At 44.5% G+C, this 288,358-nt stretch overlaps 1 protein-coding gene and 1 long non-coding RNA gene across 3 annotated transcripts; one reads left to right on the top strand and one right to left on the bottom strand.

Annotated features, from left to right (window-relative positions):
- Nucleotides 1–101,826: 101,826 nt before the first annotated feature.
- Nucleotides 101,827–208,800, top strand: LOC121271299 (phospholipid phosphatase 3-like). Of its 2 annotated transcripts, none has more exons than XM_041177189.1 (6): nt 101,827–102,235; nt 140,283–140,440; nt 152,120–152,400; nt 153,428–153,485; nt 166,131–166,307; nt 208,574–208,800. In XM_041177189.1, the coding sequence occupies exons 1-6, from the start codon at nt 102,061–102,063 to the stop codon at nt 208,619–208,621; spliced, it is 897 nt and encodes a 298-aa protein (XP_041033123.1). In that variant the 5' UTR covers nt 101,827–102,060; the 3' UTR covers nt 208,622–208,800. The 2 variants fall into 2 exon arrangements, with proteins under 2 accessions (XP_041033123.1, XP_041033122.1); XM_041177188.1 differs by lacking the exon at nt 208,574–208,800 and adding an exon at nt 173,089–176,745.
- Nucleotides 148,126–151,139, bottom strand: LOC121271300. Its single transcript, XR_005941701.1, has 3 exons — nt 150,979–151,139; nt 150,119–150,351; nt 148,126–148,170 (listed from the first exon to the last, which is right to left on the bottom strand). It is a non-coding gene; the product is annotated as an uncharacterized LOC121271300 (long non-coding RNA).
- Nucleotides 208,801–288,358: the final 79,558 nt, after the last annotated feature.

The following is a 288,358-nucleotide window of genomic DNA, read 5'->3' as shown; positions in this document are numbered from 1 at the left end:
TGCGGGTTTTGGAAGTTTTGTCTGATTTACCCCCTAAGACAACTGGTGATAGTTTCACTATTATTCCTAACCCAAAATCCAGGCCGTAAATAAGTGATAGACATTGGCTTGTCTGTATAGCACCACTGTCAATTCTCATGCATCCTATTAAATTGTGCAAGCCTGTTTAAATCTGCCTCTCTCCCCTCCATCTCCATCAGGGCTTCTCTGGTGTTAGCAGCTGGTTAACACATTTATATTTAATCCCCGTGTGTGTTGGTGTATGGGTTAACAACCTTGCCTAATTTGCACAAATGGAAATCTGATGTAAATGTGCATAACCGGTACACTAACCTGGATGTTCAATCCTGCAATCACTCCTGAAACGCCTAAGCACTAGTCAAGGGAGTGACTTCAACTCTTGTGCTTCTCAGCATTGGTGCCATTTTACTTTGTCTCTCCACAGGCTTCTCAATTAGAAATGTGGAAGTGGCATTCAATGGCATGCAGTGCAGGACAGGACAATGCAATGATAATTCTGTTGATTTCTTTCATTCCCACCTCATTCCTTAGCTTTGTAATGACCAATTCCAGCCAAAATCCATGAAGAGCACCTCCTACTGACTAAGCCTGGCAATGCTCCTGTGTGCCTGCTCAACTCTCATCTACGGAAAAACATCGAGGTCACGTTTGCAGATGCGGCCATATTTAATTCCACCCAGTTACCAGACTGATGATTCTGTGACACAATCTCTCCTCCAGCAGTCGCTTACCTCTTCAATTCAATATTTAACCGATACAGGCTGGACACTGTCCAGTTTCACCTGCCCAGGTGCCAGGGCCATAGATCTACGAGGACGTGGAGACAACCTAGCATCATTTTGTTAAAGCTGAAGGTGCGAGCTGTGCCTCTTGAGACATTCCTTTACTGAGAAGGCAATTTTCCTGAATCACGGATAGGCTCCTTTTACATATTGGTCAAGATTCCCCCCATTTCTACCCTTACTTGTTGGTGAAATTGTTTGGACATTTTCCTACAAGTTGCTGTTTCAGTAAATGTGCCAGGTTTACCCAAGATGCACTTTATCCTGGGCATCAGGAGCTGCCACTGAACTTCCACGTCAGCTTTTACCCATCGCTGCACAGGGAATTCAAAACAAGTGGGAGAAAAGGGAATGAAAAGGCTTGCATTTCTATAGCACCTGTCTCAACCTCCTGATGGCTGTACAGCCAATGGTGTAGTTTTTGAATCATAGTCGTTGTCATAATTTTGGAAACAGGAACTGCCAGTATTTCATAAACAGAAACGAAATAATCAGTAGTTAATCTGTTTTTTAATGGTATCGGTTGAGGGTTACATAATGTGCAAGGAGAACTCCCCTGCTCTTCTTTAAAATCGTGTCACTCAAATTCTTTTCATCCATCTGAGAAGGTGTAACTTCTCATTTGAAGATCATCACCTCTGAGCGTGCAACAATCTCTCAGTATCTGTCCGGGAGCAGTGCTGCACTCCCTCAGTATCTGTCCGGGAGCAGTGCTGCACTCCCTCAGTATCTGTCCGGGAGCAGTGCTGCACTCCCTCAGTATCTGTCCGGGAGCAGTGCTGCACTCCCTCAGTATCTGTCCGGGAGCAGTGCTGCACTCCCTCAGTATCTGTCCGAGAGCAGTGCTGCACTCCCTCAGTATCTGTCCGGGAGCAGTGCTGCACTCCCTCAGTATCTGTCCGGGAGCAGTGCTGCACTCCCTCAGTATCTGTCCGGGAGCAGTGCTGCACCCCCTCAGTATCTGTCCGGGAGCAGTGCAGCACCCCCTCAGTATCTGTTCGGGAGCAGTGCAGCACCCCCTCAGTATCTGTCCGGGAGCAGTGCTGCACCCCCTCAGTATCTGTCCGGGAGCAGTGCTGCACTCCCTCAGTATCTGTCCGGGAGCAGTGCTGCACTCCCTCAGTATCTGTCCGGGAGCAGTGCAGCACTCCCTCAGTATCTGTCCGGGAGCAGTGCTGCACTCCCTCAGTATCTGTCCGGGAGCAGTGCTGCACTCCCTCAGTATCTGTCCGGGAGCAGTGCAGCACTCCCTCAGTATCTGTCCGGGAGCAGTGCTGCACTCCCTCAGTATCTGTCCGGGAGCAGTGCAGCACTCCCTCAGTATCTGTCCGGGAGCAGTGCTGCACTCCCTCAGTATCTGTCCGGGAGCAGTGCTGCACTCCCTCAGTATCTGTCCGGGAGCAGTGCTGCACTCCCTCAGTATCTGTCCGGGAGCAGTGGAGCACTCCCTCAGTATCTGTCCGGGAGCAGTGCTGCACTCCCTTAGTATCTGTCCGGGAGCAGTACTGCACTCCCTGGTATCTGTCTGGGAGCAGTGCTGCACTCCCTCAGTATCTGTCCGGGAGCAGTGCTGCACTCCCTCAGTATCTGTCCGGGAGCAGTGCTGCACTCCCTCAGTATCTGTTCGGGAGCAGTGCTGCACTCCCTCAGTATCTGTCCGGGAGCAGTGCTGCACTCCCTCAGTATCTGTCCGGGAGCAGTGCTGCACTCCCTCAGTATCTGTCCAGGAGCAGTGCTGCACTCCCTCAGTATCTGTCCGGGAGCAGTGCTGCACTCCCTCAGTATCTGTTCAGGAGCAGTTCTGCACTCCCTCAGTATCTGTCCAGGAGCAGTGCTGCACTCCCTGGTATCTGTCCGGGAGCAGTGCTGCACTCCCTCAGTATTTGTTCGGGAGCAGTGGAGCACTCCCTCAGTATCTGTCCGGGAGCAGTGCTGCACTCCCTCAATATCTGTTCGGGAGCAGTGCTGCACTTGTCGTTCACTCTTGCAACCTAGATGATCTCTACGGTAGGGTTGGTCAGCCCACCAGGATTCTCCCGAAGTCTCAAAAAAGATTCATTTCCAGGACATTGCTGCAGACTGTCCGGGAGAAAAATCACAGGTGCATTAAAAGGACAGTGCGATCGGTTCATTTCCTTTGACACGTTCATTTAATTAGTGTCGGGCCCATCTTTCTGGTGGTAAAGTGGACAAAGTACCAGCGTTCACCGTCATTACTGCTCTGAAATTGTCAGCAACCTTTGGTGTCTGCACATGCACAGATTAACATGGAGATCCAAAAGTTGCTTTCAGTGATTCTACGCACTGTTGAGGCATCAACCGACTGCAATCTATTAGAAATCACTGAACTGATGAAAATTTCCCCTCTTATGCTCTTAGTCCCATTTAAAAAACTCTTGAAAAAAATCTCTGCTTTGTTGAATGAGATGCAACAGGGTTTTTAGAGGCATGTTAACTTCATAATTACCCTTAAAGGGCCTCACTGGCCATGAAACAGCGCTTTTATATTTGTCAAATTTCTTCATCAGGACAAGAAATTCCACATTTTTAAAATAAATTTTTTTGTGATAATATTTTAGCTTCTGCCTTAATCTCATATGTATGTGCCATCTATTTACTTTGCTATCTGTAAAATTTAAAAAGTGAAGCATTTGAATGTTTTTTTACTCACAGCTTGCTGTCTGTGGGAATGCTTCCATACGACTGGCTGCTTATCTTGCTTGATGACACCACTGCTACTGGATGACTGGAGATCTCCAGGACTTGGCATCAGATGCAAATGAACATTGGGAATGGGGAACTCCACATCAGAGAGATTTCACCAAGATCAGCAGCAAGCACCGTTGTATCGCCACTGACTGCAAATTCCAGACCAATGCAAAGGTGGCTTTAACTAGTGTGGCTGTAATGTCATGCCCATAAAGTTAATTGGGCAATGGACTAGAGTTTAAAAAGGAAGCAACATGAAATAATGGACACTGTACTCTCTCAAAATGGTTTTCAGAAAGTCAGGTGACACCTGTTTGTGTTTTTTTTATACTTTCACAGGATATGAGCCTCGCTGGCAAAGCCAGCCTTTATTGCCCATCCCTAGTTGCCCTTGAGAAGGTAGTGGTGAGCTGCCCTCTTGAACTGCTGCAGTCTATATATTGTAGGAACACCCACAGTGCTATAAGGGAGGGATTTCCATGATTTTGAACCAGTGAAGGAACAGTGATATAGTTCCGCTTCAGGATGTTGTGTAGCTTGAAAGGGAACTTGCAGGCGGTGGTGTTTCCATGCATCTGCTGCTCTTCTTCTAGGTGGTTTGGACAGTGCCATCAAAGGAGCCTGTGTGATCTTGTTGGTGATACACGCTGCTGCCACTGTGCGTCGGTGGTGGTGGTGGGACTGAATGTTTGTGGATGGGGTGCCGATCAAGTTGGCTGCTTTGTCCTGGATGGTGCCAAACTACTTGAGTGTTGTTGGAGCTGCACTCATCCAAGCAAGTGGAGAGTATTCCATCACACTCCTGACTTGTGGACATGCTTTGGAGGGGTCAGGTGGTGAGTTATATCCCTCATAATTCCTAGTCTCTGACCTGCTCTTGTAGCCACATTATTTATATGGCTGGCCTATTTTAGTTTCTGGCCAATGGTAATTCCCAGAATGTTGATACTGGGGGAATTAGTGATGGCAATGTCATTGAATGTCAAGGGAGAATCGTTGGATTCTCTCTTGTTAGAGATGGTCATTGCCTGGCACTTGTGTGGTGCAAAGGTTTCTTGCCACTTATCAGCTCAAATCTGAATATTGTCCAGGTCTTGCTGTGTATGGACATTGACTGCTTCAGTATCTGAGGAGTTGCAAATGGTGCTGAACGTTGTGCAATCAACAGTGAAAATCCCTATTTCTGACCTTATCACGGAGGGAAGGCCATTGATGAAACAGCTGAAGATGGTTGGGCCTAGGACACCACCCTGAGGAACTCCTGCAGTGGTGTCCTGAGACTGAGCTGATTAACCTCCAATAACCACAACCATCTTCCTTAGTGCTAGGTATGACATTAACCAATGGAGACTTTACCCCTTCTTTCTATTGACTTCAGTTTTGTTCAGGGTCCTTGATGCCACATAGTGTCCAATGCTGCCTTGATGTCAAGGGCAGCCACTCTCATCTCACCTCTTGAGTTCAGCTCTTTTGACCAAGACTGTAATGTGGTCAGGAGCTGAGTGGCCCTTGTGGAACCCAAACTGAGTGTCCATAAACAGGTTATTGATGATTAGTGCTGCTTGATAACACTGTCAATGACCCCTTCCATCATTTTGCTGATGATCAAGAGTAGACTGATGGGGTGGTATTTGGCCAGGTTGGATTTGTCCTGCTTTTTGGGGAAAGGGCATACCTGGGCAATTTTCCATATTGCTGGGTAGATGCCAGTTTTGTAAATTTATTGAAACAGCTTGGCTAGGGTGCAGCTAGTCCTGGAGCTCAGATCTTCAGTATTATTGCAGGAATGTTGTCAGGGCCCACAGCCTTTGCAGTATCCAGTGCCTTCAGCCATTTCTTGATATCACGTGGAGTGAATCAAATTGGCTGAAGAGTGGCATCTGTGATGCTGGGGAGCTCCGGAGGAGGCCGAGATGGATCATCCACTCAGCACTTCTGGCTGAAGATTGTAGCAAATGCTTCAGCCTTATCTTTTGCACTGATGTGCTGGGCTCCTCCATCATTGAGGATGGGGATATTTGTGGAGCCTCCTCCTCCAGTGAGTTGCTTAATTGTCCACCACCATTCACGACTGGATGTGGCAGGACTGCAGAGCTTAGATATGATCTATTAGTGTGGGATCACTTAGCTCTGTCTATCACACCTTGCTTCAGCTATTGCACGCAAATAGTCCTGTGTTGTAGCTTCACCAGTTGACACCACATTTTTAGGTATCTTTAGCAGCCTGGTGCTGCTCCTGGCATGCCCTCCTGCACATTTCATTGAACCAAGGTTGATCCCCTGGCTTGATGGTAATGGTGGAGTGGGAGATATGCCAGGCCATGAGGTTACAGATTGTGGTTAAATACAATTCTGCTGCTGATGGCCCAAAGTACCTCATCAATGCTCAGTTTTGAGTTGATAGCTCTGTTTGAAATCTATCCCATTTAACGTACTGATAATACCACACAACACAATGGAGTGTATCCTCAATGTGTACATGGGACTTTGTCTCCACAAGGACCATGCGTTTGTCAGTCCTATCGATACTGTCTTGGACAGCTGCATCTGTGACAGGTAGATTGGTGAGGACGAGGTCAAGTATGTTTTTCCCTCCTGTTTGTTCCCTCACCTCCTGCCACAGACCCAGTCTAGCAGCTATGTCATTTAGGACTTGGCCAGCTCAGTCAGTAGTGGTGTTACCGAGTCACTCTCAGTGATAGACATTGCAGTCCCCCACCCACAGTAAATTCTGTGCCCTTGCCACCCTCAGTGCTTCCTCCAAATGATGTTCAACATGGGGGAGCACTGATTCATCAGTTGAGGGGGTGGGGGTGGAGGCAGTAAGTGGTAATCAGCAGGAGGTTTCCTTATCCATGTTTGACCAGATGCCATGAGACCTCATGGGGTCCAGAGTCAATGTTGAGGATCCCAGGGCAACTCCCTCCTGACAGTATACCACAGTGGTATACGCCCACCTCTGCTGGGTCTGTCCTGCTGTTGGGACAGGACATACCCAGGGATGGTGATGGTGGTGTCTGGGACATTGTCTGTAAGGTATGATTCCGTGAGTATGACCATGACTGTGTCAGGCTGTTACTTGACCAGTCTGTGGGACAACTTTCCCAATTTTGGCACAAGCCCCCAGATGTTAGGAAGGGTTGGAAGGGGAGAAAGGCTAATTGGATAACTCTTTTCAAGAGGTGGCACAGATACGATGGGCTGAATGGCCTCTTTCTGTTGTTACGACCCCCCACCCCCCCCACCAACAGCGAGGTTCCCCAAGGTTGTTAATCCAGGCAAGACCTTGATAAAGATGGCTCCCCATCTTTATTCACCCCCCACCACTCTCCCCACCCCTTCTGTTAGCCGCAACAAGATTTAATCTAAAAAGGATCTCTTTCGTGGATACCTTTTTTCCAGACCCACTCATTGTGGTTTTGAAGGAGCCAGTTTGATTAGACTTTCTTGAGTTAAGGGTACAAGTAAGTTTATTAACTACTAAAGGCAAAAAAGGATAAAACACATGCGTATACAATCATAGAGGTTAAAAGGAAAAAATTTAGCTTAAAGTAAGTGAAATAAAATATATATATAAAATGTATATGGAACACCCTTGACTCACGGGGAGTAGGTGATTGAGCATTGCAGCTACTGCGATTCGAGATTCCAGTAAAAAATATTCTGGTAGATGAATAGTCAGATTCGAGGTTCCAGTAGTGTTGAATTCGGTAGAGGGGGAGAGAGAGATCGGGATAGCTGCAAAATTGTGATTTGTAGGGGTACTGTGTGTGTGGAGCTGTCACTCCTGAGTCAAACCTCTCAGAACACCCACCAACAGACAGAACCCGGGGCAGCTTTTCAGCCCATTTTTAACCCCTTCTTTGGTATGTTCCAAGTGGGAAGCAAATTCACAAATCTCTCTGGACGTTGCTCACAGGATTTCTTGATGAGATGATACTCACCTCCCATTATGTCCCATTGTCTCCACTGGAGGGAACAATTAGTTTCTGGATCTCCTTAGAAGTACCTTGTCTGGCAACAGGGTGGGGTTCCATTAACTGTTGGGGAGTCACCCTGCAGCATTCCAGCCAGTGGTTTGTGTCGATTTTTAAAAGCTCTGGTCTTATTTTTAAAGTCCAATATTCCCGGAAGCAATTCGATGTGTTTCTTTCATCATCTATGTTATGTGATTCTGTGACTGATGCTCGAGTACAATTCTCTGTGTGTCACTCACCTCCACTGCCTCACCCAATCCTTCACCTGTGACTCTAATGTTGCCTGGTTGATCCATTCCCCCACCCCTGACATCCCCGTACATATTACTGCCCCTGGGGTCACTGGACCAAGATCAGTAGCAGGAACCATCCTCTCTCTTCCACGAACTGTGAACCACCCCCCCCCCCCACCTCCCCATGAGACCAATGGCGCTGATGCCAATTGCAGCAATTCTACAGCTGCCTCAGCCACCTCAGTTGGGAACAACGATGGAAACTTATCATTTTGAATGCCTTGACCTTCACAATTGCTCCTTTACCTGCTCGATCTCCCTCAACTTTCCTAACCAGCGAGTCCTGTCAGACGGAGGGGAGTCAAAAACTCGCTATTTTGGTGTGGGAGCCTGGGTAAGGGATGGAGCAGAGTGGTTTAAAAATGAAACAACTTTGAAAGAGGCCAGCTACTCCATTTTCCCTTCTTGCTCCTTGACACAAAACATGCTGTACCTTTAAGGGAAATTGGGTGTGTATATTTCTGGAATCGCCATAGCAATGCTTCTCTTTTGATACTGTCCTCGTGAGTCAGGCCGAGTCCCTGGCCAAGCTGCCTGCTGTGTAATGTAGACTCACCTGCTCCACGAAGGGCACACCTCCCCCTGGAGCACCACATGAAACAGATTTCTGATCTTCCACAGCCAACTGTCAATACCAAATTTCAGCTGAACTCACACAAGGGAGGGATGGGTGGGGGAGGGGCAGGAGCCTGGAATGTAGAATCACCAATTCAGCTTGGATTTGGTGACATGATTGAACTGCTGCCAAATCTGGCGCAGCTAAAGTGAACCTCGTTGCTCTCCTCAGCAGGAGTAACATGACTACAGGTTACATTCAAGCACCTCCCCCAGGCTGCATGTGAAATGGGACATTTGATTATTGGCGACAATATGGCTCCACTGTAATCCCAGGATAACAGCCTCCCTACTGCCAACCAGCAAAGCTAATCAAAATGTCCAATTTTAGAAAAAAAAACAAAAACAAATTAGTCGAGTATATAGGCGCAAAATAACATTAATTTCGAGTGAAAAGTAACAGTCTTTGCATATTAAAACTAGCGCAAATTTTAGTTTCAGAATCTTTTACTGCCCCTCAAAGGAGTATCAAATTGAATTTGAGCTGGGCCTACAGGGCAGTGATGGAGCCGACTGGTTACCCGGGGAAACGAGAGCTTGAACTGAACTGAGACATAGTGAGATGATGATTTTCAGTTCAGACCCATCCCTGTTTTCTGTCAATGGTATCTGTTGACATTGTCCAAGTGCCTTTGGGGCTGAAAGGTAAAACACGTTGGTGGAGTTTGGGCTGAGACCTGGTACCATCTCTCCCCATCAGGCCAGTGCAACAAATGCAAAGTGAATTAAACCTCTGCTCTTCTGACAAAATGTCATGCATCGCCCTGAAACATTCATTCAATTTCTCACTCCACAGCTGCCTAGCAAGAGTACTTCCAGCCTTTCCTATTTTTATTTCAGATTTTTTCCATGCTTACTAACCTAGTAAATGATTTGGAGTTGGTTTAACAGATTATTACATTAAATAATTCACTGGTGTGATAAAAGGTGAAGTGGGAAATGCCCAATCGCTGTGTTGCTCACTCCGCTAATATAGTTATAAAAGGAACACTATCTCGATAGCATATCTCAGGATAATTTTCGCATCATTGGGTGTGTGATGACATCAAGTGAGAGTAGACTAGCAGGTCACAGTCAGGCTAAAACATCTGCAAAATTTCTCTTCATCAAAGTCAAGGTTACCAGCATAGGAAGTGGAACACACCCAGTGTTAGCACCAAACACACCCAGGTCAAATACAGTACAGGATTAGATACAGAGTAAAGCTCCCTCTACACTGTCAACATCAAACACTCCCAGGACAGGTACAGCACAGGGTTAGATACAGAGTAAAGCTCCCTCTGCACTGTCCCCAACAAACACTCCCAGGACATGTACAGCACGGGGTTAGTTACAGAGTAAAGCTCCCTTTACACCATCCCCATCAAACACTCCCAGGACAGGTATAGCACAGGGTTAGATACAGAGTAAAGCTCCCTCTACACTGTCCCCATCAAACACTCCCAGGACAGGTACAGCACGGGGTTAGATACAGAATAAAGCTTCCTCTATACTGTCCCCAAGAAACACTCCCAGGACAGATACAGCACAGGGTTAGATACAGAGTAAAGGTCTCTCTACACTGTCCCCATCAAACACTCCCAGGACAGGTACAGCACGGGGTTAGATTCAGAGTAAAGCTCCCTCTACACCGTCCCCATCAAACACTCCCAGGACAGGTACAGCACGGGGTTAGATTCAGAGTAAAGCTCCCTCTACACTGTCCCCATCAAACAATCCCAGGGCAGGTACAGCACAGGGTTAGGAACAGAGGCCTAGATTTTTGCTCTGAAGTTGGGAATGCAAAGGCGGGAAAGTCTTCAACTCCACAAACCAGACTCAGAGGTGGGGGCACGAGGGGGAGTGCCCTGGATGATCAGATTTTCATTCTAGGGGTGCAGGTGTTAATGGGAGTCAGGTCTGCTAGCCCTGGAAAATGTTCAATGGCAGCTACAGGGTCTGCTGTGTGCGGAGGTGTGCTGTCCAAAAGGACTGCCTTGGTGTTCTGATACTTGTAAGAAAAAGAATAAAATAAAAATCACTGTCATTCATAAAACCTATTGACTGCATTTAAATTTCTTCAACTACTTCATTCATAATAAAAGCAAACATTCCACTCAAGTATTTAGTCCTTTATAAAAATGAGCATTTGTAATCGTAACCCCACAATGGCTTTGTGACCGCTTGGCGATGTCAATCAAACAGCGTGCTGACAGGCACCCCACTGTGATAATGATAGGTTGTAATATCAGTCATGCAGCCCTAATTCTACAAGGATAGTCTGCAGGCTTATGTCAATAGAGTGAAATTGTGAGCACTGTTTTTTTGAACTGCAAGCTTTTAAAAAAGTTCAGAGGGCAGGATATTTAAATGCCTTGACAGTTTCAATGGGATTTAAATGCCTTGATAGTTTGACAGTTCCAATAAATTTATTCACTTTTTACATATACTGATGTCTACTCATACCAGTTCCAAAGGGCATCTAACCTCTCCCAAAGGACACTACCTCTCCCATAGGAGTATGTGAACTTATCCCAAAGGTGACTTGGACATTTCCAAAATGTTACCCTATATTGCCCTATTAGTGGCAGCTTTAGACCTTTCCCTCTTGGGTCTAAAGCCCACAAGTCATGTTTTGGAGATCCCACTAAGGAATATTGGATCTGTTTGAAGGCAGTTGCATTCTCTGTTAACAGATGTGCAGACTATAACCAGCCCCCGTTTCCCCACCCTGGCAAAAACGGTGGGCGCCAGGTTCAGGAGTGGGACTTCCAGAATCGGGATTCTGGCGCCATTTTGGCTAAGCTGCTGACCATCTCCATCCCCAGGCCAGAGTCTCCACACGGTCCCACAGAAACATATACCACAGCAAAATGATCTATCAGCCTTTGATACACCTCATGGCCACTTAGAACACATGGTCTTTGGTCTTTGAGTTACACGGTATTAACAAACACTTAACAAGCTGATATCAAATTCCCCAGGCCACACCTCTGGTTAAAAAAGGAGGAATTATGAATCAGTCAGTTGCAGAACAATAACACATCACAGAATCACAGAGTCACACAGTACAGAAGAGGCCCTTCGGCCCATCGAGTCTGCACCGACACGTGAGAAACACCTGACCTACCTACCTAATCCCATTTACCAGCACTTGACCCATAGCCTTGAATGTTATGACGTGCCAAGTGCTCATCCAGGTACTTTTTAAAGGATGTGAGGCAACCCACCTCCACCACCCTCCCAGGCAGTGCATTCCAGACCATCACGACCCTCTGGGTAAAAAAGTTTTTCCTCACATCCCCCCTAAATCTCCTGCCCCTCACCTTGAACTTATGTCCCCTTGTGACTGACCCTTCAACTAAGGGGAACAGCTGCTCCCTATCCACCCTGTCCATGCCCCTCATAATCTTGTACACCTCAATCAGGTCGCCCTCAGTCTTCTCTGTTCCAACGAAAACAACCCAAGTCTATCCAACCTCTTTTCATAACTTAAATGTTTCATCCCAGGCAACATCCTGGTGAATCTCCTCTGCACCCCCTCCAGTGCAATCACATCCTTCCTATAATGTGGTGACCAGAACTGCACACAGTACTCCAGCTGTGGCCTCACCAAGGTTCTATACAACTTCAACATGACCTCCTTACTTTTGTAATCTATGCCTCGATTGATAAAGGCAAGTGTCCCATATGCTTTTTTCACCACCACACTAACATGCCCCTCCGCCTTCAGAGATCTATGGACACACACGCCAAGGTCCCATTGTTCCCCAGAACTTCCTAGTGTCATGCCGTTCATTGAATACTTCCTTGTCAAATTACTCTTTCCAAAGTGTATCATCTCACACTTTTCAGGGTTAAATTCCATCTGCCACTTATCTGCCCATTTGACCAACCCGCCTATATCTTCCTGTAGCCCAAGGCACTCAACCTCACTGTTAACCGCCCGGCCAATCTTTGTGTTATCCGCAAACTTACTAATCCTCCCCCCACATAGCCATTTATGTCACTTATGATTCTACATCTCTTATTGGATTTTATTTTTAAAAGAGACACTGATTTTTGAACTCTATTTAAAGATAGAACTGGATAAAATGTAGAATATGAACAATTCCTAAAATTTGACAGCATCTGTAACTATTGCCTCTTCACGACTGTTAATTAGGCTATAAATCACATACAGAAACAGATAATGATACAAAACAGAAAGGCCTTTTGGCCCATCTTGCCTGTGCTGGTTCAAAGTTTAGAAAAGCACAAGATCATCCTGTAACAAGAAGGCTTCACTGATCCCACAATACCCAGAGCATAGGGAGAAGGGAATTTCCATGTAGGTCAGTCTCGGACATGTTATCTTTGCTACAGTTCATTGTGGAAGTGTCTAAAGACATATTTACATTGTTAGTATGTTGTTGAGAACTGGTGCCTCAATTTTTGCTCCAGAGTCAGGTCCATTGATGCTTACGGGTTACATTTACACTATAACTGCACTGCAGTTGCACTGTTAATGCTTATTCAGTGACAATACTAACTATGGCTCAGTGGGCAGCACTCTGGGGTAGAAGATCATGGATTTGAGTCCCATTCCAAAGATTTCAGCAAATCATCTAAACCAAGATTCTCCAGTTGAAACAGACATCAGACCTGCCGGGAGTCAGTAAGACACAAACTGAGGTCCTGTCTGCCCAAGTCCAACTCCAGAACTTAAGCCTACAATGCTTGGCAGAGCTTACAGTGCAACACTGAGGGAGGCCTTTATACCAAGATCCTATTTGCCTTTTTGAAGGGTGTAAAAGATTTTGGCTGGCACTCACCCCTCATGCCCTCCTATCGAAGAGAGAATAACCCTTCATTCATAAATGGATCCATAGACCAGAGGTACTGCGCTTTGAGACATATTGTAGATTTATAATAATGTGCATGTCTCTTTTTCCTTCTCATTGTTGAGATTGGTTACTCCTCTGTCAGATCAAGAAGTGGCTGACAGGGAAATACTGGCTTTAAGATATTCACATTTTGATGAGCCCAAAACTCTGGGATACCTTCCCTACACTTCTCCATCTCTCTACCTCGCTTTCCTCCTCAAAGACCCTATCGCTTTGACCAAGCTTTTGTTCACCTGACTTCATATAACCTTAACTGGCTCAGTGTCTTACATTGTTTTAAAATGCTCCTGTGACATGTCTTGGGACATTTTATTATGTTAAAGGCGGTATATAAATATAAGTTGTTGTTGCAAATGAAGCTGTCTCTCCGCCCCAGATTACTGTACATACACTGTAACCACAGTCATAGGATGTATGACTTCTTTTAAAAATTCATTCATGGGATGTGGGCTTCGCTGGCTGGGCCAGTGTTTATTGCCCATCCCTAATTGCCCTTGAGAAGGTGGTGGTGAGCTGCCTTCTTGAACCGCTGCAGTCCATGTGGTGTAGGTACACCCACAGTGTTGTTAGGGAGGGAGTTCCAGAATTTTGACCCAGTGACAGTGAAGGAATGGTGATATATTTCCAAGTCAGGGTAGTGAGTGCCTTGGAGGGGAACTTCCAGGTGATGGTTTCCCATCTATCTACATAGATATATAGAAACTGGGAGCAGGAGTAGGCCATTCGGCCCTTCGAGCCTGCTCCACCATTCATTATGATCAAGGCTGATTATCCAACTCAATAGCGTACTCCTGCTTTCTCCCCATATTCTTTGATCCCTTTCGCCCCAAGAGCTCTATCTAACTCCTTCTTGAAAACATACAATGTTTGGTCTCAACTACTTTCTGTGGTAGCGAATTCCACAGGCTCACCACTCTCTGGGTGAAGAAATTTCTCCTCATCTCAGCCCTAAATGGTCTACCCCATATTCTCAGACTGTGACCCCTGGTTCTAGACTCCCCCACCATCGGGAACATCCTTCCTGCATCCACTCTGCCCTTGTCCTTCTAGATGGTAGTGATCATGGGTTTGGAAGGTGCTGCCTAAGAAGCCTTGGTGAGTTCCTGCAGTGCATCTTGTAGATGGTACACATTGCTGCCATTGTGCATCAGTGAGGGAGGGAGTGAATCTTTGTGGATGTGGTGCCAATCAAGTGGGCTGCTTTGGCCTGAATGGTGTCGAGCTTCTTGAGTGTTGTTGGAACTGCACTCATCCAGGCAAGTGGAGAGTATTCCATCACACTCCTGACTTGTGCCTTGTAGATGGTGGACAGGCTTTTGGGAGTCAGGAGGTGAGTTTCCCGCTTCAAGTTTCCTAGCCGCTGGCCTATTCTCATTATTTATATGGCTGGTCCAGTTCAGTTTCTGGTCAGTGATAATCCCCAGGATGTTGATAGTGGGGGATTCAGCGATGGTAATACCATTGAATGACAAGGGGAGATGGTTAGATTCTCTCTTGTTGGTGATAGTGATCGCCTGACACTTGTGTGGTGCAAATGTTACATGCCACTTGTTGGCTCAAGCCTGGAAATTGTCCAGATCTTGCTGCATTTTGACATGTGAAGCATGCCAGATGCTGTCAGACCTACTGAGTTTTTCCAACAATTTTTGTTTTTGTTTCAGATTTGCAGCATCCACAGTATTTTGCTTTTATCTTAGTGTTTAGTTGGCTGCCACTTCTCTTCCAGGAATGCCTACCTTGAAGAAGTACTGCTCTTCTCTCTGACAGGATTTCTGCTTGCCTCTTTTGCCCTGTTCACCTTCATTGCTTTCCATTTTTCTCTTAGTGTTTGACAAGGTGTTGACTAAAACCCGCTTTCACAGCCATATTTCCTTCCTCAGTGACTGTCTCCGTCTCCGACTTACCCCACGTGGATTCCAACTGAAGTTCCATCCCTCATGTTTCAAACCCACCCAGGATTACATGTATCTGCGGGACATACGACTTTCCTCGGACTGCTGTTTTCGTCGCATCCTGAGACCCACACTCAGTGCCATGCGCCACTATATGAACACACTCGACATCTCCCTCCAGCAGCACCGACTCACCCTATCTCTAAGCTGTCCTTGCCCCCAGTTTCAGTTTATTCTTCATCTCATCCGACGCCTCAACAAGAAACTTTGTATCTTTCTTTCAGGTGCAAAGGAACGCAAGTTCCAACAACTCATAAACACCAACACCCATCCAGGAACCTCCATCCCTGCCCAGTCCTCTGACCCCATCCCGTCTTCTAATCCCAGCCCCGGCCGGGTATTCACCATACCCCCTGACCTTCCCATCTGTGATGCTGAATGTTCAGTGCTCAGCAAAGGACTTAGTTTCATACCCTTACGCCCTCATCTCAATGAATTTCGGGCTCGGCACGATGCTGAACTCTTCTTCCGACACCTTCGTCTCCGTGCTCACTTCTTTGGGCAGGAGTCCTCTCCCCGTTCAACGGATCCTTTTACCCGCCTCCAATATTCTCCCTCCACCTGGACCCCTCCCTCTGGATTCTTACCTTCCCTTGATCTTTTCATTGAGAACTGTCAGTGTGACATCAGCCATCTCAATTTCTCTGCTCCTCCCACCCACTCTAACCTGTCTCCTTCTGAACTGGCTGCATTCCATTCTCTCAGATCCAACCCTGACTTTGTTATCAAACCCACTGACAAGGGTGGTGCTGTTGTTGTCTGGTGCACTGACCTCTACCTCGCAGAGGCTGAGCGTCAACTCGCAGACACTTCCTCCTACCTCCCCCTGGACCATGACACCACCACTGAACATCAAGCCATTGTTTCCAGAACTGTCACTGACCTCATCTCCTCTGGGGATCTTCCCTCCACAGCTTCCAACCTCATAGTCTCCCAACCTCGGACAGTCCACTTCTGCCTCCTCCCCAAATTCTACAAACAGAACTGTCCTAGCAGACCAATTGTGTCAGCCTGTTCCTGCCCCACGGAACTCATTTCTTCCTATCTTGACTCCATTCTCTCTCCCCTTGTCCAGTCTCTTCCCACCTACATCCATGATTCCTCTAACACCCTACATCATATCAACAATTTCCAGTTCCCTGGCCCCAACCTCCTCCTCTTCACCATGGACATCCAATCCCTCTACACCTCCATCCCCCACTGGGATGGTCTAATGGCTCTCTGCTTCTTCCTCAAATAGAGGCCCGAACAATCCCCATCCACCACTACTCTCCTCCATCTGGCTGAATTTGTTCTCACACTGAACAATTTCTCCTCTCACCTCCTCCAAATAAAAGATGTGGCTATGGGTACCCACATGGGCCCCAGCTATGCCTGTCTCTTTATGGGGTATGTGGAACATTCCTTGTTCCAGTCGTACTCCGGCCCCCTCCCACAACTCTTTCTCCGGTACATCGATGATTGCTTTGGTGCTGCTTCCTGCTCTCGTCGGGACCTGGAAAAATTTTGCTTCCGATTTCCACCCATCCATCATTTTCACATGGTCCATCTCTGACACTTCCCTTCCCTTCCTTGACCTCTCTGTCTCAATTTCTGGTGATAGACTGTCCACCAATATCCATTACAAGCCTACCGACTCCCACAGCTACCTCGACTACAGCTCCTCACACCCCGCTTCCTGTAAAGACTCCATCCCAGTCTCTCAGTTCCTTCACCTCTGTTGCATCTGTTCCGATGATGCCACTTTCAAAAACAGTTCTTCTGACATGTCTTCCTTCTTCCTTAACCGAGGTTTTCTACCCACGGTGGTTGACAGGGCCCTCAACCGTGTCTGGCTCATCTCCCGCGCATCCGCCCTCACACCTTCCCCTCCCTCCCAGAAACATGATAGGGTCCCCCTTGTCCTCACACATCACCCCACCAGCCTCCGCATTCAAAGGATCATCCTCCGCCATTTCCGCCAACTCCAGCATGATGCCACCAGCAAACACATCTTCCTTACACCGCCTTTCGACATTCCAAAGGGACCGTTCCCTTCGGGACACCCTGGCCCACTCCTCCATCACCCCCTACACCTCAAACCCCTCCCACGGCACCTTCCTATGCAACTGCAGAAGGTGCAATACCTGCCCCTTTACTTCCCCCCTCCTCACCATCCAAGGGCCCAAACACTCCTTTCAAGTGAAGCAGCATTTCACTTGCACTTCCCTCAACTTAGTCTACTGCATTCACTGCTCCCAATGCGGTTTCTTCTACATTGCAGAGACCAAACACAGACTGGGTGACCGCTTTGCAGAACACCTTCGGTCTGTCTTGTGCAAGCATTACCCAGACCTCCCTGTCGCTTGCCATTTCAATACTCCACCCTGCTCTCATGCCCACATGTCCATCCTTGGCTTGCTGCATTGTTCCAGTGAAGCTCAACGCAAACTGGAGGAACAGCACCTCATCTTCCGACTAGGCACTTTGCAGCCTTCCGGACTGAATATTGAGTTCAACAATTTTAGATCATGAACTCTCGCCTCCATCCTCACCCCTTTTTGATCCACTTTTTTCTAATAATTATATATATTTTTTATATATATGTTTATTTTTCCCACCTATTTCTATTATCATTTTGAAAATTATTTCCAACCATTGTTTTATCTCTACCTTTTAGTCTATTTCGATCCCTTCCCCCCACCCCTGTCCATTTGTCACTTGTTCATCCTGCTTTCTACCCTTAATGTCACCATTAGCACATCCTTTAGCTAATAGCACCACTGTCAACACCCCTTTGTCCTTTTGTCTATGACATCTTTGGCAATCTCTCCTTTGCCTCCACCTATCACTGGCCCTCTATCCAGCTCCACCTGTCCCACCCCCCTTAAACAGCTTATATTTCACCACATTTCTTATTCCCCTTTAGGTCTGATGAAGAGTCATATGGACTTGAAACGTTCACATTGTCTTCCTTTCCACAGATGCTGTCGGACCTGCTGAGTTTTTCCGGCAATTTCTATTTTTGTTGCTTTTGGACGTGGACTGCTTCAGTATCTGAGGAGTCGTGAATGGTGTTGAACATTGTCAATCATCAGCGAACATCCCCACTCTGACCTTATGATGGAGGGAAGGTTATTGATGAAACAGCTGAAGATATTTGGGCCGAGGACACTACCCTGAGGAACTCCTGCAGTGATGTCCTGGAGCTGAGACGCATCGGGCAATTTAAATTCCATATAATAATCATAATGTCATTATAACATGCAAAACAAAGTTCAATATGTCACTGGCTACGTTAATACTCAATAAACCAGATATGGCCTTACATGGCATAGCTGACAAAGTGCTATAATGTAATCCACCCCTTTTCTTCCTATCACACCATGTGAAACAGCACAGAATCCATCGGCAGCTGCAAAGACTACCATTCAGAGAAGTTCAGGTCAAAAGGCTCTAATGAAAGACCCTGCATTTGGAATAACAAGTATCCATGGGCATCTGGCTCAGGGCATGGGTGCACCACCTAACGTGGGTCTGTGCCGAGTTAGCTGGGTTAGCTCAGCTCAGGTGACAGAAAAGGGGCTACAGTTGGCCTCAGGACCCTCAGCCACTCCGAATTCCAATCAGGTGAGAGTGACGAACAGGAGCAGGCTCAGCTGTGATGCACAGGGTGGGTGAATAGCCTTCATTGGTCTGAAATATAAAGAGCGAGCATTCGGAAGAGCGAACAGGAGGGTGTGCTGTACCCCAATAAGAGACTGTAAATCAGAGTAAAAGGAGGTGAGTGTAACAAGCAGAGGCTGACCCAGGATCCAATGGATAATTAGGCTCACAAACCAGAGTTTACTGTTCCAAATAATTGAGGTGCAGACACTGAAAGCAATTTTATCTCCACGTGTAGGTAACCGAAACAATGACGGGGGTTATTTTCCAGTCGACACAAATTCTCCTTCTTCAGCTTCTTTCACTTCAACTTCTCCCAGCTGACCTTAACCCTGTCAGGATTACTGTTCTGATCAAGAGTCATACGGACTCGAGGCGTTAACTGTATTCCTCTCAGCAGATGTTGTCAGACCTCCTGAGTTTTTCCAGCTATTTTTGTTTTTGTTTTAATCCTGCCTAAGATTTCTTAAAGCTGTACCACCATGTTATTCTGAAACTTTATAGTGTCTTAAAGCTGCACCTTTACAGGAACACAAAATCCTGAAAAGTCGGTGGCTCATAACATTCCTCTCTCAATCGGTTATGGGAGAGGAACAGTTTAGGTGGACCAGCTGTATAAACGCTGCGGCTATGAAAACAGGTCAGAAATGCTGCAAGTAACTCACCTCCAGTCTCAAAAGCCTGTCCACCATCTACAAAGCACAAATCAGGAATGTGGTGGAATACTCTCCACTTGCCTGAATGAGATCAGCTTCAACAACACTCATGAAGCTCAACACCATCCAGGAATGGCACCTCATCCACCACCTTAAACATTCACTCCCTCCACCACTGACACCCAGAGGCAGCAGTGTCTACAATCTACAATTTCACTGCAGCAATTCACCAACCCTCCTTAGACAGCACCTTCCAAACCCATGGCCTCTACCACCTAGAAGGACAAGGGCAGTGGACACATGGGAACACCACCACCTGGAAGTTCCCCTCCAAGTCACTCACCATCCTGACTTGGAAATATATCACCGTTCCTTCACTGTCACTGGGTCAAAATCCTGGAACTCCCTCCCTAAGAGCACTGTGGGTGTACCTACACCACATGGACTGCAGCGGTTCAAGAAGGCAGCTCACCACAACCTACTCAGGGGCAACTAGGGATGGGCAATAAGTGCTGGTCTTGCCAGCGACAAGTTCATCCCAGGAGTGGATAAAGAAAAACTGACATAATTTTGTAATGCTGTCATCCAACCAAGTCCCCTTCTCCTTCCCCTTCATCACAAAACACAGAGCGAAATTAGAAAATGTAGGAGACATAAAGCAGCTGAGTCAGGGAGGAGATCACATCATGCTGATAGGTGTGAGAAAAAAATGATACATAAATGCATTTACATAGTGCCTTTCACAACCGCAGGATGTCTCACCACGCTTTACAGCCAAATAAGTACTTCATGAAGTGCATCCACTCTTGTACTGTAGGAAATGCAGAAGCCAATTTGCAGACAGCAAGCACCCACAAGGAGTAAAAGGGATAAATATTGGCCAGGACTCTCACACTCTTCTTTGAAATAATGCCATGGGATCTCTTACATACACCTTGTCATGTTCAATGGTTCAGTTGTTCTGTGTTTGGCTGTGTGTTGTTAACTGATCTATGCTCACTGTGGTTGATTAGTTAAGCCTCAGTGTGGGCTCAGAGAAAAGTAAACAAAACTGTAGAAACAGCTGGAAGCCAGAGCTGAAGCATGGAGTAGACATTTTAAAGCACTGTGAATAAAACCTGTGACATACAGAAACTAGTGTCATCTCTGCAAAGCTCTGAGATATAAAATTTACAACAAAGTGGCAACGAGGCTGATGGAAAAAATTTTAAATCTACCAACTCCCTGCACCTTTCCTTCCTTCATCGGGAGATCCAACCCATGGGATCAATGGATTTTGGCGTTCAAGACCTATTTGCTCACGACATGGATGGACAGTCTGGATTTGGAAGTGACCCACAAGAAGGTGTTACCCATACATTGTCTTGGAGCAGAAGGCCAACAAATATTTGAATAGCTCCCAGCAGATACCTCTACATTTGATACAGCAGTAAGAGCTTTAGAAAAATACTTTGGGTCAAACAAACGATGTAGTGTTCAATTGTTCTGCGTTTGATTATGCTCACTGTGCTTGATTACATAAGCTTGGGTGTGGACTCAGAGAAAAGTAAACAAAGCTGTAGAAAGAGCTGAAAGCCAGAGCTGAAGTATGGAGCAGATATTTTAAAGCACTGTGAATAAAATCTGTTATCCCCATAGAAACTAGTGTCATTACTGCAAAGCTCTGATATATAAAATTTACAACATACCTAAGGGGCCACCTCATCTGAAAGACAGTGCATCATTCCCTCAGTACCATATCAATCTAATTGATGTGAGATAGTTTGGAGAGGAAGGAAGGAATGTATCACAACCCCCTCCACCATGACACCCAGAGCTCATAAGGATTGCTGGGACACTAATAAAGGTTTACATTCATACAGTGACTGAGTACAAAGAAAAATCAATTGGGTTGTTGTTATTTAAAGTGTTGATCAGACCCTATCGGGAGTGCAATGTGAAGAGAGGGGGGAAAGAAAGACTTGCATTTATATAACACCTCAGGATGTTCCATGGCACATTACAGCCAATGAAGTACTTCGGAAGTGCAGTCACCGCTCGAATGTATGAAGGGGATTGCAAGCAGGCTGTACCCTATGGTGGAGGGTTCAAATCACTGGGAACCCAAAGTAAAAATGAGGGAACTGGGAATCAGAAGGGAAGTTAGGGAAACTACAGGGTGATCGAGTTGTAGATTAAAGTAGATTGATGTGCTGCATCTAACTGGATTCAGGAACAATTAAAGAAGACATTAAATAGCAACTTACCTCTCAGAACATCCTGACTCCCTTTACATAAATGAGACTGAAGTTACTCACTGTAGAGGTGATCCCATCAATGGCTAAAGAGCAGCTGGCAACTGTTCCTCAGCCATTACCAAGAACTGCGATAGAATTAAATCCCAATCAGGCACTTACCTGCCTGACAATGGGGTTCCCGGAGTCTTCAGGATAAAGAGCCATCAGCCAATCAGAGGTCAGCAGCTTTTCTGACCTTGCAGCACCACTGGGAGTGGTGGACGCTGCTGGTACTGCAGTAAACCAGGGTCAAAGAGTAGCGGTGGAGGCCTGGAGAAGTAAGTGAGAGGGTCAGTGGGGGTCTTCTCACGCAGTTGGACCTTACCACTGGCAGGTCCCTCCAGTAGGCATGGGGTGCCCAAAAAGGAGGCCCCCATCCATTCCCAGCCCTTAAGATGACCATAAGAGTTAACCTGGTATCCTGCCAAAATACCATGGGCTGGATGAGGCCCTTAAGTTGTCACTCAAGGGCTTCAATAACCGAGGGGCAGGAAGGTCAACCTCCCAGGCCCTTGACTTAATTGGGGGGCAGAGGAGTTCGGAAGGTGATGAGCTTTCCACCCCATGCCTTCATGTCCAATTAAACACTGCTACCCCACTCCCCCCACTTCCAGGGGGTGAGGGGAGCATTAAATTCCATCCATGGAGTGCAGTCAGTATTGTTATCTTGGTGAACAGGCAGCTATTTTACTCACAGAGAGGCCCTGCATAAGAATAAGCAGCAAATCTGTTACCAGGATGTTGTCGGAGACTCAGTGCCACTGGGAAAACTTACTACTCTTTGAGCGGTGTCATCAGTTCTTTAACAGCCAGTTGAATAGGCAAATAGGGCTTCAGTTTAAGAGCTTATTTTATCCAACTCCCTTAGCACTGTGTTGGAGTCTCAACCTAGATTATGTGCAGAAGCCTGGAGCGGGGCTCAGATGACAAGTTTTGGATGTAGGGATGACAATGCTAACAACTGAGCCAAGCTAACAATCACAAGTTTTATGGGTGAAGGAGTTGAAGCATTAATAAGGCTAGAAAAGTAAGATTACACTCCCTCAGACTGTCCTGGTTTTCTGGCCCAATAATCTACGTCCCATTGAAAGCATTGGCCATTGCTATAGGGCAACCAACACAAGGCATGATTCAGTCAGTCTCAACCCACATTCCCTCCTCACTAGTGCCCAAGGCCTGATATCGTGAATGGAATCAACAGTGGGTGACCGGCTGAGGCAGAGCGTAGGATGTGGGGATTGCTGGTGATGACAGCATGTATTACGTTCCTCTGATTGCCATTGAGAAGGTTGTGGGCCTTCTATACAACTGAGTGGCCACTTCAGAGGGCTGCTAAGAGGCAACCGTGTTACTTAGTTGCTCTGCTGCTCAGGCTGTCCCGCGGTGCCAGTTCATCTCTGGGAGATTGTCACAAGATTTACCCCATCTTTTGCATATGTTTTGCATCATGTGGCCAATATGGTGACCTGATTGGCGAGCATCGAGATCCAATGGAGAACACTTGTAGCCCAATATCCATAGCCGCTATGCTGCCTTTCCCGGATGCAGTGAGATCTGCCAAAGCAGAAACTCCTAAATAATATCTTCAGGGGAGTGAAAATGAGCAAATAATCAATTAATCAATTAATCAATCTACTTGATCAATGCTTCAGGAGGTTGTCTGGAATAACAACAACAGGTAATGGAAACAAAAGAAAATGTCGGCTTTTTTTCCTTATTCTTTCACGGGATGTGGGTGTCACTGGCAAGGCCAGTATTTGTTGCCCATCCCTAATTGCCCTTGAACTGAGTGGCTTGCTTGGCCATTTCAGAGGGCAGTTAAGAGTCAACCCCATTGCTGTGGATGTGGACCCTGGCTGCCTAGCACTCAGCTCTTCCATTATTGCCTGTACTAGTGACTAGCTGCATTCATTCTGACTCCTACAAAAATGTCTCAAGCATCAAAGAGCGATGCCTCCATTATTTCCTCAGGCAGACATGTGGAGCCTTTAATCCTGTCTTCAGATCACCAACCTGGGACAGGTGACAGCGTGCATCAGAGTGACAGAAGCTCGCACTCTCCTTGCACTACTGAGCCCATTATAGGTTCACACTGCAAGAACAGGTTTGTACCAGCTCCTGGGGCACTCATTGTCAGCGAGTTACTGTGCAGTCTGCTTCTGTTAATGGGACTGTGTTGTGTTGGCTCATATACAAGCACCCCAACCCTCTGTAATGGTGCTACAGGGGAAATGAAGGGCAGCCTTTGACATTACAGGGTGACACCAGCATAGAATCACTTTGCAAAATTCTACGTTCATACTTTATACATTCTTAAAAGAGGTGCAAAAATTGGTACAGTTCTGTTTAAAGTGAGCTTTCACTGAATTATTGTTCTATTATGAAGGGGTGTTAAGTAAATGCAAATGAATGCAAGATTCTCCCACTTTTGGCAATGATGGGCAGGAACAAAATTTCAGGGCAAGGACAACATGGGTTAGATACAGAGTAAAGCTCCCTCTACACTGTCCCCATCAAACACTCCCAGGACAGGTACAGCACGGGGTTAGATACAGAGTAAAGCTCTCTCTACACTGTCCCCATCAAACACTCCCAGGACAGGTACAGCACGGGGTTAGATACAGAGTAAAGGTCCCTCTACACTGTCCCCATCAAACACTCCCAGGATGGGTACAGCACAGGGTTAGATACAGAGTAAAGCTCCCTCTACACTGTCCCCATCAAACACTCCCAGGACAGGTACAGCACGGGGTTAGATACAGAGTAAAGCTCCCTCTACACGGTCCCCACTAAACACACCCAGGGCAGGTACAGCACGGGGTTAGATACAGCGTAACGCTCCCTCTACACCGTCCCCATCAAACACTCCCAGGACAGGTACAGCACGGGGGTTAGATACAGAGTAAAGATCCCTCTACACTGTCCCCATCAAACACTCCCAGGATAGGTACAGCACGGGGTTAGATACAGAGTAAAGCTCCCTCTACACTGTCCCCATCAAACACTCCCAGGACAGGTATAGCACGGGGTTAGATACAGAGTAAAGCTCCCTCTACACCGTCCCCATCAAACACTCCCAGGACAGGTACAGCACGGGGTTAGATACAGAGTAAAGCTCCCTCTACACTGTCCCCATCAAACACTCCCAGGACAGGTATAGCACAGGGTTAGATACAGAGTAAAGCTCCCTCTACACTGTCCCCATCAAACATTTCCAGGACAGGTACAGCACGGGGATAGATACAGAGTAAAGCTCCCTCTACACTGTCCCCATCAAACACTCCCAGGGCAGTTACAGCACGGGGTTAGATACAGAGTAAAGCTCTCTCTACACTGTCCCCATCAAACACTCCCAGAGCAGATACAGCATGGGGTTAGATACAGAGTAAAGCTCCCTCTACACTGTCCCCATCAAACACTCCCAGAGCAGATACAGCACGGGGTTAGATACAGAGTAAAGATCCCTCTACACTGTCCCCATCAAACACTCCCAGGGCAGGTACAGCACGGGGTTAGATATAAAGCTCCCTGTACCCTGTCAAACACTGAACTCAGTGGGCACTGAGCATGGCACTAACCCACTGAGATATCAGGTGAACTTAAAGTAATCTTTCAATAAATATATCTGTCAGCTGATGGCAGATTGCAGAGCCCATGGACATATCATCATGCTAATAACATGGTGATGTATGATCCGTGCAGTGTGTTAGTCTCAGTTGTCCTGCTTTAGGCGCAATGAGTAACAGCCCCAGTTCTTTCCTACTGAGAAGCAGGTGAAAGCCAATATTCGTACGTGTCCCAATGACTGGATTCAGAGTACCGCTGGTCTGTTCCCTGCTCAGGCAGCTAGAGACAATGTGGCTAGGGCAAGGGATAAATAAAGATCATTTTCAACAGGGACATGGGTTTGGCATTATGAAGACTAGAGTACGAGAGGCCATTGTAGAAAATTCCTTGCCCTGTAGAGTGGCAAACACTGAAGCTGATGAGCCCCAGCAGTAATGAGTTGGATAAAAATCTGATTGGACATGGGATTGGGTGTTTTAAAACATGGATGTAGACAGATGATCAGTTGGGTGCTAATCCTGGAGAATGGTTGGCCAGCATTGAATAGTGCAGATGATTAAGTGTCTGTGAAAAAGATGCCCACTTTTTTGCATGGAGCAAAATGATAAGCCTGAGTACAAGATGAACATTTACAATTTGGAAACTATACAATGTATATTTTTAAGCTGAATTTTTATAGAATCTATGTGCTAAGAAAGATTTTAAAAAATGGTTTCAATTTCATTTAGCTATGAACCTTGGTGCCTGGGTGTTTGGATAGACTTGTGGCTAAAGGTTTCAGATCTTCTGGATTTGTTTGTATGTGTACATTTTTAATGTGTGTTGCAACTGTGCTCACCCCAAGCCAGATGCCTTTGTGTCAAGCTGGTGGTAAAGATATAGTGTGAATTTGATTTGCCTCCTTGTGTTTATATTGAGATCTTTCCAACCTTTTTGTCTGGTGTAATATAGTTCACTTTTCTTGTTTTAATAAATATTTTATTCTTTGCATCAGCAGACTCCTGTGAACTTGTTCAGTAACTTTCCTCCACTGTTTCTAAACAAGAAGTTAGGATCCATCTAGCCAGGTTTCACTCTAGGATCTGACTTGTCCAGTCTTAACAGCGGCTGGGAGCATAACAGAACTAATAACAGGTTTTGGACATTGCATCCTTCCCCCTTTGCAAGGTTTCATTTGACTTCCTGAGGTGTAGATTAAGTCACCACGAGTGGGTATGAAAACATAAAGACTCAGGAGAAACTGGCTGTATGGCTGGGGCAAGGTAGGGTTTAAGGTTCAGTGGGGTGAAAGATGGAGACCTCTGCTGGCCATTAGGTGTAGCTGAATCACAAATTCCTCTCAAAGGCAACGGCTTCCAATTCCAACACAACAATTTGTATTTATAAAGAACCTTTAATGTAGTAAAACATCCCAAGATTCTTCATGGAGTGATTTTTTTTTCCAATCCTTCCTTGGGATGTGGACATCGCTGGTTAGGCCAGCAATCCTTAATTGCCCCTTCGAAGGTGCTGCTGAGTCACCTTCTTGAACCAGTGCTGTTAGGAAGGGAGTTCCAGGATTTTGACCCAGCGACGGTGAAGGAACAGCCGATGTGTTTCCAAGTCAGGATGGTGAGTGGCTTGGAGGGGAACTTGCGGGTGGTGGTGTTCCCATGTATCTGCTGCCCTTGTCCTTCTAGGTGGTAGAGGTTACGGGGTTGTTCGTTGCTGTCGGAGGAGCCTTGGTGAATCCCTGCAGTGCATCTTGTAAATGGTACACACACTGCTGCTACTGTGCACAGGTGCTGGAGGGAGTGAATGTTGAAATCGGTGGCAATCAAGCAAAATCTGACACTGAGCGACATAAGGACATAATAGGGCCGATGACCAAAAGCTTAGTCAAAGAGATTGGCTTTAAGGAGCATCTTAAAGGAGGAGAGGTGGAGAGGCTTATGAAGAAAATTTCAGAGCACAGGGTCTTGCCAGCTGAAGGTATGGTTCCAGTGGTGGCAAAATAGAAATCAGGGTTATGGAAGGGGCAGAATTGGAGGAGTGCAGAGATCCTGGAGGTTAGTACGGCTGGTAAGAAGTTGCATAGCTTAGTGGACATCAACCAAAAGATGGGATGGATATGCTTCCTGGACTTGGTACCACTTTCCCACTCCTGACATGTCTAATTCCCTCTTGGTACATGCTCTGTGAGTGATTGTCTTCCCTGCTCCTGGTCACCGGGATAGGATGAGCCAGTCAGCAGGCGGGGATTTCTGAACCATGATCATCCCGCAGGGCAGCCCTTTAAACTCTTCATTCTGGATATCTTCTTTCTGAAGTGGTTTTTTAAAAAAATAGTTTGCACTACGTGGCAGGGGTGAGGCCTGTTGTATACTTGGTTGCGGTATTCTCCATTAATAACATTTAGCAGAAGGATTGTATAGCAGTGAGTCAGCTACACCCTGGGGTTCTGAAACTAATTAATAAAGGGACTTATAGAATAGAACACAAGGGTGCAGCCTAGAATGGAAATATGAATCCATTCCCCCAATCCATCCCTGTTAATATACTCATTAAGAATGGACAATACCCTCACTGTGTTGAGAAATTACAGACAGGCAGCCTGATCTGAATTTTGCTGCCACTCTCTGTTTGAACTACAGGCCCAGCCCCAACTATTCATGTTAGACCTTAGTTGTTGTCACTGTTTGAGCCACTGCCCCCTTCTCATTTCTGTCAGGAATGACCTCCTAAGATCATAAGAAATAGGAGTAGGAATAGGCCATTTGGTCCCTTGAGCCTACTCTGCCATTCAATAAGTTCAATGGTGCCCTGTGGCCTTAACTCCACTTTCCTGCCTGCTCCCCACCCTGTAACCCTTTGGTCCCTTGTGGGTAAAACATCTAACTCAGCCTTGAATATATTCAATGACCCAGCTCAACTGCTCCTTGGGGAAGAGAATTCTGAAGACTCTCATAGAGAAGAAATTCCTCTTCACCTCCATTTTAAATGGGAGTCTCCTTATTTTTAAACCCTGCCTCCTAGTTCTAGATTCCCCCACTGAGGGGGAAGTATCCTCTCAGTATTTACCCTGTCAAGCCCCCTCAGAATCGTACATGTTTCAATAAGATCACATTTCATTCTTCTAAACACCAATGAGTATCGGCCCAACCTGCTCAGCATTTCCTTATTAGACAATCGCTCTGTCCTAGCCAGAGATCAGCAGGAGCAGGGTGGATTGCCAGTAGCAACTGGAGTGCAGATTTAGCCTATTGCCGAACTGTATGGGATTGAAGACAAACTGACTGCAGTTGCTCAGGATTGAAAGAGGTGCGATATAGGTGTGTGTCTGAATTTTTGATCATTTCAGTCCCTGTTTGATACCCTCCATGGATGCCCTGCATTTTGTTGTAACACTGGAGTGGAGAGGGGCAGCAAGGAAGACCTCCCAGGAACTCACCGAACCCATTACAGATCACGTCCCAGATTGTCGTGATGGTTTTATTAACATAGTCTGAAGACTGGCAACACAGATTAGTGGTGCCAACTCTGTTACGGGCTTAAAATGGACCTTGAGTGTGTACATGCAGCTCAGATCACTGATCCTGTCACATGGCCCTGCCTCCAGACTGCTCCACATATAATCAGTAGTTGACACTTGAGCCCACAATCTTGGCTGACACTGCGGTACCGTACTGAGGGAAGGCTGCATTGTCCAAAGTGCCACCTGTTGGATAAAGCATTAAACCAAAGCCCTGTCCACCGACTCAAGCAGATGTAAAAGATCCCCCAGCATTATTTCAAAAATAAGCAGGCAAGTTCTCCCCAAGGGTCCGAAATGATGTATCCCTCAACCAAACCGATGATCCAGCCATGATCACATTGCTGCTTGTGGGAGCTTGCTTCATACAAATAAGTTGCCGCGTTTCCTAAAATAGAAAAGTCACTGCATTTCAATAATTATTTTAATTGGCTGCAATGTGCCTTGGGACATCCTGAGGATGTGAAAGGTGTTATATAAATGCAAGTCTTTCTTTTGCAGCTGGGATTTCTTACCACAAGGGACCACTGAGGCAGATAGTCTAATGCTATTTAGAACGGAACTGGATGAGTATTTCAAAATGAAGAATATAAATGGAGGCGTTGAAAGGGGCAGAGAAATGGATTCCAGTTGAAGAGGTAGCACTGGCTCAGACAAGTTGGGCTGAAGGGCCTTCTGCTGAGCTGTGATTTCCATTATCACTTCTCAACATTCAGTTACATCTCCAAACACAAAGCAGATGGAAAGTGTTTAATCTAATGGTTAAGTAGCACTCACAAGGGAAAAATTCAATGTATTTACCCTTGGGGAACTGCTCTTCAATACACAAAGGGTTAGGGTCAAAGAGCACTTCTCAAACTGATGTTAAACTTCCAATATATACAGTTGTCAATTGGTGATTGTGTACATAGATCAGCAGGATCCCCAACAACATAATTACAACATTATAGCATTAACTATCTAAGGATGGGGAAATAAAACATTGCCTTTGTATTTTTTTCCCAGCATCAGCATCAAATATTCAGGTGAGGTTAGATACAGATTAAAGCTGATTCTACATTGTCCCATCAAACACTCCCAGGACAGATACAGCACAGGGTTAGATACAGAGTAAAGCTCCCTCTACACTGTGCCATCAAACACTGCCAGGACAGGTACAGCACGGGGTTAGATACAGAGTAAAGCTCCCTCTACACTGTCTCATCAAACACTCCCAGGACAGGTACAGCACGGGGTTAGATACAGAGTAAAGCTCCCTCTACACTCTCCCTTCCAACACCCAGAACAGGTACAGCATGAGTTAGGTACAGAGTAAAGGATCTTCTTCACTGTCTTATTAATATATCTTAGTCCCAATTTCAGAAATGATATTGTTTTACAGGTGGTTCTGCATTGGGCATTTGTGAACAATAGAGTGTAAGTCTCATCTATACCAACAATCATTTATTTTTGGAAACTGACTGCTGGCAAAGCAAGATAATGTTCGGCTGTAGTTTGGGCTGCAGTGAACTGTTAAAAACATAACTTATAAACTCAGTGCAGCGTATAGCTACTCATTTAACACGGATTCAAATTCCGCCAGGACAGGTGATGGATTGAATTCAATGAATAATCTGGAATTGAAGCGAGTCTCAGTAACGGTGACCATGAAACTGTCATCAATTGTTGTAAAAATCCATCTGATTTACTAATGTCCTTTAGGGAAGGAAATCTGCCGTCCTTACCTGGTCTGGCCTACGTGTGACTTCAGACCCACAGCAATGTGGTTGACTCTGAAATGGCCGAGCGGGCCATTCAGTTCAAGGCTAATTGGGAATAGGCAACAAATGCTGGACTTCTCAGTGACACCCACAGCCCATGAAAGAATAAAAAATTTGTTTACAATACTGTTGACTATATAGGAACAACTTATCAGACTGTTTGTGTGTTACTATCACAGGAACAGCTGTGTAATGTACCGCAAATAGTTTTCCACTAGTTAGTATGAACTTCTGAGAATTGATTTTGGTAAATGCACTGTCCCGAAATGTCCAAGGTTCATTCCCTGGGCTAGGCTGAGAAAACTCGGCTATTGGAGGCAGCTGCCATTTTGCCTCAGTCTTGAACCCCCATCCAGTGATCCCTTCTGGATGTGGAGGTTCTTGCAGGCTCATCGTCAACTGTGATGCCCTCAGTCCCCTTGCAGACAGCTACTCCACATGGTGCCTGATCCAGACACACCCTGTCTGACAAATCACGAAGGAAGGGAGGTTAGCGAGGTCTCCTCTTGCTGGCTCCTGCGCTTGGTCTTCACAACAATTTGCTTTTTTTTTTCCGTATCCTCTCACCCAATTTTTGGAGAGATGAACAAAAGTGGCTTCAACCGTGAACTCTGCTACAGAAGCTGCCATGTATAAAATTAACCTTGTTCTGTTAAAGTGACACTCCACAGAGGAGAATGCTGTAAACACACTAGGAAACACATTCTTCTCTTCAATAAGCAACCCTGTGATTACACGGCTAGCATATAGAAACAGTATAGTTACATCTGTGGAGAAGTGCTCCATGTATTAAAGTCTCCAGTTGTATGAATGCTTTAATTTCAGGTACCCCCCTCCTCTCCCAACCCTGTGGCACTGAAGGCAGCTGTTTAACATTCGATTCTACTTTCATAGGTGATGCAGCACTGCCCCCTACAGCTAACCAGCAGTCAATGCCGCTGGAAACTACGATAGGATGAGGCAGCCTGTCATCTCTAAAGTGCTGAAACCTTCTAACATCACACTGCAGAGGGTGTAACCAGGTTTACACTGCCTCAGTTAGTTCTGATGAAGAGTCATACGGACTCGAAACGTTAACTGTGTTCCTCTCCGCAGATGCTGCCAGACCTGCTGAGTTTTTCCAGCTATTTTTGTTGCACTGCCTCTGTCCAGCATCTCCTTTGCTGAAGGGAGGGTCTCCTGCTGAGATACAGTTTCACAGACTTTGGACCTTTGGAGGCAAACTCGTCACATGCGCTGGCAGACAATTCAGTGGAGGCCTGCTTCTCTCTATAAATAAGCACGCCCACACGCATGCACAAGTCGATACGTAAAAGGCCAAGTTAGCAACATGGGGCAAAGTTTAATTCCGGTTCTGATGAAATGCCACAGGGTGTGGAACCGATTCTGCAGGTACTGCCTGAGCTGCTGAGTATTTCCCGCATTTTGTGTTTATGATTCAGATTCCCAGAATCTGGAAAGAAAATTTCCCCTCACTTTCTGACAGCGTTTCACATCTCCCGTTGGCCTGCTAGTGTAAAAGCTCTGTCAGTCTTAAGGTGGCCATCCCTCCAGGATTGGCCTGCAGTCTCCAGGAATTGAAAATCAATCTCCAGAATGCTGCTGTGTGCAACCCTGGAGGAAAATCATCGGGACATTAAAAAAAGATTGGGGGAGGGGTGTTTTCTGTCATTTTCTTTGAACATTTCTCTTTACCAGATTTAAGAATATCGAAAATCGGGGGAAAGAGGCTGTTTGGCTGACAGTCAAGCATCATCCAATGGGTTAATGAGTCTTTTTGCTTTCCTATTTGCGTAGGAAGGCAGTGCGTCACAAGGATGGATGTGTTGGCCAACTAATGGCTGGAGAGTGGGGGAAAATCATGTGATGAAACCTCCAGGGACACATTTAATCACAGTTGGCAACCCTAGGGCAGGATTTTGTGGTCAAGTTTCTGCCTGAAGACAAGGGACCTTTGGCTGGTCTGTCAAATTCTCTGTCTTTCCCTCGACAATTCCCACCATGGGGGGGGGACCAGAAAATCCCAGCCCTGGTCAGTGTCGACACTTTCGGGTATAATTAAAGCAGACAAAACCGTACACCAATGGGTCAAAAATGCCACTGCTCTAAAAGAGCTAAGATCAAAGGTCAAAGTGGAATATGTCAACATGCAAGTAAATCAACAAGCTGTTTAAATCCCTGGCCTCACTGGTGAACCATGGGGAACTGCACGGGTACATCCCTCAAATGACCGACAGTAAAGAGCTCTCTTACATATATCAGGGCAGGTCAACATGTCAGCTGCAGGCAGGGAAATATTGAAAGGGGAACCTAGGAGTTGCTAGATTGAGGACTTGTCAGGGAGTGAAATGATGAGCAGAGTAAGGCCTGGAGTTGTTCTGTAGTGCTAGTTCATGAGCGTAGGCAGTTGATTCAACTGCACAGAGAGAGAGCGCATCATAGTTGTGCCCTCTCCTGCCCAAACACATACACACTAGACCAGGATCAGAACAGAGGTCGCTGACTGGTACAAGCCCTGTCACCATGCCAACGATCTGCCCTGGCTGCTTGGGGACTGGTGCAGGAAGTGAGGGATTGAGAGGAAAGAGAAGGGAAAAAGAAGTATGGGTGGAGATTATTTAAACTTCAAACAAAAAGGAAAATGCAGATGCTGGGAGTCTGAAAATGCTGGAGGTCTGTGGACAGAATCAACAAGTCAACTGTGAACTGCTGAAAGATCTACACCTCAAACAGTGAGCTGCTGTTCACTCTGGAGAAGCTTCAAATTGTTCACGTTTCCTTGAGTTAACCATTTCAGGAATTTCCACACTGAAGACTGTTCTGAGCAGCAAAGCAGTAATCTGCTCAGTGGACCGTGGAAACCCCACTCCCCGGATCAAAGGCTTGTTTCACTGGGAGTCCAGGAGTTACAGGTAAATCCTGCGCAGATCACCTGGTGATGTGATGGTGTTACACTGTGGGCACAGCTTCTTTGACCCCTGTAATGAACAGAGAACAGAATTGAGGAATTTACAGGTTTTACACACTTTTCTTGGTCTGTTTTCAGAATGTGCCAGTTACAATGAAACGAAGTCAGACCCATAGCCCTCAACATCTTAAGTAGGCAAAAGGGAAATCCAGCCCGAGGGGAAGGGAAACCAGCCCCTGTCACAACAATAACATCTTATATTAATATTGTGCTTTTAACGTAATGAAACTTCACAGGAGCATTATAAAACAAAGCATGAAACCAAGCCAGATAAAGCGATATTAGGTCAGATGATCAAAGCTTGGGCAAAGAGGTAGGTTTTAAGGAACGTTTTAAAGGTGGCAAGGCATTGGGAGGACATTTCAGAACTTAGGGCTCAAGCAACTGACAGTGCTGCCACCAATGGGGAACGATTAAAATCAGTGATGCTCAAGTCTAGGATTGGAATCCCCTCCAACTGGGAAAGTTATGGAGTGTAAAACCCAAACCCACAGACATGTTTTGACCTCATGTTTTGTACCACACAATACAGAAACCAAACTGCAGCCAACAGCCAAGAGCTGGGCAAGCAAGGGGTTAACTTGTTATGGCTCATCAAAAGGCTTTGGACATTGACTGATTGTTATCGTGGGACAATGGTACCAGGGAAATGCCATTACCTGCCGCAATTAAGGGACTGATTACCCGGTACCATGGCACAAGGAACATGCCATCGATGTAACACAATCAAGGAATTGTAATGCAACTAAGGCTTGCATCCCAGACAATGGTGCTGGAATCTGGCGTTGCAACTATGATTGGTTCTTCTCGGGGAGAGCAATTGGGTCATTCAAACCTCCATCAACCTTGGACCAGGTTCTGTCACTGTGTTGCCTCAAAACAGCAGGAGAATTAAGAATTGTTTAAACAATGTAGGAGCTGATCATATTTGTCTGGACTATGCGTAGAATAAACTAAGAGTGTTAATTACTGGACATTGAAATGGGTTGGCCAGGAAAGCAGCAGAAATGGTCTAACTGGGGACAGAAATCATAGGGACCCCTGTGGGCAGTCAAGGAATCTGGTCAGCTCCACCAAGGGACCTACAACACCATTGGAAGACCAACCGAGGTGTGATTGTTAAGTATTAAGTTAGGATATAAAGATTTAAGTATTAAGTTAGGAACAAGGTGGGGGTTTATTGTCCCACTGATGGGACAGTGTTCTGGTTAATGAAACTGTATTTCATGATTGCTGAATGCAGCCCTTCTCTGAGAACTGTGGAGAATTTAATAAAGCGATGGTGGATTATCAGAGGAAATTTGTCTCACTAGTCATTCTACTCAAGCCATACACTTGTGAATCTGGTGTCACAAACTTGAGTTTGGGGAGGGTCTCTGAGAGAAAAAGGGGAACCTCTACACAAGAGGCCGGAATTAGAGGTGCGGAGATATCTTGGAGGGTTGTGGGACTGGAGGAGATTACAGAGGTAGGGAGGGCTGAGGCCATGGAGGGATTTGAAAACAAGGTTGAGAATTTTAAAATAAAGTACGGAGGGGAAGGAGAGAACAGTCTCATGGTTAAAGGGAAGATTAGTTCTAGAGGAAGGGAAGATCATCCATACAGGAAGGGGAAACCAGTCCTATGATAAGGCAAGGGGAGACCAACCCTGGAGGAAAGGTAAGGTTTCTCAGTGCCCACTGAACAGAGTGCCGCTCCTGCCCACAGTACCCAGGAGACTGGGGCCGGGTGAAGTTCCCACCCCCATTTGTTGTACAGGAAGTTTATTACACAAGCACTTTACCTTAATGATATAAGAGCCTGTTAATTCATGATGACTGATCCATGCCATTTATATTGTCTCAACTTCAGAAATCTTGTCTGTGCCAAGTTAGCTATTCTCAACTGAGGTAACAGATTGAGTCCAAGCATGAGGTTGAGTGACCATGAGGTGGGAAGTGTAAAATAGCCCACTTCATGTTCCTGACCTCTAATCTTTGACTTGTGCCCGAAATAGTATGTAGGCTTGATTGTGATACCTTCCACAGTTGAATAGTCTGCTGGCCAGAATGATGGCAGCTCACACATGAAGAATAGCCTCTTTTGGTAAGGTACTATGGAACTGCACTCCCATCTCCTCACACACACCCACATCCATCAACAATTCTCATTTCAAGGACAGAAATTTGTGAAGCACGATATTATAAAAAACATGATATGTTAATTCTCCCAGTAGTTTATGTGGGAATGAAAATCTTTTCATTCAAAAAGCAGATATTTCACAACTAGGAAAAAATAGCTTGTCATGTTTGTTTTGAGTATGACAATGATCTTACCAGTGTGCGAAGCCAGCATTCCTCACAATGAATGTGCCAACACTGAATTGATGCCAAAGGCACTGAATATGATCCCTATAAAGGGTGAGAGGGAGAGAGAATTAGACAGGGAAAGACCATCAGCCTTGACAATGAACTTCCTGTGATGTGAAGGCCTTCTGCATTCTGTACATCAGCTCAGTGTAACAATGAATATCCACCTAGAGGTTAGCACTATTATCCCCATTGAGCATATGAAGTGTAATGTGATGATGACCCTGGGGTCCAGAGACTCGCAGGTTCCACCACAATAGCTGCTCACCCACAACCTGCTCCTCACTATAGATATTCTCCCGTAACCTGCTCCATCACTGATAGCTACTCATCCATAGAACTCCTCTATCACTGATAAATCAGGAAGCAGTTGTGAGGAGACTGATTATTCTTGTATTGTCCCCTGGCTGCCTGATATTGGCTCTCCGTTAATTTTTAGTATCTACTGAAGTGCCCTGTATTCTAAAAAAAAATCTTGGGAAACGGTTTTGAAGAAGAGTAAAGTATTCTGTGGAGATTTTTGTTTCCATAGTGCGCTCACCTCGCTCAGACAGAGAGACTAAATTCACCAAAGAATCACCAGAGAAGCAGCAGAGATTTTAAATGGATCAGGTGAAAGGGGCCAATGGTTTTGGTTCATTCCATAAGATGTAGGAGCAGAAGTAGGCCATTTGGCCCATCGAGTCTGCTCCACCATTCAATGATATCATGGCTGATCTGGTAATCCTCAACTCCACTTTCCTGCCTCTTCCCCATAACCCTTGATTCCCTTACTGATTAAAAACCTGTCTATCTCAGCCTTGAATATACTTAACGACCCAGCCTCTACAGCCCTTTGCGGTAAAGAACTCCACAGATTCACTACCCTCTGAGGGAAGAAATTCCTCCTCATCTCTGTTTTAAATGGGCTCCACCTTATTCTGAGATTATGCCCTCTGGTCCTAGACTCTCCCACAAGGGGAAATAACCTTTCATCACCTGCCCTGTCAATACCCCTAAGAAGCTTAGGTTTCAGTAAGGTTGCCTCTCATTCTTCTAAACTCCAATGAGCACAGGCCCAACCTGCTCACCCTCTCCTCATAAGAAAATCCCTCCATAACCTGGATCAACCTAGTGAACCTTCTCTGGACTGCTTCCAATGCCAGTACATCCTTCCTTAGATAAGGGGACCAAACCACAGGAACACAGGAGTGAGAGGAGGCCATTCAGCCCCCTTGTGCCTGTTCTCATTCAATTAGATCATGGTTGGCTTATTGCTCAATTCCAGACAGTCTCATCTCGCTTTTTGTCACAATCAACTGACTCAGTTTAATTGTTGGAATTCTTAAATGATTGGCAAGACTCTGAACTGGATTTGGGAGCACCTCCTGCACTCCTGTTTCTCTGGGATGGGAATCAAAGCGTACGTGTGAGAGTTGAAAGTGAACGGTAAGATGAATGCCGCCACCCACCATGGGCCTGGGCCCTCGGGACTGCTTTCCATAGGGAGGGGTTGGGAACCGATTGAGTAATGGCCTGATCTCAGCAAGGGCCTCCCGATGATTTAATGTTAGAAGCAGTGGCAGGGGATAAGTCTCCGGATCTGATTACCTCCCCCTTGGCAGAAGCAACCTTTCTGGGAGAGGCCAAGCCTCAGGCGAGGGAGTCGCAAGGTAGGTGATTGGAGGAAAGAAGGAGGGCTTAAAGAAATATGATGTAACCCGCATTTAGTTAGCTGCTAAATGCATGCAGTTGACAAGGTCAACTCCTTGAAACTGGCTTCGGTTCAGTTTCTTGACAGAATAAAGAAACTGCAAGATTCAGAAGACCCCCAGCCCCAGGATGGCCTGCCCCAGCTTGCTATGCTTGAAAGAGTGAATCTCAGCATTATAAACCTTCGAAATAATCAAATTAAGATGATTTCTTTCCCTGAAACCTTTCTCTCCCACCTCCACTGCAGGCAAAATGAGAAGTGTTGCAACACCACCACCTAAACGCACTACAAAACTGAACAGCAACCACCTTGTCATTAGACGAGATACAGAGAATACTTTTCCTTAACTATTTCCTGATCATGTTCTAAAATTCTTTTTAAAATTTAGTTTAAAGACTCCAGACGTTCTCCTCCCACTACCTATATTTCATATGTCAGCCTAGACAGTGACTGTCAGCATGCTATTGGACTGTGAGAGGCATCACCATTGAGCTGGAGCTCGAGGCCTTTCTGACAGCAGTCACCATTCACTCAGCAGACTAATTTGTACTTTTCATAGCACTGATCCAGTAGAGAGCTCCAGTCTGTGCTGGGTCAACTGAACTCATTCGGGCATCAGCTGGGGTCTTATAATTGACCTCAGTGCCACTCGGGAGAGAGCAAAGCCAATCAGAGCTCACACTCTTGGGAGAGGAGGGGGAAAATTGGAATGAAAGTAATTAGCAGCAACTGCAGTCGCTCCTTACCATACACACGTGGCACCTGTATGTTTCCCTCCGCAGCAGTTTCTGGGTGAGCTCACTAATCCGTGTTTTCAAGATTTCTGAAGTTACGCCTCTTTCCTCATCTGTGTTTATCATTCTGTAGAGGGTGGAATACGGTGAAGCAAACATTCCTTGAAGTGTGTGCATGGGTGAAACCCGTCTGAAAACCCACTGTACGTCAAAACCATCTCTATATCTCCCTCATCTGGAACCAACCTGTACAATGGGACCATCTGGGCCTAGGAAGACCACTGTATCAGACCACATTAGCACAACCTCCAAAACTGCAACAAGACCTCCTCCCTCAATTAACACGGCCACCTATTCAGGGCCCCACTCCAGAGACCCAAGCACAAAATCTAGGTTGACACTCCAGTGCAGTACTGAGGCAGTGCTGCACTGTCAGTGGTGCAATCTTTCAGATGAGACTTTAAACAAAAGGCCTCTCAGATGGAGGAAAAATATCCCTCAGCAACATTTTGAAGAGCAGGGGAGTATTGCTGCTGCCCAGGCCAATATTTCTCCCTCGATCAACATCATTAAAAACAGATGATCTCATGGCTATCACATCACTGTTTGTGGGAGCTTGCTGTGTGCAAATTTGGCTACAATGTTTCCTACATTAGAATAGTGAGTACACTTAAAAATATTTCATTGGCTGTAAAGCACTTTAGGATGTCCTTAGGTTATAAAAGGTGCGATATAAATGCAAGTCTTTCCTTTCTCTATAAGCCTCATAGATATGTGTTCATCTACCATCAGTCCAAACATTAAGTTGTTCAGTTGTGTCCAATTCTGGCCACTAGAGTTTAGGAAGGATGTGAAGGCTTTAGAGAGGATGCAGAAAAGGTTTACAATGGTTTCAGGGATGAAGAAGTTCAGTTACACCAGGTAGATTGGAGAAGCTGGGGCTGTTCTGCTTTGAGGAGAGAAGGCTGAGAGGAGATTTAATAGAGGTGTTCAAAATCATGAAGGCTCTGGACAGAGAGATAGGGAGAAACTGTTCCCCATTGGCAGAAGGGCCAAGAACCAATAGTCACAGTGTTAAAGTGATTGGCAGAAGAACCAAGGGCAACACAGGAAAATTTTCTTTATCCAGCGAGTGGCTGGGATCCAAAAAACACTGGCTAAAGGTGAGGGCAGATTCAATGGTAATTTTCAAAAGAGGATTGGCAGAGGGTTTGCAGAGAGAATATTTGCAGGGCTATGGGGAAAGGGTGAGGGGGATGGAACCAGCTGAAATGCTCTTGCAGAGAGGCAGCATAGACTGTGCCGTAATTATTGTAAGATTGTATTTAGGAATCGATGATGGAGTTTCTCTCTTTGGCTATCCCTCAACCCAACAATAAAAAAATAGCTCATCAGAGAAAGACACCAGGGGTCCATCAGGCATCGGACTGGACTGACCCTTTAAAGGTGCAACCATCCACAACCCACAAGACAGAGACTTGAGAGACCCATCGGAATACTTTATAAATATAACTGGATTCAAATCACTTGCAAAAACGAGAGGTCATCACTAACTAACTCATTATGTTGGCACGGTTTCTTTCCATCCCCAACAGAGTTGAACTTGCCTCATCACCACATTGTCCAGGTGTCTGTCCTGTGATTCCATTAATCTCTGTGCCTTGCTGTTCAGGCCCTCCACTGTTGAGCACCTGCACAATGTCCTGGTCAAGGAAACATTGAGAACATCTCCGGGAACCTGGATCCAATCAAACAGATCAGAGACACACTTGCTGACTATAGCATCAGCTTTCACGACCTGTATTGTTCTTTTTGTGGTGCTCTTATACTTACTGATTATGAATTTGCTGCTTTGTGTTGTGTGCTGTGTTGCACCAGTTCTGGAACACAAGGAGTGTCGATACAGCGTGTCCTTTGTGAAGCACCGGATATAACCATTCAGGCCAGCTCTTGACAATGGCCCTAGCAGAATGCTACTGCTGCTGGAAGGAATCCCAGCTTTGGAAACCCTGGTCAGAAGAGCCGCCCATGTCTACAGTATACAGCAAATTAGATCACATCCACTAGAAACGGTAATCTGGCAGAAGTTAGAACCATACAACCATAGAAAAGTTACAGCAAAGAAGGAGGCCATTCGGCCCATCTTGTCCATGCCAGCCCGAGGACACCCAGGTGCCCTTTCTAATCCCACCTTCCTGCACCCGGCCCATAGCCCTGCAGCTTACAGCACTTAAGGTGCAGATCCAGGTACTTTTTTAAAGAGTTTAGAGCTTCTGCCTCTACCACCAACTCGGGCAGTGAATTCCAGACACCCACTACCCTCTGCGTAAAAAGGTTCTTCCTCATGTCCCCCCTACACCTCCTGCCACTTATCTTGAATCTATGTCCCCTGGTTCTGGAATTCTCCACCAAGGGAAACAATTTTATCCTGTCCACTCTATCTAAACCCCTCATAATTTTGTACACCTCAATCAAGTCACCTCTCAGCCTTCTTTGTTCTAAGGAAAATAACCCCAACCTATCCAATCTCTCCTCATAGCTACACTTTTCTAACCCTGGCAACATTCTTGTAAACCTCCTCTGCACTCTCTCCAGAGCTATTTCGTCCTTCCTGTAATGTGGTGACCAGAACTGCACACAATACTCCAGTTGTGGCCTCACCAGTGTTTTATACAATTCCAACATTATATCCTTACTTTTATATTCTATACCTCTGCCAATGAAGGAGAGCATTCCATATGCCTTCTTTACAACCTTGTCTACTTGAACTGCTGCCTTCAGGGACCTGTATACTTGTACGCCAAGATCTCTCACTTCATCTACCCCTCTTAGTATATTCCCACTTATTGTGTAATCCCTTTAACTGTTTGACCTCCCTAAATGTATGACCTCACACTTCTCTATGTTAAAATCCATCTGCCACTTTACTGCCCACTCCACCAACCCATCTATATCATTTCGGAGATTATGGCTATACTCTACACTATCCACTACTCGGCCAATCTTTGTGTCATCTGCATGTTGGGCTGAAGGCAAGGGGGGAATGGGTAGGAATTGTGTAGAAATTACAATACGGAGATGGCATGCTCAGTCAAACCAGTCCAAGTTTATGCTTTACCTTCCAAACAAGCAGTAGTCCCAATCCCACACCCTGCTCTCTCATCCTTTTATTCTCCTCTCCTTCAACCGATTATCCAACCTGTTCTTAAATGTTGACATGGTGTCTGTTAATCACTGACTCTGGTAGAACGTTCCACAGCCTCTATGTAAAAAGCTTTCTCCGGCTCTCCTATCCAAAATTTCTTTAATCTTCTATCTGTGTCCCATAATTCTAGGCTCCAGGGCCACAAGGAACAATCTGTTCCCACCTATCCTGTTCTCTGCCTTCATAATATTAAACTCGTCTATCAGCTCACCTTTTAATCCTCTCTATTCTCATGAATAATGCCCCAATTTCTTAAGAACTTTCTTCATATTTCTATTGATGAATCTTCTCGATTACTTCAAATTAAGTTACGAAGCTTGTACAACTCTGTTTTCACATGAATCAGAGGCATTCTTAAATCCTCAACTTCTTTTGAAGCTTTTCCTAGTTTTCTAGATTGGTGCTATTAAATCATTCAGGGACACAGTAAACAGTTGCTGCTCTGTAACAGAGAGACACTGCAAATGGCTGCTGCTCTGTGACAGAGAAACATTGCAAATACCTGTTGCAATGTGACAGAGAGACACTGTAAAAACCTGTTGCTCTGTGACAGAGAGACACTGTAAATACCTGTTACTCTGTGACAGAGACACTAAATACCTGTTGCTCTGTGACAGAGAGACACTGCAAACAGCTGCTGCTCTCTGACAGAGACACTGTAAACAGCTGTTGCTCTGTGACAGAGGGACACTGTAAACAGCACCTGCTCTGTCACAGAGACATTGCAAACGGCTGTTGCTCTGTGACAGAGAGACATTGAAACAGCTGTCAGTCCAAGTTTGAGACACACATGACTACCGATGTTTTGTTTCAAGATATGCTATTGGGCCAGAATTGGCTCAAAAAACCTGAGTGAAGGATACTTAAACTTAGTGCAAACTGGCAGTTCATCCCCATCAGTGTCCAGATCTCCATCGCTGTCTCTACTAGTTTGACTCTGTGTTGTGCAAGAACTGGATTCTGTAATAAAACAGCAGATATGAGAAATGATTATTTATTGTGACATCAGTAGCGTGTGATTAGTTGAAAGTTTGCATGTCTTGAAAGAGCTTGTGGCAGTTTGAATAGTGATGTGTTGATTTAGGTTAATCATTCCATAAAAGGCTGATAAATACAGTTCCAATATCAAAGTGTTGCAGAACAAGAAATGACAAGTTAGCAAAATATGAAAGGTCTAAGAGATTGTCACAAGCTTAAAACAATGAGAACTGGCAACTGAGGGAATTATAGACTCATACAACCTGACCCAAGAAGGATATAAAGGAACAGCAGTACATGTCAAAGGCAGAATTATTTTATGTTCTTTCATGGGTGTGGGGTTTTGAAGACAAGGCCAGCATTTGTACCCATCTCTAATTCTCCTCGAAAAGGTGGTGATGAGCCACCTCCTTGAACTGTTACATTCCATCTGGCTTGACATTTCTGTAGTGGTTTGGCACAACTGAGTGGCTGGCCATTTTAGAGGGGCAGTTAAGGGTCAACCACATTGTGAGGGTACAAGTGACTTGCAGGAGGACCTCACACCTGGAAAGTCAAAACATATCCTGGGTATAACTTGGGTACAGTGGACTACGTAACCTGGGATAAGACTTCAGGATCCTGCTCTGTTTCATGCTATAGCACTATCTATAGAGATGTTCCTTGTGGGAAGCACAGCTCTGCTCTCTGTATTTAACGCTCACAGCACGTGGTGTATGGGAGGTGCAGTGTGTGACAGTTGAATGCAGTTCCCTGTGTCCTACCTTTTTTATTTTGATTTTTACTACCTAATGGTCTAGGGAGATTCCAGTCACCTACATATTGGGCTACACTTTATGGGAGGGCAGGGTACTCGCACCCACCCCCTCACCCAGCCCCCACCCTCCCACACCAGCCCCCATCCTCCCACCCATCCCCCACACACTCCCCACCCACCCCCCAGCCATCCCCCACCCATCCCCCACCCATCCCCCACTCACCCCCAACCATCCCCCACCCATCCCCCACCCATCCCCTACCTACCCCACCCCCGCACTCCCCCCACCACTGTCATTTTAACCCTGCGGTGGACTGAACTGGTGGAGAGTGGGACTTCTGCCCCTCACTCGGAAGGAAGTCCTGCCCTCAGGAGCTGCCAGCCAATCCGATCGGCCAACAGCTCCATCGCTCCCGGCAGCTCCATCACTCCCGGCACTACCTGGGTCACAGGAAGAAGGCCGAAGAGGAACGTGGCTGCCCTGCCAGGTAAGTCCTGGGGTTTTTAGGCAGAGAGGGGGGGTGGGGGGTGGGGGGTGTGACCGGTCAGAGTGGAAGGGAGGTGGGAAGGGGTGACATCCCATAAAATGTAGCCCAATGTGTAGGTGATTGGTATCTCCCTAGACCATTAAGTACCCCCAATGCATGCAGGGCACCCCTTGAATGAGGTGCCCACCCCCCTGCCTTTCCACCATTGTTCTGCCCACTCCCACCTGACTGCCCACGCCAAGCCTATAACAAGGCTATCTGATCCTCAGTTACTTCTTGACACAGCACGGGTGGGCTGCCAATTTTGGCACCTGCCCACCTAGCGTGTTATGGGAGTGGGCAGGAAGGGGGTGAGTTAGCCACCCACCCTGTGCCCCCAACTTGCCACCAGAAGCGTGCTCAGCAGGGGGGTCACGTAAGATCCAACTCCTTGTTCCATACTTGGGAACTTGACTCGTTGCTATGACCTACCTCTCAGGCCAAGAAATTGCGGTGTGTTGTTTCTGCCTAGACTGGGCCATGCATATTCTAGGTATTGATTTCCGCTTGGGCTTTCTCCCTCTGCATCCAGGGTCCTGGGGTCCTTAGGAAAAGGGCCATCAATCTGCAAGACAGGAGAGAACAAGAGTGACATAACACTGCGCTGTGACAGGACTCCTGCTCTCCAAGGAAGCACATTGGCCATGTGGGGCTAAAAAGGAAAAGCTCTTAGAAAAGGAGCAGGAGTCATAAAATCACACAGCCTAACATCTGGTATGGAGAGAGATGTGTGGGGTAATCTCATGTTTTGTGGACGAGCGAAGTAAATTGCTTCATTGTATTTGAAGAGATTGCAAATGAGAGTGTGACTGTACCTCACAATGCACCAACTTGTATTTAAAGTAATAAAATGTCCCAAGATGCTTTGCTGGAGCATTATGGAAGGAAGTTTGACACTGAACTGGATAAGGAGACATTAGAGATAAAAACAAAAAATGCTAGAAAAACTCAGCAGGTCTGACATCATCTGTGGAGAGAGAGACAGAGTTAACGGTTCGAGTCCGTATGACTCTTCAGAACTCTGAAGAAGAGTCATATTGAATTCGAAACGTTAACTCTGTTTCTCCCTCCACAGATGATGTCAGACCTGCTGAGTTTTTCCAGCATTTTCTGTTTTAAATTTTGGATTTCCAGCATCCGCAGTATTTTGCTTTTATCTTAAGGAGACAAAAGACTCAATATCCAAAACCTTGGTCAAAGAGGTAGGTTTTAATGGGCATCTGAAAGAAGGAAAGAGATAGTAGAGAGGCAGAGGGTTTAGGGAGGGAATTCCAGGCCTGGGGCCCAGGCAGCTGAAGGCACGGCTGCCAATGGTGAAGTGATTAAAATCAGAAGCACTCAAGAAGTCAGAATGGGCAGAATACGGGATCTAATGGGCGGTGTGGGGCTGAAGGAGATTCCAGAGATAGGGAGGGCTGAGGCCAGAGAGAGATTTGAGAACAAGGATGAGAATTTTAAAATCCAGTGGTTATTTAACCAGAAGTCAGTATAGATCTGCAAACACAGAGGAGATGAGGGAGTGGAACTTAGTGGAAGTTAGGACACGGGCAGCAGAGTTTCGAATGACCTCAACTTTGCAGAGGGTTGAATGTCAGAGGCTGGCCAGGAGTGCCATGGAATAGCCAGGCCTAGAGTTACAAAGGCATGGATGATGCTTTCAGCAGCAGGTGAACTGAGGCAGGGGTGAAGTTGGACAATGTTACTGAGGTTGAAACAGGTGAATGGCACAAATGGTCTGGTTCAGCCTCAGACAGTTGCCAGGGAGTCAGTAACTAGGGAATGGAGTTGGGGAAGGCATCCAACAACTGTGGCTGTTGTCTTCTCAAAATGTAACTGGGGAAATTTTCTGCTCGCCCAATATTGGATATAGAAAAGCAGTCTGATCATTTAGAGATAGAGGTGGGGTCAAGAGAGGTAGAACGAGTATTGTCAGCACACATGTGTGATACCTGATGCCAAGATTTTGGGTGATGGTGACGAGGGGGAGCATGTTGATGAGAAAAAGAGGGGATCCAAGGATAAGTGCTTGGGGTAAACCAATGCTCCAGGAGAGAAAAGAGAAGCCACTTCAGGCGATTCTCTGGCTACAACAGGATAGACGAGAAAGGAGCCAGGGAAATGTAGCCCCAACAAGCCAGACAACACTAGAGAGGCGTTAAGAAAGATTTGAATTTCTAAAGCATTTTTCACGACCACCAGGCGTTTCAAAGCACTTTACAGCCAATAAAATACTTTTTGAAGTGTAGACACTGTTATAATGTATGAAACATGACAGCCAATTTGTGCACAGCAAGCTCCCACAAACAGCAATGGGATCATAATCAGATAATCTGTTTTTTGTGATGTTTTATTGAGGGATAAATATTGGCCAGGACACTGGGGAGAACTCCCCTGCTCTTTGAAATAACGCTGAGGGATATTTCACATCCACTTGAGAGGGCCTTAACATCCCATCCAACAGTGCAGCACTCCCTCAGAATTACACTGGGAGTGTCAGCCTGGATAGGTGCTCAAGCCCTGGAGTGGGGCTTGAACTCATACTTGCTGAATCAGAGACAAGTGTTCTACTACCTGAGCCCTGTGTTGGAGCAGAATTTCATGCATTATAGTAACCATTATTAATAAATTATTATTATTATTAATATAGTATTATGTTACATCGTCACTATAATGTAAGAGTATTATATTGCCCAGTTCCTTTAGGGTGATGTTCCATGCAGTCACTAGGACCATCAGGGGTTCTCCGAACGAGGGCATAAGAGTAACGACTGGGACTGGAATGGCTCATGGTCTCCTAGTGGAGCTTGGAAGCGTACACCTGGAGGAATACTCCTGGAGGAGTACTCCTGGAGTACTAATACTGCATCTCCTGGCCCACAAGGAAACCTTTTAAAAAAAAATTCAAACCCCATTTACCTGGGCCTCAGCTGACCCTGGATCAGAGTTGTAATAGCTTCCCCAGGTGTGTTGACACTGTCCGCAATCTATGTGGCCTGGGGTTAAAATAAAATTGTGGGTCAAATGACATTACCCATTCCATTTTAAGGAGGCCTCTGGTGTGCACGGTGCCAAAATTGTGCCACATCACACACTGGCCAGCAAAAATACCTCTAAAAAGAATGCGTGCCACATAGAGAGCAAATACAGAGGAGATGAGGGAGTGGAACTTGGTGGAAGTTAGGACATGGGCAGCAGAGTTTTGAATGACCTGAACTTTGCAGAGGGCTGAATGTCAGAGGCTGGCCAGGAGTGCCATGGAATAGTCGAGTCTAGAGTTACAAAGGGATGTTCAGGAACCCCTCGTGCCTCATTCTCCATAGGCACAGGAGGTTAAAATTGGACTTCATGTTTCTTCATGTGTGTAAAGCTTCCCCTGCCCTCCTTCCTCCTTCGAGAAGGTCAATCACATGTACCTGATCTTCATCTGAAGGTCTGATCCGCTTACATCTCTTTGCTCTGGCTGGAAGATAAAGAAGGACATGGCATGAGATGATAGCTCGCAACAATAGCAGTTGAGTTTAATGGGGTTGTGTCCTATCCTAAACTACAACACAATCACAACCACTGGGCACACAGTTATGTTTACTGATGTCACACTTTATCACCTGGGATGATGATGAACACCAGACCAGAGTAAAGAGGAGGATGAGGGCCATACACAGAGGCACAGCTGACAGCTTTGGTGGAGGTTATTAAATGTGGGAAAGGTTATACTAACGCCAAGCGTTTAACAAGAGTAGCCCAGAGTACATGGTGGCTGAGCACTCTGTCATTCGTGTACACGTTGGGATGTGGAGGAGGATGCAGAGGTCAACTGAAGTGCAGCCATGAGAGGTTTGTGCAAATGAAAATGAGGATTTTGAATTCATTCCACTAGGGGGCGAGATTGCCCTCTTTTTCAAAACCTTTAGTCAGAAATGGTGATCTTGAGTGGAACTTCCACCCTCTTCAACGATGAGAAGTACTGTTCACTGCCTTGTTTCCCTCATGGCATCAATGGAGAAAGCAATGACAACACTTTAATAGTGCTTCAATGAATGTAAAGCACTTTGAGATGCCAAGGTCACAAAGTAAAATTAAAGAATTTCCATAGATATCTGTTTCTCACCACTTGTTTCAAGGCATTAAACACAGGCTGTCATAGGAAAACTGAGAGATACCCGTCAACATAACAGCTCTTTCCTTTTGAACATTTTTAGTTTTATGAGTTCATATAGAATGAGTACAATTCCCCTTTAAATTTGTCCAGTCATAAGGAATAAAGGCTTTCATTTATATAGCGGCTTCATGACCTCAAGGCATCCCAAAGTGCTTTATGTTCAATGAAGCACTATTAAAATGTTGTCATTGTTATAATGTAGGAAACCCAACTTGCACACAGCAAGCTCCTACAAACAGAAATGAGAGAATGACCAATGCTGTTGGCTGGAGGATAAATATTGGCCAGAACTCCCCTGTTCTTTTTCCAGTAATGCTATTGTATCTTTTATGTTCACCTGGAAGGGAAGATGGAGCCTCAGTTTAACATCTAATCCAAAAGACAACGCCTCTGACATTGCAGCACTCTCTCAGTATTATTCTGAATTGTCCGACTGGATTTTACACTCAAGGCTCTGGAATGGGACTGAACCCACAACCTTTGGACTCCAAGGTAAGGTGTGTTCTCTACTGGTGCACAGAAACAAAGGAAAGTGCAACTCCCCCTTCAAGCATAATGTGAGTCTGTTCAAATGATACCATGATTTGCTATTAATACAGTCATATTTTATAATGGTGAGTATTATCCAACATCCATTCCTGTCATTATGAAGACCCATGGATTGTTTTGCATGACTTTTTCTTCCCAGTCATACAATAAAATAATCCCTGGGTCAGAACAAGGATAGAATTTTCGTTGTGTTATTTGAAACTAATGGTCCAATAATTCTTCTGAATTTGAAGGCAAGCTGGAGTCTCTCTGCTTCTGTAAAGCCTTTGTGCTGAATGTTGAAGAGCAAATGTAGGTGGCAGCTAATTGGACTGCATCACTTTGCAGAGGTCAGAGAGACAGAGTTTTGGAAAGGGATAGTAAGTGATCCAATCTGCCTCTTTACTGAATAATCCTTAATGACGCAGGACAGTCTTTGGACTGTGTGCCGACGTGTTTTATAACCGACTGAGCTAGGATGTTATCCCATTCCATAATCGCCAGTGCCCATTTCAGGAGCCACAATGAGCTTGTGCCAGAACAGCTGATCTTCAATCTAGTCTCCTGGCCCCCAGCTCCTCTGTGTATTCGCACACAGAGTTAATAAGTTTTCATTGACAAAATTATTTTAATCTAAGCAATAAAACCTCATTGATTTCACACTGGAATTTGTGGGTGAGCTGTCAATGATGGGGTCAGTGGCAGTGGAATTTTTGTCTCGTGTCCTGACACTGACATTAAGGCTGTTGAATAACACTATTATAAAGCACCCCAGTACTAATTGCAAAGCGTGTTATCATTACAAGTTGTCAAACAAACCCTTACACTTTACTGTCAGGTTAAGACAAAGAGTGAATTCGGTTCAGTGAAGTTATCACTGCTGGGTTCATATATTTTGTGCAGGTTTCATGAGCCGGGTTGCCAATGCTTTTCCTGCAGGTGGAGTTTTTGTGGTTGTTTCACAATATGGGGCAACTGGCCAAACTGTATTAAAATGATCAATCAGCAGCCAACAGGGAAACTGTAACAATCAGGACTGGTGTGCGTCAACAGAAGTTTGAGTATCACACTCAGGTTTGTGCTGGGTTCTTCAATCCAACCGAGTGCAGGGGCAGACTGTCCATCTGGGAAATAGGGAGACTGTGAATTTTTCCATAGTGCTACTATTCCTTTCCAATGAAAACTTTTCACCCTTTCAGGAGAGACTCCTTTGCCTGGGAGTGAAAATCTAGCACACATTCACCCATGTAAATACAGACATACATGATTACATTTAACAGTACCTTCCAAACCTGCAACCTTCTACAGTCTAGAAGGACAAGGGCAGCAGGCGCATGGAACACCGCCACCAGCAAGTTTCCCTTTAAGTCACATACCATACTGATTTGGAAATATATTGCTGTTCCTCCACTGTCGCTGGGTCAAAATCCTGGAACTCCCTCCCTAAGTGCACAGTGGGTGTACCTACACCACATGGACTGCAGTGGTTCAAGAAGGCAGCTCACCACCACCTTCTCAAGGGCAATTAAAGCAATAAATGCTGCCCTTGCCAGTGATGCCCACACCCCATGAGCAAATTAGAGAAACACATCACAAGCATGGATACACCCATGTAAATATACATACATGCACAGACTCAATCACAACCACACACACACGTATACACACTGACATACAAACATATGCATATGTCTGCTGCCCTGGTTTTGGTCTTTCACCTTGTTCCTCAGTTTAAAGACTCACCATTCAGCCGACCCTCTCTGTTGATTTTTACTTGTTGGAAAGTCTGTGGACAAACAGAAATTGGAATGTGATTGGTTATTTTGAGTTACATTTTTGTACTTATAACTCTAAGTTACTTCATGGTAGCCTGGAGGTACAACAAAAATATGTTTTCTTTTAGATAGATATATTTAATAGTGTTACGTTCCTTCTGCCTAACAAACTTGAATGAATTTTTTGAGGAGGTGACCAGGTGTGTAGATGAGGGTAGTGCAGTTGATGTAGTTTATATGGATTTCAGTAAAGCCTTTGATAAGGTCCCACATGGGAGACTTATAAAGAAGGCAAATGCACATGGGATACAGGGTAATTTGATAAGGTGGATTCAATATTGGCTTAGTTGTAGGAGACAGATGGTGATGACAGAAGGATGCTTTAATGACCGGAATCCAGTGTCCAGTGGCGTACCACAGGGATCTGTGCTTGGTCCCCTATTATTCGTCATTTATATAAACGGCATAGATGACTATGTGGGGGGTAGGATTAGTGAGTTTGTGGATGACACAAAGATTGGCCGGGTGGTTAATAGTGAGGTTGAGTGTCTTGGGCTACAGGAAGATATAGACAGGATGGTCAAATGGGCAGATAAGTGGCAGATGGAATTTAACCCTGAAAAGTGTGAGATGATACACTTTGGAAGGAGTAATTTGACAAGGAAGTATTCAATGAACGGCATGAAAATAGGAAGTTCTGAGGAACAAAGGGAACTTGGTGTGTGTGTCCATAAATCTCTGAAGGTGGAGGGGCATGTTAGTGGGGTGGTGAAAAAAGCATATGGGACATTTGCCTTTATCAATTGAGGCATAGATTACAAAAGTAGGGAGGTCATGTTGGAGTTGTATAGAACCTTGGTGAGGCCACAGCTGGAGTACTGTGTGCAGTTCTGGTCGTCACATTATAGGAAGGATGTGATTGCACTGGAGGGGGTGCAGAGGAGATTCACCAGGATGTTGCCTGGGATGAAACATTTAAGTTATGAAGAGAGATTGGATAGACTTGGGTTGCTTTCGTTGGAACAGAGAAGACTGAGGGGCGACCTGATCTAGTTGTACAAGATTATGAGGGGCATGGACAGGGTGGATAGGGAGCAGCTGTTCCCCTTAGTTGAAGGGTCAGTCACAAGGGGACATAAGTTCAAGGTGAGGGGCAGGAGGTTTAGGGGGGATGTGAGGAAAAACTTTTTTACCCAGAGGGTGGTGACGGTTTGGAATGCGCTGCCTGGGAGGGTGGTGGAGGCGGGTTGCCTCACAACCTTAAAAAAGTACCTGGATGAGCACTTGGCACGTCATAACATTCAAGGCTATGGGCAAAGTGCTGGTAAATGGGATTAGGCAGGTAGGTTTCTCACGTGTTGGTGCAGACTCAATGGGCCGAAGAGCCTCTTCTGTACTGTGATTCTGTGATTCTATTGGTCATGAACACAGTTACACACCTATCTACCAGTAAGTGAGTTGGTAAACAATATACTGCTGATGCAGAGACCAATATAAAATGAAGGACATTATGTTTATTTACACAAGTAACAGAGCACTAACCACAATGTGTGCTTCTCCAACCAGGCCCAATTCTAATCTACTGATTAACATTGTAGCCAGCGTTACACAGCCATTGGGTAATACAGTTACATGGTCAATCTGCTCACATTCTCTTAAAGGTGTATTACACCTCAAATTACCACATCCCTCCCCCTTTACGTGAAAGTACAATTTGCAATCTTTACAATATATCAACTATTTACATAAATAAACTATATACAAATTCAGTCTCTCTCGAGGCTTCTTCAAAGGTGTCGAGGGTCATAGTTCTACAACTTTGGATGGTTTATCTGAGGCCTCCCTCTTAGGGTCATCTGTCCACTAGGCTCTCCAGTAGGAAGCTGTCAAGTTTGTCTCATCAACTCTTTCAGGCTCAACAGATCCCACAGATACTTCCAAACCAAGAGGATTTCCTTTCACATGTGGTGTAGAATCCAATGGGAATGCTTGGGGCATCCTTTCTTGTGGGTTTGTTTCCATTTCCCTGAGGTGATCTATGTGTCTCCTAATTATCCGAACTTTGACCTATATGTGATAGGACAGGGGTCCTGTTGCTGCACTGACTTCACCTGATAGCCATTTGGGCCCACCTCCAAAGTTCTTTTCAAAAACTGCGTCTCCAACAGTGAAGTTTCCTTCCCGACTGTGGCAACTGTGTCCATTTTTCTGGGCCTCCTGACTTCTCTCTACCCTCCCCCCGAAATTCGGCCTTATGTGAATCAAACATGTCCCGAGACGTCCCCTCATAAATAACTCTGCGGAGGCAATACTGGTGGTCGTGTGTGCCGTAGTCCTATAGCTGAGTCGGAAACATGATAATCTAGTTGCAATACAGTCCCAATCCAGTTTTTTCATTCCGGACTTGAAGGTCTGGACTGCCCTCTCGGCTAAACCATTGGATGCAGGGTGGGATGGCGAGGTCTTAACACGTGTTATGTCACTGAGACTTGTAAATCTTTGGAATTCCCCACTGGTGAATGTCGTTCCGTTATCAGACACTATTACCTCTGGTAGCCCGTGTATCGCAAGACTCTGATGCAGTCTGTCTATGGTTGTGGCAGACGGATGTGTGTGATCTCACTTCATATACATCCGTCCACTTCCAGTGAGCATCTACAATCAAGAGGAACATTGTGCTCCAAAAAAAGCTCCACACAGTCAATGTGGAGGGGGACCCATGGCCTTCCTGGCCATTCCCAGGGATGCAGTGGAGCAGGAGGGGGCAATTTCTGCACCTGTTGTCACCGCATGGAGCTCTTGACCAAGTTTGCAATTGCTGTGCCCATCCCTGGCCACAATAAGTAGCTGCGTGCCAACCTTTTCATTCTAGAGATGCCAGGGTAAGCACTATGCAATTCCCTCAATAATGGCTGTCTTCCTCTCAGAGGCACGATGACTCTCGCTCCCCACAGCAAGATGCCATCCTGGCAGGTGAGCTTGTATCTCCTATTAAAATAGGGCTTCATTTTGCCCGACTTTGGCTTGTTGGACCATCCCTGAAAGGTCCCTGAAGTGAGACAAAACTGGATCGCGGTCTGTCCACTTATTTGTTTGACATGTGCTGCTAACGAATCCAGAAAGTTTAATAACAAGACAAGTTCTTGAGGAATGGGGATGTTCACATTGCTGTCCTTTAGAGCTAATTGGCTCAGTGCATCGGCATTGGCAACCTGACTTCCCGGCTGGTGGATAAAAATATATTCGTAAGCAGCTAGAATCAGTGCCCACCTTTGGATATGTGCAGAGGTGATTGGGGGTATTGCCTTATCCTCCCCAAACAAGCCTAGTAGTGGCTTGTAATCAGATACAATGGTGAAGTGGCAACCATGGATATGTTGGTGGAATTTCTTAACGCCAAATACGATGGGTAAACCTCTTTCTCCATTTGTGAGTATCTTCGTACTGCCACACTGAGTGTTCCTGAGACTTAACCAATGGGCCGCTCGGAGCCATCCACCATCCAGTGGGGGAGTACTACCCCTACCCCATAAGGGGATGCATCGCAGGTTAAAGTCAATTGTTTCTTTGTGTCGAAATGTACCAACAGGGCTGACGAATGTAACAACTGCTTTAAAATCCTGTTGTTGTGCAGCTTGCCAAGTCCACCTGTGGTTTTTCTTGAGTAAACCATTTAACGGACCCGGTACTGTTGACAAATTTGGGAGAAAACAGCCATAATAGTTAATCATTCCCAAGGAGGACCTGAGTTCTGTGGTGTTTTTCGGCGCTGGTACCTCATGAATAGCTCTCACCTTGTCTTCCAATGGGTGAAGGCCCTGTGAGTCGATCCTACAACCCAGGTAAACCACTTCCGTTGCTTGGAAGATACATTTTTCTCTTTTCAAATGTACTCCGGCTTGAGAGAAATGCCTCTTCCAGGTTAACCAGTTGTTCTTCAACAGTTAATCCTGTCACCAGGACATCATCGAGATAAACCACTACATGGGGCAGACCTTGAAGTAAATTTTCCATAGTCCGTTGCAAAATGGCACAAGCTGAAGGGTAACCTGGTATAATTCCCTATGTGTGTTGATAGTCATAAAATCTCGAGAGGCCTTCTCTAGCTCGACTTGCTGGTAAGGGTGGCTCATGTCAAGTTTCATACATGCGGTTCCCCCTGCCAGCTGGAGTACAATTTATCAATTTTCAGTATAAGTTTCCGGTCTACTCTGGCCACTTTGTTAATGGTCAACTTGTAATCCCCATATAATCACACACGCTGGGTCAGGCTTTAGTACAGGAACTATAGGTGCTGCCCATTCTGAAAATTGTACAGGTTGCAAGATTCCCAACCTTTCCAGCCTGCCCAATTCAACATCAACTTTCTCTTGTAATGCACAGGGAACTGGCCTCACCTTCAGGAATCTGGCGATTGCCTCAGGATCCACCTGGATTTTGGCTCGCAGCCCCTGAACCTTCCCGAGCTCTTCCCTGAAAACGGAAGCATATTTCTTGCAGATCCTTTATTCTGAGTTGTAAAAGCTCAGTCCACTCCAACTTTATTTCCTTAAGCCAGCTCCGACCAAGTGGACTTGAACCCTCCCTTGCTACCACTATCGGGGTAAATTATCAGATTGGCTTCCATACTGTACTGGAACCTTGCATACACCTATTACTCGTATGTCTTCACCTGTATACGCCTTTAATTTAGCATTTGAATTTTCCAGATTTAGTGAGTGGTCTCCTCCATTCAGATATTTGAACGTTTGTTCCACAAAACTGTGGTTGATGCCCCTGTGTCCACTTCCATTCGGGGTTTTCCATTGACTTCCACTGTCATGTAGACAGGCTCTGCCTTACCCATTTTTAAGTTGTGTAGTGAGTAATATCTGACTCTGTTTCTTCTGTTTCTTCTGTTATGTTGATTTCACAATTTCTACCTTTTTGCTTAAAATCTTGTCTCAATCTGTCTTTACAGTATCGCATATCGTGCCCATTGAGATAGCAGTAGAAATGCTCAATTCTTTTAAATCGTCATTTGCTTGCAGCCTGTCTCTTTCCATTTCTGCCATTATTATGGTGGGTTTCTCTGTTAAGCCATTGCTTCTTGCTGGTCTATTAATGGTGGCTGTTTCCTGCCTTTCCGTGGAGCTTTGCGCTTCCGCACCATTTCTAATCGGTGTTTCCCTCCCAACGTGAAGCACGGCGCCATTTTGTGTTCCTTTGATTGCTTCTGACTCCCTGACTGTGTCTCCATTGCGAGCGCCAACTCCAGCACTTTGCTGATGTCTAAATTCGTCTCTGACAACAACCTTTTTTGAATGGCGTCTTCATTAATCCCACATACTAATCAGTCTATGAACATGTTGTTAATCAATGTCCCGAACTCACAGTGCTCTGTCAGTTGTTCTGAGGCTGCTACATAGCAAGCGACTGTCTCTCCACCTCAAATTAAATTTACTGAGGGTTTTGGCTGAATGAAATGGCTTTTCACAAGATTTACCAACTCATCAAAGCTCTTGGAATCTGGGGTGTTGGGTGCCGTTAGGTTATGAATTAGTCTGTATGTTTTACTGTCACGTGTTGATAAGAGGATTGCCCGCCTCTTCTCGTCCCCCGATGTGTCGTTGGCCAAAAAGAAGTATGCGAGGCGTTCAATTTAATGTGACCAATCATCGGTGGTCTGATCAAATGGTTCGATATGGCCAAACTGTGGCATACTCGAGGGAGATAACATCGACGACTATGATGAAGGTTGTACTTACAATTGCTGTGCAAGTTACGGCTGATTCACTTCAGTGGAACTTTCGCTGCTTTTCTTGGTGTTGTGGACTGGTCATGTTTTGCCTCGTCGCCAGTTGTTATGTTCCTTCTGTTGGGTCGCTTTGCTCAGCGAACTTGGTTGCACACCTATCTACAGGTGAGTGAGCTGGCAAACAATATACTGCAGTCGTAGAGCCCAATGTAAGGTGAAACACATGCTGTTTATTTACACAAGTCACAGAGCACTAACCACAATCTGTGCTTCTCCAACCAGACCCTATTCTAAACTATTGATTTACATTGTAGTCCACGTTACACAGCAATTGGGTAACACAGTCATGTGGTCAATCTGCTCACATTCTCTTAAAGGTGTACTGCACCTCAAATTACCACAAATAGCATAGTGGTAATGTTACTGGGCTAGTAATTCAGAGGCCTGGAACAATGCTTTGGAGTCTCGAGTTCAAATCACACCACCATAGCTAGAGGAATTTAAAGTCAATGAATTAATAAATCTAGAATAAAATACTTGTCCTATTAATGATGATGAAATTACTGAATTGGTGTAAAGACCCATCTGGCTTGGTGATGTCCTCCAGAGGAGGATTCTCACTTGGTCTGGTTTACATATAACCCAGACCCACAGCAATGTAGTTGACTCTTAACTGCCCTCTCAAATCGATAGTAAGCCACTCAGTTGTGTACAGCTCATCATTACCTCAAGAGCAAATTAGGAATGGGCATTAAATGCTGGCTTTGTCAGCAATGCTCACATATAAAGGTGTTAATCATTGATTTATTTCCTTCCTTGATCTTTATATTAAGGGCATTGAGGCTTTCAAAGATGTATGATGAAAAACCTGCTATTTTACAGTGATGTGCAGGAACCAAAGAAGATGCCACAAAGAAACAGTGGAGGACATAATATTGGGATAAGGAAATGCAGTTTATATTCTGTAATGAGTCAGATGGGACTAAGGCAACCTTACAACCATTGAACAATGTACCATGTCCCTTATCACAGCTTCACCTGTTGTCTCTCTAAATGATGGCCATCATCTGTAGACATTGGTGACCCACTGGGAGATCTCACTTCTTCCTTAATGGAAGGAGACTGAAGAAAGATAAGATGCATTAATACAATAGACAGTGAAAACAATGGAGACATTAGCTTGAGTTTCTCAGTGTTTACATGTAGGATAATCAGAGAGAGTTCAGACTGGCCCAGTTTTGGAATCAGTAAAGGTCTTTCCACTCTCCAGTGCTCCCAGTGAGGAGCAGCACTCAAAAGGATTTCCTCTTGAGAAATTGGCCTGTGTACCTCAAGACTTCCCATCCATTAATTTTAACTCAAGTCTCCACTCACTGACTATGCACCCACAGGTTCCTGAGATTCACTCCCTTCCAATTCTGCTCCCAAGGGATCTGCAGACATTAGATTCACCCAGTGCCTAATTATCCCCAGTATGTCCCTTTTTATGCCTCTACCCAGTTCTCTCACTTTATTCCATCTAACCTCTTTTCTGTTCCCAAATTAAATCCCTCTGTCCCATTCTAATCCTTCTATCCTGTTTTCTATTTGGGAAAAGATGTCAACCCCAGGGATTAGTCAGTGATAAGGAGCTCGTGGTGGGGGGTAGGGGTTGCAATCAGGTTGACCTCAAGGCATTGGGTAATTTACTTTGTCTTGTAGATTGTGACTCAAGTGAACTCTAGGCAGCTTTGTTCCAGGCTATCATCGACCTTCTCTTTAGTTCTCTGCATCCCCTCACTACCCTTCCCTTTCTGGCTTCTGCTCTTGCTTAAACATGTTACCAAGGGCCCAAACACTCCTTTCAAGTGAAGCAGCATTTCACTTGCATTTCGCCCAACTTAGTCTACTGCATTCGTTGCTCCCAATGTGGTCTCCTCTACATTGGAGAGACCAAATGTAAACTGGGCGACCGCTTTGCAGAACACCTGCGGTCTGTCCGCAAGAATGACCCAAACCTCCCTGTCGCTTGCCATTTTAACACTCCACCCTGCTCTCTTGTCCACATGTCTGTCCTTGGCTTGCTGCATTGTTCCAGTGAAGCCCAACACAAACTGCAGGAACAACACCTCATCTTCCGACTAGGCACTTTACAGCCTTCTGGACTGAATATTGGATTCAACAACTTTAGGCCTTGAGCTCCCTCCTCCATCCCCACCCCCTTTCTGTTTCCCCCTTCCTTTTTTTTTCAATAAATTATATAGATTTTCTTTTCCCACCTATTTCCATTATTTTTAAATATTTTTAAATCTTTTATGCTCCCTCCACCCCCACTAGAGCCATACCTTGAATGCCCTACCATCCATTCTTAATTAGCACATTCATTTAGATAATATCACCAACTTTAACACCTATGTGTTCTTTTGTTCTATTGTTGTTGACATCTTTTGATGATCTGCTTCTATCACTGCTTGTTTGTCCCTACAACCACACCCCCACCCCTCCACTTCTCTCTCTCTCTCTCTCTCTCTCCGCCCCCCCGCGCCCCCCCACACCCCCCCCCCCACCCCACACACACCTTAAACCAGCTTATATTTCAACTCTTTCTTGGACTCGAACTCAAGTTCTGTCAAAGGGTCATGAGGACTCGAAACGTCAACTCTTTTCTTCTCCGCTGATGCTGCCAGACCTGCTGAGTTTTTCCAGGTAATTCTGTTTTTGTTTTACATTTTGAATAGTTTCTGAATAAAGGCCAACAGCCTGAAACGTTAGCTCTATTTCTCTCTCCATACATGCAGTCAGACTTGTGGAGTATTTCCAGCATTCTCGGTTTTTATTTCAGATTTTCAGCATCTGCAGTATTTTGCTGTTATGCTGTAGTTAGTGCCAAGACTTGGCCCCACTTTATACACATACGGTGACTGGAATGGCAGCAGGCACTGATATGTGGGCATTAACTCAGGAGTCTGTGCCCATCATTCCCCAAATGCTTGTTGCTTTCAGCAATGGTGACAGTGGAGGGGCAGAGCAGAAAGCAGAATATTGATGAGCTTTACTCTGTCTCTGCTCGGTGCTGTCCCTGCTAAGACTGCTCTTTTGGCATTGACAGCAACAGTTTAAAGCAGAGTTCAATAATACTATAATTATATACTGAGGACTCCATTATTTGAGGGAAAGGGCAGAGGTAGAATGATTTGCTGTTAATTACCTGTGTTAATTGCAGTGATGCACTTTCCTCCTCACAGCTGAAAGAAACAAGACCAAGTTAGTGCTTAGAAGTGTGCGTGAGGTCAGGGTAAATAATTCAGTGGATTCTAAGGTTAAATTGGAGAATTACAGTCCCAAGGGATGAATTATCTGATGAGACCACAGAAATCCCAAAAACATCAAGACCCCTTACTGGAGCCCGCTCTAGATTGACACTCTTGACCATCTTCCCAGTCTGCTGAAGGGAGCACTACATTATCTGTCTGTGTGCCAACAGGCGGAATCAGTGGGGAGCACTTCCTAACCATCTTGTATTACGTACACGGGGTGGGGGAGAAGATGCAGAGGTTGGAGCTAATGATGCACAAAGTGTGAGGTGATTCATCTTGGTAGGAAGAACATGGCGAGACAAGATAAAATAAGGGGTACAAACCTAAAGGGTGTGCAGGGGCAGAGGGACATAGGTGTATTTGTGCATAAATCATTGAAGGTGGCAGGACAAGTGGAGAGAGAAGTTAATAAAGCCGATAGTATCCTGGGCTTTATTAATAGAGGCATAGAGGAGAACAGCAAGGAGGGTGTGCTGAACAAGCAATATCCTGGGGGTTACCATTGACCAGAAACTGAACTGGACTAGCCATATAAATACTGTGGCTACAAGAGCAGGTCAGAGGCTAGGAATCCTGCAGCGAGTAACTCACCCCTTGACTCCCCAAAGTCTGTCCACCATCTACAAGGCACAAGTCAGGATGGAATACTCTCCACTTGCCTGGATGAGTGCAGCTCCCACAACACTCAAGAAGCTCAACACCCTCCAGGACAAAGCAACCCACTTGATTGGCACCCCATCTACAAACATTCACTCCCTCCACCACCAACGCACAGTGGCAGCAGTGTGTACCATCTACAAGATGCACTGCAGGAACTCACCAAACCTCCTTCGTCAGCACCTTCCAAACTCACGACCTACCATCTAGAAGGACAAGGACAGCAGATAGATGGGAACACCACCACCTGGAAGTTCCCCTCCGAGTCACTCACCATCCTGACTTGGAAATATATTGCCGTTCCTTCACTATTCCTGTGTCAAAATCCTGAAACTCTCTCCCTAACAGCACCATGGGTGTACCTACACCTCATGGACTGCAGCGGCTCAAGAAGGCAGCTCACCACCACCTTCTCAAGGGCAACTAGGGATGGGCAATAAATGCTGGTCCAGCCAGTGATGCACACACCCCATAAATGAATAAAACAAAAACTTGTATAGGACACTATTTAGACCTCAGCTGGAGTATTGTGTACAGTTCTGGGCACCACACTATAAGAAGTATGTGAACGCATTGGAGAGAGTGCAGAAGAGGTTTACAAGAATGATTCCAGGGATGAGTTAATCCAGTTATAAAGAAAGATTGGAGAAGTTGGGACTGTTCTCCTTGGAGAGGAGAAGGCTAGGAGGAGAATTGATGGAGGTGTTCAAAATCATGAGGGGGGCTGAACAGAGTTGATAGGGAGAAAGTGTTCCGGCTTGTAAAAGGATCAAGAATGGGAGGGCACAGATTAAAAGTGATTTGCAAAAGAAGCAAACGTGATGTGAGAAAAAATGTTTTCACACAGCGAGTGGTTCAGGTCGGGAATGCACTGCCTGGAAGTGTAGTGGAGGCAGATTCAATTGAGGCATTCAAGAGGGCATTAGATGATTATTTAAATAGAAACAATATGCAGGGTTACGGAGAAAAGGCAGGAGGATGGCACTTGAATCATTATGCTCGTTCGGAGAGCTGGTGCAGACATGATGGGCCGAATGGCCTCCTTCTGCACTGTAACAATTCTGTGATCCTGTGAATTCTGTGACGTTACCTCTTCCTGGTATTCCACCTTTATAAGGCAGAATTTAGCCCTTGGTGGGCAAGTGGGCGCCACCGGCTCAGCGGCAGATGGACAGCTGAACTCCGCCGCCGGAATGGGGCCCGCCGCCATTTTGAATGGGCGGGCTAATTAAGGCCCACCCAGCGGGCTGTCTGATGGGAAATGCTATGTGCTTCCTGTGCAGAGGGGGAGGGAGTCCCCATCTGTCAAGGTGTGCACTGCTCCCTGAGGCTAAATGCTGTCTCAGGGAGATTACTAACAGGTAAAAAAAAACTCCAAAAATAGAAAAATATTAAAATTATTAACATGTCCCTCTCATGTGACAATGTCACACGAGATGGGACATGTTAATAAGAGACACATAAACTTTATTAAATTTTTAGCAAACGGACATGAAACCTCATCCCGCCAGTGGATGAGGTTTCGTGAATAATCTGGAGTCCGCTGGGGCTCCTGGTCTGCCCGCCAGCCTTAAGCTTGGACAGGCAGGGTCTTTAACAAGGTTAATTAGCCTGTTAATGGCCTCAGTTGGCCATTGACAAGTCAGCGGGCGGACAGCTGATTTCGCTGTCGGCCCACCTTCCTGAAAATTTAAAGGGACCGAGATAACGTCGGGGATTCCTCCCGATTCTTCCCACGCCTTTTTTCTGTCGGCGAGCGGGCCCCGCCCCCAAATCACCGATGGGAAAATCCTGGCCATAGAGCCAGTTGCATTTTAAAGTATCAGTGGGTCCACTTGGGGATGAGGATAGGCTCAGGGTAGATATTATTGAAGGATTCTTGGGTAAAACAAGCCCCAGTGTTATAGGCTCGGGATTACCATGAATTCTTGAATCAAGGCTACAGTGCAGAGGTGGGGGGGGGGGGGGGTGGGGGGGGGTGCACTGCCAGTATGGATTGTGTGGAATGGACTGTTCTGAGATCTATGAAGCAAACAGAAGCAGTTGGATAAATACTTGAGGGAGTGGGAGACTGAAACAAGCAGGTGGATTTCAGCGATTTCTCAATCCAGATTCTCCAATGGACCCATCTTATTTGCTCTTATAATTTTTTTGTTGTTGATTAAGTCTCAGATTTGAAGGTCTTTAGATTTGGTTTCGTCTTGATTTCACTTGATTTTTTGACCAGATGGAAGAAAAATTAAAACCCATAACTCGAAAGATATGAAGAGACATCCACCAGTGAGAGCAGGAGGTCTTCAAGGAAGAGTGTTACTCTCACAACTGATGTTAACAATTTTATCATTTCTAGAAAGTCAATTCCTTCCAAATATAACCCAACCTTTCACTTTATTAATTGTGGAAACTCAAATGAGTAAATTATAATCATAATCCACAGTAAAATCCAACGTCTACACAAATAATGTCCCGTTCCCTTGGTTCTACTGTGCCCTGACTATTGGTAAATGAACTACACATAGTCTCACCCACAAATAGCTACCCATTCATATCCAGATGTATTATACACATCCCAACCACTGTGTCAGCCAGGTCCAGGATGAGGTCCTGTCTCAAACTGATGTTTATTGTACCACTGAGGACAGACTATTTTCAGCGGAGATGTAGGGAGGTGAGACTGAAGGTGGGTAGTGGAGCTGAGGGGTACAGTGGGGGTGTGAGACTGAGGGTGGGTAGTGGAGCTGAGGGGTACAGTGGGGGTGTGAGACTGAGGTTTACTGGCCTTGGGGTTCCAAAGACGTGGGAGGCAGAAGGGAAAGCAGGAACAGACAGGGAAGCAGAATGCAAGTCCCCAACTTGTTCCCCTGACACAGACCTGGGGTTGAGTGCAGTTAATCTCTCCAATTCCTGCTGTAGGTGTTGCTGAAGATCTCCATGTTTTAACTCCTCCTGGCACAGTGGGCACCGCAGAAACGTAGAGCAGTCATGTATAGTCTTAACATCTGCAAGAAAGACACACAATCGGCCATCAAACTGCAAAGCCTGTCCTTCCAATCAAATCATCCATTCTGTGAAGTGTCCGTTTGGCTCAGTTTTAACACTTTTTCCTCTGGGTCAGTATATTGTGTGTTGAGTCTATAATCTATGCTGACCTTCCACTGCAGTGCTGAGGGAGAGCCATATATTCCTTTGAATGAGGTGTTAAACTGAGACACCATCTGCCTGTTAAAGCTACAAGCGCCGTCGGGCATTTCACTCAGTTAAAGACACAATAGAAATGCCATTTGTTCTAGTAATCCACATTCGAACATACAAATTAGGAGCAGGCCATTCGGCCCCTCGAGCCTGCTCTGACATTCAATAAGATCAAGGCCTCAACTCCACATTTCACTCACCCCTGATAACCTTTGACTCTCTTGTTGGTCAAGAATCTTCTCTACCTCTGTCTTAAAAATATTTATTGACCCTGCCTCTACTGCTCTCTGGAGACAAGAGTTCCAAAGACTCACAACCCCCTGAGAGAAAACATTTCTTCTCATCTCTGTCTTAAGTGGGAGACCCCTTATTTTTAAACTGTGGCCCCTAGTTCTAGACTCTCCTACAACGGGAAACATCCTTCCAGCATCCATCTTGTCAAGTCCCCACAGGATCTTATATGTCTCAATAAGATCACCTCTCAATCTTCTAAACTCCAATGGATACAGGCCCAACCCATCCTTTCTTTGTAAGATAACCCTCCCATTCCAGGTATCAGTCGAGTGAACCTTCTCTGAACCGCTTCTAATGCATTTATATCCTTTCTTAAATGAGGAGACCAACATTATACACAGTACTGTACAACTGTAGCAAAATACATTCCCACCTTTATATTCCATTCCCCTTGCAATAAGTGACAGCACTCTATTTGCTTTTCAAGAAGGAAGTTTGGAAGGGTGAGATCAAATGGGGCAACAGCCTATTATCAATCCAACTAATCGAATCGAAAAGGCTTCTGAAATAATTGACTGGACAGCCAAATCTTCTTTTGTCTTCCTCTCAGATTTTCTCTGTCCTCTCGAGGTGCTCGCTAAGGTACACTTCCACAGGCACCAACTACCCTCCAGCTTCTTGCCCAACTGAATATCCTTCATGTCTGAGTCCAGGCTATTCACACACATGACAGGCAGTATGGCCATACCCATATCCCTATATGTTCATCACCACCTCACCAAAAGGTCGATGAGAGATATTTTATCACTCCCACCTCACTTCCCCAATCAAGCCCTTTTTGCCACATTCTGCAGCACCTAATTATTAGGGGTTAAGTGGCATGATCCGTGACCCTAGCCCCTCCCCCGGCCCCTACTGCCAATCCTCCCCCTATCCCTGTTTGTGTTCCTACAAGACTGTAAGGATTTGGATCCCTCTTCACCAAGCACCAAGCACTAGATAAAAATATCTAAAGCAGGTTGGTCAACCTTCATTACTATGGCTCCAGCCACACACTGGAGCCACATGTGGTTACATATCACCCACTGCCCACCCAGAACCAATACTTCCCATTCTATGATTGGCTGCCAATTTTCCATTGTCACCACCCATTTACAACAGTAAGTACACTTTAAACCAATTTTGTCAGCTGTAAAGCACTTTGGGACACCCTGAGGTTGTGAAAGGTGCTATCGAAATGCATGTCATTCTTTCTTTCTCAATTGACACTCAGTATCCATTGCCCGCCACCCTCTATCCATCACCAATTAATCATCAACTACAATTCACCCTCACCACCCACTATCCATCAAGCACAATCTATCACTTAATACCCACCATCTATTACCCAACACCCACTCTCCGTTACATATGACCCACCTTCCATCATCTGTCACCCATCACTTGCAGTGGCTGTACAGAAAGAAATGGGAAAAAGACCAGCCCAAAGAGCAATATTTGTGCCTTTGTGTTAACATGTTCATTACATAGCGCTCCTGGGAGGGAAACATAGGAAATAGGTACAGGAGTAGGCCATTCAGCCCTTCAAACCTGTTCTGCCATTCAATTAGATCATGGCTGATCTATACCTCAACTCCATTTGCCTTTATTCCATAATGCTTGATAACTTAATCCCACAAAAATCTATCAATCTTTGTGCTGGAAACTCCGGGGCAGAAGGAATTCCAGACTTCCTCCACCCTTTGTGTAAAAAAGTAAAAGGCAAGCTCTAATTTTGAGATGATGCCCTTTTGATTCTCCCAGTGTTTTCAACCAAAGGAAATAGTTTCTCTGTATGTACCCCAAGGAATTATCATTTTAAAAACATCCCAAACCGCAAGGAAATATAAGAGGAATCTCTCCATAAGACATAAGACATAGGAGCAGAAATTAGGCCATTCGGCCCATCGAGTCTGCTCCGCCATTCAATCATGGCTAAGTTTCTCAACCCCATTCTCCCGCCTTCTCTCTTAGGCTATCAGTCTGGCAAGGCTCAAGCCCCAAATTCTAGAAACTTCTACCTGATGGATTGTGGCACCCACTCCCTGGCCCATTTCAATTACTCATTTGCTTAACTCAGGTCGTTCTGAGCACGGGCTGGCCTGTCCTTTTAGAAAAGGCATTGGGTGCAGAATGTTACGTTGCTCCTGGCGTGTCACTTCCCCTGTTCCGTATGTCCCAGCTCCCCATTCAAAGTAAGTGGCCGGTACTGGATGACAGCTGAGTGGCTGAGTGTCCCGCACAGGCTGCCCATCACTAGTCATCTAAACTCACACTCTGTAATGTCGCAGGGAGAACTGGTGCAGGAACTGGAAAGGGTACCATGCTTAGGTGGGGTGCTGTTATTCTGCTCCAGGGCAGAGGAGAAGGTACATGAATCCTACTTAAGCTATAGCTGCAACTGGCCAATGTCAACACTTCCACTCCGCCTTCCTGGCGTCTCTAACTTCTGATTTATAAAATATTTGGAAAATGACAAGCAAAGAAGGAAGAGATGTCTCTGAAATGTGGCCTGTTTGCTCCTCACTCTTGAGCAATGCTATGCCAGTTAGTGTTGTGACAGATCAGTGTACACAGTGTAATGTCTGTGCATTACTCCTGTGTTGAGACTGTGTCCTGGAGCCTGATTTATTTCCTTTGCTTCTACAAACATTGCTTATGACACCGCAAAAGCCACAATTCAATTATTGTTTGGAGAGCGAAGCCATTCAAAGCTGGGAAATGAGCAGCTTGACTGTCTGTCGATCTATTGGGAGCATCTGTTCACACAAGCAGTGCTGTTATAAACTGTCATTCAGCTCAATAAACAGTGGCCAACCTCCCAAGCTCCTGGGAAAAGACAATCCTGAGTGATTATCAGGTCATTACCCACATGATGACCCACACAGTCCAACGGAGGCCTGGGGCAGGCAGTGGTTGAGTCACACCATCAAACATCAGGGGGTGTCAGAAACCACAAACAATTCCGTTAACATTTTGGCTCAGGAATCAGTTCCGAATATTTGCTATTTGATCTTAACTTTTCCATCTACACAAAACTCCTTTTTAACCCATACGTGGTGTTACCACTTATCCCACTTGGCCCTCTCAACATGTCTGCTTCCCAGTACTCAGGGCTGCAGGCCTTGTTTGATCCTTGGTCTACTTCAGCCACTGTGATACTGAGCAGACAGATCAGAGCATCTCCCTGCGGGTGAGTTCCTGGGATCGGTCAAATCAGGGAGTGGAAATGTTACCTGGACGCTTTGTTCCAGAAAGACTGGAACCCCTCAGGATAGGGTTTGATTTGGTCAGCGATGGGGGACAGGGGGGTCTGACTGCGAGTGAGGCAGGTATAAGGATCAAGAAGGCAGAAGTGGAGGAGCCTCAGCCTTTGCAACTGTCCAACAGGTTCGAGGTTCTTACAGCCTGTATAGATGAGAACGCGGGCTGCAAGGTATTTGAACAAACTGACCACGGCACCATGACACAAGGAGCCATTCAAGTGGTGGAGTTTAAGGGAATGTAATGGTTGTAGGGAACATTATAGTCTGGGGGATAGACTCAGTTCTCCGCAGAGTGTGAGTGTGAGTCCAGATAACTGTGTTGCCTGCAGGCTGCTAGGGTTTGGGACATCTGCTCTGGGCTAAGAGAGGAACTTGCAGTGGCAGGGGGAGAATCCAACTGTTGTTGGTACCAATGACATTGATAGGACTAGGAAAGAGGTCCTGCATAAGAAGTAGGAGCAGCTAGGAGCTAAATTAAAAAGAAGAGCCTCAGAGGTAATCTGGATTGGGCGGGTTTCTTATGAGGAAAGGTTGGACAGGTCAGGCTTATATCCACTGGAATTTAGAAGAGTAAGAGGTGACTTGATTGAAACATATAAGATCCTGAGGGGTCTTGACACGGTGGGTGTGGAGATGTTTCCTCTTGTGGGAGAGTCTGGAACTAGGGGTCACTATTTAAAAATAAGGTATTGCCCATTTAAAATGGAGATAAGGCAAAACATTTTCTCTCAAAGGGTCGTAAGTCTTTGAATATTTTTAAGGCAGAGGTGGATAGATTCTTAGTAAGCCAGGAGGGTGGGGTGATAGGTTATCAGGGGTGGGCAGGACGCAGATTTGAGGTTACTATCAGATCAGCCCTGATCTTATCAAATGGAAGAGGAGGCTTGAGGGCCCAAATGGCCTACTCCTGCTCCTCATTCGTATGTATGTTATCTCTGGATTATTATCTGAGCTGCTAGCAAATTGGCATTGGGTAAATAAGAATAGAGAGATGAACGCGCGGCTCAAAGATTGGTGTGGGAGAAGTGGGTTTTGATTCATGGGCACTGGCACCAGAACTGGGAAAGTGGGAGCTGTATCTTTGGGATAGTCTTCACTTGGACTGTTCTGGAACCATTCTTCTGGTGAGTTGTATAACTAGGGCAGTAGAGAAAGTTTAAAACTAAATAGCTGAGGGAAGGTGTCATGTGAGAGGAAATGTGGTAAGACAAAGGGAATGAGTTACTAGAGCAAGGAAATGATAAACGAGAAGGGGCAAAACATACAAACTTAACAGTGCCCTAGCAGATAAGGTCAGAGATTGTAAAAATGATAAAAAAAAAGGCAGCGTTAAAGGCTTTGTATCTGATTGTGTGCAGCATTTGTAACAAAATGGATGAATTGTTAGCACAAATAGAAATAAATACCTGATAACCTTTACAGGGATATTGTTGCAAGGTGACCAGGCTAGGACTGGAATATTGAAGGCTACTTGACATTTCAAAAAGACAGGAAGCTAGGAAAAGATGGTGGGGTAGCTCTGTTAATTAAGGATGTCATTAGTACATTAATGAGGAGTGACCTTACCTCGAAAGAGCAAGATGTAGAATCAGTTTGGGTAGAGATAAGAAATAGGAAAGATAAGAGGTGGGACTAGTTTATATGCCTCATAATAGTTGCACTGTAGAACAGAGTATGCAGGAAGGAATAAATGGGGCATGTAAGAAAGGTACAACAACAATCATGGGTGAATTTAATCCATCTGTGGATTGGGTGAATCAGGCTGGCAAAGGTAGCCTGAAAAATGAGTTCATAGACAGTATTTGGGACAGTTCCACGGAGCAGTATGTCCCTAGAGCCAACTAGAGAGCAGGCTATTCTAGACCTGGCAGTGCACAATGAGACAGAATTGATCTATAACCTCATGGTAAAGGATCCCCTAGGTGACAGAGATCATAACGTGATAGAATTTCACGTTCAGTTTGAAGGGGAGAAGTGAGAGTCTGAGTGTTAAACTTAAATAAAGTTAATTATATGGGTGTGAAGGCCGAGCTAGCTAAAATGAACTGGAAAACTAGGGCTAAAAGGTAGGACTGTAGATTTGCAATGACAGACTTTTAAGGAGATATTTAATAACAGAAATGGCGACTGAGAGTTGGAAGTCCCGCCTCCAGCCAATGAACACTCATTGGAGCAGTAAACGGCTGTGGGGCAGCCAGTATGGGCAGGGGTGTGTTTGCTGCTGACTCGCCAGATGGCAGTAAGGGAAACTCCATCTTCCGAAATATCCTGACCAAGGTCTTTCTTTGCAAGCAATGGTGGAGATTTGGTTGCAAATGATTTGTGTCACTTTTCACTGTGGCTCATGTCCCTTCCCCCACTTATCCCTGCACCTGAAGATCAGAAAGCCCAGTTTCAAATCCTGATTCATGCTAAGGGCACAATTAGGCGGCTCGAACTGGTTTCAGTACTCAGCTGGAGAAACACCAGCCTTCGTTCCCACTCCTGGTGACCACAGTGGAAATTGTAGATGTGTGGACAGGGTAAGGCTTGACTGGTGATGCCCTTCATGGTTGCACAGCCGGCCAACACTATCCAGGCGGTGAGACCTTGTGGTCAGTACCTTCAGGAGATGGTGAGAAGACCGACAGAGCCATTGTATTTCAGTTTGTTTTCCTGGTGAGGCTATTAATTGCCTGCTCTTGTTTGATTTTGTTGAAGTCAAATTTGAAAGAATGTTCACAATGGGTTCATTGACAGCAGCTGGGCCTGGTTTTAAAAAAAAACAAATCCCACAACTTCCACAATTCCTGTAAACTCCCCATCTCCACTCGTGCAAATATCTGTTTTCGCTGGATCTGTGTGAGTGTGAGTTTGTGAAATTGATCAACCCATCTGCTGTTAAACCACTAAAATCTCCATAGGAGAGAAAGGGACTTGGAGAGGCTTCAGAGAGAGACAGCTGGTTGCATTATAATAACTACCATTTGAAAGGATTGCCTTCAATAGGCCACCAGAACCTCTTTCAATTGTCCGTTTGCTTTTGAATGGCCTTAATTAGTCACAGATCATTGACTTCTGCTTAGAGACATGTTAAACCTGTACTATATATGCCCTGGGATTAATCACACAGCATTGCGTCCTACCCCACACATGGTTTAACTATTCCACTGCCATTCAAACTCCTTTCCTCCCTCAATCCTCCCTCCCTTCTGTAAGCTTTAAAGCCTTTAATGCCCAGATTTAGCATCGCCAAACCACTTCTCTGCTACTTTTCAAACCTCCTGCCCAATAGGCCCCGGCCCTCAATCAATGCTTTCATTTTATTAGAGAAGATTCAATTAAGAGGAGATTTGATGGAGTTGTTCAGCATCATGAGGGGGTCTGTCAGAGCAGAGAGGGAGAAAATGTTCCCATTGGCAGAAAGGTCAGGAGCGAGAGGTAGGAAGTGTAATGTAAATGTAAAAATGTAATCTAGAGGACGCTGATTTAAGGTGTTTGGCAAAAAAGCCAAACGCAACATGAGAAAAAAATCCTTGTGGAATGCACTGCCTGAGAGTGTGGTGGAGGCAGATTCAATCATGGCCCTCAAATTGGTATCTTAAGAGAAAAAAGTATTGCTATATGGGGAAAAGGCAGGGCTGGCAATGGACACAATGGGCTAAATGGTCTCCTTCTGTGCTGTAACCATTCTGTGATGCTATAATTCACGGGATGTGGGCATCGCTGGCCAGCATTTATTGCCCATCCCTAGTTGCCCTTGAGAAGGTGGTGGTGGGCCACCTTGTTGAAGCACTGCAGTCTGTAGCTACAGCCACAGTGCTGTTAGGGAGTTCCAAGATTTTGACCCAACAACAGTGAAGAAATAGTAATATAGTTTCAAATCAGGTGTACAAGTTGGAGGGCAACTTGGAGGAGGCCGGTGTTCCCATGCATCTGTTGCTCTTGTTCTACTTGTTCTAGAAGTTGCAGGTTCGGAAGGGCTGCCAAAGAATTTTCTCCATAAAACGGACGATACTTGCCCAGACTCCAGTATAATTCTTCCTCTTGCCCTTCCCCCACCTTCCCCATCATTCTTCTAGCCAGGTACTGGTCTCCCAGGAAAGACATTAAGTCTCAGCCACCTTGCCCTTCCCCACTTGTTGGCCTTCACCAGCATTCAGACAGATGGAATCAAAAGAAGAGGAAGGAATTGCATTGATTTAGCACCTTTCATGACCGCGGTGTGTCTTACAGCCAATGGAACACGTTTTGAAGTGTAGTTACTGCTTCCGTGTAGGGAGCGAGGAGGATTTAACCTCAGGAAACGACAGAAAGACCTGTCAAGACTGCATCTTTTTTAAAAAACATTAATCACCTGGCATTGTATTATGAGCAGCAGCAACAATATATCACCAAAAAACCGATGAAGTCTTATGGGATACTCTCAGCACTCAACTGGAAGGGTGCAGCGAATCACCAAGGTTATTTCTACACCAGTTCCCAACCCTGCTACCTCATAGAGGACTCATAAATGTTTACAGCACAGGAGGAGGCCATTCAGCCCATCATGCCCATGCCAGTCAACGGAGACCTGACTACAATAATCCCATTTTCCAGCACTTGGCCCATAGCCAGGAGGCTACAGCAATGCACCAAGAAGAGAAATTCCAATGGGGAGGGTGGGGGTGGGGGAGGGGGAAGGGGGGGTTGGGTAACAACCCCAAGTTACGCCCCCTCTTACCTTGCTCATATATTACATTTACTTCATCATCCCTGGGTCAAAATCCTGGAATTCCTTCCCTGTTGTGGGAGGACCATTAGCAGTGGTTCAGGGAGAAGGCCAACCACCACCACCATCACCTCCTCTGGGCAACTAGATAAGGGAAATGTAAGCATTCTTCGCCGGTGTGACCCACATCTTGGGTGCAAGTCATTGAAAATTCACCTCAGCTGGTGTCTGTGGGATCTTGCTGTGTGCAAATTGGCTGGCTGTGTGCCTACATGGCAGTGACAGTAAAGCATTTTGAGGTGTTATGAGGATGTGAGAGGTGCTTTATTTTTTCATTCATCCTTGGGGTGTGAGTATCGCTGGCAAGGCCAGCATTTATTGCCCGCCCCTAATTGCCCTTGAGCAGGTGTTGGTGAGCTACCAAGCAAGAGCTTTGCTGGGCCTTTTCCGAGGGCAATTAAGGGTCAGTCACGTTACCGTGGGTCTTGGGTCACAATGAGGCCATGCCAGGTAAGGATGACAGATTTCCTCCTCCGAAGGGCGTTATAACAATTCAGTGGTTTCAGTGTCATTATTATGGAGACTATTAATTAATTGAATTTGAATTCCACCAACTGCCCTGGTGGGATTTGAACTCATGTCTCTAGAGCGTTAGTCCAGCCTCTGAATTACTTGTCCAGTAACGTTACCACTATAAATAATAATTTTGCTTATTTTTGGAATATCAATGACAGGTATAATAGAAATTACTGACAAAACATTATATTTGGTCCTTTGACCGTACATGTGGCAATATTTCAGCTGCTTCCCCAAGGTACTGGCAATAAGGGTGATGTCTGGTGTAGTATTAACCCATATCACCCAAATCTACTAGGATTGATTTCTTGTCCAGGTTGAGTTCACTGATCTCAGTCAGACAGTAGATAGGTTAATACCAGCGATTTCAGTGCTCTGGCTTAAAGAGAGAGGAATCAACTGTATCCTTTCCCCTTACCTCTGCCCTGTAAGCCTGTTGGACAGTGTACATGCACCATTATCAGGTCAAGATGGAATTAGACCTGGTGATGATGCTCCTCATGTGGAATAGCCTCCTGGCACTGCAGATGGGGTACAGGAGGACCGTTGCTGCTTTTGACCCATCCCTCTTGCAAGAATTTGCACTTCAGGCAAGGGGGCAGAAAACTATTAAAGAGTATATGTGAAATTATTACAAGGTAACCCAACCAGCCAGATGAGAGACAGAAAGAAGAGAGACCAAAATGGAACTGAACTTCTTCAGCAAATTAGTGGCAGCTTTTAGAACTCAATACTTTGTGCTGATAAAGTGGGAAAAATAGTTAGATATTCTCTGGAATAAGGGTTGGAATAAAGTGTTTTTTTCAAATTGAAATGTGTTGTCTCAGTTGGTATTGGTATTAAACCAACTGGAACACAGCCTGCACAGAGAGCTATTGCTAACCAGCCTATTCCTGACCTTTAACTTTTCCTGCTGTTCACTAATTAGTGTAAGACAATTAAAAATCAAATAAATTTAGGATACGAGAGTCCCATTTTAGCAAAACAATTAGTGATATTCATAATTAGCAAGCAGCTAACAAAATTGTCCCCTTGAATGGGCAATTTCTGAGAATGTAGCTTTCTCAGTGGCTCACTGGTTAAGAGTATGAAGGAGTTATTCCCTTTTTTTAGTTCAATGTTCAGTCCCTTTAGATGGAATGTTTAAGATTTAAACAGGAGTCTCTTGTTTCTCAAGCTTGATCCTAAAACTGCTTTGTTTGAGGACAACTGGAGGTTAAAATGGTGCAATGATTGGGGCCTATGTGTACCTAGTAAATTAAAAACCAGCCTGCGAATCCAGAACAAAAAGGTCCATGCTGCTTGAGGACAGCATCCTGCTTGAACATCAATCAGGAGCAGAGAAAAGCATTAAAATAATCAACATGCATTTTAACGTTAACAGCTCATCTCCTCCCCATCATCCAGCCCACCCTGATACCAGGTGGCCCTTACAATGCACCATGGGCCACCACCCCCCTCCCCCCCCAACTCCCCAACACCACAACCCCCCACCCCCCCCCCCCCCCCCCCCAACCCCCCCAACCCACCTCCTCCTCCTCCTCTCAGTCTCTGCCTTTATTTCCATAAGAAAAGGAAGAGACACAAATAAAAGGACAAAGAGGGTGTGAAAGTGACCGAAGGAACTGACAGGGCCAATATGAGAAATCCCACTGCTCACACTGACCTCCAACAGGTCAAATTCTGTTCTTTACCTCATATCATTAGTGCTGCCCAGGAACACCCATCTGGGTGGCCAAGTCCTACATTGTAGCATGTTACACAGGAAGAGGCCACTCAGCCCCTCGAGCCTGTTCCACCATTCCATTAGGTCACGGATAATCTGTAGTTTAACTCCATTGCCCGCTATGACTCTGTAACCCTCAATACCCTTACCTAACAAAAATCTATCAATCTCAGTTTTGAAATTGACCTGCCCCCAGCCCCCATGGTTTTTTAGGACAGATCGCTGCTCCTTTTCACATGATGAAGAGCACCCGGAACAGCCTAGCTCGAATCCTAAGGGTGCATCTCCTCCACTGTTCTGGACGTGTCCAACCAAAGAAAATACTTTCTCAATATTTGCCCCAACAAATCTTGTAATCATCTTAAGCACCTCAATTACATCTTCAATTCACCAGGGAATATAAGTCTAGATAGTGCAACCTGTTCTCATAATGTTACCATCTCCTAGAGACCAATAACTTTCAGTTAATAGCTGAAAGGAGGACATGTCAAGATTTCACATTTTAAGACATTTAATATAACAAATGAATACAAACACTTTTAACTAGGCACTACCTTTGTAGGAACTAATTCTCTAGACCACAGAGTCTAAAATAATCCTCCTTCCCCCACCCCTTTTTATTCTTAGCCCAACCGAAAAACCATACTTCACCAGTATACTTTACACTGTCCTTTACATAATCATTCAGTTTTCCCAGAATCGATCCAAAATGACTCTTGGCTCACTAAGGTTTATTCCAGTTCTTTTCTTTTCTCATCCTGGCAACTAGCAATCTTAGAATTGTCTTTCACAGTGAGGCTTTCTTTTCCTGGGCAATATCCCTCTAACCCAAGCTAGGCGACTCTTCCAGCCTAGTCTTAAGTCCCCACAAGTTTGGTCTTTTGGATCTGAGTGCGAGCTTTCACCTGCACTCCTGCATGGTAAACCCTAGAGACCTTTCTGGTCTCTAGTTGCTCCCTCCTGAATTGAGGCAGACTCTAAACGCTGATATTCAGTGATATTCTAGGAAGGCTTGTAACCTGATCTTTGCAATGGTTTCATCTGCATCCTTTCCCACGGCAAAGTGTATCACTTGGACCTTTTAGCTAGGTAGAAATGCTAATTACCTATCCTTGAGAGCCCAACTGTCTTTCACCTTGGAACCAAATGAACAGTTCCAGGCATAACCATTCACAATCTGACATTCAACACTTTTCTGAGACTTTGCAGACTCAGTCTCCACGGTTAACACCCAGGCTGCTGCCATTGTCTCCGTGGGCCAAATTTTATGGCCCCTCCCGCCGGTGGGATTTTCCAGTCCCGCCGAGGTCAATGGACCTTTGAACAGCTCGCCACATTTTACAGCCCCACCCCCCGCGACAGCGCGGCCATAAAATCCTGCCTCATGTGTAAATACCTTGCACCTTCTCCTCAATAAAACAATCTAAGCCTTCCTTTGTTCCCTCACATTCAAACCACCCAGGCCTATTGCCAGGCAGACTTCAGAAGACGTCAAATCATCATCTTCATTTTACCTTAAATTAATTTAATTAAAATGAATTACATTTAAACTTTAAAATTATGAAAGACCTCTATTTGGCCGTCCCTTGGCCTTCTCTTTCACCCTTTCCTGACAGGTATAATCTCGCAGTTCTGGCATTATCCTTGTCAATATTTTTTGCTCCCTCACCAGTGACCTCTATGTCCTTTCTGTAATATGGTGACCAGAACCATATAAAGTACTCCAAATGTGATCAGTTGTGGTCCAATACAAATTTAGCATAACTTCTCCATGAAATTCTACCATCTAGAAATAAGCCCAACGCCTTTTGTCTTTCAGATGAGAAGTTAAACCAAGGCTCCATCTGCCCGCTCCAGGGGGATGTGAAAGCTCCCATGTCCCTATTTCAAAGAAGAGCAGAGGGAGTTCTCTCCGGTGTCTTGGCCAATATTTATTCCTCAATCAACATCACTTAAAACAGATTATCTCGTCATTATCACATTGCTGTTTGTGGGAGCTTGCTGTGTGCAAATTGGCTGCTACGTTTCCTACATTACAACAGTGACTACGCTTCAAAGGTACTTCATTGGTAGTAAAGCACTTTGGGACATCCAGAGAGGCGCTATACAAATGCAAGTCTTTCTTTTATTGCGTGGATTGCTCTTGGTATGGCCTTAGCGTAACTTTCAGTAATTTATATATTCCTATTCCCTTTGTTACTGTACCTCATTTAGATTCTTAATTCCCACCTGATCTTAATCAATGTATACCAAACACTATCAGTGCTGATACCAATCACCATCGATATACACTGATCCCATTTGGCTCTCTGCCCTCTAGCAACAGGAAACTAAAGCCATTAGGTCAGTTCCAACAAACTGAATTGTCCGTTAAAACCCTATGTTCTCATTAACAGGCACCTTATTCAATTAACTATAAAAGTGTTTTCCTGTGTGACTTAAAGCTGTAAGTAAATTGCAAACTGTTGTAACTGACAGGCTGATCCTGCAATTGAATACAAAAATGGTGGTTTAGCTTTACTAAATCATCCCACTAATCCCTCGAATGTCAGGGACTTCAATCAGTAAATCTTCAAATGCAAAGTTAGCTCCACACTGAAGAGTTTCGGAAATAAAAGCGGAGGCTGTGTGGTGGGGGAGGAGGTCTGAAAATTAGACAAGCCACATTAGCAGATGAGAGTCCTCCTCTAACAGCAATCATCTGTGTGGGGACTGCCCTTGGATACAGAGGCTGCATCCTGAAAGGCAACCTGCGGAGCTACAGGAACCCAGCCAGTCACCCCTCTCACAGCCAATTAACAACATAACAGACTTACATGAGAACAATCCCCCACAACAAATGGGCCTCATTTCACACTTAACACAATCTGTGTCCGATCTGGACAGGACAAAAGAATTTCAATGATGAGGATCTCGCCTGTGGGTCTGACACAGGGATGAGGCTGGGAGCATACTTTCTGTCACTGACATGAATATTTCTTAACTCTTTCGTGGCCGCAAGATATTCAGTCCTCAGTTCAAAACCTCAAAGTTATGGGGAAAATCAAATAGGAAGTCCAGCTTGACCATCTATACTGCATGAAACCTTCCAAGATAGGAATGCTGTTTCCTTTTACAAAATCAGTCCAAGGTTAACTGTATATTTATATAAACACATACTAAGTTGTTGTTGTTGATGAAAGCCAATTAAAAACCAGATGAAGATTATCATTTGGGCAACTATAATTGAAGCAGATTCATGTGTGCAGACATCTACAGATGCCAAAGTAGGTAAAGGAAGCTAACTTAAATTTATATAGCACCGTTCACAACCCCAGGATGTCCCAATTACAGCCATAGAAGTAACGTAGGGAACAACGCAGCCAATTTGCACACAGCAAGGTCCCACAAACAGCATTGTGATTTAATGGCCAGTGAATATGTTTTAATGATGTTGGTTGAGAGATAAATATAGACTGGGACACTTGGAGAACTCCCCTGTTTTTCTTCAAACAGTGGATCTTTAACATCCACCTGAGTGGGCGGAGGGGTTTTAAGGTCTCATTGAAAGATGGCACCTCTGACAGTGCAGCACCCCCTCAGTACTGCAATGGAGTGCCAACCTAGATGATGTGCTCATGTCTCTGGTGGGGGGGGATGAACCATGGTTGACACTAAGAGTAGAGTGGCCAACTATGGTTGAAGTTCTCATCACATGGCCTCCCAGGTTCCTGCCTCATGGTAAGTTCTGGGTTTCTATGAAGGTTCTGTGACCCATTGTCAAGTGACACTTGCCCACACAAAGAAATAAAACTACAGGCCCAAGTACTTCCAGTTAACTTTGTGGGTCTTGCTCATGCAGCATGGAGGGCCGGATAAGGCTACCTCCAAATATCAATCCATTATCTTCATTTTCTTGACAGCAAGAGAGATTTGAGGGAGTTGCCTTAAAAATCAGCTCAGTCAACCTGGCACGGTTGGGCATAGAGGCAGGAATTGCCAGATTAAGCGTAGGCAATGAGTAATTAGGTCGCAAATGGACCGTGTGATGTACTGAACTGAGCATTTCCTTGTCGTATGAGTACTATGTACTATGAGTTCCCCTTATAGTGAGAGGGATGCAGCATCTCACTAGCTTGAGAACCCAAAAATACCTTCGACCCAATTAACCACACTGTTCTCTTAAAACCAAATTACAAGTAAAGCAATGAATACTCTTTCCTTACTTTTATTCCTGTCGTGCTGGGAGGTTTTCCATGGAACGTCAGAATTGGACGTGATTCCCGGTCCTCCTGCTGTGTCACGTTTTGCAGCTGTCGGGCAGCCTGTGGAATTGTGAGCCCGATATTTCTTTAAGTCCCGGTCAGAGGCAAGATACCTGATCTGAGGAGGCTCTGCGCTCGGAAGGTGCTTCATTCTCTTCGAGGCCAGGTATGTAGACCGGAAACGCTCGACCTCCTGATAAGGTGGGAAGGACTGGAGCGCACCATATCCCAGCATGCTAAACTGCGGGTGCAGGTGCAGGAGCGGGACTGGGTACTCTACACTGGACCGGTCCGGTTGATGATACATGGGTGCCAATGTGTAGGAAGGACTCAGGAAAGGAACCTGGCCTTTGTCCATCGTGACTGGCACTGCAAAGGTTCGGGGCTGCTGGCAGAAGGTGGCAGTACCTCTGGTGTTTTCTGCTGCTGTAGATGCCAACACCATCAGTGCTGGGGTTGTTAAGGAGTTCAGCAGCCCAGGTGAATTTTCCATCTTTAATTTTTCACGTTCCTCAGAATTCCCTAGGAATGATAATCTAGCGTTAATAGTTGTCTGCGGTTCCTGTTTCTTTCATAAGTGCACCACATAAAAAATTTTCAATCATCTTTGCTCAGTGTAATTTTTCATTTTGAAGTCTTCTCCCAGTTTGGACATTTGAGCCTGATTTTAATACACTGCAAGCGCATGGGTTTTGAATCAGTTAAATCTCGCTCTAAATGTCCAAACTGGAGTTCCGCCTTACTTAGGAATACTGTATGTTTGTTGTATACTCAAGAAGTCTGTTGTATACATTGAAAGCCTATACTTTAACTTGATCACTTGATATACATACTGAATACACTAGGTGCCTGTTTTATATCCTGGCTTCCTGTGCTATATAGGTTTTTCAGCATTCCAAAGCTGAAAATGTGGTACAAACACTGAAACATAGGAACAGGGGGAAGTCATTTAACTCCTCAAGCCTGTTCCACTGCTCAATAAGATCACGGCTAATCTGTGATCTTACTCCATTTGCTTTATCCCTGTATCCCTTAATATCTTTGGTTAACACAAATCTATCAATCTCAGATTTAAAGTTAAGAACTGATCCTAGCATCAACTGTGTTTACAGTTCCAAACTTCTACCACCCTTTCTGTGTAGAAGTGTTTCCCAACTCCGTTAGTCTTTCTCTGTTTTTAATGCTTAATTGCCCCCACCAATCTTTGGGTGGGCACTTCCTGCACCTGATACCACCTCTGGTGGAAAACCGATGGTGTGCAACGTGTAAGCTCCTGCCCCATGGCTCCCTGCCTGATTGTCTGCTGCTGCCTGTTCCAAGAGTGGCCTAAACCCAACAGCCTGAGAGGAAAATCCTGTTTGGCAGCTCAAGTTGGAGCTGAAAGGTGCAGGGGTGGGGCATTAGGACCCTGCAACCTGTGCAACAGCATGTGGCCCTGAGAGGAAGGACACCTATCTGCAATGACAACAGCTGAGCCCTCATCATTTTACCAACTCAATTTCTATTACCCATGGTCTTTTCACAGTCATACAAGTACAAATATGACACCAGATTAAGTTGGTAGTATCCTTGGCCAGTAAAATGGTAGGGGTCCCAAACCAAACTGTTGCACAAGACAAAGAGCCACCCAGACAATCTGGCGGGGTGAGTCGCACCCTTTTGTGCTGCAGTTTCTATGATTCCACTTTGGGGATTTCTGGATGTATTTCAAAGTCTCTGGGCAGATCAGACTATTATCTGGAGTTGATGGAGTATCTCCTGAATCTTGCAGGATTATTGAAGTTCACATTGCAGTGTGGATTTGTTTAATTGTACTAAATAATAGGAAAAGCTCACAATTCATCTCAATGCCATACACTTCTGACTTACTCCCAGTTCATCCCTTCAAATTGCTGCCACCTTCAGTGATGGACCTATAACCATCCAGGTACACCAGGACTTCATCACAGCCTCGTCCAGCTCAGTATCTCCCTGGAAGGCTCAGGTTCAGAAGGGCAGAATCTCACTTTCTGTCGAATGTTTTTTGCTGATTGAAGTGAAAACAGGGCGAACACTTTCACACAGCCAGTGTTACACTGTACAGAGATCCTAGAGAGAGAACTGTCCTGTAACTGCGTGGCCCTCACAGCAGTCTGCTGTAATCGGCTATTGTCCTGTACTTTCACTAGTCGCAAGTGTAAACTAATACCAACAATAATGATATTCACTGCAGGAGGAGAGATTTCCTCTGTTACTGTTCAAGGGACTATCAACATGATCATATATATGATTTATTATAAGTGGCATACTGATCAGTTTCTCCTCCCCTCATCATTTCAATTTAGTTCCCTAGTCAGTGGACACTTTCTGTTGCCACTGCATCGATCGCAGCCCCACTTACACAGGGTCGCCTGACTAATGTTGGACATCCCACGACTTTGATTATTTCCAAAGACATAAATCTAAAGTTAATAAAAGCGACTAAGGCACTTTACCTTCAATCTCCTTCCACAAGTCGAAGGCAACTAGAATATGTTCAGATGATTATTCCGCTGAGACCTGCTGAGGAGATGTGGCCAAGCAGGATCTGGAGACACCGAGAGAGCAGCCAGCACCACCAGCATTAATCCAGGACAACTGAGTCACAGCCTCACCTCAGCAGGGAGGGCAGTGGTCACTGTGACTCCGCTTTGTTCAGTGTATCTTTGCAGTCAGCTCTGTTTGTTCAGCAAGTGCAAAAATGATTCTGCTTCACCCTTCTCTTGTCCTCTGACTCCCGTACTTAATTCTTCCACAGCTTCTGATTTTACTTGTCTCTTCTAGTTTGCAACCATTAAACTCACTTTCTCCCCCTCACTTTCTCTAATGCTCCCTCTTTCTTTCTCACTTTCTCCCTCTCTCTCACATTCCCTCACCCTTTCTGACTCACTTTCCACTTACCCTTTTTGCTTCCTTTCTTTTTCTTGCTCTCCTTCACTCTCTGTCTCTCTATTTTCCTGCCTTCATCTCACTCTATGTCTCTGCCGATCTCTTTTTTCTCTCTTTCACTCTCTGGCTCCCTCACATTCCCCACACTCTCCTTCAGCCTGTCAGTGTCCCTCTCTTCCTTTTTCTTTCTCTCTCTCGCTCTCTCTCTCTTTCTCTCGGGTATTTGCCCGGGTTCTATACAGTGATGCTTTTCTCTGGATTTTCATGCCCCTGAACAGGGGTTGTGAGAGATGTTTGTTCAAATTCCTGGGGGTGGGACTAAGACCTGTTTTCACTCTCAGATTCATTGGCCATTGGCTGTCAGTTTGTGATTTGGCCTCGTCAATCACAGAGCCTCAGTTTTCTTGAACACTACAGTCTGTAACATCAACCTCACTCGCATTGTTACAGGTTCTGGGATTATCCCCGACGGATATCAAATCCACCTGAAATCTCGCCCCCTTCTCTCTCAACTTGAAATCTCCTTTCATATTCCAAATCTCTTAACTCTACCTCACATCTCACCTAGAGTTATTGATTCATTATGACACAGCAGGAGGCCATTCAGCCCATCGAGTCTATGTGAGACCGCTGTTCAGCAATCCTATCCCTCCTCTCAAATCTGTCGGAATCTAATCACTCTCACCTAAACGAAATCATTACCGATACAACCCAAGATTTCAAATTACAAATCAACTCACTTTTCACTCCCAATTCACAATCCCATCACCTCCCCCGCACCCACCCCCCCCAACCCCCACCGCCCCCACCATCCAAAATCTTAACTGAGATCAAGCTATAGGGGGAGAGAGTTACAAACAGAAACTCAATCTCTATTCTGTAAACAGATCAATCATTCCTTGGATTCTGGGCGATGTCTATCGTTCCTGTAACTGCAACAATGGGAAATTGGTTAATCGATAACAAATCAATAGCGATAGCAAAGAAATCCTGAGTTACTTGGTGAGGACTCAGTCAAGAGCTGAGTTGTAGAAATTTGGAATGGCCATCTTCAAGTGCTGGTGAACGACACAAGTGCAAATTGATAAATGGTAAGCTGAGGATGAACTTTAGGGAGCACATCACATAAAATACCTGGAATAGTCCCTGGGTAGAGGAGAGAAGGCAACATTGTATATTTAATATTTCATAACTATGCAGAGATGACACTCATTTCTATGTGTGTAACAGGTTTTATTCACAGTGCTTTAAAATGTCTGTTCCATGCGTCAGCTCTCTTTCTACAGTCCTTTTTCCGAGTCCGCACCCAGGCTTAACCAATCAAGCACAGTGAGCATAGATCAGATATCATAATCTCTCATAATCAAACACAGAACAATTGAACACTACAGGCAAAACCTCAATAGTTTGAGGAGCAGTTTAATGCTGTGATGGGGAATCTAGGTTCTATGGAAGGGCCGAAGGTCAGGCCTCATCTGAAATTATCTTTGTATTCTTAACTAGTTCAATAGGTGGGAAGCTGCAATGGCCTCAGCGCCATCAAGAGGGAAGTGAAAAATTAGCCAGTGCTCCCATCCCTGGTTAGCAGCCTCCTGCTGGACAGTGGAACCAGGTGGTGAGGCTATGATCAGGCTCTATCCCAATGCCTCCACAAGCCAATCAGATCGCCTGCTAATGCTGAATACCTCAGCCCACATCTGCAGAATAGAAAACTGGCAGATGTAAACTAAACAAAGAGTCAACATCTTCAGGAGAGGAGGTGGAAAATTGATGGGGAATTGCTACCAAATTGTATATGTTAAAGTTATTACATCATTGAGATTTGTAGTCAAAAAGAAATTATTGTCCAGTTGTATTCTAGTTGTGACTCAATCCCAGGTATCCATTTGGTATATATAAACACCAGGAATGCTCCAATTAGATTCCAGTCTGTAACTCACTCCTGGCTATCTGTTATTCTATATATAAACACCAGGAATGCTTCAATTAGATTCCAGTCTGTAAATCACTCCCGACTATCTGTTATTCTATATATAAACACCTCGAATGCCTCAGTTGGATTCCAATCTGTAAATCGCTCCCAACTACAGAAGTTCAAGGTGAGGGGCAGGAGGTTTAGGGGGGATGTGAGGAAAATCTTTTTTACTCAGAGAGTGGTGACGGTCTGGAATGCGCTGCCTGGGAGGGTGGTGGAGGTGGGTTGCCTCACATCCTTTAAAAAGTACCTGGATGAGCACTTGGCACTTCATAACATTCAAGGCTATGGACCAAGTGCTGGTAAATAGGGTTAGGTAGGTAGGTCAGGTGTTTCTCACATGTTGGTGCTCACTCGATGGGCTGAAGGGCCTCCTCTGCACTGTGTAATTCTGTGGCTATCTGTTATTCTTTATACAAACACCTCGAACACCTCAATTAGATTCCAGCCTGTAACTCACTCCTATGCATCGGTTATTCTATATATAAACACATCGAACACCTCAGTTAGATTCCAGGGTGGCTGGTCTCTCCCAGGTATCTGTTATTCCATATATAAACACCTCAAATGCCTCGATTAGATTCCAGCCTGTAACTCACTCCCAATTATCTGTTATTTTGTATATAAATCACTCTACCCCTTTGATTAGATTCCAGCTGGTATCCTACAACTATAGTATCTGCAATTCTACATTGTTAGCTGATGATTTTCACCTTCACTGGGTCATAGGCCGGGCCTTGGAGTGTTGAGTTCCACTCATAATGTCCTCTTTAGTCACCCACTCCAACAGGCAAGCAGATTCAAGTACAGATTTTTAAAAATTCATTCATGGGATATGGGCTTCGCTGGCTGGGCCAGCTTTTATTGCCCATCCCTAATTGCCCTTGAGAAGGTGGTGGTGAGCTGCCTTCTTGAACCACTGCAGTCCACGTGGTGTAGGTACACCCACAGTGCTGTTAGGGAGGGAGTTCCAGGACTTTGACCCAGCAACAGTGAAGGAACTGCGATATATTTCCAAGTCAGGATGGTGAGTGACTTGGAGGGGAACTTCCAAGTGGCGATGTTCCCATCTACCTGCTGCCCTTGTGAATCGACAGTATGTTCCCTCCTCTTTCTCATTTATTTTTCCATTGAACATTGTCAACACGCTATCTCTCGTAGCGGTACCATCTTGGTAAATTAAATTCTCAATTGCTTGTTTTAAAAATTTACATATATTTGCATAACAATAAAAGAAAGAAAATTACACTATCACAGAGACTTAACTTTAATTAAAAACCATTCCAATACATTAAAATAACCAGTCAGTGAGACACACCTTGAGCATATATCCTCGTTCATATATCAAACTGCTGTTAGGACACAAATGAGTTCAGGAACTGGTTTGTCCTGCATCTGAGGGATTGTAGCCTTTTCCCTGAACACATCCGACAATAATACTGAGACGGAGGGGGGTTGGGGGGGGGGTGCGGGATATGGGGGGCTTGATTCTCATTGTTCATGAAACTCTTCACTCTCATTAAGATACTTCGAGAGCAGGATCTGCTCATCAAATACCCTTCTACCCTTAAAGAGTCTCCTTTTCTAAGACAATGGGACCAGGAGAGACATCCAGAAAGAATAGCACCATCAAAGGCAGCTGTATAGAATTGTAGCTGGTTCACACTTGGGTCTCAATGTTCTTTTCAATGCACCTTTGTTACACTGGAAGATTTACCCTCTATCAGCTTGGAAATAAAGTCAAGTGTGGGCAGCCTGTCATGGAATCAGAGAATGGTTATAGCACAAAAAGAGGCCATTCAGTCTGTTATTTCTGTGCTGCCAGACCAAATCCAGCTCCCCACCTGTAATCCTGTAATCCTTTCTCTTCACATGATTATCCAATTCTCTTTTAAAAGTCACAATTGAACCTGCTTCCACCACACTCTCAGAGCATTCCGGCTTCTAAACGCTCTCTGTGTAAAAGATCTTTCTGGATCTTTTGCCAATCACTGGAAGTCGGTGTCCTCTGGTTCTTGACCTTTCTGCCAAAGGGGACCATTTTGTTCCTCTCTACTCCGTCCAAATCCCTCATGCTTTTGAATCTATCAAATCCCCTCTCAATCTCCTCTTTTTTTAAGAAGAACAGCCTCAGATTCTCCAATCTATCCACGTAACTGAATTCCCTCATCCCTGGAACCGTTCTCATGAATCTTTTCTGCCCCTTCTCTAAAACCTTCACATCCTTCCTAAAGTGCGGTGCCCAGAGTCGGACACAATTTTCCATTTGAGGCCGAACCAGAGTTTTATAAAGATTCATCAGAACTTCCTTCCTTTTGTGCTCCATGTCTGCAGAAAACCCAGGATCCCACATGCCTTATTAGCAGCATTCTCAACCTTCCCCGCCACCTTCAGCAACTTGTGTACATATATACCCGCAGGTCCCTCTGCTCCTGCACCCCTTTTAGAATTGTACCTTTATATTGTTTCTCCTCCTTCTTCCAACCAAAATGTATCACTTCACATTCCCCTGCATGAAATGTCATCGGCCACGTGTGTGTCTATTCCAACGGCCTGTCTATGTTCTCTTGAAGTCAGTCACTACCCTCTTCACAGTGATTCTGAATAGATGCCCCAGACCCTCGCACCTGAGTGCTTGCCGAGTGTCATCTTGAGACCTGCCACATTAAGAACGTGAGTTTGGCCTGCGTTTGGTCACTGTGATGGCGCGAGGATGTTTGAGGTGAAAGATTTCAAGAGCTTTAACCGTTTTACAAAGTGACGATGGGTTGGTTTTGATCCTGGGAGCCAGGTGGTTTTGCCAGTTTGCGCTGCTGTATCTAAATCCCATCTTGCTTCATTCTCTAAAACACAGTGAGCCAGCTCACTGTTAGTTTAGATGTGGTCCCTGTGTAAACCATCCACACCTCACAGCTGAAGAGAAGTGAGCATTGTCAAGTATCCATTATTCTCTGTGTAATAACCTCCATGCAGTCAGTGGATTTGGCCACTGTTGATGCTCCAGCCCCGTGAATAAAACTGGGCTGTTTATTTGTGGTTCTCCTTATTTTTGACAAGCTTTCTGCTTTCATCAACTTGCTAATTCTCACAGACTATTTCTCTTGGGTTTTTTAATCCACTCAAGAAGTCATTGACCTAATGGTTCACATTTTAAAACCCCTATGCATTCGTATTGTGTTTTATGCCTCAGAGATATGCAGAGATGACACACTCCGGGTTAAATGTCTGTAACAGGAGTTTTATTCAATGCTTTAAAATGTCTGCTCTCATGCATACAGCAGCTTGCCTCAGGTCAGAGTCTAAGTAACCACACCCAGGCTTAACTAATCACACACAGAGGTACCATACGCACAAATCAAACACTGAACAATTGAACATTACATTTAGGTAGGAAATGGTCCAACCATGATTGATCACAATCTATAAAAGAATTAAATCTCAACAAAAATGGATTCCAGTCAAATTCACTTACTGAATGATAACCGTTTAAAATGAGTTGAAAACAACAGCTAATTCTTGACACCAATTTAATTCATTTCTGAATTCACTGAACAATCACTAAGGTGAATTGTGTGTTTAGCGAATGCTGCTTTGTCCACATTTCCTGCTGTTATGGCCCCAGATTATTGAGTCCTGCCATATATGAATTAACCCTTACTTCACTGAACAGGGATTGGCCATACATGATGGAGCTCCATCTACTGGCTCAACTCACACATCCTCCTGTTTGTGGAATGTGACACCAACAAATGTAGCATTTCATATACCATTAGTCTTATGTAATAGACAAATACTATGGTTCTCTCATGTCCCTGTATTACACTTAATAATTGTTTTACTTTTTGTTTCTCCTTCTATGGCACTCACATTTTCATACTTTTCTGTCAGAGTCTACTACTCTGTCTGTCTGTGACTGTTTCTTTCACTCTCTTTCTGTCTCACTTGGTTTCCTACCGGTCTCCTCCTCTTTCACTCTCTCCCTCAGCTTCCTGTATAGGATTTCTCTCCTCCCACAGCCAGCCTCCCATCTTCCATGAACTTGAGTTCATTTCACAGGGAGTGGGGAGGGTCAGTGAATCAGGGAACTGCCGCATCGTCTCCATCACACACCCTGAGATGAAGCTTCCCCATTGTTAATGTGAAATTGTGGAGTCACCTCTCACAACCAGCCACACACTACAACTGTTAACACATTTTTACACACAAAATTTCATACATTTGCACAAACACATGCACACGTGCATTTGCACGCATAAATATATGGACACTTTCTTGTGTACACCACACACACACACACATACACACACACACACTCACAAACACGTCTTGCTTAGGTTGGAGAAGTTAGGGCTGTTTTCCTTGGAGAAGCGAAGGCTGAGAGGAGATTTGATAGGAATGTTCAAAATCATGACGAGTCTGGACAGAGTAGATAGAGAGAAACTGTTCCCACTCATGAAAGGATCGAGAGCGAGAGGGCACAGAGTTAACATAATTAGTAAAAGAAGCAAAGTGATATGAGGAAGAATGTTTTCATGCAGTGAGTGGTTAGAGTCTGGAATGCTCTGGCCAAGTCTGGAGAAACAGGTTCAATCGAAGCATTCAAAAGGGAATTAGACTGTTATCTGAAAAGGAAGAATGTGCAGGGTTACGGGGAGAAAGTGGGCAATGGCACGGGGTGAGTTGTTCATTCGGAGAGCTGGTGCAGACATGATGGGCCAAATGGCCTCCTTCTGCACTGTACCAATTCTCTGTGATTCTCCCTGTGGAGAATTGTGTGCAGTTTTCATCCCCTTACCTACGGAGGGATGTTCTTGCCATAGAGGGAGTGCAATGGAGGTTCACTAGACTAATCCCTGGGATGGTGGGACTGTCCTATGAGGAGAGATTGAGAAGACAAGGCCTGGATTCTGCAGAGTTTAAAAGAATGAGCGGTGATCTCACTGAAACATACAAAATTCTTAAAGAGCTAGATAGGGTAGATACAGAAAGGTTATTTCCCCTGGCTTTGGGGAGGTCTAGAACCAGAGAACATATTCTCAGAGTGTGGGGTAGGCCATTTAGGACTGAGATGAGGAGGAATTTCTTCACTCAGAGGGTGGTGAGTCTTTGGAATTCTCTACCCCCGTGGCTGTGAAGACTCAGTCATTGAGTATGTCCAAGGCTGAGATCGAGAGATTTCTACAGACTAATGACATCAAGGGATATGGAGATAGCTCAGGAAAATGGCATTGAAGCATGTGGTCAGCCATGATCTAGTTGAATGATAGAGCAGGTTGGAGGGGTTGAATGGTAGAGCAGGCTAGAGGGGGTGAATGGTACAGCGGGCTGGAGGGGGTGAATGGTAGAGCGGGCTGGAGGGGGTGAATGATAGAGCGGGCTGGAGGGGGTGAATGGTAGAGCGGACTGGAGGGGGTGAATGGTATAGCGGGCTGGAGGGGGTGAATGGTAGAGCGGGCTGGAGGGGGTATTTGGCCTGGTCCTGCTCCTATGTTCCTCCACACACAGGGAGAAAGCAGGGTTTGTAACTTGAACCTCACACATGTGTATTGGGGCATAATGTCATACTTGTGACACTGAGCCAATTAAGATTAGCTAATTCAACATGGATCAATGACTGAAGCTGCTGAAACTTTTCTATTTGTCTGGCTTAATACCACACCAGCCAACCGACGTGATGTTTTGTACAGTATGAGGGAAGTGGTACTGAGAAATACAGAAGTTCTGCTGTCTCACATGCTCTGACCCAACACCTCCAGCAGATGGAGCCTGGGAATCAATTACTGGACTGTCAAATAATGTTTCCAGGCTGAATATTCACTTCGTATCTCAGGCATTTTCCCTATATTAGGTCTCCAATGTCTGCTCGCATTTTTATTTTGTGTTACAATTGCAGCAATAAGCACAGCTACAATGTCCAATGACGGCTGTGCAGATCAGCCTATGGGCAACATAAGCAGTAGGAGAGGTGGTGGGGTATTGTCCCCCTTGATGTCAGGGCTTGCTCAGGGTCCAAGAGATGCAGGGATCACAGAGCAACTTGTAAGAGTCCCAAGTGAAATGAGTTTGGACAGTCTGAGTCCAGTATGTTAGTGATCAGGAGTCCTCAACACCTTAACATGCCATGTCTTAATCTCATTCTGCTTGCTGTCTCAAATGGAAAATATCATTTTGGCAGAGTGAGGGAAAGCTGGGAGATACTGTTGTAACAGCCTGGGAGGAACTGTGACAGGTGTAGCTCTCTGGGCAACACTCTTGCTTCTGGGGCAGAAGGTTGTGGGTTCAGGTCCCCCCTCGAGGGACTTAATCACAGAAATTAAGGCTGATGCTCCTGTGCAGTGCTGAGGGAGTGCTGCGCTGCTGCAGGTGCTGTCTTTTGCATGAGATAGGAAACCAAAGCCTCATCTGTTTTCTCATGTGGAGGTGACAATCAGCATTTCAGAGAGCTGAGCTCTTCTTGACGTTCTGGACAATATTTAGCCCCTTAATCATCGCCACTAAAAACAGATTATCTGCTCATTATCACATTGCTGTTTGTGGGATCTTGCTGTGTGCAAAATGGCTGCTGCATTTTCTACATTACCACAGTGACTACACTTTAAAAATGCTTCATTGGCTGAAAGGTGCTTTGGGACATTCTGAGGTCATGAAAAGTGCTATATAAATGTAAGCGTTTCTTTCTATACTCTGTATCCACACATACTGTACCTGCCCTGGGAGTATTTGATGGGGACAGTGTAGAGGGAGCTTTATTCTGTATCTAACCCCGTGCTGTACCTGTCCTGGGAATGTTTGATGGGGACAGTGTAGAGGGAGCTTTACTCTGTATCTAACCCCGTGCTGTACCTGTCCTGGGAGTATTTGATGGGGACAGTGTAGAGGGAGCTTTACTCTGTATCTAACCCCGTGCTGTACCTGCCCTGGGAGTGTTTACTCTGTACCTAACCCCTTGCTGTACATGACCTGAGGGTTTAGGGGTGGGGGCGGGAGCACGAGGTAAGGGACAAGAGGATTTGAGAAAATTTTTTTCACCCAGAGGGTGGCTGGAATCTGGAACACACGGCCTGAGGGGGTGGTAGAGGCAGGAATCCTCACAACATTTAAGAAGTATTTAGATGAGCATTTGAAACACCATAGCATACAGGGCTACGGGCCAAGTGCTGCGAAAGGGATTAGAATAGATAGGTGCTTGATGGACAGCATGGACATAATGGGCTGAAGAGCCTGTTTCTGTGCTGTATAACTATATGACTCTATGAAATGGGAAGTAAACTATTCTTAGAATTAGTATATCTCATATCAATCCCTTAAACCCAAATATAAAATGAACTGCAGCACTCTGTTAGCATGCCTGTGGTAGTTCTGTGTAAAGTTATTTCTGTGTTAACCAGAATATTGTACAGGTTCAATGATCTGTTAGGGTTACATTAAGTATAACTCTCTAGCTTACATCCTGGTGAAATTCTCTTCAATTCATAGACCTGCACAAATATCTATGATTTATTTTTATAACCAACAGTTATTTGCATTGTTCTCAGTTTGTTACATGCAGAGACAAGGTTATGAATAGCTTTACCCAGTGACTAATCAGCCTTTAACACTCCACCAACATAAGGATGTCATCCCTCCATCTTTCCTCTTCCTTTACACTTCACATCTTGGATTAATTTCCTTCCTCCTTTTCCCTCTGCTGAAGTCACTAACCGCTACTAGTCTGGTAGAGACAGGCATCCAGTGCTTCACTCTGTCGGTCTGCCAGCGGACTCTGTGACCAGTGGAGGGGGCTGGTTCCTGTCCTAGTTACACGTAAGCACTTTCCAGGAGTCACCAGCCAACAACAGAGTAGGAAACCTGGACCATGTTCCCCCCCTTTCCTTGCTCCCAGTTCAGGGATGGAATAGGTTAAGCGCAGAGGTGCTGAAGCCAATTAAAGCCCTGACTGAGCTTGGCAATTCAGCACCGTGCAAGAATGGAATCTGGTGGCCATGGATATCTGTGGCTATCAATGTGGCTCAGTGCAGTCACCCTAGGGGGGAATTAAGGAATGGTGTTGTAGACTCCCTTGTAAAAGGGTTCCCCAGCAGAAAAGGAAGGAATGATTCATTTTCCCTTCTCATTCCTTGAATTGCATTTTTTTAAATTTCATTTTTCTTTGGAATGGATTGCGGGAAAGTTTACCCTGGATCACAGAGGTTATGAGGCCTGGCTTCCGGATGGCCTAGTTTGCTGCATAGTCCTCCCCACTACATGTCTCTCAGTTTAATACATCTAGATGTGTCTGATTGTTGACACCCAGACCCTATGATTGTCCCCCCTCCAGTATCCCTGTCGGTAAGTGCCATGGTGATGTGAGGCAGCCAGACTGCACTCTTTAATCTTGTACAAGACAGCAGAGGTTCTGAAAGGCCTGAATAAATCATAAAGTCACTCCGGATCGACTGGGAGCATGTTTTTCCATAGAAGGGGACATCAGATAGCTGACAGGATCTCACTATCTGCACCGCCATAATATTCCAATTAGCTAAAAATGCAAAAAGAGTGTCCATGTGTTTAACATCACACAATTTGTAGTATGTTTGTTCCCTTTGAGATGCAATTGACTAACTCATGTAGCATTTGCTACACCTCAGGATGGGTCCTTTAATTTTTGACAACATTTGGTGACACTGCAACTGCAGGGGGCGTACCTTTTGCCCGTGCACAGTTCCTGGCCGGAACTTTCCGGCCTCATTAGTGTCAGGCGTCATGTCAGGCAGGGCGGGGGATGGGGTGGGGACTTGCAAAGCCTGCCGATGAAGCTGAAAGACAACATTACATATTTTTCAGTAAAAGTGAATATACTTTCAGATTATAAAGTAACAAAATGTGTTCACCTGTGCAACCACTTGTGATTAGGATTTCTTAACTTTTCTAGGCCTACCACTTCTTCTAGGTGCTGCCCTGGCATCTGCAGCAGGGGTGGAGACAGCCCGTTCAATGGCTGGCCCTGATGCATCTAATGCCTTTGGTATGTGTCCTCTGGCGAGCAAAGGCCTTGAGGGCCCCGCCTTGCTTTGGCTGTCCTCTCGTGGGCCAGCTGCTCCCTCTGCAGTGACAGAAGGTTTACCAGACTGATTCCTGGGCAGGATTGTCATATGAGGAGAGATTGGGCCGATTAAGCTGGTGTTCACTGGAGTTTAGAGGAATGAGAGGGGATCTCCTCTGGCTGGGGCGGGTGGGGGGGTTGGTGGTGTGCAGAACGAGGTGTCATAGGCTCAGAATACAGGGTAGACCATTTAGGGCTGAGATGAAGAGAAACTTCTTTACTCAGAGGGTGGTGACCCTGTGCAATTCCCTGTCACAGAGGCTGTGGAGGCCAAGTTACTGAATATATTTAAGAAGGAAATCGATAGATTTATGGATGCTAAAGGTGGCAAGGAGTATGGGGAGAGAGCGGGAGTGCAGCGTTGAGGTAGAGGGTCAGCCATGATCACATTGAATGGTGGAGCAGGCTCAAAAGGCTGAATGACCAACTCCTGCTCCTATTTTCCATGTTTCTGTGTCACAGGAAAAGGGGACTCAGAGGGAGAGGCAGCCTCCGAGATTCCTGAGTGGATGATCCAGGGGTATCCAGCTGCCGCTCCTCCTCCCTTCAGGTGCCTGAGGACCCTGGCCTGACTCATTGAGGGGAAAGAGCACCTAGAGGGATGTCGAGATGCCCCGTTTCCCCTCGTGTTGCCACTGAGGAACTTACCCATAGCTACCATGATGGATTGCAAGTCTGCGCACAACTCTGCGATCTGCTGGACCAGGGTCTCTATGGCATCCACTATCCTCTCCATGGAGACCTCCATACAGGCACATGTGGGCACCAATGCATCAGAGAGCAGGCGGATGCAATCCTCCAACTCGTCCGCCACTCTGTTGAGGGTTTCCAACAGCTCTGCGTAATGTTCCAGCGCCTTCTGCTGACTCTCCACGATGACCTGGGAAGCCAAATCCAGAAGCTCGTCATCTGACTCGGATCTCACAGACACTCTTCCCAGCCATCCTCCGAGTGCCGGGGAGCTCGGCTGACCCTGCCTCCTCCTGCTGCGGACATGTGTCTATGTGGTGACCACCAGATTGTGAACCTGAGCCTGCTGTAGATCCATGTCCCACCGAGGTCTGTGTCTCCGTGCTGGTGCAGGGTATGGGTGAGCACTGTGATGGGTCTTCCAGGCTGCTTATTTCCAGCTCTTCAATGGAGGAGGTGTCCTCTTGGCTGGAGGTGAGGACCTGGATGGAGCTGAGGGACTGGCTGGCTGAGGTTGTCAGTCGCTTGGCAGAGCTCCCTGTGAATCATAGTAGAGATAATTAGTGTAAGGCAGCAGAGTCAAAAACAGGAGAGAGAGAGAGAGGGCACACGCAGTTGGACTGAGAGAGGGACGATGTGGTACAGGATCCTCATTTGGGTGTTCCCCGCTGACCTCACCAACGCCATAGACATGTTCCATGTCCACACCAGTCAGTGCAATGGCACACTCCTCAAAGTGAGTGAGGGGTCTAATATGGGCCACTCCAACCCCGGCCTGGGACCCCTCCCTGCTGTTGTGAGCCAGCTTCTCCTGCATGAAAACAGATGGAGAGAGTGTGAGCAGGACGATGGCACTGTGTGGAATGTTTGTGTGGTGAGCGGAGCGATGATCAGGATGAGGACGCGTGTTCCAGAGGATATGAGCCTGATGGAGATGTGAGGGGGTGTGTGAGAGTTAGTGGGTGTTGACCCTTGAGGTGTGAGATCCCTGTGGGTGTGTGATGGGTTTGGGAGTGTATGAGTTGAGCGTGATGAGGTGGTTGACTTACCCTGGCAGACCGGATGAGACCATTCATCCTCTTCCTGCACTGGGTGGCTGACCTCCTCTGTGATCCGGTGGTGCTGACCACCACTGTCACCACCCCCCAGGCCAGATTGGTGACTCTGGTGGACCTCCTGCAGCCAGAGTGGGTGTAACGGACATCACAGCAGTCTTCCACTGTGTCCAGCAGGTGGTCCAGAGAGGCATCACTAAATTTGGGGGCTGCCATCCTCTTTGTTTTTGGAGCCATCCATTGCCTAGAGCAGTCCTGGTCTGTAGACATGGAGCAGGCTGAGGTCTCGCACGCTTTAAATATGGCGGGACTTGAACCCGGAACAAGTCAGAGGCTAGGGATGTTGTGGCGAGTAACTCACCTCCTGACTCCCCAAAGCCTGTCCACCATCTACAAGGCTCAAGTCAGGAGTGTGATGGAATACTCTCCAATTGCCTAGATGAGTGCAGCTCCCACAATGCTCAAGAAGCTCAACACCATCCAGGACAAAGCAGCCCACTTGATTGGCACCCCATCCACAAACATTCACTCCCTCCACCACCGACGCACAGTGGCAGCAGTGTGTACCATTTACAGGGTGCACTGCAGCAACTCACCAAGGCTCCTTAGGGAGCACTTTCCAAACCCACGACCACTGTCATCTAGAAGGACAAGGGCAGCAGATAGGTGCGATACCACCATCTTCAAGTTTCCCTCCAAGTCACTCACCATCATGACTTGGAAATATATCGCTGTTCCTTCACAGTCACTGGGTCAAAATCCTGGAATTCCCTCCATAACAGCACTGTGGGTGTACCTACAGCACATGGACTGCAAAGGTTCATGAAGGCAGCTCACCACCACCTTCTCAAGGGCAATTAGGAATGGGCAATAAATGCTGGCCCAGCCAGCGACGCCCATGAATGGATATAAAAAAACTCAGAGACAGGGGTGTTATCACTGTGCCACAAGACCTCCATTGATATAGGGTACATACTTTAACATACCAACTAGCACATACTATCCTAATAATAGTCTTTCCCCACGTTTACTCCATTTAATTTTCACTAATTCATATTCCATTATACCATAACATACTAAATTATACTCTTTAATATACTTTCCACTTTATCATTACATTCTAGTCTAAATCCTCATCAAGCTATAACCAACAAAATCCATTTCATATTACTTTTCCTCTTCAATTTCCTGTCATAAAAATCACTCACAGCTGGCTGGTTAGCAACCAATTTCCTGCTATTTAATGGCATATTCAGTTTGTGGTACAGTAATTAATTAATCCTGAATAATTGATCAAATCTGGCATCTAATTACTGTTCAAGATATATAAGATAAAAACAATTTGAGATAAACTTAAATTCCCCTTGACACTAATACCACACACCCAACCGAGGGGAAAAACTGCACCAGAAGCAAAGCTGCCTTCACCTCCAGTGTCTTTTATCCCATTGTCTGAGATGTGTGGGGGAGGGGGAAATAAATTAAATATATTCTAGACCCAAAACTTTTCATTGTATGTAAATCCCAAGGGTTTTAATCTCGCTGGCTGATAGGAGTGAAAACCAATTAAGTGCATTCCAGTGTTCCTTTATCCAGTGACACCTTTTAACTTGCTCCACTCATGACAGCATCAAGCTAAAAGGATGGTTCTGCATATACACAGAGGGAAGGGAGAGTGAGCTAATGTTTAATGCCTACATGAAAGAGAAGGGACAAGAGAGATATTGGGGGCAGGAAGGAAAGAGGTGATGGGAGGAAGATCACATGGTGTATAAAGAAGTTGGGCCGAATGACCTGTTTCCGTGCTAGGGGTTCTACGCAGTTCAATACAGCTGTGTGCATATCTTGCTGTGTGAGTGACACTGTGTCGCTGTGCACGCACAAATGCACATGTACACAAATGTGTGTGTGTGTGTTTGTATGTGTGTGTACGATTGGATATGTGTTTATATGCATGAACAAATGGTGTGTCCCAAACAATGTGTTAGACTAGAGGATGTGAATATATGGATATAGCCTGTGCATGTAAATGCATTGGATATATAAAAATGGCTCTGGGTACAAGCAGAAGTCTAGCCTGGAGTTTACATATCTGTGCATTGTTATACATTGAGGTTACAACTCAGTTTATTCAAGGCACTTGGGACAAGAGATTGCTACTGGTCTGCGCCTGATAATCCAAGAATTGTCCTGTTGGGCCCTCCTGCAGCTTCTCGGTGATGCTGCTCCCTCAGGCCAGACTATTCTCTGCGCAATGGGTAAAGATGTGCCTCTGGTCTGAGGGAAGGACTAGAACTCGAGAAATGTCTCTTAAAGGGGAAATTGATTGTTAAGAAGTCTTTGAAGAAATGATTGTCTGTTGAATATAGATGAAGACAAATATTGTGTTTAGTTTCTTGTTTGATTTTTTTTAGATCAAAAATCTAACAACTGTGAAGTTAAAAATAGTTTGCATTTTACCATGATGCTCCATCCATACAAATATTAGAACCATTTCCAGTGCAGGCTTTGGCTGCCAACTGTGATTAAATGTATTCTTGGAGGATTCATCACATGACTTACCCCCACACTCCAGCCATTAGTCCACCAAACACATTCATACTTGTGATGCCCTGCCCTCCTACACCAATTGGAAAGCATTAGATGAGAACACTGTTTGTCATATAAACACTGCAAACAATTTGCACACAGCAAGATCCCACAGACAGCAATGCAAGAAATAAGATCATCTGTTCTAGTGATGTTGAAAGAGGTATAAATCTTGGCCAGGAGAGCGGGGAGACCCCTCACCCTTGCTCATCTCTAAATAGTACTTTGTAGTATTAAAAGCACCAAAAGCAGTGTTTTATATCTCCGTGAAATGGGATAAGGCCTCATCAAAAAGTCAGCACCTCCGACAGTGCGGTATTCCCTCAGTACTGCACTGTTATGCCAGCTTAGATTATGACCTCATGTATCTGAAGTCAGACTTCAACCTGCAACATTCCATCTGAGAATCAATAGCTCTACCATCTGGCATTTTACATGGAATTACATGGAAATTAAAACACAATTTGGCCACTGGAAGGACTTGATAAAGTCCTTTGTCGGTGTGCCTTTGGATATGTGTACATGGCCCTGTGTAGCTACGGAAGTGTGTACATGGCCCTGTGTAACCTTTGGAGGTGTGTACATGGCCCTGTGTAACCCATGGAGGTGTATACATGGCCCTGTGTAGCCATGAAGATGTGTACATGGCCCTGTGTACCTATGAAAGTGTGTACATGGCTCTGTGTAGCTATGAAGATGTGTACATGGCCCTGTGTACCTATGAAGATGTGTACATGGCCCTGTGTAGCTATGAAGATGTGTACATGGCCCTGTGTACCAATGAAGGTGTGTACATGGCCCTGTGTAGCCATGAAGATGTGTACATGGCCCTGTGTACCTATGAAAGTGTGTACATGGCCCTGTGTAACTACAGAAGTGTGTACATGGCCCTGTGTAACTATGGAGGTGTGTGCATGGCCCTGTGTAACTATGGAGGTGTGTACACGGCCCTGCGTAACTATGGAGGTGTGTGCATGGCCCTGCGTAGCTATGGAGGTGTGTACATGGCCCTGTGTAGCTATGGAGGTGTGTACATGGCCCTGCGTAACTTTGGAGGTGTGTACATGGCCCTGTGTAGCTATGGAGGTGTGTACATGGCCCTGCGTAGCTATGGAGGTGTGTACATGGCCCTGTGTAGCTATGGAGGTGTGTACATGGCCCTGTGTAGCTATGGAGGTGTGTACATGGCCCTGCGTAACTATGGAGGTGTGTACATGGCCCTGTGTAGCTATGGAGGTGTGTACATGGCCCTGTATAAAGCAGCATTTCTTGGGAGTTTTCTCAATTCCCTCACATCTCTGCACCTGTAAACATCATCAAATTAAACAGATTCCTCACCTTCAAATGCTGGATATTGCAATCATTATAATGAATGATTAAAAAACAGAACATGCTGCAGGAACTCAGCAGATCAGGCAGCGTCTGTGGAAAGAGAAGCAGAGATAATATTTCAGGCCATGACCTTTCACCTGAACTGGAAGAAGTTCAAGATTTAACAGTTTGTAAACAAATTGAGGATGAGAAAAAGGTGGCTGGGAGGAGGGGAGCAAATGAGAAGGTGTGTGATATTGTAGAAGGCAATGAGAGATTAAATAACAAAAGGGGTGATAGTGTAGGGTAATGGGGATGATGAAGAAATGAAAGAGCAATCCAAAGGAGGTAGAAAGGGCCACATCAGAACCATTAGCAGAACCTGCCATTGGGGTGAAAGGTGATGAGATCAATGTTGTGGCCGAAAGGATGTAAAATGGGAAGGTGAAGCACTGATCCTCAAGCTTGTGGTGAGCTCCATTGGAATTGCAGGAGGTCAAGGACAAGAGACTGGGAGTGAGATGGAGAATTAAAGTGGCTTTAATGTATATAAGGCAGGAAAAAAACTCTCAGTGAAACTATCTCTTCCTGTCAGCTGCTGCCATTATAATTCCGGTCTAGTGTTGAAACATTATAAAACAAACTGATTCAGTGTCAGCCCTCATACTGTTGTCACTTCTGACATCAAATAGCAGCTGCATGCAGATGTTCATTCAATACGTTTCCAGAGCCTAGTGAGTGGAACCATCATAGACGGATTATATGATTTACTGGGATCAAGAAGACGCCCTTCCTTTAATAAATTATTTACAAAGTATATCAGTAATTGTTGAAGTTTTATCCAATAGGCATTTATATACAGGATAATATACAGCTGAGATTGTATAAATAAACAAAACAAGTTTCATTTATATAGCACGTTTAATGTAGTATCCAAACTCATTTCCTAGGCAGCACATAACACAAAACAATTGTTGCCAAGGAAAGAAACACTAGGACAGTTGACCAAACTCTTGCTATAAAGGAAAATGGAACTGGATAATTATCCGAAGAAAAAAAAATTGTAGGAACTACAGGGAAAAGGCAGGGAAGTGGGACTAGGTGAGTTGTACATGCAGGAAAGTAGCACAGACACGATGGGCCAAATGGTCTCCTCCTGTGCTGTGACCATTGTACGATTCTATGAGAAGGGAGAAATGGAGAGATGGAAAGTGAATTCAAGAATTTTAGGGCTGAGATGGTTGAAGGCACAGCCATCATTGGCAGGAAAAAGGGAGTGGGAAAAAGAGCCTGGTTTGGAGGAACACAGTTCACATTGGGTTGTGGGCTTGGAGGAGGTTACAGGGATTGGGAGGGGCAAGGCCACGGAGGAATTTGAACACTCACTATTGTTTGGCCAATATATCGAAGAGAACTTCAAAATAATGCGATGTCCTTTGAAATAATGCGATGTCCTTTGAAATAATGCGATGTGATCCTTTACATCCTCTTGAGAGGGCAGACAGAGACTTGGTTTAACATCTCATCTGAAAGATGGCATCACTGGCAGTGCAGCACTCCCTCATTCCTGGACCAGAATGTCAGCCTGAATAAATCCAACAAGGCCCGACATGCTACCAGTCTTCCAATATGTAGACAGTGTAGGGCCCCGGTAAATATACTGCATTACGTGGACTGGGAGGCAAAGAGGAGCAAGATATGCTGGAAGGTGGCTGAGCACATGGGATAACTATCTGAAGAGAAAAACATTGCAGGAGTAAGGGGAAAGGGCAGGGCAGTGGGACTAGCTGTGTTTTTACAAAAAGCCACCATGGACATGATGCAAATTCAAGCAGGATCTTTGGCTTCAGAAGAAGGTGGAAAACAAATGGGGAAGGATATATATAACTGAAAGGAGTGAAATCTGATAAAATAGTGCAGTAATAATGAGTTTCCACAGTCTAAACCAGGGATTAGCCACTTAGCTTCAATGAGTACCTGTAAATCTGTCAGCTTATGTTACCATAGATCTTATGTCAAATATGAAAGATGGGGAGAGGCAATGTAAAATAAAGACCACAACTCTAAAAGAGGGTGGAGGGCCAGAGGGACTTGGGGTATATGTGCATAAATCATTGAAGATGGTAGGGCAGGTTGAGAAATTGGTTAATAAGTCATATGGGATCCTGGGCTTTATAAACAGAGGCACAAGAGTACAAAGCAAGGAAGTTATGATAAAGCTTTACAAGACAAAGGTTTAGTCTCGGGAGTATTGGGTCCAATTCTGGGCACCAGACTTCAGCAAGAACGTGAAGGCTTTTGGGAAGGTGCAGAAAAGATTTATCAGCCTGGTTCCAGGGATGAGGGACTCGAGTCACATGAATAGATTGGAGAAGCTGGGCCTTTTCTCCTTTGAGAAGAGAAGGTTGAGAGGAGATTTGGTGGAGGTGCTCAAAATCTGGATGGAGTCGAGCAAAATTGTTCCCATTGGCAGAAGGGTCAAAGGCAGAGGAAAACCATTTTTACAAAGTGAGTGGTTAGAATCTGGAACGCACTGGCTTTGGAATGGGCTAACTATCTGAAGAGAAAAACATTGCAGGAGAAAGGGGAAAGGGCAGGGCAGTGGGACTAGCTGCGTTTTTACAAAAAGCCACCATGGACATGATGGGCAGAATGGCCTGCTTCTGTGTTGTAACCATTCAGTGATTCTGTTCCACGGAACAGCTCACAGAATGATCTCTCCTTGAAATTCAGTGACATTTAACGCTGTAACCATTCTATGCCAATGTGTGACCAATTATAGGGTCATGGAGAAGGAGGCTATTCAGCCCATCGACCAGGATTGCCAACTCTCCAGGAATTGTAGTCTCCAGGAATTGAAGATCAATCTCCGGGACACTGCTGTGAGAAAAATCATTGGGACATGAAAACAATTTGTCATTTCCCTTGAACATTTCTCTTTACCAAATATAAAAATATTGAAAATGGGGGGAAATGGCTGTTTGGCTGACAGTCAAGCATCATCCAGTTGGGTAATGAGTCTTTTTACATTCCAATTGATATGGGAGGCACAAGGATGGATATGTTGGCTGACTAATGGCTGGAAGGTGGGGGCAAGTCACGTGATAAAAGCTCCAGGAATACACTTTATAGTAGTTGGCAATTGACTCACTACCTGTGTAGGGAATCCAATCAAGCCCATAACCCCCCGTAGCCCCACAAGCTTATTTCCCTCAAGTGCCCATCCAATTTCCTTTTGAAATCATTGCTCCCTGCTTCCACTACACTTGTGGGCAGCAAGTTCCAGGTCAGTTAATCCTTTCCAGAGTTAGCCGGAAGCTCAAACTGCCATAGGATGGTCAACATGAACCACTACAGTCGGAAAGGTAGGGCCTTTTTGAAGCTTACGGTACAGGAGGCCATTCGGCCCCTCAGTACCTATGCTGGCTCTTTGAATTCAAGACAAGGCACCAGGAAAGTTTGACACACCTTCAACATCACACCTGGTTGTTGCTCTAGATTAAGTTTTTGGAGTGGGACTTCGAACTTTTACATAGATGAATGTGCCTGTTGATTTACGGAGATCTCAAGCTGCCTGTTCCAACAGATCTTCCCGCTCTGATTTAGGATCTATTAACCAATAAGGGGAGACGCTTCCTAATTTCCAGACCCCATCCTTCAGGAAGATGAAATGTATGAAAAGATTGGATTTTCCAGATTCGGGTCCCTCTCCAACTCCAGTGTTGTAGCCCATAGGATCAGGGCATTATTAAGTCTCAATTAAAACGCTGGAATTGGAATTAGCCAATCCTGTAGCTTTCGCGTTCTTTCTTACTTCCTTCTGCTGGAGCATGAGTTTGGCTAAACTCGCCGAAGCTAAAGTTTTTCTCCTGTCCTCTCGCCTCCCAACAAACCCCCACCCCCCAAATTTCCGACTTAACTGAGCTGTCAATCACCAGGGTGTCCCCAGGGGTCTGGAGTTTAAACAGAAAGAGTCCGCCCTCTGAGGTACCAGTTAATGTGGTCCTGTTGACCACAGGAGAGAGAGAGAGAGAGAGAGACGAGGAAGCAAAAGGCAGTGAGGCTGTTTGTAGCTGCAAATCCCAGGCTTGGATTCCGCTCGGAACTTTTTTCTCCGAGTTTTGAAACTTTTTTGTTTCGTTTGGAAACATGTTCCTTTGTCGCTGTTTAAACTGAAGAATCAGACTGAGCACCAAAAGTTTTCTGTGTTTTTTTTTGGTGATTTGGATTGGGGGGTGGGTGGGGGGAGGGAAGGAGGTTTGAGGGGAGGAATTCTTGGAAAGTTTTCAAAGTTTGTGGGACCTTCGTGCGAAGAAAACTTCTGGACCCTCCGCTTGGAATAACGGAGACAAGAGTGTGTAAAGTGGCCGGGAGTGGAGACTGGGGACTGCTGGAGTGACAGGGGAGCTGGAGCCCGTGAGAAAAAGAGGTAGAGACACAGCCAAAGTCCCGGGGTAAGAGGCGAGCCAGAGCCCCCGCTCCCCCCCCCCACCATGTCCAAGTGCAAGGAGGACGGGAGTTATACTCCAACTGCAGCGATCGTGAGGATTCCGGACAGTGAAGATGCCTGTGATTCAGAGCCCGAGGTCGCAGGTGGTGGTCGAGATCGTAGAGCCCCCCGAGGCAGGAGGATGTTGATCTTCCTGGACATGATCTGCATTATACTGGGTAAGACCTCAATGGGACTCAAAGAGCCCATAACCTCTATGACTCTGCTAATTATTATTGGGCGGAATATAACTCAGTTTCTGCGGGAAAAACCTTATTAAATCCAGGATTAGCATTTCTGTTTACATTTGGGCTGTGAAATTATTTGAGTGAAGATTGCATGCTTTAATATTATTGCCCCGAAGATAATCCTTCCCATCTCCGTAACATCGGTGTCCACCAAAGTTGCTGGGCAGTGATTTTCCTCCGTGCATGCTCTTGTCCTGATTTACATTTCATCTGCAACTTTGCTCTATCCAGCCTCTGCTATCTCCTGGAGTCTGTATCCCCACCCACACCCCTTTACTCAGCTTTCCTATGCCTCTGCTCCCAATTCTCTTAACTACCTTTGCTTCCATACATTTCATTGAAAGTTACCTACTTCAGCCACCTCCCTCCTCAAGTCCACTCATTGCTCTTTCCCATTTCCCCTGTCCCAGTTAATTTTTCAGGCCCTTGATCAATGTGTCACAGAGTCATTGTGGTACAGAAGGAGGCTATTCAGCCCATTTAGCCCATGCCAGCTCCCTGCAGAGCAATCCAGCCAGTCCCATTCCCCCCCTGCTCTGTGCCAGTGTGGAAGGTACTATGTCAGTAACAGGGCACCCACCCCCAATCTGTGTGGGAGTCCGATATAACACCACACTGGGAGCGACAGTCAACACTCGGGATGATTGCAACAAACTGGAGAACACTTAATAAACTTTCAGATCGGGCATGGAACTGGAGAATGAATTTCAACTCACCATAAGTGTGAGGTGTCCTGGTCAGAAAAACGAGGAGGAGGTCACATATTACTTAGAAAATGAGAATACTGGGGTTGGGGAGTAAAGGAATCTGGCAGGATATACAAATATTAGAAGTCGCAATGCAGGTCAATAAAGCCATTTTAAACATAAGAGCAACCCTAGCACTCGGGGTTATTTCTGAAGGGATTGGGTGGAAAAGTTGTGTAGTGAAGGCTGTTGATATAAAATAGCTGCCAAGAGATCAAATAGGAAATTCAGAGAGTAGTGAGAATGCCAAACTTGCTACCATGGGGTTTGTTGAGGTGAATATTAGAGGTGTATTTAAGGGAAGAAAGGAATACAGGGTTATGCTGATATAGAATTAGGTGAGGAAGAATGGGAGGTGGCTAGACTTGGAACCCTAAGTGTCAATGTGGATAGCTGGGCTCAGTGACCAGTTTCCGTGCTGTATATTCTGTGTAATCCAATGAAAAATGTTTTTTTTTACAATTCTCATCCTTATATTCAAATCCCTCTACCACCTCACCCCTCGCAAACACAGTAATATTGCCCAGCCCTACACTGCTCCAATATCTTTGCGCTCCTCCAGTTGTGACCTCCTGCGCATCCCCAATTTTCATCACCGCCATCAGTTGCCAAGGTCTTAACCTCCAGAATTCCCCCCCTAAATGTCAATTTCCTGCTCTCCTAAACCTCGCTTTCCTCCTTAAAGACACTCAATAAAACCAAATTTTGGCCAAATTTGCAGTTACCTCTACTAATTCTCCACTGAGGTTAGTGTAGAATTTTGATCATGCTCCTGTGATGTGCCTTCGGACAGTTTACTACATCAAAGGTGCTATATAGATGCAAGTTGTTGTGTGCATGGGGTGTTGAGCCTCAGCCCATGACCCCTCTTCCCAGCAATGCAGGTGGGAGTCTGGATCTTGTTAGTTAGCACTGTACAGCATTAGTACCCAGCTGTCTGCCAGCTGTGTCACTGAAACCACTGGGAAATTAAAGTCACCTCATGCCAAAGCTTGATGTGGAATATCTGTTGGCAACTAGGAGAGATTGAGAATGAAACCAGGAATGGGTGTGTGGTGAAAAGGAAAAGTGTACTCTGGTAATCTGAAATAACAGCAAATGCTGGAGGTACACAAGAAGCCCGTGAGTATGTGATATGAAAGGTCAGGTTAACGTTTGAGGTGAAGATTACTTCATCTGACCTCCTGTCTTTTCTCTACATATGGTGATGCATCTGCTGCAGAGTTCCAGCATTTCCAGTTCTAATTAGTTCAAGGCCAGTGTTAAACAATGAAAAATAGAGTCAGTTTGACATAGATCAACTATAATCTTATTAAATGGTGGAGCAAGCTTGAGGGGCTATATGGCCTCCTCTACTCCTGCATCTATTTTGCTGTACTTATTTAGCAATATTTGGTATTGGCCAAATGATATAATCATTTACTGGGCAATAACCTTCACTTTTACTTTAACCGGTCAGTCAATGTACTCTTCTGTGAAGTGGAAATGGATGATAGAATAATTAACTATCATTAGTCCTTTGTGGTGCCTCCTGTGATGTTTACGATTGACAAGGCAAGTTTAGTCTTGTGGTTAAATATTAAGAGAAAGTTGGAAAATAGAAAGGTCTGAGCTCAAGTCCCACTTTACGTAAATCAAGGCTGACACTACTGTGCAGTCCTGGGGGAGTGCTACACTGTCAGAGGTGCCATCTTCCAGCACCTGAAGCTCCATCTTCAAACTTGGGGGGCATAAAAGATCCCATGGTACTATTTTGAAGAAGAGCAGGGGAGTTAATGCCCTGTGTCCTGGCCAATATTTATTCCTCAATCAGCATCACAAAAGGAACCGATTATCTAGTCACTGTGGGATCTTACTGTGTGCAAATTGGTGGCCATGTTTCCTACATTACAACAGTGACTACACCACAAATGAGCTTCAGTGGCTGTAAAGTGCTTTCATACACTTGGTGGTCATGAGATGTGTCATATAAGTACAATTTGTTTTTCGTTTTATGTAAACCGATTCTCCCACAGATCCTTCCCTGCAGCCACTGATTTGAGCTAATCATTCTATTAGGTGCCACAGATGCATCTTTAGCTTCAAAGTGGTTTCAGAATCAAAACCATTCCCAATTGGATCAATTGGAAATTCAGACCCTTATTCTGTCTCTCTTGTCCCCAACCAGTTGAGATGAGTTTAAATTTCAGATCACAGCATTGTTGTATCTGTGCAGTCAGATCATACCTGAAGCTGGAAATTACTCTCTGATGAGGATCAATGTTAGGGTCACTCACTCCAGAGTGTCACTGTAGGCTTAACACTTGCATATTCAAAGGATGAGGTGGGATGGTACAATTGGTCTCAGGTGTCCTGGGCTTGCACAAGGGAAAATCAACTAGGGTTTCTGTTCCTAGTCACTACAGAGACTGAGATCAGGCTCAACTTTGATAATGCTCTCAGTAAAATAGTCTATCGCTGGTTATTGCCTGCTGGTTATTGCTTTCTTCAGCAAGCCTTTCAATGCCCTTGGAGCAATTCTTGTCCAATACCTTCAGGGCATGAAATGTGAAACAATTTTTTTTGTTTGGTAGTACAGAACTTGAGTATCACTAAAAAAAGAGACATGTCTAAGCTTTTCGTTTTGCACTCATCAAGACACTCACAAGAATACCAATATAAATGGGAAAATGACAATTTGTACTGTTTGTGGTGCATTCTCCATGGCAACGCCACTTGCCAACCAATCAGTACTCTCTTCACACAGTATAAATTGTTGTTTTCCCCCTTATTCTTACGAGTGTCCTGTTGAGTGCAAGACGAAAAGCTTCGACTTGTCTCTTTTCTCAGCAATATTTTTTTAAAATTCATTCGCAGGATGTCAACATCATTGGAAGGACCAGAATATATTGCCCTACCTTATACAACTGGGTGGCTTGTTAGGCCATTTCAGAAGGCAGTTAAGAGTCAACAACATTGCTGTGGGTCTGGGGTCACATGTAGGCCAGACCGGGTAAGGATGACAGATTTCCTTCCCTAAAGGGCATTACTGAAACAGATGGGTTTTTATGACAATCACTTTCATGGTCACCATCACTGAGACTAGCTTTTAATTCCAGATTTATTTAATTAATTGAATTTGCATCCCCCAGCTGCTGTGCCTGGATTTAAAACCATTCCTCTGGACCATTAGTCTAGGTCTCTGAATTACTAGACCAGTATTGTAACCTCTATGCTACTGTATGCAGAGCAGGGAATCCAGTTGTAACTTTCTGATGTAAACAGCATGGAGTGGGACCGTACAGGGATTTTCTGGCTGGAAGTGGACTTCAGTTGCACAGGTGCACTTCCCTGTGTAAGGTCTTGAATTTAAATCCCCAAATTTCCAACCATTACAAATGCTATAAAACTTCAACAAGTTTTAAAAAAAAATCAGCACTTTGTATGTGTGGAGTGGAATCGAGGTTTGAATTTGGATTTGATCCCAGTGATATTATGGAACCTAGTACTTAGTAACTAAGTCCTGATCCGCAATTAGTATGGAAGGAACGACTGGTTTGTTATTATTGTCACTCATTGACTAAGAACCATCAACCATAAAAATCAGTTTATGTGGAGCATTTTAGTGAATTACTGGCTGTAATCCAATCAGAAAATTCAAATGACTACTGGAAGGGAACTTGAATAGGTTTTCCTTGTTTTCCTCGCTAAAAGCGTAAGAGGGAGGTGATGGAGAAGAGGCAAGAGGCAGACACCGAGGAAGCGACCATTTTGTTGCAATGTTTAAACCCTTGAGTAGATTTGTTGTTTTGACTCCCAATGAGTTATCAGCTGTAAAACTATAGCAGGTGCTCCTAAGAATGGCCCAGTGCCTAGACAGAGCACAACCTGTGGAGGTTTAGCTGTTCAGATGGAGCTGTTAAAAACATAAAAACTGCGGATGCTGGAAATCCAAAACAAAAACAGAATTACCTGGAAAAACTCAGCAGGTCTGGCAGCATCGGCGGAGAAGAAAAGAGTTGACGTTTCGAGTCCTCATGACCCTTCAACAGAACTGAGTGAACCCAAGGAAAGGGGTGAAATATAAGCTGGTTTAAGGTGTGTGGGGGGCGGGGTGGGGGTTTGGGTGGGGGGAGAGAAGTGGAGGGGTTTGGTGTGGTTGTAGGGACAAACAAGCAGTGATAGAAGCAGATCATCAAAAGATGTCACAGACAACAGAACAAAAGAACACAGAGGTGTTGAAGTTGGTGATATTATCTAAACGAATGTGCTAATTAAGAATGGATGGTAGGGCACTCAAGGTATAGCTCTAGTGGGGGTGGGGGAGCATAAAAGATTTTAAAATATTTAAAAATAATGGAAATAGGTGGGAAAAGAAAAATCTATATAATTTATTGGAAAAAACAAAAGGAAGGGGGAAGAAACAGAAAGGGGGTGAGGATGGAGGATGGAGCTCAAGACCTAAAGTTGTTGAATTCAATATTCAGTCCGGAAGGCTGTAAAGTGCCTAGTTGGAAGATGAGGTGTTGTTCCTCCAGTTTGCGTTGGGCTTCACTGGAACAATGCAGCAAGCCAAGGACAGACATGTGGGCAAGAGAGCAGGGTGGAGTGTTAAAATGGCAAGCGACAGGGAGGTTTGGGTCATTCTTGCGGACAGACCCTTCACTTCCTCTCACCTCACCGTCCAAGGGCCCAAACACTCCTTTCAAGTGAAGCAGCATTTCACTTGCATTTCCCCCAACTGTCTACTGCATTCATTGCTCCCAATGTGGTCTCCTCTACATTGGAGAGACCAAACGCAGACTGGGTGACCACTTTGCAGAACACCTGCGGTCTGTCTGCAAGAATGATGATCTGCTTCTATCACTGCTTGTTTGTCCCTACAACCACACCACCCCCCTCCACTTCTCTCCCCCCACCCAAACCTCCCCCCCCCCCCCAATACACACCTTAAACCAGCTTATATTTCACCCCTTCCTTGGATTCACTCAGTTCTGTTGAAGGGTCATGAGGACTCGAAACGTCAACTCTTTTCTTCTCCGCCGATGCTGCAAAACCTGCTGAGTTTTTCCAGATGGAGCTGTGTTAGCCTGGACTGCCCCTTACGAAGTCACTGCTCAGGTACTGCCCTTGGGGATTTGAGGATAATTGCTGAGAGAAGCGCCTGTAAACTCACAGCACCAGTTCCTGCCACCTGGAAGAGGTCAGCTCAAGGTCAAACATACCAGCTGAAAATAACTGGTTTTCTTCCTATTGTTTAAAACAAAAATACTCTTGGCACACATGTTTTGCCAAGGTCCTGTGAATGGAGGTGCTGTGTAGGTGGAGGTGAGTGGACTGCCTGCTCTCCTTCAGTATAAAGCAAGATAATCTGGGTATGAGGCAGGTTTACAGACATGCAACCCAAGCAGTGTGAAGCTCCCTGTTCTGTAGATACACTACTTGACTAATAGGTTCCTTGGTAATTTTGCAACAACTGCACCGTGTGGTGTAACCTGTCTATAAAAATTACAGTGCAACAGCTCTCTTGGTATGCAGTTTATTTATCGCCACTGGGCTGCTGTGTTCCGATCTCTGTGGTCCCCTTTTAAAGATAAAGGTAAAGACTAACTCAAAGGGAAGTCATGATTTTATGGTGGAGATTTGCAGACATTGGGGCAGCTGGTATTGTGCGGTCTCTTACAGAAAAGGCACTCCTTAATATCCAAAATACTGAGTATACAAGAATTAGTGAAGCCATATCAAACTAAAGACGCCAACAGGAGCAGGCTTCTGATGTACCTGATTAGTTGTGGGTCTCTACTATGGTCAAACTACTTGGTTAATAGGAAATCAATCTTATACACCTGCCTTTTCACATTTTTTTTCATATTGATATTGTTACCTTTTATAATTCTGTTTAAAATTTGCTTAGAATCAACTCATGGAATGGTTACAGAACACGAGGCCATTCGACCCCATCGTGCTTGTGCTAGCTCTCTGCAAGTTCGACTTAGCTACTTCCACTCTCATGCCTTTTCCCTGTGCCCCTGCAATTTTTTTTCGCTTGGGATAATTATCTAGTTCTCTTTTGAAAACCACCACTGAATTTGCCTCCACCACACTGTCAGGCAATGCATTCCAGATCCCAACCACTCGCTGCATTTTTTAAAAAAAAAACATGAGTTTTTCCTCATGTCGCCTCTGATTCTTCTGCCACCTCAAATCGGTACCTTCTGGGTCTCTACCTGGCCGCCAATGGAAACAGTTTCCCCCTACCTGCTCAGGCCAGACCCCTCATGATTTTGAACACCCCTATCAAATCTACTCTTAACCTTCTCTTCTTGAAGCAGAACAACCCCAGCTTCTCCAATCTAACCACATAACTGAAGTCCCTTATGCCTGGAACCATTCTTGTAAATCTTTTTCTTTTACTAAGCTCTTGGTTCCCTGTCTTAATGTTTCTTCCTTTGGCTTGACGTCATTCCTGTTCAATTACACTCCAATGATGCTCCTCTGGGCACTTTACTATATTAAAGGCACTTTTTAAATGCATTTTGTTGATATCAGAGCAGCGTGTAGTGTTGTGACATGCATATGTACATTACAACAGAAAGGTGGCTGTACTGTAGTACTGTGGTGCTGTAATGCCTGAATTGTGTAATTCTGAAGCCACCAGGGTTCAACTGGTCTTAAGTTAGTTGATTCAAACCAGAGTTTAGCTTTGTGTGAACTCCTAGTCTTGATGCCTTGGGTTAGGGAGGATGTCAGTCCTCATCATGACCCTCCCAGAAGACCAGGTGTACGTGAGTGCTTCATGAGGATGCAGTGAAGTCAGTGGCCGTTCTCTGGGCACCCGCAGCCCTCTGGTAGCTTGTCCACGTGTAGGGCTCAGGTGTGATGCCCTTCATGGTTCAATAACCCATTGCATAGGCCATGGTAGGGGAGGTGTGGTACTCTGGAGATCTACAAACACCTGCAGAACAGTACATTAGCACGTATGGGAGAGAAGAAAATAGGAATTGAAGAAAGGTTACTGATCCCAAGAGGCATTAGCACAATTGAATGGTATATAGCCCCCAACTCAGGATCAGAATAAATGTATGCACAGAAACATTGGCTTGTAATCAATGCAGTGTATAGATGCCAAAGAGCATTGCTAGCACCCACCGCATAAAAAAATTGATAGTTTATTGGCTGTGATTCTAAGAGGCAGGATTCAGCATGTGCTGCCTTAGTTCTCATTCCTGTTCCTAAAGGTGTCTGTCCAGGAATGTTACCTGCCTGAGGCAATGAATACCAGGTGATATGCAGCAGCAAGAATGGACATGGTCCCTATGTGCCCTCAAGCAGTTTAAAAACAGAACAGGCCAGCAATTATCCATCAAGTGTTTAAATATCTGCTTCTTGGAAATGGCCCTTGTTTACGTTTCACCTGCAGGCAGCTCGAAGCTGGAACTTTCCCAGGCAAGTTGCCCAATACCAAAGGAAAGTTTGGAACTGCCCCCTGCCCTCCCCCTGCCAAAAATCGTCAAGGTCTTTCTGTCAGTTCCCCATCTATCAAATGCATTGAATGGGACTGATTGGACTGCTGTGTGGATAGCTGGCCTAGACTCAATGGGCCGAATGCAATGACTATGAATTGATGGCATTGTTGGAGCATTAAGCTGGGATGAGTGTAAGTATTCCAATTGGGATCCAGGTGGCTGGAAATCCTGGAAAAAGACAAAACAATCTCCATCTATAAATCCTATAATTTGGCCAAAGTTTGTATTAATGTGGGAGTATTTTCTCTTCTCCTCTTCCGGAGGTAATGACAGTTCTATGGGTAATGGCAACTCCCCCATACCTCACTGAGGAGCCAATTCTTCATGTGTGACCGAAGGCTGAGTGAGTAGACAGGTTATTCGATAGTCAGGAGGCATTAAAGGAAGCTTCATTCCATCTTTGTCCAACACACAAGCACATTCCATAACGGGCCACTGCATAAGGGTCAGGAATGGAACCCTGACCGATTTATCCTCTTGAATGCTTTATCAATAATAACAGATTGCTGGTGCCCATGTTGAGATCAGTACATATCAGGAGTTGAACCTGTGACTTTCCTGGTCTGTAGGATTCTTAAATTTAATTTGATGCCCAACCCTAACCTCAAGATCGGCACCACATCCACCAACATTCACTCCCTCCACCACCGTCACACAGTAGCAGCAATGTGTACCATCTACAAGATATACTACAGCAACTCACCAAGGCTCCTTTGACAGCATCTTCCAAACCCACGTCCACTACCATCTAGAAGGACAAGGGCAGCAGATACATGGGAACACCACCACCTGGAAGTTCCCCTCCAAGCCACTCACCATCCTGACTTGGAAATATATCACTGTTCCTTCACTGTTGCTAGGTCAAAATCCTGGAATTCCCTCCCTAACAGCGCTGTGGGTGTACCTACACCACATGGACTGCAGCGGTTCAAGAAGGCAGCTCACCAGCAGTTAGGGATGGGCAATAAATGCTGGCCCAGCCAGCGAAGCTCACATCCCGTGAATGAATTTAAAAAAAAAGATATGAAGTCTCAGATTCCTGATGCCATTGCTTGGCATGCACACTGAAAACAATGCCGTGTTGGAGAGCTGTGTGAACACATTAGGATTCACCCGTGAAGCTGTGTCAGGCCAGAGGTAATGGTGGACCATCAAGAGACGATGCTTCAGGTAGATTCTCTTAAAGCGCCTTTGAACAGATTATAGGCAACGTGAGACATCAGGTTATATTGGAAAGCGTTAGTGTGAAGGTATCAATCATATAGAGTCCTTTCAAAAGCCATCTATAATCTGCACGAGTGCACAGCAAGAAAAATAGAGAGGGGAAAAGAAAAGAGCTTAATCCCTGGTGCTCTATAAGCAACAAGCCAATGTCGAAGACTGTAATGGATTGAAGAATATAATTTTTAGAGCATCCTCCAAAATAGAATTTGTTCCTTTTTAAAAAATGTATTTATTTTTACCTTTTTAGCTTGCTTTCTGGACCTGTGTAATCCTCCTGCAGCAACGTAGGGGGCACAGTCTAGCTGACAGAGTCCACGCGCCTCCTTCCCCATCCCCCCCTCACCCGACTACCCCCACATGCCCTGCACCCCCAACGCAATGGCTTGGAGTATGGGCAGCAGAATAGCGTGCATTGTGTGCAAGGAGGATGAGATTATGTTGATCGTTTGAGTTTTAAAAATACTGGGGGAGCAATTCAATAGAAACGAGGATTGAGGGCTGTTTAGAATTAATGTGTCTGATTCAGACAGGCTGATGGAAATCAGTTTATTATGAAAGTACTGTTTAAAACTAGGGTCAGCTAGAGCCTTGTTAACTTGATGACTTTGCATTAGGAGCCAACCATCTTAAGTGCAGACTCCCCCAGGAGCCTCTTGAAGCAAAGGAAATTCAGAGCCACGTGTCGTCTGTAACGGAACAATTTGTGTCTGTGATCCGGTTAACATCTATGAAACTTCAGGTTAAGGACACTGACTACGCATTTGATATTGTTGGATTTTTTTCCAAGTTTAGCCTACCCCACGCACAAGAAGAATGCGCAATATTTATCTTAATTCTCATTTCATCTTGCTTAATAAGCATACTTCCATAAAACTGTCTGGGTCACAAGGTTGTGTTTGATAAATAAAAGCTGAAAAATATTAGTCTTGATTCACGCTTATATTTCTTTAGAAAAATTTTGGTAATTATCATGCACTCATAAGTACTGGATAGGAAGTGCAAACTTAACCCTTCCATGCGCACATACGAACAGGTTTGTATGAAAGGGTTAAGCCCCCCTAATTTTCTCAGCACTCTCCCAATGCTGCTGGCTTGCTGGGTTACAGTTCAATAGCAATTGGCTATCCAACAGAATCCTACATGTGGTTATTCTTAGTGTGAGCCTTGACATCGGCAAGATATTTGAACTGGAGGCCATACCTCCCATTCCTGTGCTTGTCCAACATCCAATTCTCACCAAATCTAGTGGGCAAGACAGATGAGTGCTTGGCTGCCAAGGGAGGGGTGGAGAGTGATGGGACTGGTGGAGCAAGGTGGTGCTCAAGAGTGTGAGGAACAAAATGATCGATGGACTGTAGGGCAGGGGAAAATGACAGAGATAGGAAGAGACATTCAAATTTTAAATTGCAGGACTTGGTGCGGGATTGGACAGTGGCTGCAGATTTTGGGTGAGCTGATGTTTACAGAGGGTTGCAGTAATTGAATCTGTAAGTGGCTGAGGGTTTCAGCCCCAAGGGGATGGAGACAGACAATGTTACGGTGAAGTTGGGGACACTCTTGTCTGTAAGTGAGAATGTGCTTCAGGTTGCACTCAGGACCAAGTCACCTAGACTGATGCTTTGGTGCAGTACCAAGGAGGTGCAGCATTGTTAGAAACTGTGTCCTTCCAACGAGATAGTAAACCAAGACCCTATGGCTCTTGCTATAGTTCAGGTGGACATGAAAGATCCCAAAACACAATTTGAAAAATTGCAGGAAGTTTTTCTGTTGTCTTGGCTAATATTCTCCTCTTCACCAATACCACAAGGACAACTTGACCAGTCAGAAATCTCATCGCTGTTCGTGGTATTTTTCCATGTGATAATTAATTGTGTTTTATTTGCCACATAACAGTGAGCACAATGCACAGCAAATACAACACACAGTATATTATTTGTTGTGATCTACTATAGACATCCAGAGTATATGAAAGCTGCTTTTTATAGACAAATACTTTCTCTTTCTGAGACTTTCCAAGGTATCCGAACCCAGAATTCAGCTACAGAGAGGGATAAAGCTTCCTTTTTGTTGTGGGAATGGGCTGAATGTGATCATTCGGGAACTGTCCTTTCAGCTAACCTTGGTACATTGCAGTGATCTGGTGTTCAGCCATGGAGGCCAGGAAGAACCCAGGTTTGTTCTGTATTCTGTGCTAAATTAACAGATGCCAGCTGGGTCTCTGGTGAAGAGTTACAGTCGTCCAGAATACCTGTGCCAAATTGGAGACATATTAGCTGGGTCTTAGGAACATTGAAATGTGCAGTACTGAGAAGGTTTGACTGCCCATAGAGATTTTTTTAAAATTAATTTACAGGATGTGGGCATGGTTGACAAGGCCAGTATTTAGTGCCCATCCCCTTGAGAAGGTGTAATGAACTGCCTTCTTAATCCGCTGCAGTCCGGGTGGTGTAGTTATTCTGTAAAGCATGTTCGGAGTTCCTAGTTAAAGATGTTGGGTGAATTAGATTGGGCTTAGCTCAGGTATCTGCTGATATTTGTGACCACATAAGTAAGGTACTTGGGGATGGCTCCTCAATGTGTATCTGTATCTGGCCTTTAGGACTGGGTGGGGAGATAGAAAAAGTGTCCCTTGATCTCTGAAACCTGACTTCCACATGCCACCCCACACCCCCACCCCCATGCCACTGCCATGGCTCTTCAAGCTTCAATGCCAGCCCATGGCCCCTCATACCCCTTTGCCACTACTCACCCAGTATCCACTATGCAGACGTCAGGAGTCTTGTGGAGATGAAAAGAAAATAAACTCCTAATAATCTATGAGAGTTCTCATTTATATGCACTTTATACAGAAACAAATTCTCATCATGAAACCTATTAAAGGATTTTAAATCCCCTCAGGTTGTCAACCTGTTATTTAAAAAGAAACCAAACTTCTATTCAGTAGCCACATCAAAAACAGCTAATCCCTTAATAGCCTCTTAAAACTGTCAATCAAAATGCAAACTCAGCTCCCCCGCTGAAATGAGTGGTTTATAGCTTTTGAAACTCAGCCAGGCATTCATTAGGGGCTCAGCTGTAGTAACTGTCATTGGGAAATGAAGTCTATTGAAACTGCAGGAATAGATGGTAATTTTTTTTCTAAGCTATTCCAGATAGCCATCAATGCATTTCCAGCAGTGGATTTTATTTTTACTCTAATGGCTGCAGCCTATTTTTGTTATTAAAGGGCTGGGGATTTAAATAACTTCGGATCACAACACACAAACAGACCTTATCCACCCTTCAACAGCATTTACACCTCCTCCATAAATTTGTGACTCTCACACCGTGGGTTAAGAACCTTGGAACAGGGAAAATGGGGCCTGTTTGAACTCAGTACTAATTTCAAATGGCCATGCTGAGTTCAGGTTTCCTGCCTGTGCGATTCATTCTCTGCCCCTTTCCCTTGCAGACAAAAATGGGATCTGCCAGAAATGAGAGTGGGACTTCTGCATCTGGGTCCCGCCTGTCATTTTTAAAGGCCTCCAGAGTCAACCTGGCTCTGGATAGATCCAGCCTTTAGTGTCAAAAGCCATTGACAGATCAGAGAGGGCAGGCCACCTGGTTCAGGAGATAATTGCTAGCTTTGACCTGTAACTTTGAATAATTTAGCAGTGTATAAGATACAGGCACTCAGACAGACACCCACAAACCCTGCTTAGCCTTTCCATTTTTCCTCTTTTCCTGCCACTGCTTCAAATCAAGGCCCAATAGTGGCCTTGACCTGTATTTATGTAGGAGAATGGGAGAGAATCTGTCCCCCATTTATTCAATACATGCTCGTTTGCAAGACTTGTGAAAATGTGTGTCTTCAGAGGCAGGAGCCTCTGACATGCTTCCCACAAACAGCGCTTCCTTTGTCAGGAACATGCTGGTGTAAGGTAGCAATCCAAGCTTCAGAGCTTTATGTTCTTCTTTCTGTGCAGACTAGCATCATGCAGACTTTTACAATGACACAGCCATAATGTTGGGCAAGTCAGGTCACAATCTGTTTTGCTTTGTTGCAAATTAGCAGCAAAGACAAGTTTATAAAGTGACAGTGAAGTTAATTATAATGGAATGGAGGTGGATTATTTGGCTGACCAGGTGGGAGGATATGAGTTTTGTTTTGGCAACATTCAAAGACAGACTGAGTTTCTTGTATGCAGAGTTGAAGAAATGGAGAATGACTTGTAAATCTGGTGCAGAGTGTACAACAATAGTGCAGTCATCTGCAAACTGTCGGTCATGGATGCCTGTTTAGCTTTAGCATGGGAGTGACTGATGTTGAAAAGTTTTCTATCTAGGCAGTATTTAATACTGGCACCAGAGGATAGTTGACCTTTGATGAGGTGAATAGCCACTGTCAGATTCCCAGGTTCACAGCCCTGTTCTCCCTGTCGCTGATTCTCCCTCGCCACAGGACTTGGCAAATGGACCCCTGGAGAGGCCTGCGTGTGACTTTGTTTAATGTGGAGCCCTTGGGCACTGTCATTGTCCACACGATCGTGACAGGTTGGTGCTCAGATTTCGGTGACATTTCGAACCACGATGACTGGGACCACCTTGCAGCTGGTGAGATGCACAGTCTTCCTTTGCCAGCTCTGCTGTTGAGGACTTTTTGGGGCACATCTTGATTGGCACCTCCCAGCCCAACCCCCCGCCCCCTCCAACCTTGTCACGTGGGTGGCCCGACCAGGAGGAGGGGACTCCCAATGGCTTTGCCCAAGGGGTTGCCGGGGCGCACAGGCTTCTCCAGCACAGCGAGCGGAGATCCACGGAGGGAGTGAACATACTATAAACTAGCTGTCAACAAAACTTCACCAATACCAAAGAGTGCTGCTTTGCAAACCACCTATCCTGGATGACATTGTTGATAATTCCTGATGTATTGGTAAAATTTATTGTGAATCTAATTTCTGACTAAAATTAAAGCACAGTTGTGAAGCTTGACGCCCCCCTCAGGGTGTGGTACAGGAGCCCTGAAAGGTGTTTTGTTTCCTATGAATCCATGAATTGAGAGAGATCATTAAACCACATCTAGTAACATGCTCCATAAAAGCAAAACCTTTATTCTTTGCCTTTGTTCTGGAAATGGGTTGTGCTTTTGATAGCGCAGCCAGAACAGGGATATTCTCTGGGCATGTTAGCACAGCTTTCGTTTCTATCGGGCTGATTGCAGTAGTTAAATAGTGAGGGTGACCCATGGGCTTGGCACTGTGAGTATAATGTGTTTGCCTACAAAATGACAGCTGTTGAGGCTCAGCTTTTATTTTTGGTCTGGCCTCATCGTGAACTCCCAAACTTTCTCCATCTGTTGCTGAAGGGATGTTTTCCTTGGTGATTTGTCCTGCCATACCTTGCACAATTAACCACTCTTCACGTTCAAGTCCAGGCAGACGGTAACCAGAACTTCAGCCAAACTCAAACCTGCCTTTATTGGACCAGTTCTGGGTATCCTGGTGATGTGGCGATGCTGTTTCCCCTGGCTGGAGAGCCTATAGAACTAAGGGGCTCAGTCTCAGGATAAGAGATCAACCATTTCAGACTGAGATGAGAAATTTCTTCATCCGGGGGCTATAAATCTTGAATATTCTCAACAACTAAACACTTGAGTTTAGAAGAGTGCGGGGTGATTTGATTGAAGTATAAAAGATCCTGAACGGCCTTGACAAGGTGGACATCAAAAGGGTGGGTGAGTCCAGAATTAGGGGGCACTGTTTTCAAATTAGGGGTTGCCCTTTTAGGACAGAGATGAGGAGAATTTTTTTCTCTCAGAGGGTTGTACGACTTTGGAATTCTGCCTCAGAAGGTGGTGGAAGTGGGTTGTTTAATATATTTAAGGCAGAGGTAGATAGATTATTGTTCGGCAAGGGTATCGGAAGTTGTCGGGGTTAGATGACAATGTGGAAATCGAAACAGAAGAAGATCAGCCGTGATCTTATTGAATGGCGGAGCAGGTTCGAGGGGCTGAATGGTCTACTCCTGCTCCTATTCTTATGTTCTTATCCAATTCTAAAGGCTGAGATTGATAGATTTTTGAACACTTAAGGGAATCAAGGAGATATGTGGGTTTAGGCAGGAGAATGGAGTGGAGGTGTCTCTGAAGTTGTGCTGGAGCATGAATCAATAACCTTCGCAGTGGAGTGCTTTAGCTGGTAGCACTTAGTCAAATTTAGATCAGAACCAAAAACGGTTTGAATATTGAAGCGCTTATCTTCTATCATCGTGTCAAATAAAACAGGACTGTGCTCACAGCCAGTGGAAGGAATGGATGCAGGATTGCTTCTAGAAGGAGGGATGCATTTGATGGGTGGGGTGGAGTAATGTGGTATGGAAGGAAGGGTGGTTTTCTCTGTGGATTGTGAAGGAGCAGTGGGAGTCCCATGGGTATAAATGTGAACTCAGTTGTAGTCCACCACGCTTGCTGTATTGGGTAAGAGTCATGAAGGTGGTGACGTTACAGCATCCTCTCCAACACTCCAGACGCTGTAGAAATCATAATTTAAATGGACGAGTGAGGAAATGCAGATGGACTTAAAGTGGAGAAACATTAGGGTAATGCTCAGTGCAGCAGGAAATGAGAAGCCTGTGAACAATGAATGGATATACATTATCAAAGGTGAAAAGGAACAGGATGTGGGTGTGACTATTGACCATTAACTTGAGAGCCTCCAGTCAATGCAAGGCTCTTGTCAACAGGATTGAACAAGCACTCATATTCATCACATTAGATTATAAAGCAAAGCAAATGATTTTAACCCTTCAAAGCTCATCGGTAAATCAGACTTGGAACGTTTTGTGCGTCTATATTCTCAGAAGCCAACTATGCTATGGAGAAAGTTCAAAAGAGAACTAAAGGAATGATCGTGTGGTTTAGATTTAATTTGTTTGACGTGAGATTTCTGGAACTGAAGCTTTATCAAGATGAAACTTGGGCTTCCTGGGACCCAAATGATGTGTCCCTTTTTATATTTAGTGAAGAGGTTATTTAAGAGAAGCAGGCACACAAAACCAGTGTTATCAGTAACCTGGTTTTAGGGAAACTTGCCCCAGAGAGGGAGCATTCTGGAAAATTGGAACATCTCCCAGATCTTTAAAATGGTGAGAGACATGGATAATAGAGACATTGGCAGGCTGTTTAAAATGAGCTGCGGGTGCCGAATGAAAAAAGACAGACATGCATTTACATAGTGTTTTTCATGACTGCCGGATGATTCAAAGAATTTTACAGCCAGTGAAGTATTTTTGAAGCATAGTCACTGTTGTAACGTAGGAAATGTGGCAGCCAATTTGCACACAGCAATCTCCACAAGCAGCAATGTGATAATGACCAGATAACCTGGTTTTTTTGTGATGCTGATTGAGTGATAAACATTGGCCAGGAATCTGGGGAGAATGCCCCTGTGCAAATCACATGAAGATAACATTCAAACTTCAGCAGAGGGAGTGTGGAAATAGAGCTTTCTTCTACCACAAAAAATCCATGGAGTGGAATTGCAAACAACTTGGTTAACATGGCATCACTGGTCTTGTAAGAACAAAAGTCAACAAGTTGGATAAACACCCATTTAAAAGAGGGTTTGAGGTTGTAAGAATGAGAGAGGAGAGGATGTGTTAGTACCTGTGAGCTGCGCTATGTTGTTTGTACAGTCCAGCTGTTCAGAATTTATTGGTGTTGTGCGGGTTGAATGGTTAGCCTTGAGTTTTCCATCATTAACTTCAGGGGTCAGGGAGAAATGTCAGAGAACTTATCTTTTTGGTGATGTAGCTGTGGTTAATTTTCTCCTGAAGATTGAGGGGTTTACATAGAGCTTGTGTGTGCACAGAGAATGGGGATGACAAATCATATTTTCTTATTTTGTGATTTATTCTTACAAGTTAAATTTTGGAATAATTCTACCTACTCTGGCTCTTGTGGCCAATTTCCATATTCCTGAAAACCAGATTGCAGATGTCACCTGCACGTCTTTTAATTTCCTTATTAACTATGACCATATGGGCTCCAAGAATCCTGGAATGTGCTTCAATTCATAAGGTAGACTAATACTAAAAGTTTTGCCTAAGATATTTTTGACAGCAGTGCACTTTGCTTCAGTCCCTGTGCCCCCTCCCTGCCTTAGAGGAGTTCCTCTGACATAGACCAATGTAGTAAGTTGGTTTGTAGATGCACAGATAAGAGTCCCAGAAGCAACTAGTCAACAGCATCTGAGTGGCCACGGAAGGGTGCCTGGACAATGAGCAATTGTCCAGGACAAAGCAGCCCACGTGATCAACCAGCACCTTAAACGATCACTCCTCCACTGGTGCACAGTGGTAGCATTGTGTACCAAGATGCATGGCAGCAACCCACCAAGGCGCCGTCAACAGCCCCCTCCAAATCTCTGACCTCTACCACCTAGAAGGACAAGGGCAGCAGATGCATGGGAACACCACCACCTACAAGTTTCCCTCAAAGCCACTCACCATCGTGACTTGGAACTGTATCGCCATTCCTTCACTGTCGCTGGGTCAGAGTCCTGGAGCTCCCTCCCTAGCAGCGCTGTGAGTGTACCTACACCATGTGGACTGTAGTGGTTCAGGAAAGCAGCGCACTACCACCTCCTCAAAGGATTAAGGATGGGCACTAAATGCTGGCCTAGCCAATGACACTAGCATCCCTTGAAAGAATTTTAAAAATTGGTTGAGGGCTTGTTCAGCCACACCCAATCATGTTCTCCTTTGACTTCCATGCAGCTACATGTGCACTTTCTGCAGAAGGTCACTTCATAGTGAATGGGAGTGAGACTCTGGGATGACTCAGTTTCTCCTTCTCCAGGCCAGAAGCACTGTAGCCAATTGTCCACCTCAAACCTGAAAGTGACTAATTCAACACATACTGGGAATCAAAGTCAGGGCCTTCTGGTTACATAACTTAGCTATTACTGCCTGCATCAGACGAGGCACAGGGGACCTGAATTCAAGTAAGGTTACAATCATTAGTTAATGGATATAAAATGCCAATATAAATTATTAATTTTTGCCCAAATGCCACTCTGTGCGTTGACAGATTGAAATGAGTTACAGGAGGACATTTTGAGGTCAAGCTGTTCATTACACTAAAGTTAAACATTGTCAGAGATTACTGCAGGCGACCCTGTTAACTCTTTGAGTGCTGAAAGGAAATTTCAGTGGGTGAACAGTGCTCCATTAACGTTCATGCTGGAATGTAGACTTTAACAGTAGGTTTTGTACTGAATGCACCCATGTTATTTACAGAGAGCGAAAATAAAATGCTGTCTTGTTACTCATTTTGATAATTGCTTCAGCCTTAAGAGAAGTTTCGACAACGACTATCGGGCCTGTGTTGCTTAGGCTACACAGAGAATGCAGCAGTCAGAGTTCTTACACCTGATCACTATCTAGTGATTCTGCAGTAAACTGGATTAGGCTGGCTGGGATTATTCATGCTTTTGGCACTCACTATTGTTCACAGATGAGGAATAGCCACACTGGGGTGAGGTGTGTGTGTGTGAATAGTCCAGTGTAACCCTCACCCCTTTCCCTGGCCTCTAATGCTGTGATAGATCTTAAAGTGGGGGGAGACTGGGGCAAGCACTCAAGATCATCTCAGTCTGTGACATAGGGTGGATTACTAAATGACAGAACTGTGATATGGGGCAGCTCTCTATTTGAACTACTTATGGAGAAATCAGTTTTAACTAAGATTTTTCAAATAATGGACATAAAATGTACAATTTAAGCTGACATATATAATGACTCATCAGCATCATCCTTGATATCCTGCTGCCACAATTCCTAGAATATTCCCTTACTAAGTATTCTGGCACTGATTCCTTGGATCCATTACAAATTAAATTTTACATTTGAATCCTTCAAGGAGCAGCAGTAATGTCCATTGTTTCTTCACTAAGTGAGCAGTAGCTACAGTCGTGTATCAGCGGAGGCTTTTCACTGACTCATCCACTAGCAGCCAAGAACCCTGGAAGCAAGCAACAGCTGGAGGGGAAACTCTCCCGGTGCCTTAGGTCTGATACCGCCTACTGAGGCCCTGTTTGTTGATATTGGTGCAGTTGACAGGAAGGTTTAGATTGATTCTGCCTTAATTCCTTAGCTTTTTAATTACAGTGTATGATGACAATCTAGGTAACAGTGCACTGTTAGCAGATGGTTTAATATCTGAGAGAAAAGTCGTGCTCCTGAGAAAGGGGAGTTGTTCCTTCCCATTTTATCTCCTTTTCTAAAGGTGCTGACTGTTTGCTGCTGCGCAGACACTTTTTCCTCTGTTACCCAAGTCTCTCTTCTCATGTTGACCTTCGCTCATGAGATATTCAGCTGTAGGGGCATCACAGCCAAGCACGATCCTGTCCTCCTGCGATTTTAAAGATACTCATTCAAAAACACACTCATTCCAGGAGATATCATTGGAAAGCAATTCCGAAAGAGAACTTGGACTGATTTACTCTTCATTAGATGATGGGCGCAGAGGCCAATTGTGGTTACTTCACTGGCTAGGATTGGCTAACCCAGTATAGACTGGGGGTCAAATTGAGATCCCAGCTGCTCTGTGGTGGTTTCGTTTCTCATGGCCCTAATCATAAGGCCATAGCAAAAAAACTCAGTGTTGTCTGTCACATTCTATCTTGACTGTAGTCCAGAGCAACAACAAGGTGATAGATGCTCGTTCTGGTGATTGGAACCAATTTCCACTTTGTGCAAACTGGTGTCAGTATCGACATGTTTGGGTCAGGTGCTGTACAAATTGGATGGAGAGGAAAACTCCCTCTACGCTGCCTCTTTACCCTCGGTCCAATCTCCAGAGGTTGCATTTTAACTCCCAGACTAATTATGTGGGTGAGATTGTGGACGGCTGCCTATTTTCTGCTCGGCTTGCTTTCCATTGAAGTTAAAATCATTGCCCAGTGATGTCTGAAGGAGTGTTTCCATCTTGCGGTCCTGTGACACAAGCTCAATAGTGGGGTGCCACCTCTACTCAACTGAGTTACCCATTATTCTAATGCACTGTCCAGATCTTTGCAGCCAAAGGGAGAAGGTTAACGGTGGGAGCCACAGGTACCAGTGGGAAAGGGAGATGAGTCAATTTTGCAGTTAGGCTGGTACACCTGGGCTCATGAGCAGCGAGATTGGACAGGGTATTACGTTACCCAGGGAATCCTGCTTGTGTGTGATTATTTTTTAGTGGGAACAGGATCTGACTCGATTCTAGTTTAATGGACAGTCAATGAGGTACCAGACAGTTGCTGGACCTGCCCCTCTTTAAAAGTGCATTCTGGCAAAGAAACCAACATTTGAAAAGGAGGGGAATGAAATGGTGAGGTAAACAAGAGTGGGTTTATTTTTTGAAGCTGCCATAATTTGCTATGTACTGGTATATGGGGAAAAACAACAGCCCTATCTGCTGTTTATCAGCTACCTGAGACAGGAAATGCCAGCATGCATTCCTGCAGCCTCCCACCATCTCTGCTTTTACACTCCTTCTAGCTGAAGTTATCAGGTGGGGGAAATGGTAGGTTGCATTCCTACGGCCTGTTCATGTGTGATGTACACTGTAACAGCAAAAGCGACACAAAACACAGTCGAAAGCAGAGCGATAAACATCATAGCCAGCACAGTGGCCCACCCAGATTCAGTTTATCAGTGAAAAGGTACAGGTTGGGAGGGGAGAAAGAGGAGGAATGATGGCAGACTGTTGTTTCTGAACAGCGTGGCAGTTTGCTGTGTGCTTCGGAGTAGTTTGTTTATTGCTATTTTTAAATTTAGCACACCGTTGTTAAAGCTGAGTGGCAACGACTGGACGTCTTTCTGACTTGTGGGGTTATTGCCCACTTATGTGATGCCTCAGGAGAACACATTCCAATCTCTCTGATTACAGACACTGTGAATCCCCTTTTATACGTGACCCAATCTGAATGCTTTATTTGAACTGCAAAATATTCACCCATTGCGATTGTGCAAGAATTTTCTGTTGGTTCCCTGTAGATTAGGCTTTATCAGAGGAATGGGAACAGGCTGACCTGTTAACACCAGACTGCAGTTTTTGTGGGGTCTCCAATACTTGAGAGGAACCCAGTCATTCGTTGAATGTTTTTCTCCCTAGATTTCCCTTTCTTCCCTCCCCTGCTGAAGGTGCTGGCTGTGACTGCAATAGTTCCAACTCTGTGGTTACCAGACAGGTGAATATTTTGCCCTTTCTCCTGGAAGGTGACTGAAGCACTTTTGGGTGTTTCATCAGAATAAAGGCGCTATATAAATACAGCTTGTTGTTGTTGATGGCTTTTGAATAACAGAGGATGTCATAGTGAAGCCTGACTCCATGCTCACCCGAGTGCATGTTTCCAGCGGCCACAGTGATGAGGAGTGGGAACCCTGACTGATTTCTCCCCTCCACACCCCCACCCCCACCTTACCCTGAATCAGAGGCCAATCCCAACACCCTCACTGCTCACCCAATGGCACTGAGCTAATCCGACACCAGAGATGGGGAGATGGTGGTGTAGCGGCAGTGTCACTGGACTAGTAACCCAGAGGCCCAGGTAGTCCACAACAGCTAGTGGGATTTAAATTCAATGAATAAAATCTGGAAATGAAAGTTTGTCTCAGTAAGGGTGACCATGAAACTATCATCGATTATCATAATGCATCTGATTCACCTCTGTCCTTTAGGGAAGGAAATCTGCCATCTTTACTGGGTCTGGCCCACATGGTGCTCCAGCTCCATAGTAATGTGGTTGATTCTTAACTGGACTCTTAAATGGCTGAGCAAGCCGCTCAGGGATGGGTGACAAATCAAATGCTGGCCTTGCCAGCGATACCCACAACCCATGAAAGAATAAATAAACAAAAAAATGCCAACCAATGCAACGCTACGAGTTTGCTGAGGAGAGAAACTCTGCTGTGGGTAGGATTCAGCTGTGACTTCCTCAGGAGCGAATCCCTGGCCTAGGGGTATAGGCCGTCTCTGTACAAATGAGCTGGGACCACAGCAATCTCTTTTATCAGGTGAGGAATGACCCTGCCAATTTGCACCTGATGAGGTGAATGTGACAACTTGTGTATCTTCAGCTGCAGCATTTGTTTGTTTACACAAAATGTTTGCACAGAGTATCATTTGTGAAGAAATCCTGTCAACATGGTCAGGGTGGACTCACTTAATCCCACTGCAGTTTAACGAGAGACTAAAGATTAAATAACTCCGCAGAGTAAACACTTGAACACTGTCGACTGTTGGCCTGTAAACCAGGCCCTAATTCCCTGAGGCTCCTCTCAGGCCTGAATACTAGCTGCTGCTGTCAGCCTCCGATGAAATCGCTCAGTCAGGCAACAGAACTGTATCCAGTTTTATTTTGGATAGTTTTTTAACATTGTTACCAATTTCATTTTTGTTAAATCAATTAAATAATGCTTGGAAAAATTGATTAATCATTCCTTAAGCATTTATTTTAGTTGACTGCCTCTGATGAGAGTAGTATCTGGTAAATCCTTGTGGGGACTGAGTTGAAGCTGTAATTACGTGGTGTAATCTTTGAATTCTAATGTGCATTTTTTAATTAAATAATTCCTGGAAATGTCCCTTTTTTTTCTTACCCAATTGAACAGCGCAACTTCGGGGTCAGTAGTTTAACTTCTGAGGTGACAGCACCATGTGAGTTACAGTGGTAAGTGGGTGATTCCTCTCTGCCAGACTTGCAGTATAGAAGCTTTGCTATACAGCTATCAGTTTCAATTTATTTATGATCTATCGCCCTCAACTCTGTCCTTCTCTATGTGCATGCTGCAGCAGAGCAGTCCAATCCAACCGGAGTGATTAACAGGCCAGGGCTCCTCCTCCTTTGATTGTAACCACCCCCACCCCGGCCTATCTGTGATGGGTATGTAAGCCCTCCTCAACCCACCAAAACTGGCAACCCTGCTTCACTGAAAAAGCCAGGAGCCAGGAGCCAGCTGGTGGTCAGTCTGGATTTTGGCTTTCTAGTATTAACCCACTATATATCCTGGCAGTATTCGTTCCTCCTGATATAAGAACGGTAGCCAGCAAGAAAGAGCGACTCCGTCAAACATCAGATGAGAGGCACCCTCGACATGGTCATACACCTACACCCAGCCGCCTAAAGTCAAGGAAGAGCTTCATGAACAGTGTTGTTCCATTACAATCAACCCCATCTGAAGCCTGCATTGCCTTGTGGAAAGACCGACTCGCCAGTCTCGAACAACCCCCAGCGATGGAAATTCTATCAGCTGAAAGCCTTCCCCCAGGAGCTAATTGCAACTGGGCAACCTGAAAGTGCCTTAACAGACGTAGGACTGGCGTAGGTCGTTCAAAGGTGTCTCTAAGCAAATGGGGATATACAACCTGCCCGACAACTTGTGAATGTGGAACTGAGCCACAGACTATGCAACATCTCCTGCAATGTCTATCGCTAGAGGAACCCTGCACTGTTGCAGATCTTGCCAAATTCAACAACAAGGCGCAAAAATGTGTCCAGTTCTGGCTGGGCCATGTATAGACTGTCTGTGGGCACGATAAGACGACCCAGTGTTAATGAGCCCCTGGTGAGAGTGCACATTCTTGAACACATTGAGAAAGAAAGAAATTCATGTTTAGCCAGAAGTCCGCTTGCGTAGCATCTTTAAAGCAAGTTTGTAAGTTGGGTTGAACACCAATCAGCAGTTGGGAGAAGGGTTAGACTGAAGGTGATGTCGATCACAGAATCATGCAATGCTTACCGCACAGTAGGAGGCCATTTGGCCCATTGTGTAAATGCTGGCTCTCTGCAAGACCAATTCACCTAGTACCACTCCCCCAGCTTTTCCCCATAGCCCTGCAATCTTCTCTTCAGATGATGATCCAATTCTCTTTTGAAAGCCATGTTTTGAATCTGCGTCCTGTCACACTGCCAGGCAGTGCATTCCACATTCTAACCAAAGTGGAGTTGTGAGGATGGGGTAGGTATACCAAAGTGAAGGGCAACTCCATTGTGCATATGAGGACGAGTTGATGGCTCTGCTACTAACTGAGGAGTGAGAGGGATTTCGAGTCAGCAAGGTGGAAGTTGGGAGCTGGGACAATGAAGAGAGGCAGAGATGGGATGGGGATGAGTTCAAATTGGAATGGGATAATAGCAGAGTATTAGATGACTGAGCTTTACTCACCTAAACACTGCAGTCCAAGCAACAACTATTATCTGATTAGTAACTATCATTTAGACATAATACAGAAAGAATCTTCACTGAGCAGCTATATTGGCAACAACACAGAGAAATGCCTGCAGCTAATTGCAAACTGTAGCAATTAGTTCTGAATTAAAACATATTGGAGGAATAGCGAAAGAAATGCTTGTTAGCTGGGGAATACAACTTCAAACAAAAAAGAAACTAACTTGCATTTATATTGTGTCTTTCACAAACTCAGGATATGTCATCTCTTTTGTAATATTGAAAATGTGATAACCAATTTCCACACAAAGACCCACATGGGAATAAGGACCAGAATTTTTTTCTCAGTGATACTGACTGAGGATAAATATTGATCAGGACACTTTGAAAAGTATTTTGGAATATTTTATGTACACTTGAGAGGGCAGAGGGGTCTCTCATTCCAGAGACATCACCTCCGACTCCCTCTGCTGCTTTCAAGGGAAATTTTTATGGGAAACCGCCAAGGTTAGGAGCGAAGGTGGGTGGGGTTCGAAAATCCCAGACAGTTAAACGAGTTCGACTGGGATTTCCAGTCAGTCTGCGGTTTTCCGATGTGACGGGGGTGATGAGGAGAGCGGGGGCAATTTGACTGCCACGAGGCAGGCACCCGGGAGGCAGTAGGCCGGGATGGGTCAGTGCTCCAAGCAGGCCTTTAGGACCTCCCTCCCTCCCTGCCTGCATGGGAGTACAGTCAAAGGCCACCCTGCAGAGGCATCCACCCTCCACACTGCTGCCCTGGCTGCTTTTACTAGTTTTCTCTTTGAATTTTTAAAAAGGTTGGTGAGAGGGCACTTTCTTGTGAAAGAGCTCTCTCAGTTACATATCCTTTTACTGCAGCCTTTAATTGGACAGGGACCCCGTCTCCACACCAGATTAGGGGGCACCATCCTGCGAAAATCCCAGAGTGAATCCCCCCCCCAGCCCACCTTTGCCAGGAGTGGGTTCAGATCCCACAAACTGTCCCAGTTCCTGTTTCCCACCCCCGAGGTGAAAATTCAGCCGTAAGTGTCAGCCTAGGTCATGTGCTGAAGTCTCGAGTACGATTTGAGCCCACAATCTGTTGACAGAGGTGAGCGTGCTGCCAACTGACACCTTTCACTGCGCTTATGTTTTTTTTTTCCAAAATCCTTTGTCCATTTTGGCCCTGAGTTGTGGCCTTTTAACCCATCTCTCCAGGAAGCACTGCTCTTGGGGGTTTGACCACTGGCTTACCCAGTCATCACTCCGGGGGCCTAGGTAGTGAATGTCGACATAATATTTGGCTATCATTGTCAAGCCCAATTCTGGCCTCTCCTGACCATGTAATCGGGAGCAGGAAACCCAAATTTTTCTGTGCCCTTACCCAGAGCCCTTTGTACTGCTCCTACCACACCTCCCTCTGCAGCTGAGACCAAATAGTTTGGCAGAGACCACAAACTGAAGCAGGAATCCTCTTGGTCATGTATGACACAGCAGCATTATCACACAACATCATTATCTGCACAGCCAGAAGAAGGAACTTAACAATACTGTATTATTAGGTACAACTGAGGGCATTTTATGAATCTGTATCTGAACAGGGAGGGCACCCACTGCTCCTGCCTACTATGTGGTGAGTCATTTGATTCGAAGGCACATTTGTACAGCCACCTCCTTGTGGCTCTGTAATGTTGTTGGTTCTCTGCAGGTCAAGTTGTTTACGCTGAGGAGACCCTGAATTCCTCTAATGAAAGAGCCTCTTTGAATCCCCTGATGGCCCCGTGGATGAGGCACTGCATTTGTAGCTCAAAGCTATGCAGACTAGAAGGCCCCAGGCTGGATCACTTACTCTCTCATCCAAGTTTACACATGGGAACAAGGCCAGCCAGCTCCTGGGGAATTGTTCCTCAAGAGTTCAACACCTCGAGTTGAGGAGGGTGGGGGGGGGGAAACGTTTTTGTGAAAAGCAGCAGCAGAGCCTTTTCCCTTTGAATTCAGCAGAAGAAATAAAATTCAACCTAGAATCCTGGAGCATGTAAGGTGATCGACCGCAGCAATATCATGGTTCATTGAAGAAGATTCACTGTAGCTATAAAAGTGTCTCTTCACAATAGAGGACATTATAGGCTGGGGAAAAACATATCCATGTGCTGGAGCTGTGCCTGGCCGGTTTGCTATTTTCACTGTGAAGCCTTGGCCCTTTATAGTCAATCCTCTTCCTTCCTAATCAGTGCCCCCCCCTCCACCCCAAGCCCAGCCAACCACCATACTGCCCCAGCTGAAGATAGCAGAGGTATATTCATAGCATGCTCAAAGGAGAGGCGGCCGGTATTGGATTTCCAACAACCATTTTCTCTCTCTCTTTCTTTCTCTCTCTCTCTCTCTCTCTCTCTCTCACTCTCTCTTCACCCCATTCAATATCCTAATCTGCTCACTGGACCAGAACATGGGGACCTGAGATTGTTTTATTTTGAGACAATGTTGAAACATTAGCAGGCTGTTTTCTTGTGACCAGAATGTGGTGCAGATTTCTGTCCTCGCTTGTTGTGAAGTTTGCTTTAGCATCAGATTGTACCTGTGTTAAACTCTCCCACTATGGCCAGCCGCCAAGGAACTTTCTCCCAGTATCGAGGCTGTTACACCTGTGGAATCCTGTCTTAGTAATGGGCACTTGGCTGCAGTGTGGATATGAACTATCTCAGTATGATTCACAATATATGCTAGGCATTAGGGTACTGCCTCCTGTTTCTGAGCATATACAGCACCGCAGTCCAGTTGGCTGGATATGAGGATTACAAAATGAATAAGTCTGCACTTTACACTGCCTCTTTGAACCCTCAATTCTTTCCATGACTTTCCAGCTTTCTCTTCAAGTCACCGACACTATCAGCCTCCTGTCTCAACAACAACAATGTGCATTTATATAGCGCCTCTTAGATAATGAAACCTCCCAAGGCACTTCACAAGAGCATTGTCAAATGTAAGTCTCATAAGGAGATATTAGGTCAGGTGACCAAAATCTTGGTCAAAGAGGTAGGTTTTAAAGAGCGCTTTTTAAAGCAGGAAAGCGAGGTAGAGAGATGTAGGGAGGGAATTACAGACCTTGGGGCCTAAGCAACTGAAGGCGTGGCCACCAGTGATGGAGTGATTAAAACTGGGAATGAGCAAGGGGTCAGAATTAGAGGGGCGCAGATATCTCGGAGGGTGTGGGGCTGGAGGAGATTATAGAGATAGGGAGAGGGGTGAGGCCATGGTGGGATTTGAAAACAAGGAAGAAAATTTTTAAAATGAGGCCGTTGCTTGAACAGAAGCTGGTGGAGGTCAGTGGAGGGCTGGAGTGATGGGGGCGTGGGGCTCGCTGTGAGTTAAGACACAGGCAGCAGAGCCTCAAATGTTCGCCATCCTCCAGGTGAAGTAGTTCAATCTAAAATGGACTGTTCACCTTCCAGCTGCTGAGCTTGAGCCTGTGGCCTCCTAGTTACAGATTTTGCAATTATGTCAAGCAAGATATTAGGGGTGAGTTTAGTCACATAAGGTTGGAAGGGTTGTGCTTTGCTAGAGCAAGTGGAGTCATCTCAGTTTGGACTTTAAAGTTGTGACTCCAGTTCAGCAGTTAACAAACCACATCTGCTTTGCTGGAATGCCTGCTCTAGAAGTCCTTCGTTCACTGAAATATTGGGCTCAGCTCCACAGTCATCTTCCTGCACAGAACAATCTGCTCTTGTACAAAAATTTAAAGTGGGTTGAAACCTGGTTGCTGACAAGCCAAATCTCACCAACTAGGTTTGAACAGATTCAAATTCTCAGCCTGGCACCACATACAATTACTCTGACTGGACTCCTTCACCTCCCGTCCCCCTCCTCTCTAGCCTGACTTGTTGCTGGGCTGGGAACTCGTGGGTACAACTAACCCTTCAGTGCCTCGCTGAAAGGACATTCATGTGGAAATCTACAGGATGCATATCGGTGGGTGGAGCACTGGGCCTGTTCAACTGCATGGGGCATCACAGTTCCACTTATACAGCTCTCACTGGACATTTACAAGCACGTGCTTTCTGAGGTCTCGGGATAGCAACTGGGAACAGAATCTTGCCTAAATTTTCTCTCCGAAGCTCTGTGCTGACAAAAACCATAATTTGCATTTATATTGTGCCTTTAATGTAGTGAAATGTCCCAAGGTCCTTCACGGGGGCCATTATCAGATGAAAATTGGCACCATTCTGGCTTTGACCAGCTAACCTCATCCAGCCAGGGATCTTCCATATTTGTGTGGCTCAGAAATCCAATGAGCAATGTACTTATTTACTGAGCTTTGTACTCTCATTCTTAATGCCAAAGGACTAAGTTAAGTTGTCAGCTCTCCATGTGCCACACTGAAGCCATTTTTGTTCATTTTACTATCTGCCCTCGGGCAGCAGAAGGAGTGTTTACCGCTCGAGGGTTTTGAGTTCCCTGAGGAGTCCCACTCCATCCACCATTCTATTCTGGATTTCCAGCTCAAATTTCCAAGAAAGCGATGGAGCTGTTCCCAGCAATCTGTTACTAGGATGCGTTTCGGTTTTATATTGGTTTGATCTCTGACGGATGAGAGGAAAGGGGCTGAGCCTCCTTGCAGCGAATGGAAAGGGCTTCTTACCATCTCAGCAAGCAGCTGTGAGTTAACAAAGAGACTCTGATGGTAAACATCTCTCTATTTCCACAAGCAAGACTCCACAATTCATGAACAGCAGATATTTTAGTCTTGAGTAAAGATTTTAATTGTTGCACTGATAAATCTACTTCATCACTTTCCCGGGAAAACGTACTAGAAAAATGTCAGTGCTGGTATGGACTCAATGGGCTGAATGGCCTCATCCTGTGTTGTAATGACTCTATGGGTTGGATTTCGCACTGAAGCCGTAGACACTGCAGCCCCCGCCCTAGCTTAAAAGTCAAGAGAGATCCTGCTTCCGCTTTGCCAGGTCACCCTGAACCGATTTTACAGCTGTTGTGTTGTTAATTGCCTCAACTTCACCTGGGAGGAAGACCCACCTCTGAGATTGCCACCGATCAGATGGCCAATAGCTCCGTAGTCTCAGCAGCGCCACTGGGAGAAGTGGCCACTGCTGAAACTGCAGGCAGTCAACCATGCCAAGGAGCCATGGAGGCTAGATTCAAAGATGAATGGGGCAGGGGCGGGTGGTTTGCCTGGTCCAGTCTGGGAGGGGGGTAGCGGACGGATACTATGGTGAGGAGGGTGGTCTCTGAACAGGAGGGGCAGCCCCCTTTGCCTGCATAAAGGCAGCCAGGGTATACCTGGCAGTCTCACCACATGGCTTGTGCAGTAGAATAATGGCATTGGCGGGAGGTGGCCCTTAGGTGGCCAGTTAAGTATCTCAATTGGCCCAGTGCCTTCCCCAGCACTGGTAAAGTATTTATAGAGGCAGCTAAGCTATGGATGTGGCACCTCATTTTATGCCCCCCTTTTCTCTCAGTGCACTCCCCACCACCTCCTGGCAAAGTGTGAAATTCCACCCTTTGTGTAAGCAGAAGTTATAGAATCAGAAACCACATACAGATTTCCCCACCAGCTTCATATTCTAGAGACTCCAAACTGGCTTCTGTCTGACTGGTTCAACATTCGATTGACTTTATTAATTGCTGCTCCATATCGGACATGTTGAGTGTAAGATGCCTTCGAGGTCTTTCCCAACTTCACTTTTGACTAATTCAAAAGTTCTATTTCTGATGTACGTGTGTCGCTCATTTTTCCTCTCAATGTTCAGTGCTTTTCACTGAGCCAAAAACGTACAGTACAAATCAGAGGACACCCCGCTCAAACTGTACTCTGGTCAGTTCACACCGTGTTCTGGTCAACAAGCCGTAGAGCAGTAGAGAGAAGAGACTAGGGCCTGATCTTTAGGCCCCCACCATTTCCCCAGCTCCAACCCAACCCTGGACCATTTTCCTGGAGGCAGGATGGGAGGGGGGAGGTGCAGGGCTACCCACCGGCACATGACAGGTAGCCGATTAAAGTAACTAACCACCTATTAAGGCCTGCAAACGGAAGCCCACTGGGGTTTTCCAGTTGGCCTCCAAGCTCCCTCGGGAGGCAAGGGCTGGTTTAACAGTCCTGGGGTGGCCTCCCAGTGACAGAGCCAGTGCCTCATACTCCAGGCAGGTCTGGAGGGGCCCACGCTGCTCAACTGGATGGTCTAGCAGCTGCAGGCTATCCTCCAGAGGCCGTTCCCATCACCTCTCCCTCCCCAGTGGTACCCTGGCTGCAAAATAAAAAAAATCTTTATTTCAACTTTTCTTGGAATTTTGATGCACCCTTTCTCTTACTTACCTCCCTTTGCAGGGAGGCATCTGATTGGCCCACCAGCTTCGAGAAGCTGTCTGCTACCTTTAATCGGATGATGAACCTCTGGCCATGAACTGGCTGCTCTGGAGGGAAAGAAGTCACAATGAGTGGCTGTTGCCCATACATTGCAAGCTGCTGACCCCCATTTGAACAAGTCAGGAAAGTCCGGATAGACTCGGCTTTTCAGCCTGGAAAGGAGGTGACCAGCTGCTGATCTGTGAGGTAGTGATTGGTTGCTGGGCCAGGCTGGGTGAATGGCGGTCAGAGCTGCGTGTTTGCTTTCTGCCCACTGCTGTCCTTGGCTGATTAATATGACCTTACAAACAATCTTACAGGGGTTAAAGGAAAACTAGCTAATAACAAGGGGAATAGAGCAGTAAACACAATTTGCTCAATCACATCAAAAGGTCAGTCTCAGTTCAACAGTTCAGTGGTCGCTGCTCCTAAATTGATTTATACTAATAACCACGCCTGAGATGCAAATGCTGAAGGTTAATAACGCTGCAGTGGGACATATTGTGTTGTACAGATGATCATTGGATTAAAAACTGGTTTCTGCTGCTTTTAAAAGTTTGAAAACAAAGAATGATAACAGGTCAGTGAGGACACTTTCTACAGGGTGATTGGGAAGCAGCTGGTTCTGACTGATTGCTGGTGGCTGCTGGGCTAGATGAATGGGTCTGCTGGTGGCTGCTGGGCTGAAAGACCACTGGGTGAATGGGCTGCTGGGCTTGGTTACTGCTGCTCTGGGTGAATGGCCTGCTAGTTAGCTGCCAGGGTGGGTGACTGCTCTGATTGGCTGGGAGACTGGGCTGAGTGACTGCTCTGATTGGCTGGGAGACTTGGCTGAGTGACTGCTCTGATTGGCTGAGGGACTGGGCTGGGTGACTGCTCTGATTGGCTGGGAGACTCGGCTGAGTGACTGCGCTGCTGGGCTGAGGGACTGGGCTGGGTGACTGCTCTGCTGGGCTGTGCCATTGCTGTCCTAAAGTGGTTAATGTAACCCCATAAACAATTCTGCTGTTTTCATTAAAGGAAACTTGGCCAATGACAAGGAAACAAAACAGTAAATACATATTTTATTCAACCGCGTCTTCCTCTGGGTTGCAGAGAATTATTATGGGATGTGTTGTGCTGTGTACAGATAGTGATTGAATAAGAAGCTGCTTTGAACTACATTCTTTCTGTGGTTTTGAAATATCTAACACAGCTGTATTGTGAGAGTTTGTGTTCACTCTTCCTCCTCCACAGTTACATGATGGCTGTCAGAGCAGTTCACCGCTCAGCACTCTCACTGAGCCCCTTGGCCCAAGTTGTTATTGTGGAGGATCGCGGGCACTCTTGCTTCTGGATTCAGGAGTTGCTGTGGAGATGAATGGATGACCATGATTTTATTTTATAGAAAACCTGGGCATTCAGGTCCAAGATGTTTGTGCATCCTAAACCACTGCCATAGAGCCTTCAACCATTCTGCCCCTTCATTCTTTCCTAATCCCATTCTCTCCACCATCAAAAGTCACTTTGACCAGGTCTTTGGCCCTGCACTGACATCTCTCCTACATCCTGCGTCTGCCCTCTGTTCTTTTTGTAAAACACATTGGGGTGTGTGTATGTGTGTGACTGAACTGATACAAGCCTTTATCATTCATGGGATGTGGGCTTCGCTGGCTAGGCCAGCATTTATTGCCCATCCCCAATTGCTTTTGAGAAGGTTGTGGTGAGCTGCCTTCTTGAACCACTGCCATCCCTGTGGTGTAGGTACATCCACAGTGCTGTTAGGGAGGGAATTCCAGGATTGAACTTTATGGGTGAATTATAATGGTTTTAATAAATGAGCAGCAAATAAAACCCCACATCAACATGAGTCAGAATCGGGCCTTCTGATGACCAGTGTCAGCAGAAGCTGATGTATGTCCACCCTCTTGTTCTCTCTGCGCTGAGGTAATGTGTAGTTAGATCTTCTTGCCTCCTTCCTAAGGCACTGGCTCCTCCCTTAGTGCTTGGCTCCAAAGGTATTGCTGTCATCTGGCACCCCATTCAAGTGGCTATTCTTCATCTTGGAAACTGAACAGGAGGGGTTAGCATGCTATTTATAAGAGCCAAATCTGATCCCATCCACACACAAGTACTTTTCAGTATTAAGTCACTGAAGCAGTCAGGAGCAGGAAGCTGAAACCAATTGTAGCACCACAGCAACTGGCCCAACTTGGTACAGCTGAGCAAGCTTCTAATCTGTACAGTTCAGTGTAATGTTGATGATGGAGATCCTGCTCTAGGGCAATGTGTAGGAACCACACTGATATTCAACAATCTTTTTCTGATTTTGTGTGTGTGTGTGTATATGCTCTATCACACGCTCTCATGCGCAGCCACGTACACACACAAACACACATTCTCTTACTAACTCACTCTCTCTCTCTCACACACACACACACACACACACACACACACACACACACACACACACACACACACACACACACACACACACACACACACATCCCCTCCCCAACAATAAACACACTTTCACTAACTCACTCACTCTCTCTGTCACACACAGCCTCATTCTCTCTGTCTCTCTCACTCACACACACTCCAACAATAAACACACTCTCACTCACTCTGTCACACACACCCTCATTCTCTGTCTCTCTCTCACACTCACACACACACACACACACACACACACACACACACCCCAACAATAAACACACTCTCACTAACTCACTCTCTCTCTCACACACACTCTCATTCTCTCTGTCTCTCTCACACACACACACACCCCAACAATAAACACACTCTCACTCACTCTCTCTGTCACACACACCCTCATTCTCTGTCTCTCTCTCTCTCACACACACACACACACACACACACACACACACACACACACACACACACACACACACACACACACACACACACACACACACACACACACACACACACACACACACCCCAACAATAAACACACTCTCACTAACTCACTCACTCTCTCTGTCACACACACCCTCATTCTCTCTGTCTGTCTCACACACACACACACCCCAACAATAAACACACTCTCACTCACTCTCGCTGTCACACACACCCTCATTCTCTCTGTCTCTCTCACACACACACACACACACACACCCCAACAATAAACACACTCTCACTAACTCACTCACTCTCTGTCACACACACACTCATTCTCTCTGTCTCTCACACACACACACACACCCCCAACAATAAACACACTCTTACTAACTCACTCACTCACTCTCTCTGTCACACACACACTCACTCTCATTCTCTCTGTCTCTATCTCTCTCTCTCACACACACACATGCACATGCACACACACCCCCCCCAAACAATAAATACAATGTGGATTAACTCTCAAATAGTGAGAAATAAAACAGCAGCAAACTTCAAACAGGTTTTTGTTTATTGAGAAGAGAGTAAGGGTTAATTCTAGAGCTCACTGCCTATGAGGGTGGTGGAAGTGGAGGCAGTTAATGATTTGAAAAGGAAATTAGATGGGCACTTGAGGGAAATAAACTTGCAAGGATACAGGGATAGAGCGGGGCAATAGGACAGATTGGATTGTTCTACAGAGAGCTGGCATGAACTTGATGGAACAAATGACCTCCTTTAGTGCTGTTATGATGCTATGCCAACTCATAACATTTTAGAGTACATTGGGAAGTCTATCAGCATTCTCTGAAAGGGCTATCCACTCAGCCCCTTTTCCCCATCTGGACATATTTTTCCCCTCGTATTTATCCATTTCTCTTTTGAAAGCTGTTACACATTTCGGCATGTTTCTGCTTGAACCGTGTCCCAGTGATCCTCTGGTCAAAAACCCTCTCAGCCCTTTCTCTTTGTACTGGTGCTGATGAGATGTAATCTATGCCCTCTGAGTTACTGACTCACCAACCACTGGAAACAGATTGTCCCTATTGACCTTAACAAAACCCTTCATAATCTCGAGCACCTCCATCAGTCATTTCTTTTCTCCCTGTCTCAGAGGAAGGTGTAAGGATAAATCGTGTTACACAATGCAGACGTGGGGCTGGACAGGCAGCAGCTTGGCCACAATTAATGTGCGAGAAGGTCGGCAGTTCAAGACCCCGGGACACTTCTGACTTAATCATTTTGCCAAATTTAATGCGTTCCCCATCTGACTACAAGGCATTCCATCTCCGAGGAAGGGAAGCACTGACATTTCCCAGCCCACCCATTCGGTTCACATTTCCTGACTTCTGGTTGACTAGAAATGCTGCTTGTGGAGAATTTCTCAGCCCAAGCTCTCCTGCCAGGACAGGGAGAGAGGGAGAGAGAGAGAGAGAGAGAGAGAGCAAGAATATATTTTAAAAGCAGTTTTTACGTCAAATAAGCCCAATCCCTGAGTCTAGCAGTGAATAGTTTAACACTCCGGCAGCTTCTATTGGTTCCTGTAACTTGGGGGAGAAAAATCTGGGCTGCAGATGTGTACGGATTCACTGGAAGTCAACAGGAAGATCGAGTTTGGAAGGCAAGTCCAAAAGGAACTTTCCTAATGGATGAAGGCCTCAAAAATCCTGCCCACTCTGATGGGGAGGTCAACTGGAATTTATCCTGTTGTTTCAGTGATGTGTGGGTGCATTTTTATTAAGCACAAGAACAACTTACGTTTATCTAGCGCCTTTGACATCCCAGGCACTTCACAGGAATGTTATCAAACAAGATTTGATGCCTGAGTCACAGAATTCTTTGCACTTGGGCAGTATCAGGTACCCCCAGATATGGTATGGATGCGAGGCAATGCCTTCCTGTGTGTTGTCTTGACAATGTACCACAGACCCAACATCACAGCACCTTCTACTGTATCAAGTGGGCCAGTTTTATTCACTGCCTCACACCAACCTTTCCTTCTTCCTCCCTGCTCATCCTTTTGTTCTGCTTATCTTGTGGGCCCCTGCTTCTCTTCCTTGGCCCCACCCCAGAGAGAAATAGATTTATGCCAATGACTGCTTGTGTTTTAGGGGCATCATCTGTTGCAACTTTATATACTTTAGAAATGGGTATGAAAATATCCTGATGCTTGATACTTATTTAAGTTAAAATCAACAAACTTGGGGTGAATTTAAACCCAGGTCCAGAATTGAATGTCCTGTTAGAATCTATCACACATATCTTGCTGTACCACTGAATTCCTTGTCTCCTGTACCTGTGCTGAATTTAAATCCAGGTTGCAGACATGAAAAGATAACAATGGAAACCCCATCTCCCATCAGAGAGGACACTTTGAATGCCCTCTACTTGAACTGCCTAGAGTTCACGTTTTTTTTTCTCTAAATGTATTACACCAGAAATTGACGTGAATCCTTTTACTGACCTTTCACAATTACACTGAGTGTAATTTTTCACATTAGTCTTCTGATGTGATAGTCATCAGAGACACGGAGGATTATATTTGGACGCAGGAATTGCACAATCCTATTGTATTAATGTCATATTGTGATGTTGAGTCTGAGCCTTTTAGTTATTCATTTCAAGCTTCATTTGGAAAACCGGGAATTCCTGTATGGGTTGGTAGTAGTGTTATACACCTAGTAGGGTTAGTTTTCAGTATGGGTCTGGAGCAGCGTTACACACTGGAAAGGGGCTATATTTCTGTATGGGCTGGATGAAGCATTCAATAATAATAAAGCCAGTTTAATAATCCAGATTCCCGATAGCACTTTATAGGGAATTCCAGAATGGGAGGCAGAGCTTCTACTACCTGTGGAAGTCAGAGTCCTGGATGCTCTTTCTCCACTGGACCCTTGATCTTGGCAAAGCAATTAGTCATCACTCAGTTTGAATGTGATTAAGAGCAATGTACAGTCACCCCAACTCTGTGTAAACACCCTGCAAGGCCCAAGAAAGCCTGGGATTAAATGGTTAAAGAGCAATTGTGGCCAACAAAATAGTGTGGCAGTCTCAATAGGCCGAAGTTCCCCCAGACCCTGAGCAGTAGGGGGTGATTTAGAGAGGGGGCCTAGTTTGATGGACCAATAAGGGTGACAGTAGATAATCAGCATTAAAAACGAGTGTGCCTCCTGGAAGATTAGATACCGCTGTCTAGTCAAATTAGCACGGCTAGTTAAAGAAGACAACTGTAGGTTGTTGGAATTTTCACACTGGCCATCAGAGTAACCATGACAGAATCAGAAATACTCTTCATCATTCTGATTTTCCAACTGTTTTTATAAAATGTGTAAAACACCTGAAAGAAAACAATTCCTGGACCGGAATAAAAATATCTTTATTTCTATTGGCATGATTTCAACAAGTTGTATTTCTGTAGCACCTTTAGTAATGCAGTAAAGTAAAGGAGAGTAACAGACCCTGAGCAGTAGGGGGTGATTTAGAGAAGGGGCCTAGTTTGACGGACCAATAAGGGTGACAGTAGATAATCAGCATTAAAAACGCCCCTTTTAGGGGAACGAAGGCCATTTCCAAATGCCATGATGAAGCAGGCTCCGCCTCAGTCGAATTGCAGATGAACTGGGGGTGCATTTCATACAGTTTTTCATGAGACAAGGAACAAGCTTAGAGATGAATTAGTCAATTTGTCAGCAGCCTGCCCCATCAGTCCCTCCAGCAGATGTGTGGAAACTATTACAACCAAATAACTGAGCAAGTTCCAATATTGCTCCACTGCTAGTAGATCCCTAATCAATCTCTTCATTATAATAAAGACAGGAGTTGTGGAAAATAGTCGGCAGGTCAGGCAGTATCTGCGGAGAATGACGACTTTTTGTGAAAACTGATATAAGTTAGAGATGCAGTGAACCTTAAGCAAGTGCGGAGTTAAGAAAAGACGGGGGCAGGGGAGAAAAGAACTGTCCATTATTATTGGATTGCCTAGAAATGCGTTTTATGTAGAAGCTAACATAATTCTTTATTTCCAAGCTGTCACACGTAGCTCTTCATTCTAGCTGTCTTGTCTCTTACAGCTTCCCTGCCCTTCTTCATGGTGGAGTTCAACGCTGTCAAACCATATCGTCGTGGCTTCTACTGCAATGATGAGAGCATCAGTTACCCACACAAGGAAGAGGAGACCATCAGTGACCCTGTGCTGTGCATTGCCGGCATCTTAATCACAGTCGTTGCTGTAAGTTTGTGTATTTCTTCTGTGTGGTTAACATTTTCAGGGACTGTGCCAAAATGGCTGATACTGTTTTGGTGTGTATATCCTTTCATTTCCGATCTCTCTCTTTGCACAAGTAGTCCACTCCTGGCCAACAGGGTAGTTATGAAGTTGCTGCTGGGGAAGGGGAGAGTTTGGGTAGGGAAGGCTCAGTCACATCTTCCACTGGTAAATACCAGCGTCAGTCCCACTTGGAAGAAACTCCCTTCTCAATGTGAACAGCTGCATTGTCTTTATTCAATTCCAAAGCGATTGACGATTCAGGAAGATGCTGCGTTCTCTTCAGTGGCTGTGGCAGATTGTTTATTTATAAAGAATACATTTATGACATCACAACATGCAAAGGAAATGTGAAATGATTTGGGAGTTTTTATACAGCTATGAGGTAGTGTGATTCATTAGTCACACTAGTGATTATTAATAGGAAGTCTGGGGTGCTGTATCAGAGGGCCCTTGCCCAGACATTGGAGTTTCTGATACACAAATGGGGAATAGATATATGGATAAGCAGATATATATGTTAAACAGAGACCAGAAATAACAGCATAGTGAATTGTGTATTGGAGCATAAAGAATTCATTTGATCCCAGTTGGGCCATGGAGGCAGGTGTTGGGTGAGCGAAGTGGTGTCCTTTAAGGATGTTCCCTGAGCAAGTCAGCCACACACATTCTTTCATGGGGGGGATGCTGTTTCGACACAGTGAGGAGAGGTCAGAGGGTCAGGCACCATCAGCATCTGATGGGAAAACCTTACTCCGGTTCATAGAGTGATGTGCAAGCAAATTTGAAAAACACTCCGCTTGCACTGAGTATCGTTACTTATGGTAAGCGACAGAATGGGAACAGAGCTCTGGATTTGAAAGCCAGAATACAATGGGACTTCGCATTCGGATGGTGCTAGTTCAACATTGCACTGGGAGCATGGCATTACACTGGCATGCACGCACGACCCCTTGTATCTGTGGTTTCCAAAATACAATACTCCTATAAGGCTAGTGAATCTTTTACTGATTGAAAGAGCTGGTTTCACAGGAAGGTATGGCATTGAGACAGGTCATTACGATAGGGAAAGCCAAAAGCAAAATACTGCGGATGCGTTACGGCAAGGCATTATAATGGGATGGGGCAAAACATGGTAATAGGCAGGTAATGGGATGTGGCTTTGCAATGGTAATGTCAGCTGTTTCAACCAGTAGGGCAACGGCAACTTATATGACACCTTTAACATAGTTAAAAGTCCCAAAGGGCTTCAAGGAGCATTATAAAACACAGCATGACACGCAGTCATGTAAGCAGATATTAGGTCAGATGACCAAAACCTTGGTGAAAAAGGTAATGAAACCCAAAATCAACCATGATCAAATTGAATGGCGGAGCAGGCTCGATGGGCCATATGGTCTACTCCTCCTATCCCTTGTGTATGGGTGTAGGTTTTAAGGTGTGTCTGAAAGGACAAAGGTGAGGAAGAGAGGTCTTTGGAGGGAATTTCAGAGCTTGGGGCCTACACATCTGAAGGCGTGATAGAAACTGTCCAGATATAGTACCACAGGCTAAATAGAAAATAACTTTACATTGATGGAAAGCCATTATAAAACAAACCTTGCGTCAACACTTGAAACACTGACTCGGAGCTAGCATAGAGAAAATGGCAGCACCAGGATCGAGAATGAGTACAATAGGACAGGGAAGGTGAGAATCAAAAAGAAGGAAATGAGGCTGTCAAGCCCTTAGTCCCCATTTTCTCAGAAGCTACTGTACATGCACTGCCCATTCCCTGTAAGAGAGCACCAGAATTTATAGAAATTTTAACAAGACCTGTTTAAATGGAAATAGGGAACATCTGTCCAATCTGATTGGAGGTTAACCTTAACACAAGGTTATATAAAGATGTCATTTGATGAGGAACAGATGCTGGCAATTTGTCTAACAGCAACTACTTTAACCCAGTGGGTGCTGTCACAAAGCCTGGAAGTGTGTACAAACCCCAGACAGAAATAAAGAAACACTAGTTTTGGCTGCTGACACTGATTGGAGGAATATTAAATAATGAAGAGACATGGCTTAATGTGGACAATTGCTCTCACACTAATCGATTCCTGATCTAATTAAATCAGTTGAGGTTATTACTATATGGTGAAAGGCTATCAGTTTCAATCAGGGTGTCTTAATTAACCAAATTAAAATGTTTTATTAACAGCAATTCATTTTCATTCTCTTGGCTGAATATTATTAATGGGACTACATTTTTTAGCAAACAATGCAGAAATTCTCTTGCAATTTTATTTTGAAGTATTGGCATTGGACCCTTTTAATAAGCAAGCTGCTGGAGGATATTTGGGGCAGGGTATTAACCAAGTTGTGTGAATTGCATTTTGTATGTTTTTAAACATGTATTTTTAAATTTATCCTATGGTGCCAATCAGATCGGCACCACACCCACAAACATTCACTCCCTCCACCACCGACGCACAGTAGCAGCAGTGTGTGTACCATCTACAAGATGCACTGCAGGAATTCACCAAGGCTCCTTCAACAGCACCTTCCAAAGCCACAACCTCTACCATCTAGAAGGACAAGGGCAGCAGATAGATGGAAACACCACCACCTGAAAGTTCCCCTCCAAGCCACTCACCATCCTGACTTGGAAATATATCACCGTTCCTTCACTGTCACTGGGTCAAAATCCTGGAACTCTCTTCCTAACAGCACTGTGGGTGTACCTACACCATGTGGACAGCAGCGATTCAAGAAGGCAGCTCACTGCCACCTTCTAAAGGGGCAATTAGGGATGGGCAATAAACACTGGCCCAGCCAGCGAAGCCCATACCCCATGAATGAATTTTAAAAAAATATTGGCATCACAAGCAAAGCAGGCTATAGTGCTTATCCCTAATTTCCCTCGAGACTATGGTGATCCGCTGCAATCCATGTGGTAAAGGCACTTGTACAATGTTGTTAGGGAGGGTTTTCCAGGATTTTAACCCAGTGCTGATGATGGAACAGTGCTACAAGTCCAAGTGAGACTTGGTGGAGGCAGTGTTCCCATGCACCTGCAACCTTTGCCTTTCTAGGTGATGGAGATCCTGGCTATCGAGGAAGTGGTTGGGATCTCTGTAATCTGTTGCAGCATGCCAAGAAAGGAGGAGTGATTTGAATTTCTACAGCATCTTTCGCAACCTTGGGAAGTCCCAAAGCTCTTTGCAATGAATGAGGTACTTTTGAAATTGAGTTCATTGTTGTAACTTGGGAAGTAAGTTTAACCTTTTGGCTGAATTCTCAGTAATTCAGTGAGGCACCAGAGTGGGTCTGAAACTGTAACCACCCCAATGTGTACATGCGCAGTTGTTAGTTCCAGGGTGACAGTGGAGGAAAAAATTAGCACCACATTTTGTGACACAATACATTAGTTTAAACATTTAGTATGTGGTCCAAGCACTTCCTGTACACTGACATCTTTTCTTTGGTTGAGAAGGTTTAGTGGGATCAATGGTTTGTTAGCATCATCGGGCAGGTCATCTGTGGTGACACAGTCATCGCAAACCATGTGTTTGTGTTTGACATAAACTCTGTCAGTGAGAGGAAGTATAGAAAAACCCACGGTTGAGTTTTACAGTTTTGCAAGGGGTGGGGGTGCATGTTGCTAGCCTCACCGCCAATCTGATTGGCCAGCAGCTCTAGCAATCCCTGCAATGCCAGAACTCTGTATTGGGCGCTGTCGGGACTAGAAGAGGTTCCAGAAAGAAGAGCAACGGACCTGGAGTAAGGGAGATCCCAGGCTTTTACGGTGGGAATGGATCAGGCACCTTTAGGGAGGGGGTAGGGGGGGATGGGTTTTGGAGGCCGGGTGGGGAGGCACAAAGGCATGGGGCGGCCTGCCCCCAATGCACACAGGGCACCCCCACTCCCACCCCCGAAGGATGTATCCTCCCTTCCTCTCTGCCTTTTAACCAGCTATGTTTTTCTTAAAAAAAAAAGTGTTCTAACTCTCGACCACTTGCCACAGCAACTGCATCGTGGTTATGGTATTCTGGCCAATTGGCTTGTTAACCAATGGGCTACTGAGCTTGTCATTTTTATCAAAATGGTGGGCGGGCTGCTGATTTCAGCACCCCCGCCCCTCCCCTGCCTACCGCCATACGCGGACTGGGTCAGGGGTGGGCGGGAAGGTGGTGGGCTAACCATCCGTCATGTTTTACATGCCCCCCGCCCCCACCAAAAACACACCCAGTAGTGATGGGGGCGGGGGTGGTGGTAGGGGCAGGGGGTAAATGGAAAATCCAGCCCCCCGTGAGAATTGTACTTTTTTGACTCTTTTAACACAATGGTTTTCAAATGTTCACCCATTGGGGCCCAGGTAGTTTGTCGTGTGTTCACATGGTGACCCACAGCTTGCATCTTTCTCTGTACTGGCAACATGTGAGAGGATTTGGGAGAGAGTCATCAGCTGTGCTTCTGTTGGGAGGTCAGGCAAAAACCTCGAGTGAGTGGAATGCTGCTCCCTCTCGCCACAATCTGCAGAGTCTTGTATCAAACGTATATAATGAGAGCCAGCATTGGTGTACCGTCCCATCAAAATGAAATATTGTTAGTGCTGAGTCAGCTCATTGCTGCCTGGAACCAGCTTGGTTTTGGCAAGGAGGCAGAAATTATTCTTTCAGCAAGTGTCTTACTGCAAATAGAAGATGTAATATGTTCACAAATTGGCACAATACATCAAGACAATTTTCTGCTTCAGACACATTGGCTGCAGCTAGTCCAGTTCACATAACCTGTGATCCATCGCTTGCTGTTTACTGCCGCTTATCTACTACTCTTGTTTCTACATGCCTAAGCCTTGCTCATGTTGGTACAAAGTGCAACCCCCAGTGAATAGCAGAAAACAAAGTGAGAAAGCCTGGAGCCCAACCCTGTCAATGGCTCTAGGAGTTAATGTGAGTATCCCAGATTGTCTCTTGTTTGTGCTGAATTAGCTGATCTCCACTGGGGTGCTTATGTGGGGGATAGTACAGTTGCTTTTAGTACCTCTGGGCGATAAACGCAATTCAGCCAAGAATCTTTATTTTTCCCCAAAAATACACATAAGAACATAAGAAATAGGAGAGGAGGAGGCCATTCGACCCCTCTAGCCTGCCCCGCTATTCAATAAGATCATGACTGATCTGCCCCAGGCTTCAATCCCTCTTGCGTGCCAGTTCCTCATAGCCCTCAACTCCCCAATATTTCAAAAATCTACCTACCTCCTCTTTATTTATAAAATTTGTAAAAGGACATTCTGTAACATTCAATTTGAAATGTTTTGTAAAGTTCAATAGAATTCCACTTGTCTCCATACAACCGTGTTTCACTCTGACGTGGTATTGATGTTTGCAGTGTACATCCATGTCGGGCATACATCCCGAGAATCCTGTTCCTGATCGCTATCAAGCAAAACTTGCCGAAATGTGGATGCTGAGTGATTCAGTTGTGATACCCTCACTATTGTAATCTGTCTACATCCGTTGTTGCCACCAGTGCATTGAGTAGTAACTGTTTGGTCAACATATTCCACATTGCATACCATGCTACAGTAAAGCATTCAGGAAAGGGTTAAAATGGGAGAAAATAAAACCACGGTCTGGCTTTCACAGAGACGGACTAAAACCAAATGATGCAAAGGCGGGCGGAGTCTTGAAGAATGTACAACTGGTATTAGATTTTCATAAATTTACTAGTTTAAACTGGGTGAGAGATTAGACAAAACTTTACTTTCCATAGGGAGTTGATTTGGAATCAGTTGAAAAGAGCTGGAATAATATCTATGAGGAAAAGGACTTGAGTGACAGCTGGAGATATTTAAAAGCAGAGGCAGGGAAGAACTTAGGGCTGAATTTTCACTTTGGGGACATGATACAGGAACCGGGACTGTTTCTGGGTCTCAAACCCACTCCTGGGGGAGCAAACAATCACTCGTTGGGATTTTGATCGTGGCTCCCCCTTATTTGCTAAGGAGCCAGATTCCCCTGTGCAATTAAGGGTAGCGGGAGGGCCTCTTGAAGCTGGAGGGCCAATTAGAGCCGTTCCAGCTTGAGTGGCCTTCCTGGAGCACTGACAACCCCAGCTTGCTGCTGGGCATCCGCTTCCAGGCGGTTAAACTGCCTCTCGCATCCTCCGGTTGCGTTGGAAAACTGGAGGCTGATTGGAGAATCCTGATTAGGCTCCAGTATATCTACTGTTAACAGACTCTTAATGAGTCCAGTTGGCTGCCTGTCTCGTGGGTGGGCTTGGGGGTGATGGGGTTGGGGGTTGGGGGGTGCGGGGTTGCAGCCTTTCTGGGCTGTGAAACTGCCTCCCCAAAAATTGCAGGCACTAGTATTTTTGGGTCCCATCTGCTAGCCCCCAACCTGGGGGTCTCAAATCCTGTCATTCATGTTCGCTACAGTAGGGAATTGAAAGCTGCTGGTGGGAGAGCGTCTACCCTGATCCAATTAAACCTGGGGCAGGATCTTATGGGCCCCCTTCACAGCAGGAGTGGGTCATTACTCCGGTGGGACTGTAAAATCCCACCAGCATGAAACTCCTCCATGGATTCTGGACAATGGCGGTTTTTCTCCTCTGACTTTATTTTGTCATATCGTTATCCTTGTCACAAAGCAGAATCGCGTTTCATTGTTTGAAGTGCGTACCTAAATTTTTGGTGCAGTGGGGGGTGGGATGCAGGGGTGTGTGTGGACTGCTTATTTATTCTCCATTACAAAGGGTAATTACCACAGATCTTACCGGGTGTGAAATATGCTTCTTTCTGGATCAAAAGGTTGTGTAATACGCAGTAAAAGGGTTGCTCCTGAATATAGACTCCCTTTCTATCAATCTCACTGCTGTGCAAACAATCCCCTTGCACTTTAAAGGGCTACAAATTGGAATAAAAGGACCAGTGAAATGTGAAGATACCCCCTTGAGTGAACTGCTCATGATCCATAACTGATGAGATCATATACATTTATAATGGAAAAAGAGTATTTGCACATTGCATTAATTTAGTAACTTCAGGCGAACATGGAAACAGTTACATGCTGAGGGCAGTTCATTGAAGATCAGGAGGAAGCTGAACTAATGCAGTTGGTGTGACATTGGAGGAATTGATTAATTTTTCTGCAGGATGTGGACTCTGCAGGGTGAAGGATGGTGGGAGGATGAGTGGGACCTGCATGATCAGCAAGAATTTCATCAAGGCATCCAGATGATATCATAAACCCCAAGTATCTAACTTGAGAAATCTGTGGATCTCTACCAAACCCATGATTAAAGCTCTTGTGTTGAATTTATTTTGTTAATAAACAAAATAAAATTTTGCATTTATACACAACTTACCATACTTCAGGGTGCCACGAAGCACATTGCAGCCAATGAATCACTTTATGAAGTGCAGCCGCTCTTATGCGCCCAAATGCCGTGGTCAATTTGTACACAGCAAGCTCCCACAAACAGTAAATGACAGGCTGATCTGTTTTGGCAATGTTGATTGGGAAATGATTAACAGCTAGAACACTGGAATAATTCTCTGATGCTGTGGGATCATTAGCAACAACATTAACAGATAGATGGCACCTCTATATTTTTCTTCTTTTGAGGAACAATGACCTGGAGAAGGATATACTTGCCTTGGAGGGAGTGCGACAAATGTTCGCTATACGAATTCCTGGGAGAAGAGGATTGTCCTATGAGGGGAGATTTGAGCACAGTTAGCCTTTATTCCATAGAATTTAGAAAAATTAAAGGTGATTTTGTTGAAACATATAATTCTTAAGGGGATTGCTGAGGTAAATGCTGGGAGAGACTATCTCCTGGCGGGAGAGAGTATCTCCTGGCTGGAGATAACAGTCTTGGAATAAGGAGTCAGCCTTTTAAGACCAAGACGAGGAAAAAATTCTTCCCCAAAAGGCTTGTGAATATTTGGAATTCTCTATCCCAGAGGATTGTGACTGCTGAGTCTTTGGGTCAGATTGATAGATTTTTGGACCCTTTAGAATTAAGGGACATGGGGATGGGTGGAGTTCATATTGATAGGTGGAACCGGCCCAAAGGCCTGAATGGTCTATTGCAGCTATTCCTTACTGAATGCCCTTACTCCATTTCTCACTACCATGGTACTGCAATGGAGTTTTAATCTAGACCATGACATCATCATTGAACTGACAATCAGACCAGACTCAAAGGCAAAAAGTTCTATCAACTGAGATTATTCTGAAATAACAAACCAAAATCAGTATATAAATTCAAAAGCAGATTGCACCATGATTCTGCCTTGGAGTCAATAAGAAACTATCGAGATTTTTAAAAAAAATCTTTCATGGGATGTTGGTGTAGTTGGCTGGGCCAGCGTTTATTGCCCATCCTCAGTTTCCCTTGAGAAGGTGATGGTGAGCTTCCTTCTTGAACCGCTGCAGTCCCTGCAGTGTAGGTACACCCACAGTGCTGTTAGGGAGGGAGCTCCAGGATTTTGACCCAGCGACTGTGAAGGAATGGCGATATATTTCCAAATCATGATGGTGAGTGGCTTGGAGGGGAAATTCTAAGTGGTGGTGTTCCCATGTGTCTGCCATCCTTGTCCATTCTAGATGGTAGTGGTCACGGGTTTGGAAGATGCTATCTAAGGAGCCTTGGTGAGTTCCTGCAGTGCATCTTGTAAGTGGTACACAGTGCTGCCACTGTGCGTCGATGGTGGAGGGAGTGAATGTTTGTGGATGGGGTTCCAATCAAGCAGGGCTGCTTTGTCCTGGATGGTGTTGAGCTTCTTGAATGTTGTGGGAGCTGCACTCATCCAAGAAAGTGGAGAGTATTTCATCACACTCCTGACTTGTGCCTTGTTAATGGTGGACAGGCTTTGGGGAGTCAGGAGGTGAGTCACTCACCACAGGGTTCCTAGCCTCTGACCTGCTCTTGTAGCCACAGTATTTATATGGCTAGCCCAGTTCAGTTTCTGATCAATCGTAACCCCCACGATGTTGATGGTGAAGGATTCAGTGGTGGTAATGCCACTGAATGTCATGGGTTGGTGGTTAGATTCTCCCTTGTTCGAGATACTTTAGATCACTTAATTCATAGGTTTATTTAGGATATCAGACACTGAAACAGGCCATTCAGTCCCACCTGTCCATTCTGGCATTTATGCTCCACTTGGGCCTCCTCCCATCTTTCCTCATCTAAATCGATCATCACAACCCTCTAATTCTCTTCTTCCTCATATGGTTGTCTAGCCTTCTCTTAAATGCATCGATACTATTTGTGAGCTCCACACTCTCAGCACTCTTTGAGTGAATAAGTTTCTTCTGAATTCCCTATTGGATTTCCTGGTGACTATCTTATTTTGATGGCCCCTTGTTTTGCTCTCCTCCGTAAGAGGAAACATTCTGTCTATCAGAACCTCTCATACTTTCAGAAACCTCCATTAGGTCACCCCTCAGCCTTCGTTTCACAAGGGATTCAAAGAGGGATACCATTGGGGATTTAGTGCATATTACCAATCATAGGGGGAGTAGGAATCATACATTGTAGAATATATAACTCCAAGTTGCACCCTTTCTGTTCCCAGACCTTGGATACAAACAAGAATGAATATGCACTTGCACCAGTATCTGTCTCAAAGGGACATTTTTATTTTCCTACCTTGTTGAGCAGTTGCCATTTCAAAATGTTCATCATATTATATGACATGGGCTGCATTTTCTTCCCATTCATAGTCACCGGCAGAAAAGGTCCTCGGTATCAGCTGTCAGCGTTTAGGTATTTTCCAACTCTTGTCATGAACCCCACTTCAGGATTTGAGCATACAGCTCCAAGCTCGCATTCCAATACTGGGAATTGTCTTGTCAGAAGTGTTAAGCTGCTGTCTTTCCTGTCTGTTTTTGGGGTACAGGTGGATGTTAAAGAAGCCATGGCACTATTCAAAGCTTCCCTGGTATTCAAGTCAGCTTCCATCTCTCAGCCAACATCACTAAGGACAGAGTAACTAGCCATGCAGCACATTGCTATTTGTGGGATGGCACTAGTGTATATGGGTCGCCATGTCTTTTCCTTATAAAGCCAATTTGTCACGAGTCATTAATTGTCTGAAATATTTTGATAATATAAGATGTTACAGAAGGTGCCCTGGAGTTACTTTGTACGTTGATTGCCAGAAATCATGGCTGAATCAGTTGCAATCTCTTGGGCAATCTGTGTAGTGATATTTGGCTTTTAATATTATTTTGAAGGAGTCCTCAAACTATGGCCTGCCCTGGCAGGTGCTGTTTTCTTGCATCTATATTGTCATAAAACTGCTGTAAAAATTTTATATTCAGACTCGTAAAACTGGGCAGACCACAACTGAGGGTACAAGGGTTATGAAGCAGCAAAATCAGCTAAGGGCTAGAAAGTGGGTCTGAAAGGATGGACAATATTATGAATATTGCACCAAAACACTAACTTGCAGTTGACTTGGAAAGTTTAATGAAGCAAGATATTTTCTGCACATCCATTGCTCTTACCTAGAACAGAACAACACCCGAGCGCTGCACAGTGAAGTAATCCAGTTGTCTTGCCGTTCCCTGCTGTGTGCTTAGCGGCGCAAAGGCTGTGTTCCCAGACTGGAAGGGGTTAATAAACTACAAATCTACGTCAGCAGTTTGTTCCTGTAAAGGAATTCCTGTCGTTATTTACATGTTTGATGTCAACTGTACAGGCCCCATTTCAGGCTGCCTGCTCCCTGTGTGATTAATGATGTGGAGAAGGAGCTGTTGCTCATTCGTATGCCACAGAATTTATCTTGGCATTGGACTCGCACTGACGTCACAGCTGTCAATTCTGCCTTGGAGGCTGTGAATTTGACTTTGAAAAGATCTGTGGAAAACACAACTGGGAAGGATGGGGTCAAATCAGTCAACTAAAATGTGCTTCTCACTGTGTGGACACAAATAGAATCTTGCTTTATTTGGTAGGGATGTTTATTTGAAGGCAGCACCAAGGTCGGCATCTACCTTTTAACATACAATCATGATATTTACTAACTGTACAATTTCAGTGTCAAAGCCTTGCTTGTCAGCTACCAAGGCAGACCTAAAATGCCTTCATATAACAAGGGCCTTGTCTAATTTTGTGTCCTTGAATTACAATAACTAAGTTGTTAATGTGTAATGAGGCCACAGGGCCCCAAGTTTGAGTTTCACAGAAGTTGAACTGTGGGATCGGTCAGAGATAAATCCCGTGGGGCAAAGTTCAGCCACATTAAGATTTTGCTTCTTGTTTAGATAGCTTGCATACACAACAGTCGAGGGTTCATATTCATGAAGGTATACTCGTGGTGGACTTCAATTCGGATAGCATGAGTTCAACTCTCCCTTATTTGACCATATTACTTTCTGCAAATTTTAGTCCAAACTGGTAAGGGACAGAAAACTCTGACTGCCCTGTTCCATGACAACACACCCCCACCCCACCCCCAACTCCCCTCACTACCTTCCCCAGCCACTGCACCCTTCTGCATATTCTGAACTGTCTCATGTCCCCAGTAAGATGACAGAAGGGGAAGGATGCAAGGGTAGTTGGTGGGGGAATGGGGTGGAAAATTGAAGATAATAAGCCTTGCAAAATCTTACTTTTTCCTTTTCTTTCTCTTTTGTTCTCCCACAGATTGCCTTTGGTGAAAGCTATCGAGTCCGATTCTTGAATGAGAAAACAAAGTCATTTGTCTCGAACCCCTACGTATCTGTGATATACAAGCAGGTTGGCTGCTTCCTCTTTGGCTGTGCAGTTAGCCAGTCCCTCACCGATTTGGCGAAGGTTGCTGTTGGGAGGCTGAGGCCCCACTTCTTGGATGTCTGCCAACCGGATTTCTCAAAAATTAACTGCTCCAAAGGATATGTTGAGGAGTACGTTTGCAATGTGAAACTTTCAGCAGAAACAGAAGCTCGGTAGGACAGCCCAGTTGATCTTGGATTTTTGCTTTTTAACTGATGCCTCTTTCTCCTATATCGCTGGCCCCATCCCCAACACCCTCTTTGCTCCCTTAGCCCAAGATATGAGGCGGATGATTTCTCCAGCCACTGCTGTTCTGTGCCTAGTTGGTCAGGCCCGCACATCGTGGCTGGGTGGCTGTAGCTCTAAATACACTGGCTGGCGTCGTTATAGAACCATAGAGATCAGCAGGTTTTATCTGTCATCCAAGCTGGAATTACTGTTCTCAGTTGAAGGAGTAATTGGGTGTTCAATCGGCTTTGATGGCTGAGGGGGAGGGTGAAGATTTATAAAGTTGATACCATGTGGGTATACTTTATCAGCAAAGGATGAAAATCTGGGTCTCTTTCCTCTTGAAATAAGAGAGCCGAAGGCTGACCTAATAGAAGTGTTAAAAATCATGAAGGGTTTTGATAGAGCGGGTACTGAGAGAATGTTTTCCCTCATGAGGGAAAACCATAACTAGAAGCCATCAATATAAGATAGTCAGCAAGAAATCCAATAAAGAATTCAGAAGAAACCTCTTTACCCCAGAGAGTGATATGAATGTGGAACTCGCTACCACAGTGAGTGGTTGAAGCAAAAGCATCGATGCATTTAAGGGAAGCTAGACAAAAATATGAGGGAGAAAGGAATAGAGGGTTGTGATGGTAGATATAGACGAGCAGTTACAGGAGGAGAATCGAGTGGGGCATTACACCGGCATGGACTGGTTGGGCCGAATAGCCTGTTTGTGAGCCGTAAATCCTATGTAAGGGGGGAATAAAAAGGCAGCCAACATTACTGCCCAGTGACCTCTTTTGGGATGTGTTTGTGGGCATCAGGTGAGAGTCAGATTAGGTTTCACTCATGGAAACCTGCAGAGCAAACAAACAGCAGCATCAGAAAAAGGACACGGATTCTTTTACAATTATTTTCTTTCTGATACAAAGTGTTTGCCCTTAACCTGAATGTCTCACTCTGAGTTCTGTGTTTTATTTTTAGGAAATCTTTTTACTCTGGACACGCCTCCTTTGCAATGTACACCCTGCTCTATCTGGCGGTAAGTGTCTATTGGGCATCTTCCATTGGACAGACAGGGCCTAAACATGTCTTAACCTGATCAAATTATCATTGAAACATGCCATGGAGTAGGAGGAAGCAATATAATTTTTTCGATAAAACTATGCAAGCTCATACATTTAACCATTTCCTTGCCAGAACTGTTAAACTTTGAGCTGCTTTGTTTAGTTTTAGATTAGTATTGAGTAGCATTCCAATTGTGCTAGGAATGCATAGCATTGATGCCAGAATCTTAGCTTTAAAATGGGCCTTAAACCCATGAGGGCAACAGAAGGTTAAACACTCTGTGCATGTTTGTTCCCAGTGTGTCACTTTATTAAACACTCAAAACCAGCTCTGTTGTGGGGGAACATGCTGTTTGTAAGCCTGATACCAGCCTCTTAAAGCAACTGCTCTACTCGGACTTGGTCGTGGCAGAAGGACCCCAGGAGGACAGTGGAAATGCTTTAGGTAATGTCCTCAAAGAGGACTTCCCTGTTGGTGTCCCTGGCTTGTGCCTGGCCAACATAGAAAAGGCTCATCCAGGAAGGCACTGAGTACATCGAGAGACCTTGTCAGGAACCTGCAGAGGCAAAGTCGACGTGTCGACAAGAGCGCACGAACCTTTAAACAACCTGTGTGGCAGAGTCTGCAGATTGCGCATTGGCTTCTGGGTGGCTGATAAGTCCACCAAATCAGAGTGGAAGCAAGTCATCCTTTATCCCAACGGGTGCCTTAGGAGAAGAGGAAGAAGACTATTAAATATAAGCCTGGAAGTAACCATGCATGACGTTAGCTTATGAATGTTTAGTGTCTTCCTGTGGCCAGCCCAGCCTTCATACACTAATATCCAATAGGGGAGGCGATGACATAGTCATATTATCACTGGACCCAGGGTAATGCTGTGGGGACCCAGGTTTGAATTCCACCACACAGATGGTGGAATTTGAATTCAATAAAAATCTGGAATGAAAAAGTCTAATGATTGTCGATTGTTGTAAAACCCATCTGGTTCACTAATGTCATTTAGGAAAGGAAATCTGCCGTCCTTACCTGGTCTGGGCCTACATTACTCCAAACCCTCAGCAATGCAGTTGACTCTTAAATGCCCTCTAAATTAGGAAAACTAGGGGTGGGTAATAAATGCTGGCCTAGCCAGCGACGCCCACATCCCATGAATGAATAATTTTAAAAATCAGTTATTTTGAGCAATTTATAACATTGAGGGCTGTTGTCGAAAGATTCCAGTAGAGGTGGCACTGCAGCATGACGAAAGTGTTAAAATTAACTGAAAGATGTTCTCTCCACTTTAGCTTCATGAGGCAAAATTAACCAGGTTTCATCCACATGTTGCCTGGATTTCACTCAACACCAGTGTTGGCATGCACAGACTAAAACTGAATCATGTACAGTATATCCGCTGTAAACTGCATTGTCAGCAAAGTGAGTACATTGACAGGCGACATATGTGAACACATTTCTCCCTTAAATGTAATAAGCTTTTGAAATAAATTACCAGGGAGCAATATCAAAGTCAACAGTATAAATGGGTTCAAGAAGGTACTGGATGCTTTCCTGGAGAGAGAAGGGATTGAGGGCTACAGTGAAATGATGTGTAGACGGGCTGTTCTTTGGAAGAATTGACGTATTTGTTGGACATCTTATTCTAAAAGTCCTTTTGTCACTAAACCTGTTTTTGATAAATGCAGTAACTAATGACGTTTTATTTTATTTATGAAAATGAACTGTGCTGCTTATCATAAAACCACATCAGTCTGGATCAGAGGAATTGAAAAGTCTAAATTGCGGCTAACTCAATTATTGGTTTGCATGAGAGCTGCTCTCATTCTCCTTCTCTCCCTCTCTCTCTCTCTCTCTCTCATTTTCTCTCTCCAATATTACATAAAGATGAATAGAAAAAAGATGTCTTTGTCAAAGAATGGAAAGGGAGTTTTACTGCATCACAGGAAAGACACCCTCAGCTGCAAAAGGCTCTCAGTTATGAAGCAATGTTCCCTTTGTTCAGTCAAGTGTTTTATTCTTGCTCTGTCTGAACCTGTTGTTTTGGAGTCACATGGAGCTGTGGTTGTATAAGTTAAAGGCAGCTTTTCACAGGGTTATGATGTGCTACCTCAAGGGACCATTTGCCGCAATTCCAATGAATGAGCGGAGGCTGAATCTATTCATGGCCACTATTTGAATACAGCCATTGCTTCATTTAACCCTCAGCTCGCAGGAGATAACTGATTAATCACCTCATCCTGGGGTAAGGCAGTATTAACAGCCCCAGTGTAGGGGTAAAGATGAACACTGCAAACAGCGAGGGGAAAGGTCATATGGTTTCATATAGTCCCATGCAACGGTTTCTCAGAAATAAGTTCTGTCCATTTAAGCTGGACAGCAGATAATTGGAGAGTGGCTATTGGAAGCTGCAAGGTATAAGTGCACTAACACAGCCCAGTTCGTGTGGTAATCAGTGTTATTCTCTGGTGTGAGATTTTCTTAAACCAGAAGCTAGATATTATGATGAAGGTGACTGCTATTTTTGGCCTGAGTACCCACACAGTCCAATTGTTGTGAAGGTGGCATTGCGAGTGACAGCTGTTCCTTTTCCATTTTAAATGCAGCACCATTTCAGATGGTGCTCCCAAAGGGGCATGAGTGCCAAGGTGAGTACAGTTACCCATCCCCTGCTCCTATTCCAAACTGGCCCCAACAGGTTTCCACCTTCCCCCCCATAGCAATATTGGAAACATCACGTACAAATACTAATGGGGAAGGCTTATAATACAAATTGTGCTACAAACACGACTGTTCTGGGCACAACTGAAAACAAGATTTAGTCCAGGTCACATGCCCTACCCTTCATTTTTGAGGTGAAGTTAAAGCACAAACTCACTACGTTTAAAAAATATCCTTAAAACAGAATCAACTTCAACCCTGCTAGCAATCTACACGCAAGGAGTTAAACACTTACAAAAACACCATCTCGCGCTTTTTTTATTGTTTATTCACAGGATGTGTGTGTCACTGGCTAGGCCAGCATTTGTTCCCCCACCATCATTGCCCCAGAGGAAGCTGCATTCTTGAACCACTGCAGTCCAGGCGGTGTAGGTCCACCTGGTGCCACTTTGCTGTTGCAGTTTAATACAACTGAATGTCTTTTCTAGGCCATTTCAGAGGGCAGTTAAGAGTCAACACATTGCTGTAGGTCTGGAGTCACATGTAAACCAGGTTGCGTAAGGATGGTAGATTTCCTCATCTGATGACTATTAGTGGATCAGATGGGCTTTTACGACAATCCAGAAGTTTTGTGATCACTTTTCCCAAGACTAGTGTTTTTTTTCCAGATTTACTAATTACTACCGTGGTGGGATTTGAACTCATGTCTGAGGAGCATTAGTCCAGGTCTCTGGATTACTAGTCCAGTAACATTGTAACATTACTGCTATGTTACTGTTCCCGTTGCTTTTAATGTAATAAAACGTCCCAACTTTGCAGAAGTGTTATAAAGCAATATTTGACACTCAGCCTCATAAGGAGATATAAGGGCGAATGACCAAAAGTGTCCAAATAAATAAAGTAGGCTTGAAAGGAGATGAGAGAGGTGGCTCTCACTATGTGTGACTAATAGTATACAAAGCATGGAGCATAAATTACACACATGGGCATTACACATTTGTTTGTTCCTGTTTAATGCAGTCGAAAATTACTGAGGCCAGTGAGTCAGCTGCTGTGCAGGGTAGTGAAACCTGGAAAGCAACACATATTGTGCTTCATGATGTTCAGTACAGGAGACTGCCACTTGATATGATTCTGATTAATATAATGTTCCACTTCAACTTTAGCACTCTTCTTACACCCACGCACCCTGACGAACTTGCCTTACAGTGATGCAATACAGAAACATTTGTCTTTACTCTCCCCACTTCCTGTCTGCTTGCAGCCTCCAATCTGTTCCAGTCAATCCTATTTACAAGTTATTCATCTCACAGGAAAGAATTGACTAAAAGTTCCATGTGCTGCATAACCTGTCCTTTTTGATGATTTTTTTATCAGACACTGATCTATTGTCAGCAGTGGAGTGTTCCCCAAACCTGCTGATGCCTCCAAGATGCTGAGCCATTAGCCTTTGGAGGGTGCATGGTACACTATTAGCTTGTTGAAACCTCCAAACTGGGTAAATCCCCACTGTAGAACTTTACATCATAAAAGCACAGAAGTGTAGTTAATTCTGACTCTGTTCAATTGTTTGGTGCTGACTGTAGTGGTAATAGTTATGATTTGTTTGATACGAGAATTAATAGTTTACAGTAGTTAAGTTGTTTACAAAGGACCTACCTTTGTATTGATGTGATGTTGTCCACTTTCCCTCTGCGTTATCTTGTTCATCATTCCCAGGTGCTGTCCTTGTAGTTTTCTAAGAGAGTTCACAACCAGGATGGGAGCTGCAAGATTTCAAGCCTTAAAAAAAAAAAGGAGGGGTGGGGTGGTGGTGTTCAAAGGTCTGACTTCCCCTGTTGAGACACAGGAACATTGCCCAGTCAGAATGTGTGTCATTTTGTGAGAGGATGATGAGATTGTGCTGGGAGCAATGGAACGCCTAATGTTACCGGGCAGAAGGCTGGGATATTGTTAAACGTGGGCCACATTGGGGTTCCCACCATCCCTCCATTGCTGTGTTCCAAGGACAAAGGAGCAATGTCAAAAAAACAATTGATACTTTCTGCTCAGTTGTGGGTGCCGGGAAATCCGTTCAGTGTGCTCTCTGATCGAGTAAGCTTGTTTCAGACTCGCTGTGGAAGCTGGTGCTGTATTTTCAAATGCTAGGAGTGTTGGTCCCATTTAACTTGCGCCTTCAGTAAAATAGTCATAAATATATATATTTTAATTGTAGAATTAATGTTTATACAGAGAAAATATTTGTATTACTGAGTTCTGTGGAATTTTTATAACACGTAAAGGGGGGGGGGTCTCAAAAGCAAAATAGTTGAGAATCTCTGATCGACAAGATCCTGTCCTCATTCACCTACTGATATACCCTTCCTTTTCCCTCTCTCTCTGCATCTTTCTACAGCTAATTTCCACTAATCAGCAACTGCTCTTTGTTCCCTGGACATCCAAATACAGAGTTTCTTACAACCTTTGTTGCCATTAGCTACTCTTGCCTACAGTATTTAGTCAAAAGACAATTCATCTGACAGGGAGCTGTTCCAACTGAAGGCTGTGTCATTTAACCCTTTCAGTGCCTGATCCCTAATAAATCCTACTAAATCTGGGTTTCATTGCAAAAGCTTTATGGCCCTTTTTTATCTCATCCAGGTCAAGGTTTACAGCCTCACATCAGATTTTCCAACTGGATCTAACTCTACTCACAAGATGATTCAGTCTTTCTGCATCACTAAATCTGGCACTACATCAGCCCTGAGGCTTGTGCCTGCGTCATCTCCATGCTTACCTTGTGTCAATGTGATTTGAAGCTGTACACAGCGCTCTAGGTGCAATCTAGGCATGATTTTAGCAGTATCAACATTCTCCTCGCTGTGTTTGCTGCTGCTTCAAAGGAATTAGACATGCTGTTGAGGTGAAAGCTTCAACTCGGGTAGCGCGCTCATCCCCGAGTTAGAAGATTGTGGGTTCCAGTCCCAGGCTAGGGAATTGAGCTAATAATCCACATTAACAATTTAGTGCAGTACTGAGGGAAGGTTGCACTATTGGAGAGGCTAATTTAGGTCTTTTCTGCCCTTACAGATGAATGTTAAAAAGATCTCGCACCAATCATTTTGAAGAAGATTAGTGTAGTCCTTCTGGTGTGCTGGCCAATATATACAAGATGTACAAAATTGTGAGGGGCCTAGATAGAGTGGATGGGAAGGGCCTATTTATTTTAGCAGAGAGGTCAGTGACTAGGGGCATAGATTTAGTGATTGGTAGAAAGATTAGAGGGGAGATGAGGAAAACATGTTTAACCCCAGAGGGTTGTGGGGGTCTGGAACTCCCTGCCTGAAAGGGCAGTAGAGGCAGAAACCCTCAACTCATTTAAAAGGTGCCTGGATATGCACCTCAATTACCATAATCTGCAGGGTCGCCCTGGTCCCCGTAGTGGACCAAATGCTGGGAAGTGGGATTAGGCTGGGTGGCTCGGTGGGATTCGGCTGGCCAAGTGGGCTCTTTCTGTGCTTTAAGCTTCCCTTGGCTCCAAGGGCGGAATTTTACGGCCCTGTCGTTGCAGGACCGGAAGATCCCACTGGCAGGAGGGGCTGTAGAATTCCGCCCTATGGTTCTGTATCCCTGAACCTTCATCACAAAACAAAACAGGTTATTTGGTCATTGATCTCACTGCTGTTTGTTGGACTTTGCTGCCGGCACATTAGCGGCTTCATTTACTGCGGGCACGTTAGCAGCTACACTTGCTGCCGGCACGTTAGCAGCTACATTTCCCCACATTATAGCAGTGACTGCACTTCAAAACATTTAGTTACCCCAAAAAGTTAGTGTCTGCTGGAGAAGAGCAGAAAACCTGACTGAACTCGAAATCCATTGGAAAGCCAGGAATCCGGACACATTTGGGAAAAACTGAATTTTGATATTGACTGGTTCTTCCTGTGGAAACTTACAATTTCCTGCCAGGAAACCAAGCAAAAAAAAGAAAGCATGGAGGAAGCAAAGGGTGGGGGCTGGGGTGGGTGTCTGGTGTCAGATATGATGTAGAAAACTCAACATAACATCAGTGGTTTAAATGCAAAGCTTCCACATTTTGAACAAATTGGAACCAACATTGGCACAAACGCGGATTGGTGCTCATATTCTGGGCTAAGATATGAAACCAGTGCAAGACCTTCTGACATCTTTAGGTGGCGACATTCTGGCCTCTTTTCTCCTTGATTTCATTTTTTGCGCTGCTCCACTCAGCATTGTGTTGCACATAGCTGAGCTCCGAAACCGATCGCAGGACAATACTGTGTAGTTGAGTATTTGGCACAGTGTGTCTCACTAGGGAAGTTGTCGGTGGGAAACCTGAAGCAATTAAGCAAGCAGGAAGACGACAAATTGTCGCCACCCCCTCTCATGAAGCAAAATGACAATGCTTCAGGTTGAACTTTGCCATGGTGCACAGACACACCCATCTGAATACTTGATAGAAAATTGTGTTTATGAGGAAGCTGTTGACGTTTGTCGCTTTTTAAATAGGATAGAGTTCCCCTTTAAATAGAGCGGTGCTTCCCTTTCCAAACAAAACACTAACTCTTCAGGCTATTTCTACCTTCACACTAGAGCTTCTCAGCACTAAAAAAATTCATCTCTTTAGAAGCTGTTGTGAGGGTGGGGCTGGTATGACAGGACTTCCAAGTGTCGTCCAAGTTTGGTGTAGATCACGTACTGTTCTCTAGTGCCAGAATTCGACATCCTGTGATGCTGGATTTGCAGGAGGAGAGACCTGACCTCAGACTGAACGACCCCTATTGTAGGCAAAAATTGCAAACTGTTATGGTTAAATTGTGATGCAGCGTTGGATCCTGGGCGCACACACTGGTCACCTGTTGGGCTGAAATCCATTCCTCCACCATTTCTACGGCTTTCCTGTGACATTCACTGTTGCTTTTTGCTGAGGCTACATTCTCTGCCTCGATTCCAGTAACTGATTTGCTTCTATGGGTTTGGTTTTCTGGGACCCTGCTGGGAATTTTTCATTCCAGTCACTGGATAGGCTTTGATCTGGTTCTTGCCCTGTGCTCTAGATTCTGCTAAATTACTTGCCAAATGATTTCTGCTTTCCTGCTTTTCATTTGGTACCTGTAGCGGCTGAGTGCTCATCTTTTCAAACTTCGCCGTTATCCTTTGCTAGACAGAGCTGAACCAGCTCAAGCTCTTACTGCTGCCTCTGATCATGTGTCCGCCTTATTTCTATGTAGTTCAGACCATGTCCCTCTTCTGCTCTGTTAACCAATGTTTTACCTTGCACCCTTGCCTGGCTCTCTGGACGTGTCACTAATTGGTCCTTGTCTTTACCCTGACCTTTCCCCTCTCTCCTGTGAATGGAATTCTCTCTGGGACCGTTTGTTTGCACATTTTGGCAACTGCTCCAGTCCTGGGCTCATTACTTCTACCATGAAAGCAAAATGCCATAGACGCTGGAAATCTGCAATAATATCAGAAAATGCTGGAAATAGCAGGTCAGCCAGCATCTGTGGGGAGAAAATCAGAATGAATGTTTCAGGACTTTGTCAGTTGCAGTGAAAGATCACATCCTGAAACCTTAACCCTGGTTTTTTCTCTCCACAGATGCTGCCAGATCTGCTGAATATTTCCAACATTTTCTGTTTTTATTTTGTTACTTTCTACCTCCCTTTTTCTTTTCTCAGCCTCTGTCAGACCCTCCATTTCTTCCTCTGCGGCCTGCCACCCCCTCCCCTTCTATTTCCCTCTTATTCCCTCATTAATCCCAATTCCAACCCATCACGCCTCCTCTGCTGTCCTATTCTCCAGCTCCTATTCTAGGTTGGAATCCGACTTGGATAAGCCCACAGCTGCTCGCTGTGCCTCTTATGACATTCTCTCGGGGGTCACTGAGGCCCCTGTCCTTGTCTGCTAATGAGTAACTAACATCCCTAACCTCCTTTCTCGCTGACCTTAGCGCCCCCCCCCCCCCAACCCAGTACACCTGCCACTGTCACAAGCAAAAGAGTTTTAAATTGGAATACTTTAAGGAGCTAAAAATGAATTGCTGCTCAGTGTTACACATACCGACAGCTACTCTGAAGTGCAGCAGCCGTTTTGCATGTAGCAAGATGCCACAAATGTTTTTTCTTTGTGTTACTGGTTTAAGGTGGTGCCTCAGTCAGGAGATCTGATAAACTCATTGTCTTGAAATGTTCAGTATCTCTGGGAAGGCAAATGGGGTCTCGATTTATTACCTGTATTGACTCTGACTCTCACTCAAGCACTCTAATGTTTTGAGGCTCACGCTAGAGTAATGCTAGCACTTTTTCAATCCAGGGTGTCTGGGGATTCAATCTGTCCAGACTATTTCTTCCACAGACCAAGTATAATTTGCCCTTTCTTTTTTGGCTTCCTCTCTTACTGTGAGATCATTACCCTGGATCGACTGGCTTCATGAAAATAGCCGAGGAATTTTGTACCAATTTATTTATTCTTAATATTGTAGGCTAGCAAGTGTATGTGTGATGGGTGTGTGGGACTTTGCAGGATGGGATACAGACAGAGTTTTGGATGTGTACAGAGCCAGAGATGGAAGGCCAGTTAAGAGACAATTTCCTTTGTGGGAAAACTAACACTGTTCCGTATATTTGAGGAAAATGGGATTGTGAAAATTCTGACCTATCCTGGTTGAAAGTGTGAGAGGGGGGTATAATACTTAACCCTGACCTCCATCTACTTTATATGGAGATACGATGTATCTGTAAACAGTAACCTACCCCTCAGGCCCCAGGCATGAGTAATTTCCCACCAAAAAAAATCCCCACAGCACCAGGTGAACCAGGATTTTAAAATTCCACTAATGAAAATTTCCTACTTTTGAACTCAGAAAAGTTTAGCATTTCTGCAAATGAGAGAATCAAACATATTTCAGCAAGAACATTTCCCTGCTCACTGTATAAAGATGATGCATGTATTTTGATATATAAATGATGATACATTTTGAAATTATTACTGTCGTCCCATCAATAGTTGTTATACTGCAGGGAAATTTAATGCCCTTCCCCCAAGACGGGTTTGGAGTCGGGGGGAGGGGTGGGTGCGAGAGATGGTTGCAGTGGGGACCCTGCCATTTTCCTGCCTCTGCACTAATTAGATACATGGCGGGTGGGCTCATCCTGCCACCAATTGAGGCCCTTAAGTGGGAAATTAATGCCCATTTAAGGACCTCACTCTCTCGCCGCTTGTATTCACCTAGCAGCGGGCTGGGCAGTCACCTTGCAGGACGCCCTGTTTGCTTGCAGGCTGTCAGGGTGGGTGGGGCGGGGGTGAAGGGTCACTTGACAGGCACTCAGTGCGTGGTCAGGACTCAGCCTTGGGAAACAAGAGCCACCCCTACCCTGCCCTCTCTTCCACCCGCTCCGCCCCCACCCCCTCCTGCGACCCTCACCTCTTGACCCCCATCCTGCCCTCACTCACCTCTGGCCTGGGTCCCTGGTGAGTGCATTGCCAGTGGCTACCACCACTCCCGCTGGCGCTGACAGAGGTGAGGAGCTGTTGGCCTGTGAATGGTCGTCAGCTCTTGGGAGAGGGGGAATGTGGGATTTCCACCCTCCCTGGGGTCCTTGATCCTATAGCCGCTTAACACAATGGGCCTTCCTCAAAGGAGTCAACACAGGACTCTCGCTGACCACATCGCCTGAATTAAATTATGCCCTGCATTTCCCTAGTCTCTGAATCCATCTGCTTACATCTGCACGTCTAAAACTCAGGTCACTGGGTTAAAAATGTTTAAGATTCCCCTGAGTTATTTCAGCATGACCTTTTAGTCTCTGGGAGGCATGTGGTGGTGAAGGTGTTCTGAGTGGTAATTGTAAGTGAGTGATCAGTGGAAAGCAGGCTTTTCTGGTTATCTGAGGACACGATACTGACAAGGGACTTGCATGTCACGGACAGTTTATCGCAGAGGAGTTATCTGGAACCCGCTGTGGAATGTCTGTGTGATTGAACAGACATTCAATCTGTTGTGGTGGGTGAACAGAGGGAAAGCAGAGACTAAAAAAACGAGAGGAGAAATTTTTGTTTGTACAAAGTAAATCCAAAGTAAATCTAAACTCTATCAAGATTGTTTCTTGGTTTGTACTCGTGTTGCCTGATATTTACCCAAAATCAGTGGCATTGTTAAAATAGCAGAGGATTTCGTAGGAATTTATTTATCCCTAATATTGTACCATCTTCTATTCAAGTTACATATTTGTTTCCTAATTTTTTTCAAACTTTCTGATCAGTGTATATGGGACATGTTGTGGTTTTAGATGTTGACCTGGACTTTCCAATCGGAATGCCAAGGATCACTTATTTAAATAAGTGGCTTGCTGCTTGGAATTCTAGGATGTTAAGTCCAGGGAAGTAATAATACATTATAAACAGTTAGCGATACAATATTTCCAGCACTGGAAAAGAGGATGGAATTCCAGCAAGTGAGCTACTGGAAAAGGCAACTAAAAGATACATTTTAACGGCGATGGAAGATATAGGGAGAACATAAATTTAAAGGTCTACCTTAGAAAGAAATAGGACCTGCATCATCTCATCGCCCATTGCTTCAAATGTAGTCAGCTGCTTTAAAAGTACAGCAGCCATTTTGCTCACAATGAGATGCCATAAATGTTTCTTTTGTGTGTTTCTGGTTGAGGGAGGAATCTCAGCCAGGAGATCTGTGAAAGTCATTATCGCGAGAAGCTGAGTTTCCACTGGGATAAGTAAATAGAGCCTCAATGTAATATTTCATCTGGAGCATGGCAACTCTGGCACTCAAATGTCTGAGCCCAGTGTAGGATTTGTGCAGATAATCTAAGGCTGACACTCTCTCAGTCTAAGGAGACTGAGGCAGAGCGCGAGCTCTTTATCCTATCAGATATCCCCTGTAGGAAGGTTCTGTATGAATACAGCCTGATTCCTAAAGGGAATCAAACAAAACTTGGAGCACTCGTCCATCCTGACATCTCCAGAATTCAACCCTGGCCAAGGACTAATACGCAGTGTGAGGATAGTTGGAGAGAAGAAACTGTTCTTTTTTTAAAAAAATATTTAGGAGGCTTAAGGCAGGATTTCTGATTTATAGGTTCAAATCCTCCTACCATAACAAAACTGCATATTTCCTTATAGAGAGTTCTTGTTTGCGAGTGTCAATGACATTGTGCCAGCTGCTGCATCACTCTAAACTATGTGCTTTCAAAACTAGGGTCCTCCCACCCCAGAGAAAACACAAAGGATCCCCTGCAGATCCATCAGTCTTCAAGCTTGCAAGCAGTATCTCGTGAATACTGCGTGTGTGTGTTTTGTATATGTATATATTCTGTATTTGTTTATCTATAGTAGTGCGTTATTTAATATGGAGGGAAAAAGTATGCACTGCTTATCTGATGTGTCTTTTGTAAGCTAGGATTGGAGACTCTGACACTGTCAGTGTTTGTAGGAGGCCCCTAGATCCCAGTGATTGCAGAAGGTCCCCATGAATGTGTCGGTAATTGTAGGAGGACCCCTGCCCCCGGCCCTGCCACAAGTTCTACAGAAATGCTTTAATATTTACTCAAGGTCCATAGGAGAGTTTTACTACTTGCAGGGAACCCCCAGAGAGTTTTAATATATGCCAGGCACCCCTAAGTGTGTTTCAGCATTTGTAGAAATCCTCTGTCAAAATATCAGGATTTACAGGGGTGTGTGTTAATATTTGTGGACAGTCCCTGGAAGTGCAGTCGTATTGACAAGAGAATCTGCGGAATGTGTCGCTGATCCCTGGAAGTGTGTTAATATTTGTAAATGGTCCCTGGGGATAGATTAACCTTTACAGGGGGATCCCTGTATCAGTATACCTAGTGGGTCTCAACAGTGAAAAAGAAAACACACACCACTAAACAGTCTGCCATCATTACAGGGAACATTGCAATGGTGAAGGTTGACTTTAAAAATGCCTTTTCTTTTGCAGTTTTATCTGGAAGCTCGGTTTACCTGGAAGGGGGCACGATTGCTGAGACCACTTCTCCAGTCACTGTTAATCATGATGGCATTTTACACCGGACTCTCTCGTGTGTCCGACTATAGGCACCATCCGACAGATGTCCTGGTGGGATTACTGCAGGGAGCATTAATCGCCTATTGGATCGTAAGTTGTTTCATTTCTTTTTCTAATTATAATCAGTTAAATTGGCAGGAGGGCTCAGGAGAGGAAAGTATTACCCCAGATTCTTTCTACCAGTTGGTATTCAGTGAGTCGTGATGGAAATTCAGTGAAGACAAGAGCCAGATCACTCATGATACCACTTATGATTTAATGCATTGCTGGCAGTCATTACATTGACTCTCAGGCTGGCATTTCCCAGCCCCCTCACGCCAGTGGGCTCTTCCGATCCCGCTGTGAACGGAGATTTCAGTGGCTCGCTGGCCTCGCCGTGGGGAAACCTCAAATGGGGGCGGGGGACTGGAAAATTCCAGCCTTAGGCTTCAATGTTTGGGCTGAATCTCAGCCCCATAAATGGGTAAGTTAGGGTCAGATGATTTGTTCAAACTTTAAAAATCTCAAAACTGAACCCCAGCCCTGCCCAGTCTGGGTTTAGCAGAAGCAGAACAAGGGGTGAGCATGATAAAGGCATTGATGCACAGCCACATTCAAGCCCAGACACAATCAGCGATAGACACACGTTCTCAGATTCAGTCTCATACACGGATTTATACGCACACAGATACTGGCACGCACACAGACTTTCTCTCACCGAGATTAAGACACTTTCACTCACCTGGGGATTCAGACGTACTCTTACACTCAGACTCTCTTCCAACCACAAAGACAACAAGACATTTTTTGTTACCCATTTTCTTTTTGGCCAAAGACAAAATATTGGGATAAGAGAGCACACCATTCATTGGGTTATAAAAGTTTTCAGTAAAGCAAAAATATCTCTCAAATGTCTATGTGGTAAAAATGTGGAGAGAGCTGCTATGAGCACGTTGATATTATAATTAAGGGTATGCTGACATTTAGCACATTCCAATAAGTGTAGATACCATAGCCTGAAATTAAAAGGCTTGTCACTTGACAATTGCATAACAATGACTCAATTCTTTGCAGAGCCTAAACCTCATAGTTTCCAATTACGAATAACTCCTTTCGACTATAGGGATATTATGCTTCACAGCGAACCTTACTTGACCTTGTTGCATTGCCCTGTCTGATTTGGAAATTGGATTGCTGCAATCAGTGGAAACTAGCTGTGGCCTCAGAGAAAAGCCTGAACCTGTTCGAATTGGCAGTGAAAATGTCTCCCTAAACAAGTCGTCCCCGTTATACAACAGACGCAAGGGGAATTAATTAGTGCATGGGAAGATGGGCTCCCCTTTAAAGAAGAGTTCCCACCAGGTTCACCAATCAGCCTCCAGTGCCTTGGCCAAGAAGCTATTTTTAACATACACAGCGAGTGAGAACCATTGAGGGATATCACAACCAAGACTAATTCCATCATCAGTTAAGATCACATACACACACACTAAGTCAAGAGCAAGGGCCCTGGTGTGTCTTTTCTCCATTTCCCAGGGTGCTAAGGTCAATTGTAATTTGCAGTATCCCTTCAGGTTGGAAGAAGGAATAAAATGAAAACTTAGACATTCCCATGTGATGGGTTCATTCACTGATGTATCCACTCAGGATTTAACTTGGTGGGTTAAGGACCACTATCATTTGACATTCTATGGTTGGTCAAGACAGATGTCCTCTTATTTAAAAGCAAAATACTGCAGATACTGGAAATCTGAAACAGAAACAGAAAATGCTGGAAACACTCAGCAGGTCTAACTGCATCTGTGGAGAGAAAAAAAAGAGTTAATGTTTCAAGCCCATATGACCCTTCTTCAGAGGTAAAGAAGTAAAAATGTGATGAAATGTATACTGTTTAAACCGGGTGGAGCAGGTGAAGCTGGATAGGAGGCCAGCAATAGGTGGGGGCAAAGGAGAGATTGACAGATGTTGTGGACAAAAGGACAAAGGTTATTGGTAGTGGTACAGGCTAAAGGAGGTGCTGATAGTGGCATTAAGATCAGAAAGCAGAATGTGATAATAGCAGGATAAGGGTAAGCACTCTGGAAAGAACAACATGAACAAGTGGGGTGGGGGAAGGGGACGGTGGTGGGAAAAAAGATTCAAAATAGGATAAAAGGTAGGGATAAAACAATGAATAAAAATGAAAATAAAAATAAGTGGATAAAAATTAAAAAGTGAACTGAAAAAATAAAAATTAGAAAATGTAAATGGAAAAAAGGGGGTGAGGATGGAGGAGAGAGCTCATGGTCTGAAGTTTCTTGCCCCAAGATAGTATTTCCTGTGCTTCATCCAATGATTGATGACTGCAAAATACACTTAAAAAAGGGTAGAAAAATTTGAACTATAATTAAAGCTGTTATCCTGACTTCTAGCCATGTAGTTTAAAACTCTAATGCTCTGTCATTGCACTGCTGGCTGCCATAATGGTCATTGCTGCTCAATCGTCCAGAAGACAGATGGGATTGGAAAGCTAAGATTTATGGTAACAAAGAAAAGCATCGTTTCAAGGCAAACCGCCTCGGCAGGATTTCGGGTCTTTTAGCTGGGACACTGACATCTGGGTCAAATGCAGGTCACGACCATGTACTGTGCCAGGAAGAGTCATCCAGCATTGATTTTGTCTAGATTTCCCAATCAGTGGCCAGAGGTCGTGCTTATTGTCCAATTAAGGATGATGGACAAGCTCTCAAAACTGAAGGGTCAATAGGAGGCCCTCCAGCCCAGAAGGAGCTGCAGCCTGCTGTTGCAGGTAAGGGGGAAGAGAGGGTGTCTTGAGGCACCTTCCCAGCAACTTCCAAAACAATTGAAGTAAAAAATGGCCACAGCTGCCAGACCAGTATGCAGGAGGCAAGGTAGTTGAAGAAGGGTTCGAAGCCTGCCTCGTGGCGTTGTCAGGGGTTGGGGGTGTGGGGGAAGGGGGCTGATTGGGGGAGTGGGGGACCCTCAGGCTGGATGGAAAATTCCAGTTAGGCTCTGATAATGGGCTTGTTAACCTTGACTAGCTACTTGTCACCGCTTATGGGCAGGTAGCCCTTCTTCTCCCAATCCGGCCTTCCCCAAAATGGCTCAGGAGCAGGGATGGTGCCAGAAAGCCAGCACACTGGCCAGTGGCTTGAAATTACGCACCCACCCACCTCACCCAGCCCATAAAAATCCTGCCCACAATGTCAGGATAATACGAAGAAAAGGTGTCAATTTGTTTCAGCACAACATGAATGATAATATTTGTGTTCAGTGGGTCATGTGAGAATAATCCATTCTCCAAGTGTTGTTGACAAAAAAGCTATGAATTCTTTTGCAAAAATTTGGAGCAAGCCAATATTTTCACGTGTGTTGTTTAATTGGGTCAAAGATCTGTAAAGTATATGGATTCCAGGCCAGCATTGCTGTTGAGCAGTGCAGAATTCAGGATGTTTTCATCACACTTGCTTTGTGGAACAGAGACTGTGTCTATCTGCATTGAAATGAATTGACAGGGTTTGCAGCTTCAATTCCTCTACAGCTTGAACAAACTCTGATTTTCACTCTGTTGCAATGCCTAGGTTTTGCTGTACATTACCTTGGGCATGGTAACAGTGTGTTCAATGCAATTCCAGAGGACAACAGAGATCTGTTGTGCTATCGGGGAGTAGCAGACCGCAGCATTCCCTGGTATGAGGCCTTTGCTTAGGGCCGACAACGTACAGCTCAATAAAGAGACATGGCTGCTCTCATAAGGCTCTCTTGGTAATGTTTGCTTAACATTTTATTTAATGTAATTTTGTATTCGAAATATCATAGAATTAAAATTGAAACTTTAACTAACCTTTAGATAATTCAGTTACATTTTAACTTCCCATATTAATTTTTCTGAAAAGTAACCTCAATATGAGGCCTAAGTGGTTGGGATGCAGCTCTCAGTATCTATCACTGTCTGTAAATTAGACTAATAGCATCCTTGATATTGTGTCTACTTGGTGGATCTTTTGTATGAGAGGATATATGATTAAACCTCATAAGATTAGCAGTTGAATATCACAGACTGGGAAAGTTCCAGTCTCTATCCCCCGTCTGTGATGATAGCTGATGGGTGCCAGGGCAGAGGTAGGAGGTGCTGTATTTGGCCTCGGTGCCCCTGGACTAGGGTTTGGAACTCATCGCTGGTTTCCACGTAGTTGGTATCAGTGACCTCTGCTGGGAAGTGAACTCTTGTAGGATCCGACCCGGACACCGGTGGGCGGGATGGGAACATTTAGAGAGCTGTTAAAAGCCAACAGCTCGCCGAACTTTCCCGTCCAATCCGCGATGGTGCCAACCTGGGGGGAGGGGTCGGAAAATCTGGGCCTGTCTGCGGATAGAATAAATCTCTTCAGTAATGCCACCATTGTTGAATAGCTTGCCATGGTAGGCACATGAATAATAAGTTAGTTGAAGTGCAGAATGGCGCCTGGCATCCCTGGCCAGTAGCCCATAAGGGGTCAATGCTTCAAGATAGCGGTAGTGGAGGAAAGAAAGCCAGTGGGATCTGGTTTAGTAGTTCACAGTTTCAAAACTGAAGTGCGTTAGTCTGTGCCATGAGTCTTCAGCTGCGCAATGTAGGTTCTGTTTATGATGAACAGCAGTGGCAATATAGGGGTCTGTAAAAATGAAAGTATGAAAAAGCATGGTTCAGAGGGAACGTTATGGAATGGGACAACATGTTTAATATTACTGGGGTTGCAGTGATGGAGTGGGGGAATGGGACTAACCGGACTGCTCTACAAAGAGGTGGCCTGGACTCGATAGGCTGATTGGCTTCCTTCTGACTCCATGACTCCTGTGGAAAAAGTAAACCCAGAAAAATGGCTTTCTCGCGGATGCCATTGAATTCCTACTAGTTCTACAAGCAAGTGCTCTGACAGATAGTGAGGTGCTAACTGGGCAAACGTGGGAAGCATCTCGAGTAAACTGGTGAAACTCTAGCAATAAGTAATCCTGTGCATACGTTAGATCCCAAAGCCTTAGTTTTGCCAATATGCACTCAAGCTCTTTGAACTTGGGTAAGTGGGTCATGTCTCTATGGGGGAGTGTGCTTCACACTGGGAACACAGAAACTAGTGTGGTAGTGTGGCTTTCTCAGTAGACGGAATTGAAGATTTGTAAACATACTGATGTGGAGGACAGTACAACAAGGAGGGCATTGGATAAGTCAAGAATTGAGTTTACAAAACATTGTTCCCAGTTTCGGTAGCAGTAAGAGAAAGATGGATTGCGGGTGGAAATATGACTTGGATGACTGGATCGAATGTGTGGCTGTTAAAATTGCTGATGACCCAAGATAGTTAGGAAAGTAAATTGTGAAGAGGACATAAGGAGTTTGCAAAGAGACAGAGATAAGTTAAGTCAGTGGGCAGAAATTTGGCAGATGGAGTATAATGTGGGAAAATGTGAATGTGTCCACTTTGGCAGGAAGGATAGAAAAGCAGCGTATTATTTAAATAGGGAGGGATTGCAGAACTCTGAGCTACAGAGGGATCTGGGTGTCCTAGTTCAAGAATCACAAAAAAAGTTAGTATGCAGGTACCACGAGTGATTAGGAAGGCAAATTAAATGTCGTGGTTTATTGCAAAGGGGGATGGAATATAAAAGTAGGAATGTTTTGCTACAGTTGTACAGGGCGTTGGTGAGACCACATCTGGAGTACTGTGTTCAGTTTTGGTTTCTTTATTTAAGAAAGGATATAAATATATTAGAAGCAGTTCAGAGAAGGTTCACATGACCAATACCTGGGATGAAAGGGTTATCTTAGAAGGAAAGGTTGGACAGGCTGGGCCTGTATACATTGGAGTTTAGAAGAATCAGAGACGATCTTATTGAAACATTTAAAATCCAGAGGGGACTTGACAAGGTGGATGTTGAAAGGATGTTTCCCCCTGTGGGAGAGACTAGAATTAGGAGAGACAGTTTAAAAATAAGGGGTCTCCCATTTAAGAAGGATATGAGAAGAATTTTTTTCTGAGGGTTGTGATTCGTTGGCACTCTCTTTGCCAGAGAGTAATGGAGGCAGGATCATTGAATATTTTTAAGGCAGAGTTAGATAGATTCTTGACTAACAAGGGAATCAAAGGTTATTGGGGATAGGTAGGAATGTGGAGTTGAGGTGACAATCAGATCAGCCATGATCTTATTGAATGGTGCGAGCAAGCTCGAGGGGCTGAATGGCCCACTCCTGTTCCTTGTTCGTATGTTTGAATGGAAATGTTATTTTGATAATGGAATTGTATACAGTTTGAAGCTCTGTTCTTGTTGAACAGGGTGTCGAAGTTGCTTGCAGCCTGAGTGAGCAGCCAGAGATGGGGATGGAGTTTGTGATGGCACCCTAATTCTTCCCAGTATAGCAGGTGACACTTCATTGCATTGCATATATACAGGACAGCGTTCCAGCTAACAGCATGGTCTGTAAAAGGTTTTTGAGGGAGGAGATGCAGTGTGCAAAGCCTGATTGCTGACATTCATTGCAGATCTTTGGACTAATACAGAACAGTGAAGCACGTTTGGAGTTTGAAGAAGGCCATTGTGCACCAGCTGAGCGGCAGTGTCTACATCTAGCTGACACCACCCCCTTGAGCCATCCTGTTACCTCAGTATAGATCTCATCTCCTCTGCATAGATGTAATAATAACACAATGTGGGGTTGCCTGGGGTCTTGGATCTGAAATAGAGCTACAGCTGAATCATCTTCTGTACTTAGCAGTGAGTAAGCTCACCATGGGAGAGACCGTGACAACCTGACTGATTGAACTCCAATTCATGTGTAGATGAGACTGATGGTTTGAGAAAGGTGGTTTAGCCAGGAATAGTGAAAGTGACCATTGCAATATTCTTTTTCTTTCAGGCGTTCCACATCTCAGACATGTTTAAATCAAAGAGAAAGACGGCAAAAGAATCAAACATCTGTGTAGACAATTCCATACAGACCAATCACACAACATGTTAGCAGGACAAGTGCCAGAAGCATCAGAAGGATGTTGGGGAGGCAGCACAAACCATCCTGCACCAGAAGTGTATTAAGAAGCCAGTGCTGAAAGACAACTTTCCATTTCTTTTTTAATCTCCAGAACATTCTCCAAGCACGGCTTCATTCCGATTTTTTTTCTTCAGGCGAGTCCCTGATGCCATGTTCACCGGAAGCTTGGTGATCATCATTTGGAATTTTCCGTGGTAGCTTTGAGTACTTCTTTCAGTTACAGTTTCTACTCCAGAGACTAATGGATTTTGAACCCGTTAATCCGTCGCCATTTGCCTATTTTCTCTAACAGCCCTTAAGTGCCTGATACCATAGATACTAGCACGACATGGACACTCTGAACAATGCACACACACTCTCACTCTCACTCTCACTCTCACTCTCACTCTCACTCTCACTCTCACTCTCACACTCACACTCACACTCACACTCACACTCACACTCACACTCACACTCACACTCTCACACACACACTCACACTCACACTCACACACACACTCACACACTCACACAGACACACACACTCTTAATGCTGTGAGCAATAATGTATTCTATATTTGTAATGATAAATTAATATTATGAGTCACATTATGCTGAGCCTTTTATGAGTGTATCATTGTGACTGAAGAATCTACAATTAAGATATTTACCAGTTATTCAGTATACAGCTAAAACAAGCTAATTTCTTTCCAAAGTAATTACCTAGTTTTATTATATCTGTAACTCATGGGGTTTAAACCAGGGGGTTGGAGTTAGACTGATATATTTTGCTAATGGGTCCTGTTCACTTTTGAAGTCTAGAACTGATATGTTACTCACTTGAACCAGTGGGTGGTAAGAAAAGTAATTCTATTTCCAGACTTTTTAATGCAGTATAAAGCTAGGTTGACAATCAATGGCATTGAAGGATATTGTGAGAAAGACATGACATTGGACAGAATGAAAAGTTAAGAACGTTGAAGATAGTGATGACCCTACCTCTGGTGTCCAGTCATCCGATTGGTCATGTACAAAGTTTTGAGGCATCAGTTCAGATGTATTTGAAATCAAGTGCCCGAAAGGAGTAGGTAAACTGATTGGGAGAAGGAGCAAAAAAAAGGTTAAAATAAACCATTGAGCATGTTCGTTGAGTCGGCTGACCAGAGGCAAAATGAGCTAGACTCGAATGGATTCAAACAAATCACCTGAAATGGCAGAAAAGAGAGATCAGAGCTATGAAAGACATGATGGAAGGCTGATATTAAGCAACACTGACAGAAAGTTGCATGCAACATACTGAATAGAGATGGAGGAAACTTGAGTGAGTTTAAAATCCTATATCAGTGAGCTATTGTGCATTAAACAGAAGATGGTTTAGACCCATGAGAAATATCTGCTACTGTCTGTTTTTGGCTCATCTATTCTGGTAAGAAGGCAGATGAGTGGTCTGCTGGGGATGCATCTGTTTTGTCAGAAAGCAAATTAAGTGCTCAAAGGGGCCTAATCCAACTTTACATTGAACTCAGTACAGTTTAATTTGATATGCATTTAGTTGACTTGTTTATAACATTTTAGGATTAAGTTTCTTAATTCAGTGATTTTAATTTGAAATAACTAAACCACATGATCTCCGTTTTGGTAACATCTCATCACAACGAATTGACAATCTGTGCAAAGTGCAATAGAAAATCCAATCTTGTCTATTATGCAGTATAAAGGGACTACTGAGGATTGGAAATTGGTGTTTAATTGAGAGTCTTCAAATGTGAGAGGAAGGAATAGTGGCGGAATCAGGAGACAGCATGAGCACCAGGACTTTAGCGAAGGGCAGAAAGAGAGGTGAGCAGAGAGACTGCAGCCTGCAACTGAGAAGAGTCAAGCTGAGGGCAGATAGCAGTTACTGAATGTTTATAACCATGAGAGACCATCGGACATGGGTCTATTCTGTTGGCTGATCAGGAAGATGGGTAATTGGAACATTGTCAGTTCAATTCCACTGTTATTTATTCAATTCAAGTCAAAAAGTTGAGATCCACATTTTAATCCCAATAGTTTTATATTTTACTTTTTAATAAACAAGTATATAATGCTAAGTTGAATAACTTGCTAGATCTGTTTAACTTGCCTGTTTTATTTCCATTTTTAACCATGGATTTTTTTAGCATACTCTTTATTCCAAAGTGATATCTTACCCTTCCTTGAGGTATTTGCCTGAACCGAATAGCATTAAACCACTGTCAATCTTGTTCTCTGAGAAATTCGTAGCCGCAGTGTGTTGTTTCAGAAATACCATGCAGAACGTGAAACATCATGGCACAATTGCACTGAACACCAGCATTAACCTCTGTAGTATTGCTGTTACTCTGTGTAATTTCACTGCCCTGCTGTACCCTATTTGTTAAGAGCATTATGAAATATTTATCATGATAGATGTTACTGAGCTTAATCTAGTGTTAAGTTGAGGATTCGGAATATTCCAAGCCTCCGGGAATTTTCTATTCATGTCACACGCCCTGTTGCATTGCAAATCTCAAGGACAAAGTGACATTTTCTTCTGTGAAGCTGAACTTGGAAGAGTGCCTTGATAAAACTTGGCATGGAGGGAGGGGGGTTGTGGAGAAATCTCCTTCAGCCCAGTAGAAAACTGAGAATAAAATTCAAGCTGAACTGAAACATTCTGTTTTCTATTCTGTGTCATGACCATTCATCCCAGCTGCAGTTTCTACTGCACTCGTGTCATTGCTGTGCGAATAGGGATTAAGTATTTCTTAAAATAGATTTGAGCCATTTGTATAACATCATTATTGATCTTTTCAACATCTGCACACCGGTGAAGAAAAATTAATTTGCGTTTAGTTAGCACCTTATTGTCAGGACATCCCAAAACACTTTAAAACCGTTGCATCACTTTTGAAGTACGGTTACTTTCCAAGCAGTGAATTTGTGCAAGGCCCAGTAAACATCAGTGTTTGAATTTGCATGAACATAGTGTTTAGTAAATCTTTATTAACATAGGTTCAATGTCATTGCACACAATGACCAGAAGAATATTTCTCTTCATGTTGCTTAACCCTAGCTTTGAACGTCTCATTTGTAGTGTAATATTTAGTACCTAATTCTAATGCCATCATGGACAGTTTGTGTCCCAATAAGAACTCGATTAAGACAAATTCCAGACTTATTTCACTTGGGACCCTTCCAACCCAGAGGAGAGAGATTTTCATCCCATCAGTCTCAGCTGGGTTTGAACAAAGGACCCAGAAATGAAAAGGCTGTCTTATTTGTAAATCATTGCAGTATTTGGCCACCCAAGTCTTGAATTCTATAAATGTCTGCTGGTGTTGTGGAAATGGCCTGATTGTGAATTGCTTCTTTGTGCTGCTATAACCCATATTTTTATCAGACAACTTTTGTAGACACCTTAATAGCCTTGCCAAAGGGCTTTGGTGTGTATTATGAATTGTGAGTATAATGTGTGAGAAACCTCAAAATATATGTGTATAAAATTTTTATTGTAAATAAAAGTTAATTCCTTTTTCAATTTTATTGAGAGCTATGCTATTTTTTTCATTGACCTTTGCATTTCAACAGGCCAACAATAAAAATTCTATATAAATACAGGTTAATGTAGTAAACCCACCCACAGTTCTTGTACGAGTTAAATTAAAGTTCCGGAGAATAGTCACCAAATAGAGTTTTTTGCAATAATAAAGAGTATATTATTTTTGAGTAAATAAGCCAGTAAAGCAAATGTTCTGTAAACACTAAATGTGAAGTTGAAAGCAATGTAGAAAGCATAGAATCATAGAATAGCTACCGCACAGGAGGAGACCATTTATCCCTCCGTCCCTGCCAGCTCTCTGTAGGAGTTATTCCGCTAGTCTACTCCCCTGCCTTTTCCCCATAACCCTGCAATTTTTTTCTCCTCAGGTAGTTATCCAATTCACTTTTGAAAGCCATGACTGAATTTTCTTCCAGGTACTTTTTAAAGGATGTGAGGCAACCCACCTCCATCACCCTCCCAGGCAGCACATTCCAGACAGTCACCACCCTCTGGGTAAAAAAGTTTTTCCTCACATCCCCCCTAATCCTCCTGCCCCTCACCTTGAACTTAAGCCCCCTTGTGACTGACCCTTCAACTAAGGGGAACAGCTGCTCCCTATCCACCCTGTCCATGCCCCTCATAGTCTTGTACACCTCGATCAGGTCGCACCTCAGTCTTCTCTGCTCCAACGAAAACAACCCAAGTCCATCTAACCTCTCTTCATAACTTAAATGTTTCATCCCAGGCAACATCCTGGTGAATCTCCTCTGCAACCCCTCCAGTGCAATCACATCCTTCCTATAATGTGACGACCAGAACTGCACACAGTACTCCAGCTGTGGCTTCACCAAGGTTCTATACAACTTCAACATGACCTCCCTACTTTTGTAATCTATGCCTCGATTGATAAAGGCAAGTGTCCCATATGCCTTTTTCACCACCCCACTAACATGCCCCTCCACCTTCAGAGATCTATGGACACACACACCAAGGTCCCTTTGTTCCTCAGAACTTCCTAGTGCCATGCTATTCATTGAATACTTCCTTGTCAAATTACTCCTTCCAAAGTGTATCATCTCACACTTTTCAGGGTTAAATTCCATCTGCCACTTATCTGCCCATTTGACCATCCCGTCTATACCTTCCTGGAGCCCAAGACACTCAACCTCATTATTAACCACCCGGCCAATCTTTGTGTCATCCGCAAACTTACTAATCCTACCCCCCACATAGTCATCGATGTCGTTTATATAAATGACGAATAATAGGGGACTGAGCACAGATCCCTGTGGTACGCCACTGGATACGGCTTCCAGTCACTAAAGCATCCTTCTGTCATCATCCTCTGCCTCCTACAACTAAGCCAATTTTGAATCCATCTTATCAAATTACCCGGTATCCCATGTGCCTTTGCCTTCTTTATAAGTCTCCCATGTGGGACCATGTCAAAGGCTTTGCTGAAATCCATTTAAACTACATCAACTACACTATCCTCATCTACACACCTGGTCACCTCCTCAAAAAATTCAATCAAATTTGTTAGGTATGACCTCCCTCTGACAAAGCCATGCTGACTATCCCTGATCAAACCTTGCCTCTGCAAGTGGAGATAGATACTCTCCTTCAGAAATTTCTCCAAAAGTTTCCCTACCACTGACGTGAGACTCACTGGCCTGTAGTTCCCTGGTTTATTTCTACAACCCTTCTTAAATAGCGGAACCACATTAGCTGATCTCCAGTCCTCTGGCACCTCCCCGTGGCCAGAGAGGAATTAAAAATTTGGGTCAGAGCCCCTATGATCTCCTCCCTTGCTTCCCTCAGCAGTCTGGGACACAAATCATCCAGACCTGGAGATTTGTCCACTTTTAAACCTGCCAGCACCTCCTATACCTTGTCACTCCCTATATCATATCAATTTGCTTAAGAACCTCGCAGTCTCTCTCCCTGAGTTCGATACCTTCATCCTCATTCTCTTGGGTGAAGATGGAAGCGAAGTATTCATTCAACACTCCAGTGATGTCCTCTGGCTCCACCCATGGATTGCCCCCTTGGTCTCTTATGGGCCCTATTCTTTCTCTGGTTATCCTCTTCCCATTGATATACTTTTAGAATATTTTGGGATTTTCCCTATATTTACCAGCCAGGGCTTTCTCAAATCCCCTCTTTGCTCTCCTAATTGCTTTCTTAAGCTCCACCCTGCACTGTCTGTACTCCACTAATGCCTCTGCTGATTTCCTTCCCTTGTACCTGCTAAAAGCCTCTCTTTTCCTTCTCATCGTAACCTGAATATCTCTGGTCATAACATCATAACACACTCGAGCAGTACATTCCAGATCCTAACCACTCGCTGTGTAAAATGGTTTTCCCTCATGTTGCCTCTACTTCTCTTTCAAATCACTTTGAATCTGTATCCTCAGGTTCTTGACCCTTCCACCAATGGGATCAGTTTCTCTCTTGTCTACTCTTTCTAGACATATGATGATTTTGAACACCTGTCAAATCTGCTTTCAACCTCTGTAAGGAGAACAGTGCCAGCTTTGCCAATCTTTCCTCATAAATGAAGTATCTTGTCCCTAGAACCCTCTCAAATGCATTGGAGGATTCGGGATCTAACATATCAGCATTGTGCAGCAGCAAAGTATCTGAAATGCTGAAGGACAAGTGGACTATAAGTTGGAGAATGTACGATGCTTTGGTCAGACTGCACTTTGAACACCGGCTCCACTTTTGGCCACTGACACACAAAGGAAGATGTACAAGCCCCGGAGGCAGCACAGAAAAGAGCCACAAAACTTATCCTAGAGTCAAAGGATTAGGTTATAAACTGAGACTGGAGAAACTTGGGCTCTTCAGTCTTAAAGGGAGGTAACTGAGGCAGGACATAAGTATGTACGATAGTAAACATAGAAAAGGCTAATTCTGGAACACTGCTTCAAGGTAAGTAGTGAAAGTTGGTACAAAATAAACGAGACAAGAAAAGACAAATTTGAGAACTGTTTTTAGGAGGGCTTTTTTTTAACATAAAGTATGATCACATCAAATAAACATCCAAGCAGAAACCCTGGTGGTGAGTGGACTAGATTTTTCTGAATGGAAGTTTGAAAGGTATATAAAATGGCCTTCCTTCTCTGTATTGACCCTGTATGAATTAAATATCTGAAAGGTGCTTGAACCAGATGGAATATGCCCTAAAATACTCCAGAGATACAAAAGTAAATAGGTCAAGTTCATAATTTTTGGGATCTCCATAAGATCAAGAGCTGTCGCTGAAGATTTGAAAATAACAAATGTTATGCTGACCTTCAGAAAACAGGTGAGCCATGGAGTGGAATCCATTTAAGAGCTGACCCAACATTGGTCACGGCGAAAGTGTCCAACAGCATTTTACAAGATCAGTACTCATCTGACGAGCACTGGGAGCAGAAGAAAAACTTGACATGACTTAGTTTAACATTTTGAGGAGGCAAATTAGCAGATAAGAGGCTACTTGCAGATATAAATTTTTAAGCTATCAGTTCCTTCCAGGGATGAGAGATTTCAGTCATGAGGATAGATTGGTGAACCTAGGACAGCTGGCTTTAAAGAATGTGGAATGTGGTATAAGGGATTTGGCATTGTAAGGGTTAGTGTGGGACTGGGGAAACAGTATCGTCCACAGTATGGTGTAGACTGAGTATAGTAGAATCTAGCGGAAGCCAGCATGGAGACAGTATCCAGTTGGGGCTGTACCCTGGAGATGTATATAGTTATGAGTTATTAGTAAACACTAAATGTTCAATCATACAAGCTTCCAGACCTCTTAGTGAAACACTGAACAAACCTTTACAACAGAGGAGAAAAGTTTGAGAGCAGATTTGATAGAGATGTTCAAAATATTGAGGAGGCTGAACCGAGTTGATGGGGTAGGTTTTCTCATTGGCAGAAGGGTCAAGAACCAGAGGCACTGATTTAAAAGAAGCAACAGCAATATGAGAAAAAACACTTTTTAGCCAGTGAGTGGTTAGGATCTGGAATGCACTGCCTGAGAGTGTGGCGGAGGCAGATTCATTGGTGGCTTTCAAAAGTGAATTGGATAATTTCAATTAATTATATGAAAATAAAATATTTGCAGGGCTATGGGGAAAGAAACAAGGACTTGCTGAGGAGCTCTTACAGGGAGCCGACATGGACATAATGGGCTGAATGACCTCCTGTACTGTAACCATTCAATGATTCTGTGGTTTTTCAGAATGCATTCAATAAAATTCTGCATGAGGAGAAAGGATTGTAGATTTAATGGCATATCAGTTAACTGAGAATTGCTATCAATGCAAAGGTTGGGACATTGGCTGATGCAGCCTTCCAGAGTCCATCTGAGAGCCCTGCTATTCATACTTTTGGTAAGTGATGTGGAGCAGGTGGCTTCTGGTGATATTTGCTGATGGCAGCAAGCTGCCTAACTTTGTTACTAGAATAGGGGAGATTTGATACTATTGAAGGAACATGAAAAAATAGCTGATAGACTGAGTAATAGCAGATGAGGTTTGATGCTGGTCTAAATATACACTCATGCAAGTTGGAACAGGAAAGTTGAAATGCAGGCATATAATGAATAGCTGTCCATTAACAACAGTGAAAAAGGAAAGGAACCTGGGTGGGATTGTTATCCATTCACAAAGAAAGGAATCAACACACCATTTTATCACTGAGGCTGATCATATACTTGATGCAACCTATGGGGATTTAATTATGAATCAGGACAAAGTATTTTTCCCCTGAATGACTTACTGCTAAGGACACACTTGGTTAACTATGTTCACAATCCTCTAGCACATCCAAGCCTGTAACTAACTCCTAGGTTTATGTTTATTCTATATTTAAACCATTCAAACCAGACTGCATTCTTCAGTATCTGTTTATTTATGGGGGCTGTTTAGCTCAGTTGGCAAGTGTGTGGTTCAGAACAACAGCATAGGTTCAATTCTTGCTCTTGCTGAGGTAGACTTGGGGACCTGTCCTGCTTGAAAGACAATGCCACTGCTGCCAAAAACAGCTCAGGGTGAAATAGAGATAATGAACCCAAGGACCCTGTCTTTGGGCAGAGCATTGATACCATACCATATGTAAATTATCTGAACCCCTTGATCAGATTTCAGTCATCTCAGTATCTATCATTCAATATCTGAACCCCATGATTACATTCTCAGATGTTATTCTATATATAAATCATCCCAATTCTTTGATTTCAGCCTGTAACATTTAATATTATTCTATATGTTATCATTCTATATGTAAACCATTTCAGCCCCTCGGCTAGGTTCCAGTTTAAAACCCCTCTCTGTCTAGAAACCACCTTAATTGTTCAATTAAATTCCATTTTGTAACTCACCCTGGTGGTTATTTTTAATCTGGCCCAGTCAGCAGGTTAATATGGAATCAGATCAGCTTGCCATTTTACAATCTGCCCAATTTTACTTACCATTGACTTTAATGGAAAATAAGATCAATGGGGTGTAAACAGGTGGCCAAGTTGATCATTTAAGTTTCCTATTGGGAAAGTTAGTAAAATAAACCCTCTGGTGTCTGTTATTCTCTATATGAGTCATCCAAGCCCCTCAATTAGATTCCAGTCTGTAACTTTTTTCCAGTGTCTATTATTCTATGTATTAACCATCTGACCTTCTCATTGAAATTCCAGTCTGTAGCTCAATCACAGTATTCATTATTTTCTGTTTCATACGGCAGAATTTGATTGAAATCATCTAAAAAGAAAATAAATGTTTCCATTTATATAACTTTGTTCATGGCCTCAGGACACCCTTAAGTGCGTTAGAGCCAAAAAGTTACTTTTGCCATGTAGACACTTGTAATGTAGGTAGTGTTCAAAACTGGCCTGGTCTCGTCTGAATATAGATGTGCATTGCTCGACGTCACCCTGGACACCCAGACCATTAATGGTCAGTTTGAGGCCTCCTTTCACACATGCAAAGCCTGCCACTTCTCACTGATAGTGCAATGTCCAGCTCACTATGAAGTGTCAATGATTACAGATAGGAGATGCAAACAGCTTTCGTAGATATGGCTCTATGGGGTCATTGCCACCTTCTGACATCACTTAAAGGGAATGGAGTAGGCTGCGGCATTTTATTATTTGTTCTTCAGATGTGAGTGTTGATGGCAAGACCAGTATTTATTGCCTGTCCCTAATTGCCCCTGAGAAAGTAGTGGTGAGCTGCCTTCTTGAACCACTGCAATCCATGCGGTGTAGGTACATCCACAATGCTGTTAGGAAGGGTGTGCCAGATTTTTGACCCAGCAACAGTGAAGGAATGGCGATATAGTTCCAAGTTGGAATGGTGAGTGACTTGATGAGGCACTTACAGGTGGTGGTGTTCCCATGTGTCTGTTGCCCTTGTCCTTCTAGCTGGTAGAGGTTGCAGGTTTGGAAAGTACTGTTGAAGGAGTCTTTATGAGTTGCTGTAGTGCATCTTGTAGATGGTACACACTGCTGCCACTGTGTGCCAGTGACTGAGTGAATGTTTAAGATGTATATGGGGGTGCCGATCAAGTAGGCTGCTTTATCTTGCATGGTATCGATCTTTGTGAGTGTTGTTGGAGCTGCAAACACACAGGCAAGTGGAAAGTATTCCATCACACTCCGACTTGCACCTTGCAGATGGTGGACAGCATTTCAGGAGTTGAATTACTTGCCACAGAATTTCTAATCTCTGACCTGCTACAGACATTCTAAGATGCCAACAAATGATTCCTGTATTCCTCTGGGCATCCCAGGGAGTAGACAATGCTTTAAGGAGTTGTCAAAACCATTAGACCTATGTCAAAATTGACTCTGCCTTTGAACAGTGTTCAAGGATTCTTCAGAAGCTCCTTCCACCTGGCCCAAATAATGCCAAATTAGGACAAGCTTTAGGGATGTTTATCACATCTCCTTTGTAAACCTCCATGAAAACAATCTTCTTTTAAACAAAGTTTACATTGTTAAGAACAAACGGACCCATCAAGGAGTCAGACTTTCAACATCAAGGGTCCTTTATCTCCCCAGAAACTGTGAAAGCTGTGTCTGGGATGCTGGTACTCTCCTGTAAACTTCTCACACTAAGGAATGCCCCTCATTAATTTTACTTTGAAAGGAAATCAACCATTGCGGACATTAAGGGTCAGGAGCTCTTATCCTTTGAGATAGGGCGACATGCTTGCTCTAAGTGCTGATAAGGGATGTTGGGAGTTCAGAGGCACCGCAAAGAGATTAATTTTTTACGGGTCCATTACAACTTACATCTCTGCACCCTCGCAACCCTCTGTACAGTTTTAAATACAGCCAGCAATTCTCAATGTAACTTTGGCATTTGACACTCAGCCATTCGTTGCCCTGCATGTGTGTATATGAGTTTCTCTATGACAAGGCAGGATGAAAGTGATAGTGAAAATCCCCCATGGATTAAGCCTGCACATTCCCACAATGTTCTTGTGCAAAAGCAATGTTAACTGTTGAGAAGCAATGTCAATAATCTGGCTCGATGTTTACTTTGTTTAATTACTGTTAATTTTGACAGTTAAACAGTGGAGTAGGAGAGAGAGGGCTAAGTGTATTTTAGCATCCTTAAAGCCAACTTTGCACCATGAGTGAATGGCAAAGAATTATCCCGCTTTCAGTGTTTCCGATAAGAGCGTTTATGTTGAGGTTGTACTCATCTGTGCCAATTCATTTGATGTTTGATCGGACAGACACATCAAGCTTGTTAGTATTGGGCTCCCTCCAAACCATACACAGCCTCCAAGTTTTACTCCTGGTATAAAAAGAACCAACAAAATTCTGAGGGCCAGAGTAAAGAGCTGTATTTACAAAGAAAAAACTGACATGAGAAGTCAGATATTCTGAAATTTCAATTTTACTTTATATTAAAATACAAGGGGAGGAGAGGGGAGGCAATGGCAGAGTGGTATTGTCACTGGACTAGTAATCTAGTTATCCCAGGGTAATGTTCTGGGACCTGGGTTTGAATCTTACCACAGCAGATGGTGGAATTTGAATTCAATAAAAATCTGGAATTAAAAGTCTAATGATGACTGTGAAGCCATTGCTGGTTCACTAATGTCCTTTAGGGAAGGAAATCTTCTGGCCTACATGTGACTCCAGACCCACAATTGGGTTGGCTCTTAAATGCCCTCTGAATGGCAATTAGGTGGGCAATAAATGCTGGCATAGCCAGTGACACCCACATCCCATGAATGAATAATAAAAACAAACAAGAATTTTTCAAAGCTGCACGTGCCCCCAGTTTCATTTTATTCTTCGTCTCATCCGACGCCTCAACAAGAAACTTTTTCTCTTTCTCTCAAGTGCTAAGGAACGCAAGCTCCAACAACTCATCGACACCAACACCCATCTAGGACCCTCCACCCCTGCCTGTCCCTCTGTCCCCACCCCATCTTCCAATCCCAGCCCCAGCCGTGTATTCACTATACCCCCTGACCTTCCCCTCTTCGATGCTGAACGTTCAGTGCTCAGCAAAGGATTTAGTTTCATACCCTTACGCCCTCATCTCAATGAATTTCGGGCTCGGCATGATGCTGAACTCTTCTTCCGCCGCCTTCGTCTCCGGGCTCACTTCTTTGGACTGGAGTCCTCTCCCCGTTCAACGGATCCTTTCACCCACCTCCAATATTCTCCCTCCACCTGGACCCCTCCCTCTGGATTCTTACCTTCTCTTGATCTTTTCATTGAGAACTGTCGGCGTGACATTAGTCGTCTCAATTTCTCTGCTCCTCTCACCCATTCTAACCTGTCTCTCTCTGAACTTACTGCACTCCATTCTCTCAGGTCCAACCCTGACATTGTCATCAAACCCGCTGACAAGGGTGGTGCTGTTGTTGTCTGGCGCACTGAACCTCTACCTCGCGGAGGCTGTGTCAACTCGCAGACACTTCCTCCTACCTCTCCCTGGACCATGACCCCACCACTGAACATCAAGCCATTGTTTCCAGGACTGTCACTGGCCTCATCTCCTCTGGGGATCTTCCTCCCACAGCTTCCAAACTGATAGTCGCCCAACCTCGGACGGCCCGCTTCTACCTCCTACCCAAAATCCACAAACAGAACTGTCCCGGTAGACCGATCGTCTCAGCTTGCTCCTGCCCCACAGAACTCATTTCTCGTTATCTTGACTCCATTCTCTCTCCCCTTGTCCAGTCCCTTCCCACCTACATCCGTGATTCGTCTGACACCTTACGTCACATCAACAATTTCCAGTTCCCTGGCCCCAACAGCTTCCTCTTCACTATGGACGTCCAATCCCTCTACACCTCCATCCCCCACCAGGATGGTCTGAGAGCCCTTAGCTTCTTCCTCGAACAGAGGCCCGAACAATCCCCATCCACCACTACTCTCCTCCGTCTGGCTGAACTTGTTCTCACACTGAATTTCTCCTTCAACTCCTCCCACTTCCTCCAAATAAAAGGTGTGGCTATGGGTCCAAGCTTTGTCTGTGTCTTTATGGGGTATGTGGAACATTCCTTGTTCCAGTCTTACTCCGGCCCCCTTCCACAATTCTTTCTCCGGTACATCAATGATTACTTCGGTGCTGCTTCATGCTCTCGTCGGGACTTGGAAAAATTTATTAATTTTGCTTCCAATCTCCAACCCTCCATCATTTTCAGGTGGTCCATCTCTGACACTTCCCTTCCCTTCCTTGACCTCTCTGTCTCAATCTCTGGTGATAGACTGTCCACCAATATCCATTACAAACCTACCGACTCCCACAGCCACCTCGACCACAGCTCCTCACACCCTGCTTCCTGTAAGGATTCCATCCCATTCTCTCAGTTCCATTGCCTCCGTTGCATCTGTTCCGATGATGCTACCTTCAAAAACAGTTCCTCTGACATGTCCCCCTTCCTCCTTAATCGAGGTTTTCCACTCACGGTCGTTGACAGGGCCCACAACCGTGTCCAGCCCACCTCCCGCGCATCTGACCTCATGCCTTCTCCTCCCTCCCAGAAACATGATAGGGTCCCCCTTGTCCTCACTTATCACCCCACCAGCCTCTGCATTCAAAGGATATCATCCTCTGCCATTTCCGCCAACTCCAGCATGATGCCACCACCAAACACATCTTCCTTTCACCCCCCCCTATCAGCATTCCATAGGGATCGTTCCCTCCGGGACACCCTGGTCCACTCTTCCATCACCCCCTACTCCTCAACCCCCTCCTATGGCACCACCCCATGCCCACACAAAAGATGTAACACCTGGCCCTTCACTTCCTCTCTCCTCACCGTCCAAGGGCCCAAACACTCCATTCACTTGCATTTCCCCCAACTTAGTCTACTGCATTCATTGCTCCCAATGTGGTCTTCTCTACATTGGAGAGACCAACGTAAACTGGGTGACCGCTTTGCAGAACACCTGCGGTCTGTCCGCAAGAATGACCCAAACTTCCCTGTCACTTGCCATTTTAACACTCCACCCTGCTCTCTTGCCCACATGTCTGTCCTTGGCTTGCTGCATTGTTCCAGTGAAGCCCAACGCAAACTGGAGGAACAACACCTCATCTTCCAACTAGGCACTTTACAGCCTTCCGGACTGAATATTGAATTCAACAACTTTAGGTCTTGAGCTCCCTCCTCCATCCCCACCCCCTTTCTGTTTCTTCCCCCTTCCTTTTGTTTTTTTCCAATAAATTATATAGATTTTTCTTTTCCCACCTATTTCCATTATTTTTAAATATTTTTAAATCTTTTATGCTCCCCCCACCCCCACTAGAGCTATACCTTGAGTGCCCTACCATCCATTCTTAATTAGCACATTCATTTAGATAATATCACCAACTTCAACACCTATGTGTTCTTTTGTTCTGTTGTCTGTGACATCTTTTGATGATCTGCTTCTATCACTGCTTGTTTGTCCCTACAACCACACCAACCCCCTTCACTTCTCTCCCCCCAACCAAACCCACCGCCCCCCCACCACCCCCACCTTAAACCAGCTTATATTTCACCCCTTTCTTGGATTCACTCAGTTCTGTCAAAGGGTCATGAGGACTCGAAACGTCAACTCTTTTCTTCTCCGCCGATGCTGCCAGACCTGCTGAGTTTTTCCAGGAAATTCTGTTTTTGTTAAGGATTCTTCAACCCCAGCTAATTATGCAAATCTCTACAGCATCAGTGATCAATTATGAATATTGCCCTTGTCCAGTTCATCCGCAGTTGGAATTGATTTGTTGTTGTTCAATGATGGGAGGTAACTTTGTAGGGCTGCCTTCTGTAGGTGATAGAATAAGATCTCTGTTAGAACAGATTAACATGGTCTGTTGAAGAAGTGGCAATAAAATGAATGGTCCCTTCTCATTCCTTTCCTTTTCTATATTTATTAATTATTTGATCTGCGCTTAGACCTGAAGGATCTAGAGATGATTTGGGAAGGGATAATCAGGAAAAAGTACTAGAACAATGAATCAAATAGTGAAATGTTTTGACTTAAAGTGCAAAATTTCCAGATCCCACTGAGATTGGGAATGGAAGTGGATAGGGACAAAATATACTGGAACTGGCCAGCATGCCTGTTTCCTGACCCCATTCCAAGTATTGTCCATTTTGGGTGAGGTGGGTTTGGGACTAGCAGTGCTGCTTTTTCTATCTTTTAATTAAATTTTCCAAAAGTAGCTGGAAGGGCATCTTTTTGTTGAAGCTGTCTTTCAGTTACTTACCTTGGACTGCAGCTGGGTACTCCTCTGAAGCTAGATGTCCTCCATATAAATAAAAGCAAAATGCTGGAGATCTGAAATAGAAACAGGAAGTGCTGGAAAAACTCAGCAGGTCTGGCAGCATCTGTGCAGAGAGAAACAGAGTTAACATTTCGAGTCCAATATGACCCTTCTTCTGAAGAAGAGCCATGTTGGACTCCAAACATTAACTCTGTTTTTCTCTCTCCCCACAGAGGCTGCCAGACCTGGAAGTCTCTAAATGGCCTTCCAGCTTTGTGGTCCTGCCCACCGCCCTTAATTAGCCAGTGAATCTGTCTCCATGCCAGTCAAGGGGTTCATTGGTCAAAATCTCATAGACTTTCTGCTGGGTATTGTGTTTTGTCAAAGGTATTAATATGATGAATTATGAGTATCTGCTAAGTTGCTGTGGTACTGTGAGCAGGATATTCCCCTGGGTCTTAGGATTCCAAAGTTCAGGACCAAATGCAGGTCCCAGAGCCGGCACTTGGCAGGAGCCAGACCAAAGGATCCATTTTAACAGAGCCAGCCTCCTAATGGCCACCTCGGCTCTCACCATTCTAGATCACAGGCAGGCTCCTGATGCTGGCAGACCAACCGCAGGAGAGATGGACACTACTGAGGCAGATCTGAAAATGTGAGGGGGTGGGGGGGTGCCTCAGAATAGAGGTATGCTCACAGGGGTAAAAGTAATTAGACATTGTAGAAGGGAGAAGATGGCAGGCCTTTTGGATTGGCAGGGAAACCCCTCTCGCCGGGGGCATGAGGGATGTCTTTTCTGCCCATGGCCCCCTCTTTGGGTGAATGATCCACCCCCACCCCCAAACTACCCAGGGAAGCCGCCCCCATGGAGCTGACTGCGGGGGGAGGGAAGGGGCCTTCCACCACCAGTAAAATGGTGCTGGTGCTGCATTTGGGGCCTTAACTACTTCAAAAGCCTGCCTGCCTCAGTGCAGTGGACAGGCAATCTGCTTCTCAAGCCACACTTAGAAAACTTTTCCAGGGACGAGAATACGCCAAGGAGCAGCTCTGACCTGGCTCCCGCTATTTTCCCAGTCCCCCCACCCTACCTCCATTCCCACCACAATGAGGCCAGGAAGATTCAGCCCAGTGCAGCATCTCTGGGGATGAGTGGGGGCAGTTATTCACATTGTTGTTCGCTGGTATAGCAGATGTTGCAGCAACACTACTGAATTTTTTGAGGAGGTGACTAGTTGTGTAAATGTGGGTAGTGCAGTTGATGTAGTCTACATGGACTTCAGTAAGGCTTTTGACAAGGTCCCGCATGGGAGACTGGTCAAGAAGGTAAGGACCCATGGGATCCAGGGCAATTTGGCAAATTGGATCCAAAATTAGTTTGGTGGTAGGAGGCAGAGGATGATGGTTGAAAGTTGTTTTGCGATTGGAAGTCTGTGACGATTGTTGTATTGCGGGGATTGGTGCTGGGACCGTTACTGTTTGTAGTGTACACCAATGATTTAGATGTGAATATAGGAGGTATGATCAGTAAGTTCGCAGATGACATGAAAATTGATGGTGTCGTAAATAGTGAGGAGGAAAGCCTTAGATTACAGGATGACATAGATGGGCTGGTAAGATGGGCAGAGCTGAGGCAAATGGAATTTAATCCTTTGAAGTGTGAGGGAATGCATTTTGGGAGGACTAACATGGTAAGGGAATATACAATGAATTGTAGGACCTTAGGAAGTACAGAGGATCAGAGGGACCTTGGTGTACATGTCCATTGCACCCTGAAGGCAGCGCCACAGGTGGTTAAGAGGGCATATGGGATACTTGCCTTTATTAGCATAGAGTATAAAAGCAGGGAGGTTATGGTAGAACTGTATAGTTAGGCCACAGCTGCTGTTCTGTGTGCAGTTCTGATCGCCACACCAGAGGAAGGATATGATTGCGCTGGAGAGGGTGCAGAGGAGATTCAGGATGTTGCCTGGGCTGGAGCTAACCCGACCACAGCTCCTCACACCCCGCTTCCTGTAAGGACTCCATCCCATTCTCTCAGTTCCTTCGCCTCCGTCGCATCTGTTCTGATGATGCCACTTTCAAAAACAGTTCCTCTGACATGTCTTCCTTCTTCCTTAACCAAGGTTTTCCACCCACGGTGGTTGACAGGGCCCTCAACCATGTCATGCCCATCTCCCACGCATCCGCCCTCACAGCTTCCTCTCCCTCCCAGAAACATGATAGGGTCCCCCTTGTCCTCACTTATCACCCCACCAGCCTCTGCATTCAAAGGATCATCCTCCGCCATTTCCGCCAACTCCAGCATGATGCCACCACCAAACACATCTTCCCTTCACCCCCCCCACCCCGGCGGCATTCTGCAGGGATTGTTCCCTCTGGGACACCCTGGTCCACTCCTCCATCACCCCCCTACACCTCAACCCCCTCCCACAGCGCCTTCCCATGCAACTGCAGAAGATACAACACCTGCCCCTTCACTTCCTCTCTCCTCACCGTCCAAGGGCCCAAACACTCCTTTCAAGTGAAGCAGCACTTCACTTACACTTCCCTCAATTTAGTCTACTGCATTCGTTGCTCCCAATGTGGTTTCCTCTACGTTGGAGAGACCACACGCAGACTGGGTGACCGCTTTGCAGAACACCTTCAGTCTGTCCGCAAGCATTGCCCAGACCTCCCTGTTACTTGCCATTTCAACACTCCACCCTGCTCTCATGCCCACATGTCTGTTCTTGACTTGCTGCAGCGTTCCAGTGAAGCTCAACCCAAACTGGAGGAACAGCACCTCATCTTCCGACTAGGCACTTTACAGCCTTCCGGACTGAATATTGAGTTCAACAATTTTAGATCTTGAACTCTCTCCTCCATCCCCACTCCCTTTCCGTTTCTTCCTCCATCCCCACCCCCTTTCCGTTTCTTCCCCCTCCTTTTTGTTTTTTCCGATAATTTATATAGATTTTTCTTTTCCCACCTATTCCATTATTTTAAAATGTATTTCCACCCATTGTTTATCTCTACCCTTTAGCCCTTTTAGTATTCCCCCACCCCCACTAGAGCTATCTGTACCTTGTCTGTCCTGCTTTCTACTCTTAATTAGCACATTCCTTTAGATAATATCACCACCTTCAACACCTCTTTGTTCTTTTGTCTGTGACATCTTTTGGATATCTCCACCTATTACTGGCTGCTTGTCCCAACAACCACACCGCCACCGCCACCCCCCCCCCCCCCCCCCCCCCCCCGCCCCCCCACCGCCACTTAAACCAGCTTTTATTTCACCCCTTTCCTATTTTTACTTAGTTCTGTTGAAGGGTCATGAGGACTCGAAACGTCAACTTTGCTCTTCTCCACTGATGCTGCCAGACCTGAGTTTTTCCAGGTATTTTTGTTTCTGTTTTTGTTTTGGATTTCCAGCATCATCAGTTTTTTGTTTTTATCTCTGTGTTTAATTGACTGCCATTTCTCTTCAAGAAACGCCTACCTTGAAGAAGTTTTGTGCTACTCCCCGTCAGGATTTTCGTATCTCTCTTTTGCCTTGTTCACCTTCATTGCTTTCCATTTCTCTCCTGGTGTTTATCAAGGTGTTTACTAAAACCCGCTTTCACAGCCATATCTCCTTCCTCAGTGACTGTCTCCGTCTCCGACTTACCCCACGTGGATTTCAACTGAAATTCCATCCCTCATGTTTCGAACCCACCCAGGATTACAGGTATCTCCAAGACATACAACGTTCCTCGGATTGCTGTTCCCGTCACATTCTGAGATCCACACTCAGTTCCATGCGCCGCCAAACGAACACAGTTGACCTCTCCCTCCAGCAGCACCACCGCACCCTTTTTCAAAGCTGGGCGTGCCCCCAGTTTCATTTTATTCTTTGTCTCATCCGATGCCTCAACAAGAAACTTTTTCTCTTTCTCTCAAGTGCTAAGGAAGGCAAGCTCCAACAACTCATCGACACCAACACCCATCCAGGACCCTCCACCCCTGCCTGTCCCTCCGTCCCCACCCCGTCTTCCAATCCCAACCCCAGCCAGGTATTCACCATACCCCCTGACCTTCCCATCTTTGATGCTGAATGTTCAGTGCTCAGCAAAGGACTTAGTTTCATACCCTTACGCCCTCATCTCAATGAATTTCGGGCTCAGCACAATGCTGAACTCTTCTTCCGCCGTCTTTGTCTCCGGGCTCACTTCTTTGGGCAGGAGTCCTCTTCCCGTTCAACGGATCCTTTTACCCGCCTCCAATATTCTCCCTCCGCCTGGACCCCTCCATCTGGATTCTTACCTTCTCTTGATCTTTTCATTGAGAACTGTCGGCGTGACATTAGTCGTCTCAATTTCTCTGCTCCTCTCACCCATTCTAACCTGTCTCTCTCTGAACTTACTGCACTCCATTCTCACAGGTCCAACCCTAACATTGTCCTAAAACCCACTGACAAGGGTGGTGCTGTTGTTGTCTGGCACACTGACCTCTACCTCGCGGAGGCTGAGCGTCAACTCGCAGACACTTCCTCCTACCTCTCCCTGGACCATGACCCCACCACTGAACATCAAGCCATTGTTTCCAGGACTGTCACTGACCTCACCTCCTCTGGGGATCTTCCTTCCAAAGATTCCAACCTGATAGTCGCCCAACCTCGAACTGCCCGCTTCTACCTCCTTCCCAAAATCCACAAACAGGACTGTCCCGGTAGACCGAATGTGTCAATCTGTTCCTTCCCCACGGAACTCATTTCTTGCCATCTTGACTCCATTCTCTCTCCCCTTGTTCAGTCCCTTCCCACCTACATCCGTGATTCCTCTGACACCTTACGTCACATCAACAATTTCCAGTTCCCTGGCCCCAACCGCCACCTCTTCACTATGGACGTCCAATCCCTCTACACCTCCTTCCCCCATCGGGATGGTCTGAGGGCCCTTAGCTTCTTCCTCGAACAGAGGCCCGAACAATCCCCATCCACCACTACTCTCCTCCATCTGGCTGAACTTGTTCTCACACTGAACAATTTCTCCTTTAACTCCTCTCACTTCCTCCAAATAAAAGGTGTGGCTATGGGTACCCGCATGGGCCCCAGCTATGCCTGTCTCTTTATGGGAAATGTGGAACATTCCTTGTTCCAGTCTTACTCTGGCCCCCTCCCACAACTCTTTCTCCGGTACATCGATGATTACTTCGGTGCTGCTTCATGCTCTCGTCAGGATCTGGAAAAATTTATTAATTTTGCTTCCAATCTCCACCCCTGCATCATTTTCACATGGTCCATCTCTGACACTTCCCTTCCTTGACTTCTCTGTCTCAATTTCTGGTGATAGATTGTCCACCAATATCCATTACAAGCCTACTGAATCTCACAGCTACCTCGATTACAGCTCCTCACACCCCGCTTCTTGTAAGGACTCCATCCCATTCTCTTAGTTCCTTCGCCTCCGTTGCATCTATTCTGATGATGCCACTTTCAAAAACAGTTCCTCTTACATGTCTTCCTTTTTCCTTAACCGAGGTTTTCCACCCATGGTGTTTGACAGGGCCCTCAACCATGTCCGGCCCATCTCCCGCGCATCCATCCTCACACCTTCTCCCTCCCAGCAACATGATAGGGTCCCCCTTGTCTTCACTTATCACCCCACCAGCCTCCACATTCAAAGGGTCAACATCCGCCATTTCCGCCAACTCCAGCATGTTGCCACCACCAAACACATCTTCCCTTTACCCCCCCCAGCGGCATTCCATAGGGATTGTTCCCTCCGTGACACCCTGGTCCACTCCTCCATCACCCCCTACTCCTCAACCCCCTCCCATGGCACCTTCCCATGCAACCGCAGAAAATGCAACACCTGTCCCTTCACTTCCTCTCTCCTCACCGTCCAAGGGCCCAAACACTCCTTTCAAGTGAAGCAGCATTTCACTTGCACTTACCTCAACTTAGTCTACTGCATTCGTTGCTCCCAATGCAGTTTCCTCTATATTGGAGAGACCAAACGCAGACTGGGTGATCACTTTGCAGAACACCTTCGGTCTGTCCGCAAGCATTACCCAGACCTCCCTGTTGCTTTCCATTTTAACACTCCACCCTGCTCTCATGCCCACATGTCTGTCCTTGGCTTGCTGCATTGTTCCAGTGAAGATCAACGCAAACTGGAGGAACAGCATCTCATCTTCCGACTAGGCACTTTACAGCCTTCTGGACTGAATATTGAGTTCAACAATTTTAGATCTTGAACTCTCTCCTCCATCCCCACCCCCTTTCCGTTTCTTCCCCCTACTTTTGTTTTTTCCAATAATTTATATAGATTTTTCTTTTCCCACCACTTCCATTATTTTTAAATGTATTTCCACCCATTGTTTATCTCTACCTTTTAGCCCTTTTAGTATTCCCCCACCCCCAGTAGAGCTATCTGTACCTTGTCCGTCCTGCTTTCTACTCTTAATTAGCACATTCCTTTAGATAATATCATCACCTTCAACACCTCTTTGTTCTTTTGTCTGTGTCATCTTTCGGTTATCTCCACCTATCACTGGCTGCTTGTCCCAACAACAACTCCCCCTTTAAACCAGCTTATATTTCACCCCTTTCCTATTTTTACCTAGTTCTGTTGAAGGGTCATGAGGACTCGAAACATCAACTTTGCTCTCCTCTGCCGATGCTGCCAGACCTGCTGAGTTTTTCCAGGTATTTGTGTTTCTGTTTTTGTCTATGACTATAATGTTGCTAATTGCAAGAGAGATCAAAGATTTATGTAAACATCCAATATTATCTGTAGCAACCAGTGAGTGCAGCCTTATGATATGGTAAAGAATGAGTTGCCATTCACTAAGTCATGCAATGAAGGGTCACGTGTGGACTGCTATCACCTGAAATTCTATAGATTCTGCTATCAGTGTGAAATTCCAGAACATGCTTTAGATTGAGTTTGACGTATCTGTCATTTTGTTGTGACAACAGGAAAAAGAGGCTTTGCCGTTGTCACAATGCAGCTGAAATCAGAAGAATCAATCGGTTAAGCAAGATCACGAGAATCTGAGATTGTTTATGGAGCTGGAATGCTCTGCTAGAACAAATCTGTGTCTCCCTTATTTCTTCCCTGTTATGCCTCTTTATTCCTTAGAGATGAACAACAGTTTGAACTTTATTTCTATTCTATGAGTAATTTCTCAATACCATTTTTATTTCAGTATCATGAAGTAGATGTTTTATTTTCTTCCTTATCTACCTTCTCCTGAAAACTGATTTATGAGGCAGGCTATATTTCCCAAAGGAGTTGAATGAGAGGGCAGATACTTCTCCTGAAGATGCTGGCTTATGTTCAAGATATGTTCATCCTTAGTAGGGGCTATTGGTTCTCCTGAAGGAGAAAGGGGTATTTTGCTTTAGGGTACTGACTCAGTTTGAGAAGGGATATGGTTTTCCTTTGCTTTGTCATCCTCCTGCATTGGCCCCACAAGTTACAAAAAACCTTTTGAACCTCTGCTGGCCTTGACCTGCTTCTCCACTAGGTTGGCCTGTCTCACTGTGCCTCCTTGTTCAGGCCACCATGTTAACATTGCAGATGGATCCAAGAAGCAACAGTCTAGGGTCAAGCACAGTAATAAGGTCATGAGGGAAATTAGGAAAGTCATGTCTTGATCAACGCCTGCTTCGACTTTATGGGCAGAGTTTTTCCGTTGGTGTGGGGCTGGGCCCTCCACGCTGACCTATATAATGAGGCGCAGTGACGTCAGGCAAGCGTCCCGATGTCTACGCACGCCATCGCGATATTTCAGTGGGCGGGCGTGTGATGATCTCCAATACACACCCGCATTAATTAACGGGCCACTTAAGGCACTAACTGATGGTGATTTTTCAGGGCCCGTGCAATCTTCAGGTTGTCGCGTGGGCGCACGGGTAGGACACATTATCCGTGAGATAAGAGGGGTCAGTGGGGTCGCGAATATGCTCAGTCAGTATTGAACTTGGAAAGTTATTGATTCTTGCCTGAGAGAGTAGAAATACCTCAAAACTCATACCAGCTGCTTGGACAGGACTCACAACCTTCAGGTCAGCACTCTACAGTGCAGATCCTTTTTGGGGCCTGCAGGTATCAGGAAGCCTTCCCTTAGCCTGGGAATGGGAGTTTTGCTCTCCACTGGAGACACCTCCTCTGGAGGAGGAAGGGAGGGCCAGAAGGGGGAGGAGGCCAGGAGTGTACATTCAGCCTCCAGGGAGCCACCTTTGGGAAGAGAGGCGCAGGCACAAGGGGCGTAGGGCCAACAGGAAGTCCAAGGCGGAAGGGGCTGCAGAAGACACCACTATCCTGCTGCCAGGATATACAAGCGGTGAAGCAGCTACCTCAATATGTTTGAGGTGCAGTGCCGAAGTGTCAGATTATTGAGCCTGAGATCTCCACAAACTGTGTGGGTGGACACCCCATGCCAGTGGCTCTAAAGGTCACAGCTACCCTCAACTTCTATGCCTCTGTCTCCTTCCAGGGCTCGGTGGGTGATCTTTGCGGTGCCTCCCAATCAGCTGTCCACACTTGTGTCAAGCAGGTTTCAGACGCTCTGTTCAGATGTGCATTGACCTTCATCCACTTCCACTGGGACCAGGCAAGCCAGACACAGTGAGCCAGAGGCTTTGTGGCCATTGCTGGCTTCCCCCGTGTCCAGGGTGCTATAGAATGTACACATGTGGCCATCAAGGCACCAGCAGGTGAGCCCGGTGCCTTCATCAACAGGAAGGGCTTCCACTCCATGAACGTGCAGATAGTGTGTGATCACAGGATGCTGATCCTACAAGTCTGTGCAAGGTACTCAGGCAGCTCCCACGACACCTACATCCTCAGACACTCCCAGGTGCCGGGGCTCTTCAGTGCTCCAGCCCGGCTGGATGGATGGCTGCTGGGTGACAAGGGCTATCCCCTCAGAAGGTGGCTCATGATGCCTCTCCACCATCCAAGAACAGAAGCTGAGCAGCGGTACAATAGGAGCCACGGCACCACAAGGGCTGTGGTGGAGAGAGCCATCGGTCTTCTCAAGATGCGCTACCGATGCCTGGACCACTCAGGGGCCGCACTCCAGTACCCCCCAGATTGCATCTCTCTGTAGCATGCTCCAGTCTCCACAATCTGGTGCTGGAAAGGGGGGACGCTGTGGATGAAGGAGATGCAAACGCAGTGGCTGCAGCTGCACACGATGAGTCCAGCAGTGAGTCCGAGGATGAGCACGCACAAGAAAATGCTGAGGGGGTAGACGTTGACCTGGGCATACTCCAGGGAGGCAGGGACACCCAGGAGGCTTTAATCCAACGAACCTTCAGCTAGAACACCACAGATAGACCCCAAGGACAAGCTTGTGCTGCAGGCTCAATACTTGATACCTGAGTGCTAAATCTGCCTGGATAAGAACATTAACTAAGGGCCTTGTCAATAAACCTCAACGTGACAACTCACTCATAACATCATGGGTAACCATCCACCTGCAGAGGAAAAGAGTCACCCTCAGCCATGGTCACATGTCTAAATTAAATGATATAACGACATGAACGTAAGGAAACAAAATGACAAAGATGTTAAACAGTTCACCAGCTAACCGTGACCTCATTGCAGGTCAACACAAAAGCACCAGTGAGAAACCCGTGGTGTGCCTAAGATGCCTTAAATTTACACTTTTGGGTGCTACATCTAGGTGCAGGCCCCTCACTGGCATCGGAGCCAGCCTGCTGACTCTGCTGTCCCGTTGGCCTCGATGACCTTGGCGGCCGTCCTCTGGCCCGTGGAGCCTGTGCTGGCCCCGCCTGGGAGGGAGCTGCCAGTTCCACAGCTGGCATCTCCCCAGTCAACGCACCCTCATCGGATGCAACGGTCACTGGCAGAGGGGTGGAGGAGTGCTGCTCATCTGGAGCGCCCTGCAGAGTCAACAGGCAGCTGCTGTGCCGACGTGAGGTCACTTCAGACCTCCCTTCAGAACCATCGTAGATGGCTAGGCACCGAGCTGGGAAACTTAGTGCCCAGACCATCTCCCACACTGGCACTGACCAGCTGAGGTCAATGCCGATGTGAGGGCTTGCTGGTCCAAGCACATCCCCAGGAAGCCCTGACTGATCTGTAGGAGCCTTTCCACGAGAGTCACCACTCTCTCCATGGAGGGCACATGGCGCTCGGCCATGAGGCTCATTGCATCGGCGATGGTCTGTGTAGACTCCTCCACCACGGACGCCAAGCCAAGCACAGCCTCATGTATCTCTCCCAGATGCTCCCGCACACCCGGCCACATTTCCTGCGTTTGCTGCATCGTGGACGACCCCAGAGGCTCATCATCAGGCACCGACTGAGCATGTGCCTGGTCCCCTGCAGTCCTCCAACTGCTGGCGCCAAGGGCACTCTCTGTCTCTGCCAGCTCCTCCAGCGAGTGTGAAGTGCCCTCACCGCTGTGCCCCAGGACACTAGCCAGTGATCTAATTCCCACCCAGGTGCTAGTAGGCTGGTGCCTGCCTGGCAGAGATGGTTTGATGCTGGTGGGTCAGAGACTGCAGGACCCTCAGGGGTGAGAGGGGGGCCCCTGTGCCACCTCCTCCTGGCCCTGCTCCGCTGATGCTGAAAGTAAGAACAAGGACGTTAGTGGAGACAGTGTCAAAGTGCATCCCTGTCCCCCGGATCATTATGCACTCATCCTTCCATAAGCAATGGTCAAGCCATGTTGCAAACTTCAATCACTGAACATTCAGCACCGCCATGGCTGCTGGGAGAACAATGGTGACCTCACTGCTGGATAAACGTACCACCTGTGGCACCCCAGCCTCACCCACACCGGTGGGCCTGGGCACATGGCACCTCTCCAAATCCAGAGCCTCCTGCTCGAACCTGGTCATGAAGGCCAACTGGGCAGGCCCTCCGCCATTCCTCAGCCACTCGGCTGCATTATGTGCATTCTTCTGAAAAGGAGAGAAGAGAACGGATTAGTGGAACTTGTACCTGGATTCTCTGCGTGGACGGCCCACCCCAAACAGAGTGGGACATTGCAGGTCTCCAGTGCCTCCCCACCCCTCTGCTGCCGCACACTCACACAAAGATGCCAGGCCTATCCCCACCCCCTTGGCCAAATGCTGCGCACATCACATTTGGCACCACACGGTCTAACCTTGCAAAGCAAGGAGGCGCAAGCAGGTGGAGCGCAGAGGGCAGCAGGTCGATCGGTGCCCTGCCACCTGGAAGCTCCCCTCCCAGCATCTCAGCACCCTGACTTTGACATGTCCTGGAGTTCCAGCACTGCGCCCAGGTGCAGCTCCTCCAGGTTGCCCCAAAACAGAACGTGGGTGCCACTGTGTCACATGCTGCGGTGGCAGAACCCATCTCATCACCACCCTTTCGGGGTGACCTCAGGCATTGGCAATATCTGCTGGCCCACCCAGCGAAGGACACATACCGTCAATGATTCAATGCAGTCACTTCATTCAGCGTTGAAGAGGGTGCGGCCAGGGGGGAAGCCTATCTGCTGGGTTCAGTGACCAATGCCAACATGGTCCTCACCCTTCCAGAATGCTTGTGACACTGGACCCAGGTGCACCACGCCACATCGTGGGAGCTCACCACCTCCTCCCAGGCACGTTTGGTCATGTGGGGGGAGGGGGGATCTCCTCCTCCTGTCCCTGGGAACGAGGACCTCTCGCCGTGCTGCCACCTCCTCGAGGAGGGCAGCAAGGCAATCGTCTGAGAAACGAGGGGCACAGTGCCCCCCCCCCGCCCTACCCTCCTGCCTGGCCTGCTCACCAGCAGCGCTCCCTGGTGCTGGCCGTGAGTCACAGCCTTCGCATGGCTGCAGGAGCACGTTTAAACAGGCGGCCGGGTCGCCATTGGAGCCGGCAGTCACAGCAGTCCCACCGCCATCTGCCCACTCCCACTGTCCTCGGGAGCCTCATTTCACGCTGGGTGGGCAGTGCAGGAGCGGACGGTGCCCCCGATTGGGTCCATGCCGCCATTTTATGCAGGTGGTCACCCACACCCACTCCCACACTGCCTACCCGACAGGCAGAAAATTCTGCCCCATATTTAGAACAGGGATTGATTTTCCTTTACGTTTCCATTCAGGTCATTCGGCAATGCAGAAGCAACAACAGTAATTTCTTGTGACAAAACATTGAGTTATAAAGACAGGAAAACTTGGGGCTTCCAGCCTTGAAAGTAAACAACAAAGGATATCTTCTAGAAATATGTAAAGTATTAAATTGTATATAGTTAAGGTCAGAGCAAAGCAATTCTTTTATGCAAGCTTAAACACTAGTGTACAGCGTTCAGGCTAAAACTGGTAAAAGGCCATCTTAGGACAGAAGAACTTCCAAGTGATCAACACTGATTGTACAGATGGGCAAGGAGAGGCAAGCGTAATAAATTCATTCAAGATTCAATTAGATGGCATGATCGGGTGGGATTGTAATTTTGCTCCTGAAATGATGAACCAAACAGGCCAAATAATCTCCCTCGTTTGTACATATATTGCTGTCTTCACAAAATATTAAAGGTGAATCCAGGCCTCACACTACACAGAGGCAGAGATTTTGGGGGAATGACTGAAGCAATAATTATTTGCAGTAAGCTCCAGTTGACCAACACTGAGGTAAAGCTATGTCAAAATGGTCCCTAGTCTACATCAGGTCAGCCATATAGTTTAAATGTCAGACAGCTGTTCATCTGGTCAGTGTGAGAACCTTTGGGTAAACATAGATTAAGTGGCTGGTCAGGAACTGTTCAGAGCTTGTCGGACAAGAGATCAGCATGGAAAGTACCATCAGGCAGCTTAATATTTGATGGTTAGTTATTGGCAGGAAAGTCAAGGCTCTTAAAATAATAACACGGTTTGGGACTTACATTTAATTAGTTAAATGATGGTATAATTTTGACAGAACAGGGAGTGTTTTTCTTTTCGCTGTGTACACAACAAAAGGGAAATTAAAGAAGTATGAATGTTTATATTGCAATGATGTGGCATATGGGCTGTGTGCCATTGGTACTGAAAATCTGTGTTAGGTGTAATGTCAGTTTATGATCTGAGATTCTATCTGGAACCAAACTCCTCCACGAACAGCATCTCGACCTAAGTGCAACTTGTCCAACACTTAACGGGTATAAGTGTGTATGCGCTAGAGTTTAGAGAATAAGCATTTACAAAAGGGTAAATGTTCTATGCATGTAGAACTACAGGGTTGAGTGAGCAGGCATGTCCAGCACCCAAGTCTTTCTTCCTGTGACTTTCTGGTTGGTCACATTTGGTATGTTCAAGTACTAAGCACATTTTGGGGCCACAGAATGCCTGCATAGATATTTTGATGGAAGTTCCTCCCTAAACCTCTCTCTCCTTCTTTATAGGCTCCTTAATATCTACTTTTGTAACCAAACTTCTGGTCACCTGTCCTAATATCTCCCTATATGTCTAGGTATCAAATTTTGTTTGATAATATTCCTGTAAAGTGCCTTGAGACATTTTACTATGTTAAAAGGTGCTATATAAATGCAAGTTGTTGTTGTATAGTTCATTATTGCTCACTAAGACACCGGGAAGTTGGCTGTAGGTGAACTCTTTACCAGGCTTGGCAGCAGATGAAAAGAGGCCATCCGAAAACATAAAGGCAAAATACTGCGGATGCTGGAAATCCAAAACAAAAACAAAAAATGCTGGAAAAACTCAACAGATATGACAGCATCTGTGGAGAGAAAGACAGAGTTAACGTTTCGAGTCTGTATGACTCTGCTTCAGAGCTAAAGTAAAAATGTGGTGAAATTTATACTGTTTAAGATGGGGTGCAGCAGGTGGAGCTGGATAGAAGGCCAGCGATAGGTGGAGGCAAAGGAGAGATTGCCAAAGATGTCATGAACAGAAGGTCAAAGGGGTGTTGATGGTGGTGATACTGGCTAAAGGAGGTGCTAATGGTGACATTAAGGATAGAAAGCGGAATGTGATAATAGCAGGACAAGGGTAAGCACTCTGGAAAGAACAACATGAAAAAGTGACAGGTGGCCCCAGTGGGGGTTGGGGGGGGGGGGGTAGACAGTGTGGGAAAAAGATCAAAAATAGGCTAAAAGGAGGGGATAAAACAATGAATAAAAATGAAAATACATTTTTAAAAATAATAATAAGTGGAAAAAGAATAAAGAAATAAAAATGAATTTTGAAAAAGGGGGGTAAAAATGGGGTGGGGATGGAGGAGAGTTCATGATCTAAAATTGTTGAATTCAATATTCAGTCCGGAAGGCTGTAAAGTGCCTAGTTGGAAGATGAGGTGCTGTTCCTCCAGTTTGTGTTGAGCTTCACTGGAACAATGCAGCAGGCCAAGGACGGACATGTGGGCATGAGAGCAGGGTGGAGTGTTAAAATGGCAAGTGACAGGGAGGTCTGGGTCATGCTTGCGGACAGACCGAAGGTGTTCTGCAAAGCAGCCACCCAGTCTGCATTTGGTCTCTCCAATGTAGAGAGACATCCAAAAGCAGTTCTTCAAGCACTAACTTTCACTGTAGCTCAAGAAATCTCAAAATATCAAGCTGCAGAATCCCATGGAACACAGCTAAGGTAAAATTAATGATGAAGTTTAGTTTAAATTCACTCCAAGTATATTATTTTATACAACACAAAAGCTGCATGCAGAGAGATGAATGGACATCTAAACTACACCTGCCACCAACCATCTCTGTAGATTTTGGCAGTGACCAAACACAACTGCTTTTGACAGCTCTAATTGAAGAAGGAGCTTTCTGTGCAGAAGCGTGGTACTATCAATGACAATCAAGGGCATTATCACCCTCAATTAAATTTCAGCCTAGCATTGACCAGGCTGCTCTTTCAGGCCTACAATGATAGGACAGGAACAGTACGCCCACCCATGATTTTTTCAAGAATCTGTCTGTTGCTATAAATGGCCTAAAATATGTGTAGTTGTATAATCATTGGCCATATAACGTATAAATAAAATTGTGCAATTTTCATATGTGCAAAATTAAAAAGTGTTTCTGTGTCCTTCATTGGAAATGATTCCTTTAATCCATCTTTTTCTTGTCATTTACGAGATTACATCTGCCATTCACTCTATTAAATTACCTCCTTTTCAACAACATGAATTGACGTCATAGTGCTCATGCTGTGGAGCAGTCTCTGAGCACTTCATAGAACGTCAAAGTGTATGTTCATGCTACAAACATTCCTTTCGCATTTTCATTACAGTGGAAGGACAGAGCTGGATTCCACCTACTAGATAGGAGTCAGGGCCCAATGAATGTTGTCCACAAGTTCCGTCCGCATCCCTTTCAGACTGACTGGAGCTTGCACCATGCGCTGGGTGGCAGGCTGATAACCAATGTGTGCATTGTCAGAGGTCAGGGTGCATCAGTGTATGCACTGTGGAAGTGTGTTCCGGATGTTATTTTATATGGCTGCTAAAAAAAAAAATGGTTTAAAAAGTAGATTCATTTTATAGTGAGGTGTGCGCTCTATTTTTGGTACTTTTAGGTTACAAGTTCAAAATATTAAATATTAAGACTCAGCTGATCAGATTTGAAGCTTGAACAATCTAATGTCATCAGAACCCTGAAAGAATGCTCAATTCCTGAAAGCTGGATGTTGAAGGATAAAATTGCAGTCAATCTTTACATACTTTTATAAGTACCTATTTTCAGAGATACAAATTACAAACATACCTCCTCACCCAATGACCACAGTTTCAGTCTCTTCCTTTTTTATTCATACCCACAAGTGAATCCCCAATTAATGCCCAACACCCACATAAAATTAAATACAATTAAAAATGGAACACAATCTTAAACTCATATTTATTGACCTTTGCCATATATACAGATATACTTGAGACATTGCATCTGTCATTTTATTGAGAGTATAGCTGCATGGAATCAGACTAAGGAGCCAGTGAGGCCGTGGGAGCCAGCGGACACAGTATGGGAGGTATCCTGAAGGCACTATGGCTCTCTACCCTCAATACAACTGAATAGGTGGCAATCACTCACAATCACAATTGAAGCATTTATAATTTGTTATTTGACACTTAGGTAATCCTCACTGTGTAACATAGAAACATAGAAAATAGGAGCAGGGGTAGACCATTTGGCTCCTTGAGCCTGCTCCTCCATTCAATATAATCATGGCTGATCCTATGTAGTAAATGGAGAACAAGACGACTTTAAGGCCACAACAAACTTTTAAAGCAAAGTGAAGGATCTGTTACAAAGACATATTTGAAGTTCGCATTTCTTGGCCTTCTTTTGTGGAATTTATGAAGTGTGTTAGAAAGAACGGCTGAACGGTCATAAACTTCTCAGGTTCTCTGTACTATGTGGTAGTGGCAAGATAGAACTCGAGGGTGAGCTTTTCATCAGTTTCATCTTCTTGTGCCTTAGCCTCACTCAGTGATGAGATTGGAGGTCTGGTGGCACAATGGTAGAGAGGCAGAAGCCTCTGCCTCTGAGGCAGAAGCTCCAGGTTCATAATCCCATGCCATGGGCTTATTGGCCACAAAGGAGTGTTCATGACACAGTTCAATAGGCTGATAATCAGCCCAGGAATTCTTCCACCACCTCCTCACTATTCACCAAAGGGAATAAAAGAGTGTGTGAAGAGATACTGAAAAAAAATGATGAAATTGAAACTCTTAGGCCAGCACCTAAAGGTCGGTTGGGTTTTGATTACCACAGATTCATAGTCACCACCTGCCACCCACAACCAGATCACTGTGTGGCACGTATTATGCGTGCTTCTTGTCTTGCTCATGCATGAGACAGCTTGAAGTAGACCTGATAGAGGCTAGATAGGGATTCGACATTCCAGACAGTTAGATACTGTTGCTGCTATGCTAGATGAAATCAGGAGGTTGTTTGTGATATGTGCTGCTCATCAGGTCAGCATTCTACTGTGCTACAATACTTATTCATGTAAGTGCCAGTGCATTGCCTTGATCATACCTAAAGGTAAAGTGTCTCTTCCCTGGTAAAGGTGTCAACTCTTGGGGCATAGCATTGTATCTGATCCTACAATTGTGACAATAAATGTTTAAAATGCTCTAATCTCAACAGTAATTGAGAAACAAAGAGAGTTCCAAACAAATTATATAGCCACAGGCTGTTAATCAGAATTTTCTGTTACACTTCCACATAACAGATTTCAATTATAACTTGTACATTGTAAACTGCTTTGGAATGTTAAATGTGGGCTGTAAGTTGTTATTACTTTCTCCCTTGAATTTGTGGTGTCCTACAGCTGTTAAAATAAATTATACATCAGAGTTAAAGCCTCTCAACTATTAAATAGTTTCTTAAAGGCATGACTTTCTTGTTTCACTCCTTCGTTGGTTCAGTAGATAAACTACATGATGTGAGTCAACCCCCACAAAGGCTGTAGGTTCTGTCCTTGATTTGTGCTTAGTTAGCAGATTAACGCTGGGTGTCGACAGTACTGCCCTGGGTTACATAGAGCAAATGTTCCCAGCCAGTATCCAGTGAACGTTGGTGAAAAGCGTGCATGTGTGTGGATGTTGGTTGAGATAAGGATCAGATTACGCATGATGCTGTGGGATCAAATAGTCTGTTGGCAGTCTAGATTTAGTGACCAAAACTAAACCTATGAAAGTCACTAACTTCAGCAGATGAGGATAAAATAGGTGTGGAAAAAAATTAAAAATCTACAGGATAAATCACATGAAAGTATGATATGTGTGTATCACTGATTCCTGCTCTGCTCCAGGTTCTATCTATATAGTTGGTGGAAAGTTTGCTTGAAATCTTAAAGGAAATGACATCCCAATTGAATGCTAGAAAATTGTTATGATACAAAGGATCTTGACTTTGTAGACCGTGTTCCACAGGAACGGCTATTATTTAAGCTTAAAGAAGTAGGGATTCAGCATAAAACCTAGAAATGGATAAAGGATAATGGGTAATTGAGGAGGTGAGAAATCACTGAATGGTATATCCCAGGTATCGGTGTTGAAACATACGAACTTATGAAGTAGGAGCAGGAGTAGGCCACTCTGCCCCTCAAGCCTGCTCCGCCATTCAATAAGAAGCTGATCTGATTGTAACCTCAACCCCACATTCCTGCCTACCCCCGATAACCTTTCACCCCCTTGTTAATCAAGAATTTATCTAACTCTGTTTTAAAATTATTCAAAGACTCTGCTTCCATTGCCTTTTGATGAAGAGAGTTCCACAGACTCGCTACACTCTAAGGGAAAAAATTTCTCTTCATCTCGGTCTTTAATGAGCGAAGCCTTATTTTTAAACAGTGACCCTGGTTCTAGATCCTCCCACAGGAAACATCCTCTCCACATCCACCCTGTCAAGACCCCTCAGGATCTTAAAGGTTTCAATCAACTCACTTCTTACTCTTCTAAACTCCAGTGGATACAAGCCTAACCTGTTCAACCTTTCCTCATAAGACAACCTGCCCATTCCTGGCATTGAAGATTCCAAGTAAACCTTCTTGGAACTGCTTCAAATGCAAGGAATGAAAGGAGTCACATTATTGAGGTATAAAAAGTTGTAAATGGTAGAGAAAAAAGTGGATCCACAAAATGATTTCCAAATAAATCAAGGGAGAGGACAGGCATTTAAACAGATATCAACGGTTTCTTCACACAAGAGTGATGAACACATAAATGGAGTTTCAGGTAAGGCAATAGAAGCAAAAAGCCTGGAAGCATTTAAAAAGAGTGGATACTATGATAGATGAAGAGTAGCCATTCTGGATGCCTAGCTAAATAGGACCAGATGACATTCCTGATCTGTATCTTACTTATAATCCTGTGAAAGTCAGAGGTCAGTTGTGTAAGTACACAAGCTAGACTCTGTTGTTAACCTATATGCAGCTTCTGAACAGCTAGCACAAGGAGGAACATTTTCTTAAAATTTTCTTAAATCATTTTCTGCTTCCCTCGTGCCTCGGAATTTAATTAGTCTCCTGTTATCTTCTTACCTTTTACTGTGGTACAGTTCCATGGAGACCTCAAGTCCCCAATGCTTCATCCAAGGGGCATGGCCAATGTATCAACATAGTGAGAATTAGTAAGGTATTTGACCACTGGTGGCATCACATCTGAGCCTGATACTGTTTTCAACTAATAATCTTGTGTGCATTTTCCGTCATAAATCACTACATAACAGCAGGAGCAGCCACTGACTGATTTTCTCCTCCATAATCTAGAGACGCCAAGGCAGCCATAACACTGCGTCAACATGTTGCCTGGATGAACTAATTTAGTATGAGCTGGAGTGTGAATTTAAACATTCCTGTAATAATAATAGTTTTATTTAGTGTGTAATGTACCTTTAAGAATAATACTTGTTAGGAGAGATCATTTGACCTGTAGTAACCAATAGGAGAGTAGCTTGGGCTACCTCAGCAATCTGTTTAGAGATGGAGTTAAAAGCACTTGTGTAGTTGCTGCTGAGTATATTGTAAATAAATTTAATTTTTCCACCCAAGTGTCTGCAGATCAACTCTATCAGTAATCGGACAACTTGGTTGCCCGAAAAACAATTCCAATATGACTTAATGGCCAACAAGGGCAGATGGTGGTGCAGTGATCCATAATACAGAGGCTGAGGCTAATGCTCTGGTGATGTGGGTTCAAATCCCACCACAGTAGCTGGTGGAATTTAAATTCAACTAATAAGTCTGGAATTGAAAGTTGATTGTTGTAAAAACTCATCTGGTTCATTAATGCCCTTTGGGGGAGGGAAGTCTGGTCTTTTGTTTTTGTAGTTCACCTTTAAAAGGGGATGCCTTTCAATTTGTCCCTTGGTTTGTTAAAATCTACTTAATTTGTCTGTGCTCAAAAGAGTTACAAATCCTAGTTTATCTGTAATTGGAACAGGTGGTGTGATTTACTGTCCCACTGTTGCAATTTTACATATTTAAAAGGCAGAAGGGCTGGAGGCAGTGAAATCGATGCTAATCACTTGCCTTAATGATCACACACAGCCTCCTGTACATAATGAGAACACAAAGGGAACAGACTGATTCACTGAAAAGAGAGCTTTGGAGTGAACAAGAAAACGTTATAAGGAGTTTATCATCTGTAAACAGCCCCTAGACTAAGTGCATTACTTTTGCTCTCTGCTCTGCTGGCCTTTCTTTAAAAAAAACATTGTTTTTGTTCTTCTTTCAGGTAAGCAGTGCGATGGTTGGCAGATTGGCATTTTGCAGTCACCCGTGAGCAGTCAATGTCAGGGAACGCCCTCTGTATCTGTGGATTCCATCATTTAAACTGGAAAACCTGAAAAGTAGAACTGAGAGAGGGCGCGATTTGCGAGAGTAAATGCTTGGGGGCAGAATGTACAGCAAAAAGGCAGAACCATGGAGCTGAGGAAGAGACTCTGACCACCAGCAGCATTAGTAGGAACAGTTTGAGACATGAAAAACCTTGTATTTATATAGCATCTTCCATGAATAGAACACATCTCAGAGCTTCACAGCCAATGAAGTGCTCTTGAAGTGTAATCACTGTTGTAATGCAGGAAATGAGGCAGCCAATTAGTGCATAGTATATTCCCTATAAATAACAATGTGATAATTTGTTCGTGTGATTTTGACTGAGGGATAAATATTGGCTTGGACATTGGGGATTACTCCCCTGCTCTTCTTCAAACTGGTGCTGTGGGAGCTTGTACATCCACCTGAGAGTTAAAACAGAGCTTCAGTTTAGCGTTGTTCCCAAAAGACATGAATGATAACACAGGAAAACAGCAAAGGTATCCATGCATGGTACTTGTTAATGCCACACAAGTGGAACAAATACACTTAACAGTAAGAAGCTATTGTGAACAGTTGTTGCTTTGTGCTCTATGCCTGTTTATGAAGCATGGATCCTATATACTTTGACAACTTACTTACATCCTGTTACCTTCAAAGATGGTGTGCTGAGCCTCTTAATACCCCATAAGCTCGGCCACATTTGGTGGTTTTAATGACTCTGTTGGAACGTAACTTAAAATATTTTATGTTACCAAATCTAAAATAGTCAATCCCTATTAAGTCAGCGCTTCTGGTTATTGGAAGTGGGTAAAGGTATTAAAGGACATGGAGCAAAAGCAGGCAGATGGAATTGAAATATAGAACTAAGCCATGACCTAATTGATTGGTAGACCAGGCTAGAGGGGCTGATTGTCCTACTCCTATTCAGTTTTATTTACTCTTGTGGGTTCCCCAGGGCCCCAGCCTCACTTCCTACCCCCATTCCCAGGTCCCGGCCTCGGTTTGTAATCCCCCCCCCCCGCCCCAAACAACTCCAAAGCCCTAACCTTGCTTCCTACCCTCCTCTCCCTCCCAGATCCCTGGCCCCACTTCCTACCCATCCCCTGCCAGGGGCCCTAGCTTCACTCCTACTCTTTCCATGAATGTTTTTTCTCTGCTTTGTTTCTCTAAAATTGGCAGATGCTTTGTTTGTGTAGAGGGGAGCTGTATATTAATGTAGCCTCAATCTGATTGAAAAGAACTACAGGTGACCAATTGTTTCTTGGCGTTCATAAGAACAGGAGTAGGCCATTCAGCCCCTTGAGTCTTCTGCCATTCATGGTTGATAGATATCTTAACTAAATTCACATGACTGTGTTTGTGTGTGTGTCTGCTTTTACGCACGTGTTTGTGTTTATGTGTGCGCGCGTTTGTGCTTATGCGCACGTGTGAGTGAATGACCGTGTGAATGAGTGTGTGTGTGTAAGTGAGTGTGTGAGTTTGTGTGTCACTACGCTCTGAATTGACATAAGCAATCAAGACAGTGATTGCACAGCCATTTATATTAAGAAACTTCTAGGTTCAATCCCTGTCCTGTGTTAAGCTTGCTGATCTTAGCACAGGTGGCCACAGGGGCACTACCATAATACTCAGAGCCTCCAGGTGAAAATCCCCACCTGCTGTTTAGCGATTCTCACTCAGCACCATTTTTAGCCATTCCTCTTGTTGAAGATGATTCTTCCTTGCTGATGGCTGGGTGGAAGTGAGGTATCAGTGTTAGTTCTGGTTCCGCAAATAGTTTGAGCCTGACAGGCTCTCCCACAGTGAGGGCATCGGTTGTCGGCCACTAGAGGTGTGGCGGAATTTTGGCTCAAGCAGCTGCCTTCTCTTCCCGTCCCTTTTACCGCACTCTCTCTCTCTCTCTTTGTGGCTTCTCTTGCTGATTGGAAGGTCTTGACGCCATTTTTGATGATGGATCATTGTTTTGGTCATGACTGGGCAGCTGCTTCCCACGTGTTGATGTTAATTCTAGAGTAAACCTACATGGAGACTTTGAGAACGTCTTTGAAACATTTTCTTTGGCCCCCGTATGAATGGGCTCCCTGGCGTAGCTCTGATCAGAGCATCTGATTGGGCAGTTTTGAGGTGGACATTCTGATGACTATAACATACATATGGAGACCAAGTGAAGATAGGATCACACTTGACTGTCGTGTCTTGTTAAGCAAGATACTGAAGGGTAGCCAGTACTGTGGATCAGTATTTCTACTTGACTTTAGGAGAGATGGGGATAAAACTGAGTCATAAGGTCAAAAGTAATGTTTAATCAAAGGGAGCAGGAAGAGAGAGGAGGGGGATCATATGCAATTAGTTCAGGAATCTGTCTCCCTTGAGATAAGCAATTCAACTCCCACAGCTGCCTGTTATTTTATATAAGGGTGCATGGATCTCAGGCCAATAAGCTGATCCTGATCACAGGTCAGACTGGGTGCCTGAACACTGTTCTACTGTTCATTTAACTGGGTCAGTGTAACACCATCACTCAACCGATTACTAGACTAAAGGCAGTATGACTGCCTGTAAACTGTCCCAAGTTGACCTGTGGGAAACTCAAAAACAGTGTTTCCCTTGTGTTAAAGATCCTATCCTCTGCACACTGTACTGATCAAGACAGTATACCTTGGAGATGGAGGAATAAGTCATGAGAATGTGCTAAACTCTGCACAGGTCCTAAGAGCATCACTATCAGGAGTTTTAAAAATCAAAGACTTGCAAGTTACTACAACTCTTATCACTTTGTTCCACTTCTGGTTTTTGAATTTATGGCAATTTCAATATAGTTTTTAGTGAGATTCATCCTCAGCTATCACCTTAGATTTAGCTTGGGCGCGTGGAGTTATGGCCTGTTCCTTAACATTAAACCCAGGCCCTTTCCCCAAGTCTAATTGTTAACCATCCCTACCTCTTCCAGCCCCTCCTCCCTCTCCTACATCACCTCTTGATTGGATTTCTCCCACACTCTCCTTGCCAGCCTCCATGTTTCTATCATTCATAAACAATTCCATTGTATAATCAACCACATTAAGGCCTACATCGCCATCACCCTATTCTCGCTGAACTCCACTGGCTGTGCCTGAGAATTAATGTTAATATTCCCAATCTCCCACCTCTTCCTACCTCAGTGATCTCTAGCCCCATTTTTCATACATCCACTGTGCGGTATCAGCCTGTTTCTCCTTCATAGCGATGCCATTGGCCATTCCTTTAGTTGCCACCTCTGCTCTCCTCAAGTCCCTGCTTTTGCACCCTCATGAACAATTTTGCCTTTTCTCCCCTCCCCCATTGCAGTCTCCATTATCCAGCACTCTGTAAAGTGCTCTGATATCTCTCTGCATTAGGGAATCACACTATAGCTTCTACAATACCTGTACTCGACACCACAAAAACCTAAAGAACCATTAGAAACTGGAAATTCAAGTTGCTGAAGAAGGGGCATTAGACAGGAAACCATCTCGCTTTTCTTTGATACCATGAGTCTATTATATCTGTTTGAGCAAGCAGCTTAAGTGCAGCATCTCCTGTGGGAAACAGCACCTCTGAAAATGCAACACTTCCTCAGTACTGAAACGTCAGCCTAAATTAGGTACTGAAGTCCTAGCATGGTTCTTGAATCCGGAACCTTTGCACTCAGTTAAGACTATTACCAACTGTGTCAAACTGACAAAGTCGTAAAGCTAAGTGGAGATCCTTGCATAAGTCATCATTGTCCAATTGACTGGGTGAAAGCTACATTTTACAGGTTGAATTAGGAGGGTGATGAAGTTCAATGTGATTTACCTTTCAATATAACCTTGCAATAAATTTCACTTAACCACCACATCATCTGCTGGACAAGTTTTACAAAACACATATAGCACAGAAATAGGCCACGCATAACACAGGTTCACATGAACCTCCTCCCATTCGTCTTCATCCAACTCAATCAACATATCCTCCTATTCCTTTCTCTCCTATGTGCTTATCGAGCTTCCCCTTAAACGTACCTATACTATTTGCCTCAACCACTCCCTGCAGTAGTGAGACCCACATTCTCACCAATCTCTGGCTAAAGAATTTTCTCCTAAATTCCCTATTGGATTTGTTAGTGACTAACTTACATTTATGGTCTTCTTTTTGGTCTCATCAGCAAGTGAAAGCCTCTTCTCCAAATCCACCATATCCATCCTTTCAATCTTGAATCCCTAATCTTACTCCTCAGTCTCTCTTTTCTCAAGAGCCCATCCTGTTTGATCTTTCCTGATAGATATAACTTCTCATTCTAGTAAATCTTTTTTTCACCATCTTCAGTGACATTATATACTTTTTTAAAAATATGGAAATTTGGTCTAAGTAAGGTTTAATATAACGTCTCTGCTTTTCAATTCTATTCCACTACAGGTGAACCCTGGTGCTGTGTTAGCTTTTTTGTGATTGTATTTACCTTCATTCTATGCTATAATATTGATTGGATTAATTGTTAAGTATTTTGGTGGAATGTGCAGCACTCACCAAGCCAATAAATGGTTAACATTTCAACTAGAATGTTGGGAACTTTTCAACATTTTGGGTGGTAACAACATCCTGTGGCTGATACAGAACTCTGCTAGGTACACATTAACTATAAAGTACTGTATATCAACTTCTCAAGCAGTGATTTGGCCATGATTCTGATTATTAAATATCCAAAATGGACGTTTGTAAATTATTCTATTATTTCCTTGTGTTTTAAATCGCATCACGCCCTACTTTAGCTTTAATTTTTTTTTTTAACTCCCTCCTCTCCCCTTTCCCTGAATTTCATGGAGCACCCTTCTCCTGCACCTTCTGCTGTGCCCGATTTCAGGATGGGAAGCTGGGACATGTGGAATCATTCTGAGTGAGGCAGTTTCGGTAATGTCCTGATGGGGCTGCTTTGTAAAAGGTCACTGTAAATAAACAGAATCCAGGAACAAGGAAAGTTTCGTGGATACTGCTGATGTCCCAAGACTCCTCTCGTCTCATTAAGCTGACAGACCACTCAGGGCAAGTTAAGTATTTTCTCTCAAAATCATAAACACAAACTGATCAGTGCTGGATAATAACAAGGCACAAGTTAAGCAACTTGGAATCCACCTCCGTTTGACATGTTCAAACGTTGTTGTACCCTCTACTTGCTAGTGTGTAGAATTTGCATGATTGCACAAGCCCTTTCCCCTCAAATCTCAAGGACAGCCAAATGCAGAAATTGCCTCGTCTTCCCCTGGACAGCGTTCAATAATTCCCATGTCAACTTCCAAACAATTGATAACTTCCCACTGCAGATTGCAACATTTTCCCTCTTGGAGCTATGTAACGAGGTACTCCAAGGTCACCATTTGATTCAAAGTCAACTTTTTGCAGCAAGTATTAAGCAGTTGAATACAATCAGTACATTTTTGTACCAGCTCACTGTTCTGTCCTAAAATGACAGGATAATGTTGTCTTAATGTTTCTGGCAAAATTGTTAAAGTGTGTTACAAGTTTCTAATTTTCTTAAACAATGGCCAGAGGAAATCATCTGTCCAACTCCCACGGTAAAACTCCAGGGTTTGGTATGTTGGCCTTCAATACATTACTTTGATGCCCGTAACATAGGTCAGCTCTGACCCTGCCTCTTCATCCATGTCTTTGTTACCTCTACTCTTGACTATTCCAATGTTTTCTGGCTAACTTCCCATCTTCCACCTCATCTAAAACTCGGCTGCCCATCTCATTCACCCATCACTGACTTTCACTGGCCTCCTACCTAACAACAACTCAGTTTGAAAATCCTCATGTTTTCAGTGGCTTTGCCCCCTGCTTTTGTCTATAGGCTTTTCCAGCCCTACAACCCCCTCAGATCTTGAGCTTCCCCATTCTTGACCTCTTGCACATCCTTTACTTTAAATCAGTCCACCAAGGCTGGTCATACTTTCTGCTTCATAGGCCCTAAGCTCTGGAATTGCCTCTCTAAACTTTACTACCTCACTGTCCTCTTTTAAGATGCTCCATTGCTACATTAAATGAGCTATATAAATGTAAGTTGTTGTTGAGTGTTTTTCCTCTCCCACTAAAGCAATCTTACTGCATGAGATTCCAAGTTGCATTAAACTCAGTGCTAAAGGGGCAGGTGGTGGAATAGTGATATTCTCTCTGGACTAGTATTCCAGAGACCCAGTGTAATGCTCTGGAGACCTGGGTTCAAATCGCACCATGGCATAAAAATCTGGAATTAAAAGTCTGATGATGACCATGAAACCATTGCCAATTGTCATAAAAACACATCTGGTTCACTAATGCCCTTTAGGGAAGGAAATCTGCTGTCCTTACCAGGTCTGGCCTACATATGAATCCAGACCCACAACACTGTGGTTGACTCTTAAAAATGGCCTCTAAAGGGAAATAAATGCTGGCCTAGCCAGCAATGCCCACACCCCATGAATGAATAGAAAAAAAAAGTTCCATTCTGAACTCCTTTAGGTAAAACACCCTTTTAAAGGAGAAACATTAGTGTCACAGATCTACTCCTGGTACTACACCAGCTTGGATTACAGGTAAGATGCAACAGGATTATTTTTGTAAAATGGAAATACAGCAAAACAAATGAATAGGTGATGATAGAAGCTAGATGTTCAATCCAGTCCTAGTACCTTCCTGCCCTCTCATATTCATAAGTGTTTAGCTCATATTATTTGCCCATAATTCTTACCGGAAAGTGTCATAGCAAGCTGGAAGGCCTGAAGAAACGAGCAGAGAAAATGGTGACCAAAGGAATGAGGAATTGAAGAGGAAAGATCAGAGCAATAAAATGAGGGAAAGATTTAAAACACAGCAGTTTGATGAATTTATTTTAAATACCTTTAACATCGGGTACAGAATATGTATTGCATTTTTTTCCCCACACTCTGCATTCTGGACCAACCTGAACATGTACAGGAGTTTCTTCACACTCCCACTGCAATTAATCAGAATAGCATCCAGCTACATGGAGATTGGGACTGCACTAACATGAGAATAATTTAGAGTCAGATATTTCCATGACATTTTCTTGTATTTTATCCAGTTAACAGTTTATAATTAGTGGAAGCAGAACGCACATATTAGTTGCCAGAAATTCTTTCTTATCAGTGGGACTTTCCAGCACATTTGCCATGGCATTAGATAGCTACTGAATATTGGCAATGGTTGTCCTGAGTTCAAGCTCCTTATTTTGGGAAGCCAGAAAAACTTAGTGGTTAACTCTTCCAAGAGGCATACAAGTAGGTGGCTTTTATCCCTGGTCTGTTCTGACTTAGCTATTGGCAGAAGAAGTGCTTCAATTGCTTCTAGAAGAGACCAGTCAGGATTCCTGCTCCTGATTGCTAGCCAGTGACCTCTGCTGGGAAATGCATGTGGAAATGATGGAGCAGTGCTTGACTGGACTTGGCAGTAATGGTGGAATGATCTGCTGATGCTGACTAGGAGGCATTAACGGGCAGCACATTAACCATGACACAGCACAAGTCTGTGTCTAAAGAGATAAAAGATGTCAAAACAGGAAATCTGTTTACTGTTTTCACAGTCTTAAAGAGAGTTCAGTACTCAAGTCAACAACAATTCCAGTTAATACTGTTCCATTAAAATAGGGTTGTTCCATAGAAATAACTGACTAGCCACAGTCATGTCTATGGTAATGCTGTTTGAGCCACATGTACTAATTTTTTTGAAAAAGGCCTTACATACAATACAGATAAATGTACTTCATTTGTACATTTAATGAACAAGTGCCAGCATTTACAATGAAACCTAGCAGTCTTTCACTGAAGTTTGGAATTCTAGCTTGAATTTATCAGGCATGACACATCTCAGTAATATAAAAGCAAAACATTGTGGATGCTGGAAATCTGAAATAGAAACAGGAACCACTGGAAAAAATTCAACGGGTCTGCCAGCATCTGTGGAGAGAGAAACAGAGTTAACATTTTGAGTCTAATGTGACTCTTCATCCTGAGGCACACCTCAATTCTGCTCCTAGGTTTTTTTTCATCCAACAGTTGTGAGCAATACTTCGCCTCCATCAGAATGAGTTCTGAGGATCAACTTGCACAACCAGATGCACCAGACGCACTCCCTGCTTCCCTGATGTCCCTGTTGGTGCTGCTCCTTACAGGTCGATCTTGCTTTCTACTGACGGCCCAGACCAGTTTCTTCAACTCATGCTAAACACAGTGACAGCTCACTCACTATATAATGCTCCTGATTCTTCCATGAGACTGAACTCCTGTGTTTCTATTCATAGTACACACCATTTTAGCCAATACTGCTAGTAACCATGTATACTCAGAAATAAAACATCATATGACTTGTTTTCGTGTCTATTTTACCACCTAATTTGTTGCTTTTTAACAAATGAACAAAAAGGGTCAAAGTACACAAGTATACCTTGCGAATGTATTGAAGTCACATAGCCAATGAGTCAAAAAACGGAGTCAAAAGTACAATTCTCAATTTGCCATGTTTATATTGAACAAAACTGCACTAAAAAAAGTGAGCAAAGAAAAGTACATGCCTTCCTCTTATTACATGTATGACATGTTAAGTTAGGCCCACTGTTGAGCACCAGACGCAGGTGGCTTACGGTTTACACACCCAACCACTAACTATTCTGACATATGCCTTTTGGCTGGGGGGGAGGCAGCTCACAGTACTCAGCACAGGCCGGAGAACAGGTGAGCTAAAGTGGCTCCACAGAGATAAGCAAGTCAATTGCTTGTTATTTTTAGTCATGACAACAGGATTGGTCATGCGAATGGCTGGATATCTGCTCTCTCAATAAACAGGCAGAGATACAAAAGGGACAAGGAATGGAGGGGTAAGAGCAGAGAAAGCAGGTCTCTGGCAATAAACGCAGCAGTGGAGAAATACAGTAAATTTGACCAAAACCACCTATCAGCAAATGTGAGATATCCTGTAGTTTAGAGATGCTAAATTCACAATCAAGAGAGTCATAATACCAACAGGTTTAAAATGGCTTTATGGTTTATACGCATGTGGCTATTTGATGTGGTTATGTGATTATAGAGTTTAACAGACAAGGTACGTAACTGTGAATTCGTGTGTGCAATTTAGAGAATGTTGGATGCAGAATGAGTGTTTTAATATTTGCAGTTATTTTATATTTTATCATATTGTCAATGCCTCAAGACTCTTTACACAATGAATTGCTTTTTATTGACAGCCTGGGCTTGATGAACCAAATGGCCTCCTTCTCTGTGTCACAGTAACTCTGACTGATGTAGACAAATACAACAACCAAAGCCCCACAAACAGCAATATGATGTCTTTCTATGGCAGTGTTCATGGAGGGAGTAACATTGACCAAAGCAGAGAACTCTTTCCTTGGTGTCTACCTGAACAGGCAGGGAGTCTGTTTAACATCTTCACAGTTCAGCACCCCTGTCAACTCAACACTCCCTCAGTCCTGGCAGCATCGGCGGAGAAGAAAAGAGTTGACGTTTGAGTCCTCATGACCCTTCGACAAAACTTGAATGAATACAAGAAAGGGGTTTCTTGGATTCATTCAAGTTCTGTCGAAGGGTCATGAGGACTCAAAACATCAACTCTTTTCTTCTCCGCCGATGCTGCCAGACCTGCTGAGTTTTTCCAGGTAATTCTGTTTTTGTTTTGGATTTCCAGCATCCGCAGTTTTTTTGTTTTTATCCCTCAGTCCAGCCTTAAAGCGTTAGTCCAGATTATGTGCTCAAAAACTAGATTTAACTCTAGGGTTAATGAAACAAAAGGTATAAAAACTGAGGGGTGCGCAAATTTTCATTGTACGGGAGGAAGGCAGGTATATTTTGTTTTCAACTGATGCAGGAGGGTGTAATTAGCTCATAAAATTACTTGCTATTCAAAGGATCAGGCCCTTTACAATCGCAGAGAATATCATATTGCAATCTTTACCTAAGGCAGAAAAATGAACCATTCATCATTTAAGGTATAGTTTGTCATCTTGTATTGCCTTCCAAGTACAGATTGCCCAAAAACCAGGTGGGAAAATTGACAGCTGACTGGAGATTGACAGACAGCCAGAGAATGTGGGAGAAAGTTAAGTTCAATTAATAGCTGTCATGATTTTTTGGCTTCATAGTTTGGTGAATATTCCATTAAATAAAAAGGCCATTTGGAAGGAAGCACAGAAATAGTAGTTTTATTGTTAGGTTAATGGAAGCTAACAATCTCCAAACACAGCAGAGACCATGGAATCAATAGACCCAAAACAGTGCAAAGGACAGAAAGATGCAATAGTGTCGAGGTAAAATGAGGCTAATTTATACACAAGGGTCAGACTCACTCAAGCATTGATAAAACGTTGCTCATATAACTTAATGCTTACATTTAACAAAAACCTTTCTTACGAAGGGTCCACGTTAAGGAAGACCGTTGTAACTTGAGTCATTTTTGTTGTCACATGGGCTTCATTATCGAGTTTCTAAACTGTTCCATTGACCCTGACTGTAACCATCCAAAATATATTTCCATATTTGGAAAATTTTCACTTTTACTTGTTTTGTGTGCCTTTTCCCTCTCCACAGCTGCTGTTGTGTTTTCTTGGAGGCAAGAGCTGAAAATGGAACCAGCTGTGTTTTCCTTGTTGCTGTTATTGGCAGAATGTGGCTGCTTGGGTTGTGGAGATATGATGCTACTGAAAGACACAGCACTCTGTCAGCTCTGCACTCAAACAATCTACATTAGTGATACTATGCACAAGGCCCAGAGTCAACTTCAATAATCTAAATGATTACACAAAATGCAAATCTTTCAGATGTTGATCAACCTTCAGAGTTTTTCTGCTGTTTTATTTTGAATGTTCAAGGTGCTAAGTAATTTTTTTAAAATATTATAAATATATCAAGGTTGTATTGTAGGTAGCTGTCTACTCAGTGACCTCAAATGCAGATTTTCAATACTGAAAATAACCTCTCATTAGTGTGAAACAATCCTAGGCTGCAAAAATCTCTTCTCCAGCATCATTTCCTCTAAAGCACTTGATTTAAATACCATGCCTGCTTGAATTTCCTTGAATTGAATGTGGAAACATTTCCTTTTGAAAACGTGAATGTTTCTAGGATGTGCCTTGCTGAAGGCATGCATGAGAACACACAAATAGGAGCAGGGCACACCTAATGTGTTAGACACATCCTAATAAGATCATAAGAAATAGGGGCCATTTGGTGCATCAAGCCTGCTCCACAATTCAATAAGACCACGACTGCTCTGATTGAGGCCTTCACTCCACTTTCCTGTCTGTCTCCCAAAACCCTCAACTTACTTGTCAATCAAAAATCTGTCCAACTCAGCCTTGAATATGTTCAATGACCCAGTCTCCTTTGCTATCTGAGGAAGAGCATTCCAAAGACAAACAACCCTCAGAAGAAATTTCTCCACATCTCTATCATAAATGAGAGAGCTCTCATCTTTGAACAATGCCCCCTTAGTTCTGGATTCCCCCTTGTGTTCCTCCTGATTGGTCAGAAGACCATAAATGAATTATAATGTGCTATCCAATGCCATTTTAAAACTATATCACTAAGGCATAACTTTGAGGGGAGATGGGCTGTTTCAAATAAGCATTTTATTTACCTTTCCCAACTCCTAGCAATACCTCAGTCAGCCCATTCCTGGCCTCAATTGCCAAGTGATCAGTTCTCTCGTCTCAATCAATGCAACTGTTAATTCTCCTGCAGTAGAATAAAAGAACTAAAACACTGCACATGCTTGAAAAACAAGAAAGGCTAGTATTTCTATAGCACCTTTCATAGCCTCAGGACATTCCAAAGTACTTTAGTGTCAATTAAGTACTTTTGAAGCATAGCTGCTATTTTAATGCAAGAAACGTGGCAGCCAATTTGTGCACAGCAAGCTCCCACAAGTAGCAATGTGATAATGGCCAGATAATCTGTTTTTTTTGTATGATGTTGATTGAGGAATAAATATTGGCCAGGACACTGGTGATATTTCTCTTGTTCTTTGAACTAGTGTCATGGGATCTTTTATATTCACCTGTTGTGAAAATCTTTGACATTCACCTGGGTTTAATGCCTCAATTGAAAAGGCTGAACCTCAACCATGCATCTCTCTATCAGTACCGCATGTTAGTGTCAGAGTTTTGTGCTCAAGTCTCTGCAATGAGGCTTGAATCCACAACCTTCTGATTCAATGCCAAGAGTGCTACCCACTGCACCATGATTGCAGTTGGCTTGCGTGTATCTGGAAGGAGACTAGTGAGATCTATATCCAAACCATTACATCTTTCCCTTGACATCATTCTTAGTAGGTAAACATGACTGGTTAGAGATAATTGTTTTGGATTTTTTCCACCTCTCCTCCTACGATTGATGGGGTAATACTTCATATCTATTTAATCTCTACTGATAATTGGGTGTTAACTGCATCCTATGCCATGTGCTTCATAATAGGCTGATGGAATTGCAGTGAGCTACAGGTTTGCAGAGCTTCCCCGCAGTTCAGAGCAGAACTTTGTCTATCTGATAACTTGATATGAACTAGATAACGACGGGTGTTCCTGCAGCTGCTTCAAGGAAAGCAGGAAATCCCATCACCCGCCCGCTCTATTTTTGTAACGTGTTCTGATAAAGACCCAAAAATTATTTTAAAATTCAGAGCACACAATGCTACAAACAGGAAAAATGCCAAGTTATGCAACACTATGAACTTTGTGTCACTGAATTCTGATAAAGTTACAGCTCAGGAAATGGTGGACTGGATTTGATATGTGCTTCCTGGAAAAATGGAAGGTTCCCATAATTTTGATACTTCAACATTAGCGTATTCAGACATTCAATCTAATACAAACATAACCACAAAGAAATAATACTTACACATGAGCAATTGTTAACTGTACTGCTGACTTTAGCCGTGATTATATAGAACCATACAATCCATTTGCAGCTCTTTAGATACTGAAGCAGTCTATGTCTGCATGCAGCAATATCTGGACAACACTCAGGCTTGCAAGTGACAAGTTACATCTGTGCCACAAACGCAAGGCAATGACCATCTCTAATAAGAGAGAATCTAACCATCATCCCTATACATTCAATGGCATTACCATCACTGAATCCCCTAATATCAACCTCCTGGGGGTTACCATTGACCAGAAACTGAACTGGACTAGCCATATAAATACTGTGGCTACAAGAGCAGGTCAGAGGCTGGGAATCCTGTGATGTGGAACTCACCTCCCCAAAAGCTGTCCACCATCTACAAGGGTCAATTCAGGAGTGTGATGGAATACTCCCACATTTGCCTCGATGATTACAGCTCCAACACAAGTTCAACACCATCCAGGAAAAAGCAGCCCGTTTGATTGGCACCCCATCCACCACCTTAAATATTCACTTCTTCCACCACTGACACACAATGACAGCAGTGTACCATCTACATTCTATGCAATGCAGCAACTCTCCAAGGCTCCTTCCAAAGCACCAACCTGCAACCTTTAACCAAGTAGAGGAACAAAGGCAGATGAAGGAGAACATCACCTGCAAGCTCCTCTCTAAGCCACACACCATCTTGACTTGGAACTATATCTTTGTCCCTTCATTATCTCTGGGTCAAATCCTGGAATTCCCTCCCTAACAGCATTGGTGTACATGCTACATCATGTACCTACCCCACATGGACTGCTGCCGTTCAAGAAGGCAACTCACCTTCTCAAGGGAAACGGGGCTGAGCAACAAATGCTGGCTTAGCCAGTGGTATTCACATTCCATAAATTAATATAAAATAGATTAATACAGCACAGAAGAGGGCCATTCAGCTCACCAAGTCTATGTCAGTTCTTTTGAACAACAATCCAGTTTATCCAACTCTCCTATGCTTTCTGCACATCCCTCTAATCTTTTCTTTTTGAAGTGCTTATCCAATTCCTTAATAAAGATTACTTTGGGCTCCACTTGGACATTGCATCAGAGCAGGATGGTGTGTTGAAATGGCATCATTATCAACACTTAATAAAGATTACTAGTGAATCCAATTTTGAACAGCCTAATTGTTAATTGTATATCAATTGGGTTAATTATATGCAGGTGATGGATATGAATTGAGGGGCAGATTGGTCTCAGCTGAATTCATATATTTATATGGAGCCGGCTGAAAATGGGGTTGTTAGTTGGAGGTGCATGATATGTGTCTCTGCAAATAAAAGCTTGTAAGTGGATAGAGACTAGGTTCCATTTCTATCCTTAACCGTTTGACTATTCTGAGTTCTAACACTTATCCATTTGCTCCATTCACTTTGCTACATTCCAAAGCTTCAACAATGATTGTGTAAATAGTTTTCCTCATGTCAGCTCTGATTCTTTTGCCAATCACCTTAAATCTGTGCCCTCTGGTTAAAGACCCTTCAGCTATTGGAAACAGTTTCTCTTTATTCACTCTATCTAAACTCTTCATGATTTTAGATACCTTTATCAAATCTTTCTTGCCTCTTCTCCAGTCTATCCACATAACCATAGTATTTATATAATATATAGATCAGAATTTTTTGTTTGTGTAATTGCATAATGTATTAATTTGTTGCATTGGAACAAGTCACTTGGCTGAGCTTTATGTCTAATTTAGTGTCCGTTGAATTTAGTAAATTCTTAGGTAACAATATATAGCTTGTCTACACCACTGTCATTGCACAAGATAATTCATTATCATTTGAAGCTATTGAGAAGTTTCTGAATGGGGTGGCAAATTGCTATATAAATGCAAGTCCTTCATTGTCTAATATGTGTCGGGTTACATTTGTAAACCAAAGGTTACTGGAACGCTTTTGCTTCTTTAGCTTCCACTGAGCTGTCATAATTCTCATTATCAAGTTGTTATTCCTTCCCTAGTTCATGGCAGAATCAGCGATAAGTGTAGCTTTTTTTCTGCAGTTACACTTGTTGCTTTTTTCTGATTTAGATGTCTTTCGCAGGAAGGAAAGAAGTTGCCAATAACTTCCAATGGAAACATTTTGGAAATTTTTCTAAGGGGGGAAAAGCTCACACACTTGTGTTCTATAAAAATTCAACATGTAATGGTGATTCTATACAAAATATTAGTAAGATGGGCTCATGGGTGCATTTTTGGGCTCCATACTTTGTGAAAAAATATTGATGTAACATGCATTCGCTAGGATGCTGTCTTTGTATGACGAAATATAAATATGAAGAAAATATTGTAAAACTTGGAGCCATTTTCTTTAGAACAGAGATCACAGGGTCACTTTATAGAAGTATCTAAGTTTATCAAGAGGCAGGACAGAATAAACATAGAGATTTTTTCTAGTGGCTGGTGGTTCCCAAACAGAGCCTATTTATCTAATTCACAAAGCTATTTTTTACAAGGGGAGTTATGAGGCTGTGGACTGCATGAACAGAGTTTAGGAATGAAGCAGAGACCATGTCAATTTTTAGGAGAACGTTAGATAGATAGTTGTAGAGAAAAACAGGGAAAAGGATATGTCAACAGGTTAGGTACAAGTTCAGGACCACATTCATGCGGAGGATAAACAGCAGACTGTGGGGCGATGATGACAGTGCTAATGTCACTGGGCTAGTAATCCAGAATCCTCAGCTAATGTTCTGGGAACATGGGTTCAAATCCCACCATTGTAGTTGGTGAAATTTAAATTCAATTAACAAAATCTGGAATCAATAGCTAGTCTGTGATGGTGACCATGAAACCCATTTGGTTTGCGATTGTCATTTAGGGAAGGAAATTTGCCATCCTTACATGCATGGCCTAGCCGGCCACTCAATTCAAGGGCAATTAGGGATGGGCAACAAATGCTGACCCTGTTAGCGACGCCCACATCCCATGAAATCATAAATTTATAAAAAAAGACTGATTGGTACGAGTGGTCTTTTTCCGTGTTGTCATTCCTATAAAATTGTTCGTCTTCAGGATTAGAGGAAGTGTCACTGTCAAAGAAGTCATGGCCTTAATTTTGTCCTTCATGCTTTCACCTATTCACACTACTCTCAGCTACATTTTAATACAAGGGCAAAAATAATTGGGTATTTCTGTTCCTGAATGTGAACACTACTTGTACCAACATGCCCCTTGAAAAATTGGTACTACTGGCTTGAAACTGGATCCTTAGATCAGAGTATACTAAAACACCTGAAGGACATTGTGAAAGAGGGAACTCCAAATCTAGATGGTTTACAATCAATTGCATCTAATAGCTGATTGTATAATCGCTACACTATCTTCCTACTATGCAGTCTTTACATACCAATCAAATGACAGTATTTGCTGCTGCTTGTTTATCAAATACTGGCAGGTTTTGACAGTCACATGGTGCAAATGACTTAACCCCAATGAGTCAATTAATATTGAATCTAATAACGTCTCTTGGTTAACTCCTGCTCAGATAAAATAAAGGTAGTGAACAACATTTATCTAGAGAATGTGGAGGATGCCAAATTCACATTGGCTTCATTCCAAGTCTGGATAAGTTCAAAATTTCGAACTGGGATCATTCCAAGTGATTTTAGATTTCTCCAATTTTCTTTTGGAGCAGATCCAGCTTCAACCTCTTCTCAGTAGGAAACCAGGAGAAGGTTTTTAAGATCTGATCCCCCATTCTGCCAATTGTGGAGAATGATATCACCTTTTCCCACCCACATAATTACAATTACAGAACAGTCAGACCAGAGGGAGGCAGGGAGGGGGTGGAGAATGCTACCAGGGCTCAGCTGATAAATTTCAACAGCTTTAAGGGTTGTGATGAAAGTATAATAATTTTCATAATATTTTTCTGGTTTATTGTGAAGTATGTTTATGGTGGTTAGTGGAGTTGGGTCTGTCTGTGTGATTTATATACATTTGGAGTCAAGTAGTCTTCAAACTTGAAATCATCAAAAGAAGCTAGGTGCTTGACGTGCTAATGAGTAAACATTGATGCTGGTTTAGCATGTAAGGTGTGAAGGGAATTTGCATTTTTAGATAAATGAAGGGATTGTTGGAGGATCTTAGTCTGTTTACAACTAGCCAGATAAGCAAGGCTAAGGAGTGTGTTTATTTTTCCCAAAAATGACTAACAATATTGGCAACACGAAAGTTTTATATTATGAGGAAGATACAGTTTCAAAGAATTTATATATTAAAAAGAGAGAAACATATATAAAGGAGAATGAAAGGCTATGTGGGAAAAGGCCATGTAAGATCAAACAAGAGTGTTTGAAATAGCCTTAATGAAGCCTCCAGTCATTTGTGCATAAGTCTGCTATATAATGAAACTGAAGTTGAGGAAAAGCCATTTGGAATTCCACTGTCAAGTGGGTATTGTGTTAACTTTCTGGTTCTGTTTTAAATCTAAAATCTATTTTGGACTGTTGCCTTAAAGGGGGTATGTGACTAGGAGTCAGGTTATTTAGGAATTTTTGAAATTATAATAATAGTAATTGTAGTCTTATGTATGTGTTTGAAATCTTTTATTTTGTTAATAACTATTTTAATTTAATTTTTAAAATCTCTACAGATCTTGGTGGACTCATTACTTTTGAATTCAGTGCACACATCTTCTCATAATAAATACAAATTGCAAAACAGTTGAGATAGCGTGACCAATTTTCCCTCGTGGATTTGGTCTGTTTGGCATCCATCATTTGCCACATCATAACAGGGTAACAATTCTAAAACCCTTCTTTCGCTGGCTAATGTGTTGAACACAAAAGCAGATTGACAGAAGTATCTACAAACCACCTATTGTATGCTACCTGTTTGATGAGAACATGATAGAATGTGAACCAACCATGTACAGTATGAGGGGCTATCTATGTATAAGTTTAAAATATCAAAAGCAGTTAAATATACAATTATTCTGGCTAGATACCAGCTTGAATCTAAAGCTTTACTGGTCTAAGCTTTGGGCTATAGTGAGATATTAAGAGTTGTAGAGTTGATGGTAGGTGATGGTCTCATTTCTCTATGGTTGGTGGTACCCTTGGATTTTTTCAATTGTTGAGGCTAAATACTTAACTGCTTAATAAGGGAGTATCCAGCTCTGACACCTCTCACCATTCTTCTTAGAAATATTTTCTTAATTTCTGTCTGCACTTCATCTGCAACAAGTAAAACTTTACAATGTTGGAAGACACCCAGTCCATTATTCACTACTCTTTCCATAATAAGTAGCTCAGTTCACACAGGTCATTTCTATATTAGTCCTTTTTAGCCTGAGCCCGGCATTTGTAAGCAGGTTCTTGGCATTTCTAAATTTGGTTTCTGTAGACCAGTGGGAGATTTGCAAATCCAACTAAAGCTAGGTCATCAGTCAACAACCAGATGTGACAAATCCAAATCCTTGCGGACTCTCGGATCCTGGAATCCAACTTAAATTTGCCTACTGCTGCCCCAAGAATTCCAGGGGTATACCTTCAGCACACGGTAGCTTTTTTGCCCCTTTCCTAGACCTTCCCTGACTCCCCCATTCCCCCACCAGCAACATTTAGGAAAAAAATCAGCAATGAATTTCAAATCTGATTGCGAGATGAAACAAGGTAGGAAATAATTTTTGAACTGCTGTTTGGCTCTGCAGATGGAAGAGTACTTGCACTGGAGTATTCTCCTTAGGATCTCTGCTTCTTAAAGAAACAACACACATTACTTTCAGAGCCTAATGTGATTGCCGATCCATTGTGCTGTCTGTTTTAATCATTTTGTCTGCAAAATATTATCTGGCAAAATACCTGCAACAATATTCACGTCACCAAAAACACAATAAAGTACAACAATAAACTTATTCATACTGCAGTCTCAGGAAACCATTCAAAAACCTCTTCTAAGCAGAGGCAGAATCCTGAATGGTTTTGCTTTTTGACATTTGTAAACAAGGTATTGTAGAACACCATATGGCACAGTGGATAAATGCACTGCCTGACTGTGGCACTTAGTCAAACAGCTCAGGACAGTTCTAGATCCACAATGTTAGTTGATTTCAGTTGTGGTGCCAGTTGGAACACTACAATGGGCTTTAATACCCCTTAGCCAGAGATGGGTAAAAACTGTACCAGATAAAAATGCTGCGCTTCACCTGTCCTCCATCTACAAGGCATAAATCAGGAGTGTGACTGAATATTCTTCACTTGCCTGGATGAGTGCAGCTCCAACACTCAAGAAATTCAACACCTTTTAAGACAAAGAGCCCGCATAATAAATATTCAGCCCGCACCATAAATACTCACTCCCTCCACCGCCAGTGCATTGTGTGTGCAATATGTATCATCTTCTAGGAGATGCACTTTAGCAACTCACCAATGGTCCTTTTCCAAACCCATGACCTCTATCACCAAAAGGACAAGGGCAGCAGGCCCATGGGAACATGACCACTGCAAGTTCCCCTCCAAGCCACTCACCTTCCTGTCTCAGAAATATGTCAGCATTCCTTCACTGTCGCTGGGTCCAAATCCTGAAACTCCCTCAACAGCACAGTGGGTGCACCTGCACTAGATGGACTGCAGTGGCTCAAGAAGGCGACTAACCACTACCTTGTCAAGTACAATTAGGGATGGGCAATAAATGCTGGCCTAGCCAGCGATGTCCACATCCCATGAACAATAAAACCAGTGATTCTCCACTGTGTTTTGTAACTGCTGTTGAATATGTGGGTGGACAACAACAATCCGCATTTATATGCTGCCTTTAACATAATGAAACACCCCAAGGCATTTCACAGGAGCATATTCAGATAAAAGTTGACAATGTGAGGCAAAGGAGGAGAGTTTAGGACAGGTGACCAAAAGCTTGGTGAAAAGAGATAGGTTTAAGGAGTGCCTTCAAGGAGGAGAGTGAGGTGGAGGGGCTTAGGTAGGAAAGTAGCAAAAGCTGACCAATAGAGGTAGCATTGAGTGCAAACGTATTCCAGCAGTGCATTAGCAGTATCACACTGGGCTCCTAATCCATGCTTCTTTTTGTCAGTTAGCCAATAGCAATCAATGTGAAAGACAGGCGGCCAAGATGAATTGTGGACTTTGGATTAAACAAGACTGAGCTTGGCTACAATGCCCGCCCTGGAAAACAGCCTTTCACGCTGTCCAGGTTTGAGTACAAGGAACAGAGACTTGAGCCTGCCTATGGAAATGTGCAACAACAATAAGAAAGTGAAGATTCAAGAGGGCCAGGAAAATATTTTGTCTGAGTTGTCTGTTCATGAGTGCTGCTGTAAAAAATGCTATGTTTTGCCTTGTAAAATGATCCTGCTGCATAATAGATAATGTGACCTGAAGCTTGGAAGATACCATATCCAAAATTACAGTTCTGGCCATGAAGATTAGAGTTTGGACAGTGGGATTCCAATGCTTCAGGTTTCTAATCCAAACCAACAAACCCAAAAACAGCACAATAGCATCCGACTTCAAACTTGCAAAACCAGCAATGAAATGTTGAATATCTCCTGGCTTGCAGAGTTGGATTATTTACGGGTTTCGGAAGTGCACAGGGAGGTTAGTGGTTAGCCCCTCAACAATTCAACTCCAGCCAAGTATTGAATAGTAAAACTGGATTAGCCACATTTAAGGCATTCTTGGGTTTGTAAACATTTTGAATTGATATATTCCCAATTTATCAATAAATATAAATTATTCTCCTCCCTCGATGGAGTCGTTCACAGGTAATATCAGGATTAAAATCTCTGCTGTGCTACATCTGCTGTCTCTGTTCAACTCAGTCACCTAATGGCTCATGACTGCTATGCACAAAAAGAAAAATGTATTTTTGCCAATGAACTGAAGCGTTAGCTAGGACTATTGAAAGTTTGGACACAGTCTCTTAATAATGGCCCCATGAGATCTTAGGATTTGAAGAACACTATTAGCTTTGAAAAATGTTTCAAAAAGACTACCTCCTACTTTATCCTTGATTGGAGCAGATCAGGTTGAATCTCTCTCTTTCTCTCACTCCTGATTAGTTTGACTGTTTTCTGCATACTTCAGCTAAAAAATCTTGTGTGCAGAAAGCTGCTGAAGTGCAGACTGATAACAGTATGGTGAGGACAATGGAACCTTCATGAATTCAGTGTATAGCCTTAACCAATGAAATACAAGGATTGAGAAAGAAACCGAGGAATGATCCATGAGGATGGTAAATTGAAATCGGTGTACTAATGTCAAATCAGGTATAAAACAAGAAATAAAAGCTGGGATTTTCCATGCCCACTAGCGGCGGGCATGTTCGGTAGCATGAGCAGGCAATTTGGCGAAAAAGGCCAAAAACCAGTTTCCGATCGTCCGCTCCGCCTGCCAATAACGGGCCAAATTCCCTGCCATTGGATGTCAGGAACCTCATGGTAATACGTCAATATATCATTAAAAAGCCTGCCCATCTGACTCATCCCCCACCCCTGCGCCGCTAGATCGTCCGCCCACATTGGCGAGAAAACACACCGGTGCAGAACACGTCTTGACAACTGTGATGTGCAGAAGTCGGGACTTACCCGCCAGGGCCTTGCTCACATGGCGGACATGACGGAGCAGAAGATGCTGGAGCCCGACAGCAACGTCAGACTGGAGGAATGTCCATGGCCTGCTGGGTGGATTCTCAGGGACATGGCTCCACCAGGAAGCAGCTCACGGAAGTTAGAAAATCACTGCTGATGCTCACAACGGATGATGGTCGAGGGGATGGGAGAGGAAGGTCTAGGATTGGCTGGGAGAGGAAGAGTGTCGTGGGGGTGAGATTGGGAAGGGGGTAATGAAGGTGTCGGGGGGTGAGATTGGGAGGGTGAGGTTGGGAGGGAGGGAGTAGGGGGAGGAGGGGGTAACAAGGGAGAAGATGGCAACTGGAGAGGTAGCTGTAAGGGGGGGGTAGAAGGTGTAAGCGAAGGAGTTTGGATGGGGGTAAGGAGTGCGGAGAGGGAAGGGTGTCCCGGGGGCTTGGTGGGGCTGAATGAAGCAGTGCGGAGAAGGGAGGGAGTCCAGGACAAAAGATTGTAGAGAGGGGAGGGAGTCCGGGGGTGGGGGAGGGGGCGGGGTGGGGAGGAAAGCGTGCAGAGAGGGGAGAGAGTAAGAGTGGAGGGATTAGTGAGGGTTAAGGAAGGAGTCAGGAAGGGGGAGAGACTAAGTGGGGAGGCGGGGAGTCCAGGGCCAGGTGGGAGGTCTAAGGGGGGGATGGGTTCCATGGGGGAGGGGTTCTGGGGGGAAGAGTTCTGGAGGAGAGAACGGGTTCTACAGGGTAAGGAGTCCAGAGGGGGGATGTGGTTCCAGGGGTGAAGGGGTCTGGGCGGGGGGTGGCGGATGTCCAGGTGAATGTGCTAGGGAGGGGTCTGATGGGTCTATGACTGCCTCCTGGGGAGTGAACTGAGAGTGGGCATGTTATGAGGGAATGGTGAGAATGACTGAGGGCAGAGCGAGGCCACAGGGTGGGAGAGTGAGGGTTCAACGGTAGTGGTAGAAGGGAAGGCAAGAGGTTGGTTGGGACCCGGAGGCAGACACGGACCCTGGGGGTGGGAGGGAGGAGGTCAGGGAGATTAATGTGGATGGGCGTGGGATTTTTGGGAAGGAAGGGAATGTGCATGTTCACCTGAACATCCCTGAAGGAAAAGGCTGGTCACAGAGAGGAGATGGAAGGTGATGCCGGGGGGGTCAACTGTGATGGGGGGAAGGAAATGGGGGACTTTGGGAGGGGAAAAGATGGGGGACCACATGAGAAACCAAACCCAGACCATGCTGTCCAAATCGAAAGTGAAGCAATAGTGAGCGAGATCAAGTGCTGCATGGGAGTGTGATCAGTGGGTAGGTGGAGATGCAGATGGACACCTGAAAGCGAACTCCAGCAGGCAGCATTCAAAATGCTCGGGACATTGAGATGAGTGTGATATGTGAAGAACCCACGTGGGTGGGAGAGTTCTTGCATGAGGCTCTGAAAGGCCCTGCCATACACACACTTCTCCCTCCAGAATCACTCATTCACCAGCTGCTCCCTCTGCGGTGACAGAGGGCGAGGTCGAAAGGCCCACAGGCAAAGGGGACTCAGAGGGAGAGGCAGACTCTGAGATTCCTGAGTGAATGACCCAGGGGTGTCCAGCTGCCGCTTCTCCTCAATTCAGTGCCCAGGGGCTCCAACCTGACTGCTTGAGGAGCAGGAGCAAGTGGAGGGATGTCGAGGTGCCCTTTTTCCCTCTCGCTTTGCCACTGCAGGAACTCACCCATGGCTCCTGCGATGGAACGTAGGTCTGTGCACATCTTCACGTTCTGCTGGACTTGGGTCTCCATGGCGTCTGCCACCCCCTTCCCATGGAGACCTCCATACAGGCACATGTGGGCACCAATGCATCAGAGAGCAGGCAGATGCACTCCTCCAACTTGCATGCCACTCTGTTGAGGGTTTCCAACAGCTCTGCGTGATGTTCCGGCACCTTCTGCTGACTCTCCATGTTGAGTTGGGAGGCCAAATCCAGAGGTTCATCACCTGACTCAAACCTCACAGATGCCTGATTCCCCAGCAGTCTTCTGAGCACCGGGGAGCTTGGCTGAACCTGCCTCCTCCTGCTGCAGACATGTGTCCATTCAGCGACCATCTGATTGTGAACCCGAGCCTGCTCTAGATCTAGATTCCACCGAGGTCTGTGTCTCTGTGCTGGTGGAGGGTGTGGGTAAGCGCTGTGACGGGTCTTCCAGGCTGCTTATTTCCAGCTCTTCAATGGAGGACGTGTCCTCTTGGCTGGAGGTGAGGACCTGGATGGAGCTGAGGGACTGGCTGGCTGAGGATGTCAGTCGCTTGGCAGAACTCCCTGTGAATCATAGTAGAGATAATTAGTGCATGGCAGCAGAGTCAAAAGCAGGGAGAGCACTCACAGTTGTGTTGAGAGAGGAATGATGTGGCGCAGGATCTTCGAAGGGGTTTGCCGCCAACCTCACAAGCACCATCCATGTCCTCACCAGTCAATGCAGGCACACTCCTCAAAGTGATTGAGGAGCCTAATGTGGGCCACTCCACCCCCGGTCTGAGACCTCTCCCTGCTGATGTGAGCCAGCCTTTCCTGCATGGAAACAGATGTGTGAGCAGGACACATGGCACTGAGTGGAATGTTTGTGTGGTGAGCGGAGCCATGGACAGGATGAGGATGTGAGCTCGAGAGGATATGAGCCTGATGGAGACTTGAGGGTGTGTGAGAGAGTTAGTGGTGTTGACCCTTGAGGTGTGAGATCCCTGTGGGTGTGTGATGGCTTTGGGAGTGTGTGAGTTGAGAGTGAGGAGAAGAGTGGTGGAACAGATGAGATCATTCATCCTGTTGTGGCACTGGATGGGCTGTCCTCTTTTGCAGGGCATTGGGCCTGACCACAGCTGCCACCGCCTCCCATGCCAGATTAGTGAGGTTGCTGCCCATCCTGCAGCCAGAGCGGAGGTAGAGAGCATCATGGTGAGCCTCCAGTGTGTCCAAGAGGTGCTTGAGGGACGCGCCATTGAACTTGGGGACTGCAGTCTTTTTTGCCTTTCGGGGCCATGTCTTCCGTGCAGCAGCCGTGGAGTGGAAGCTCTGAGAGGTGCGCTGGACTTTAAGTATGGTACCCAGCATGATGAAGTGGCGAGGTGATGGCTTTGCAGGCAGATGAGAGCCTGCCAGCCATGGAAACGGCTTGTTTCCCTGGAATGCGGGTTTGGGACGATACAGTGTGAAAAGCTGCCATTACGGCCAGCGGATAAAACATTGCTACCGTGCTTAGTGCAAATCTGGGACGATTCCGTCCAGGGATTGGCAGATAAATATTGAATTAAGAGAGAAAGAAGAGACAGAAAAATAAACATATATAGTTTTTAATCTGACATTTTTAAAATTCCCAACCCTTGACTACATGCAGGAATGAGATTGAACACTTCAAGTCATTCTCTGGGTGTGACCGGTTAATTGACTTTTGGCACTGAGTTTAACAGGAAATTCAGGTACAAACCCAGAAAGTTCTGAAAAATGATGGTGGGAGGGGCTAAGGGCAGGATATCATTTGCACAAAGCAAATGGCAGTTAGTCAACCAGCAAATTCTGGAGATTCGCCACGCACGGTGTATCTCTTAATCCCTCGAACGTGTGACCAATTTGGACACTAACAACAGCGTGCGCTGTTAAAGTGCCGTTAATTTTCCAGCAAGGTCCAATCTGTTATAGAAATGTTTTCAACGCCTGACAATTAAAAGTAGAACGTGAGTATTGTACACGTTCTGAAATTAAGCAAGAGGAAGTGTTTGCTGCCACCATTATTAGCAATCTATAAATATGGCTTGTACCTCATTCACTGTCAGTCTTCTGGCATAGTTGATGTCTCGATATGCCTACGTGGCATTCTTACGATGGGTTGCACCTTAACCTAACCCTGGGGTGTCAACAGATGGAAAAATGTTGCTTCAGAAGATGAGCTGATAACCTACTTTCCCACACCTCTTTTAGAAACAAAGGAAATGTTACTTCCCATTAAATTGGAACCAAATCCCAGAAAATAAAGTCACAATTTTGTTTCTAGGCAAAATTCCAAAAAGGAAACTAGGTTTAGCCGTGAGATTCCATTTTTATGATTAAACAGGAAATGAGATTCTCCGTCAAAGTACACACTTTTGTTCCTTGTTTCCGTCCGATAATAATATCTCTCGGATGTAACGAACCTGAGGATCTAAAAGTCAGTCGGCTTTCATCATCATTATTTTTAGTGCAGTGTTTGTGCTCGTCAAGATCGTCAAGAATTAAACTTCCAGGTCAGATCCATCACTTCTAAACTCTATTTTTTTCCAAAACCTTCAGCACAACACAAACAAAGAATTTGTGCAGAATTAAGGGACCCTGCCTCCTGACCTACACCAAGTGCTACACACCCATTTCCCCTGTCTCTGCTGATGCACACCAGCTTCCTGCCATCACTCCATCTAATTTAAGATCCTCATCCTCATCTATAAACCCCTCCACAACTTCACCCCACCCTTTCCTTTATCCTTGTACCTCCTTCCGGGCCCTTCAGTCTTCTGACTTCTGTATATCCTTTCGTTCTCCTCCCTCATTCCCCTGTGTCTCCACTAATACTGGCAAAGCTCAGCCCTATTCTCTTTAATTTCTTCTCTAACCCCACCTTTATTCTATTTCCTTCCACTTAAAACTTCCTGAGGGAGACAAAGCAACATACAGGACAAAGCCAGCCCCTCAGTTCGAGGAACACAGTTCACTACTTCTACCCTTTAATTGATACTATTCCTCCAAATGGCCTTCCAATATAACTTTACCGATGTCACCAGCCTCAATCAGCTCCTTAGGCAGTGCACTACAAGCTGTCACCGCCCTAGTTGTCTGTAAGGTTTCTTCCTCATTTCCTAGAAACACTAAAGCTATTGAAAGATAATAAAGTCTTGGGGCCTGCCAGCAAATCCATTCCGATCGGGAAAATCAATCCTTCTTGTTATGTTTTAAATTTTGTCTACATTTCTTACTCTAGATTATTTCAATCCTTGCATCTTAGATCACGTTCTTAGAATTATAGAATCGTAGAAGGCTTGTGGCACAGAAAGAGGCCACTTTCCAGCATTTGGTCCGTAGCCCTGCAGGTTCCGGTAGTTGAGGTACATATCCAGACACCTTTTAAATGAGTTGAGGGTTCCGACCTCTACTCCCCTTTCAGGCAGTGAGTTCCAGACCCCCACAACCATCTGGGTGAATTTTTTTTCCTCTCTCATCTCCCCTCCAATCTTTCTACCAATCGCTTTAAAACTAATCTCTTGGTTGAGCTTCACTTGCCATACCTTCAAGACTGTCTATTCTGGTCTTTATATCTATGTAAGTCTTAAGTAATGTGTGCAAACAAGAACAGAATACATCACCTATTAGGATTATCCTATCGATTCTACTCCCTCCACACTTCAACAGTGGTAAACCTTGTTTTAAATTTAAAAGTTAAATCAGTTAAACAAATTAACATGCATATAACTAATGTAATGGCAACCACAATGCCTACTAATCCTACTTCCCTCACAGGTAGCAGTATCATCTCTTAAAACCCATTCTGGGCCTGGTATTCTTCCTTACTCCAGAAGTGCTGCTTTAATCGCGCTTATTACAACACAGTTAAAAAGCATAATTATTTCTGTTAGCCAACCATGAGCAAGATGACAGGGGATTCTCTAATATTTACAGTGAGAAGCTAATTATCTTTGAGTGGGGTAAGAAACAAAATAATCTGCAGTTTCTCTGTGTATTCCAGATACACTATTCACATTGCTTTATGTTCTCTGATGTCCTAATCTGATTTTCTATTTTTAAGTGGTTTAATATTTTTAAAAATTAATCTAATCCTTATACTCTCATCTATCTACTACTAAACCCAAATACCTAGTCACATAAGGCTCTTAACAGAAGGCAGATTTTTTCCCCACTTACTGTACAATCGGACATCAAGATCATAAACTCTGTTAAACTTTTCTTCCCTATCTTCCTTCTGAAGTTCCATTCTAGTCCATAGACGAGCGATATTAACCTTATCATACCCACAAGTTAACCATGCTGAATTCTGATTACTCATTATTGCTGTAAGGACCAGAACCTTGCAACTTGTTCCAACCTCTCCATTGAGAGGCGAGGTAATTACGATAGACTGCCATGTCGGACACCAGCCACCTTCGAAGACTATGGCATCACCAAAGATAAACTCAACCAAAGCATGGCCTGAAAACCATAGGAAACAGAAATGGGGTGTCTGAGATTTATACTGCAATGTAATTTATGTTAGTTTGAAATATATAATGGGTGGAATTTTATGGCCCCATTGGGGGCGGGGGCGGGGCTGTAAAATGCAACGAGCCTTTCAAAATCCATTGACTTCGGTGGGACTGGAAAATCCCGCCATCAGGAGGAGCCATGAAACTCCAACCAATGAGTATGTGCATTCAAGGGGAAAAAGGCACATTTATCCTTTTGATTTCCCAGTGGATTAAAGAGCGGTTGAATTATTAAATATATATATATACTTTTTAAAACACACATATATTCCTAAACTAAATATGCGCACCTCATCATTTTGATTCAGACCCTAACTGAGAACAGTAAGATTCAGTGTAGAAGCAATTTTTTGCTATTTCTGACAGAGTGGAATAGCAAAATTGATTTGCACTGATTTTCTGTCTGCTGATAGAATATCTGTCGCTGCATTTTGTATAGCTGGAAATGTTGAAATGAGAATCTTCACAGAGGGATGAAAAGAGGAAAGATGTTTTGTGACTAGCATGTTGAAACTTTTAGTGATATGCAGTTTTATAGAAACATAGAAACTCGGAGCAGGAGTAGGCCATTCAGCCCTTCGAGCCTGCTCCACCATTCATTATGATCATGGCTGATCATCCAACTCAATAGCCTGCTCCCGTTTTCTCCCCATATCCTTTGATCCCTTTCCCCCCAAGAGCTATATCTAACTCCTTCGTGAAAACATACAATGTTTTGGCCTCAACTACTTTCTGTGGTAGTGAATTCCATAGGCTCACCACTCTCTAGGTGAAGAAATTTCTCCTCATCTCAATCCTAAATGGTCTACCCCATATCCTCAGACTGTGACCCCTGGTTCTGGACTCCCCCACCATCGGGAACATCCTTCCTGCATCTACCCTGTCTAGTCCTGTTAGAGTTTTATAGGTTTCTATGAGATCCCCCCTCATTCTTCTGAACTCCAGCAAATAACCGACTCAATCTCTCCTCATATGTCAGTCCTGCCATCCCAGGAATCAGTCTGGTAAACCTTTGCTGCACTCCCTCTATAGCAACTACATCCTTCCTTAGATATGGAGATCAAAACTGCATACAATATACCAGGTGTGGTCTCACCAAGGCCCTGTACAATTGCAGCAAACATCCCTGTTCCTGTACTCGAATCCTCTCGCTATGAAGGCCAACATACCATTTGCATTCTTTACCGCCTGCTGCACCTGCATGTTTACCTTCAGCAACTGGTGTACGAGGACACTCGTTGCACATTCCCCTCTCTCAATTTATAGCCATTCAGGTAATAATCTGCCTTCCTGTTTTTGCTACCAAAGTGGATAACCTCACATTTATTCACATTATGCTGCATCTGCCATGCATTTGCTCACTCACTCAGCTTTTCCAAATCACACTGAAGCATCTCTGCTTCCTCCTCACAGCTCACCCTCCCACCCAGCTTTACATGGCAGTGCAACAGATATTCCACACACTGCTACTGTGGGCAACAAAGAGCAAATGGCTTGGTAGCTACATAAATGATGAAAGCACGTAAGGACCTTGTCTCTTTCCAAAAGTGTCTGTTTTTAACCCTTGGAATACCTGTCACCATTGCAGGTTCCAAAACTCCACAATTCCTTCCTTGGCAATGTACAAGCTTAGAGAAATTTTGTTTTTTTCAGCCTGGTAAATTGACGGTAGATGGCTGCTTAATCTTCACTTGGTTCTGAAAAAATGCCACTTCTTGCTACACTGGGCTAAATTTTTAGGCCCCAGTGGAGGCCAAGCAAAGGGGTGGGCAGGTATGGAATTTAGCATCATCAGTAGATTCGCCAGTTCCCTGGTGCAATCCTGCCCTCAGACCATTTTCCTGGAAACAGGGTGGGGGTGATAGCAGCACTACACTTCCATAAGTGTTGAGTTTAAAGGCCTAAGGCCTGAAGACACCCAGAAGTTTTGGGTGATAAGGGCTGGCTTGGAGGCCCTCCCTTCCTGTAAGCCAGCCTGTGTAGGGAGCTCTCCTTCCACAGTGGTGGTCCGGCTGTAGTGGTCAATGGTATAATTGATCTGTGTTTGATTGTCTTAGTCTGGTTACTGATCTATGTTCACTGTGCTCGACTGATTAAGCCTGGGTACAGCTTCTGAGAGCTAAGGTAAACAGAAGCTTGCAGAAAGCCCTGAGAAGCCAGAGCTGTGAACCTGTGTGTAGAAATCCTGTTATTGCTGAGATATTTTAAAACACTGTAAATGAACCTGTTGTAGACTTACAACTTATCTCTCATACTCTTCTGGGAGATCTGATGAGTTAACCTCTCACATAGGCTTCAGTATTTCCTTAAATGCATTCCTTCCCTCTGATCTCTCTATTGTTTCAGTCAATCCCTCCAGAAATGCTTTATTCCCAGGGTTGATTAAATCGTTCTTTACTTTAGCTCTTAGACTTGTAAAAACAAACTTACCCTATCTTTATCTTATTTCCTTATACCTTTTTACAACCTTCATATACCCACTTTGAACTAAAACAACACATTTCAAAAACACTCCTATTATTGCTTTATGTAAACCTCTGATTGAAGTTGTTCTTGGTTCACTAACTTAACAAAACCATTGTTGGCTTTAGACCCTTGCCATCACTTTAGCTCTTAATTCAATTACAGCCTGACTTTTAGTACATAAGAAAATATGCCAGGGTTATTAGCAATATAAAAATATTACAATTCCTTGTTTTCTTGACAAATAATTTTAGTACTTCTTCAGATTTAGCAGATGATTTGTTGATTCCTTGTCTAGCACTAATGTTGTCCGCTATTGTGCCTACTGAATAAAGCAGTGTGTTAATTTGTTCAACTTCTGTCTTTTTATCCAGACCTGAAGCAATCATGTACATAAAGAATCTTTTTCTGCAAAGTCCCCAGTTATGTGATTGATCTGGGCCTTGGATAAATCCAAGTTGAATGAGAAGTGTAAATTTCCGATCCATGGTTAAAAAATTTTAAAGTGTAAGTTCAGCTGAAATTCAAGATGTGCTGCCATTCGTTTGATGACAAAGGATTTACCAATGCTTGCTGGTTTTGGTGCTCCTGCTGTAATGGTGGTGCACTCAGCTTTGGAAAATGTTTAAACAATAGTTGCTTGGATCAACTAGCTGCAGTTTTCTCCATTTCAGTGCTATGCTTTAGAGTCACAAAAGCATCAAATCCCGGCCTTTGCTGGTCTTTAAAGCTGATTTTTTAGTCGCTATCCTTCCAAATTAACAAATTAATTTTTGTTTTTCTTCTCAGAGCAAGCTCGGGCACTGGCTCAGGAATCTGCTTTTTCTGATGGAGTTTTAAATGACAGTTTCTGACCACTGAACTACTTAAAAGTTTCTCAACTCTTATATCCTGGCATTTAAAAGCTTTAGCTCACCCCTGCTAGATCTGCTAACTCTGCACTCTGGGAATTGAAGTTAGACTTCCAAGAGATCCCATGAAGTCTTCAGCTGCAGTGAGGAATTTTAAATGTCTGCCTTCAGCTTCCAAACCTTTCTTTAGAGTTTTTCCCTGATGATTTTCCTCTGCAGCTGCTTTTCGAACATTTCTTCAGGTCAGAATGCTTCTTCGAATTTTTCTTTAATTTTTTAATTTGTCTCTGCATTTTTTGCAATATTTGGGTTTCTTCTATTCGCTGCCACCATATTGTAAAGTGTTGGATACCATTTGATAAGTCTTACTGAAGTCTTTGTGATCTTAAGTAGGTTGACTGTATGTATTTATTAACTACAGAAACTATGTACATATGTACAGTAAAGGACTCAAACTGAGAGCTGTTTCCATGCTTGCTTGTGCACATGACTGTGCAACACTAGACTGACCCCTAGGTGTGAATCATGTGTTCTCTTACATCATTGTGTGGGCGGTACTGCACTCAGTCCCAAGTTAACCCTACATATGGCACACCATAATACTGCAATCTCTGCATTGCTCTGAGATAAATCAGATATATAAAATATACAACAAATCAGCGAATACACACCGGCTGCTGATTCCATATTTTTATTTTGAACTTTAAAATATTGGAGAGAGAGCACCTCAAAATGCTGGCATCCTCTCTCTTATTACCCTTAAAAAGCTGTCTGATGCTTCTTCAGTTATGGAATGCTTCCAATTGGCCCTCCTGCTTTGCGAACCCGCCTGCTATCCTTAATTGGACTGTGAGCCTGCCCCCTGGCCACTAACTGATCAATTACGAGAAAACCACAGTCAAGTGACTGTTCCCTCCGGAGTGGTCTTCTGAACCCCCCTTTTGACTCTAATGTCAGTGTCCTGAAGCCTGAGGGGAAATCCTGCCTGTTAGTTCTGTTTGTCTTTCCACAGATGCTGCCTGATGCCTGACCTGCTGAGTATTTCCAGCTTTCTCTGTTCTTATTTAAGATTTCTCGCATATGCAGTATTTAACTTTTATGGTGCATCTGCTTAATCCACCTAGATACTAGAATAGCAATCATAGTTTGAACACTATTGGGTGGCTAGGTGACCCAAATGGCCTTTCTTGATTCTACTTTATGTTTTCATGCTTGTAACATTTTTTTTAAAAAGCTTCTCGATGGTAAGATCTTGTCTTTAATTAATTGCTTGTAAGAGGAAGTGAAAATCAAGATTAACACCCACCAAGTCAAAGGATACTATTAAAGACTTCCCAAAAGTGCATAAATATACACTTCATAATATTAACATAGTACATAAAATATTTTAATATTTAACACAGTAAGTGCAAGGAACATGGCAAGCAGGCCATATCAAAAGCATTTAAAGTACACTAATTTCTTTATTAGATACTATTTCTTGGTAATTGTTCAACAGTTGAAATACTTAATGATTCTTATAATTATTAACGTGGAATACCAAAAGTGGATTAAGAGCTTGGTGATTGCATAATGGACTGAATCCTGCACAAAACAGTCCCCATGAGCATCACTGTAGTTAGAATACAAAAATTCTGTAGTGATTTGAAGTCTGTAATTTTGTGTTAGAAGATGATATGAATCATAGAAAAAAACTTTCATTTGTATAATATCCTTACAGAGCAATCCTACACAGTCAAATGGTTAATTCTGAAGTGTAGTCACCATTATATCTGCAAACATGGTAGTACATTTGCACACCAAAGCACACAAGCAGAAAACTAGATAAACGACTAGTCAATCTGATTCGGCGATTGGTTAAGTAAGGTGTGGTGACGCAGGCACTGGGAGAACCGCCCTGTTGTTCTTTGATTAGTGCCATGGATTCTTTATATTCACCCAAGCAAGTCTCAGTTTTATGTCCCCTTAGGAAGATGGCACCTCTGACAACATGGTATCAAAATGCCAGTCCTAATTAGGCACTCACATTGTGGAATGCGGTTGCAACTGTTGAACTAAGCTGACTCCAAATTTTCCAGGTAAAGTTTGAAAACGGAACAGAAATCTTCTGTCAGTTCTCTTTGTGCTTCTAGCTCAACCAGATTAAGTCAAACGGTATTTTCCAGTGGAGTTCCATGATTGGGACAAAGGTAAAGAGCACAGAAATGGGTTTGACAACACTGGGAATCAAATGTTGGAGTTCACCCCTAATCACAATATGAACTATATCATTCAAAATGTCAGCTGGAGGATTAAAATAAAGCCCATATGTGACTGGTTACTTAGTTTGGCTTCCAACTGGCACAGGAGATGATGGACTGCACTCGGGGTGTATGTCACTTCTGGATTGAACATTATCTGTTGTGGCTGTGGAGGCCGATTCACGAGTGGCAGCCCCATCCACAGCTGGCACAAATGTATACGTTGGCCTGGGGTTGACTGATGTTTTTTTCCTTCCGGTGGGCTCACTTTTCTGCCATTTGGTCATTTCTTTTGCCATCTGATTTTTCCACGCCCTTCTTAACTGCTGGTCTCCAGGCCCTCCACTCAGCAGCAAGAACTTCCCACCATCAACTCCAACTCCAACTGGTCAACTTGAAATTTCGCTTGCAGACATCCTTGTATCATTGATGTGGGCGACCTGTTGGTCTCGTGCCAATAGCAAGCTCACCATAGACCGTGTCTTCTGGAATGCAGCTGTCCTCCATACAGCTCACATGACCCAGCCAATGGCGTCAGCAGTGACTCAAGAAGGAAATCATGCTGGGGGTCCCTGCACGCTGGGGTGCTTCCATGTTCCAGGAGATGCCCAATATTCATCTGAGGCAGCGGAAGTGGAAACTGTTCAGCCGTTTTTCTTGGTTTGCGGAAGTTGTCCATGCCTCGCTACTGTAAAGGGGGGAGCTGAGAATGCAAGCCTGGTACACACAGAACTTTGCATTTTCATTTAGTTTGTTGTTGGTCCATTCTCAGCTTCTCACCTTTGATGTGACAGCTGTGTCCTTAGCAACCTTGGTGCTGATTTCAGCATTAAGGGACAGGTTGCTGGTAATTATTGATCCAAGGTATGTGAAGCTGTCAATGACCTCTAGAACGAGGTTGTTGATGTTGATGGAAGGTGGGATCTCTATGTTCTGACCCATAACTTTGGTCCTCCTAACACTGATTGTCAGTCCAAACTCCTTGCAGGTCCAGAAGAACCGATTTACAAGCTATTGCAAGTGAACTTCAGTATTCAGAGGAGGTTTACTGGATTGATGCCTGGAATGAGTGGGCTGTCTTATGAGGAAAGGTTGGACAGACTGGGCTTGTTTCCACTGGAGTTTAGAAGTGTGAGGGGTGATTTGATTGAAGTATACAAGATCCTGAACGGCCTTGACAAGGTGGACATTGAAAGAATGTTTCCTCTTGTGGGTGAGCCCAGAACTAGACATGGTCTTTTAAGATTAGGGGTCGCCCTTTTGGGACAGAGATGAGGAGAAATTTTTTCTCTGAAGGCTGTGCAACTTTGGAATTCTCTGCCTCAGAAGGTGGTGGAGGTGGGGGTCATTGAATATTTTTAAGGCAGAGGTAGATAGATTCTTGTTAGGCAAGGGAATCAAATGTTTTTGGGCATTTTTTTTATTTGATCATGGGATGTGGGCCAGCATTTACTACCCATCCCTAATTGCCCTTGTTCAGAGGGCATCTTTTTTTAAAAAGTCCACATAGGAGTTGCACATAGGTAAGGACAGCAGATTTCCTTCCCTAAAGTGAACCAGATGGGTTTTTACAACAATTGTTTCGCAGTCATCATTAGACTTTTAATTCCGGATTTTTATTGAATTCCACCATGGTGAGATTCAAACCCGGGTCCCTAGAGCATTACCCTTGGTGTCTGGATTACTAGTCCAATGACAATAACACTATGCCATCGGCCTGATAGATGGGAATGTGGAAATCGAAACACAGGAATATCAGCCATGATCTTATTGAATGGCGGAGCAGGCTCGAGGGGCCGAATGGTCTACTCCTGTTCCTATTTCTTATGTTCTTATGAATGGGATGCCAGCGTCGAGTCATCAGCAAACAGCAACTCATGGACTAGGACTTTATTCACTTTGGCCCTGGTGCACAGTCTTGCTAAGTTGAACAGCTTGCCGTCAGCTTAACATGCAGGTACACACCTTCATTTCAGTCACCTAAAGCATACAATAGCACCATGGAGAAAAAAAATGCCAAAGAGATTTGGCACCAAGACGCAGCCCAGCTTTACCCCACTGCTGGTCTTGGAAGTTTCCCATTGATATCCCATTGTAAATGTTGGAACTGTGCAAGTTCTCGTGGAAAGAAGAATTGGTGCCCAGGAGTCTAGGCAGGCAGCCCATTTTCTGCAGCAGTTTAAAGTGTCTGTCTCTACTGACAAGGTCAAAGGCCTTGGTGATGTCTATGAGGACAGTGTAGAGCGGCCTGCGCTGTTCTTGGCACCTCTCCTGTAACTGCCAAAGTGAACAAATCATGTCAGTTGTCAATCTACCAGCTTTGAAGCCACATTGAGACTCAAGGTAGATGTGTAATGCCAGGGTCTGCAATCTGGTCAGAGCAACACATGCAAAGACCTTCCCCACAATATTTAACAAAGAGATGCCTCGGTAATTAATGCAGTCACTGCAATCCTCTTTGTTTTTGTGCAAGGTGACTATTTTTGCCTCACACATGTCTTGAGACACAAATCTTTCCTTCTAGGAGAGACACAAAAGTTCATGAGGTGTTGCAGTGGTGCTGGTTTTCCAATTTTGACCATTTCAGGTGGAATGCCATCGTTTCCTGGGGCTTTACCAATGGCAAGATGGCCAATGGCCTTGTTGAGCTCTACTATGGTGGGCGCTTGCTGTCCAGCTTCTCCATGACAGGAAAGTCTGGAATGGCACTGACAGCTTCTTCAGTAACAATGTTCTCCGTTGCGCAGAGTTTGAGATAGTGCTTCACCCACAAATTTCCAATTGCTTAATAGGCTCAGTGATGATTGTCCCTGTCTTTGTCTTCCAAGGAAGTGATTTGGTTGCTGTTGGGCTTGGTGCTTTCTTGATTCCTTCGTACATTCCTGCAGCATCACCAGGTTCAGCACCAGGTTGTTTGCTGTTACAGAGTTTCAACCGGTATTGATTGACACTGTGCCGAGCAATCTGCTAAGACTTGATCCTGGCAGCTCTTAGAGTATTTAGATTTTGTTTGCTTTGGATTTGCTTGTGGCTCATGAGAGCTCTCTTCTTAGTTGCAGTAACTGGCTCCATTTCAGTGTAATAAGCTTCAAACCAGTCAGCATTCCTCTGGTCTCTTTTCGCTTGTGCAGTGAGCCAAAGATGATGCTGAGCAGATGATCCCACTTTGGCATCAGACTCTGGCCTTGGGTGTTGTTGTCCAAGAGTCCGACCGAGGATGTTGAGAAACTCTCTGGTCCTTTCTGGGTCAGTGGAATGGCAAGTGTTGATCCCAGACGGCCTTTTTCTTGGAGTGGTATAGTTTCCTTGGCTGAAGCCTGACCTTACTACAACTAGGGAGTGGTCAGTGTCACAGTCAGAACTGTGATAACAGTCAAGACAATGTTGAGGGTGGATCACCGGATGATGATAAGATCTAGCCGGTGCCAGTGGCGTGATCTTGGATGTCTCCAGGACACCTTGTGGCACGGCTTAGTTTGGTAGAAACTGTCTGACGTACAGAGTCCATGGTAGCAGCATAGCTCCAGCAACTTCTGTTCATTTTCATTCATCTTGCTGACTCTCTAGTTCCCTATGCACATTGGCCAAGCTGTGTAGTCGGTACCCACCGTTACATTGAAGTCTTCTGGATTTCCTCAGTGCTGGGAATTCTGCTGATGGCAGCATCAAGTGCCTTGGAGAATTGATCCTTGACATTTGGGATGAGTGAGCGTTGGGACATAGACATACATAAGGCTAACTGGCCCCATGCTTGTTGACAAGCAAAGAGTTAGAAGTCTCTCTGAGCCTTCTGTGAGGGATTCAATCATTGCGAGTAGAGTGCTTTTTTCTGTACAACCCATGTCCATGCTCACGTGGACCTCTCTCTCGGCATTGCTGGTATAGTCCAAAGGAAAGGATGAAACCAGTACTGTTTGGTACCATCTCTACTGCAGAAGTTGCCAGAAAACTGCTTGGTAGCTGACAGATTACCACCTAGGTGAGTCCATTCTGGATTTCCTGTCAGGGTTTATTCCCTTAGCCTTCTTCTGTCTTGAGCCACCCATAATAAGGGCAATGGGGCTATTTACCCACAGCTGGGTGACTGGTTTGTGGGCACCTAGGCATGACCACATGCCAATGGGCCTCTATGCCATGTGTCTTGCCTCCTCCCAGGCCCCTGTAGTTTAGGCTGGGTCCACGAGGTACCCAAATACGTATGTCACCACGGGGGAGCACTACATTGGGCTTGGTGATGAAGAGGCTAAGTACTGGTGCGAGAGGCTTATGCACTTGGCTCTCTTTTCATAATAGTTATACTGCTAGCCAGTAGGTAGCTAGAAAGCAAGAGGTGAGAACCAGACTGGCCACTATGCACCACCTGCTACACTAACACAACATTAAAATTACTAAAATCTTGAAATACCCTTGTCCTGAGAGCAGCAATCAGGCTCTATTCATGGAGCTAGAGACCCAAAAGTAGAAGCTGCCATTAACACGACAGCACACTCTCAGCCTATGATGAGCAGGATTCTCGTCCAGTATTTGGTTCACTGCCTGCTCCATTGTCTGCCTTCCATGGACACACTGGAGTTCTTTCCCTCCCCATCCCACTCACGCTCCCAAGCAGGAATTCCAAATGCAACAGCTTGGAGAATGCGAGCATCCTCGAAGCGCCAACAGCTACTTGCAAGGCCAACATGTTCCAGGCCCACCTGTGCCCTGTGGCTTGCACTCTCACAGAGCTGCCCAGCTCTGCAGTACCAGCTGGGCTAACAAGGTTTTAAAAGCATTATCAGCGCGAAAAATATTAAGGCAGATTTCTTCCCAAGCGTTTATTTTTGTACTTAGTGTTGACCAAATGCAGTTTCTCTCGTAATATCTACTGTGAAATAACTCTGATGCTTGGAAATGCCCTCCTCCCCTTCATGCCCAGAGACTTGGCATCCCCTTCATGCTCAACTTTGGCACACATTCCAGTTCCTTGGCCAATGTTTATGAAGCTAACCTGCTGCATATCTGCTTCAGTACAATTGAGGCAAAAGACTGTTATGTCATTGAAGATGAAACTTCACCGATCAGATTTTGCTGTCTTCAAACTTTACCTTTTAAACTAGTCCTGCCCAGCCTGCTTTTTTTAAATTTTTTTTCTGTTTTGGGGGCATGGATGATGCTGACATGGCCCCATTTCTTACCTAGTTTCCCTAAAAAAGATGATGGTCGCCCTTAATCCTTGAACCATTTAAGTCCTGCAGTGCTCCCAAAATGGTGTTAGATAGGAAATTGCAGGATATTGACTCAGCAACAATGAAGGACCAGGGATATCCAATTCATGAACGGGTGTGACTTGGAGGGGAACAATGGTGTCCCTTGACATTGCTGCTTTTATTCTTCTTCAGAGGTCACAGATGCCTTGGTAACATTGACCAGTTGCTGCAATGGATCCAATGAATTATGCTGCATTACTGCATTCACAGTGTGAATTAAACTGCATTACTGCATTAACAGTGTGCATGTGCATTACTGCATTCACAGTGTGCCTGTTAGAGGTATGGAATGGGTATTGAATCTGATAATGGGCACCGATGAAACAAATTGCTCTGTCCTAGATGGTGGCGAACGTCTTGACTGTTGTTGTGGCTGCACCCATCCAAGTGAGTAGTGTGCATTCCATCACATTCCTAACTTGAGACTTGTAGAGATGGTGGAGAGACCTTGAGATGAGTCACAAGCCTACAGAGTATGCAGCATCTGCCCTGCTCTTACAACCAAAGTGTCAATATGGCTAGTCCAATTCAGCTTCTGGTCCACAGTGGCTCCCAAGGTGGTAGTGGCCTCAGCGGTGGTGGTATAATTGGAAGCTGAAAGAAAACAGCTGGGTTTTATATTGTTCAAGGTGGCTATCCCTGGCATTTAGATAGCACAAACATTACTTGCCCCTTATCCTAGGGTCCTACCATTCATTGTGTATTCCCTTGCCGTGTTAGTCCTCCCAAAATGCCTCACACTTCTCAGGATTAAATTCCATTTGCTATTGCTCTGCCCATCTTACCAACCCATCTATATCGTCCTGTAATCTAAGGCTTTCCTCCTCACTATTTATGACACCACCAAATGTCATGTCATCTGTGAACTTACTGATCATACCTCCAATATTCACCTCTAAATCATTAATGTACACTGCAAACAGCAAGGGTCCCAGCACCGATCCCTGTGGTACACCACTGGTCACAGGCTTCCAATCACAAAAACAACTTTCGACCATCACCCTCTACCTCCTTCCACTAAGCCAATTCTAGATCCAATTTTCCAAATTGCCCTTGATCTCATGGGTTCTTACCTTCTTGACCATTCTCCCATGAGGGACCTTGTCAAAAGCCTTACTGAAGCCCATGTAGACTACATCAACTACACTACCCTCATCTACACAATTAGTCATTTCCTCGAAAAATTCAATCAAATTTGTTAGACATGATCTCCCCCTGACAAAGCCATGTTGACTATCCCTGATTAATCCCTGCCTCTTCAAGTGGAGATTAATCCTGTCCCTCAGAATTTTTTTCCAATAATTTCCCTACCACTGATGTTAGACTCACTGGCCTGTAATTACTTGGTTTATCCCTACCACCCTTCTTGAATAATGGTACCACATTTGCTGCCCTCCAGTCCTCTGGCACATCTCCTGTGGCCAGAGAGGATTTGAAAATTAGTGTCAGAGACCCTGCAATCTCCTCCCTTGCTTCACATAGCAGCCTGGGATACATCTCATCTGGGCCTGGGGATTTATCCACTTTTAAGCCTGCTGAAACCTCTAATACATCCTCCCTTTCAACATTAATTTGTTCAAGTATATCACAGTACCCCTCCCTAACTTCTACACCTATATTGTCCTTCTCCATGACAAACACAGATGAAAAATAATCATTTAAAACCTCACCTATATCCTCCGGCTCCTTGCACAGATTGCCACTTTGGCCCTAATGGGCCCTAATCTCCCTGGTTATCCTCTTACCCTTAATATATTTTAAAATGCCTTGGGAAAGCTGGAGTGGAGGTCTGGGAAAAGCTGAGGATTTTCAATAAGCTGCGAGGTTTCTTGTAGTTGAATTGCCAGGAGGTTGGCTCTCAGGTGAGCTTGACGTTGGAACAGGTTAGGGGAGAATCCTTCTCCCACTTTCAAGAAATAGTTGTTTTACTTTGCCTGCTTATTGCCTTGCTGCTGGTTCGATGCCTTAGGTGGTGTTTCTGATGGTGCTTGTGAGCAGAATAGCTGTCATGTTTAAAAAGAACAGTTAATAAATATGTCTTAACCATGTGACATGATTCAAGTCCAAAGCCCTTTTCCAAATAAGGTGGTTTGTTAAAAGCAAAAAACTGTGGATGATGGAAATCCAAAACAAAAACAAAAATAAAAATACCTGGAAAAACTCAGCAGGTCTGACAGCATCTGCGGAGAGGAACACAGTTAATGTTTCGAGTTCATATGACTCTTCAACAGAACTAAGGGAAAATAGAAGGGAGGCGAAATATAAACTGGTTTAAGGGGGGGCGGGGGGAGGGGGGGGCGAACAGGTAGAGCTGGATAGAGGGCCAGTGATAGGTGGAGATTGCCAAAAGATGTCATAGACAAAAGGACAAAGAGGTGTTAACGGTGGTGATATTAGTTAAGAAATGTGCTAATAGGTGACATTAAGGGTAAAAAACAGGACGAGCAAGGTACTGATAGCCCTAGTGGGGGTGGGGTAAGGGAAGGGATCAAAATAGGCTAAAAGGTAGAGATAAAACAATGGATGGAAATACATTTAAAAATAATGGAAATAGGTGGGGAAAGAAAAATCTATATAAATTGTTGGAAAAAAAGGGGATTGGAAAGGGGGTGGGGGTGGAGGAGAGAGTTCATGATCTAAAGTTGTTGAACTCAATATTCAGTCCGGAAGGCTGCAAAGTGCCTAGTTGGAAGATGAGGTGCTGTTCCTCCAGTTTGCATTGAGCTTCACTGGAACAATGCAGCAGGCCAAGGACAGACATGTGGGCATGAGAGCAGGGTGGAGTTAAAATGGCAAACGACAGGGAGGTCTGGGTCATGCTTACGGACAGACCGAAGGTGTTCCGCAAAGCAGTCACCCAGTTTGCGTTTGGTCTCTCCAATGTGGTTTGTTAGGTCGGTAAACATCCAGTGTTATGGCTTTTCACACTATGAGAGTTTGAAACATCCAGGTTCTTTGCCTTTGGATATGGAGCCATCGCAATACAATTAAAGGTTGATGGGATCCACTTCATATTTGTCTGCCACCCATGGAGTTTTGATGTTTTAGTTGTTCCTGGTGAAGCATGGATTCTGATATAAAAAAATTGACTTCTTCTCAAAACTGTGGGCTGGAGCTGTCTTGTCTATGGGCTTTGATGCAATGTCTGTGATAAGTGCAGTTGCAATAACTCGGATCATTGCCAAGATATAATCTGCAATCCACGATGTTATTTACCTTGGAGACATTGGTGTGAGATGAAGTACAAAAGCAATAGGAATTCGAGAGGTAAAAACAAAAAACTGCGGATGCTGGAAATCCAAAACAAAAACAGAATTACCTGGAAAAACTCAGCAGGTCTGGCAGTATCAGCGGAGAACAAAGTTGATGTTTCGAGTCCTCATGACCCTTCAACAGAACTAAGTAAAAATAGGAGATAGGAGAGGGGTGAAATATAAGTTGGTTTAAGGGTTGTGTGGCGATGGTGAACAAAGAACCGAAAAGAGTGGAATAACTATCTTAAAAAAAACTGGTTTACTGCAAGTAAATTAACCAAGTTTTATCAACTGTTGAATGAAAAGCAATCTATTGGGCTTTCTGTTTCTGATAATAGTTAATTGTTATATAAAGTGTAAAAAGATTAATTGTGTGTCATTTAACCTGGTATAACTTAAGCCTCAGTAACATATAGCATGGAAAAAACTGTCTTTGCTGTCAACTTACATCCCTATTCCAATTATTATTTAACCAAAATTACTTTCATGTCTTTATCACACAGTCCAGGAATGTCCATAATTCATACACTTGAATCATCTGTGCTGATACATCCACACGATCTTTCGTGACATTAAGAGGATAGGAAGATAAGCACCAGCTTTAAAGATCTATAGATAAAGTTGATTAAGATGCATGAGTTAAAGGACTGTGAATCACTTTCTAACAGGCACGACAGAAGTCTGCATCATCCCTCTCCTGACCAGTACATTTTTTAACAATTTTGGTAGCATGGATGGGAGTATTTGCGCTGTCACGAAAGCCTCTGCTTAACTTTACAAAGTAACCAGGAGATCCAACAAACCACTTGAGCACTTCTCAAATCCAGTTTGATGCACTGCAATATATTCCACCTGGTACTGAGCCCAGACTGTAGGAGACAACCTCCCTGCAGGGGTCTTACAGTACTGGATTCAAAGTGAGAGGGGACATCACCTCTCAATTATACTGTTACGTTGATGTTATTGCAAAGCAAAACTACAATGACATAATGAGTTCCCATTGTTCTATAAATTGCAACTACTTTATAGAGGAAGAATATGAAGGATTTATGGCTAACCATTTGTTTAATATTAAGATGCTCTAAAATCTGACTCTTAAATAACAAAACTTCAAAAAATATCAAGAACAGAGAAGGTAATCCAGCACAGCATGAACTACATTGCTTTATTACTCTAAGTTATCCCCGTTCTGGTATTTTGAATTTCTCTAACGTCTTCACTGCCTTAGATTTTTTTGTGGCATGTGTTTAACATTAACAAAAATGCAGAAAACAGCAGCCTGTTTTGCTTTGATCTGTCCCCTGGCTAATGGTGTGTTTTCTGTTTTAGTCGTTGTGTTAATTCAAAAAACAACGTTTTTCAGAACTGTAATCAAAGAGATAGCGCCATAAAAGCTATTTCAAGTGATGAACATGTGATAACTTATGTTGGAACTGTCTGCTGCAAGGTTTAAAATCTTTCATTATATTATATGGTTCTCCATTTCCTTTAGTGCCAGCTTCATCTCAGTGGAGCATTCTTGCCCGTTTGTTACAAAGTTGTGGGTTTGAGCCTCACTCCAGGGATTTGAGCACATAATCTTTGCTGACATTCCAGTGGGAATGCTGCGCTTGTCTTTCAGACAAGATATTAAATAGAGGCCCCATCTGTCCTCTTAAAGTGAAAGTGGAAGTAAAAGATCCAAGGGGCTATTCGGGCCAAAAAGTGAAAACAGGCAGGAATTGAGTGCAGCCCTATAAGACTTGCCCGTTTGAAAGTCCAGGTCAACACACAATTTTGGTCCTAACTGCTGATTACCATAATTTGAAGGAGGTGCAAAATAGACACTTGCAGATTTAGCACTCAAACACTGATGAGACGCAACTTTTGTGGAGTGTATGTGGGTTCCTCACACACACTTCCACTGAAGGTATGGAATACTCTGGCTGGCACACAGCGTAAACCTGCCATCCCTTCCAGAATGGTCAGGAAGCTCCTGGAATCACATTAATCTCCCGGTTGCCGAAGAAATCCACCTGGGAGATTTTCAAGCATTTTTCATGGACACCAGAGTGAGTTGGACCAATTTAGCACGGAAGCATCATCACCCAAACCAGGAAGGAAGGAACAACGCCGTTGGCTGGGCATGTAGTCTCTTTATCCCATGGCGGAGACCGGGGAAGTGGCTGGAGGGCTGACCACAGCCCCCTGAGGACACTGTGGCCAGGGGTGGGAGGAAGTGGTGACATAACTTGCAACAAGTGAAACACCAGAAGTTAAGATAAAGGGTGAAAGTAGTGGCTGGATGCAGCTATGACAAAGACAGGTCACAGCCATTTTGAGATAGAGATTTTCTTGTTTCCAATCCCTCTCCCCAACAATTATTGCAGTAAGAGGAAGTGGGGCAGGATTTGTATTTTTGTATTTCTATTCATATTCATGATTCATAACTCATAAACCTTGTGCAGCCAACTCATAAAGGTTGATATAAAGAGTGTTATTAAAAAATTACGATAATAAGGAATAATATTTGTTAAATAAGAACAAAGTCCCATACCACACTTTTAATAATTTATCAATTATTTATATAATACATTTATGATAAAATATATCATTTTCATTTTCTGCTAAAATAAAAGCTCATCATGTTAAAATGTAATATTTTCTTAAATTAAGCCGTATTTGATGTGTTATCTTTACAGGTTGTCTTTTATTCTCAAGTAATTTTCTTTCAACTAACTTTCTGAACCCAAGAAAATTTTCAAAGTGAACTTTTCCCTCTGAAGCTGTAATAAATGCAACCAATTACCTAGGTCTCCATGAGAATTATCCTTGAAATTACTTTGAATAGAATACATGAATTCTGCAACGTCACTTCCACCAACGTCTCCCGGAATATGTCCAGCCAGAGTCAGCAACCACAGCGGCCCATTTTGGGATAGTTCAGGGATCTCAGGGAAGGTTGCACAGATTCTGTAATGGTGGAAGAGGCCCAGAGATGTCCTGTCCTGTGAGGGGAGGGGGCGCACTCTCTCTGTCCTCCTGTCCCTCTCCCCTGTAGCACGTGGTGCTGCTCTGCCTGACCTCATGCCCTCATCCCATTCCCCATCCAGACAACAGGGACTCTGACCAAATGTCCATGGCCAAGCATTCCCTTTCTCCTGGTCACTCCAATAAGTTGCCTAAAAGGATGGAATAGCACAGCACTTGCTCTTTATAGGTGGAATCATCAGAGAATAAATGTTACCCGAGTTTGGTGAAGTTTTGACGAAGTCTGCCAATGTGTATCAGAGGTCCTCTTCACAACTCCAGCAGCAATGAAAATTAAATGGTGAGTATCCCTTTAAATGATGAATATCCCTTTGAGTAGCTCATGCAATTTACATCAATGTCCTTTATACTTCCAAACAGCTGGTCACTATGAGGAGAGGGCATTAGTTACACCACTGCCACCAAAATGACGTGCATCCTCTTTGATAAGTACGAGCAGGCATTTAAAGTGGCAATCAGCTGTTTAATGAGCTTCAGGGTGGCCATTCCTAATGTTGACCAGCTCTGTTACCAAGATGGCTCTTGAGTGAAATGCAGGCTTAACAATTGTTTCAATTTACAACCTCATCTTGGACACTCTTTATCTCTTTAGTGCCTTAAGTGTTCAGCAAAATTCATCTCCCTGATGTCTTGGACCTCAACCAAAGCCAGCAAAAATACATTTTCTTGGTTCTATATTTCATTGCTGTTTGTGCAGCCTTGCTGCAAGGAAATTAACTGCCACGTTTTCCTGCAAAACAAGTAGCTACACTTTGTTGACTTGGAGAGCTTTGGTATATCCTGAGGTTATGAAAGGTGCTATATAACTGCAAGTTCTTCCTCTTGTTGAGCACATAAACTGAGGGAGTGCTGCTCCGTTAGAAGTGCTGTCTTTCAGATAAGACATTAAACTAATACCCCGTCATCCCTCTCAGGTGAATATAAGAGATACCATGGCAACATGTAAACAAGAGCAGGGAACGTTCCTGGTGTCTTGATCAGTATTTATCCCTCAGCCAGAACCATGAAAACAAATTATCTGATTATTAATATCATTGCTGTTTCTGGGAGCTTGCAGTGCGCAAATTAGCTGCCATGTGTCTCCTCATTACAACAGTGGCTACACTACAAAACTGCCTGAATAGCTATGAAGCTCTTTGGGACATCGTAATCTTGTGTTTTTTTAATTCATTCAGGGCATGTGGGCATTGTTGGCTAGGCCAGCATTTATTGCCCATCCCTTATTGCCCTTGAGAAGGTGGTGCTGAGCTGCCTCCTGGAACTGCTGCAGTCCAAGTGGTGTTGGTACAGTGATGTGAAGGAACGGCGATATATTTCCAAATCAGGATGGTGTGTAGCTTGGAGGGAAACTTCCAGGTGATGGTGTTCTCATGCGTCTGCTGCCCTTGTCCTGCTAGGCGGTAGCGGTCATGGGTTTGGAAGGTGCTATCTAAGGAGCCTTGGTGAGTCCCTGCAGTGCATCTTGTAGATGGTACACACTGCTGCTACTGTGTGTCAGTGGTGGAGGGAGTGAATGCTTGTGGATGGGATGCCAATCAAGCGCACTGCTTAGTCCTAGTGTTGAGCTTCTTGAGTGTTGTGGGAGCTGCACTCATCCAGGCAAATGGAGAGTATTCCATCACACTCCTGACTTGTGCCTTGTAGGTGGTGGACAGACTTTGGGGAGTCAGGAGGGTGAGTTATATACCACAGGATTCCTAGCTTCTGACCTGCTCTTGTAACCACAGTGTTTACATGGCTAGTCCAGTTCAGTTTCTGGTCAATTGTAACCCCCAGGATGTTGATAATGGGAGATTCAGCAATGGTAATACCATTGAATGTCAAGGGGTGATGGGTAGGTTCTCTTTTGTCGGAGATGGTCATTACCTGGCACTTGTGTGGTGCGAATGTTACTTGCCACTTGTCAGCCCAAGCATGGATATCGTCCAGGTCTTGCTGCATTTAGACATGGACTGCTTCAGTATCTGAGGAGGTGCAAATGGTGCTGAACGTTGCACAATTATCAGTGAAAGTCCCCATATCTGACTTTATGATGGAAGGAAAGTCATTGATGAGGTAGCTGAAGATGGTTGGGTTTAGGACACTACCCTGAGGAACTCCTGCAGTGATGTGCTCGAACTGGGATGATTGACCTCCAACGACCACAGCCACCTTCTTTTGTGCTCAGTGCAACTCCGACTGGCAGGTAGTTTTCCTCCTGATTCCCATTGACACCAGTTTTGCTAGAGTTCTTTGATGACACACTCAGTCAAACATTGCCTTGATGTCAAGGGCAGTAACTCTCACCTCGCCACTTTTGTCCATGTTTGAACCAAGGCTGTAATGAGGACAGGAGCTGAGTGGTCCTGGTGGAACCCAAACTAAGTGTCAGTGGGCAGTTTATTGCTAAGCAAGAACCACTTGCTCGCACTGTTGATGACCTTTTCTATCACTTTACAGATCATCAACAGTCGACTGAAGGGGCGGTAATTGGCCAGGTTGGATTTGTCCTGCTTTTTGTGGACAGGACAAACCTGGGTAATTTTTCTCAGCCAGTTAGATGCCAGTGTTGTAGCTCCACTGGAACACTTTGGCTCCGGGTGCGGCAAGTACTGGAGCACAAGTCTTCGGTACTGTTGCTGGAATATTGTCAGGGCCCATAGCCTTTGCAGTATCCAGTGCCTTCAGCCATTTCTTGATGTCACTTGGAGTGAATCGAATTGGCTAAAGAACGGCATCTGTGATGCTGGGGACCTCCAGAGGTGACCAAGATGGATCATCCACTCGACACTTCTGGCTGAAGATTGTTGCAAATGTTTTTGCCTTATGCTTCAGCCTCATGAAAGGCATAATAAATGGTAGCTTTCCATTCTTCATTCTCTCTTTCTTTCATTCCTGTGAATAGATTCATTATTTCAGCTTCCACCGCCTGAAATATTTTCACTTATTTTGAGGGTTCCCAAAACAAAAATAAAAATACCTGGAAAAACTCAGCAGGTCTGACAGCATCTGCGGAGAGGAACACAGTTAACGTTTTGAGTCCATATGACTCTTCAACAGAACTAAGGGAAAATAGAAGAGAGGTGAAATATAAACTTGTTTAAGGGGGGGTTGGACAGGTAGAGCTGGATAGAGGGCCAGTGATAGGTGGAGATAGCCAAAAGATGTCATAGACAAAAGGACAAAGAGGTGTTGAAGATGGTGATATTAGCTAAGAAATGTGCTAATAGGTGACATTAAGGGTAGAAAAAAACAGGACGAGTAAGGTACAGATAGCCCTAGTGGGGGTGGGGTAGGGGAGAGGGATCGAAATAGGCTAAAAGGTAGAAATAAAACAATGGATGGAAATACATTTAAAAATAATAGAAATAGGTGGGAAAAGAAAAATCTATATAAATTATTGGAAAAAAGGGGGATCGGAAAGAGGTTGGGGATGGGGAGAGAGTTCATAATCTAAAATTGTTGAACCCAATATTCAGTCTGGAAGGCTGTAAAGTGCCTAGTCGGAAGATGAGGTGTTGTTCCTCCAGTTTGCGTTGGGCTTCACTGGAACAATGCAGCAGGCCAAGGACGAACATGTGGGCATGAGAGCAGGGTGGAGTGTTGAAATGGCAAGTGACAGGGAGGTCTGGGTCATGCTTGCGGACAGACCGAAGGTGTTTCCTCTACAGTGGAGAGACCAAACGCAGACTGGGTGACCGCTTTCACCTCTCTTCTATTTTTCCTTAGTTCTGTTGAAGAGTCATACGGACTCGAAACATTAACTGTGTTCCTCTCTGCAGATGCTGCCAGACCTGCTGAGTTTATCCATGTATTTTTATTTTTGTTTTTATTTTGGATTTCCGGCATCCGCAGTTTTTTGCTTTTATCTTAGTATTCCATCACATTCCTGACTTGTGCCTTATAGGACAGGCTTTGGGAAATCAGGAGGTGAATTGCAGATTAGATATTCCAAGACCTTCTGAGGAATTCCATTCATTACATTCAAAATTTGATCAATCCTTTTCATGTCAGTTCATGATTCCAGTTGACCATCCCCCAAGACAAAGCTTTGCATTTCTGCACTTATGTAATAAAAATAATGCAATTTTTCTGGGAAACATTAGCCTGAGGGAAGATTCTACATCCAAGTTTTAATAATCGGCCTCTCAAGCATGTTTTTTTTAATGGGGTGAAAATAAGGTTGGGGTTGGGGGCTGCTCCCTCTTGTCCAATAAGCTGACTGGAATTAATTTCTGAAGCTTGGCAACTGTGTGGTGGGCCTAACTAATGCATGGCCTATGGCAGTAACTCTGCATGGTGCAGTGTCATTTAATCGCACCAGCTGGGACACGCGTGCTTGAATTGAAAATATTTGGGTTTTAAATGCACCGTTTCCTATGAATAGCGATTATTGCCTGACAAGAAACTGTGAATTATGGGCTCTGAAGAGGAAATTGCATTTGGCTTTTGGAGACTTTCTGTGTTTTCCTTTGAGAGGGAATCAGATACAATTACACAGCTAGAGAATTCCCAGGGAAGAGAAATTCTCAGAAAGAGAGAAGGGAAAAAAGGGGAAATTGCATTGGAGTGAGAAATATTTAAACTGTTTGTGTTTGAACTGAAGCTGGATCCCTTGTGGGTCATGCTTTGCTAATACCACAAGGATTTTTTTTTAGAATGAAGAATGCTTGGTTTGAACAGCTTTCAGTGTTACAAACCCAGAGGGTTCTATTCCGTTGGATATGTGCCATGAATTGATTTTGTAGTTAAGTATTTCACTCGATTTAAAAAAAAAATTTTAATCTTTGTGTATAATCAAACCCCACTATCACTTCTGTGACATAGGGGAGCTGATCTGAGCCCCGCTAGTTATATTGATGGGGTTGCAGGTCAGGGTTTATGAAATAGATTGTAACAAAGTTGAATTATTGATTAAAGCACCATACCAGGTCGACATTATTGTAAAGCAGCGCCTCACTTTTCAAGACGGCCTGTCACAATGCGCTATGATGAGGCTTAAACCCTCGCGGGCGGAACTTTACCCTGGCGAGAAGTCAATGGACTTTTGAATGGCTCACAGCATTTTATAGCCCCTGCCCCCAAGTTTCAGTCTCTGTCAGCCTGTGGGACTGCTCCCTCTTTCTCTCTGCTCTCCATAGAAATAATCTGCCTTTTGTTGTTGTCTTCTTCTGTGTTTTTAAATCATGTACTGCAGGTGCAGTAAGGCTTAGGTGGGTTTTTTAAACTGGTATATTTGCAAAAGTTCTGAAAATATGTACAAAATTGCCCTTCCTATAGGAATCCTGCAATTGGGATGCTTTTGAGAGGAAGACGAGGAACAGTGGAGGGATGCTGGCAGTTGAAGTTCCAGTAGATGAACCATGTGCACCTTTTATTACCCTCTAACGTAGATGGAGGTACTTTACCTGGGTTTTTCTGAGGTAAACTCGACCTGGTCCACCTGAGAGCCAGTGTTAGGGTTGTGTTGTGCTGCAGTTTCTCCCTTCTTACATTCACCTGTGGGTAGCGTAACATCCTCTTCCCCATACAGGAAAGGTCATTGTCAGAGGACACAATGGGTGAAGTGACTGTACATGAAACATTAACATATCTGTTCTACCATGCTGACCTGCAGAGTGGTTCCAGTCTTCTCTGTTTTTATTTCAGATTTTCAGTATCTGCAGTTTTTTTTTGCACACAAAAGGTTGAACATAGTACAAGGACGTAAGAAGTGGAAGCAGGAGTAGGCCATTTGAGCCTTCCAAGCCTATTCCACCATTCAAAAAGATCATGGCTAAACTGATCATGGCTTCAACTCCATCCTGCTGCCTGCCCACCCACACACCCCCACCCAACACCCCCACCCAACCCCCCCCATAACCCTTGGCTCCCTTGTCCATCAAAAATCTGTCTAACTGAGCTTTGAATGTATTCAATGGCCCCTGCAGCCTCTGCTGTTGCCTCTGTCATAAAGGATTCCTTATTCTGAAATTGTCCGCCCTAGTTCCAGATTCCCCCATGAGGGGAAAAGTCCTCTCAGTATTTATCTACCCTGTCAAGCCCACTCAGAGGCCTGAATTTTGCGGATGGGGTCTCACTTCCCACCTTTGGAAGAATCGGCAGGGAACACATCCCTACTGACTCCGAGCGCCCCGCAGCCATATAACATGCAAATGAGCGTTAAGTGGCTGCAGGAGGGGACTTCCCCTCACTTGGGAGGAAGTCCCACCTCAGAGAACTGCCAGACAATCTGACTGGCCAGCAGCTCTCCAGTCCCTGCAGGGAAGTGAGCTGCGGTGGACTGAAAAGGAATTGCATGAGGACACCTGAGGCTAAGTCCAGGCACCGGAGGCCAAGGTAAGTTCAAGGGGCCCCGGGGCAGGGAGGGTATGGGGAAGACCCAGAGAGGCACAAAGGGGGCTATCGGGGTTTCAGAGGAGAGGCCCAGGGTGGGGGGAGCGGAGGAGATGGGGTGGTAATGGGGTAGGTCCAGAGGCCACTGGACCTTAACGGTCGGAGGGGGCTGACTTCAGAAGGAGGCTTCTGATGGAGATGCCTCCCACACACACACACACACACACACACACACACCACACCCGCCCCCCCTTCCCAACCCAGATCTAAGTCCATTGATTTTCGAGCTTCCCTCACTTAACTTCAATCCTTCTGTCGGCCTGAAAATTGAGGCTGGGCGGGAAAAGACCTTTAAGTGGCCAATAATTGGGCACTTAAGGGCCTCAACTGGGGCAAGGGCAGGCGTCCCATCCGAGGCCTTGCCCTCACCAGCGTAAAATCGCTGCATGGTCAGGGTGGGTGCAAATTCAGAGGGAATCCCATCCTTTCAATTTCACACTCCACCCTCACCTAAAAACCCGCTGGTGGGGGAGCATAAAATTCTGGCCGGAGTCTTATATGTTTTAATAAGATCACCTCTCATTCATCTAACCTCCAGTGAGTGTAGGCCTCACCACTGCTTGCATGAAGTGCACCAGAATAGATTTCTTTTCACTCCTTTCTTCTCTGTTTGTCTTTGCCAAAGGCCGGAATGCCTTTGCATCTTCTGAAAGTCCACAAGTATTTTTATCCATCTGCGCAGCTGCATTCCTTTAAACTGACCTATACTGCATTTAGCCTCTCCATTATGCTAAGACACTACACCAGATCTAAGCTCTGATGGAGTTTCAGGTGGGTTGATAGTTTTCTGACATAATTATGCCCAAACATAGTGGGAGCCACAACTAAAAAATATTCACCATAATTCCTGGCCCCAGGGAGGATGTTGATTTTTTCCTTCTGCTCCTCAGCCTGTTACACATGGGATTTAACAGGACATTAAAATGAGACAAGGAACTTTCTTCTGTTCTTGGAATGTGGGTGTCAGTACTAAGGCCCACTTATTGCCATTCCTTAGTTGTGCTGAGAAAGTCATATTGGGCACCCCCCCTCTAACTGCAGCAACGATAAAATGTGGCATTATTTGTCCAATTCATGGCAGAATGGGACTTGGACCAGAACTTGGAAGTAATACTATTCCCATAACATAGCTTTTCCTGCCTTTCTCAGTGGTAGAGGTTACAATGGAACTATTGCTGTGCTTTTAACATATTAAGCTACCCCTCAGATTTCATTCTGATGGGGTGGAGTATAGTTGAGTTTAAAACAGAAAAAGTGCACACAATCAACCTATACATCAAAATGAGATTAATTAATTAATCCTGTTGTCACCTTATGCACAGGTTAACCAGTCTGCAAGAGAGAGAGAGAGAGAGAAAGGGTAAAGTACTTCCTTGACCTATTCGGTTACTGCTAATAGTAGAAATTTCACTCAGGATGTCCTGTGGAATACTACCTTTACCTTCAGCCAATGGATCTGGATGAATAGGCTTTATGCTATCTTTCATCTGCATCGGAACAATCCTAATTTTCCAACTCCCTCCATTCCCCCATCACGAAATATACTTAAACAAGCTCTCCAATCTGAAGAAAGCTTCCACTGAAATTGCATTTTTTCCACAAACTCAGGATATCCCAGAGTTTTTTTTTAACCAATGAACTGTGATATCACAAGTCTGTAACCCTGCATGCTGTTCAACCATGCCTTTGTTTCCTCTAGACCTGACCATTCCAATGCTCTTCTGGCTGCTCTGTCATCTTCCACCCTCCACATGAACTTGAGCTCATCCCAATCACTGCTGCCTGCATTGTAACTCACACCAAGTCCCATTCACCCATCACCCTGTGCTTGCTGACTCCAGGTCTGGCAATGACTCCAATTTAAAATTCTCACTGAACATCAAGCCATTGTTTCCAAGACTGTTACTGACCTCATCTCCTCTGGAGATCTTCCTTCCACAGCTTCCAACCTCATAGTCTCCCAACCTCTATTTGTCCCACCACCCCCCCACCCCCCCACCGTCCCCCCCCCCCCCCCCCCCCAAACCCCCCACCGCCCCACCTTAAACCAGCTTATATTTCACCTCTTTTCTATTTTTCCTTAGTTCTGTTGAAAAGCCGTACAGACTCAAAACGTTAACTGTGTTCCTCTCTGCAGATGCTGTCAGACCTGCTGAGTCTTTCCAGGTATTTTTATTTTTGTTTTGGATTTCCAGCATCCGCAGTTTTTTGATTTTATCTTAAAATTCTCACCATTGTGTTGAAATTCCTTCTTGGTGTCATGCCCTCCCTATCAAGGTAACTTCCTCCGGCCTTCAACCCACTGAGAACCCTGCTACTTGCACACAGCAGGTCCTGCAAATACCAAATAAAATGAATGACCACTTAATCTTTCCTTGATATTGGAGGTTGAGGGAGGAACATTAGCTAGAATCTAGGATACTTCCCCATTATTCTTTAAGTAATGCTATGAGATCTTATACATACAACTGGATAGATAGATAAGGCTTCAATTTAACATCTCATCTGAAAGACACCTTCTCACACAATGCAGCACATAGTATTGAGTCAAACTGCTCAAACTCCAGATTAGGATTTGAATCCACAACCTGCCGACTGAGGTGAGAGTCCTATCAATTGAGCCAAACTGGGAGAGAAATGTCTTGTTGAATGACCATGATTTCACTTCTCTCTCACTCCAAATTGCAAATTTTCTTTAGACACAGGAACCCTTCTTAGAAACCAGGGGCCTTCCACAAGCAGCATGTTGGATTCCTCTTAGCACCTTTGAATTCAGAGGCTTCAGGGGGAAAAAAAATGCACTATATCCATAATAATCTCACTGGATGTATTTTCATTTTTCTGGTATTATGATTTCTATCTTGCTCACATAATCCTTCCTGCATCAGTAAAACAACCTGAGTGGTCCAAATCCCTCGGCGGTCCTTACTGGTTCAAATTTAAATTGATCGACTTCAATATACTGTAATAATGGTCCCAGTTTTAAATCTGTGGAAGTGAATGGATTTTGGGCGGGTTAAAAATCAAACACAGTAATAAACAAAAACAAAAACAAAAATACCTGGAAAAACTCAGCAGGTCTGACAGCATCTGCGGAGAGGTACACAGTTAATGTTTCAAGTCCATATGACTCTTCAACAGAACTAAGGAAAAATAGAAGAGGTGAAATATAAGCTGGTTTAAGTGGGACAGGGAGAGCTGGATAGAGGGCCAGGGATAGGTAGAGATAACCAAAAGATGTCACAGACAAAAGGACAAAGAGGTTTTGACGGTGGTGATATTATCTAAGGAATGTGATAATAGGTGACATTAAGGGTAGAAAGCAGGACAAAGCTGAAGCTGCACAAACTTACTGCAGATGTTGGCCTCGAAAGGTTCCTCCAAAAACAGGGTTGAAGAATATGACGAGTGTGATAGTGAACCACCGGGGTGTGTGTGGCTGGTCACCATTTTGAAATGTCATTGGCATCCTACACAAGGAGTTGACGTGACTTAAGATCTTGCATATCTTTGCATCACAGCCCCTAGCACCGACTTAATCCCTTGCATCCAGTTACCTGTGAGTAAAACATGCATTTGTGTGGTGAAAAATTGAGGCTGACTACTAATGTGAGTATAGCATATCGTGGTTGAAAAGGCAGGGGGCGGGTTGACTTGTACACTCGGTAAATGCAAAAGCATGATTTTTGGATCCATGAAAAATGGGGTTTTCTTATACACCTGGTTAATTTATACATCATGATTTATGGTAAGAAACAGATTAAATAGCACTGGCAAAGGTACTTGAACCCTCTGTTAAGGATAAATGAAATTCAAACCAAAATTGAAGTTGGTGCCAGTATTTGTGTGAATGGGACTGGCGCCATGTTTGCAGATATTCAGGACAGGCTGCTACTTGCACGCTTCAGTTTCCATGTTTGTTTATCCGCCTATCTTGTCCTGTCCAAGCTTGCTGGCTTTTACAGTTGTTCAGCACATTCTTACCTGGCTTCCTTTCTTTCCTCCAAACCAGTTTCCATCAATCCCTGCGGAATGCCTGTAGAAAAGAAGGCACACCCTTTCCCTGCCTGTGAAACACCAGGAATGCTGTCTTGTAAAACTCCATTGTGCGCAGAAGTTCAAAGAGAGTTAACCATCACTTGTTCAGTCGGGGTTTCTGGAGCTGTGGGAAATCTGTGTTTGTCACATCGGTGACCGGAGCAGCTTATTCCAACACCAACATCAGCAACCAAATTCACAAAAACCCTTTTTTATTAGCTTTTTGGGCTATTTCTCATTATCTAACGAAATATGTAAAGAAATGAAATGTTTTTAATGTGTAGCACACTTGTTGATAGGAAATCAAAAGTAATTATTCAATTAAGAATTTCTTTTAGCCTAAGGTTAATAAGCAAATGGAACAAGCTCCCAGTGCAAGAGATTAAAAAGGAAATTTTGGCTAGAAATTACACTTTATCAGTATTAATATCCTTCAGAATTCATACAACATTTGCTGAGGGTGGAGTCAGGCACCATTATGGAAGTGAAAGCAAGCACTCCTGATGGAAAGGATATCAGAAGTTCAGCTCAGAGTCGAATAGGATGCCAAAGAACAGTTTGATTCAACCTCTGAAAGTAGGCCAGGAGAGTGATGGGATCAGTGCGGGGAACGGTGTTTGTGACAGACTGAACACCACGATTTCCATTTTCCCAAAATTTAATCTGAGGAAATTTCTGCTCAACCAATCCCTATGTAACAGCGTGGGGTGGGAAGAGAATCCAATCCACGTGATCAAAAGCAAGTAGCCTCGTCCCTATAGCCGAGCTGTGGCTGCTTTCTTAAAACTATGTTGCCTTTGCTTTAAAATCTATGAAGCAAACCAGATATCTTTCCATATTTACATATTTATATTTGTATTGTACTTTTATCTAAAGCCTTTCATCAGCAGTCATGGATAATTGGGAGTAACTCAACCCTGGAAATAATAATTCCCTTCTGGCAACCAGCAAGAGCAGTATTGGCAGAGGACTGTGAGTTGGTCACTTGTCCACCCCCCTGGTTATGTAATCTTGTGCTGCAGTTAGGAAGCATTGGACTGGAGTTTGCTGGAGGGAGGACTCTGGCTGCTTGTCCAGTTAGTTAGACTTATTTATGTATGTTTAGGTTTTAAAAAAGTTTGCCCAGAAAGTTGCTGGAAGTGTAAACTGTTAACAACACAGCAAGGGCAACAGGACACCTGGAACCTTAGAGAATAACAGAAGGTACAGTGGAATTCCTTAACCTATGAGATTAAAGGATTGAGAAATAAAGAGGAGGTTCTGAGATGAAATTAGAATCGATGAATTCAGCGTCAAATCAGGTAAAGAGAGGACTATGAAGAGAGGGAAAGAAAGATTATATTAAAAGAGAAAAAGAGGGAGAACTTAAAATGTTAAAATTTGACATTTAAAAAAATCTCCTAAAACAGCTTACAACCTGAACGAATGAGATTCCACACTTATAATTGTTTACCTTCTGGACAAGCAAGATCGATTGGCAGTCATTAACAATTACCATGCCAAAAGGGTAATCATGCTGTTAATTATAAGAATTAACTTTCTACAGCAAGATTAATGGGCAAATATGCATCAAATTCATGAAAAGCTAACGGCGTACTGCCTAGCCACTTGTGACAATTCATGATTCACGAGGTATCTACCATCTAGAATGACAAGGGCAGCAGATAGATGTGAACAACACCACCTGGAAGTTCCCCTCTAAGACACTCACCATCCTGACTTGGAAATATATCGCCGTTCCATCACTGTCACTGGGTCAAAATCCTCGAACTCCCTTCCTAACAGCACTGTGGGGGTACCTGCAGCACATGGACTCCAGCAGTTCAAGAAGGCAGCTCACCACCACCTTCTCAAGGGCAACTAGGGATGGGCAATAAATGCCGGCCCAGCCAGTGAAGCCCACATCCCATGAATGAATATTTTTCTCGCTACAAGTTGCTGTCCATATTTGCACATTAATAACAGCATGTGCGACTATGTTTTCAAAAAAATCTGGCAATGTATTTTAAACAATGAGCGTTCTTCAGCAGATCGGTAAATATTGGAAATTAACAAGGTGACTGGCTGATATCACGAAACCTCAGTCAATAAATTTATAATTTGAGAGGGAAAGACTAAGAAAGGAGAAAGAACATGCATTTCCATAGGGTCTTGCACAATCTCAGAACATACCAAACCACGTTACAGCCCATTAGGTACTTTTGGAAGTGTTGTAAATCAGGCTAATTCATGTCTATTTTACTCTGTACTTGACAGTGCCCATATTCTACCTCCATAAACTTGAAGTTATCCAAAACTCTGCTGTCCTGGCATAACCCGCACCAAGTCCTGTTTACCTATCACCCTGACTTACATTGGCTCCTGATTAAGCAATACCTTGATTTTAAAATTTTCATCCTTGTTTTCAATTCTCCCCCCTCCCTATCTCTTTAATCTCCTCCAGCCCTACAGCATCTGAGACATCTACGTTTATAATTCAGGCCTCTTGAGCATCCTCAATTTCATCTGCTTTTTTCCATTCCCATGAGATTACATAGCTCTCAGGTGGGTTATATATTGAGTATATGTTGTCGAGCACTAGGTTTGCCAACTGTGATTAAGTGTACTCTTGGAGATTTCATCATATGACTTTCCCCATGCTCTGTTACTTACAATAAGTGCTTGTCATGGAAGAATGAGTTCAATCTAGTATTTTACTTCAAACTGGTTTATCCTCAAGACAACTCTCCTGTGTAACAGACTCTCCCATTCCCTTCCAGACTGGAGTGTTACAGCTGCACCCATTTATAATCTTTAGAAAGATCAACCTAAACTGAGTTGGTGTAGTTGGTGACCAATTTCATGCCTTCGGAGCCAGCATGTTTGGTCAGTTCCCCTAGCGACATGAGACGGACGGCGCTCTGGATCTTCCTGGCCGAGATGATATGGCGCTTGTTGTAGTGAATGAGGTGCGAGGCCTCGGAGGCGAGGCACCCGAAAATGTCAACAACGAAGGAGTCCATCTCACTCATGGCCTTGGACAAGAGATCCTGGTGGAAGGGTGGACCTGGGGCAAAACTCTGAATACATAAGTGGATTAGCTCTGCTTGCAAGATTTCCTCCATTTCTTGGGCGGCTTCTTGGTGACTTTAGTCAGCGACTGCTTCGACGCCTTGCAGGACACACCACCCTTAGCTGCAGCCGCCACCTCAGGCATTCCACTCAACTTGGACCAAATCAAATCACAGTTACGGGTGAACCAAGGCCCATCGCCTGTTTTAACAAGCAGTTGTCTTAACAATGTAATTGCCAGTCAACAAGACTGGACCTTGACAATTCCTGATACATTGACACGCTCCAGCCATTAGTCAGCCAACACATCCAACCTTGTGACGCACGGCCTTCCTATGCCAATTGGAAAGCAAAAAGACTCATTACGCAATTGGATTATACTCGACTGTCAGCCAAACAGCCTTTATTGACCCCCATTTTTAATATTTTCATACCTGGTAAAGAGAAAAGTTCAAAGGGAGTGAAAAACGTCAATCTTTTTTAATATCCCTGTGATATTTCTCCAGGGTTGCACACAGCAATGTCCTGGAGATTGATCTTCAATTCCTGAAGACTCTAGGCCAATCTTGGGGCTGGCAATCCTATGAAGCACAAGACATTGCCATTAGGTTGGCCAGATTGAGAGGACTGAGGGTCTTTTCCCGCTTGTCATTGCATTTATTCTTCTGTCACCTGTGCTACACAGCTGACCGGGAGCCTCTAGTGGCAGAAATAGATACTGCACAGCACCATCCTGAGTGAAGTATAAAATAGAAATTTTTTGGTTAAATCCTAAAAAAGTGAGAATCATCTGTTGCTTGGCAAAGGTTTTAATTCCTCGAGAAAGACAAAAAGGGCCAGGTGCTCATTAATCATGAAGACATTTGCAAATGCCATAACAATTCACTCAAGTTCAATCCCAATCATCATTACCATTAACAAATTGTTTTGTGGACACTTTTTCATGATGACAAGGCACTTTCAAATACCACAGCATGTACTCTGAGGCTTTAGCAGAAAATTTTACATCAGCAACAATATTGACATCATATTTTGAGTACAGTGAAGCTGTAACTCAAAGTAGCCGTACATTATTACTGATCCAGCTGGGCGGGAGCAAGGAGCACATTAGTACTTGCCAGAAGATCCCGCAGATTACTTTCCAGTCTGGTTATAGTTTAACATCTGTGCAGTAATACGAGGAGTATTTTGGCATAATCATATATTAGCTCATCATCTCAAAAGACCAAACTTCACTTTTTTAATACCAAAGCCAAATTAGTGCTTCTGTACAGAGCAGAAAAATGGAGAGCAGAAAAAGAACATGAAAATAACTTAGCATCTTTGGTCAAAAAATGTCTACAAATAAACTTTGAACGTTCACTGGCCAGAGACAAGAACTGTGAGAGAAAAGAACTGGGCAAGAAAAAGTGGAGTTGGATTGGATATGTCGTGAGAATTCTGCACATCAAGTAACAAAAATGTGTACTTATAAAGAACTTCTAACATTGTAAAACTTCTTAGGAATGTGCAGGTATCACTGAGAGTTGCACAGCATGAGGGGATTGCTGAAATAGGAAGGGGGTGAGGCCATGGGGGGATATGAAAGCAGATAAAATAGAGGCATATAAACATAAAATGCTGGAAAAACTCAGCAGGTCTGGCAGCATCTGTGGAGAGAGAAACAGAGTCAATGTTTCGAGTCCACATGACTCTTCTTCAGAGCTCTGAAGAGTCATACAAACTCGAAAGGTTAACTCTGTTTCTCTGTCCACAGATGCTGCCAGACCTGCAGAGTTTTTCCGGCATTTTCCGTTTTTATTTCAGGTTTCCAGAATCCACAGTATTTTGCTTTCACCATTAAAATAGAGGCATTGCTGCCCCAGAAGCCAAGATAGGGAGACGACAAAACAGTTAGCATAGAGTTGGAGAAATGTGAAAAGCAGGTTACACACCACGCTACTTGGAAACAGTTACCCAAAACAGAATTCAATGAAGGACAACAGTGGTAGATCTATATTTCACAAGGATTAATAAAGTTGTACAATGACGATATTATTTTCCATTTAAAAAAATTTCTGCCTCTTTTGGTCTTAAATCTGGCCAGTCATCAATCCTCTATTATTATGTTGAACGGGCTGGTGAACTGCATTCAGGCTGCACTGGCTTTTTTCTATGGTTGCCATTCCTGCAGAATCATCCTGGAGTTGTAAAGATTAATTGGCAGGGCACTACTGCAAGGAATCCAGGAGAAAAAGTGCTTCTCATGTTTTTCACCCCTTGGAGGAAGGCGTGAAAGAGGGAATTTCCATAGCTGTGTGCATCGCCCTTCCTCTGACTGCACAACTGAAATGAGAAACTCAGTGCCAATGTAAACTCATATCCAGTACTCCCAATGATGCCATCCTACCCAACTCACACAACTGAATTGTATAACTTTTTGATCAGTTAAACCATATAAAACGTTTCCAATACAAGCTGCTCCAATAAGCATCAAAGTTCTGCACATATTATCGTAAGATCTGGCTCTTGCTTTATTTTTATCCAGTCCTTTGTCATGTGAATCACAGTAGCACTGGACTGCAGCATTACTTTTGTGGTGCTCAGTCATTGGACTCAAACTGTTGCATACAACAAGGTTTCCCAAGGAGTCACGGGATTTTTAGTCTTTCTGTTTAGGGCCAAAGTTCTCAGGTTTGTGTAGGTGATCTCTTGTCCATCTGTCATTTATGCCTCAGGTTCATTTTACTACATCATTTCATTGACCAATAGTTATTTTTAATTGTTTCTTTTTCAGCTTAACATGGTTTCACAAGTGTAACATTCATTACAAGTTCACAGAGTGAATCCACATCACTAATTTATCAAGAGGATTTGCAAATAGTTAGCTTGTCCAATACCATAAAATAGATTATTTCTATCTGTTGCAAACTTTCCAAGACCTAAAGTAAACTTAATTAGCAAATAATGAGTATGTTTCCTCCTAATGGTACAAGGTTAACCTGTGCTCTCCTTCATGGTGGATAAGTACATTTTTAGGATATTACTGTAGAAAGAATTCATTTGGGCTCTCCCTCCCAATATTCTTTCCCATTGTTATGAGAAATGCTAATGGTAAATGCTGAGCTGCCCAAATCCCAGAGGGAAACTTGGAAGAGGCACCAAAATGGTTTTTACAATTTATGTTGTATGAGGAGATGTTCTGAAATCAGGAAATGATGTCCCTGACTCAGTGGGTGGGGGACTGATGTGTATTTTTCATACTAGACATTCCCAACCTGCAAAAGGAAAATGCCATGGTGGTGGTGAGGGGTGGGGTGCTGAGGAAAATCAGATTTCCTCCATAATAAAAACTAAGTGTGGCCATTTGCACACCAAAGCATACCTCAGCATCCAGCACCCATAGAATCCTGCCTCACAGGAGAAAACCATTCTACCCATCACGAATATATTGTTTTTTTGAAGGAACAATTCAATTAGTCTCATTCTCCTCCTCTTTCTTCACAGCCCTGAAAATTATCCCTTTAAGTACAAATTGTTAAAAATAATACTCTCAGTTTTTCTTGAATGATGTTGTTCATCCACCACTGCATCTAGAGGGGAAGAACACGATGTATTTCAGTCACTCAATTTAATTGTAAAAACACTTGTAGCATATTAGTTAAAAAATAATAAGCTTGGTTCTGAGTTTCAATACTAGGAACTTAAAACAGGAAATTCCATAATCCATGAGTCAGACTGACAGTTTGCTGAATGCTGCATTAATTGCATCAAAGGCAAATGATTTTACCACATTCATCTCCTGGTCGGTATTTTGCATTGAAATGTTTAGAGCAAATAGATTTAGATGTTTAAGGAGTCATGCCAATTGTTTTGTGAGTGGAGGCACCATCTGATGTATTACTCAACTACATTAATTTCATGGTGACAATCCCAAGGCTTTGTAAAGTTAGTCAATACCACCCACAGTGATAATTGGGGTGCTATAATTAGTGGAAACTTCTTGAGGCTAAGAAGGGAAAGGCTAACTAGGATCTCCTAATCACCACCCACTGATTCTTGCTGGAAAGTACCTAGTTAGCAATGTTGAGTCAAACAAGGTTGACTTCAGCTGTGATACCACAAATGGACAAAACTCACTATTTAGGCCCATGTATGAAGTGTAGCCATTTAGGCCTGGCACTGGAGGACTGCTTGTGCCCTCAGAGGAGGAGGAGAGTAGAGGGATGAAAACTAGTAAAGCAAATGATTGTCTGATATAATTTTAACCAAAGCATAAATGGGAGGAAATTTTAACCCACGAAATTGACTGAAACTGAAATCAACAGGAAATAACCCAGTCCAATTTAATTCCATGTAATAGAAATGATTGGCCTTATGGAATGTTGTACATTTGGAAGTGGATGGAAATATTGGAATTCCATAGAGCAACAGCAAATGGCAAGGGTTTGTTATGACATGGCAGATGATGTGTGCCAGGCAGATCAAAACCAAGCGGGAAACTTGGTCACGCTATCACAACAGTTTTGCAACTTGTAGTTATTACAAGAAGTGTGCACTGAATTCTGAAGTAATAAGTCTGCCAAGACCTTTAGAGATTTTAAAAATTAAATTAAAATATTTATTAACAAAATATAAAAGATTTCAAGCACATGCATAAGACTACAAATTGCTTGCTACTATAATAACTCCTAAAATTCCTAATTAACCAGACCCCCAGTTACAACGCCTTTAAGGCAACAGTCCAAAACAAGTTTTAGATTTAAAACAAACTCAGACAATACCCTGGACAGTGGAATTCCAAATGGCTTTTCCCCGATTTCAGTTTCGTTATATAACAGACTTATGCAAAAATGCTGGAGGCATCGTTAAGGCTATTTCACACACTCCTTACACGGACTTCTGACACATAACCTTTCAGTCTCCTTTTTAGTTGTTTCTCTCTTTTTAAATTTGTAAATCCTATTGTTCCATATGTCTTTGAAACTGTATCTTCCTCACTATATAAAAACTTTCATGTTGCCATTATTGCCAGTAGCCTTTGGGAAAAATAAACATATTCCTTAGCCTTGCTTATCTTGCTGGTTGTAAACAGACTAATATCCCTTTGAAATCGAAATTTCTTCATTTATCAAAAAATGTAAATTCCCTTCACACCTTACATGCTAAGCCAGCATCCACGTTTACTCATTAGCATGTCAAGCTTCTTTCGATGATTTCAAGCTTGCAATCTACTTGACTACAAAATGGAATTAGATCACACACAAACTCAACTATTCTTACCCCGCCCCACCATTAACATACTTCACAATAAACCAGAAAAGTATCATGAAAATTATTATACTTTCATCACAGGTTTTATCCGTTGACAATGAGCTCAGATGATTTCTGTGTGCCTGGAGGAAACTGTGTTCTGATGAAGCCCCATTCATTTATTCTTCGGACTGTCAGATCCCACCCTGTTTACTAACGGCTCCTGTTTTCATTTCAGGTCTGCCCTCACTGCCACATCTATTCTCTGTCTCTATTTTCTCTTTTATTTTAGTCTGTTTCTGCCCATTGTCCCTTGTAAGCAGCATTATTAACCCACAACTGTTCGGCCAAAGGATTTTTATTTAACTTAACAGACTGAGTTAAATGCATTCCTCATCAAAATCTCAACACGATTTGTTAACAATGGACAGTTGCGACTGAATGTTACCCATGCCTGGAATATATGCATTGGGAAACCAAGAGGGACACCAGGGTTCCCATTGTGTAGACAGGTAAAAGTGAAAAAAGCATTTTGTGATTTAGGAAAAGAGAAAGAGAGACACCAAAGAGAAGGGGGAAAAAGTGGATGTTATTTAACAAACCTGTGTGATTCTCCTCTTGCTGGCTCGCTGATGGAATTTCCTTATAAAGATTTTTTCAAGATGAGTTGCATTTTTTCCTGGGGGAGTGGGGGGGCAAGGCAGCACAGACAGACTGAAGGGGGTACTCAAGCACATGCCGGGAGTGGGTGGGGGGAGTGGAGTGAGGGAAGCGGCCACACACTTGGAAAAGCTTGTCAAAAATGAGACCGTTCAGCTGCAGCTCCGTAGATACGCTTGGAGTTGGGCCTCTGAAGCTTTTCTGCCCACTTGAACAACGCAAAAAATGCTCTGAAGCATTTCACCCCTCGAGTGCAGACTGCAAATTAATGTGCATTTTAAGGGGCATCAAGGCAATTGGCCGACTGGACAAGTTGTACAATCTCCTTGAAAAAGGTGACCATGGTGCAGTCACTGGTGGAGGCGCTCACTGCCCCTTGCAATGTCTTTCTTAAGCTTTGGACCAGTCTCCCCCATGGTTCAAGCTAACAATGCAGTGCGTGTTAGGAGAATGCCTGTGTCTGAGCTGAGAGCACAGCATGCAGTCCAACGGCTGAAGCTACCGTCAATTGGTCAAGTGGAGAGGGGTGGAGATGGGTAGGGTTTTGGACAGTGAATGAGCGCACTACACTCTGGCCATCCAAGTGGTGGCCAGCATTCTCCTGCATGCATAAAGGGGCCATCAGACTTAACCAAGAGAGGTTCTTAGTGCACCCATGCTAACTCATGCGTCTCTCTCGTTGATTCTGCAGGAGGAGAACATCAGGATCATGGAGCCTGGTGGTTTAGTGTTATCCCTCATGGCTTACAGAGAGCAGAAAGAAATGGGAAGAGTGTGATGGAGGCATCTTGCTCGGCAAAGGGAGAAGCACCGCCTCAAGATGAAGGGGCGACAGTGTCTGCTGCACACGCTGCTGAAGATCCACAGAGAGGCGTCTCTTGTACGCTCCTTAGCAGACACAGGGTCTATGGCCGGTGCCTGTCATTCCTGCAGATGGCCAAGAACAGGGGTCATCGAAGGCTGCGCATGTCCAGGGAACTGGTCGGCCACATCTGCCCCACCTGCTGCAGGATTTGGCACCATGGGGACATGGAGGGCATCCACTGCCACTGTCCGTGAAAGTGACCGCGGTGCTCAATTTTAACACCAGTGGCTCCTTCCAGGGCTCTGCAGGTGACCTGTCTGGGATCTCACAAGTCTCCACGAACGAGTGTATCCAGGAGGCCACACCTGCCCACGACATTCTGGCAGCAATGACCAGTACCACTGAGGTGCAGGCATCACTAATGTGTCCAGGGAGTGAGAGTCCGGACCATCACTTTGATCTGGAGGTTACTCACTGCACAGAGAAGAGGCCCTGGACTGAGACACCTGCCTTTATCTTGTGCAGGAACCAAGGTTTCACATCTGAGTGACACAAACACTGCTCATCAGAACAAGAGGCCATGGGCAACGAGACATTCTTGGGAGTTTATTTACAATAGCCAACATTAAGTACAAGTGATTACACCCATGCCCAGGCTGTGCAATTACATCTTCTTAATCTTCCTAACCCTATCACTACATCGTGATGCTCTCCCAATATCCACAATGGAGGTAGGGGTAGCCTGCTGACAGCTATGCTCTGTCTGAGATAACCTTGACAGGTGTCCTCTGGAGGGTTGAGACCTGGAGGGCCCCAGCCTGCTTTCTGAGTCCTGCTGTGAGGCAGTAGCACCTTCCTCGGCCTCTGGAGCTGGAGCTGCTGGGGTCACAAGAAGAGGGGGTTTGGATGGGCCGGACACTCCCAGAGTCACCTGGGTGGATAGCCCCGGCATGTGCACCTAATGATGCTCCTCCCTTGGGGTGCCCAAGGGCCCCTGGCTCACTTCTTGAGGAGAAGGGGAAGCTGGAGTGAGATTGATCTGCCCTGCACCTCCCTCGCATTGATATTGTTGGAGGCCAACTGTGGCATCAGCGATGGAGTTCAGCCACGCAGCAGTACAGGACCAGTGTCCTGGTCCAAGGTCTCCAAGGAGGCTGCCATCCTGCCAGTGTTGACCTCGGTGCTTTGGCATTCCAGCACTATTATTGAAGACGGACAGTCTCCTCCATCGTGCTTTGCGATCTGAGGAATTCAGCAGACATCCTTTCCTGATGTTCCCGAGCTTGCCTTTGCAGCTCCAGCAACTGTGAAATGACCGAGTCCAGAGGCTCCTCATCTGACTCGGACTCAGGCCTCCAGCAGTCCTCCGAGTGCCGGGGACCTGGGTAGTCAGTCCCTGCCGCCGCCTGCTGTGGATCAGGCAATGCTATGTGCCCACCAGATTGTGATCCCGGGGCTATTCTAGAGCTAGGTCCCACCGAGGCATGTGTCTCTGCGCTGGTGGAGGGTGTGGGTGACGCTGTGACAGGTCTTCAATGGGAGGTCATCAGCTTCTTCTTCCAAGGTATCTTCGGGGCTGGAGTCGAGGACCTGACTGTGGACCCCCTCGGCTGTTTCCCAGATGTGCCTGTGAAAGGAAAGAAGGATAATTAGTGCCTGGCAGGGGCCTGTGGAACAGGGGAGCTCACTCATAGCCTGGTCATCTGATGGATGTTGCACTGCTGGATCCTCACTGGGTTGAACACTCCAACCTCATCATCAGCACAGGACTGGCCCCGATCATCGCCAGCCGGCTGGATGAGTCTATTTTCAAAGTCTATGAGAACCTTGATTTCAGGCATTCCTCCACCAGCCTGCAACCTCTCCCTTGTGTAGTGTTCCAGCTTGTCCCTCATGAATACAGATAGAGACAGTGTAAGCAGGATGCCTGCCAGGCCAGCTGATAAGGATGACGGGCATGTGTGGGTGTTGAATGGTAACATGGACAGGATGAGGATGCGACCCGCAGGGCAGATGAAGGTGTGTGTGAGAGAGTGAATGGTGATATCCCTTGAACTGGCAGTGAGTGAGATCCCTGTGGATGTGTGATGGCTTTGTGAGAGTGTGAGTTGAGCGTGATGAGAAGAATGACTTACCCTGGCAGAATGGAAGAGATCATTCATCCTCTTTCGGCACTGGGTGGCCGTCCTCTTTTGCAGAGCGTTGGCGCTGACCACCGCTGGCCACTGCCTCCCATGCTGGATTGGTGACCTTGCTTGCTGGTCTTCACCCAGAGCGGGGACGGGTAGAGGACTTCACGCCGGGCCTCCACTGCATCCAATAGACACCCAAGGGAGGCATCGCTAAATTTGGGGACAGCATGGTTCCTGCCTTTGGCAGCCATGACTTTGCAGCAGCTTCCGATGCCTCAGGGAGACCAGCTCTGTGCAGGGGCGGCCTTTAAATGTGGCCACCGGATTACTGAAGGCCTAAGGTGATGGCGGGGAGGATGAATCAGAGGCTGCCCCACCAGCAATCCGGTGCGTTTCCTGGGAATGCATTATTAATGAGGTGGGAGGAGCTGGGAATGGCACGACACAGCGTGAAAACCCACCATTGTGTGGAGCAGATGAAACATCTGTTCCCTGCCCGCTACCACACTTTGTGCAAATCTGGGACGTTTCTATCCCAAGAATTCCTGCCTCTCATCATTTATTTCATTGAGATTTCCTAGCAGAAAGGGGGTAAGTTGGTAGCGTTTAACTTTGTGTTTACAATAACAGTATTTGGAATTAATATTCTTTAATAGAAGTAATAACAGAGCTTAGCATTTATATGGTTAAATTGGTGGCACTTTTGCCTTTGGGTCAGAAGAAAGCATTGAGGTCTACTCCAGGATTTGAGCACAATGCAGACTGACAGTGCACTATGTTCACTAGGAAGGGCAGAACATTAAAGAGAACCCAAACCCATCACTCTTCAAGCACTTTATAGCCTTCTGGACTCAATGGTGATTCAACTGTACAAAAGTAAAACACTGCAGGTGCTGGAAATCTGAAATAAAAACAGAAAATGCTGGAAATACTCAGCTGGTCACTCTCTCTGTGGAGAGAAGTAGAGTCAACATTTCATGTTAATGATGACCCTTTATCAGAAGTGAGGAAAGTTGGAAATGTAATAGGTTTTGTGCAAGTGAAAGAGGTGGGGTGGGGGGGTGGGGCGGGGTTTGGGGGTGGGGTGGTGTTGGGGGGGATGAGGCAGGGTGGGGTGCGGTTGGGGGCTGGGGTGGTGTTGGGGGGTGGGGCAGGGTTGGGGAGGGTGGGTTTGGGAGTGGGGTGGTGTGGGGGGGGGCGGGGTTGGGGGAGGTTGCGGGGATTGGGAGTGGGGCGGGGTTGGGAGTGGGGCGAGGTTGGGGGTGGGAGTGGGTTTGGGGGGTGGGGGCGGGTTTGGGGTGGGGGCAGGGTTGGGGGTGGAGTTGGAGGGTGGGGCAGTGTGTTTGGGGATGGGGGCGAGGGCGGGGGAGGGAGCATGTTTGAGGGTGAGGTGGGGTTGGGCAGTGGGTGTGGGGTTGGGCAGTGGGGGCGGGGTTGGGCAGTGGGGGCGGGGTTGGGGATGGGGCGGGGTTGGGGGCAGGGGGTGGGGTGGGGGCGTTTGGGGGTGGGAGCAGGGTTGGGGGTGGGGGTTGGGCGAAGCTTTCATCATCCTTCACAGCCGAAAGGCAGCTAAAAGGCGCCGGGTGGGAAAGCTGACAAGTTTTCCCTCAAATTTGGGAGAATTTGTTCTACTGGATACACCACCCAAACAAATTTGGAAACTTAACAGCAGAAATCAAGAAGAGTGTTTTTTTGTAAAGGTTCGTAAATGATAAGCCATTTGGTCCATTGGGACCAGTAGGGACATGTCATTATCTACACTGGGCTATACGAGCACTCAAGGTCAGCACTGCTTTAATAGCAGAGTCTATCAGACACCTAAAGAATAAATCACAACAGACAGCTTTTTATACTTTGTGATGTGAGCTTTGATAGCAAGGCAGGGTATCTTTGGCTACACAACACGAGTAAAAATAAAGGTGTATCAGGCGTGTGTGTCTGATCGATTTCTTTAGTTTGCTGAAGAAAAACAAAGCCTGTAAGACATTGTCTAAGCTTCTCTCCAGTGAAGATCCAGTTTGGATTGACAAGTAATATAGTAAAACCCACAGGTGCAGCCACCAGCACATCAACACTAAAATACCATCTTCCACCAACAGTCCAGCCTTATCCTCAATCACCTTCTCTATCAACAACACACTGCGTCTCATTCTCAAATAGAGACATACAGACATAACAACACAGGAGGAGTCCATTCGGCCCGTTGAGAAAATGCTGGCTCTCTGTAGAGCAATCCAGTCACTTCCACTCTCCCGATGGATCGTCCATCCACGTCGGTGGGAAAGCACGCCGATGTGTTTCACAACAGCAGGTAAAAGGCATGCACTAGGTGGGCTGCACTTTGAGGGGAACTCGGAGTGAGTGCACAGTAACGTTGTGCAGCACTCGCTGGGGTCGTCTGTTTGTCTTCAAGCATGAGGAGCATTGGTGGGGGAGGTCAAGGGCAGCTCTGCTGTTGAATATAGTGCACAAGCATTCAGGGTGCAGGATAGGGTGGGGCGAGGGAAGTGACCTCACATTAGGGAAACCTAATACCTCTGCAGCTGAGGCAGTTCAGGCGCAGCCACATTAATATGATAGGAGTTGGGCCTCTAGCTTCTCTGCCCACTCAAGCAACGCAGAGGCATCAAAGTGCCACCAAGTGCTCCAGAGCTTTTCACACACGCTTGTCTAGGGAACTGGTCGGTCACATCTGCCAGCTACTGCAGGATTTGGTGCCATGAGGACATGGAGGGCATCCACTGCCAGTGGCCGTGAAAGTGACAGCGACGCTCAATTTCTACTCCAGTGGCTCCTTTCAGAGCACCACAAGTGACCTCTGGGATATCACATGTCTCACCTACAAATGCATCCATGGGGTCACAGGTGTCATCTTCACGTGAGCACCCAATGTTGTGCATTTTGCCTGGGACCGGGACAGCCAGGATGCAAGAGCGATTGGATTTGCCCAGACCTCGGGTTTCCCACAGGTGCTGGGCACGATTGACTGTACTCCTGTGGTGCTCAGATCTCTGTCGCAACAGACGAGGCCAACTATGTCAACCACAAGGGGCTCCACTCACTGAACATGCAGCTGGTGTGCAACCATCAGAAACGCATCCTGCAGGCGTATGCACGGTTTCCAGGGAATGTGCATGAATCCTACATCCTCGGCCGGTCACAGATCCCTAAAGTCTTCCAGGGTCAACTGAAGATGCAGGGCTGGCTGCTCGGGTACGATGGCTACCTGCAGAGATCATGGCTGATGAGACTCATGCAGCAACCTCAGACTACTGCAGAGACGCAGTAATGATCCTCATGCTGCAACTCGCAACTCGGTGGAGCAGACCATCAGGATGTTTTAGATGAGGTTCCGGTGCCTGGACTGGTCCAGCGTAGCCCAGCAATGCAGTCCAGGGAGGGTGTCACGCATCGTCATCGCCTGCTGCACCTTTTACAACCTGGTGCTGCAATAGGGAGAGGAGCTGGCTGAGGAGGAGATGGGGGAGCTGCGGGTCTCCTCCGATGAGGAGGACACAGGCAGGGATGAGGGTGAGGAGGTCCTCAAAGACAATGATGACATGGATGAGGCCCTCGCACTGGCCGGACGAGGCAGGTGCACTCGGGAGGCCCTCGTAGCTGCTTGATTTGTGGAGGATGATGATGAGATGCAGTGAGGTGTCCCCATAGATCCTTACATTGCACCTGTGAACTTTTGACTCCAGTCTGGCTTATGGCAGCGTAAATAGCCTCAGTGAGAATGCTCCTGTCATGGAGACACAGTGGAAGCCCTAATAGTCGCTCAATTGGAGGAGGATGATGACAACATGCAGTGAGGACACTTCATAGATCTTCACATAGCTTCTGAGAATATCTGACACCTGTCTGGCCGAGGGCAGCTCGCTTGTACTCTGTGATCATGGTCATATCATAGAGACACAGCCATGAAACTTTAGAAGCATCTGATCCTTTGTTCGCCTTCAGCACCTGACCCCTTCAGGAGCACAGCATCACCGGTCACATATGCTGATGAAAGTAGGGCCAGTCCCAGCTTAGAGGTACTGGGAGCACACAGAGAGAATGAGGGAACTCGGTGGCACCTGCCCACAACACTCTGGCAGCAATGACCAGCACCGCAAAGGTGCAGGCATCAGTAATGTGTCCAGGGAGTGTGAGGCCGGACCATCACTTTGGTCTGAAGGCTGCACAAAGCACAGGGAAGAGGCCCTGGACTGAGACACCTGCCCTTATCTTGTGCAGGAAGGTTTCACACCTGATTGACAAGAGCACTGCTCATCAGAACAAGGAGTCATAGGGTCCTTGGGAATTTATTGACAATAGTAAACATTATGTACAAGTGATTAACACCCGGGCCCAGGCTGTGCAACTAATTCTTCTTAACTCTCCTAACCCTACTGCTACGTCTTGGTGCTCCCAGGACATCCACAGCTGTGATGACCTTGGCAGGCGTCCTCTGGAGGGCTGAGACGGCAGTCTCTGGCCTGCTTTCTGAGTCCTGCTGTGTGGCAGTGGCACCCTCCTCGGCCTGTGGAGCTGAAGCTACTGATATCGCAGGAATAGGGGCATTCAAATGGGCTCGACACTCCCGGAGTCACCTGGATGGATGGCCCTGGGGTGTGCACCTACTGATCCTCCTCCCTGTGGGTGCTCAAGGGCCCCAAGCTGACTCCTTGAGCCGACGGGGTACCTGGAGTGAGATCGAGCTGCCCAGCACCCATCTCATGCACACACTGTTGGAGGCCAGCAATGGAGTTGACCCCGCGCAGCAGTGCAGGAGTGACGTCCTGAACCAAGGTCTCCGTGGCTGCTGCCATCCTACCAGCATTGACCTCAGTGCGTTGCCGGCGTATCACCTCAGAGTGAAACGCAGAAGGACTTCTCCATTATGCTTTGCAATCTGAGGAGTTCAGTGGACATCCCTTCCTGATGTTCCTGAGCTTGTCTTTGCAGCTCCAGCAACTGTGATGTGACTGAGGCCAGATGCTTGTCACCTGACTCGGACTCAGCAAATTTCTGGCCTCCAGCAGACCTCCAAGTGCCGGGGACCTGGCAAGTCCCTGCTGTGGATCAGACAGTGCGATGTGCTCACCAGATTGTGATCCCAAGGCTACTCTAAAGCTAGGTCCCACCAAGGTGTGTGTCTCTGCACTGGTGAAGGGACTTCAAGGAGGGTGCCTCCAGATTGCTCTTCAGAGGTTTCCTCAGGGCTTGATTAAAGGCCCTGGGTCAAGGACTCTGTTGATTGTTTCCAGATGTGCCTGTGGAAGCAAGGGCAGATAATTAGCGCTTGGCAGTGGCCTGTGAAACAGGGCACATCACTCACAGCATGGTTGTCTGATGTGCACTACTGGACCCTCACTTGGTAGAGCATTGCTGATCTCACCGTCAGCACAGGACTGGTCCAGGTTCCCGCCGGCCAGCTGGATGGCTCTGTTTTCAAAGTCTATGAGGACATTGATGTCAGGCATTCCTCCACCAGTCTGTGACCTCTCCGTGTTGTTGTGTGCCAGCTTGTCCTGCATGGATAGAGATGGAGAGAGTGTAAACAGGATGCCTGCTGGGCCAGATGATAAGTATGTCTGGCACGAGTGCGTAGTGAGTGATCCCATGGATGGGATGAGGACAAAGACGTGAATGTGAAAGAGTGATGCCCTTTGAACTGGCAGTGAGGGAGGGCCCTGTGGATGCGCAATGGGTTTGTGAGTGTGTGAGTTGAGAGTGATGAGAAGAGTGACTTACCCTGTCAGAAGGGAGGGGATCATTCATCCTCTTGCAGCAATGGGTGGCTGTCCTCTTTTTAAGGGCGTGGGCACTGACCACCGCTGCCACTGCCTCCCAAGCCTGGTTGGCTTCCATGCAGTAGTCGTGGGCTGGAAGCACTGAGATGTGTGCGTGCGGCTGGATTTTAAATATGGCGCCCAGCGTGACGGCGGGTGGGTGAATGAGAGCCTGCCCGCAATGGAAACAGTGTGTTTCCCGGGAACGCGTAAATAATGTGGCAGGTTTGGGACCATATGGCGTGAAAACCCACCACCATGGCCATCGTTTAATCCACCCACTACTGCACTTGATGTAAATCTGGGACAGTTCCGCCCATACTGTCCTGTAATGAAACATCAGAAGTGCTGAACTGGGTATTCAACTTGCCATCTTTATCCTAAGATTACATACATTTATATGTACTATTAACACTGAGATATGCTGAAACCATTTAATGTATTTCTTCCTGTACAATAAATGATTGTCCACAATGTGTTACAGCCTATTACTGATTCAAAATCACTTTGTTCAAATTACTGGATAACTCAAATTTGAATTGAGCTAAATATAAATTCCTCCAGTGCTGTTTTATTTCACCTCAGTTGTTTGAAGAATTGGATAATGCAATGTCTGAAAGCATGAATTTATATGCATTACACAGTGATTTAATTCCACCACAATGAGGCGCTGTTTGCTACTGTCACAAGTAAATAGTTTAGACTACTAGCTCCCTCTTGTGAGACTTCTCCCTGTAGAGAAATGGATCTTACTTAGCTTTTACCCAAGCCTTAATTCAGTGGGAAATGGAAGTGCAGAGTTAAATGCATTCCCAGCTATTAAATACTGACTCAGAGCTGAGGTTTCAATAATCTGAGAAATTATACAGTATGCCTCATCAGGAGCTACATGTTGGGATTACATTATTTACAATTTGTGGTATGCAACGGGTTTAATGTAAAAATGCAAAACAAAAAGCCAGAGAGTGAGTCCTTAACTGTTTGCAACTGTAGTTTACTTGCCAGTAAAGTCCATTACTGTAGAGATAGGCTTTGGTGTGTTTTTGCTGAAACTTCAGTGAAGAATTACTGAAACATATGTGCTGTATTTTTCACTTAAAAGGCTATAAGAACAAGAATTGATATGCTAATATGCTGTGAGCCAAAGAATAAATTGTGCAGTTATAAAATCTGTTACAATTTTTTCTTCTAAACTCTTTCCCTTCACTTTCTGTAGGCCGGCTGATCTTTTTCACAGCCACGAGCTGACCCCTAGGGCCTTACCAACATTATCACCTCCACCCAACCCCTAGATGGCCACACACGGAGATATTACAGTATGTGAGCAATGAACAGCAAACATAAGCAAAAATCTGGCTGATTTCCCCTTTCCTTATTCTGAGATGCCAAAGTCAATCCTAGCACTAGCACCGCTACACTGGCTGAAATCCTCAAATTCAGCATTGAACTTTGCATTGAACCCAGACTTCCTTAGTTTCCATCTGGTCTATCAGAGGGATCTAAGTGGCACATATCAGGAATTATTGTGCTTGGCAGCTATTTAATGCTTTATTGTACCATGACACTATGTCTAGATGCACAGCAAAAGTTACCTGTAACTGAATTTCACCACAGTGGAACTTACTGTAAAACAGAACACAACTCAACGATTCCCATAAACTGCTCTGCACAATTGTCAGGAAAATATCTCTGCAGAATCTCAGTTCAATCTGCAAATTGAAAGTCATGCAATGTTGCACTGTAAAATACCTCTGGTGAAGTCAATACATCAAACAATTTAAGTTTGACAGTCAACTTATTTTGCAAAAGTGTTTGGATCTAAGTTCCCTTCAAATCACCCTCTTTTAAAATATTTGTTCAAAGTTTTATTTTGTAAACTGATTTCTCTCTAGTTACAATTTTGGTGTTTTTTTAAAACGAAGGGAATAAATATTTAGATGGGTAAAAATTTACTCCTACTCACCAAGCATGTCAGGAATGCATTAGCATTCCCAAAAAAACATCTTTAGTAGAACCCTGTTAGCAGCTCTGTACTGTTGGAATTGACCCTTTTAGTCTTAATTTTAGCATATAATCAGAATGTGTAACTCCCTAGTTATGTTTGTAACTGTAACTGAGGTCAAGTAGTGCCTCATCATCATTCACAAATAGGGTGACCATTATTGGTGGCTTTAATCTAGATCTCTCATTACACTGTTTACAAACACCCAAACAAAGTGTTAATGCAGTGAAATGTTGACAGTGAGGGTGTAGCTATATTGGCTACTTAAGCATGGCTATGAAGTAGCTTTATAATTCCAGAGTCCAATGGTAAATTCCTGGAGGAGTCTCTCGTCAATTGGGTTTGACACTATCTGGAGCAGAGCTACAATGCAATGTTGAGCTAGGCTTAGTGGTGTCAGCCATGGCTCAGTTAGTAGCTCACTTGCCTCTGAGTCAGAAGGTTTGGGTTCAAGTCTCACTCCAGAGACTTGAGTGCAAATCCTAAGCAAACACTCCACTGCAGTACTGAGAAAGTACTACACTGTCAGAGGTGCTACCTTCCAGTTAAGGTAAACTGATGCCCTGTCTGCCCTTTCAAGCGGATGTAAAAGAATCCAGGACACTACTCTGAACAAGCATGGCTCTTCTTCCTGGTGTGCTGGACAACTGACATTGCTGAAACAGATTATCTGACAATTGTCTCATTTTTGTTTGTGGGACCTTGTTCTGCATTAACTGGCTTCATGTTTCCTACATTGCTTTGAGAAGCTAGGCACTCCTATCTATGTTCTTAAAACATATACAGTTAGGTCCAGGAGCGGAGCTCTACACAATTGTACAAATGTTGCAATTTACAGAGTTCTTGCTTTTATATTGAACCTGATTGGGAGCCAGTCACTGGATACACGGTGTCTAGGTATCTGACTGGAAGCAATCTGGCAGCCATTAGTTTGTAAATGGTAGCTACAGTGTAAGAGCGTCTTAAGATCTGGACAATTTGAGAAATTACACATGTGTGGCTCCAAGGCCTTCTAACTGATGTGCTTACACTATCAAAATGTCAATTTGGCTCAGCTGGCAGCAGTTCTATGAGTGAATTAACAGGTTTTGGGTTCAAGATCCACCATAGACTTGACCACATACTTAAGGCTAACACTTCAGTGTAGTAGTGAGGGATTTCTGCAATGTTGGAGATGCTACCTGAGGTGCTAAACTAAGGCCCAGTGTGTAAAGGTGTCATGGTCCTTTTAGAAGAAAAACAGAGAGGTCTCCCAATGTTCTAGCCAATGTTCTTTCCTCAACAAACATTACAAAAAACAGAATAATTAAAGTTGTGGTACCTTGCAATGTGCACATTGGCCTTTATGTTTCTCTACATGGCCAAATATGTTAAATTCAATAGTAAATTCATTAGCCGGGCAATGCTTTGGAATATCCTGAGAATCAGATTAAAAGCTATTAGAATGCAAGTTGCTTTTCCCTCTTTTCTTAAAACTAATTGAGTTTACCATTAATAGCTACAGTACTTCTTCTGTAGAGATGCACGAGCATTCTAGAGAAAATGGCCAATTTACACCAGTTAGAATATAAACACAAGAACAATTAGTAATCTAATCAATTGCTCCAGGGTTGAAGTTAAAGATATTGAACAGATACATCCATGCAATCAGGTGAGTATTTGGGCCCATTTCCAGTTCTGTAGCAGTATGCCAATGTGCCTTACTATAAGAAAAGCTTTTGGAGACCCACAGAATACAATATTATTCAGCAAGTAAAGTCACTGAAGACTGCACGAGCAAACGAGTCATGATCTCTGGTCCAGAAACTCAGTTAGTATCTGTTTGTGACTTGCAGAAATAATAAACACTGTGATTTAGCAAGTGTAGATCGATAGGAATAAATGGGAGAAGAGTTAAAGCAGTGTACCACATAGAGATGTCATAAAGACCTGACATCAGCTCAGAAATAAATCAATAACTCCATGCTTGCAATGGCTGCATTAATTGGTTAGTGGAAGTGTCCTGTGGATGAAAATGTTATTGCTAAGGCAACATTTGTTTACAGCTGATTCTCTATTCCATGCAGATGGATGATTTCAATGTTCAGTGTTCTATTAAATCCATAAAAAGATAGAAGGAACTATCTGAAAATCATGGATAGGTGTTATCTCAGAGGCTAAGTGATGAAGTCCCCTGGAATAAGTTACAAGAGAAAAGTTGTCTTCAAAGTTTTGCTGAATTTATTGTACTTATGGTTACATCAGTCACTTAAATACTTGAATTAAGGTTTTTTTTGTTAAATAAATGATGCACTTTAGGTTTGGAATTTAAGGTGCTTGTCACTGGCTGGACTATAAAACATCATGTCCATTATAGAATCCAGGTGCTTATTTCATATATTATTCCATTCACAATGGAAGAGCAATCAAAAATTCAATTACATTGCTGAACTATATCGCCAAAAGGTGCAGGTCTGAGGTAATAATGCTAGTGCATGTTAACTGTTCACGCATTATACAGGCAAAGATTTGGACTTAGAGCCTGCTGTGGGAATGTGAGTTCATGCTCCCCATATATTTCCACGTACCTTGCTGTTTGTGGGATCAGCACACAATGAGTTAAAAAAGCTTTCAGTTCCACTGAACAGGGATTTTTTTCCCCAAAAATATATCTTAATCACAAAATTTGTAACAGTGCATCGCATAACAGTTCAAATTTGACAATACATAAATTGCAATACAAATCAGTTTATTTCAGTACAGGACATGCCTCACTGCACTTGCCAGTACAGGTTATATTTACAAGGTACAATTACAAACATTCGTCAGTGCATACAACACGAGGGGTTTTACCTGGTTTACCTTGGTGTACTATGGCCGGAGGATCTTAAGACAGTGGCCTTTCCCCAGTGAGCCTTTGTGGTGGCTGCCCCAAGCTTTAGTGCACCCCTGAGTCCCGGACCTTGGAATGTGCCACTCAGCAACACTTATTCATTTATAGCTTCTTGCAGTGGAATACCAGCAAGTTTTGGGAAGTCCAAAGAGCACCTTTCACTGAATTGATTGTACTCCAGTAGCAGTTGATGTTATCTCAGTATATATCCCTGGTAACAGCTCGTAGAGCACTGAGTCCTGCATCACAGAGCTGCTCAGTGGAAGGGGGAAGGATGAAAAGTGCCTCCACCTTAGAAGGAAAACAGAGTCTCCAAATCCCTGTGCAAATCAGATGTAGCAACAAGGTACCAACCTGTATCCACAGTAGCCTGCAATTCTATAGCGAGAAGGAAGGGAAGATCCCTTCAACTTCCTGCTGCAATCTTCTCCCTATATAATTGTTGCAATGTCATGTATACCTGCACTGTATGGCAAGCCCCTGTTACATTAGCTTTCAGTAATTGCACACACTAGAAAACCTTAAATAGTCAGAAAGATGCTTAGAAGTATGAAGTGGTACAGAGAAAGAACAGAGAGTCTGGGGGTATGTATGCACAAATCGTTGAATAAGTCAGGGCAGTTTGAGAGAGTGGTTAAAAGGGCTTACAGCATCCTAGCTTTATAAATAGAGGCATTGAGTATAAAAGCAAGGAAGCTATGGTGAACATTTATAAAACTCTGGTTCCAGCTTAATTGAATTATTGTGTCCAATTCTGAGCATCACACTTTAGAAAGGATGTGAAGATTTTAGAGATGGTGCAGAAAAGATTCTAGAGAAGGTTTCCAGGGGTGAGGGCCTTGAGTTGCATATATAGTTTGGAGAAACTGGGACTTTCTCCTTAGGGAAGATTGAGAGGAGAATTGATAGACGTGCTTAAAAATCATGAAGGATCTGGACAAAGTAGATAGAAAGAAACTGCTTCCATTGGCAGAAGAGGACCAGGGAACACCGATTTAAGTTGATTGACAAAAGAACCAATGACGATATGTGGAAACCTTTTTTATGCAGCAAGTGGATAGGATTTGGAATGCGCTGTCTGGGAATGTGGTGGAGGTAGATTTATTCGTGGCTTTCAAAGGGGAATTGCGTATGTGCCGGAAAATTAAAAAGCTTCAGGAATATGGGGAAAGGGCAGGTTAGTAGGGCTAGCTGAATTCTTGCAGAATTGCGTGGATATTTTGGGTCAAAGGACTTCATTTTGTGCTGCAACCTGCCTGTGATTCTTTGAAGGTGCTTAGAATTACATATGGCACAGAAACAGGCTATTTAGCCCAAACAGTTCATGTTGGTTTTTATGCTCCAGTTGAGACTCCTCCTGTCTTTCCTCATCTAAATCTACCATCATAGCCTGCCATTCCCTTCACCATCATCCGCTTACCCAGCTTCCCCTTAAATGCATCTATACTATTCACTTCAATCACTTCCTGTGGTAGCAAGTTCCACATTCTCACCACTCTCTGGGTAAAGACGTTTCTTCTGAATTCCTGATTGGATTTCTTGATGACTATCTTATATTGATGGCCTCTAGTTATGCTCTTCTCCACAAGAGGGAATGTTCTCTCTGTATCCACTCTATCAAAACCTTTCATAATTTTAAAGACATTTATGTCATTCCTCAGCCTTCTTTTTTCAAGATGAAAGAGAGCCATCCTGCCAATCCTTTATATGTATACCCACGCATTTCTGGTACCACCCTTGGAAATTTTCTCTGCACCCTCTCCAGTGCTTCTGTATCCTTTTTATAATATGACGACCAGGACTACATGAAGTACATGAAGTGTGGTCTAATTAATGTTTGATACAGGTTTAGCATAACTTGCCTACTTTTCAATTCTATCCCTCTAGAAATAAAGCCAATTTCTCTATTTCCTTTTTTTTTGCCTTAGTG

This window comes from Carcharodon carcharias, chromosome 30, assembly GCF_017639515.1.
Source record: "Carcharodon carcharias isolate sCarCar2 chromosome 30, sCarCar2.pri, whole genome shotgun sequence".
NCBI lineage: Eukaryota > Metazoa > Chordata > Chondrichthyes > Lamniformes > Lamnidae > Carcharodon > Carcharodon carcharias.
This window is presented reverse-complemented; position numbering and strand designations above follow the sequence as displayed.

Excerpts from the sequence above, each read along its gene's own strand:
- LOC121271299 (XM_041177188.1), top strand. The coding sequence starts at position 102,061 with ATGTCCAAGTGCAAGGAGGACGGGAGTTATACTCCAACTGCAGCGATC. Across the intron at positions 152,401-153,427 it reads TCAGCAGAAACAGAAGCTCG|GAAATCTTTTTACTCTGGAC; the intron begins GTAGGACAGCCC and ends TTTTATTTTTAG. Across the intron at positions 166,308-173,088 it reads CATTAATCGCCTATTGGATC|GCGTTCCACATCTCAGACAT; the intron begins GTAAGTTGTTTC and ends TTTTTCTTTCAG.